The 288,358-nt window shown below is 38.1% G+C and overlaps 7 protein-coding genes and 1 long non-coding RNA gene across 11 annotated transcripts; 5 read left to right on the top strand and 3 right to left on the bottom strand.

Annotated features, from left to right (window-relative positions):
• Positions 1–32,885: 32,885 nt before the first annotated feature.
• Positions 32,886–52,361, top strand: syt10 (synaptotagmin X). Its single transcript, XM_014988592.2, has 7 exons — positions 32,886–33,382; positions 34,758–35,154; positions 40,927–41,488; positions 45,957–46,077; positions 46,296–46,467; positions 47,211–47,340; positions 49,101–52,361. The coding sequence occupies exons 1-7, from the start codon at positions 33,181–33,183 to the stop codon at positions 49,170–49,172; spliced, it is 1,656 nt and encodes a 551-aa protein (XP_014844078.1). The 5' UTR covers positions 32,886–33,180; the 3' UTR covers positions 49,173–52,361.
• A 9,839-nt stretch (positions 52,362–62,200) lies between these two features.
• tnnt2c (troponin T2c, cardiac) lies at positions 62,201–64,509 on the bottom strand. 2 transcript variants are annotated; one of them, XM_088003464.1, is made up of 2 exons: positions 64,486–64,509; positions 62,201–63,519 (listed from the first exon to the last, which is right to left on the bottom strand). In XM_088003464.1, exon 2 carries the CDS (start codon positions 63,245–63,247, stop codon positions 62,468–62,470), a length of 780 nt encoding a protein of 259 aa, XP_087859590.1. In that variant the 5' UTR covers positions 63,248–63,519; positions 64,486–64,509; the 3' UTR covers positions 62,201–62,467. The 2 variants fall into 2 exon arrangements, with proteins under 2 accessions (XP_087859590.1, XP_087859591.1); XM_088003465.1 differs by having other exon boundaries at positions 62,201–63,257.
• On the bottom strand, positions 64,505–66,745 carry LOC106918690 (uncharacterized). Its single transcript, XR_015762222.1, has 3 exons — positions 66,603–66,745; positions 64,642–64,734; positions 64,505–64,571 (listed from the first exon to the last, which is right to left on the bottom strand). It is a non-coding gene; the product is annotated as an uncharacterized LOC106918690 (long non-coding RNA).
• A 659-nt stretch (positions 66,746–67,404) lies between these two features.
• Positions 67,405–70,255, top strand: LOC106918710 (transcription termination factor 2, mitochondrial-like). Of its 2 annotated transcripts, none has more exons than XM_014988695.2 (2): positions 67,405–67,492; positions 68,565–70,255. In XM_014988695.2, exon 2 carries the CDS (start codon positions 68,577–68,579, stop codon positions 69,696–69,698), a length of 1,122 nt encoding a protein of 373 aa, XP_014844181.2. In that variant the 5' UTR covers positions 67,405–67,492; positions 68,565–68,576; the 3' UTR covers positions 69,699–70,255. The 2 variants fall into 2 exon arrangements, with proteins under 2 accessions (XP_014844181.2, XP_014844172.2); XM_014988686.2 differs by having other exon boundaries at positions 68,529–70,255.
• Positions 70,256–71,085: 830 nt separating this feature from the next.
• On the bottom strand, positions 71,086–82,879 carry LOC106918704 (cryptochrome-1-like). The gene is made up of 14 exons (XM_014988677.2): positions 81,956–82,879; positions 76,061–76,169; positions 75,830–75,972; positions 75,561–75,745; positions 74,825–74,913; positions 74,603–74,743; positions 73,813–74,124; positions 73,589–73,740; positions 72,690–72,892; positions 72,497–72,601; positions 72,278–72,376; positions 72,105–72,185; positions 71,915–72,018; positions 71,086–71,817 (listed from the first exon to the last, which is right to left on the bottom strand). The coding sequence occupies exons 1-13, from the start codon at positions 82,111–82,113 to the stop codon at positions 71,918–71,920; spliced, it is 1,878 nt and encodes a 625-aa protein (XP_014844163.1). The 5' UTR covers positions 82,114–82,879; the 3' UTR covers positions 71,086–71,817; positions 71,915–71,917.
• A 3,836-nt stretch (positions 82,880–86,715) lies between these two features.
• LOC106918724 (ankyrin repeat- and BTB/POZ domain-containing protein 3-A) lies at positions 86,716–263,485 on the top strand. Its single transcript, XM_014988708.2, has 17 exons — positions 86,716–87,982; positions 204,872–205,021; positions 236,704–236,911; positions 239,817–239,969; positions 241,462–241,627; positions 245,740–245,829; positions 247,628–247,729; positions 249,445–249,538; positions 250,511–250,646; positions 253,599–253,831; positions 254,878–255,056; positions 255,267–255,372; positions 256,607–256,709; positions 256,789–256,870; positions 257,674–257,742; positions 257,822–257,935; positions 258,448–263,485. The coding sequence occupies exons 1-17, from the start codon at positions 87,115–87,117 to the stop codon at positions 258,676–258,678; spliced, it is 3,084 nt and encodes a 1,027-aa protein (XP_014844194.2). The 5' UTR covers positions 86,716–87,114; the 3' UTR covers positions 258,679–263,485.
• A 475-nt stretch (positions 263,486–263,960) lies between these two features.
• Positions 263,961–269,690, top strand: LOC106918769 (uncharacterized). Of its 2 annotated transcripts, XM_014988783.2 has the most exons (7): positions 263,961–264,093; positions 265,156–265,358; positions 265,442–265,543; positions 265,617–265,712; positions 265,806–265,916; positions 266,735–266,858; positions 267,009–269,690. In XM_014988783.2, the coding sequence occupies exons 1-7, from the start codon at positions 264,066–264,068 to the stop codon at positions 269,606–269,608; spliced, it is 3,264 nt and encodes a 1,087-aa protein (XP_014844269.2). In that variant the 5' UTR covers positions 263,961–264,065; the 3' UTR covers positions 269,609–269,690. The 2 variants fall into 2 exon arrangements, with proteins under 2 accessions (XP_014844269.2, XP_014844278.2); XM_014988792.2 differs by lacking the exon at positions 263,961–264,093 and having other exon boundaries at positions 265,218–265,358; positions 265,630–265,712.
• An 844-nt stretch (positions 269,691–270,534) lies between these two features.
• Positions 270,535–277,138, top strand: LOC106918762 (uncharacterized). Its single transcript, XM_014988771.2, has 7 exons — positions 270,535–270,962; positions 271,952–272,154; positions 272,248–272,349; positions 272,428–272,523; positions 272,597–272,707; positions 273,368–273,491; positions 274,366–277,138. Exons 1-7 carry the CDS (start codon positions 270,935–270,937, stop codon positions 276,963–276,965), a joined length of 3,264 nt encoding a protein of 1,087 aa, XP_014844257.2. The 5' UTR covers positions 270,535–270,934; the 3' UTR covers positions 276,966–277,138.
• The last annotated feature ends 11,220 nt before the right edge of the window (positions 277,139–288,358 follow it).

Below are 288,358 nucleotides of genomic sequence, written 5' to 3'. Positions count from 1 at the left end.
CCTTTCTATTATGTCCCTGGAATGTAATACAAGTTGTGATTCTTTCCAAAGAATAGATTGTTCCTAGAATAAAGGCATTTATTTATTTATTCTAAGGAGAGTATTTTTCTTTGAAAAGAGAAACGAGGACAGAGAAATGTTTTATACGAGATCAAGAACTTTTCTTTCTCTCCAGGACATTTTATAATTAAATGTTAGGTGCAGAACTCTTGAGAAGGTCCATAGGCCTTTTCCACTGTATAAATAAGACTTTATGAATGTTTATGACTGTTGTCATGAAATGTCATAATGACACTTAGTGCAACGTTGCTTTTAAAGTTGCATTAAAAGTGTCAACTTGGCAGTATTTGGTACATAATGACACTTTAATGCAAAGACGGCACTTTTAATTGACTTTTAATGCAACTTTGCATTAAAAGCGTATTAAGCGTATTAATATTTATTACAGCTTCAAATAAAATGTTACCAAACATTTGTTCCCAGATTAGGATCAGGATCTGATTGGATGTTTAACAAGTTTCTTACTTTGCTTCACTTTGGCCGTTTCGGCTTCTAGCCACAGCTTTATCATTATCGCCCTGACAACCACAGACTGATTATGGGATGTCACTGGTCTTCGAGCAGCTGATGGACAAAACTATTTATGGACTGTTCTTTACTTGGACCCTTTAATTTGCGCCTAACAGGCAGATTCCTGCGACATGGAGCTAAATCCTGACCTCCTCACTTCCTGGTTTCCTCCATTGCTTGAACTTGTTTTTATTGTTGCATATCATTTATCAGACGTCTCTCTAAAAGCACGACTATAAGATTAATTTTGTAAATCCCATCTGCTTGTTATGACATAAGTGGAAGTAACTTAGATCAAGAGAGCGATCATGTTTCATCGAAGCAGCTTTGCAACACTTGTGAGCCCGTCGCAGAGAAGACCGTGCCACCTGACCTCTCGTCTTATTATTTATCAACCTGACAGGTGTGCTGCATGCAGTCTAATGACGCTAAGAGGTCACCCACCCTTTCACTGGTGATCTTAGAAAACCTTCCAGACTTTCTGCAGAATATCAGACTTATTATCTAAATAAATAATAACAATCCCTGAAGTGGAGGTGTGGAGATTTATTGGATAAGCTCTGGATTTGGATGTTTCAGTAAATAATTACTTTAAGTTTTTCTTCTTTTTTCAAATTAAGTCAACTAGTTATGAACTGGATTTGAAATTTTTTTGATTAGCTTTTCTAATTACTGTAAAAAAATAATCTCTAATTTACGGTAAAATACGGATTTATTCATCTATAAATAAATAAATACAGATTTATATTGTGTTTATATGTATGAATCCATATAGATACAGAGTGATACGGATTTTACCGTGAAGATACTGTAAAATTATTTTAAAATTTTACCGTATAATCACGTATTTTACTGTATTTATCTGAAAAAATTCTGGAAATTCTTTACTGTGAATCAGAGACTTTTTTTTACAGTGTAAGTTAATTGTACATTATAAAACATAGTTTTACTTTCTGTTGTTTTACTGTTGTTCTTTTTTTAAGTTTTGCTGTGATTTATTTGTTTCAGATCATTTCAGGAACATGTTTAAACAGATTTTAAAGATTTGAGACACAACACAAATAAAGTTGGTTATTTAGCCAGAAAATGTGAAAGTTAAACAACTTTTTGGGATGGATCTTATGTGAATATACGTCCTAATTTATCCTTTTATTTATCATTTATTGTATTAAACTATTCTAGTGAAGTTCTGATTTACAGCGTCTCATTTTTCTCTCGGTTTTTTTAATGTTTTTTGGACAGATGACATTTATGCAAGTTATGCAAAAATGGTCACAACGAACATAATGGCACAGTGAGTAAAAAGTCAAATTAAACTCAGCATGAAGAAAATTCAAAATAATTCAAAATGATCATTTTTGTTTACGACTCCAGTCGTTTATGTCCCTCTGTGGTTCTTGAGCTCAGCTGGAGTTAAAGTCCAGCAGAAATGGAAACAACTTGACATCTTTTTAAATATTAATCCTTTTTTAAAGCTCTTTCAAATCATTACAGGCTGGTGCAGGTAGACCTCAGAGAAATGTTGCCATAGCCACAAAACATGCAGAGCTGCATGGAGAAAGCTTTCAGACTCAAAAAATAAAAAATACATAAAGCTGTTTGTGAGGAAAATCAGTTTCCTGCTGACTGTATGTATTTTCAAAAATCACAACAAATAACATTTAAAATTTATTGGTGCAGGAATTATTCTAATCTTTGGATTATAAAGCCACCAAGGAGTATTTCAGGAAACTGATGAATGAATGAAATAAGAGGAAAGCAGCATAGATGAAGGAAAGTAAGTTAATTAAAGTGATCTGATGATTAATAACAGTTGAAACCTGATATTTATATTGACTGTAAATACTCTTTTTCACACTACCTGACATTAAATCAGGTTAAATCTTTCCTATTTTAAATCTGAAATGATTGCTAAACTTATTTCTGTTTGCCAAATGCCACAAAAGGAGTCTTTAGACAGTTCTTTAAACAAAAACCGTCAGGAGTATGAAAACGAAAACCAATCCATTAAAATGAGTGAATGTGTGTCAAATATATTCCTCACCAGAAAGATCGTTTATAACTGAATATAATTAATATATTATACTAAATTTTCAATATTGTTTAAATTGAAAAATGAATGTCTAAATGTGAACAGAGGTCATGTGATGTCATGATTTAAATCGCTGCACATTTACGCTTAAAAATATTAGAAAATACAGAGATTTATTTTACCTTTATTTACCTAATTAAAATTTTCTGAGATCACAGTCAGGATGAGATTGTGTTTGATTCAAAGAACAGCTTCAATGTCGCCTTGCAACAGATTATCATAACAAAATGTTAGAAATCAGTGACAGGCCTTTCAAGCAGAGGTGTTGGTGCTCATTTTTTACGTAAACTGTAACTGAAGGGTTCGTTAATTTATTTAATTTGCTCATGCATGCAAGCAGCTAAATCTCACCTCAGCCAAGACGCCTCAAACACGTCAACACGAATATATTTCTGCTTCACATCGTTTTAATGGGATTGCACCAAAGCAGTGCATTCATAAATTAGCTAGCTGGCATTAACCCTCTAACCTCAGTAACGTAATAAGCTGAAATTGCAAAGCAACTGGTTTAATCTCCACTTTATTAGCTGCTGTATATAAATAGGAACTGTAACTGTGAGGATGTTGCTGGAAGCAGCTCTTCCTGGTTGACTGACACTTCTGCAGAAGAAGAAGAAGGGCAGGGGGGTTGCAGCGTCAGTTGTGGGTCACTGGGAGGACCGGCTCATTATTTCAGCTTCAACGCCGCGCGGCGAGAAGCGCGCCTCCCAGACGCCTTCATTAGATCGACGGGCGGCCGTGCGTCCGCTGGAAAACGCTCTCATGTCAGATGAAACGGCTGGGCGGTAGGACACGTAATGGGCTGGGAAGGACAAAATGTGAAAGTCAACGCACATCCTGTGATGGTTCTGGTGGGGAACCTGGACCTGTTGGCAGCACTGGATGATTGAGTTTGAGTCTAGTTAATTGTCTAGCAGTTTAACTGTTAATTGTTATGGGAATTGATGGCTTGATTAGTGATAGATCATCATGAAAACGTTTGAGATGTTTATACTTATTAAAGATAGCATGCTTCAATTTTTGTGGTTTTTAGTCGGCTTCACTCAGATTAATTTAAATTTCTTGCTTCTTTGTTTCATTTTGCTTCTGGTCGTTGATGCTTTTCGTTTATTTCAGATTGTATCACTGTTTTGTGTTCGCATTTGGTTCCTTCAGCACAGGTTTTAACCAGCTTTTGGTTTCCAGATCAATAATCTATTCTCACTCTTTTGTCCCTGTTTTACCTCAGTTTGCTGAATTGAATCGAAAGTGCTTTTTATTCCTGCAGTTTTTTCTTCTTAGGCTAAACTTCAGTAAGTTATTACTGATTGATTTGTCTCTCAAACGCTGATCTTACTTCTGAAGTCTTCTGGATCTGGCTCCTTAATTTATTGCAACACTGAAGGCTTTCCTCTAAAATAACTTAAAATGCTAGGATAAAAAATATACCAAGCAAAGAAGGGCAATAAGTTAAGAGTTCAGAGGTTATTTAAACACTGAGTGAGCGCGGCTGACCCAGTTTCTTAGTGTAAAAAAAACCCTATTATGTAACTGAACAACTTTGCACCTCATCTTTAATTGTGTTGACATAAAAACATTAGGTGTGAAAATGACTCTAAGCAGCTTTTAGAAGTTTTTCTCTCTGATTGTCTCTTTAATTACTAGGGATTTACTGATGCAGTCCTTACAGTGATTACAGACAGCAAACCAAAACACATCAAGCAGAATATATTTATTTGGGTTTTTTAAGCATTTTTCTTTTACTTTGCATCTAGTTGTTGGTCAAAAACTCAATATCTTTCAGTCACTGAAGTAAATGAAACTACTTTACAGAAAGTTGGTGTTTAGCTGTGCCTCTTTCCTAGTTTAAGTCATTAATGGAGCCACTTCTCCAATTTGGACTAAGTTTGTAGCGATACACTAATCTCATGATACAATACATAATATTCTGCTCACGATAACCAGAATACGATTCGATACATTTTTTAGATTTTCTGAAAGATTTTAGAGGGACAGAAAGATTTTGGTGACATTTTGTGATGTTCCATAGATTTGGATTGAATTAATTGAACTGATGGTGCAATAAATGTTGTTTTTGTTAAACATTTGCTTTGTTCAAATGTTAATTGTGTGGCTTTGTTTATTTGGTTCTGCAGAAAATGAATCTTTTTTGTCTTATTCACATATATTAGGTAATGTAATTAATCTATTTCATTTCATTATTTAACTAATTGTATGATTGTTTCATTAAATGTCATTTTTAATATACATGAGCAAATTTGGCATAAAACTCAAAGTGGGATTTAATGTATCGATACAAGTGGATGAAAAATCAATACTTTCTGAGAAAAAAAATATCGATAAATATTGCAGAATTGATAAAATTACACGGCCCTAATTTGTACGTAATTGAATCTAATATGACTGGGATAAACTGAATCAATTAGCTCATCCACCCACTTGTCTTTGCAGGACTGTGGGGTCATTTAATTCAACTCATTTCATTTATATTCCACCAATTTCCAACAGATATCACCTCAAAGCAAACACATACAATTTAAATACAAAAATATACAGTCAGTTCAAGCCAATCATAAGGCAGCAGCATACATGCCAGCTTGATGCTGTATTGATTGCAATGCGTTGCTGAATTGGCAAAAATCCTGAGCATGCATCTGGTGACAGTTGACATCAACAACTGATTTTTAACAGGAAGAACCTCCAACTAAACCTGACTGACTGACTAAGACACCAGAGAAAATACAAAATGAGACGTTTCCAACACACAGTGACAGAAATATCTCCTTCAGTTGCTTCGTCAAGGAGAGAAAGACGGGTCACCAAGAGAAAGAGAGCATGAATTTTCTACTGAACTGGAAATAAGAAGAAACTCTGAAACATATTCAGAAACAAATAACCTTCTTTTCCTCATTTTTATCTTATCCGACATAGAAACAGGCCAAATCTTGACATCTTGACATCTGTCATAACAGACCACCGACTGGATTTCCCGGTGTCCTTCCAGTGCAGACTCACCTCCCGGTCTTTATTGGCTCTGTATCTCCAACCATGTCACTACACGTCGCTTGCAATCACAATTGCGCCTTGTTTTTCTCCTGTCATCCCCTTCAGCTCTAGGACAATGCTTATGTAACACAATGCACAATCACCAGCCTGCTTGTCTCTCTCAAGAAAATCAATCTGCTCCATCTCTTCTCACCTTGCCCTTTTCTCACAGCTCAGTGCTGCTCTCTGCCACGGGTTCAGCGTGTTTCCTGCCTGCACGGCGGAGCAGCGGGGGTTCCTGTGACTAAGAAGCAAGACTACCACTCTGACCACAAACGGAAACACACACCGAGTTTGACGCTTATTCCTCATGAAATACGGCGCTCAAGGACAAAATATTTTCAAGCAGCTGAAGGCGGTTAGTAATTACTGTCTCTCAGGGTTGATATTTTACATAAACCTCTCAAAAGATTCTAAGCAAACTCAAATGGGTCTCAGAGAAGGACGTGTACAATTAATTTGCTGTCAAACGCGTGCAAGCCTGAGAGGGACAAATGTGATGCACATAAAACATTCTGTTGCACTTCGCTGCACAGGAGAGGCAGGAAATATATTAACCTTTCAGGCAGCAGGAGAAGCATCCAGGTATCGGGATGGCAGCGAATGCATCTGCGATTAAAGGTTACGGGACGATGTGGAGTAATGAAGCAAAGATGCAGAGGAGAGGTAGGATAAGAGATAAAACAACATAAATACACAAATCACACTTCATTCTTCTGGATATGTTCTCTTTGTAGGGAATGTAAACAGCAAAATGCAACCTGTAGCTCTTGATTTTATGTTTTGTGAGGCTTTCAGAGTTTAAATTGTTGCTTCTTATATTGACTCTGGTAGATTAGATAATAGTTTAATGAGTAAAAACGTGATTATCTTTGGTATTTACATGTAATTGAATCACTTTCTTGTTTTTCCACATTGCTTTAAGAAAAAAAAAAAAATAGTTGCATTAGGCAGAAATAAACATATTAAAATTCAAAGTTTCTTCAAAGTTAGCGTTGGAGATTTTTGGAATAACCTTGTCGCCTTAATAAATGAAATCATCATCAAAGTTTCATCACAACAGCAGAAGAAAACAATTATTTACTATGCAGTACTGTGTAAATGAGGGTTAGAAGTTTAAGTTTGCAGTTGTTAATGAAGAAACTGGGAAAAACAAGTAAACAACAATGAAAAGACAAGAGAGGCTTTGAATGATTGTCCAGCAGTTCGTTCTGAATCTCTGGAGATAATTGTCTCATTATCTCTGATGATGTCGTTTTTGTTGTTGCGATGGAGAGAAGTAGCTCTGTTTTCACTGAAAGGATTCTGACCTTTTTTAAACTGAGAAGTTAAAATAAGAGAGTTTCAGAGAGTACTTTGGGACGAGGTCGGGATAAAGAGATTAGGACACAGGTGTCAAACTCAAGGTCCGTGGGCCAAATCCGGCCCGCCGTAGCTTTTTATGTGGCCCTCTCGACTCCAGACTAAACACTAAGAGCTTAAATATCATGTCATGAATCAAATCAATGCAGTTTTTATGTTTACTGCTAAATTATATCAATCAGTTCCTCCAGTTTCTTGAGAATTAATGTGGAATTGCATGTAAAATGAACAGATTCCTGCATGTTTTTGTGCTAATAATTGGGAGTTTATTACAGATTTTTCTCAGAATTTGTCAAAAACGTTCTTACTTGTATTAAACAGCTGCCTCAGCTTTAATTGATGTCTAAACTGCGAGTAATAACAAGTCACATTCACACACATTTACATAAATAAGCGCAAAAATTTACAAATTAGTACCAGAAACACTTTGATTTTTTTCGCAAAAAAATCATGAAAAAATCATGAAATCCTGGCGGGACTGAAAAGATGTTCAGTAATATTTAATTTTAAGAATTTGATTATGTTTTAACAGTTTGTGAATAAGTTTTATCAATATATTCTGGAACAACCGGCCCTTAAAGAGCATTCATGATCTGGATTTGGCCCAAAACGAAAATGAGTTTGATACTCGAACGTCAGTGGCTCTCAACCCACTGACATTGGTAAAATAAACTATCAGCAACCTTTTTCGGAGAAGTAGCCTCATTTTTTCTTTATATTCCTCTGGAAATTCTTGTTTTCTCTCTGAATGAGCCTGAAAATACTAACCTATGAAAACCAGGCTGTGCGAAATCAGAAAGACGTAGCTTAATTTCCTCGAATCATGCACTTTGAGAACTAACAAATAATGTATTTTTCTAATGTTATCCAGAACGTCTGTTTGTCCTTTGTGTTGGTCTTTGATGGACAGGATGCAACCCGACTCTCGCCTCCCTGCTGACATCAGTTTCACCTTCCTGAGAGTAAAATATTATGCTTCCCATAAATGACATCCTTGATTGTTGTCACCCAAAAGGTGAATGCGCTCCCACCTGGAGGATGGCAGGGGTGTAAATTGTTTGGGGTAAATAATTGATCTGTCACACAGGCCCATTTGTCTTTGCCACTCAATAAAATTGGAAATACAAGAAAACATGGCATTCATTAAAGGAAGGTGTGTGTGTTGATCTCTATAAGTTGGGAAGGAAAAAAGTGCTTGTGTCGACAAGATCGATAATTAAAACGACGAAACTGAGACAGACAAAGCTGAAAATGGGCCCGAGTTTCTCATGCATCCGTTTTTAATTATTCTGGCATTTTTGGTCATAGTTCAGGAAATATTTGAGGCTTTGAGATGCTAATCGGCGGCTGCTGGCTGTTTAATGTCTCGTTGCCATGGTTACTCGTCACAAATGTCTGAAAATTGAAAAGTTTGAGCAAAAATCCACAACTAAAGCATCAAGAAGCTCTAACACAAGAAAGGCACATCACCAGCTAATGTGCTCAGCTAATCAATAACTGTAGGTAACTTCCATTCATCAGCATGAACCATCACTTCCCGTCCAGCAGACGCCCACGCGGAGCCTCAGAGGGAAACGGCGGCGCAATGAGTCGGTGGATTGATGGTTCGACCCACAAAACCCCTATCACGTCTTCTTCTGCATGTGTATAAAATGTACAATAAATTATTCTCCTTTTCCATCAATAAAAAAACCAAATTATGTAACCAAACTGGAGTGAAACATTTAATAAGATGATCAGAAATAGTAAGTTTAGATAAATAAGCTGTCAGTAACCTGTGTCAAACATGGAAGGAGGAAATTTACATCTACATAAAGAAAAAGTCTACATAATCTCAGATAACAGCCATATGGAGAACAGAAATGTCAAAATATTTTCTGGTTTTAATTTTTTTGTTGAACTTAAAGGCTTCACACCAAACTAAATTTAAAATAAAATCAAAACTCACTGATAAATAACAGCAAACATGTTCTTGTGCTGTGTAAAAATGTGACACTCCCTACACCAAATTACTTTTGTAAGGTGTAAGTTCGGACTTTGACTAGGCCACTCTTAAATCTTTATTTTCAGAGGTGAACTTACTGCAACGTTAATTCAAGTCAGCTTGAGACTAAATATACAAACTAATAACCAAACGTTATCCAGGATTTTCTGATTAAAAGCAAAATTTGTGGCTGTATCAACATGATAGATTGTCAAGTTGCATATTTGCTAATTTTATTCTGAATTATTTTAGCTTTATTTCTGCGGAGTCATATGAGTATTAAAAAAATATTGACTTCTCAAACAATCACCAAACATAAATAATGAAGAAACATTTAGATCATTTTAACGTGTTTTCATAAAAAGAAACTGAAAACAAAAGTGAAGACAAAAATGTGTTAGAGAAACAAAGTTTGTTTTGTTGCGACAATAATTAATCATCTCAACATCATGGCATCCCTTAGCTTGTGCTTTTTTAGATAACAGCTTAATATATGTGATAAATTAAACCAGAGATGCTGAAAACATTCCAGTCATAGATTAAAACTTAATACTGCATCTAATCATCTTCATACCCTGACAGCAATATCATCAGAGGAAACTGGAACCAAAACAACACGGCTCACTTCTGCAGCACTGTGATCTCAAGAAAACAACAAAATGTTGAAGCTAATTTTTAATATCGCACAATGATAAGCTTTGTTTTCCCAACATACCTCCAGATTAATTCACCATTAGTGGCAAATAATACATTCAAACTGCAGTCAAATCATTAATGCAACTGCAGAAATCTGCTTGGATGCAATATTTATGTCTGATTCAAAGCTCATGAGGATGAAATTATGCAAAAGAAGGATTATTAATAAAAAATTTGAAAAACGTGGTTTGGTCCCAAACTATATCCTCATTGCAATGCTCAACAATATTGTGTCAAATATTCTCCGGGGTTGTTTATAATTTTGAGAAATCCACTTCAGATTAAAAATCTAAACATTTTGCTTTTATGTCCTGTTTAGATGGCGTTTCAGTTTGTTTTTGCACTCAACAATGTCAATTTTGCAAACTAACAAGGGATGTATTGAAATGATTGAATTACTTTGATATAACCTTGAATAGTTTTTTGTTTGTGCTGACTTTGATAGAGCAGGCAGCAAACTGAATTAGGAAATAAGGCAAAAAGCTTCCAGGGCAGAAGGACGACCAAGAGCAGCTGCCAGCTTCCAACATCAACATTTTTTAATTTTTGGGTGTGTCTGAGATGGCGCAGCTTCAATAGTTCACTATTTGTTCCAGCTATTGTGGTAAAATATAACAGAAAGCAAAATATTCTGATTTAAGAAGGCAATGAGGATTTCTGTCTGAAGCCACAAAAACGCATATGTACTGCTGGACTAAAATCACTCTCATTTTCTCAATTAAAATAAGTCTCTCTTCCTTGCTATGCTTTTATTCTGTGTGTGACAGAGTGTAAAACTCCTAGCATTACCCTACAGATGGGGAGTAAGTAACCAAAAAGATAATTCTGCATCCATCATGTTGCTAATATTTCTCAGAAATGCTTCAGTAATTTTGTGCGAGGAATTCAAAGGGAGCTTTCAGACAAAGTGACAGCTGCATTCAGACTCAGATCGTTCTGGGAGAAAAACACTTGACAAAAGAAACTGCGCGAGCTAACTCCACTTTTATATCAAACTACACAGCAATCCATGTGTGGAATCTGCTATATGCCATCGCTAGGATAAACAAGGACGTCGTAGCTTTAAAAGCAGTGCTAGTGTAAAGATAATGAGCTAATTAGTCATCCATCCACACTAGCTCTGAGCGCTAGATGAAAACCTTTTAGTCTGCAAAGCCTTTCCTCACCAACATGTGTTACTACTGTGGCTGAAAACCTGACATGTGCTTCTTCTCTCAGCAGGCGTCTCGGAGGAAACACGACCGTCATTAACCGCCGAGAGACTCCTCTTTAAGTTCACAGTTTGATCCGCATGATGCCAATGAAGCTATGCTGTTTTATCTTTAATGTGACACATATACCCTACAAGATTTAAATGAAAAAAAAAAAACATGTTGATAATGCTGATTTGTATCTTTTCGCTGAAGTCAGGGTATGCAGGAATGTTACAAAGGTATCAATCAGGAGAAGGCTACGAAAATATAAATTTCAAGATGAAGGTGTCATCTGTTTAACCAGGAGTGTCAAATTCAGTTTCATTTCGAGCCAAATCAGAAATCTGATTTGGCTCCTTTTTCTGGTTTTATCACCAGAGTGTAGTGATAAAACCCATTAAACTGTTAAAATATCAATAAACAGCTGTTTTGTTTCAGCATTCAGTAATTGCTTCTAAAAATTAAACGATATAAGACATATTTTTACACTGATCAGTCCATCTAGGATTTTGTATCACAGATTTTGTGGTGCTAATTTAGAAATATTTGTAAAGATTTTTTTACAATACTTGCTGTCGTATCATGCTAAACATGACTTTTTATTAATTGCCATTTTACTGACTATAACTTGACTTCAAGTAAGAATGAGGCAGCAGTCACAGTTTTGAGAAAAACATTCAGTAAAATCTGAAAAAATGTGGGGATTTGTTGATTTTGTGTGAATTTTGGAAATAAGAAACACTTTACTAGCAGCTTTAATAACAACTTGCTGCAACAAAGATGCAGCAAGATGGTGGAAACAAAGATGGCGGAGACAATCATTTACAACCAAGTCTTATAAACTCAGATGTCTTTCTGTTTTAGGAGTTCCTGCAGAATTTAAAACTTTTAAATCATGACTTTATCTGTAGTTTGAGATTACGACTTCAGTTTTTAAAAGGTGTTCAATCTAATACATCTGCATTCAAACCTTTTCAGCTAAAAATATATAAATATCTTTCCCAGACGAACTGGACGACTATAATTAACTTGTATGAACCAAAGTAAAGGACAGAAAACTGAGGTGTGCTATTATCATTTTAATGTCAGACATAACAGCACATTTTCACATTTAAATGAGCCATAAATGTCAAATTATTTTTCTTCTTTTATTGGTTTACTTGAAAGGTTATTCTCCAAAAGTGGGAGTACACTTTAAATATATCTTAATTTCTCAAAATTAATCTAATTTGTGGCTACAGCATGTAAAGTAATTTTTAATAGGAGATAATGAATATTGGTTTGGCTCAGATTTTTTTTATTTGTCGTGCTTTTTAAAAATATATGGTTATTCTCTCATTTTAAATCTTGAATAATATGCTTTTTAACCTTCCAAAAAGTAAGAAATTCAACCTAGTGCTTCACTATTTCACACAGGAGAAGAATGGTTTGAAAGCTTTTTTCCTAAATAAATAAGCCCAAATTTAAAACAGATTTTGTTTTTATCTTTAATGTTATAATTGGTCTTAAGTTCTTACAAAATTAAGTGTGACAAAAAAGTGAAAACAGCAGAAATAACCACTGTTCTTGGCACTGCATGTGCTTTGATATTCTCTGTATGGATTGGAAATTAATAAGTTCTGCTTTGAACATCCAGTTCTTGTTTGTCATTGAAGTTGCATCCTCTATAATCAAGCCCAAGACTGAAATTACAATCACGGCGAAGACGAGTTGATAAAAATGTCTAACAGCAACTGTAGCGTCCTTAGCGTTACATCCAAAGATGAGGAAAGTGAAACAGCTGCAATTTTGGTCTTAATGTGAAATAAATTACATCTCCATTAGAGCTTTACAGCGATGTTCCATCAGCATGTTCCCTATTTTCCTAAAGTTAAGTGGAAACATGCTATTATTCTTGAAATGATGTTGGAAAACAATTTTGTTTTGGTGAACTAAAATTCACCTCCTCCACCTGCTAGCACATTTATGCATCAATATTTTTCCAGTTAACCACTTTAACCAGTCAAAACGTGAGAAAGTAAAGCAAAGCATCCTTCAGTCATTGTTTAGGAGCATCACTATTGTCAGTAACATTTTGTTTTTTGCGCATTCGCCTCCTGAAAAGCAGCCTGACAACCCAAATTGTTGCCTTTTACACTCCTGCCCTATTAATTCCTCCAAAACCATCAGCCCCATGTCTGATGGTGCACTCAGATAAAAAAGGAAAATAGACTAAGACTGAAGCTGTCTCTCTGCAAGCTTCGATTACACAACACTGTTATCCCTTCCTTTTGCGTCAGGCTTTTGTGGAAGGTGATTGTTGATGAGCTGCTGCTTCCTATAGGCACGCTATAACAGGAGCCCGTCCAAGCAACGGAGTCGCAGACGGGAAGATAAGATCATCGCCTGCCTGAAAAAGAGACGAGCCAAAGGCGAGACACTGTGATGGCCTCTTCTCCTTTGTTAGCGTGTTTTACAGAATTGGAGTTGGTGTGAGAAAAAGAATCAAGAAGTGATGGGAGTGGATAGAGACAAACAAATTGACAGCAGATACCGAGTGGAGATTATCGAAATCACTTTGTAATTTTTGATTCTTTTGAACATTTGAACGAAGCTCAACACTAATGTAATATTTTTGATTTATCCAAGGATGCAGGTTTAACAGAAAACTAATGAGATCTTGAGTCATTTGTTTTTTAGGTTCGTATATATTCCCCTAATATTTCTTTTTCTAGATTTGAAATCCATAAAGCAGAGCAAATATATTCTTCTGAGCTCTCTTGGTATCAATACATGCTTGAATTATACTACTGAGTTTAGCATATCCCACTACGCAGACAACACTCATATTTACGTACAACTACGCAGATGACACTCAGATTTACGTACAACTACGCAGATGACACACAGATTTATGTCCAACTACGCAGATGACACTCAGATTTACGTCCCACTATGAAGATCACAGTCAGATTTATGTCCAACTACGCAGATGACACTCAGATTTATGTACAACTACGCAGACGACACTCAGATTTACGTCCAACTACGCAGATCACACTCAGATTTATGTCCAACTACGCAAATGACACTCAGATTTATGTCCAACTACGCAGATGACACTCAGATTTATGTCCAACTACGCAGACGACACTCAGATTTACGTCCAACTACGCAGACGACACTCAGATTTACGTCCAACTACGCAGATGACACTCAGATTTATGTCCCACTATGCAGATGACACTCAGATTTACGTCCCACTATGCAGACAACACTCAGATTTACGTCCAACTACGCAGACAACACTCAGATCAACGTCCCACTATGCAGATGACACTCAGATTTACGTCCCACTATGAAGACGACACTCAGATTTATGTCCAACTACACAGATGACACACAGATTTATGTCCAACTACGCAGACAACACTCAGATTTATGTACAACTACGCAGAGGACACTCAGATCAACGTCCCACTATGCAGATGACACTCAGATTTACATCCCACTATGCAGACAACACTCAGATCAACGTCCCACTATGCAGATGACACTCAGATTTACGTCCCACTATGCAGACGACACTCAGATTTATGTCCAACTACGCAGACAACACTCAGATTTACGTACAACTATGCAGAGGACACTCAGATCAACGTCCCACTATGCAGATGACACTCAGATTTACGTCCAACTACGCAGACGACACTCAGATCAACGTCCCACTATGCAGACAACACTCAGATTTACGTCCAACTACGCAGACAACACCCAGATCAACGTCCCACTATGCAGATGACACTCAGATTTACGTCCCACTATGCAGACGACACTCAGATTTATGTACATCTACGCAGACGACACTCAGATTTACGTCCAACTACGCAGACAACACTCAGATTTACGTCCAACTACACAGACAACACTCAGATTTACGTCCAACTACGCAGACAACACTCAGATCAACGTCCCACTAAGCAGATGACACTCAGATTTACGTCCCACTATGCAGACAACACTCAGATTTATGTCCAACTACGCAGACAACACTCAGATTTACGTACAACTACGCAGACGACACTCAGATCAACGTCCCACTATGCAGATGACACTCAGATTTACGTCCCACTATGCAGATGACACTCAGATTTACGTCCCACTATGCAGACGACACTCAGATTTACGTCCAACTACACAGATGTAAAACAAATTTCTACTTTTGTTTTATACATTTTCAGAGGCTTTTCTAAATTACGATGAAAAAGAAGGATTCCTTCATTTACACAGAAGGGTTCCTTCTATGAAAGGCTTCTTTTCATAGGGAGGGGCTCCCTATGAAATAGCTTATTTATGACTCTGAAATAAGTTATTTCAGAGTCATTTGAGCTTTTCAGTGGATGTCTAAACTCCTAATTTCACACTATTAGACATGAAAAGTGAATAAATTACTATGCGCTCAACACATAAATCTAAAGATAAATTTGTTTTTATTGTAAAGGAAAATCACTGCTTGACATTTTAATCTAATTTCTATTAATGGACTTTTGATTTGTTCTGGGAATAAAATCTGCCTTTTCCAACATTTTTGTTCATCGCAGCAGGTAAGTGCTCTTTGCACAACGTGTGTTATGTAACACTGCACCTATCTATTCTTATGTAACCATCAGAGCGAATCTCAGCCTTGGCTTCTCTTAATAACCCCCCACCAGATGTTCCTCGGGATCCTCTTTAATAACCGCGGATGGAGAAGAAAGGAGTGGAGCTGGAGAGGAAAGAGGACTCCTTCAAAGGATGCTTCATTCACGGTTTTCTCTTGAGTGGGCGAGGGCTTAAAGACGGGTCATCTTGTGTTTGTCGAGGGTTGTCAGTGTAGATAGACGGCGCTCAACGCGGAGCTGTTTGTTTGGGTGCTTGCAGATGATTTCAGTACCTGGTGATTCTAATAAAGTCAAAGAGGCTCTGTGACTTTCTGGGGGATTAGGTGTCCCTGCCTGGTCTGCTCTGCTCTCATGAGATCTGTTTACATCTTTTCAGGTGGAGATCAGATGGCAGCATTGAGCAGAAGAGAAAACTGAGGATTATTAGATTTGTTTTTAAGAATCTGGAGCTTGCAGAAAGAGCAAACATAGCTATTATATTACTGAATGATACAAAATGTGTGGATCATCTCTTGGTTTTTAAAGTTTTATATAAAAAGAAATCAGCCGACTAAAAGCGGAAAATAGATAAGAATGTGACATTGGGATGGCATGCTGAGCATTAGTTGTCATATCACTCATCTCAGACTCAGAGTGAGAGCTTTGTTGAGTTGATGGACCAAAAACTCATCCAAAAATCACGCTGAGTGCCACTGAAGCAGCGTGCTCTAAACTGTGTTTAATTATAGCTGTGAGAAAAGTGGGGAGACGTTTTCTCTCTCTCTCTCTTTCTGTCTCTGCTTCAGCATGGGATCCATTAAACATCCAGGTAACCATGACAACAACTCAATGAAACCAAGACTCTTGAATTGTGCTTTAGAAGTGTCTGTGGAAACAATCAGACGAGTGGTCGCACCCAACACGAATCTGTGTGATTCAATTTTACAGAAAAAAAAGGAGAAATCATAAAAACAGGTGCTGCAGCCTTGAAGATTAACTACAAATAAGTATCTTGGATGTACAAAAAGTTTTTAATTATTCAGTTTTTTTGTCACACAAATTTCAGATAAAAAAATCTAATAAGAGGAAGGTAATCTGGGTAAAGAAAAGCAGAAACTACTGCACCTGATGGAAACAAGAGTTCTGCTCTTACCTAAATAAAATTATCTAAAGTGCAACAAGTCCAGTTCTTACTGACTCGAAAGACTCAGATGTTGTGGCATAATTTCAAACAAACACCGCAAAGAGCAACACAAAAACAATTCCTCCACAATACAAAATCAGTTAAGAACCAGGTTGATTTGCTTGCTGTTGTTTTTCCTTTAACGTTGAAATCATTAGTTGAGATCTACTTGGGTTATCTTTCTCTGAAAATAAAATTTGTGTTTTATACTGTAAGACCAATTCCCGGTCCGGGGTTTAGCTGAGAACTCACGGGAAAGCTTCAGCGAATTATGAAGAGGTAAATAATTTCCACTTTTATTTGATTTAAGGTGGAAAGTAGCAGTTAGGTGTTACTAATCAGATAGTGATCACTGGCTACTGCTACCAGAACTCTATATTAACAATGCCAATGTACAAAGACATTAGCAAAGACATAAGTTTTCCTGTAAAACTTGCTTGGAAAAGCCTGACAATAATGATTAAAGTGTTTTTCTTTTATTAGTTTTCCCTTTTTAGGTTCTATCTTATACCAAAATGGCTATAAGATAGCCTTGTTCTTTATAGCTATCTTCTTGGTAGCCAAGAAGGCTACCAAGTTAGCCTTGGTAACTTGGTAGCAACGCTAATTTGGCCAAGTTAGCCCTAACTCAGTAGCTACCAACCAAGTTAGTTGCTACTCAGTAGCGACTAACTTGGTTGGTAGCTAACTTGGCCAGGCTAGTAGCTACTGAGGTAGCCTTGGTAGCCTTGGCTACCAACTGACAAATTTCCAATGTGAGTTTGGAAATTTCAACTGATATTCAAATTTCCAACACTATACTGAAACTTTGATTTTATATCAATTTGACAAAGAAGAATTTTAAGCATTAAAACTAAACTTTCCAACAAAGCAGTAAATTATGCTGCTGATGAAATTTCCATTTCATCCACTTCATCCTTCATCTTACTTGAAAGCAGATTTTCTTTTTCCCACAAGTCCATTATATTTAAATGCTCAGCTTTGCCATCAAAACCTTAACAGCCTTGACATTTCATTCAGAAATCCCTAAACTATCCTTTTAGCTTTGCAGTTTCCAGCTGACCCAAATCCAAAACACAGTTGCCTTGTCCAGCAGATGATTGTAATCTGACCCATGCATCCAGATCGCCCTGGTGGCTCAAACGCTGGTGTTAATGTGAATTAATTGTGACGGTAGTGAGCAGCCTCTGGGTGAAATAATGACTTCACCTGAGGGGTCCTGAGTGGCAGCGAGGCAGAGGTAATTGTTCCGAACATCCCAGTGAGGCGCTCTCAGCTTGATCAGTTGCCACTTATTCAAGTGTGTGTGTTTCCGTCAGAGTGAAACACAGAAGAAGAAGAAGAAGAAGAAGAAGAAGAGTGACTCTTTATTACTGCAGTTCGTCATGAGCAGCACTACTGAAAAGTTTGTAGATGAGAACATGAGATTTAAGTGTCATGTAATCATGTAATGTGGAAATAATTTGTTTAAATGTTCATAGGTTGATGAGTATGAGAGGCGCAGACTTTGTATCTACCTGCTCCTTTTCGAAAATGTTATTTTTTTCTTATTTCTTACTTTTACTTTTGTCTGTTTGAAATAAAATAAAATAAAAGTAAATAAAAACCATGGTGGATGCATGGACATCAGTAAGTCCTTCCAGGTTTTCACAAATCTGCAAAATTCAGACAAAATCAACAGATCTCCACATTTTGTTCCTGATTTTACTGCAAATTGTTCAAAATCATTGAGTTTTTGCCTCAGATTTACTTGATTTTATAGTAATAGAGTAATAAAAAGTCATATTTAACATCATACATTAGCGCAAATATTGTAAAAAACTCCTTACAGACATTTCTAAACTGGCACCACATAATCTGTCATTAGTAAAACAATCACAAAATCCTGGAGGAACAGCTATTTATTGTAATTTAATTGTTTTTATCAACATATTTTGGCACAACCGGCCCTTTAAGAACATTCAGATTTTGTTTGACACCCCCGGTTTAGGGTCTCTACTTTGAAGCGTCGCTTGTGTCAGTAGAAGAAGAAATAAAGACAGAAAAATGTTTTATATGGAATCAGAAAATGTTTGGAGTTGCAGGCGATGACCAGGAGCAAAATGAAATGGAAAAGATGGACAACTTGTTAACAGGTCAGCAGTGACTCAAAGCGTTCAGGGAGAGCATGAGGTTAACTGACAAAACCTGCTACTCACAGAGAAAGACAGGTTTTATTTCAAGGAAAAATATCTAGCAAACGTCCCGTTGTCTGACCTTTATGTAAGAGAAATAAAAAAAGAGACGAAGAGTCTCAGAGTCTCAGAGAGCAGCTCCGCTTTTTCTGGCATCTCGTTTAAAGGAAGTGAAAGGAGAAACAGTATCTACTTATGCAACTTTATAGGCTCTAATGAAATAAAATAAAATGCTTAATTCATATTTCACAGGACGTATTTATGCAAAGAGTTGTTTTTGCATCCCTACTTAATTTCCTCAGTTTTTAGTCAGTTGTATCAGGGATGTCAAATCAAGATTATGAACGCTCTTAAAGGGCCGGTTGTGCCAGAATGTATTGATAAACTGTTAAAGTATTAATGAATTCTTAAAATTAAATGATATTGTTGAACATCTTTTCAGTCCCTCCAGGATTTTGTGATTGTTTTTGTGTTTCTGGTTTGAATTTAGAAATATTTGCACTTATTTATGATGGTAAATGCAACGTTTTTACATAGATCATAGACTGTAATCTGAAATCTGAGGCAGCTGTTTAGTACAAGTAAGAAAGTTTTTCACAATTTTCAAAAAAAATCTGCAATAAACTCCCAATTATGTGTTAGCGGAAAAAGTGCGGAAAAGAAAGAAATCCTCCAGACATCTTTCGTGGTCAATGATTGTGAAATGTGTGAAGAACAAAGTTTTAGATTGTAACTACTTCTGATTTATGGGTATAACTCCTTACTGCATCAGGAAACCTTAAAGTAATCAAAGAAAGATTGGATTTATTGTTTTTATTTTAGATTTTAATTGCATACTTGGTTTGATTTAGTGCAGGTGTCCCCAAACTACGGCCCGCGGGCCGGATCCGGCCCGCCTCCTCATTTGGTCCGGCCCCCTGAACAATACCGGATCCGGCCCGCCTCCTCATTTGGTCCGGCCCCCTGAACAATACCGGATCCGGCCCGCCTCCTCATTTGGTCTGGCCCCCTGAACAATACCAGAGAGCATTCAGTGTTTTTTTTCATATATATGTGGATTTTTCTTCAACCACCAGGGGGGCTCTTGAGCAGATATGAAGCTTAATTTCCCTCAATGGAATATATACTAGTCAGTACCAGTCACCGTTTCGCTCACGTTTTTTTTCCATTTGCATTCTGGGTAAAAATCTATCTACAAACGCGAATATGTCGTCGGCAGTAATCCAATCCCCCCTCCCCCGGTCCACAGTTTCACTCTCCCTCCACCCCCCGTCAACAAAACTTTTCTAAGGTTTCTTTCTCGAAAAACTAAGACTGGCCCCCGACCAGAAAAGGGAACAGTCATGTGGCCCTCGCAGGAAAAAGTATGGGGACCCCTGATTTAGTGTGTTGGAAGGAAAAACAAATACAGAGCGATGAAGGCCAATGGGGGAAATGGACGTTGGTTGGTGCTAATTATTTCTAAAGGTAGAACGCTAAGCTTGTTTTTGTGGCATCTGGGCTGGAGCTGCAGAGGGAGAATGTGGTGAGAAATGTCTGAGTGTTACAAATGTGGGAGCAGTTAACCTTTAAACGGCCTAATTAAACCACAGAGCCATTAGGAAACCTGTGATTAAACCAAACCTGCTCAATGACGGGAATGAAGGACATCTATTCAGCAGGTTATGTAAAGATCTTTTTTTTATTATTTGTCAAAAAGGGGAAGAAAAGTGTATATTTCTGTCTATTTTATATATTTATTGAATGTTTCTTGGAATATTTGTGAAATAAAGTTTGATGTTCTGTTAAGGAAATCAGTTTTAGAGAAGTTGTAGCAATAAAAGCTGGACATTTGTGCCATCATCTCAGCTATGATTAAAAGCAAACCGTTATTCTTCTGCAGTCTCGCAAAATTTGGATGATAAAAACACTAAATTCTGCAAAAATGTTATGGAGAGCCATGTCAGCCAAAATTAATAACAAGTATTTATTTAACTTATTTATTTATACAATAATACTTTTTTATTATTTAGTTTTGGCTGACATGGCTCTCCGTATTCTGTAAATTGTAGCCTGAAACAAAACTAAAAACTAAACTTTCTAACTCCTGCACACGTAAAAATACCCAGAACGTTTCCCCAAATGTTTTGTTTTGTATTATTATTTTATTTAGTGTTTTGTCATCCTTTAACATCCTTGAAATTAGACAGAAAACCTTGGAATGATTTGAATGTAAAAGAATCAAATCATTTTTCTAGTGGATCACTTGCTTGTCAGTTTTTGATGTTTTTAAAACATCTAAAATGAAAAACAAACTTTTATCAAGACAGAGGAAAGAGCTTATAAAATAAAAATAGTGGAATCAGTATGTATAATTTTACATTAGATGATAAATGAAAAATAAATCAGAACAATTTAAAACATGTTATGTAAAATGATTCAAATCTTATTTAAGGTGCATTAAAATATAACATGATTGGAGGAAAATGATACACACAAGGCTTCATTTATGTCTAATTGTAACTGGAATCCCACAGGGAACTGTGTTTGGTCTCTTTATTCAATTATTTATTTTATTTCAATTAACCTTTCAGAAATATGCTGCAAATTTTCAAGTCTAATCTGGTAGATTTGTCCGGAATTCAATAAAGAAAATTACATTTTAATGTTAAAAATCTTAAATCCAAATAGCTGCTTTTAGAAATTTAACAGCCTAAAATCTCAAAAGCAAATTGAAAACAATCAATTTCATGTTCTTAAAGTCAAAATTAAAAAATAAAAAGTGTCTTTATTAAACTTCTACATTGTTTTGTGGAGTAACATTTTCTACAAGTCTGACAGATGTGTGCAATTTTTATTTTTGAGCTTCCAATCATTTCACTCCCAAATTTTAATGTATAATTTCAGTAATAAATGATGGCAGCGGACTTTAAATATGCAACAAAGGATTTATAGTCTGGCAGATGGATGATTAACTTTTAAATAGCATAAGAAATATTGTGTGGAAATAAAAATAATGTTTATGTTAAAAAAATAAAATAGCTCCAGAGTATTTAAGAACCTGGGATAAAAGACAAGCAGCATTTTCTGAATATCTGAAGCATTTTCTCCACGTGTTTTGGTATTTACCCAACTTAGCAACACATTTCAGAAACCAGCTTTATAATGGAGATACTTTTCGTGTAAACGTAAGACGATAATCCCTGTCATGTCACCTGCACTTATAAATCTGCCAAAAAGGCATTTAGTGACAACACAGACTGTGAGGATAATTAACACAAAACAGTCTTTTCAGGATAACGCTCCCAGGGCCACTGGGGTGTCATTAAACTGTTCAGTAACAAATTGATCCAGCTTCGCTCTTCACACCTTTGTCAGTGGGGAAAAAAATAGAAGCCACAGTAAACAGAAACATGATCCAGCTCATCTAACACTGCCAAAACCTGAGAAGCTCCTGAGACAGAAACCCGGAGCTGACGGCGCGTTTGTGTTATTATATCAGCTGCACATCCGTGTGCCTGACATTCAGAGACGGGGCTGCCTCTCCGCCTCACGTTGTGTCGGTGCATTTAGATTCCTGATGATGTTTTCGTCGTCTCCAAACTAATCAATTAGGGAGGCAATTTCAGTGTTTTCCTGCGTGTGTTTGGTTGCAGGCATGCAGCATAGCAGCATGCTGGAAGCCACCTATGTTCCTGCTCATGAATGTTAATGATGAAATCGTTTCTCACTCATCAGCTCCTTTTTCCAAAGCCAGCCAATGTGACAGACTATGTGCTGTTTGCATCCTCTGTGGGGTTTTTTTTTTTCTAGGTTAATTTGATCAAACCTGGTTCATTTAAAAAATGTGACATAACAGGCTTTCATCCCTGCATGCTGCTTGCTCACCTTGTTCTGCAGGTAGCGGAGGGAACGCTTTGTACCGCTCCTCTGAAATATCAACACTGTTGCATTGGAGGCCACTTTGCTGACATTTACCATGACATTTGACATTATCACACTCTGTCCTCCTGCAAGCAGACACAAAGGAACACAAGCAATGATTACAAACCTGCTGACTCCACAGAGATTGAATTTTGTCTAGTTTTTGCTTTGCCTCTGTGTATTTTCAAATGAAATTGTAAAAAGTTTTGACAATCCTCTAAATTTGCCAAACCTTCTTGTAATCTCTACATTTTCGTTCAAAGGTTGTTTTTATTTACTTTAAGTGTCTTTTTTTCCTGAAGTGTACATTTCCACCAAAAAATTTAATTCAGAAATTTTGTAGAAAAACAAAGAATATCAGAGCTAAAAAAGTGAAACATTTGTCACAAAAATCTCAGGAAATTTTAGTTAAATGTCAAAAAAACATTGACTTTTAAAACTCAGAAAATTTCCTAGGCTTTTAAATTTCTTGTATTAATCTGGTATTGAGTCCCTTTTTCTATCTACATTGGTCCTAATATGCCACTGTAGAACCTAGATGGAGGTTATATAATATTTAAATTAATTTATAAAACTAAAAAAACAGATAACTGCAGAAAAACACAGAAGGAAACAGCATAGGCTCAGAGAAAGAATCACAACAAGTAACAAATCATGATTTTTTTCCTTAAATTGGCAATTATTAGCTTAAATAAATAAAAAGTAAGTCAAGCTGTCATGTTTACTTTCAGGAAAAAGCACACTGCAGGTTAGGGAAGTGTAGATTCATTAGTGCAGATTGAAATATCTGAGCCACAATTATTTTTGCACCATCATAATCTAATGAAACGACAAGTTAACAAACTCATTTCTGAGGAAAATATCGTGAAAGTTGGACAAACGAGCAGTTTTCCTTATAATCCAACACAAATGTCGTATTATTCACTCTGTAATGAAACTAAATTTGTGTTTTAATAAATCATGTTCCCACAGTTTATGAAGGCAAAGCGACAAGAGGCTCGTTTTGATATCATTGCAGTAATTATCTCAATCTCAGAGCAAAACAAAAATAATAACAAATCCTGGCTTTTGTCCAACAGCTATGAAATAATACAGTTATTCTGAGTGTTAATCTGACTTCAGACATGCGTAAATGGAGTACAACAAATAACCCACTCCTCATTTTTCACCATCAAACTGTAAATAAATTGTGTTTTTGCATTAAAAAGCATCAAAAGTCCAAAAATCTTTGGAAATATGTCCGTGTCCTTGGAAGAAAATCCCTAAACAAACCTGGATTAACCAACACTCAGGATTATTTGGTGTAATTCTGTAATCCAGAGCTGCTGCATGTAGCATAAAACACTACACACAGATTTAAAATCAGATAAAAATCAAAACTGACATTAAACTCATGATTTTATAACATTGTCTCATCTCTAAATCTCACCACAGAAATAAAAAAAAACTCAGTTTCATTAAAAACCACACAAAAGACTCAGAATTACTGATTTATAAAACCCGATAAATCAATTTTCATTCAGTTTTTAATCAAAATACACTGGAAAAGAGTTTAATCATAAAAACTATTTAAGGATTTGATTACAGTTGTGGAGTCGTAATAGCCAGCCGCTTCCCACAGAAACCAAACCCAGGAGAAAAATATCATTGATTGCAGCGATAATAGCGGAAAATACTGCAGCTCAGTTCTTTTAACAAGTGCAAAAAAATAATCCTGCAGTTTCAACTGCAGCCTCATCAGCTGAAAAATCAACAAAAGCTAATCGTCTAATCAAATTTCAAAACGGAAACAGATCAGAAACGTCTGGCTCTGGATTATGAGCATTTATTACAGTTCACCTCTATTCTTTCCTTCTGCGCTCTAAAAGCATTCCTAATTCCTGCAGGTTGACACAAAAATGAAAACGAGGCGCCTGAAGGTTGCTAAAGCTTTAAACCAAACACCTTTTAGATAAAATTATTGATTGGTCTTCATCTGGCATTTCAAAACAAGAGCTGATTTCACAAGATTATTTATGACCGACCATAAAGACGCAGCAAAATCTCAATGACTGAATAAATAAAGTATTTTTTTAATTCAAATTTAATTGATCGGACTCCTTGCTAAGTGTTTGATCAAATTACGTAAGACCATATCTTTACATATTTGTTTCAAAAAATGAGTTTATCTAAATTGAGAAAGCTTGATGTCCTTTCCAAAGCAAATGAAGACACAAAACCACACCAGAAGTAAAAAAACTGAATTTTTCCACTGAAAGGTAACAAGATGAATTAATATCTAAAGGCTATAACAGAATAATTAATCTGAAACTAATGAATTTATCATTACTTTTCCTCCTCACTGAGGAAAAACGAATCAACGGTAAAATATAACAATACACATAAAGAAAGATTGAATCAATGTGTATTGTTTGTAAATCTTTTTTTTCTAGCCGACAGCATCAAAGTAAATCATCGCCTCTTCTTCGCCTGACGTTAAATCTATCAGAAAGTAAGACAACATAATGAAGGCCAGCTTTGAAAAAGATCTGATGTTGCTATTCACTCCATAAAGCAGTGGTTGAGCAGAAAAACCGTCTCATTTATATAACCTGCAGGTAATCAGTTCTTCAAGCTGCATGAGCGATAAAATCATCCAGAATCACCACAAAAACAGGCAATTCATCGTCCCAAAAGGCCAGATCAGAATCTGTGGAGGAGGGTCTCTCCAACTTCTTAATGCAACAATTAATCAAATATAACCTGAGCTTTTTTATTAGCTCTGATTGGTAGCCAGCAGTTCATCCTGGAAATGCAATGAGAAACAAACATTAAGTTCTGCAGCTTTGCTTTGTGTTTTCAGAAGAGTTCAGAGCTTGTTCTGTTCCAAAACATTCCTGCTAACAGTTTTAAAAGCACTCATGTTATTATGGAAACTCTCACGTGACAATGTAAGAAAACATTTCTGTTTCCAGGGCATATTCCGCCTTGATGCGCTTGTTTTGGCAGAGCTGTGATGAGACTTATTTAAATAAAAAGCAGTCCTGGTTCTCCAAAACCTGCTTCCACAAGAAGCACAAGTCGGAGTTACTATTTTGTCCTGTTGTCTTTGGCTCCTAATGAGAAAGCCTGTGGGGAGAGACAAACAATGTGGACAGTGATTGCTGTTATGTTTACGTCTTTGCATCAAGATAATCGTTTCCTGCTTTCAGCGTTCCAATTACGAACCTAGAAATGCCAATTAAGTGTTTACTATGAAGTCATTTTGATTTTTTTTCAGCCACACGACAACAGAAACTCAGACACAAGTAGAGACTGAATCAAACCATTAAGTTCAGAACGAAAGCAGAGCAGGCTTTGGTAACGTTGTCACGGCGATTTTTGTACTTAAATTTTAAATACAAAGTTTTAAAATGAATCTATGGCTGGCCTCTCCGAGGAGGTTTGGCTTTAAATATGGATGCATGGATTGAAATATAAACACTTTCTCATGTTTTTGAAAACTTTCTCAGCGCTCCAACCCTCAACAATCAATACCAGATAATTATATATTTATAACTGAATGATTAGTTCAACTTCCAAAAGTCCAAAAACCTTTTTTCTAATCCCAGATTTTAGAGCATGACGTTCCAAAATCATGTTCTATCACGTCTCCTGCTTCATTTCTGTTCATCTTTATTGATCAAAAATCTGATCTGATTATTGATACAGCTCTGGAAAAAGTTAAGAGATCACTTAAACTGACCAGTTTACGTTTTATAGGTTTATGTTTGAGTAAAATGAACATTGTTATTTTATTCTATGAACTACTGACAACATGTCTCTGAAATTCACAGCAAAAATGTAATATTTGCCAAAAATGAGAAATGGTAAATAAAATAACAAAAAGGTGCAGTGCTTTCAGACCTCAAATAATGCAAAGAAAACAAGTTTATACTTATTTAGAAACAACAATGCTAATGTTTTAACTCAGGAAGAGTTCAGGAATCAAATAAATAAATAAAAATAAATGAATAAAAATGAGGTTTTCAATGGCGTTCAGTGCAGTATTTACGAGTTCATGGATGGTCGACATAAAATAAATATTTTACAACTTTCCCAATAACAAGTGTTTCCAAAACAGCCAAACTGCCAGTGCAGCTTAATGTTTAAAACTAACCAATGAAATTAAATTGCAACCTCATGTAGATCAGATAAAGTTGCCAGCTGGATGTTTGGCTCAAGTGTTTTTGCTTTAATTTTGGGGGGACAATTGAGGATTTTAGACAAAGTCAGACATAAAATCAACCGTATGTGACGGTTTGAGTGATGCCCTCATGAACTGAACTCCACAGGAGGCGTCGTTGGTCTGAAACGATTCCTTTGGTGTGTTTCACGTTGGCTCTTCTGTGCCTGACCTTTTGATTTCAATAATTTGACCCACAACTCAACTACATCTAGTTCAATTCAGCTTTTTCACTCAGTAGTTAAATGAAGCTCATTTAAGAGATGTACAATTGATTAAAAGGCTAAGAAACAAATCAAAGCACCACAAGAAATACTGAAAGAAAGTATTCAAGTTGAAGAAGAAATTTTTAACTGTAAAACTGTAAAAAGTACTCGAATTTTAATGTAAACACCAGAAAATATCCTAAGATTACCAGCTTCTGCAGCTAATCTGACTACACTTGCTGCCTCTATAGTAGCATCAGAGTTTATATTTTATTAGTTTGATGACATTAAACTCAGAGAACCTGGGAAATCCAACAATATGGTATGTTCTCATCCTGCAAACACTTAAACATTTTCATTCTCGTAAAATTTTGGTCCTTTGCAAAATTAGTTATGAATAAGGAGAAAAGTCTTAAATAGGTTTTGAAGTAAATGTTTAAATATTTCAGACATTTATGAAAACAATGCCACAGAAAATGTGTGCTGTATTTAAAATGAAGAGAGATCCAACAACATAATGAGAGATTGTAACTTTTTTTTTTCCTTTTTTGCCTTGTCAGTGGATACTTTACCAGAACTTTAAAAGTACTTTCCAGGAACAAAATATCTTCCTGAAACTTTGATTGAACTTGTTATTTACTGGTTACTTTCTTGCAACTTTAAAGAAATTTATTATATTAAAACTTATGCAAAAACGTTGCTTGAACTCAACAAATACTTTCCCCGAACTTTGCAGAAATTGCTTGTCACTTTCCTGGCAACAGGCTGAGTTAACTTATTACATACCAGTACTTTCCTGTAAATTACTGGTTCTTGGAAAACATGAGATTTACTTTGTAGTACAAAAAGCCTCTGGTGTTACAGAAAGCAGATAAGAAGACAGAGGCTCCAATCAGAGCAGCAAAAACGATTAAAATAAAACTCCAACGATAACATTTTCCTGCCCAATTGAAGCTCTAACACGTGTCAAACTCACTGTGGCCCTCTAAATTCCAGACTAAACACTAAATGTGCTTAAATATCATCTTATCAATCAAATGAATGCAGTTTTTATCTGTTTACTGCCAAATTATATCAATCAGTCCCTCCAGTTTGTTGAGAACTACCGTGGAAATTCACGCAAAACCAACAAATCCCTCCACTTTTTTTGCACTAATACATAATTGGGAGATTATTGCAGATTTTATTTTTTCAAAAATTGTCAAAAACTTTCGTATTTGTACTAAACAGCTGCCTCAACTTTAATTTATGTCAGATTATAGTCCATAATCTGTACAGCGAGTAATAAAAAGTCGCATTTACCGACATAAGCAAGCACAAATATTTCCAAATTAGTACCACAAAAACACAAAAGTATCACATAATCCTTGAGTGACTGAAAAGATGTTGAATTTTAATAATTCATTGATATTTTAACAGTTTTTGATCAGGTTTTATCAATGCATTCTGGAACAACCAGCCCTTTAAGAGCATCCATGATCTTAATTTGACCCAAAACAAAAATGCGTTTGACTCCGCCGCTCCTTTACTTTCTCCTCACAAACATGTTTGCAGTAAGTTAGTCAGACGTGTTTATATGACGCGTCTGAATCATAACTTCAGTGAAAAGGTTTTCCTTTCCTTTCCAGTTAATTTCCCCTCGTTGATAACGTCCCTTCAGGACAATTTCCACTCAGAAGCCACAGCTGAAGGTTTCTGAATCACCCTCGGTTTGGATGTGTCACTCTCCCGCTACAGCTGTTATTGCTCTCCTCTTTCCACGGCAATTTCCAGTTTCCCTTGGCTACAGCTTCGTGCCCCTGGCTGGCACAGGGTATAAGATAATGAAGAGAAACACCATGTGAAGATGGGTTGGATAAGTATCTCCAGGGAAGCCGTAACAAAGATTGAAGAACTTTCTAACTTTAGATTGTACAGCCTTCTGTGTGAAAATGGGAGCAAAGCCTTGGCATTCATTGTTCAAGATGATTTTTTTTATGTTATAATCAAGTTACTGAGAAATACAGACATGTGGACATCAACATAATTCAATTGTTTGTATGTTTATTACGATAAAGTAAGATAAAATGATTTTATTAGATGATAAATGAATATTTACTAAAAGCTTTAAAGGGAGTTCTTGTAACAATTAGCAAAGTTGGACAATTTTTCTGACCTTCAGAAATGAATAAAAATGCAGAACACCTATCACTTTTTGTAAAACATTAAATAATCATCCTTCTATGGTGCTGGAAGAAATCCTTTTTTATCCTCCGTGTTCTGATTATTGCAACATGTCTTAATCCTGCTTAACGTGTTATTTTTGCACTGCCTTGTTAAAAATCCAAAGATATTTTTTCAGTTTCAAATGGATTAAACAAAGCCTGAATTTCACCGTCAGCCATTTTCTTCTATAGAGTTTTCTTTTGTTAAGACCAAACATTTAATCTTAAACTCCTTGTTTAAAGTGTGAACGCCTTTTTTAGTCCTCAGAGTGTCTGGTCCATACTGACATGACAGCATCAGTTGCTGCAGATTTGTCGGCTGCACATCCATAATGCGAATCTCCCGGTCCACCACATCCAAAAGGTTTTCTATTGGACTGAGATCTGGGGACTGTGGAGGCCAGTCGAGTTCAGTGAACTCATTGTTCAAGGAACCAGTCTGAGATGATTGGCGCTTTATGACATGGCGCCGTATCCTGCTGGCAGCAGCCATGAGAAGATGGTCCACTGTGGTTTAAAGGGATGGGCCTGGTCAGCAGCAACACTCAGGTAGGCTGTGGCGTTGATGTGATGCTCAGTTGGTACTAAAGGGCCAGGAAAATATCCCCACACCACTGCACCACCACCACCAGGCTGAGCCGTTGATCCAAGGCAGGATGGATCCATGATTTCATGTTGCTGACGCCAAATCCTGACCCGACCATCTGAATGCCGCAGCAGAAATCGAGACTCATCAGACCAGGCAACGTTTTTCCAATCTTCTTTTGAGCCTGTGCCTCAGTTTCCTGATCTTATCTGACAGCAGCGGCACCCGGTGTGGTCGTCTGCTGCTGTAGCCCAGCCGCCTCAAGGTTCGACATGCTGTGCGGTCAGAGATGCTCTCCTCGGTTGTAACGAGTGGTTATTTGAGTTACTGTTGCTGTTCAATCAGCTCCAACCAGTCTGGCCATTGACCTTACCAAGCCCCGCCCAGAAACGCCCCTCGACAGTCCCACGTGGCTGCATGTCTCACAAACAAAGCCTCGCGGAGCTTAGTTTCTATGTGTAAACATGGCGTCTTTCATTTAGACTGACTCCCTGCAGAGTATTTCTGAGTCGATTAGTGTAGCATTTCTGCCGGATTTTCAAAAAATATCAGCCACGACAATGGACAGGGGAACCAACAAGTTCATGCCATCTTTTTTTGGATGAAATCAAGATGGTTGAGCCACGCGATGCCTCCAACATTGTGCGCGTCGCAGCTCAATGCCACCGGTCGATGAGGAAAACAGCAGATCCTCACACCCTCAGCATAAATATACTGTGGACAAGATCACTGATCCCTATTGTTCTTGCAAGGCTGGGTAAGTCGGGCATTCATGGTTTTGAGGGTTATTTTTGAAACCAGTGATTTCTGTTGGCAAATGTTCGAATGTGCCAAGGCCTGATACACGGTGCCAGCGTGGCTAACACGATTACAGTTAAGTAAAAAACCTTTTCAGGTAAAATAAAATATTTAATGTATGTTAGATACGGTACACATTGCATATCGATCTGTTCAGCTGTGTAACAGACCAAGGTGTAGAAGTTGTATCGGTACTGCCATTATGCTGTACTTAGCTAAAAGGTTTTCATAATGGATGTGTTTATTATTGACTCTTTTTTTCATTCACTAAACACAAAGAAAGCAAAGTAATAATACTTACACCAGCACACACTCCTTTGTTCTTATTGATCCTACGACGGTTGAGTTGCAAATGCGGTCGTCCATAAGCTTTGATCCAAGCAAGGCTTTCCATTTCAGATTTTGGAAATCTGTGAATTTTAGTTCCATAAATACGATCAGGATGCCTGACATGGCCTGTACAGATTCCCCACTGACAGTGGAGAACCATTCTTTTGAGTTCTGACGCAAAAACTTTCTGCCGGTCTGCTAATCCACAATGTACATTAGCGTGTTTACTACTGCAGCTTGTGTTTGTGAGACGGTCACGCACGTGGTAGCTGCGCTGTGACGTAAAATTGGCATTAGCCAATGAACCGCGGCCCCTGTGGTAAGGTCCATTCACCTCTGACCTCTGGCTTCAACAAGGGTTTTATTTACGCCCACAGAACTGCCGCTCACTGGATAGTTTCTCTTCTTCGGACCATTCTCTGTAAAGCCTAGAGATGGGTGTGTGTGTGAAAAATCCAGTAGATCAGCAGTTTCTGAAATACTCGTTCAAAGTCACTTAACCTTTCTTCATCGTTCTGATGCTCAGGTTGAACTGCAGCGGATCGTCTTGGCCTACATGCATTGAGCTGCTGCCATGTGATTGGCTGATTCCACATTTGCATTAATGAGCAGTTTGACAGGTGTACCTAATAAAGTGGCCAGCGAGTGTATTGTGGGGAAAAAAACTGTATGGTTAAACTTCTAGATTATAGCTAAGAAGTTGTGATCTTATATTTTTACCTTTATATGTTAAATTTTGACTAAATTGTTCAAATTTAGTTAATTTTTTTGTCATATGATGTAAAACCATGATTAAGTTACAGGAATGCATTTTGAATCGTTTTCTAGGTATAATCAAAGCATTGGTTTTAATGTACTGAAGTAGGAGCTGCTTAAACGACAAATTACAAATTGTTGCAAGATTGCACCGTTTTAATATAATTAGTAGTGGTTCTTCAGCCTGTAATCAACTGCTGAATTAATTGCAAAACACTGTTTTACTTAAAATTATAAATGATTTTAATTAAATCAAGTTTAATGTTCAGGTTTCTAAATGAAAATCTCTTAAATCCCATCCAAAGAAAGTTGAGTCTTTGACAAAATGAGCCTAAAACTTGATTTAACAGGGCAGCTTTTCATTGTTGATGAAAAGTTTGTTTCACAAAACTGGAAGAAAACCTTTAAGAGGTTGTAACAGACAGCCTCTTAAGAGGCTGGAACAAATGTTCTCTTTCCAGCAGGAAAACAACCCGAAACATACAGATCTCTGCATGTTTTTCAACAGTCCAGTCAAAGTTCAGGCCAAAACGCAAGTCAGGATCTGTGACCAAGATAGAAAATTAAAACTATCGCAGACAATTTACTAAATCTGACTAAAATTGAGATATTTTGCAAAGATGAGTTGGCAGAAATGTTGGTTTCTGGATGTCAGAAACAGTTAATTTGGATTTTTCTTTCTCCTCATAATTCTGCTCTATTTTGAGTCGATCCAACGCCTAAATGTTTGGCTGTTACGTCACAAAGAGTGGAAAGTGCAGGAAATAATTTCGCCAGGCAGCACATGTGTATGAATAACACAAAGAGGTCAAGTAGAGTTTATTCATGTCCTTCTTCATGTGACAGAATGTTTTATTCCTGCTAAAAGCTGCCACGTCCTGAACATTATGTCCTATTATTTTAATCTATTAGAATAATGAACCTTCTGGTGTCCATCCAGAGATAAACAGGCTGCAGACTGGAGTTTATAACCCAGCATGTGTTGGACGGCAGACGGGGACACGCACAGGTCGTCTGTCGCTCAGAGGGAGAACTCCAGTCATTACCAGAAAAAGTAATCTCGTTACAACCAGCAGCCAACGGGATTCACAACCAAACCGAGGCGCACTGCTATTGGGTGCAGCGGATGGGTTGGACTCCGTCACCCCGCTGACTGCTACTCTAATCGCGGGAACGCGACGCGGCCAGTCGCTCCTCTGCCTCCGCTGCGCGCTGGTTATGGATCAGGACGCAGCGCGCCTCCATGCTGTCTGCGGCGCGTAGAAAGGTGCCCAAATGAACCGCCGCCCTCCCGGCTCCTCTGGAGTGCAATGGCTTAACAGGAGAGACATGAGTGTCCGAGCGGATGACAGCATCACCCTGTGCCAGAGGGCTCTGCAGATCGTCACGGAACTTTGCCTTGCGGGACACGTGGACCGAGAGAAATGCGCGGACATTTTTCCCTTGGAGAGCAGCATACAAGGTAAAGGACACGCAGGTAAATTATTTATTTTTAAGTTTTTCCCTTTCATTTATTTTTAGCCATTTTTGGAGTAAAGAAAGCGAGCGCAGCAGAAAGACGAAAGAAAAGCACTTCGTGTTTAGTTCGTCATGTTCTGAAACTGCGCCTACCTGTTACGCCACACTGATCAGTCTGCAACAGGTGCATCAGAAAGAGCTGCAACAATCCTCTCTTTCTCTTTTCTTCATTTCCCTTCTCAGTCTTTCAAATTATTATTTTAGGGATATGAAGTGTGGATGGAGAGGAAAATGTGGAAGTCAAAAAAGTGCCACTAGTTTAAATATTTCATGTAAATACAAATACGACAAAATATTAATTTAGAGCTCTAATGAGATTAAAATATATAACGTTTTTTATGTATTTGGATATTTTGTGGTCTGGAGCTGCAGCTCATTAGGGTACACAACTCGGTAGATAAGAATATTCCCCAAAAGTGAAAATACTTGAATATACACCTTATATAGATCAATTATGTTTTCCGTCATATAGAAAATGAATAAAAATGCTTCAAATTGTCCAGAAAATTCAGCATTTACTGAAACTTTGTTCTGATGCACAAATGAACATCTTTAGAGCAGATCAGAATTTTAAAAATGAGATTTATATGCTGGACCAGTTGATTTAACGCCTACTACAGACCATAAATGCACATAATTACAAGAATATTTTTGTAAAACAACTTCCCCTTCCAATGAACAGCTTGCTTCTGTTAAAAATAAAGTATTTAAAAGCCAGATTTTCAAACTGTTTTGGAAAGTAGCTCAACACATTGATATGAATTTAACTTTAAAGTGATAAAAGATTAATTAAACAAATAATTAATTCCTTCAGTAGATACATATTTTCCAAACTGGCTTCACAATATTCTCAATACTGTTGGTGTTCCTGTTGTTTGAGCATCTTAACTACATTTTTTCCTTCCACTAAATTTTTATGAATGTGCTGGAAAGCAACACTTGGAGTTCATTTCAGTCGTAATTTGTGGCGTACTCTCCTTATGGAGGATGTTCTTGGATGATCCGCTGGACAAAATGTGATCTTTGTAATGTGATAATACCAGAACATTTTGACATTTAAGATTCAAAGCTGGCATTGTGATCTGCAAAATCAACAGGTGGGTAAAAATATAATCACTGTTTACATGCAATGAATCTTTATTTTTTTAATTCTCTAAAAGCTGGACATCAGATAAATTTTCAGGTTTATTGTATTTTTGACATTGTGACACTGTAGACACTCAAAGCTGTTTATCAAACAGATGCAGATGCTGCCAGCTCTTTCTTACTCTTCTCTTTCTCCCCTGTCATATCTTTCCTGTCTCCCGTCTTCTTCTGTGGTTTAATAAATGCAGACATCTCTATCAGCCTCCTTGCTGTGGTCGTGGGTTTCTGTGGCCTCGCCCTGCTGGTAGTCTCTCTCTTTGTCTTTTGGAAGCTGTGCTGGCCCATTTGGAGGAGCAAGACTCTGTCGGCCCACGCCGAAAATGGCCTCCATGTGGGTTTCCCCGAGGCGCCTCCTCCCAGTTCCACCCCGGTCATCGAGTGCAAAGTGGCGGAGGTGGAGAAGAAACACCCTCCGGAGGTGAAAGTGAACGGACGGAGCAACGTGAAGTACCTTGAAGGAGCCATGAAGATCAGTCAGACGTCGCCAGACATCCCTGCAGAGGTGCAAACAGCCCTGAGGGAGAAGATCAGCAAACAGCCGACGAAGATCCAGAGGCAGACGACTGAGCCGACATCCTCCTCCAGGTACCAGACGCAGCCCTGCATCCTCCAAACACTCACATATCGGCCAAGGCGGGAAAACTACTCAATTTTCTACCATGTCACTCGTATGGTTTAAAATTATTCTAATGAAACGTCGAAGACAGAGTGAGGAGTGAGGTTTTAATAATGCAGCACTACCCCTCCCCCACCTGCTGCTGTGACTAAACTAAAAAAAAAAGCAGTTTTTCTCATAGGAAAATAATTTTTTCACATTCTGCTAGATTATAACTACAAACTCTAAGTGATTTTCTGGGGCTTTTGTGCAGCAGATCATGATGTTTCCTTCATATTCCAATGCAGTTGAAGCTACAAGCCTTTAGTGCAGGGGTCCCCAAGCTACGGCCCGCGGGCCGGATCCGGCCCGCCACGTCATTTGGTCCGGCCCCCTGAACAAAGCCGGATCCGGCCCGCCTCCTTATACCAGAGAGCATTCAGTGTTTTTTTCATATATTGTATTTTCTGGTTTATATGTGGATTTTTCTTCAACCACTAGGGGGCTTGAGCAGATGTGAAACTAACTTTCCCTCAGTGGAATATATACTCGTCAGTCCCAGTCACCGTTTCACTCACGGTTTTTTCCATTTGCATTCTGGGTAAAAATCTATCTAAAAACGCGAATGTGTCGCCCCCCCCGCTAGACAGTTTCAAAGACAGCACAGCCCTCACACACACACACACACTCACACGCACACACACACACACACCCACCCCGTTGACAAGAATTTTCTAAGGTTTCTTTCTCCAAAGACTAAGACCGGCCCCCGACCAGAGAAAGGAACAGCTATGTGGCCCTCGCAGGAAAAAGTTTGGGGACCCCTGCTTTAGTGGCTTGTCGTCATAACTTTTATGCATCTAGACACTCAAAGTTGGTTTTAATCCTTTTTACCAAATATGAACAACTCTGTGAAGTTGGATTGAGACAATCTGAACATCAGTTTTTAAGACTCTCAGTTGAATTTAGGTCCAACACTAAATATTGTTTGGTCTAAGCTACTCCAATTCAACTCTGCCTGTAGGAAAAGAAAGCACAGTCACAGCATGATGCTGCCACCACCATGGTGCAAATGTGGATAGGTGGTTTAGGCAATTTCTGCCACACATTTCATCTTGTGTGCTCCTTGTTTAGTAATGTTATAGGAAAGCAGAGCTTGTGCTTTATAAGACATAGAAATAGGGTTGCACTGATTTCAGTTTTCTGGCCAATCGCTGATTACCGATCTTTTAAAAAACCTAATTTACTGGCTGATACCATTGTTTTGTCTGAAATGTTGCTCAACATATCATGAAAGTTGCTGAACTGGCAACAGTGGGGTGACTTTTGTTAATTGTAAATGTGCAGACATGACCTGGTCGACCAGTTTGTCAGTCAAGCCTCTCACACGGGAGAAAAGAAAATCACAGTGGTTGATTTTCAGACTTTTTCTGAGGTTGCCAACATCGGTGGGTGGACAAGATCGGCTTCACATGTAAAAATCGGCCGATCGTTGATCTCCGAAATTCAGGAAATCTGCAGAACATTGCCAAATACATGTTAAAAAATTAAAAGCTTAGTTTTAGAGTTGAAATTTGGAAGAATCGCAACATCAGTGAAAAGTTAAACAAAATAAATGCATATCACAGTTTGCATATCAGTAATATGCAATACAGTTATAATTCAAAGTAGATTTTGTGGCAAAATTTACTTTCAGGTGTTTGCAATAAACAAAATACACAAGAACAGTTCAAACATTCAAAACTAAAACTCAATCCAAGTTCAGCTGTTAAACGTACTTTCAGTGACTTCTGCTGTCTCAAAATTGAAATTCTTGAAAATCCTTGAAACAGGAAGGCAATCGCATACGTCAAAGTCAACCAAGGTTGAGCTGCCTGACTTGTACTGCATTGAAAATCTCTGGTGAAACTGGAAAAAAGCTTGGTGCAGCACCCAAAACCCAAAACCCAAAAATATTAGAAAACATGAAACTTTGGGTAAGATTCCTCAGAAAAGCTGCTAGAAGTTGGTTGTCTGGTCATGAATTATGTTGCCAGCGGAAGGTTGCTTTGCTAAATACAAGACATGCTTGTCATGAAGCTGTATTAAATTATTGATTTGTTTTGTTGCAAATTTCTGCAGGTTTGCTTATTGTGTTGGGATGACTAATTGTAGGTGCAATTTAGAAGAAAGGAGGTACTGTTATCTGCTTTTGTAAACATCTCATACCCGCCTCTGTCTGCTTTGGTTTGCATTATCCTCCCCAAGAAATATTAAAAACTGCTCCCTCGGTGCAGAGCGCGGCTCATGACAGTGTCCTCGAGGTAGTTTGCCACACGTCGTGCAAATCATCGCTGACTGCCTGGTGACCTTGGGCAGGCTTAGCAAACTGAAACAATACAGAGAAAGTGACGCTCTATAGCATATCTGACATCCAGTTGGAACCCTATAATCACTTGTGCGAGAGTTGAGCTGCTATGGCAACGTCGGGAAGAAACCCCAGTCATTAAACAATCAGCTCTCGCTTCTCTTTGTTCCCCAGCTCTGTGTTTAAACTAGAACGTCCATAATTAGCAGAGCTGCGGGGCCGGAGCTGTCATGGTGGAAGGGCAGGTTCCTGGTGACACGCAGCGGGCAGCTGCGATCGGCTTCTCACATGGAGCTGCTATCGACACTTGCTTTTGCTTGTCATTAAGCTCATTAATTCAATTATTTTGCTGCCAAGGTCTTCATGAATCGCACACCCACCGGTCAAGCTGAGAGGCCGAGCCGGAGATTACGACGCCCACTTTCACAGGCCTTCCTCCCACTTTTCTGACAGCCACGCTACTCTCTAAGAAATGCCTCCGATCGCACAGCTTGGGGATGTTATGACACCAAAGACAGCACGAAAACAGTCTTGACGTTTTGCTTTTTCTTTTTTTTTCCCCCTTTTTCTCTCATTGTTTATTAGGAGCTATTGATTTATTGGAAAAAATAGCAGCTGCTCATGTTTTAAGAGAGCTTTGGCTTCCAGCAGGTCACATTTTAATGAAACGTAGTTTGAATCTAGTATTGATTAATACTGGGAAATGTTAAATGAGTAAACACAGATCACATGGTGAGATGTAATTTTAGATGGGGGGGATGTGTTTTATTTTTTATTTTCATGTTTCAACTGGAGATGCACCAATCTGGTGAAAAAATCTAGACAATAACGACACGGCTATTCAGTCTCATTCTATGCCTGCTGCTCTGAGTGATATCATGCTTTATTATGTATTTTGTATTAAATTTAGAAATCCTAATTGCACTTTCTTAACCATTTAAAAGGTTTGTTACAGATTATTTTTACAAGTTTGACCGGGGTAGTCAGTCTATTGGCTTCACCCATTTCTGTTTCTGCATTGTTTATTTTACATTGGCTGTTGTACTCCTAATTGCACTGACCGAACAAATTGAAGTTGTGACCACCGGTTGGAGCCTGTCAGTTTTGCTCGTACAAAAGACTCAAAGTCTTCTGGAGAGAAATGTTGAGAGCACAATTGTAGGTCCTTCAGCAGTTGTGTTCAGTTCTCTCCCATTTTATTCTTTTTTTTCATGTGGAAAGTGATCCAGATTCACCTTGCAGTTTTCTTTTGGTTTGTTTTTTTAATTACAGCCAACAGTGACAGTGTGGCATTATCTAAAATTACACCAGTCAAACACAATATATACAACAACTCCAGAATGGATCAAAATGCGTCAACCCATTGGTGAAAAAATGGCGACCTCCATGGGTGAAAAATATAACAAAAGATTTTTTTGAAGTAATTATTAGTTTTGGCATATCACAATCAGCAATTTTTTAACTAATAGGAAAACTACAACATATTTAGGCCAACATGTTCAGCTAATCTTGGATCTGTTTAAGTCCCAGTTAAACACTTTGAAATTATTTTTGAAAGACACATTTTATTCACAATGTTGCTAATCTGGTAGTCTGACTTCTCTGAGATTTCAATGAGAACACCAACCACTCTAGCATGATGCTTCCAGTGGTTATTTGCACTAAATTGTTTCCATGACCTTGACAGGAAAAGCTGAGTTTTCCCTCTATACTTTCAGCATATTGTCTTTATTTGCACATTGGGAGTACAGACAGGTTTCTACAGATGGGTAATGTGTTAACTACCCACAAAAGTGGCAGTTTTAAGAGTTTTAAGTTGCAGTGCAATTGCAACCAGAGGTCAAATAAATTGTGACAAATATTTAGGTGCAAAGTAAGTAAAATTCATAGTGATAATTTTCTCTTTAGCCTCATATAAGCTGCACAGCCTCCCTGTGTTGTTTACTATGCTTTAGTGTTGCATTTAATCTTCCGCTGCGCTTCCCATGCAGTACAATTTGTGCCACTGCTGTGATTATCTTACTGTCGGAAAGCAGAAGGGCCAGTTGCTAGGTGACAAGATTGGAGACTCAAACAGAGTTTTGTCTGAGGATGTCTCACCAAAATCTGAACAAGGAACATAATTGGTAAATGGGTCTAAATGTGAATGCATAGGATGCAATTGCTTTTTCCGTACAACAAAAGGAAAACAAATCTAGTTTGTTTCTTAAAATTGAATAGATATTTTTTCCAACAATTTGAACATGGTTTTCAGTGAGTCTTTTTGCTTCAAATGGCACGAAAGTACTTTATTTAAATGATGATTCAAGGGGGAAAAATATCCAATCCATTCTTTCCTTACCTGAAGGTATAATCGCCTTCCTTGTTCAATCATGAATGTGATTAAACACATTTTTGTTTCCAAAACACTACAAATATCTCAAAACATAATTCGACTTGACCCGCTCTATAAAGACCACCAAAGCTGCTCTTGTGTTCTTTTCTTCCTTGCCAGGTATTCTTGCATCTTAAAGACATGCTATGTAGATGTAAACATAGTGAAATTAACCAAAACCACTTCTGAATAATGTTTGCACTGTTATTGGTTGTGTTCAGTTCACTTTTTTCACTTCCAATAGCATTGATTGATACTGACCAGATGCAGAAAACAGTGAAGAATTAACTTAGAACTTTAGTTTTTTAAAACATAGACTGAATTATATATTTATTTGATAACTCTGCGCCAGTACAGCTCATTTAAATACACCAGCAGCTCCGTAAGCAACCTTGGAAAAACACAATGTAAAACAAATAATCAGGAAACTGAAACTGACAATGACTACCTCGGTCAAACATGTAAAAATAAACTGCAACACTGAACCATTCTTTCAAAATGGTTCAGAAAAAACAATCAGGCATTCTAAATATAATGTAAAATGATAAATAAAGCACTCAAAGCATAGAATTAGACTGAATAGATCTGCTGTTATGGATCAGGTACATTATCACTGATACCAGATGTAGATTTTTTCTAAATATCGGCACTGATACAGATATTAATATCGGATCGGTGCATCTGTAGTTCAGCTCGAAGCGACTGGATATATTGCTTTTCCTTGACATCTCAATGTTGTTTAACTCATTTTGTTTTTGTTTTGTTTCCAAATTAACCAATCAAATGACCATTAAGGGATGAAATTTCATTACTGTAATTTCTTGATCAAAAGCAGTAGATCTTCAGTGCTTGTGAAATCCCAAACCTAAAGTTTTTTAGGTTTAAATACAAATATTAAGTTTGAATAGATGTTTCCTTGAAAAACACCATTAGAAATCATCTGTTGGTGTCTGCAGGTGAGATACTAATCACTCATAACTGCTTCAAAACAACATGAGCTGTCATATCAGATGTTAAAATGTTCTCCAACTGTTTCCACAGGCACAATTCGTTCCGGCGCCACCTCCCTCGCCAAATGAATGTCAGCAGCGTAGACTTCAGCATGGACAAAGTGCCTCTCCGCCAGTCCTCTACGGTCAGCATCGGAAGAATAAAACCAGAACTGTACAAGCAGAAGTCTGTGGACTCTGAGGATGAGGCCAAAGGTCACGTCGAAATCTGTGGGAAGCTCAGTTTCTCGCTGCTTTACGACTACGAGGAGCAGGCCTTGGTGGTGAGGATCCTCAAGGCCTTGGACCTGCCGGCCAAAGACTTCACAGGCACCTCCGACCCGTACGTGAAGATCTACCTGCTGCCAGAGAGGAAGAAGAAGTTCCAGACGCGAGTTCACCGCAAGACTCTGAACCCCACGTTCGACGAGACCTTCCGGTTCCCCGTGGCGTACGACGAGCTTTGCAACCGCAAGCTGCACTTCAGCGTCTACGACTTTGACCGTTTCACAAGCCACGACATGATTGGCGAGGTCGTGGTGGACAACCTTTTTGAACTGTCCGATCTGTCGAGGGAGGCAGTAGTATGGAAGGATATCCACGCAGCAACCACAGTGAGTAGCAGCTTAAAATAAGATCTCACCAAATCCTCAGATTACTGCTACCACGAGTATCACTGCAACCATTGAGGGTAAACATTCTGTTAATAGGGTATTTATGCTGTTTTTAGAAAGCTCTCATCAGTAAACATCGCACCAATTGACTTTTGAGAGCCTGAAATCCTTAGCACCGCTTGACATAAGAAGCAGGTGGAACACATTACATAATTCAAACGCTTTGGGAAATGCATTTAATCAGCCAGACACCCACTCACATTTTCCAGAAACTGCTGGGTATTTCTGCACACATAAATATAGCCAGCGAGTAAAAATATCCAGCAGCAGATACGGTGGATTTATAACAACAAAATAAACTGAAAATCCTGGCCGCTTAAGCAGACTTCACAGCTACAAACTACTCCTGATAGACGGAGTAATTATCTCTTTAACACCAACATTTATCACACTTTGCTCTTCTTTAATAATGAAAGCATTTACTGCGATAAACGCTGGGTTTGTGTTTATAATGCATACTAATTTTGAAGCAACTGAGAACCTCGGATTTAGTTTCGCACAGAATGAACCTAATGAACAAACAGATTAGAGATTTTCTGAAGAAGTAAACGGCTATAAAAGCCTTTTATGGTGTTTGCTGCTACATTTTTATGAAGATTTCTGCTGTTTGCTCCCTGGAGTTACAGAAAATGTTGGCGCACAGAAGTGATCCTGATTACAAGTTGGCTACCAAAACTGGTTTGTGTCTCTATCCTCAGTGATAAAACGCCAGAGGGTAACAGCTTCTAGTACTTGAAAGATTAAGATGTTTGCAATACCATCTTTAAAAGTGCATGAGCTTGTGGAAAACTTGTTTATTTCTATTTGAATGGAGATTAAATTCATTGTAAGGTAAATGCATTGTTGAAATTTGCAAGTCCAACTGGTTTTGTTGGTCACTGTGGCATGAAAATTAGGCCCAAGATTATGACAAAATGTTAAATGGGGTTAAGATCATCACTCTCTACTCCAAAATCCACAATCTAACCTTTGACCTTGAGATTTTGTTGCAATTTTCTTACAATATCCTGCAAGAATTCCCAAAAGGAGGCAATATGGTACAGAATCTCATCTTGATATCGCGTAAAGATCAAGTATCAAAGTATGTTTTTTGCGGCTGCAGCCCACATTTTTAACTCACTTTTTACTACTTCTGAACGGAAATAAAAAGGCTTTCCAATGTACATGACTTATTGCCAAGAAGCATTATTACACACAGAAAATATCCACTAAACTCAAAATTTCATTTGTGATAAGATTGTTTAAAAATTAAACCAATTAGCATCAAAAACATTTATATTCTTAAAATTCCTCAATTTACAAAATGAAACGTTTTCTTTGAGTGTTGCTTTTCTTGTTTTGCTATAACATTTGGTTTGTTTCAGACAAAATAGGATTCAGATTACATGATATAAATGTTTCTCAGACATTCTGTGAGAAAACTGCTGTGACCTTGCAGATGCTTTGGCATCTCAGCTTCTGATAAGTAACCATTACCCAGCTGCTTTAGACACTTTTTCTTATCTAAACCCCGAGCCAAACATCGAGGCTGAAGCAGCCATTCCCCAGATTTAATTTTTATACTCGATACTAAAAATAAAAAACAAAACTAGATTGTATCAGGGGTTTCACTCCTCTGCAGACTGTCCTGTTGTCTGAGAACAGAGTCGAGGCAAGAACGTTGTAAACTGTGAAATTGATAGAGGCTTGTAATGGGACAAGAAATCCCAGCTTGGTTTTATGGTTTTATTATAATTTGGAATGCTGTGTAAAAGTATTTGCCTTCTTAAACAGTACTTATTTTGTTGTTTGCTACATTTAAAAGTTTTGTGTCATGAAAAATGGAAATTTTAAGTATCAGCATCCAAATGATGATATAATTTGGTAGTCAACATATCACACTGCCAAAGTGCAACTGCACAAGATTAGTTATCATGAAGATATTGACGGAAAAATATTTTAAAACCTCATTGCTGGACAATACAGGCAAACTTAGCCGTTTAACTTCACAATAATTCCTGGTCTGATGACTATGAATGCAAAGTTTTCCCAGAAAACCTGTTAAGCCCGGTGCAAGGGCAGTCATTCATCCAGCGGCCCGTCGTGATTTTGAGTTAAATTTTTTTTTAAAGTTGACAGGAAATTTGAAAATATCACTTGATAATTATGTGTTATTGAAAGATTTGAAGATTAATATCTGAACATCAACTATAAAGTCTTAAAAAATGCAAACATCTTAAAAAGACTTGCATAAATAATGCTCAGCCTGGTGTGGCTGCAAGTAAAGCCTGGTGGCCCGCCAGGCTTATAATACACTGGGTTAAATGAATTTTGCATTTTGCAGACACATTCCATGGTTTTCCTCAAAGAAAAGAAGCAACAGTTATCATAGGCTACGTTCACACTGCAGCCTGAAGTGACACAATTCCTATTTTTGGTCAAATCGGATTAGTTTTTTTTGTTTTTTGGCACTTCCAATAGACCCTTTTCACATGACGTCACACAACTTCCGTTTTGACTCGAAGCTGTGTATCCTTAGTTCCGGTGTACATAGTAAGTAACGATAAAGTTGTCTATTTCATATATATATATGTAAAATGGACACATATATATCTATATATATCTATATAGAGACATATATATAGAAAGAGAGATTTAGATATTTATATATATATATATATATATATATATATATATATATATATATATATATATATATATATATATATATATATATATATATATATCTGACAGCATAAGTTGATCAGACAGAACACCGGAGCATGGAGTTTACACAGTCTCTAAAACATTTGCCTAAAATAAGATTTGAAGACAGATCACGATTTGCAAACCAATTTTCTCTGACAACAAAATCTAAATTAGACAAAGGCTAGAAATTCTTCACCGAACAAAACCTGTTTGACTATGAAGGTAGGTATTTTTGTTTTGCGTAACCGTTAGCTTAGCATTAGTGAATTTTGTTAGCTAGCTAACTACGTGACATAACTGTTCCTTAACCAGAACTTTTTACTGTTTTTGAACTATAACGTTTTAGGCTCTAATCTTGATCAGATTCTTAAATTATAGACTGGAGTTGCCACTCATCCCATAAAATAGGGGTTTGTTATAAGCAGAGATGTCCGGTGCCGCCGCTGCTTTGTAATGCCTTCCTCTAATCGGACCACTTTTTCCGGTAACGAATAATCTAACGAGCTCGTATTTCAAATCCAGTAATCAGATTAAAGTTATTTTTATGTCCTTTATTTTCCATTAATACAGAAAATGAACCTCTACACGTTACATCACTGACAGGGGGCGGTGTATATGTTTCCTAACTGTGGCTAAAGCTGCTGCTAGCTGGTTTACTCATGATCGGAGGCTGGTTGGAGAATGGTAAATTGACAATGACTAATAACGGTTATCTAACACGTAAACACTGTTTTATAAAACATAGAAAGTGAACCTCTGAACATTACAGCGCTGACAGAGAGTATATTTTTTCCTAAATGTGGCTAAAGCTGCTGCTAGGTGGTTTACTCTCCGATCGGAGGCTGTTTATTTTATACACAGTTAGAGAATGGTGATTTTACAATAATTAATAACAGCTATCTAACACTTAAATGCTGTTATTATTAAACTTACCTTTTATTATATCCTTAAGATTATGAGAATGCGGGAATTTTTCAGCTTGGTTCCCAAGGCAAAATCACACCGGAAGTAAATATACCCAGGTTTGAGTTATGGCGGCCATTGTCTGACGTCACTGTGAAAAGGGTCTATTATATGCGGCCTGTATCTGATCTCCAGTGTGAACTGCAAATGACCTGAAAGTGTCCCGCATGCGCAGTAGAGGGCGCAATAACGTCACAGATGAAGAGTGTGCTCAGTGTTTTGCCAACCGCCATAAAAAAGAAGAAGAAGAAGAAATGCTCTGTGTTTGCGGAAGTAAACATGGATGCTAACAGTGGAGCTTAGCTTATGATTTGCAAGTTGTTGTCCTACCGGAACCAGCACATTAACAGCTTAATCCTCATTATGGTCCCCCATGGTTGTTGTTTTTCTTCCCGCTTGCGCATATCATGACGCAGAATAGTGGCTTTTGTCGAGGATCAATGACGTTCAGGTCGAATGAACGCGACCTGGAAGTTCAGATTCTGGTCACATTTGAAAAGATCGGATATTTATCAGATATCCAAGTGGCCTGGGTCGCATTAAAAATCCGACCTGGGTTGTCCAGACAGTCATTAAAATATCAGATACAGGTCGCATTTAGGCAAAAATAAAAATCGGAATTGGGTCACTTCAGGTGTGAATGCAGCTAAAGGTTCTGCAATGCTTTAAAACTTACCGGTGTTTTTAATTCACAGAATGAGGTCTGCTCATTCAAAGCAGGCTAAATCTTTATGTTCTCTCCTTTCCGTCGCTTTAGGAGAGTATCGACTTGGGCGAGATCATGTACTCGCTGTGCTACCTGCCCACAGCGGGGAGAATGACCCTAACAGTCATCAAATGCAGAAACCTCAAAGCCATGGACATCACAGGCTCTTCAGGTAACCCAAAAGCAGATAAAGCTCACATCAAAGCAAACCGAGTCTTAAATTAACTGAAACGCGACAGCCTATAGCGGGAAAAAGTGGAGGAGACACAAGATAAAATTATTGTTTCAACTTCCTTAGAGAGAATATATTTTCTTAGCTGTTCTCCTTTTTGGTTTTTCTTGCGTCAGTCAAATTCAGCACATTAAAAACGCTACATTTGTCTAACGCAGATCCATATGTGAAGGTTTACCTGGTGTGTAACGGACGGAGACTGAAGAAGAGGAAAACGACAACCAAGAAAAGCACACTCAACCCTGTTTACAACGAGGCCATCATCTTCGACATTCCCCCCGAGAACGTGGAGCAAGTCAGCCTCTCCATCATGGTCATGGATTACGATCGGTAAATTATAACTCAAGCCATTTTTAGGTTACCAAAACTTCTGATTGTATAAAGAAATCAACCAGTTTCACTTACAGTGATCAGGATGAATGCAGCATATTAAAGGAGAAAATAGATTAACTTCACAAATCAACCAAAGCAGCTCCAGGGATGCAGGTCTTAAATTCATTATTTATGTTTTTTTTGTTTGCATCATTAATTAAATCACTGTAGCTGAGAGAATATATTTTAAAATACTGCTGACAGTCTATATTTGTATTTTTGTGTAATGCCTCGTTGCAGAAAGGTGCTATTCTAATAAAATTTGATTTGATGCCTCACATTAATGACGGATAAAATGCGACATGGCCTTTCAGACTGCTGGCACTTGGATACAGGTCCACCACATATGAAGTGGCACATATCTGATTTTCTTGAAGTGTGACGTGAGCCGTTCAAGTTGCCATAAAAAAGACGGACATGGGTCACATTTGAGCAAAAAATAAAAGGATTTTAGTGGCATTCAACGTGTAAAAGTAACAGCGACTTCTAGCCTTTATATACTGGTGCCTGCTCTTCCTCTTTTATATCTTATAATAGGATATAAAATTAAAATTCTGCTCTCTGACCATATGACTAGTTCAGCTCTACTTTTTCAGTCTTAAATTGTAAAAATCACAACTTCTCTTTGCCAATTAGGCCTAGAAAAGTCATTGCTTTATGAGTTCAGGTGCATGTTAATGTAAGTGCCTTACTCGTAACAGGGTTGGACACAATGAGGTGATTGGTGTGTGCCGAGCCGGCCCAGATGCTGTGGGCCTTGGACGAGATCACTGGAACGAAATGCTGGCTTACCCGCGAAAGCCCATCACACACTGGCACGCTTTGGGAGAGGTACACAAACATCCCTTCTTTTAATTCAGCTGGTTTTACTCCTGAGTGAAAGGAGCTGCGACATACAGAGATTCACAAAGGTTCCTGAATGCAACATTACCAGAATTTTCTCAAACTCTTTGAGTCAAATGGATATAAATCAGCAAATGTTAAAAATTGATTGATTTTGTCTTTTCAGACCAAAACATTAACTGAAGAACAACTGAATATTTAATGCTAAAATTTACTTCCAGCTTTTTTTATTATTTTAATGGAAGTTTGAAATACCAAGAGCACAGCTGGAGTGTAATCAGCAGCTGCTTGTTGATGCATGGAGACATTTAAAGCTACTCTGAAAAATAATGTTTTTTGGCGTAAAATCTTACAAAAACAAAAAAATTACATGTAAGCAAAAGATGCAGATGCTGAAAACAAGATTTCTTTCAAGTTTTTCTCATTTTACTTTAACTTTTGCATCTTTAACCAAATGAAAACAAAAAGTTTTCTTCTATAAGAGAGCTGCTTCACTGACGTTAGTGTAATTAATTTCTTGTTCTTCTTTTGTCACACCTACTCTCCACCTGATGAATAGGAAAATGCAGGTGATTGCATATTTTCAGTAGCAAAACTGTTTTACACTTTAGTTTAAAAAAACTGTGATCAAAGGCAAAAAAACTGACCAAACAAATTGTTTTTGATCCTAAGATATGTTTCAGAAAGTCGCGACAAGATCAACATTTTCCAACTTGTCTTTTAAGTTTTTGTCATGATTCAAGTTGTGTTTTTATTTTAAGTTGTTTGTAGCTTGAAGCACTAAATGATACAGAAGTACTTTCCTAAACTCACATCTAAAACCCTTTCCCTCAACTCAAAAGTAACTGCTGAAAATATACATATTTTTACAGATCTTATTGGTTATTTTCATGCTGTTTACTGGCTTCTTTAAAGGAGATTACAATGTCCTTCAGGGCTGCACAATATTGTTTAAAATCTTAATAAATGTCTCTAAGTTTTCATTAACTTCATCAGAAATGACCCATTACTCCACGTAAATTATTAAAACGTTCCCTGACTTCAGTCTACTTTTTCTAAACTTACAAGTTTATTTTGAAATATAGAGGATATTTTCTCTGGTCTTATAAGATACTTTTACAGAAAACATGCACTATTACTTTCTAAAATTATTTAAGATACTTAAGTGAAGTTGGTGTGGAGCTGAAAGTAAAATCTTGGACATAATTGTACTTAAATTTACAAGGAAAACTCTACTTTTCAAGTATATCATAATGCAACCAAAAGCTACTAATTTATACTAAATGTGAAGTAAATTATACCTGAATAAGTTATGACATTCATTCATTATGGCTTTGAGTCTGCGCAACATTGAATTACATATTTATTACATATAGTATTATTTAAGCTAAACAGAGATTGGTTCAGTTTTAGGGCATTTATTCATGAGTTGAAGTGGCTGTAACAAGGGAAAACTGGGTCTTTTCTTAGTTTAATTAATACTTTACATCAGAAACAGAAATAGGGTCATCTATATTTTTAATGGTGGTGTTAAAAGATAATTGACAGACTTTCTGAAGGTCCTTTAAAGTTGTTTTGGGGACTTAATCTACACCAAAATCTTCAGGCATTTTCCCATTATTAATATTATTTGGCTGAGGCTTTATTTGCCTATGATCACAGTGAGTCCTCAAAGCCACAGAAATACCAGATAAGTTCCCAAAAGCAAACCCAATGCCTCGGTAACTTCACTCTGTTATATTTTGCAGTGGCAGGGAAGAGCTGCAAGCTTTGAGAGTCAAGGTTCGTGTCCTTCGCCCAAACCTCTGCAGACTCCCTGACGATTCCAGGTAGAGTCTGAGCATCGCTGCTGTGGGAAACCAGAGATATTTACTGTTCTGCAGGGAACAGGGATGGAAAACTGATCATTTGTTCTGGGAATTATTCACTTGAATCCGACGTCTTTTAGTGAATCACAGAGACGGCTATGCACAACACTCACAGGCATTCAGTTCGACAGTTTATGGAGAGGTTTTACCATCCATCTATAGAGATTACATCAGTAATATTAATAACAAGCATCTCTTCAAGGAGTCCATGATAGTTCATGTACAACTATTTAATCCCTTTCAGTATTTCAGCTCTTTTAGCCTTTGCTGTTTTAATTTGAAATGGCACAAAGTTAAAGGGCTACGCCACTCAGAGCCATGGAAACATTTAGTGAACAAAGAAGTCACCATCCGATTTCTGCAGGTAGCTAAACATCTGCAAGGGCTGAGTAAAATTCAGAAAATTCATCCGTCACATTCAGAGAAACAGCTGCTGCAGGAACAAGTAGCAAACAAATTACCAGAGCGACGGAGATCAATGAAATACAAGTTTGTCTAAAATTATTTTGTGCTGTTAGTTTCTGAAAGCCAAACTGAATCTAATAAAAAAGCTGAGTATTTATTTTTTTACTGACACAAAGGTATTTAATAAAACTTAATCTTTGTACTTCCTTTTTAGTAAAGCTGAGGACTCCATTGATTTGGCTTCAGTTGGTTAGAAGTTTTCATTAATCTGGGGCTTTTACTGATCTATTTGAATCGTTTTTTCTAAACTGGATGATTATAGAGCTGTAAGGAGTGAGTACATTTTCCACCCACCAGGTTGGACCCACTTTTACCTCTAAAACTGCCTTAGTTCCTAATTAATTTGATTAATAAAAGTGCTTTAAACAGCAGCTGCAAACTCACCCAGTGCATCAAGAATGTGGATCTTGAAAATATAAAATATTGTCCTTTTGCATTTAATTATGGGATTATGATGGGATTAGAGGGAATTGCTGCTCTGTTGTAAAAACTCTGCTACAAGTTTCAACAATATAGCAATTCTTAGGATGGAAATTTCCCAGTTTGCTATATGGTCAGAAAAAGACGGTTCAAATAAATCATCAAAAATCTAAAAATTATCAACTTCTATCTGCAACTGTACATAAATCAATCCCACATTAACAGATTATCTCAAATATTGAAGGATTTGGAGATTGAACAAAAACCTTTTTAATTAAATATTCTTCATAGTCATAAATTCAGGGAAGCATTCTGAATTCATCCATATCAAATTCACTTCTGAAATCTTCATGTTAGTAATAAAATATTCAGCCTAGCAATTAGAGAAAGGCTATGTACTGTTATCTTATTGCACATGCAGTATATGATGCTTTCCTTCTGCTTTATCCTCAGTATGAAAAAGTCCTATTTTTACTTGTAGCATGCCTGTCGCCACTTTAAATAAAAAAAGCACCTACTGAAGGGAAAAGAGTGCAATGTTTAACTCTAAAAATCTTAAATTTTGTGTTTACAGTTGTGTAGATATCAATGCACAGAATCCTGGGTGCACAACTCTGTTTCATAAAAAGTTGGGACTGTAAATAAAAAGCAGAATGCAGTGATGTCAACATTAAATTATTATAGATGGCATAATAATCACAACAAAATTTGGACCTATACTCGTTAGAAAAATCACCAAATAAGTAATTCTGCAGATAATGAATCACCAATATGGATCCACTGCAGTTCTCTGATGGATTATCATGGTTTCTATGCTAGAAAACAAGAAAAAATATATTATCACTATGTAACTGTATGCATATTGCAAAAATACTGCCTGATATTCCAAATGTTGTCTAATTAAGTAAAAGCATAAAACAAAGAGTTTGATTATTGAACAGAACCAAAAGCAGAAAGACATTAACACTTTTTAACTTTTTATTTTCGTTTGCGTTGCCTCGCAATAAGCAAATACCCCCTGATCTATTTTCTATGCAGTCACAAATGTCAATTTAAAATGTCAAATATACAAACATTTAAAGAGCCTCAGTGAAAACATGTTTGTATATTCTTAACTTTAGTTGAGAATCGATTTATTCACTGCATGTTTTTGTCTGTTTGTGTACGGTTGAGATGGAACTGCACATTAATTTATTAACCATTCAGACTACAAACACAAAAAAGACAACTAAAACTGTCAGAGATGACATTATTACCCCGTGAAAATAACTCAGAAATAGTCCAAATAGTTTGGCTGTATTTTTTTTTGCTTTCTTTCCTTCTTACAGAAAGTTTCTGTTTCTATCTGGAAAGAGATAGAAATCCCATGTTTGGCCTGTTTTGGTTTTGCATTTTGCTCATAGGTTTGTGGTGGATAAAGCTTCAGATGTCTCACAAAAGATCTATTAACATACATGGAAAAACCTTAAGAAAACCTTATATTGCAGAATGTTTGGTGGAAAGACTATTAGCATTCAATGACGTTATTGCGAGAGAACGCAAAAGAAACAAAATCCTCACTGTCCACTAAGGGGCTCCGTAGATTAAACATAACTTCAATTTTCAAAATTAAAAAAAGTGAATTCCTTTTTGTGTTAAAACAGTTTTCTGCTTCTAACTACATCCCACACAGATCCCAACTGCGTTTTGGGAACAGGGTTGTTCTCGTCAGCAGCTCTGTTTGTAAATACCAAGAAGTGAAACCTGGCAAGTTGTTGTGAATTTATGGAAAAACAAAGACATCAAAAATGTATTTCTATCGTTTGGTGACACTTTAAAAGTCTCAGACTCGTATTCAAGTGACATTTCTACATGTCCTGTAATAGTCGTGAACAAATTAGTGGAGCTGGGAAGCCCAGCGAAGCCAACTCTTATCAACTCGTTCTGTATGTAGGAGACTAGAGCTTTGAGCTGTAATTGTTTAATTATTCGGTTCAATCTGTATTAAGCGAGAAATAACTGCTGCCAATGTCATGATGTGTACAGTTTGTGATAACTTTTGTAAAACATTTGAGATCTGATTTATTGTAATTGTTTCATATGTATTTAAAAAACAAATAAAAATGTCATGGTTTGTCTTTTAGGTGTTAACGGGGATTTTCTTTCGCTTTTTGGAAAATTTTTAAGGAGTTTTAGTCAGATAGAGAATGAAAAAATTCTCAAAAACTCAGATTTGAAAGCTTTTAATGATGAGTTCTAATAAAAGATGAAAATGCCGACGTTCCAGTCTATTTGATATATTTACTGAATGTTTGTGCCATATGTAGTTTTTCTAAGCGCCTCTTGTGCTATGCCACACTGATAGGGGGCAGTGTTGAGCCCCATTAGCACAATGGCTAAACGGTGTTGTTCTACTACAATTTGAAAAGACAGACAACATGCAGTCGGAACAGACCAGACCCATAAAGACTCGTCTTTACCAATCATCTCCATTGAAAATATTAAAAACTATAAACAAAATTTGACCTTATAAGCATAATAAAAGCTTTTAAAACAACTAAACATTTCAGGTAAGTTTAAAATGGGAATATAAGCTTCTATTTTGGGTTTTATATTTTCCTGCATCTAACTCCGGAACGTCACCAGCACAAAGTTTGAACTTCAACCTGATATAGAAACATTTCGGGTATTGGGAACAGAGGCTGTGTCATCCCACATCAGTGTCTGACCTCACAAATGGTGAAAAACTCATTCCTAGACCTTGTGGAAATCCTTCCACAAAAATAAACCTGTTAAAGTTTATTTTTCTATTTGTTTGCTTTCTTTTTCTCCCTCTCATTTCCACTTCTTCCCAAAATATATGTGATGCTAGGTTAATCAACAGAAAATGTATTCAAATTTGAAAATAACTGCCATGATTTAAAGAAAAAAAAAAGTATATCCCAATCTATATATTAATCAATTTAATTTTTGTTGTCATTTTAATATATACTTCCTTGTTTGTTTGGTTATTTTATTTTTATTTTGTTACTTGATCTCCTACCTGGTTAATTATTTTGTAGATGAATACTGCTTCTTGCTTTTTGTCAGTAATGTTTGTTGTCTGCACACTAATTGGTGAATTTAAAAAACGTTGAAGCTGTTGAATGTGGGATGTTAATAGTTCATGTCTGTGTTGAGTCAAACAACCTAAGATTTTTATCAAATTCAAATTATCCAAGCATACGGAAATAAACTGCAACTGTACAAATAAATTTACAGGTGGAGATCAGAAACATTTCTGCTCAGAGTAAAAAAAAACAAACATTTTACTGACCGAACTTTTAGTAAATGTCACTGAAAAAACCTTTTGCTCTGCAGGTGAAATTATCTCCAACCAACAAGGTGAAAATCAAGCAGTCAGTCAGTCTGAGTGATTACACTGTGTCACCTGGCTGGACTTTTAACACCTGTCTAGCAGATGGGAAGAGGTCGAACACAGGCCAACTGCTGGCAGTTTAATTACAGCGCTTCGTTGCCCGTTTCTTTGATTGCTTTCTGTTGCAGCTCTGCATAAAATTCTGTCAACAAATCATTAGAACAATAAACTTTTTCTGGAGAGGAAAGCCAGCTGTGTTGTCAGCAGATTGACGTGCTTTTCACTAGAGAAAAATATGTTTTCTCTTTCCATAAAATTTGATTCCGAGTAAACATTTACTCTGCTCTTTGCAACATTTCTTCTCTTATTATTCTTTATACAGAACAAATTAATTTGTTTACAATAATTTACTTCATTGATCAAATAGATGTCAATAAGCATTAAAATACAAAATGGAGAAGCTAACATCCACTGTCTTCCTTATTTCTGCTTTTTCAATTCAGCCAATCAGCACCAAGGAAAATAAATGCTGCTCCCTGATTGGCTGCTTTGTAAATGCCAGCCAATGGCATGTCAAGTAGCTTTAAAACTTGATATTTAATCTTCCAAAGATGTATTTTCTTTCAAGAATTTTAGATTTTTAGATGGATAAATAATTACTATCTAATCTTTTCATTTTATTTAAAATCGTTGTTTATCCTTGAGTGAATCTTGAAATACAGAAATTTTCTGATTCTTCCTTTTATGATGCTTAACAGAAACGTAAAGAATACATCTTTCAGATATATGTTTGATGGAAAGCTTGTATTAGTATAATGCTAAAAATTTCAAATAATCCCTCGTTTTCCAGTTTGCATTTCGATTAGAGAATATTTTTTTGCCTTCCCCAGCTCACCTTCTGTGTTGACCATCTGTCCTCTTATCTGCGCTGTCGTAGGCATCGTCCTCATCTCTGAAGTTTGCCAAGGTCACGCTGCGTCCTTGAACCTCTACCAGCCAGAAAATGATAAATGTTAGAACCACTCTGGGTTTGGGCTTTAATAAAAACCAAAACAGCTCCCATCATCTTTTTGATGAAGAGATATGCAGGACATTTTGCTCCATAATTTCCTTTTGATCGATAGCACAAGATAAACAGAAAAAGGAGGGCATTGCATTAGTTTCCTTGGTGATGAAGGCTGCCCAGTTGTGTGCAGAGCCCGTATTTAGAGCGTAGTTGTATCTTTAGTTAGCGTCTAATAGCTCCACATGGTGATGGGTGTAATTAAAGCTTTGCCGTTTCCTGACTGGTTATTTGTGTTTGGTATTTAAAGCTGTTTAAACACAGAGGGGGTAATCGTCCTTCTCAACGTCAAACATAAAAGTGGATTCTGCAGAAGAAGAGAAATTAATTTAAGTTCTGTGAGTCTGAAGATTTGTACACTGTGTTGGACACAAAGGGTCAAGAGTCGATTCATAACCTGCAAACTAGAGGAAACTGCTTTTATTATGAGAACAATAACATTTAAAGGGGGAAGAGGACAGAGTATTACACAACGCCTCACAAACACTGCAGCCTCACGGCTATTTTTATGGCTTGGTTTGTCGCTGCATGACATAAACCCACAAATCAAATTTAAATTCATGATTTAAAATATAAAAAGCTCCAAGACATATGCAAATTTCATTTGGTTATGATAAAAGGCTTCATGTCAGGGATCCAAAACAAGAGTAGACATATAAACTACAAATCACCAGATTTGGATTTTCTGTCGACACATTTCTCCGTCTGGTGGAAAATCAAAACCTCGCCCACATTTTCTTCACTTCTCTGTTGTCTAAGTTTTCATAAAAACTGTTTCAGAAAACACAAACAATATTGCAATATATGCATCTATATGCATCTTGCAATATTCTGCATAGAATATTGCAAGATGATAGCATGGAAAATATGCAAAAATCTAAGAAAAGCAATAAACACCACGAAGAAAGCACAAAAGAAAGGAATATACATATATATCTGTAAATTTTGCACAGTAGTATGAAAAATTATCTGCTTTAGCATTTAGCAAACAACAGATGAGTTGGACAATGGCTAAAAAATACAAAACATGCCAGGAAAAGCTATCTGAACCAACCTGGCAATGGTTGAATGCCTTGATAAATGAATAAATAATTGTGATACACCACAACATTATGCCCTCAACACTATCCTGGCAACATGACGTAAGCATTATAGACCGTTTTTACCTCACTTAAGGTCAGTTTTCAATATAATAATTAGCTACAAGGTCAAAACAAACCATTTACTGAAACGTTTCTTGAAGATCCAAAGACATTTGCGGGTGTTGTGTGGATCCTGATGGAGAACGTCCATCTGTGTTTCCTGAGATTAAACAGCAGGTTCACCTCTGAATGAGAGGGGTTTGGAGTGGCCTAGTCAAAGTCCTATTTAAGATGCTGCTTCATAACCTTTAACAGGCCACTGAATAATGAAAAACCATTCAACTTGGCTAAATAAAAAGAAGACTGGGTCTAAATTAGTGATATAAAACACTCAAACTTTTGGATTTGGGGTTCAATGCTAAGCTAATAGTTCACAATTAATGTAATAAATAAAGTCATTTGCAAACTAATGGCAACAGGTTTTAAAACCAGGTAGTTACATAATCACCCACACGTCTCATGTCAATTTATTTTGTTTATAATTTGAAATAAAATGATGTGATTAATAGAATGTCATTGCTTTGCATATAAGGCTAATTTATTTCTAATCTAAAGTACAAAAATGCGTCTTCTGGACCACCAGTTATCACTATTACTGGCATAGAGGAGATAAACTGTTATGAAGCACGATTTATAAATTAGAAAGAGGAAACCCAGAGGGGATGTATGGGTAAAAGTGGCTATGAATAGCCGTTTCCCCGTTGGGTGAAACCAAAGGAATCCTCTTTCATTCTTCAACTGATTCGTCTTGACAGAGAAACCCCGCTCCCTTCAAACATGATTTCAATTCATCCTGAAAGCAAGAATGGACGCACTCGAACTACAACCGTTCGTGTTTCTTTAATTTATGAGGATGGATCATCTCAGTGATGCGCGGTGGACGTAAACCAGAAGATGACATACAAAAACCAAAAAGATACAGCTTCTTTTTCAGACCAAATGTCTCTTACGTCAGTTAGAAACATCTAAAATATTTATATTTGCTAAATGGCACAATAATGAGAGAATATTGGCCGATACAAATTTTAATGCAGCTCAGTTTCACATTATGTTTCAGCATATTTATAAACGGCATTGCGAGCTTTCTGGAGAAACAAAGGCTCCTCTCTGGATCTAACAGGTGTGTGCAGCAGCCCTATCATCAGCGCCAGCGGTGATGGGAAGAACACGCTGTAATAACAGGTTAGCGGGAGAAGCGTCACTGAGATCAGGCCTCTCTCCAGCTGCTCTGCTGATTTACATGGCAAGCAGAGGTGGAGGAGTCGTCATGAATCAGCCGAGGGAGAGCGAGCGCCCAGCGGAGGACGTGTGCGTGAATGCAAATGCAGCCGTTTGGCCAGGGCTGCTCATTCCGACACAGGTATGGCTCATCCAGCGCTGCAGTGATTCATAGCTGGAGACAAATCCAGAGTCCAAATGAAACAGGTGGGAACATTCACCAGAGCAGAGAGGAAGCATGAATAAAAATAGATGCATCTGAGCAAATTAGTGCAAACAAACGTCCTGACATGTTGTCCTCAAGCATGCAGTTTGGCATTCCTAATCAAATAAACACACACACAACGTGGACCAGACACACTAGTCAACTCAAGGAAGGAGAAGGACGGATAAAAGTAAACCTGCTGCAGCATTCAACTAATCTGGTAGAGAGACAACAGATTAAAAAAGTTTCTTAAAGATGCACATCCTTAACATTTTTGTTAAATCCGTCACTATGCCAAAACCCTTTCTTCGCCATCGCTAATTCCAGTTCCCCCTTCACATTCACTCTGGATAACTGATATTATGTTGTGTATGGACTTAGAAAGGATAACATTATCTGTCCGAAGTTCTAAAAATAGATTTTAGAAAGTTTGACACCATTTCTTAAGTGTTTGAGTATCCCGTCATTTTTTTATTCATTTAAATTCACTTAAAATTATCAGTTTCTCTGATTTTACGTTTTATACGTATATGTTTGGGTAAAATGAACATTGTTCTTTCATTTTATGAACTACTGACAACAGGTCTCCGAAATTCTAAGCAAAAATGTATCATTTATTTGGAGAAACTGAAAAGATAAAATGAAGATGTCAAAAAAGTGAACTTTATTTCAAGCTAATCAGATTTATTGTAAATGACATCAGATGTGAACTCAAGAAATTATTTAAATCGATTTTTTAGAGGTGCACTCACTTATTCAACCACTTTTTAGTTGAATTGTACAGGAAATGCTCCATTAAAAAGGTTTTGTTATGATTTATCATCTCAGTTTTCCTTTTATCCGTACTCTTTCCAGATCTAATCAAACCGGAGGAGGTTTTTCAGGTACTATTGAGTCCTTCCTGTCATAAAAAAGAAAATCTATTTCCACTCTGAATGTGCAAACAGCAACCAGCTCCTGTTGGGCGTTTGTACTGTACCAGCGTTGCTTTCAGTGAATGAAAAGCTCCCACACGCCACAGAGTGAGTCACAGTTTAACCTGTTTAATGCCAAGTTTAATCTTTGCACTACGGTGGTGGGAACTGCCTATATTTGTCATGCATCCCCACAATACGTGACGACAAACAAACACGCAGGCCTGATGTGACTCAGACACGTCAATAAATATTAAAGCTCCTCTTTTTCTAATAATGGGTTTCAGACAACATGAGCCCAGAAAATCAACTTTTCACTCTGGACACAAATGATCTTTATATCATGAAGCTAAATGTTCACATTAAGCAATAAATCAATTAATCTCAACTTCCTTTAGAATAATTTATCATTTTTCTTTCTCTTTCCACCACAAATTGTATGAATAAAAACAAATATGTCACTTAAACATTAACAATTAAAAGTATTTTAAGGACATTTCAGGAATGAAGGATGTTTTCACACATCTGTACATATCACCCCCTTCCTGGGGTTTACAATGCAGCACTGATAAGATACATGACAACATTAAATCTTTATACGGCCAGAGGGATTGTGGCTTGAACATTTGCCTAGATGGCATATAGAGATTAATGCCCTGCTGGATTGGCTTAATCTCCTTTATACCCCTCAGTGCTACCAACTCCCACCTCAATTTGAAGCAGACTGCAGATAAACCCAAACGGCTCCATCTCTGGGGAGAGATAATTTATCCTCAGGCCAAAGGTAGCAAGAGACACTCGGCTCAGGAATCCCAAGATGTTTTCCCTCAAATGGCGTTTTGTGCGTTTAGAATAGGACGGCACAGAAATCTGCTCCAGAAACAAACGACTATAGGAAAACTGCCAAATAACAAAAATCTCATTAGCATCACCGTTTCATTCTTAAAAGAGTATTGAGAAAATGTAACAAAAGTCCTCTGTAGTACAAGGAAGGACTGGATATTCCTGAGTAGCTCTTTCGTCTGTCAGCCATATTGGATTTAACAAAAAAATTTATTGCACTTGCAGTGAATGGCCAGTAGTTGGCAGTGTGTTGGTTGATGCACTTATGTCCACTCCAGTGGTCTGTGTGCATTTAAAGCACAAAAACCACAACAAACATGAGAAAATGGCTTTTAGATATTTAGATAGCTGTCCACTAGTATCGTATTTTTACTCCCAATAAACAAAATAATTTGGGAAAGTGTAAAACAGACGGCATAAAAAGGACAGGTGTAAAACCAGCATAAATACAGCATTTGAAACTTTTGCCTGCTGCCTCATGGATGCAGATATCTTGTATGTGGGAGATGCATTGATAAAATAACGCCTTCAGCTCTGGATGGGGTGATGAGATTAAACTTGAATGGAGATTTAAAGCAGTTGGACAGTTTCCCTGGAAAGCTATGAATTCCTTCTTTGTAAGTCTAAATTTATTTCGAACTGTTTTGAACTTGATTATAATTCGATTTAATTGTTGACTGCTTTGGAGATGTATGCACTTGTTTAGTTTATCTGTTCAGCAGCTTTTGATGACTTATAGCAAACTGGATCTATATGAATAAACCAGATTTAAAGACAATTTCCACATCTTGCTGCACCTGCCTGCATCTTCCACCATGCTGCAACAAGTTGAACTGTTTCAGAAAAGTCTTTGTATTTTCCTATTGCAATTAAAGCCTTAATGTACTTTGCAAAAGTGTCATTTTTTAAAAGCTGCAACCACAAACTGCAACTTCAGGGTTAGGTTATGCAACATCAAACCTACCAAGACATGGATGTCTTGGTAGGTTTGATGTTGCCAGCATTGGCATGTCAGCAGGTAGTAATCAGTTTACTGCAAATGTCCATCATCAGTCAGTTCTGCATGATTTGACACCTTAAATCGTATAGAAAACAGAAGTTCGCTTTCAGAAATTGTCACAAATATTGGCATATACTGAAGACTTTAGTCAAATCCAGATCTTATTGCAGAAATGTTTTTCTCTGCGATATTTCAGCACCATGAGTAATCAGTTCCTGTTTTCCACTTTTCTACCGTTAAAAATGGGGGGAAACATTTAATTCAATTAAGGCAGCCACTCATCTTTGTAAATTAAAAAAATTGATTTAATGAAATAGCTACTTGACTAAAATTGCTCATATTTCAAATAAAAATGTGGTATTAAAAAAAAAAGTGTTTTTTTTTTTAATCTAAAAACATGGCCAAATCGACAGGGAGAAAAATAAAAAACATCTTCAGTCTCAGTCCTAGAAATAAAAAGCATAGAAATCCATCCAGTTGATAGAATTGTCCAAAGAGAAATAATTAAAGATTATTCTCTCGGTGCTCCAAAAAAAAAACTATATACTTTGGGAGTTTTACACATCTTAATGATGTAAACAGGATATATTTTCCAGAACCGTGTGGAATAAATCAAATTATCTCAACACACGAAACCTCATAAGTAATCAGAGTGCAGCTCTTCCTCCTAATTAAAACAGAAATCCAGTCTGAACCGAACCAGACAACAAGAGTCTTGTCAGAGTTGAAAGTCTGGCTCAAGAAGTGTCAATCATACAGCACACGCATTATCTGCCAGTCCGTGCTGAGTGCTTAATTAAACAACAGCCTTCCTCATCCATCCCCTGATGACCCAACACACACACACACAAAAACACTTCACATGTTTTACATAAACCCCGTCCTTCACATCCAGAAACAATGAGTGAAGTTCAGGGAACATCTTGTTCTTCGGTGAGACATGAGGGGGCTGCTCATGTTCTGCTCAGCTTTAACTGAGCATGAGGGAGACCTGGATGCAAACGCAGCCTCTCCCCTTCTCCATGGCAACCAGTGGGCATACCGTCACATCTGGCAGAGTTTAATGGCTCGTTACGGCCATGAGGGTACAGCAACAGTTAGGAGAGCAGAAACTGCATGGGGGAGAGATGTCCCCTCATTTATCTGAGCTGGGCTTCTCTGCAGCTACTGCTGGTGAAAAGAGGCCATTTCCTACAAAATCTGCAAATATATGTATATATTATATCAAGTGCTGCGTTATTTACAAATGTTGCTCTTTGGGACAGTTTTGATTAAATGTATGTTAACTAAGGAAAAACACATAAAACTGGCTTCATGTGCGATATATTAAGTTTATTCCTACATAAATTACATTTACTTTTACGTATTGGATTGTTTAGCTTATTTAAATGCTCACAAAGTGGGTTTGTAGTGCCACCTAGTGGACAAAACATTTAGTTACAGTAATGGAGAGACGACGTCCAGATTAGTGTTCTGGGGTCCAAAATGCTCCGATACCCAGTTTCTAAAATTTTACCTCCACCTTTAAAAACACTGGTATCGTTTCTTAGGCTGGCCACTTCATTAGGTACACCTTTCTAATTCATTTGATGCCATTTTGTCTTAAAAGTGACCAAAGTTCATGATGGCAACGATCTAACAAGGATGAGAACCATTCCTCAGACTTTGGTCCATGTTGCTGCAGTTTAAATGCATTTTTAAACTAAAATTATGTAGAGTTTAAAATACATCTTATAAAAATATTTGACCCAGAAAAAAAATAAATACTTGTAATAAATATTTTGTTGTGAAAGTAAAATAAAATTAAAAGCTGTTCAATCCTTTTCTATCTATTAGTATTGTTTAAACTGATGTCTGCTGACATTATAAATATAGTAACTGTTATTTTTACTTTTAGGTACATAACTCTCAACTTCAAAAATATAACTTCTGTTGAGGAAAACCATTTACTTGCTTTGTTTAGTTAAATCTAAATGTTTTATCCCAAAAACTCTTTGAAATTGTTGTCATGATTTGACAACTAGGATAAATCTTGTGGACTTTCAGGACGTTTCTGTTGCTCTGATTAAATCTGCATAAACAACTTTTCCATATTAAAATTTTGGTTATACGACTTGGAACAATGTGCAGAAACATTGACGTGCTGCATCTAATAAAGTTGATGTTTCTTTTTTCACAGAGGAATAATGAGGAAACACTGAAAGCTGCTCCTCAGTCTGTGAACCAAAATTAGCTTGGGAAAAAAAAGAAAAGAAAGAAAGCCAGCCAAGTCGCAGCTGTTTGACTTTTTGGACTTTTAACTTGACCCGTCCCAAATATAGGGAAATGTGTCAAGAGGTTTCCAAGACCAAGAACCAGGCAGTCAGTCATGAATTAAAAATAGAATAACTTTAATGAGAAGTATGCAAGTCTTAGCGCGTCAACAATAAACAGAAATAATCTTTAGAAAGGTTTGTGGAAAAACTTAAAGCTTTACCAAAACATTTTATAGTTGGATTGTTTTTTAAAGACTCAATTTATACTAAACTTGGTTAATTAATTCATATGACTCCCTCCCTTCCCCTGAGCGTTCAGAAGGAAGGAATCTGCACCAAAAGTCCAAATGGACCTCAGTTTCTGAGCTGTTGTGGACCCTGAGCTTTACTTCCAGGAGCCAGCTTTCCCTTTGGCCCCGCGGGAGCTCTTGGACGTTTTGGAGCCTCTCTGGTGGTCGCTGACTCGGTTCCGGAGAACGTGGATTTCATATTTTTGCATCTTCAGCTTCTCAGCCAGCTCAAACTTCTCGGCGTGCAGCTGGTGGAGCCACTGCCACAGGTCCTGCGCCTTCTCCATCAGCTTCTCCTGGCTCAGGTGGTCGATGTTGAGCGGCTTCCTGCGCTCCAGCAGGGCTTTCTTCTTCTCCTCGCGAGCTGTTAGCTTCTTGCCCTTCTTCTGGTCTACCTTCTGCAGGTAACCCCCGAAGGACTTGTTGGAGAATATCTTCTTCTTCTTGGCTTCCTCCTCGGCCCGCAGCTTGGCGGCCTCCTCTTCGCGCCTCGACCTCTCCTCTACCACCCGAGCTTGCCGCTCTCGCTCCTGTTCTGCTCGGACTCGCTGCTGCTCGGCCCGGTCGGCGCGGCGCTGTTCGATGCGGCTGCGCAGGGCAATCAGCTCTTCCTCCTCCTTCTGGCGGCTGGAGAAATGCTGCTCAATGAGCATCTGTAGGTCGCTGTAATCCTTCTCCACTCTCTTCCGGTGGAGATCATCAAAGTCGACCTTCTCTCCATCAGGGAGCTTTGGAGGTGCCATGTTTGGTATGTAGGTAGTCTTAAACCGAGGTTTGGACCCTTTGTCATGCTCGTTCTCATCCTCTTCCTTCTCATCCTCTTCCTTCTCTTCCTCCTCTTCATATTCCTCCACAATCTCCTCAATGTCTGACATGTTGGATCCTCTGAGCAGAACAGACCAGCTGCAGTGGTGAGCACAGGAAGTAACTGGAGGTCTAGGTCTGCAGGTTGGAGGTTTTAAAGGTTTCCTTCATCACGTGACCCTACGGCAACAGTCTCCAGGGTTCAGGTCAGCAACAGGGTTGATTTGGAGACAGATGGAGGGTTCTATTTTCTCCTCCACCAAGTCGTGTCATAAACACTCCCCTACTTTATCCTCTGAAGAGCCTCCTGCTGCCTACACTGACCCCAAGGGCCTCCTCATTCCTTTGTAAGGACAAAATGAGGGACTATTTCAGAGACACAACAGATGCATGCATACTTGTGTTCTCAGATCTCCAACAAAGCAGCGCTGAGATTATTCCAGCACAAATAGCATGCATGCTCCGAAAGACGTAGAAAAGCAGCTGGTGATGAGCAGAGGAAAAGTAGCAAAACAAACTTTTGCAGCGATTCTCTTAGAAAAATCACTAATCCTCCACTTAAGGTGAAAAGCCACAGTGTTAATCCAAACAGTGCTTAAAGCCTCCTTACCAGAGTGTGCTGCAAGGGTTTAAGTAAGCCCCCACTTAGCAGGATTTTAATAATTGTGAAATTAAACCCTTCACAATTTACAATGTCAACATTTCCCTTTAATTACATTTTCACCATGGTTTAGTTAGAAAAACACAGCTGAAATTTGATTTTTGATCAGGTTTTATCCCCAAGACATGCTGAACAAGTGCAGAGTTTTTCAACAATATCTGGACATATGAATATCTGACATCATGCAAGAAAGAAAAAATTCAAGACCTTTTGAAATTCTGGTGAGGAATAAATTAGGAGATTGCTTTGCTGAAAACTCAGTTTGTTACAGTGGGATTGAAAAGAGCTGATTGTAGATTTCTATGAGTTTGGTAAAGGGTTAACAAAGGTAAACTGTCCAAACGATTATCTGTGAAGGGGATTTAAAACAACTGTCAACCTGAAAGAAGCCCGCAAGACTAAAACAAGACTTCAAAATCCTCCAGGAGGTTCTTATTGATATGAAGGCACCAGTTTAACTTTGACGGGAGGTTTAAAAGAAGTAAACATTTGCTTTTTAAGAACTTAACGACCATGGAGAACATAGACAAAGACTTCTGGAATGTTGTTCTTTAAAGGGATACGTCTAAAAGTACATTATTTGTGCATTTATACAGGTAAAATGTTGACATTAACCAAATATAGCATTTCAGGAAATTACCGTCATACCAGCTGTGAAGCATGGAAGTGAAGTGAAGTTTGAGAATACTTTCCGGCTTGCCATCATACCATCCAGGGTGTAAACATAAGACCACCTGTGAAAAAAATAAATTAAATTAATTAAAATAAAACTATCCTGCAACATGACAATGAGCCACAACATACCAATAAATCCACCAATGACTGGCTGAGATTGAAGAAAACAAAAGTCTTGGGTTGAGTCAACTGTTGATCTTGATCTGACCTTTGATCTCTCTGCTGGACCAAAAAGCAGAGAAAAGAGACGGTTCAAATCAATCTGGCGAAGGATCATAACCTCTCTTGAGCAGCAAAAGCTAATGAGGTGGATAAGCAGACAGCTGGATGACACCATCCATTGTATAAAGATGCATGTTTCTGCAAGAATAAGATACAGTTTGGGCTTCACTCTTAGGGGTTTAATTAAAGGAGACATTCAGCACACAGAAGATTAAACCATAATTACTTTCATTCTGACATCTATAAACTTCAACAATTTAGTGCTCCCAAGTCTTGAGTTATCTCTGGAAAAGGACAGAACTGAGTGCCAGCAACAGGTGCTCCTCCGCGTCTGGGAAGCCTAATTAACTCGATCTGTGTGCCTCCTTGGGATAAAGCTCTTGATGTTATTCTACTGTAAATGTCAACTATAGACACGCTTTTATCTTCAGGGAATAACATTTCAACCCCAGTGTAAAACTTGGGAGGCTGTCTGAGTGAAGACAGGCTAATTACGGCCCGAGAGGATAACAAAGCAAATTTTTAATGTCTTTCCAGTCTCGTCCCAGAGAGGACTGGTAAAACATGACAACAGGTGGTTATTCAAGGCGCTGCTTGCCGCTGGCAGGAGACAACTGTGTCCATCACCAGAAACAGGCAGCAAATGATCAGAGCTATGTATATCCACAACTGTAATGCTTTTACTCATGTGTAGCCAAAAATGTCACTTAAACTGTAAAAAAACAGAAACACAGAGTGCCTTTAAATCTCGACTAAAAACCCACCTGTTTAGAGTTGCGTTTGAAACGTAATCAATTACGAATTTAGTGATTGCACATTACATGACTTGATGTAATGTTTTGATTGTTGATTCTTTGTGTTTGTTATGATGTAAAGCGCTTTGAAATGCCTTGCTGCTGAAATGTGCTATACAAATAAAATTTTATTTGATTTATTTAGCTTAAAATGCAGAGTAATATTTGTCCAAATGTTGGAACTATGAAATTACCGCCATTGTACGTGCTTGGTAAAACAGCGACCTCATGTGGTTCAAGGTGCAGACTAGCTTGTTGGATTTTGGCTTAATTTAACACTATAAGTTTCACTTTGAAATTAATGTCCTCCGTTGTTGTTTAACGGTAAAAATATAAAGTATTAAAGAACTTGAGATTTAGACTAAATAAATATTAAATGAATCGTCTTTTTCTGGTGAATATCAACTTATCACACAAAGTTCACATTAGCCTTTTATGATTTTGGCATTATTATCGTTGACTTCCGAGGGCCTTTCAAATGACGCAGGCTAACTGTTAACTAGCTTGCAAACATCTCCACGTTAAAGCTTGGAAAAGAAAAAGAAAATGTCTGTGGTTAATGTTACATTTGTTCTAATAAATAATCTAAAACTGAGCCACAAATGCAGAAAGGGGTTTGTTCGTTTGTGGTCAGCTGACAAACCTAGCTAGCTCTAGCTAGCTTGCGCTAGCCGAAACCTAGCGAATGAAATAAAAATAAAAATTGGGTGTTTATTTATTTATTTATGTAAGGTGTGTTATTCTACCTTCCTCTAAGCCAGGTGTCTCCATTTGGTTGACAGAAAGTTGTCAAAGGAGACAGGAAGTGTTCCTTCAATGAAGGAATACAAGAGTACAAATATTATCCTTGGCATAAATTCAAGCTTTGTTATATAATGTCATCCTTTTTCCAAACTATTCTGACTACAAACCTCAGCTGCATTTTTTTGCATTGGTGCCTCTTTTTTATATATCATAAATAATATACTTCTGCACGTTCAAGCCCACTCACACAGTTTAGCAAATTTACATGCACATATTAAACCTTTCATTCTATGCAATCACATTTCTAATGGTGCAACTACAGATACTCACAGTAACAAGCCATTCAGTCCATACAGAAAAATCAAATAATTAATTATCCATAAAGTATGTGTGATATAATGATATGAGGAAAAAGTATTGGACACATGAAGAAGAAACTACGCAGAAAGACAGGCACCAGGTGAAATCTATTAGTAATTAGATGGCAGTCCTGCTAGTTCTAATTAATACCAGCTGGTACAGTTCTTGATTTTTGCCTGGAAAAGTTCCTGTTCAGTAAAGAAACATGGATTATGTATGGAAAATGCCATTTTCAACCATGGTGTTGTCTTGCTACACTTTCAAAATATTTTCCGTAACAATAGAAAACAGACTATCGTTTTCTGTTTTATTGCTATCAATAAAGTATCCAGGGTAACTTTGCTAATTGAAAACTATTCAACGTGTCCCGTGTTACTTTTAGGTCGTTTTCTTTATTATTTATGAAATCGAGTATTATTTTTCTTCCCACGCATCCCTATAATTTATTTTAATATATTTCTTCTCTACTTCAGCTGCTCTCCTGTTTACCCGCCGAATCATTTATGTAAACCCTGCAAAAAGATTCGCCTCTTTTGGCTTTAAAATAACTCTTCACTTACAACTCCTCTTTGTAGCTTATGTGATTATTCTTAGCACACATATTGATCAAAGTAATCTCTGAAATAAATTATTTTTGTTGAATACATCCTCATCTGAAACAGGAACCTGCTCCCATAGACCACCTAAAAGAACCGGCAAATTAAATCGGCTCGACCGCGAACGACACAAAGCGACTGTGCTTCCCGGTCACGTACCTTTCACGTGCCTCACTAGCTCCGCCCACAAGGTTGTGCAGCGTTATGAAAGCAGATCGGTGGGAATGACAACGGAGTCACAGCAAAGAACCCCCCTTAAAACCGGTAAAATAATCCACATTATTGTTCATTTTATGTCAAATGAACTGTAGCGATTCATGTTTTTGGCTGCTGTCGTTACAATCACTCCCTTCCGTGTTGTGCTGCTGCAGCGGTGGCCTGGCGCAGTCATTGGGTTGTAATACATACATAACAGGCACATGCAGCATCACATGTGAAAGACTGCAGTCATAACTGTAATCAGTGGAGATCATTTTCTTCATATCCTTTTATATAAAACCATAATAAGTGTTTTGTTTCCCTAAATTATATATAATCCTTGATTTGTTCCCACATTTGGATGTTTTTATGATACGCCAACCCAAAAGTATTCCACAATTACAAAGTGGAAAGAAAATTATGTCAAGTTTACTCCATTTTTTAAACTAATAAAAATCTGACAAGTGTGGCTTGCTTTTGTATTCAGCTCCCTGAGTCAACAATTAAGACAGGGGTGTCCAAAATGTGGCCAGGGGGCTATTTAGCCTTTGAAATTATTTTGATCCCCAATAAAACAGAAAACAACTGAAATTTAAACAAACAATAAAATAGAACCAAAAAAAAAGTATATATATATATATATATATATATATTTCTTTTTTTTTTTTTTAAAGTAACAGTCTGAAATATTTTTTTTAAATGTTTTACATATTTATAGATTTCATAAAAGGTGTGTTTATTGTTGAGCAGGTAAATGTTTAAAAAAAAGAAAAATTACAATTTAGTAATTTTTGCATTTTAAATTCAACACATTTTGAGGCCCGTGAGTAGTTTTAATTTGCTAGTTTATTAATTAAGGGAATCATCTTCCCATCAGTTCTTGCTGTTATCTTGTAGAAATAAGGTATAAATACAAGAGCAATGTACAATGTCCCTTCTGAAAAAATACCCCCACAGCATGATGCTCCCACCACCTTGTTTCTCCTTGGAGATAGTGGTTTTTGCATGTAGGCCTAAATATTCAGTGATTGTGAGACTTGTGGAAGTAGTTGCAGTTATTCAGGGACTAGCTGAATGCTAAAGCTGTCACAACTCTTTACAGATTGGGGGAATGAATGATGTTCTTCTTCTTCTTCAGAGGTCCGCTGCGATGCTTCGCATCACCACTACATCTCTGTGCGCCTCCTGCCAGAAGATGAGGCTGCTGCTGCCTCCCTCTGCCTCCCTCACCTCCCACAGCAAACGGGAGGAGAATCAACGCACGGTTGACTCTCTGTACGAACTATCGGTGGACATCAGAAAGGTCCGCAAGCTGAAGGGTTGGGTTTTGTCTGAGAAGACCGCCTACGTGGCTGAGACAGCCGGTCTGCTGAGGGACATGGGCGCTGACACGGCGGTGATCGCCCACATCCTTGAGACCCACCCCGAGGCCGTCCTGTGCCGCCCAGAGGACGTGAAGGCCCAGCGGGACCTCTGGGGGTCCGTATGTTCTGGCCAACGCGCCCTTCTGAGCATCATCGAAAAGTTCCCAGCTTCCTTTTTCACCGTAAGCCACCACAGCAACCAGCGGGCCAACATCCTCTACCTCCAGAGCCTTCGCCTCAACAAGAAGATCATCAGCAAGCTGATGGCCAGCGCGCCGCAGAGCTTCAGTCGACCCGTGGAGAGCAACCAGGAGGTGATCCACACCCTCAGAGAGACCTACTTGGACCTGGGCGGGGATGAGGGTAATCTCCGGGTTTGGCTGCAGAAGCTCCTCAGCCAGAACCCGTACATCCTCCTGCGTCCAGCGGAGACCTGGAGGGACAGTCTGGGCTTCCTGAGGGAGCGGGGCTTCACCACGGAGGAGCTGCTCAGCCTGGTGTCCAGCCTGAGAGCCTCCATCTCCGAGCTGCAGCCTGAAGCCATGCGGCAGGCGCTGGCCTACGTCCAGGACGCTCTCAGCTGCTCCGAGGACGAACTGAAGCGGGTTGTGATCCGCTGCCCAGCCGTTTTGTACTACTCGCTGGCCACCTTGGCGGGCCGCTTCCAGGGGCTGATGGACGCCGGGGCGAGCATCGAGCAGGTGAAGGAATCCCCGAACGTCCTGGAGCTCACCACGCAGATAGTGCTGTACCGGATCCAGAAGCTAGCGTCCTATGGGTACGACGTGCGCTCCGGCAGCTTGGACGTAATCGTAGGAACCAAGAAGGACTTTGAGATGAGCTACGCCAAGCTGAACCTCCGGCAGCAGAGGCCGCTCTTTAACCCTGTGGCTCCACTCAGGTGTTGACGTAGTACAGCACATTACTTTGAAAATCTTTCAAATGTGGTTACAGGCTTAAAAATGTATATGCTCAACCCTCAGTGTATGGTTCTCATATTTCTCATTAGCCTCTTGAATTTCAGGACAACAGACATTTTTCAAAATGGCCACTGTTTTTGAGCCGACTTTCGACTTTGCTCATCTAATTCATACAACTTTAAAGTAATAACAGCAAAATCAGAAACTGAGGACTTTACTGCTTGAAAATCTCACACCAGTTACAAACTGGAAGGAGATAAAGATGTCTGACCGTCTGTGTGTTTAGCGATAAAGCATTAGCATCTGCTAATTTTCTGTGTTTGACGGTTTAGCGTTAACAGAGCTAAGATTAGCAAATTAGTGGCTTGTGAGGCTAACTGTTTGGTTAGCTGTAACTGCTACTGATTTTATTGCAAACATGTATTCTTTGTTATAACTATGGCGGCCATTTTGAAAAATGTCCACCAGAAAATGGAATCAAGACAAAAACCACATATGATTTCTGTGGTTCAAAATAAATAAAACACATTCATTTTGTGTGGAAATATTAATTTTCCATGGTGCCCATCTTGAAAAATTAAAGTTATTAGCAAATATGATTTATATGGGTCTAATTATGTACCACTTGAGACCAAAAGTATTCATCTGGGATAAATATTGGCAGATTTAATGCAGATAAATTTACTTGACGACCATGGCAGCCATCTTGAATTTTTCAGTGGCTAATTTCTGATTTATTTATTTATTTTTCTAAAACACAAGCCCCTGGGGTCTTGTATCCTCATTTGAAAGATTTTGATGAAATATTAAATTATCTGCAGCACCAATCTGCAAGTTATTCAAATCTTACAAACATCAGGAAATACCCGACATAAGAGCTTCTTTTTGTTGCCTAAATGACTCTTTATACTTTTGCCAGACAGCTGATTATGTTTGTGTGACCTTACTTTATTTATGCTGCCATATTGGAGACCTATGTGTCATTCCCTTCAAAAATGTTAAATACGCTAAATATAGTCTTTTTCACATTTTATCACATTACAAGTACACATTTTATTGTATTTATTGGGATTTATGCAATAGACTGACTAAAAGTAGGGTAAAATGGTGAAGTGGTACAAAAATGATGCATTATATTTTTGTTTTTGTTGTTTAAAAATATAGATTTTGTGGGAGAAGCTGCATTTAGTTTTAATACTCCTTTAATTTGCCACCGCGATGTTTTATTTCTATCTTATAAAGCTTTATGAGCTACCTTGTTGTTGAAATATAACCAGCTGCAGAAGCAACATAATGATCAAATGGTAAACTATATAAACTCCTCATATGTCCAAGTTAAAACCCACAATTTGATTCAAATGAATGCACTAGAGTCTTGTTTGTGGTACACTTCTTTATTAAGGATTTTACAGGGAAGTCACTGTGATGCAAAGACTCTTGAGTCCTTTTTTATTCTCCAAAACTACTAAAAAAAGGGGCAACATCAAGATGGTTAATGTTATTTTGCCTCCACACTGGAAAGGAATGAGACACGTCTCCAATTACTGAGATCAACAAAAACACTTTGTTTGTCAGTTTACAACAGATGGATCAAGAAAGAACAAAGTTTGGGGAAAACGATGGTTAGCAAACACAGAAGCTCTCTCAGTGTCTTTTTTTTTTTTTTTTTTTTTGGAAAGTCTTTAAATATTTTTTATTATTATTATTTATTGAGAACTATCAAAACAAAAAAAGATCCATCCATGATCTCATATCAAAAATATATCAATGGGTTTATGGCTACACAAGGAGAGAAAACATACATAAAATATCCAAATATGTACAAGTTGTGTGAGCTGCAGTTAGCAAATTCATTATATACACAAGGATGTTTGTCGATATTAAGCCAGAGAAGAGTTCAGCGAGTGAGCCGCTGCGCTGATGTCCAGTCCTCATCAGAGTCCACAGTCTGTTTAATCGGGGGACGTGTGTGTGTGTGTGTGTGTGTGTGCATTTATTCATCATGAAGGTGCGTTCATGCAACACCGTGGTCCTGGAGGTAAACCTTTAGTCCTTTAGTGTCTGCTTTGATTTGGCTGATTAAATGAAGGACGATGTGCAGAAACACCTGAAAGAATAAAAAAATAAAATAATAAGATTTTTGTCATAAAACATCAAATGTCATCCCAGTGAGTACGAGTGTGTAAAATAAATGTGTCACTAACTCTTCAGTGGTTGCTCTGCCTCTGGATTTTAGGGCCTCTGCCGTGGCCAGAATCCTCATTGGGACGTTTTCCGCTGGTCTGTGTGACAGGATGATGCTCGAATCCTTGAAACAAAAACAAAAAAGTGACATTTAGAAAGTTTTAACAGAAACTACCCCACATCACAGATTTAAATGAATTTATTTTGCACCTTTCTGCAGTGCAGGACCTGGAATCTGTGGGCTGCTTTGAGTGTATCGCATCATGCTGGTAGCTGGAGCGTAACTGGGAACTTCAGGAAGATGAAACAATCATCAGAGTTGATTAAAACAAACACATTGACATGAAAATATGAATAATTCAGAAGTGCTAAATAATCCCTACCCTGCTTGTGTGTGCTGGTGCTGTTCTGTGGATCCCCCTGCAGGTAAACCATTACCCCGCTGCGCCAGTCTGTCTGTGAATGAACTGGCATCTGATAGGCTGACAAATCAAAGAAAGACAAAACACATTTCAACTGATTGATTTTTAATGAGAAATGTAAAACCAAGGAGGTGCAGCTGTGCAGTTTTATTTGAACAGAATAACATGTTTTGGTCTTACCTGCTGGAGCAGCAGCCTGGGGTGAAGCCTCGATGGAGAACGCCATAGCATCTGAGGACGTCTCATTGTTTCCATTGGTGTTGGATGGAACTGTAGCCAAAAGGCCTGAGGATGTAAACAACAAAGAGTCAATCAATGTGGAAAGATGCCTTACATCTGAACAAGAGAGAAAGAAAGTAACGGGTCAGCATACCAAGGCCTCTGTAACAGGAGAGCTGCTGGTAGATCTGCTTCATTCGCTCGATGTTGATGCAGCTGGCCTCAGCGTGGTTCACCATGGGCTTGGGGTAATGCACGCCGATGATGCACTTGGCAGCCTTCTGCACAGACTCCGGAGCGTTCCAGGGATCGTAGATGTACTTCGCTGGGAATCCTCTCAGAATAGGCAGGTAGCGCCTGAGCGGAGGGATGGAAACAGAAAGGGAACGTGGCGGATTATTCACCTATCCAAGGAGGTAAGACAGGGTTCCTGCAGGTTTCACCAACTCAAATTTAAGAAAATCGTATATTTTGCGATGCTGTCTACGGCTTTAACTCTGGTAGTGCAAAGGTTTTTGCATCTAGCCTCATATGTTTGGCTGCAGAAGACGACAATCGTCAAGTCAACTGGCGATACATTTTAACTTAGATGCAAAAATAATTATCAAGCTAGCTAGCTAGCAAGGCTAGAACACAGTTAAGACAAAAACCACATAGAATATGAAAGGACAAAGTTTTAGACCTGTGGTTACACTGGGTTACAAAAGATATTTTTGGGAAGTTGTTTGTTTTTTCAACTGAATTAGGACTATTTTGCACCACTGAATCCAAAAATGACATCAATTTTTCTCAATCAGGTCAGGTTTTTATTAGACATCCCATCTAAATTGATTTAATTTTTGAGACATTATCAATTCATTTCAATGCTCATGTTGCATCCATAGTTCAGAAAGCTGACCTGATTGAGCAAAACCAATTTGATTTTTGGATTCAGCACATTAAAATTACCCTAAAACGGTTGGAAAACGCAGACATTTTTTGACCTTCTAAGGACACACGGCCACCAGAATCAACCTAAAACATTGAATTCAGAGTGAGACTCAGTGACGGTACCGTATGTAATCTCCGTTGGGGTCGGTGCGTCGGCCGAACCCGACTGGGCAGTAGCAGTGGAAGAACTGCTGGAAGAAAGAGCTGCAGGAGAGCCACATCCAGCTGCCGGCGTTGACGCTCCAGTCCGCATCCAGCAGCAGCTCCTCGAACACCTGTAGACGAAACCGAAACGGTTCGATGCGTTCTACGAAACCGGACCGCAACTCAGAGTCGGCGTCCTCTACCTTCATGCCCTCCTCCCAGCTGATCCACAGGTCCCCCCGGGTCAGGAAGCAGGCCACGGCGTGCCGGGCCAGGTGGTGGATCCAGCCCTCCTGCCTCAGCTGCGTCATGATGGCATCGATCCACGGGAAGCCCGTCCGGCCCTCGGCCCACTTCGCCAGCGCCTCGGGGTTGCGGTCCCAGGGGATCTGGACGCAGATGGGGTTGCTGTCCATCTTGTCGAAGCAGGGGTTGTTGGTGGCCGCCGTGTAGAAGAACTCGCGCCACAGCAGCTGGCCATACAGCGACAGAGGAGGGGAGCTGTTCTTCTTCACCTGGGATCAGACGTTAGAGACGATTTACATGGGCACCATTTTCCCAGCATGTTTCCTAATTAAAGCTAACGCTACTCTTCCTGCAGCTGACTTTGTCTCTTCTCTTCTGTATTTTTGTTGTTTCTTCCAAGGATGAGCTCATTAATGGAGATTTTGCTGGGTGTTATTTTTGTTTGGTGGTTCTGCTCAGCTGTTTTTTATTTTCTTTTTTGGCGGCTGAACCACTTTTTTCTTTGGTTTTCTTCAGCATTTATTCCTGCTAAAAATACGTCCTTCCTTCCCACTGTTGCCACATGCTTGCTCAGGATGAGGGTTTCAAAGTCTTAACTTTCTAAGACTGCTAACTTTTAAACATTTGGCTTTAATTATTCAACTTAATGCCAAACTGGACTACACATAAATCTAATGGAAATGAAAATAACTTCTAAACTTGCACCATCCAAGCAAAAAGTATCATGGTGTTGGTAAAAACACTCACCTTCCTGAAGAGGTCGGTGAGTTTGAAGTAGAAGAGGCGGCAGGAGAGGCAGCCGAAGCGCAGGTAGGGGCTGAGGCCGGTCGGACTCGCCAGCAGCGAGTTGGCGTTCATTCTCGGACGCTCGAAGTTCGCCACCCATGCCTGATGGCGAAACCAGTCACATTATCACAACTGAAAACGCACGAGGCAATTTTAAAAAAACAAGCAAAAGATGGGACTGACCTTCCTCTCCAGGTGCCTCTCCAGTCGAGTGAGAGCTTCGGTTTCTCCTCCAGGCCACACAGCCGAAGACAAACCGTCGGTGTCAAAACCTGCGAGTTCACGATAAAAGCACACAATTTAAAACCAGCTTCATATCTCAGAACATCATCAGATTTCCTTCTATGTTTTTTAAAGAATGGCTGAACTAGGAATGCAAGTTAATCTAAAGTTGGTTGAAATTATTGATCGACTAACGATTAATTGATAAGAGGCCACTTTCTTAAAAATCCGGGTTTTGTCTTTCTATAAAGGGCAAAATCTTTCTTGCATCATTAAACTCAGGAAGCCCTCAAAACTAACTGTGCTTATTGACACCACGTCTTTTTCCATCATGTTAAAATTTTCTGCGCTTTGCCCTCCGCCTTCCTCTCATTACATCCTTGCCTTCGTAGCAAATCAGTAATTGTTGGGTGAGAAGTTGATGCTGCTCCGTCAATGTTAATGTGAAATTTCAGTGTTTATATTTCAAAACGGATCCACATAACGACTCAGTTTGTACTGTTTCTCTTTCCTGTTCCGTTATATCTCCACCATTTTTAATTCTGAATCAACTTGCTCTGCTTATGGATGACCAGTGGCGCCCTCTGCTGGACGGAGGCCAAACTACAACACTAAAATAAGGTCTAAGCGGATCATTATTTTAATCTAATATTAACAGTAATTTGATTAATTGTTTGCGTCTTTAGGCTGAACTCACCCAGTTCCTCCAGAGAGGGAACCCCAAACTTCTCATCGTGGTCTTCAGACAGCGGCGTAGTGCATGTTCCCATGACCTCAGCCGTTATGGACTCTGCAGGCAGCTCCACTGCATCCATCCGGCTGATGAGGGTCTGGAACCGCTTGTAGGTGAGGGGAGACTGGCCCCCGTTTAGCTCTATGATCCTGATAAACACAAAAACCAAACATATGGTTTTAAACCGACACAGTAATAACAGCAGCAGGGCTGTTTGGGGTGTGATAACTCACTTGTCCAGGTCATAGAGCGTGTGGGAGATGCGAACTGTCACCTCCACTCCGGCCTCAGAGGCGAGCTTCTTAATGGCAGCATCTCGCTCTTTCCCAAAAGGCTCAGAGTCGTACTCGTAAGAGAGCCGAGTGATCTTCCATTCCTGCAAAACAGATTCAAAATGATTATTCAGGACTTCCACGAGAGTCCCGCAGCAACCCAAGTGTGCAGAATATAGTGGGTCAAATGACCTTGAAGAGTCTGGGAAAGACATCCGTGGGTTGGCCCCGGATCACGAACAGACGGGAGTTGAGCTTCCGGAGGCTGGAGTCCAAATCCTCGAGACTCTGCAGCAGGAACCTGCAGAGAGGCAGGAAGAGGAGCTGCATCAAACTTTTAAACTTGTATTTATTCAAACTGGTGTAAAACAGCGACGCTCTGTTTGAGGAAATGGAGAAAATAGGAGAAATAAACACATTAGAGGAAACAATTTAAGATCAGTAATCAAATTAAACTAATTTTCACTGGATATTTTATGATACTGATGCCGGACCAAGAGTAGGATCAGTTTAGGTTTTTTTTTTTTTTTTTTTCCCAAAGTTCAAACATCAATTTAACATAATCCAGTTTTCTTTCTGAACCAGCATGTGGCGCTCTAGTCCCACCTTCCTGGATGCCCTGAAACCTCCAAATAAATCAGATGTTATGCACAAAATTTACAACAATAAGAGTGTTTTTCTACATTTGAATGTCCAAAACTGGACATTTTCTTTGTGACGACCTACATCTGAACAATGTCTCCCATCTGAGGTGAACCAGATCTAAAAGCGGCGCTTTCGAGGAGTGAAAGAAGTAATTTGATCTTATGTTGCTGCAGCTCAGAAGGCTGAAAAGATGAGTAATCAGAAACATCAGTAAACCAGGACAAAATGGGCAAACCTCGACGGGGAAGCAGAGGTAAGTGTGTCACTGGGGATAATGGGAGCAGCCAGAAGAAGATGGTGTTTGCACACAAAGAACTGGGCAAGAAATCAGATGTTATCTCACACATTAAACTTTTTTAATAGATTAATACTTTATGTATGGGTAATGAAGGACAGAACTGTCACAGTGTTTGTGCATTTGTAGCTAAAGTCTTAGTTAAAGGTATATAGCTTAAGTTGGTCTTAAGCATTATATGGTAAGGAAAATAAGAATTTCATACAGATTTTGCAAGTTTTCCCACTTACAAAGTGCCTATCAATTGTGAGATTAAAAAAACACTCACACTGTATGATTTTTAAATAGTTAATTGTAATAACTGCACCTGTTTGAACTTGTTACACCTGTCCACACTCTCAATCAATAAAACTCCAACATTTAAGTGTCGCTCTTTTGTATACTTCCAACAAAAAAACAAATGAAATCCAATGATAACTCAATCCAAAATAGTTAATATTTATACAGAAAGGAGAGTTCAGATTTAATCTATGATGTGACTCAGCAGTTAAACTGGTTTGAAGACAGGATCTATACTGGGAACGTTTCATCCCAAGCTTCCTTTCTCGATACAACAAGCTCATAAGCTAAGATAATTAATACCGCTACTTAAGTCATTATTTAAAAAAAAAAAACCTCTTTGTTATTTTTAATGTAATCCAGACGCTGAGTGGCCATTTTTTAACTTTCCATTAAGCAAAGCTGTATTTTTTAAGAGATGATCCTGCTGTTTTGACAGCAGCTCTAAAGCTGTGACATTTTTAATACCGTTGAGACTCTTTCAAATTCTTACTAAAGAATACTTCAACGGTGCTTTTTTGGATTTAATTTCTGACTAATCAAACAAAACCACTGGATGAATCAGGCAATCTTAATAAAGTTGAAGAATTAAGAAAATTTAGAAAATTCATGCAATGCTCTAGCTTGGTTTTTTGTGTGTGTCAGACAAATTAATCATACAATGTAAAACTAATTAATATAATAGAGAGCTGCACAAAACTTTTATTTTGCTAATTATTGTATGGAAAATAAAGAAGTACTTTAACAGATGTTATTATTATTCTATTTAATGTCCTAATGACAAATTAACCTCAGCAGCATTCTATGAAACCAAATTGAATAAATATTCATGGCTGAAAGAGACTAAACTCACTTTTACTTTCCCTGAGCAGGAAGGTAGCTCTACAAATATTTTACCCTTTTCTGCCTTATTTTACTCTTTAAATCCTGAAATTTCTGAGCTAGAACAGAAATTGTGATCATGTCCGTCTCCTCTTTATATAGCCTGACTTAATGCTTAATGCTTAATCACATAAACAGATATTTTATGGTCAGATATTTTCAACCTGAATGTTTTTTTTTTCCTTTTAAAGAGCCACTCAGCTACAAGTTGTTCTTTTCAGAACTTTTTGTTTACAACACAGCAGGGCGTTTTATATCACACCTACACACGGGTAAACACAAGCAGAGCAGCAGTAATGTGGAGCTTCCCGTCTTGTTGCTATGGATACGGACAGCAGTAGGCGGAGGCATCCTGCAGCAATCCCACCGAACAGTTTTTACACCAACATAACAACAATGTGAACGTCCTAATTACTTCACCAGTGTGTAAGTTAATCTCAGTCTTAGTTATTTTTTAGTTTTAGTCAACAGAAAGCATCATAAAAAATAAGAAAAATAGCAGCCATGTGTTAAAATGCAGCACTGGAAAAGAATTACATTTTTATATATATATCTAATTTTTTTGAGTAAAATGAACATTGTTCCTTTATTCTGTGAACTACTGACAACATTCAGTGTATTATAAGCCTGGCGGGCCACCAGGCTTTACTTGTGCCCCCACCAGGCTAAATATTGCTTATTTTTTTAAGTCTTTTTAAAATGTTTACATTTTGTAAGACTTTATATTTGGTGTTCAGGTGTTAATTTTTCAGTCTTTTAAAAACACATAATTGTCAAATGATAATTTCAAATTTCCTGTCAGCTTTAAACATTTTTTAACTCAAAAACACAATGGCCGCTGGAGGAAACCTTGACATGTCTCCAATATTCAAAGATTGTTTTTATTTATTTGCAGAAAATGAGAAATGGTCAAAATCACGAAAAATATGCGATGATTTCAGACCTCAAATAATGCAAAGAAAACAAGCTAATATTTATTTAGAAACTATAATACTAATGCTATAACTCAGGAAACGTTTATAAATCAATATTTGGTGGAAAAACCAGGAGGCTTCAGTGGGGTTCAGTGCAGCTTTTCCAGAGCTGGACATTTCATAAAACATTTTAGAGAATAGAGAGTAGAGGATATCTATTATTATTTTTGAGCTTTTCTGTAAAAAATAAAGTGTTTTTCTAGCCACTCTGAGGCTTTCTTACACTTGAGTTAAGCCTTTTTTTAAAGAGTACCTCGTGTTAAGATGGTAGTTTTCCTTGCCTGTCAAGAACACTGAGCAACAAACAAAATGACTCTAATTTAATTTAGATATTTTTTGTTTTCCACCATAAACAACCTTCCATTACCTGAGGATGGAAAGTTTTCGTGTTGAAAGTTTTCACCTTCTCCTTTTGGCTAAATTAGTTGAGATTTGTTGAGTCACCATCTGACGTCCCCACCCGAAATCTACGCCTCCGTATTTGTCTTCATGGACAAATACGGAGGTTTAGGCTCACAGCTGTTCTGATCCAAGGTCAGCTTAACGTGAGACTGACCCAGAAAGAAAACCACTACGCAGCTCAGTTATAATCCCATCAGTATCCAACTTTTACTGTTTCTCCCTCTTATCTTCAACTACTTCATAGAGCCATTCTACACCAACACGATCACTAAGAAGGAGTCTGTAATCATGACGTGGAAATAGATATCACACAGCAGCAGCTTTTGTGGGGATTAGAGCTCATTGTGGACCAAAGCTGGGGTCTTTTAGTCTGGCAGGACAGCAGAAATACATCAGGAAAAAAAACAGAGTTGAAAGGTTTGCTGTTGACACACTGACCTACATGATCAGTCAGCGAGAAGCGAGAAGTTGCCGTGATTAAGTCATCTGGATCGACCGTATTCGAGGAAAATCTCAGAGTAATGCGGTTTTAATAGTGTTTTGACGCAAAAACTGCATGGAAATGTTGAATATGTACACAGTAAACGGGACGAAGGAAGGAATTGGGGTATTGTGCGTTTGCGCTGCGTCACAGCCGACTGCTGTTGCGTAACACTGAAAGAAAAACATGGAGGCTCATCAGAACTGAATGAGATGACATTAAACTCTGAAAGGACTGATGAATGAACAACATGCTACGGTTTGCACATGTAGCAGCAGCTGGATGGAGACTGACATGGAAAAATGAGAGGGAATCCATGTTTTGACTGGCCAAAGCATCAATGCAACACCGAAGGGCAAATCTGCAGGGACAAACATTCCTCCAACGTCAGAACTTGGGAAAAGTATTCAAACCCCTACAACTGCAAACGTCAATGTGCTACATCAACATTTTATGCAGTTGGAACAACACGACGAGGTTCTGCAATAATTTGTAGAACCACGTTTTACTGGAACTGCTGCAAATGTTTGACAATGATTTTCTCAGCGGCAAAAGCAAATGAGGTGGATTAGCAGAGCTAGTTAACCGCTGATGGTGTGATTTAAGATGTTACTGCGTAATATCGCTTCTGCTGCCTGTTAGCATGTCAGGATAGTCTTCAGTCAGAGGCATTTTTAGACTGAATGCATGACTGACTGCTAGAGGATGTCCTTTCTGCACACAGCATCATACAAGTTACGACAATGTTTTTAAATACTTTCAAAAAGGTATTTTTAATTAAATTAGCTTTGGAATAAACTTTAATCTTCTAGCTTTACACAAATACACAGATTTTTTCAGCCATTCTTTTTAAAAAATATATCTCAAACATAATCAGTGGGTCTACGCTGCTTGTGGTACAAACTGTAAACAAGACTTATTGCTCTTCCGAAAAAGCAAAATATTCTGAATGTTAAAAAGTGAGTCGTTCCAGCTGCTGGAAACGTCTCCACAATGTTGTCCCTGACCTCCCTGCTGTGTTCCTTGGACTTCGTGGTACTGGATGTTCACTAATGTTCTGAGGCCTTCACTGAACAGCTGGATTTATATAATGAGGTCACTTCTGACGGCAGTCACTTGGAATATATTTAGAAGAATGTAGGATCTGATTCTAAATTATTCCATTTCAGGGTTATATGCTACTTTGTGTAAGTTTGTCTCATAAAACTTCAATGACACAGATATTAATTCAAAAATAACATCCTAGAAACTCTAAAAAAACGTGTAAGAGACTTCAGATGTGCTGGAAATCATCAATATTTACAAGATCAGTTGAAACAACAACAGAGTAAAGTCATCGCTTCTATGAGTAATCAGGCTTATATATCAGTCAGATTATTGATACTTTGACCTTTGCTTATTTATATAATAATGAACTAGCTGTATTTTATTTTATTTGTAAGCCACCCTTTAGTAGACATAAACTAACTTTACAAATAATAATTTATATGCTTGGAAAGGATTCTGTAGGGTCAAGCCATGTTTCATATGAAGGTTTACTTTGATTCACAGCAGTCATGTCTTTTTTAATCTGGGACTCATTTCTTCATACAATTATAAAAACCTATACGTTTAATTGAACAAACCCCTGACAAGAGAAACTCTTTATTTTTTCTTTCTGCCATTCTAGCATCTTTTTAGCATCCTATTCTACCTGTCTCACATGTCCCCTACATAGTGTGTGGCAAACAGGATGTCTTGTGGTTTTCCTTCATCAATCCTCTGTAAAGGTCATGTTTGCTAGTAGGTGGCATATGTATTTAACTGTTCGCATTGGATTTTCTTTAAGGGTATGAATGTTAAGTTTTCTTGCTGTATAATAACTTTTCCAGGTTGACAATCAGAAACTTTTTCTTGCATCAACACACACTGAATTTCTCCAGAGCAGCTCCTAATTTCATTTGCATCACCTGATTTTCACTTATTCCCCTAGTAGATGCTCAATTCATGAGGCAGAATCCCGCATATTACTTCATTTTGTCCCAAATGTTGATATAATCTGATGTTGTATTAACCTAATTTTAATCCTGGGAAAAACTTGTAAACATGAATGCATTATGAAGTGTGTGTTAATGGGTTGCTGTTCTCACCTCCACCTGTTGATCCCGACGTTGGAAGATCCAGCGAACCAGGGGTCGAGGATGTAAACGCAGCGGACGGTATCAGCCCCCAGCAGAGAGTCCTTCAGCGACGGGTTGTCGTGGAGCCGCAAGCCCTTCCGGAACCAGTGGATCGTATTAATGACCATTACTCAACTGGACGAGCCCTTTAGTTATTCCTTTTGTGAATATCAGCAGTCTTCTTCTCTTTTTAAACGGAGCTCACTTGATTATTATTCCAATTCGCAGGTAGTTATTAGTCCAAGGAGAAGAATATAGAAGAAAAAATAGAAAGTCACTTCAGATAAGAAAAAAAAACCTTAAGCCCGGATTTTTTTTTTTTTTTTTTTTGATTAGCCTTGCTCTAACAGAACTTTTTCCATAATGTGGAAGAACTGATAAGCCGCTGATTCCTGAAGCATTTGGGCGCAGAAAAGTGAGTTTTCCAATGAACTGTAATGACGTGAACCCGGCGAGCTTTAGGACCCTGGTCGCTGCAGCGCTCTAGCCTGGTTTGTTGTATAACTTGTTATTCTGAATAATGAAAAGCCCATAAATATTGAAAAAACAATAAACTTCTCGACTTATCTATTACTCTAATGACACAATATGACTGTTAAGGTCGGAATATTTCACTAGCCTGTTATTTTAGGAGGGTGAATGACCAGAACGCTCCGTAGCAGGACCGGTGAACACCAGGAAAGCCTGTTATGTAAACTCGAAACCACGAAATTCGTCGCTTTTATGTCGTCCAAAGAAATATCCAGTTGTCAAAATCCTTCCTCGTGCTCTTCCAAACGGGTTTCCACGCTAGAAAGCAGACGTCTGAGTGGGGATATGTGGTGATTTTTTCCCTTGTCGCCAGAAGACCGCCGATCCTCCTGTATAGCCGCACCTACTGCCGTTCCTCCGCCAACTGGCGACGTCCTCTGGCTCAGAGCTGCGCTGTGATTGGTCCAAACCGATTCGTGCGTGTCAGAGCGTGGTCACGTTTTAGCAGCGTGCTCTCTCCTACGAGGCGAGGCAGCCAGCGTGCGCACTGAGCTCTTGTTTTATTATCAAGTTATGACCTCTTATGGTGTCTTAGTCTAGCATGTTACCAGGTTAATTTACCTATCTCTGGTAAACTAATGAGAATTAATGATTAAAGGGAGCACAGCTGGGGTTTTTTAGGACCTATAGCAAGCAATAAATATAATGAAATGAATGGTAAATAAACCACATTGTTTGCATAACACTACACAAGAGCTAATTTGGGGGGTGTAAATGAGATCCCCCCATAAATATTAAAACAGCGTTGTCAGAAAAAGACCCGGATCAGCACACGAGGTCGTACGTGTGTTACGTGTGGATGTTTACAGTCGTTCAGCTTCAACTTTACCATATTTAATCCCTTTTTGTTATTAGTCAAACCGTTTCTCTACAGTGCTTTACATTTACAGACACAAACCATTCGGCTTACTCGATTAGGTAGTTTAAAATTACATTTTTGGCTATTTATTCATATCATATACCGCCCCTCTGCATATGAATGTGCGCACATTTTCCTCTACAAATACATTACTTTACTCTTCAATGACAAATAAATATTATGTAGTTTTATCTAAAAATAGTCTGATTATTATCTGCATGCTCGGTTTCTTTTTAAAGATCAAAATAGAAAAATGCGTCATACATCTATAACAAAATGGCTAGGCAATTATGCAAGTTGAAAAGATTTCTGCATTGGTAGGATGTTGTAATGAACCATTTTCACCAGAGAGGGGCGGTATAAAATCCTGCTTTCAAACAAACTTTCTTGGAAAGTGAAAATTAATTAAAATGTATTCATTATTTTAGGAATTTATTCTGTTTATTTTTGCCTAAGGACCAGTTTTGTTTGTCTTTGATTTTTATTAAGTATATTCTTTTATTTTTACGTCCTATGTTATTTCAGTTTTTCTCTTCCTTTTATCTCGTATGTAGTTATTTATTTTATTTTCAATGTATTTCAATAAATGAAAATTTTGTTTTGCTGTTGGATTATTTTTATACTTGTCTTTGTTTTCATATTGCATAAATCCATTATTTTTTTCTAAAACTGTACTAGTTTGTTCTTAGAAAAATTTACATTTTGAAAAACATCTTCAGTGCTACATTATAAAAGAATAAATATAAAATGTTGCTGTTTCTCTAAATTATTCTAAAGATAATAGGGATAAATTATGAATGAAACAGATAAACATAAGTACATTTCAAAACTTGTACTTTTTCATTCTAGTAAAACAGTTCATCCTGTACTTTTACTTTGACTAGAATATTTTTTCACACACGTATGTGTTCTTCTACTTTACAGAACATGAATACTTTTCTCCACTTCTCCTCGATTAGGTAGACCGTTATTGTAATAATATACAGCCAAATGTTATATAAAATAACTTTCTGCTTACTGTTTGCTCTAATACTGTAAAAGTATTTATTTTTTGTGCTTGACTAAGCAAACAGATTTGCGTTCTTTGATTGTCTTATAGAAATCACGTGCTCAAATAGACTCGTTGTTACTAAATACTAATTTGACTAATAACTTCAGTCAGTCATTGTCACTTTATTTATGTTTTTATTTGTGCCATTTGCAGCTTTTTTTGGCCTTTATGCCAGTTTTTTTTTTATCATGTACGTGTTTTCAAATTGCACTCTTACTGTGATGTTTAAAAAATAAATCCTTATTCATATTTTCACTCGTACCTGAAAAATTGTCGCATTGCCAAACGCTGCAGTACACGTTGTTTACCAGAGAGAGGCAGTATCGTATCATACATTAATAACCTTCTTTTTTGCAACTTATTGCTTCGTTCCATACCTTTACGATAAATTATGTAACATTTTAAAGAAATATTTATCAGTTTTTACCACTGATTTGAAATAAGTTCAGTATCCTTACATGGCTTTATGTTATTTTTAGTTTATATTAAGTTATCTTTCAAATTTAATTTTAAATCTGTTTATTCTTCAATTACTGGTTTTAGTTAACTGTGATAATTGATAAATAACTTGATCATAAATTTATATATTTATTGTTTATTTTGTTGATCTTTTTTCCCCCCTTTTACTATCTTTCAGTTTTTATTTTATTTATTTATTTTTTATTTCATCTTGAAAAGATATAAAGAATTTATTAAAATATTAACAGTATTCATATTACTTCTAAGAGTTTGGCAATAAAACATTTTTATTTAATAATTTATTATCTTATTTAATTTTAAATGTATTGATTTTGTTTACTAAATATGTTTATTACCATAGTTATTTTTTCTCTTTGTTTTTAGTCATTTATGAATAAATCAGTGAGTTAATTTGTTTATAGCTTTTGGGGGAAACTCCAACTGCCTGACATATATATGAATACAATGTCTGAACAAATTCAAAAATCTTTCAAAATGTGTCTGCGCAGCATGACTAAGGTCTGTATGCGACGCTCAGCTTCTTCTGGGAAACACATGATCTATCATCTTTGCAGGGAAAATCATGATAATTTTTCCAGTTACCAGGCAACCAAGGCCTAATAAGTGAGGACGGACTCTGGAGCACCAGCAGAGGACTCAGAGGCGTCGCTGACAGCTGCCCACCTCCGCCGCTCTCACCTGAGCAAGGAGGGAAGATCTGCAGTGCATCAGGAGCTGCAGAAGGCGACACAGACCAGAGGACAAAGACAAGAGATGAAAGAAATCCTCATTTTTAATGTTTAAACATAAGATACTTCTTTCGCTCCTGCTATTGTCTTACACACAGCTGTAAGACACTGGGTTGATTTATTTTACACTTTTCCTGGTCCATCACTTTCCCAGGCGTTACATAACTCTCCCCATGTCACCTCGGTCTGTTTTTCCAGCTCTGGCATAATGCAGCGTCATGCAAAGAAAGCAGGAAAGTGCCTCTGGCATGGCAGGCAGCGGGGACAGATGGTGGATCCAGCTCGGATGCACGAGGAGAAGCCCCAGCAGAACGGATGAATCATCATTCCACCAACTGCTTCTCTCTCTGCACGTCAGGATTTAGCTCGCTCACTCTTTGTTTTAACCAACAAAAAAAAAGAAAAGAAAATAATTCTGTATTTACAGGCAATAAACGCTTCAGAGGGATTATTTTCAGCAAATGGAGCTAAATACTGAAGCTTTCACAAGATGTTGGAATAATCAGTCTCTGAAAGTCTTGGGGCAAAGTTCTCAAACTGTAAAATATTCATAGAGACATATGGGACTGAGCAAGTTTTAGTTAACATCTGCCTGTCTGATTTTCTTAAAAAGCGCAGTAGCTTGATGAAACCAACAGCTTGTCAAGGAAAACCTGTTTTATCCAGATTTAATGTCAAAAAACACAGTGTCTGGAAACTAACTGCGTTAAAATTAAAAACTGGCATAATCTGCATCTAATCTTACAGGGAGATGTTGTCAGATTAATTCTCTTGTTGAGTGAGGTCAGAAGATCATCATCCCACATCATCAAACTGGTTTTCCATTCATCTTCCCAAGTGTTTGTCTTTTTAAATGAGCTTTGTATTAATTTCTCTTGCGTTTTTACGCATTTGTTGTCTTTTATGAAACTTTGTGATCTTCAAATGTGCTACAAAAATAAAGTTTTATTCACTAACTTACTAAAACTGAGTTGTTTCTCATTCAGAAATACCGATTCAAATCTAAACGAGCAAGCTGCATGCAATTTAATGTACCTTAACAACTTTTTAAAATATATGTTGGTGTATATTCCACTCTGCTTGTGCTCAGAGGGAAACTTCACTGCAGCTTCCTGCCTTTCCGGTTGTATTGAGTCGTGCTTCACCAGGTGCTGAGACTCAGCAGGTAGCGCGTCTGCGTCACTCACAGCTGAACCGAGACGCTGATTGGCTCGTTTGGAGCTCCGCGGGGTCTCCGCGCTCCTCCCTCCACCAGAGCCCAGCCTGCCTGCGTGCCTGCATGCTCTGCGCTTGTTGCGGGGTTTGTGCGCTCTTTTTGGACAGACACGCCGAGGAGGAGAAGGAGAAGTTGTCGTGTGCGTCAGGCAGATCGAGGAGAGTAAAATTCTGACTTCTGGCTGGGAGGGAAATAAAGCACGGGGGCGAGTTTGAGGCGTTTATCTGCGAGAACCAAGGATACCCAACATTATGCAGCGCAATTATGGCAGGCAAGGATAAGACAGTCGTGAGGACGCTGGAGGATTTAACGCTTGATTCTGGTTATGGTGGAGCCGCGGACTCGGTCAGGTCGTCCAGCGTGTCGCTCTGCTGCTCCGACACGCACCAGTCCGTCTCGCATGGAGGCAACTACTGGCATCTGACGGAATCCATGCACAGCAGACACAACAGTTTGGACACGGTCAACACCGTCCTGGCGGAGGACACGGAGATCCTGGAGTGTGCGGGACACTGCGCCAAGCTGCCCGAGCTGGAGGAGGTGCCGTGGAGCCTCGGAGAGGTGGAGGGCGCACTGAGGAAGGACGAGGAGCTGATGCTGGGGAACCCGTCTCCGGAGGTCCTGGCGCGGCTGTCCGCCCTCATCAGCCGGGCGCTGGTGAGGGTGGCCCGGGAGGCGCAGCGGCTCAGCCTGCGCTACGCCAAGTGCACCAAACATGAGATCCAGAGCGCCATCAAGGTGGTGCTCTCATGGACCATCTCGGTGAACTGCATCACGGCGGCGCTCAGCGCGCTTTCCCTCTACAACATGTCCAGCGCCGGAGACAAGTTCAGCCGCGGCAAGTCGGTGCGCTGCGGCTTGGTGTTCTCCGTGGGGAGGTTCTTCAGGTGGATGGTGGACAGCCGGGTGGCCCTGAGGATACACGAGCACGCCGCCATCTACCTGTGCGCCTGCATGGAGAGCCTGTTCAGGGAGGTGTTCGGCCGCGTCCTGCGCAGCGCGCTGGTGGAGAGGGACAACGGGATCCCCAAGATCACGCTGGAGTCCATGGAGCAGGCCATCAGTAACGACTCGGAGATCTGGGGTCTGCTGCAGCCCTACCAGCACCTCATCTGCGGCAAGAATTCAAGCGGTAGGAAAGCACGACAAAACATTCTTTCTAACCACAAACTTCCACTGACAGTGGAGGACAACCTCCGGCTGGGCACCAAAAGTAAACCGCAATAACCAAAGTGGAAGTCGTTTATAGATTCGTAACATCCAAAGTGATATAGTTCTACTAATTTAGATGATTAAGGCTTATAAATTTCCAAAATCCCAAATATTGTCACTGATTTATTAGAATAGAAGACCATCAATATATTTTAACACAGAAATGCTTTGGTTGTGGTCTCAAACAGGGCATGCAACTTTTAGATGTCTCCTTTGTCCTGTATGTTTGAATTAAATGGTGAAACTGCTCGGTAGCATGCAGTCAGGCTCTACAGAGCTCTGCTAATGAGCTAACATTGGAGCCAGGTGTGCTGAAGCTAATAGATTTTAGCATTAGCGCTGTTGTGAAACTAGCTAAAGCGGGTTATATCTTAAATTCTTGGAAACAGAAATTAAATGTTACAACAGTTTTAAGCTTTTATTAAGTCACCCATTTACTAGTTTGTATCTTTAACTTGTTGAGCAGCAGTACGTTAGCTTGTACGCTAACACGTATAAGTTAGCTTAGCATCAGTGCTATTTCTATGCTAACTTATTCTGTATTTGAATTAAAATTCTTGCTCCAACCAACACAAAAACTTTCTCAACCACAACTATTATGATTCTTCTTTATTGTGTTTATAGTGTAAAACAGTCATCTAACATTTGACTGAACCAATATATATCCAGTTAAATCACTTTTAGGTAAGGTTTGAGTGTGGATGAGATCTTTTTTTTTATCTTTAAAGCATTTTTATAGCTGTAGAAATTTCCAGTGTTCTTAATACATCTATAAATGCGCTTCCAAAAAGAGATAGTCAGTTTTCAATCTGCCTCCAAAACAAGTTCTCCCTTTCTTGGTTATCAGAGCCCTGCAGCATCAACAGTCAAATTGGTGTTTATGGTGAGAACAAGATCAAACAAACTCCATCTTGTGTCACTGTGAGCCATTGTGTTTCCCATGCTGCTACATTGGCAGGCATGAATGTTAATGAGTGTTTTTGACAGTCTGAGTTGGTGTGCATCGTGCAATGATTTAGCAGAAGCAGGATTTCGTGTTATGTATTGTGTGCTGGCCTTGTTGATAATGCCGCTGTGTCACTCCAGAAGGTGTAAGCCGTCAGTGAGTGTGGGCTGGCCTTTTATTATTATTTTTTTTCTCTATATCACTGAATGAGTTGGCTGAAACCGTAAAGCAGAAGGAACTTGAAACACTGAGAGCCAAACTGGGACATGCAGTATTGAACAGAAAAAAGTCATATTGAAATGATGGTTTTCAGGCGCTAGCTTTGGTAAAGTGAAAAGTTTCTTTGATGTGCATTTGGGCGTGATTTGTTAAATAACAGCTTCGAAAAGAGAGACTGTGAGAGGCAATCTGAAGATAAATTGATCTGAAATGGGTCTCATCTTGATATGATGTGATCTGAATCCAAATATCATGGAAGAAGAATCAGATTCTTTCTGTTCAGTACCACAAACTACTCACTCTGATATGACGTTATATGAAAATGAGTAAATGCTGAAACTGTGGTGTAGTTTTAGACGCCATTATTTACCATCTGACGTAAGTTTTTAAGTCGTTTCAGTTTAATTTTATAGATCTCCAGCTCACAAGGTGACAATAATGTCAGGTTATACAAAATACAGTTCAGTCCGCATAGTCTGATTGATAACATTGATTTGTTTTTATATGTTGGATGATAATTTTTATGTTATCTAGTACTGTGCAAAAGTCTTGGGTGATTTGTTGAGATTTTTCCTTAGTATTTGAAAGTCGTCTCAATCAAAAGATAAAGGTTTGACACTGGTCTTTAAGATTTTAGCTACTTTTTAACTTAGTTTGTCATTTGTTTGTCTTTTTTTTATTTAAAATTACAATGCTCAGAAATATTCTTGCAGATATGATTCGTCATTGTTCTTAAGGGCCAAGTAATTGAATTTTAAACATATCTTTCAGTCTCTATCGACTGCTTTTAGCGTCAATGTGCATCCTTCTTCCTATCTCTTTACCTCTATTGGAGCCAGTTTATACAAAAATCAATAGCAGTAACATTTCTCCATTTTTCAGGAGATACATTTTTAAATCTCTCGTTTTACTGGTCTCACCGTTTCAGGTTTGATTCTCACGCCTGCAGCAGATTTATTCAGATTTTTAATCAGATTTCAATCTAACATCCAATCAGGTGTGTGAAATGTCTCCTTTGTTGCAGTTCTGGTCAGAGAGAGGAGACAATAAGTAGCTGGAGGGGTGAAAGAAAGTGCTAGGAAACCCTTTATGCAGGGACACATGCTCCCATTTCTAAGTGTTCATCTGAAAAAGAAAAGTGATGCAGCACATAATGACTGAATCTGGGTTGTTCTGCTCTCCCGCTGACCATACCTGACTGCTCTTATTGAGTGGAGCAAAAATTTCAGCCTTTGTGTCCAGAAGAAGTAAATGCTGCTCTCCAACTTTAAAGAAAAATCTCTTAGAAATACTTTTGCAAAGTGATTTCAAAAGCCTCTGATGTAGACGGTTTTTGAAATACTGGAACGAGTCACACACAGGATCGAGCTAACTGTAATGGGTGGAGTGGGTGGAGATGAAACATGAATGCAGAGATGCACATTGACTGTAGAACTATCATGATGACTGCAAGAAATAACTGTCAGAATAGCTGTGACATGTGCTGTTACCCTGCAGTAATGGTCCTGAATAAAAGCTACACACACTCTAATTTGACTCTTATTTTACCATTTCTTGCAAAAATATGACTACATCTATGGGCCAGAGATAAAAAAGAAAAGAATAGTCCTACCAGCTAGCAACTCTTAACAGAGTGCAATTAGCAACTAACAAATCTAATGCATAATACCAGTAATGTTAGAAAATTCCAGCCATACGTTTTAGTAAGTTTCACATTAATTACAAATGAACTTGTTCAATAATTAATTTATCATATGTTGCACATCAAACATCAACTTATTCATCAAAAATACATTAAACACTCTGTTGGCATAAACAGAAAATACACCAAGCCATCATAGGCATCTCACCAGCAATGCCACATTTCAAACGGTGTCAAAAACACCAAAAAAAAAAAAAATAAACAAATGGCTTAATTGTATTTTAGGAGCATTAAGAGATGAATCTAATGTAAGGATCTGAAATAGTTTTATACACCAAATGATCAAAAATACCCAAATTCTGTTTGCTGATGCAGAAGTGGTGTAAGATCTAAAAACAGATCCAAAAGGAACCAAGCAACTTACTGCTGAATTTGGTAGCTCTGCATCAAGCCCCACACTTTGAAAAGCCCTAAGGTAGTGATAGAATATTACAGTATAGGTCTCTGTGGTGTAAAAACTCATTCCTGGTCTGCAGTTCATCCAAATGCTCTTTGCTGTTTCCAACCTTTGTTTGGCTGCAGCTCTGTGAAGCATTCACTCTGCGTGATATCTTCCTGTCTTCCTTCAGTTTCCGCTTGCATTGCTTTATTCATTGTGTATGACAGGGAAAGCCTGCTGTCAGGCTGAAATCACTGAAGTTTGTTTGTCACTGTCTGCATGAAATATTCACTTCGGGGTTTTGTTTGTCGCCGCTGCTCTGCAGAATAAAAACTTCATACATAGAAACGATGAAAGCAATTAAAGCAATCATAGAAGGTTATCATTTTGGCTTTCAGGTTGTGTGTTTATGTATTTGCTAATGGTAGCACTACAATGCTTTTTATTTAAAGCTTCCAGTCGACTTCCTTGCATCCTTTGGTTTCGTATTTCTTTTGTGTCTATCTACAGTTTGGCACAGAATGATTCACAAAAGCAGCTTGAAAGTGTTTTACTGAATACAGAAAAAGAAAAAAAAATATTTATATATATATATATATATATATATATATATATATTTTTTTTTTTTTTTTTTTTTTTTTTTTTCCTTCCTCCTCCCTATTTTTCTGCATTAGACAGTGCAACAACTTCAGGAGATTTATTCAAAACATAATGAGTCAAATGCAGATACACATTTTCACATCATCAATGCACAAATTAAATACCAGAATTAGCTGCTAATGACTTTCAGGCACATTTTAAAACTGACAACCAAGCTTTTTGTTTGGACATTTCAAATTGACGTCAGTTCATTTAAACACAAACCAGTCATTGAATAGTCAGTTGAATATTTATAAATAAGTTGCTAAAAAAAGAAAACGCACTTTGTCAAGTTGTTTAATTTGCAAGCATGTGGCGACTGTAGAAAGGAACAACTCCATTTATCTAGGAAGAACCTTTAGAGCAACCAGAAACGGGGTTTGTGTTGAGTGGCCAACCGTCACATCAGGCTGGGAGAGAATCAGAGTTGTTGCTAGGTAACCAAAGAATTACTGAGTTGCTAGGTAACCAAAGAGTGAATGAGAAAGAGTTGGTTGATGTCACCAATCGAGCTTAGCTAGCTGTAGGAGGTTGAGCGGCTAAAGCCTTTCCTCTGCCTTCATCTCCCAGAATGCCGTGTGGTTCTGGATCAGAGTTCAGTGAAATTATTGAAAGTTCTGTTGGACGTATTATTTATTGACACTGATCACATATCTATGGAGATGTATGTTGTTATTGATTTACGGTCCAGCCCCAGCTGAGCAATAGCTCTGACTGTCGCTATGAACAGGAAAGACGCAGTTAAACAAAAACAAGAATTATAAAAGGATGAGAAAAAACACAGGAAATGAGCAACATTTCTTCTGTCAAAAGGTTCATTCAGAAAATAATTATTAATTTAGACATAAATGGAGAGCAGCAACAGAGCAGCAGCATAGAGAGAAAATGCCATTTGTCATTTTCTTTTTCTGATCAAAAATGACCTTTTGAATGTTTTTTTTTTATATTGTAATTTAAAAATGCTGATGAAATGACAATTTATTTTGAAATATCAAATATTTTAGAGGAAGATAAATAAGTTACAGCAACATTTAATATTTAACTTCCCCTTGGGAGCATTAAAGTATTTCTGTATTTGAATTAAATTTGAATGACTAAAAAGCCCTGCTGTCATTTCTTGAGGTCATTTAGAGAACTGTAAGCTGTCATTTTGCACTAATATCAATTTATTTAAAAACAGTACACTCATATAGCATGCACCGACAATTACAAGGTTTTCTTTGTAGCAGAACTGCTTTTGCTATCCCGCAGCATTCATTTTGAAAATAATGCAATGGTAAATGTGTGTAGATTTTACTTATTTGTGAATACGTTCACATTTTCAGGCGTTACTGCACTGAGTATCTAAACATGTAGATACTCTGAGAAGTATAGGAAGTTACTGCAGCTGCCTTGCATGGTCTCACTGTCACGGTGCTGCAACTGTTTGTGTTGCAGGATTGCAGGGCTCCAAATATAGACTGATGCTGGAGGCTGCAGGGTACAGAAAATAACGAGATTTTATTAATAAAACAAAATACGCTGCATGAATCCAGATAGATTGAGCCTGACATGGAAGGCAATAATATCTGACATAATACTCATACAACACAACTTATCAAGGGACGATCTGGATTTTTGGAAAAGCCTGAGGCTTCAGTCATTAAATTTGTTGTGACTTTTTTTCTTGACTGGTTTATTTGAGATTCACCAGATCGTTTGATCTTCTCTGGAAAGCCGTCAGTCTCTTATTTTGATTAGATAATATAAGAATAAACAAGAATTTATTTGTGCAATTGAGGAAAAGCTCCATTGTATATAAAATAAATTGTATGTGTAACCCATTGTATGTAAAATTACTTCTTTTTTTTGTTTGTTTTTAATTTGTTTTAATAGAAAAAAAAAACACGAAAGGTGATACAATTTCTGTGCACATTTTATTCTTTATTTGGAATTAATTTGTAAATTGTAATTAATCCGTTTTAAATTAAATTAAATCATTATTAGGCTGTGCATTGCAGCTACCAAACAAACAGTGTGTGAATCAGTGCTGTATACACAATCTGGTCAAGTTTCAGGCTATTTGCATCATAATAGTTAAAGTTACGTGAAAATAAAACAGAAAAATATCAACAGGATAAGGATAAAGCAATTGACAATAAAGCATTAGGTTATGGCACGTGGTGCTTGTTCAGTATGTACCTTCAGATTGTTCTGTACATATTTAATAAAAAGCCTGGTCATCAGCTTCCAGGACCGCAGGGATGGTGAGCTTTCCTGTCATTTCCCGTGACCTTCCCGAAGGAGCCGCTCCGACCTCCGTGGGACAGATGACACAACATAATGGAATTGCAAAGCAGGTCTCAGCCAGCCTATTAAATTAGCAGCATGGCGTCCCAGTCTGTCTTTCACACCATATTTTATTGTGTTTTCTGCTGGGGGCAGGATCTGTGTTTGCATATTTGTTTTCCACTGTGGTTTATAATAAGCTCGGCTCATAACAACAGGATTCTGGCAGAGCCGCTTGTTGTCCATTCTGTCGTAATTTTCCGCCTGTCCCTTCTCCTCCTGGCAGGATGGGTGCACGGAAACGAGCGGACAGATTGTTGTCTTTCTGCTGCTGTTGTGAGCATTCAGCCAAGCAAAAGCTGGTTGTGATGGATTTTTATGTCCCGGTAATTTCATCTGGCCGTAGACTTCCCACTCACCAGTTTGAGCAACGATCAGTGATCGTGAACGCGTTGCGTGGCCAAGATGCATTTTATGAGCCTTTTGTTTCGTAATATTAATTTTAACTTCATATGCTTCGGGGTGATTCCGCTGGAGGAGATTCCAAACATGAGTAAGGTTCAGCGGGGAGTAGCTCAAACTGTTTTGGTTTTATTACTTCTCTTTTATTGGACGGTGGATTCCTCTTTCATTTTCACTAAGTAGGTGAATGCACTGGGTCAGGATGAGATAATAAGAGAAGTGTGTTAGCAGTGTGTAATGCACTGAGGGAGTTAAGTGCAGGAGGAGGAATCAGGCCAGAGTGTCAGCTGGATGAGGTTGGCGGCAAAGGCTTTGGCACGGGTTCCTCGAGGACATAATTACCATGCTGATCTGTTTAATTAACACTTATGCTTATCAGTTGGTCATTAAGATTAGCAACAGGAAACACAAAGGGAGGCCTGGAGAACAAAAACCACTTTCATACTTTATATGCATTCCTTCAAAGTACAAATTTGATCAGATTTCTCTGTGTGGCTACAAAAAAAAATCTTCTGTCCTTTATCTGATTTAATGAGACTTTGTTGTATATAATCACATAGCAAAGATTCCCAACATAATCAGGAAATGATCTACACTTACCGGTTTATTTTATTTCTCAAGTAAGGACATTTGAGTCAAATCTAAAGTCTTTAGAGTACGAGTCAAGTTAGGAGGTACTGTTCCAACTTTAGCAGCCATTTGATTCAAAAAGAGAGATTTCCATTGTAAAGTATTTCACTATTAAATATAGCTGCATAATTTTAAACTATATTGTGCACTGAATGTGTCTGAGCTGAAGGCCATCGCAGAGCGACTGAGTGGCAGTTTTTATCCTCAAGCTATTGGATTCATAAATGAGAATAATCAGGAACTGAACATAGAAAAATGTTTGCTTTACTGTTTTCAGCCTCTTCATAAAAAACTTACTAAAGGAGGACAGAATACTTCTTAACTCTGCAGCATATTTACTACAGATTTCATCCTAAACCACCAAAAGTCAAATTATGATAAAAAATCTGTCAGAAAATTAACTTAATTTTTATATGAATCGGAGATGCAGTGTAGTCTAACAGAAAGTGGAAACTAAGATACTAAATGCAATAATTCTCCCTACTAGCTTTAATTTTGATAAGAAATTAGTTTAAGCTAGGCTAAGCTAATGTTATGTTGTGGCATAACATATTGAGAATTACTTTGAATTCACAATTAAAAACATATTTTCTTACAGAAAGTGAATAGATCAATACTAACTTTTGCTTAATTACTTTTTATGCAGCGAGCACAGAAACACATAACGTAGCCGCTAATCAATAAGCTAGCCTTGGTTAACGTAGCCTCTTAGAGGTTCAGACACTTAAGCATAGTTAAATGTTGCTCTAATTTGTATGTTTTTTACATAGAACTGCAGATACTACAGCAAAAATGTTTAAACAGTTTAAGCTAAAAAATAAGATAATGCAAGAGGAAGAAGTAAATGTCTGAATTCTTCCAGGTAGCTTTCAGAAAAAATTAATTTCTATGCCACATTTGTGCCAACTAAAGTTTGTTTATGATGGAAACAAAACTATAGGGTCAAAAGACAAATTGAAAAATAAAAATGGAAAACAAACTGGAAAAATCAGCTGTTGTGAAAAACCAACCAAGCTATGCTAATATAGGTAAGCTAACTGCAGCCTATTCAGTAATTATTTCTACCTAATGTCTTTTTATTTATCTTCATAAATGGTTTGTTTTCATACTACAGATTAACAGCTCCAAAAAGTTGAGTAGCAAAAGTCAACATACCCCACAAAATAAGATTTATTTAAGAATTTATATTGAGAAAAATAACTGTTTTTGTCAAATGGTTTTTCTGCACAAAGCGGTTTGTTGGGATTCTGTCATCTGTCGTATTGTTGTTTATTACACACAATGGATGAGTTTACTTGTCTCAGTGTTTGTTTTCATGGCATCACAAAGGAAAGTACGAGGACATGTGGGTGTGAAATGTTTTCTCTGATTGGATTTGTTGCACTCGGGCCACAGTGAAAGATGACTTGTTGTTTTTAATGAGCTCCATGTGCCGCTCCACAGCCATCACCGTGGGTGTGATTCATGTTCAATAGGTGTCCTGTTACATCTGGAGTTATGTGCGTCTCAAAACAATCGCCCAAGTGGGCTGGGAAACTATCGTGAAGTGACAAAATGACCTAGATGTGTTACCAGACATTACCAAAGACACAAGTGAATGCCACAGTGACACAAATCCTAATTAAGTGGAAGATGCGCAGGATTTCTTTGATGTTGAGAAAACCTTTGACAGCTGCTGTCAGAAAACGCTGCTATGCGATGTTACCTGTCAGCAGGAGGAAACCTAACTTAGCAGATGCGTCCTGGAGGAATCGACAATCAGAGCAGTCGGTTAAAAGGCTCCTTTACATTTATTTGTCGACAAAGGTTTCAGTATTAGGGCGGCAATAAGAAAATAAAAAAGTAGGAGAATGAAGTTATAAAATCATGAGAATAAATTGAAAATATTGTCACTTTATTCTCATGATTTTGACTATTCTCGTAAGATTTTATGCTCATAACTTATTAGCCCTAATACTTTGTCGTAGAAAACCCGTATTTTCTCTAAATTAATTCTGCACTCTCAACGCGATACATAATATGTTGCCAATACTTTCCTAGAAATTTACAGATATTTTTTTAGTGATTAATTTACAGAGATTAGAGGTTACTTGCTGAGATTTACAACATTTTCTGGTTTCTCATAGATTCCTGGAACTTTCCAGAACATACAGGTTACTTTCTTAGAACTTAGATTGTACTTTAACAAACTTGCAGGATACTTTCCTGTAACTTCCTGGAATCTATAGTTTACTTTCATATTGTGTGTTTTTTTTTTTTTTAATACAACATACTTTCCAGCTCAGTGGAAACAAGGCAGTAGGTTATTTTCTTTAAAGTAACTTTACTTTTACAAAACTTAATTTCCAGAACCTGAAGATTAATGTACTGAATTTATAGGTTAGTTTTCTACAACATGTTTCCCAGAACCTACATGTCACATTGCAGATCTCAGTTTATTTAATGGAACCTTAGATTCCCGCTCCAGAGCTGACGGTTCTTTTCGTGGACCTGCTGGTTGCTTATTTTTAACTTTCATATCACTTTTCAGAACCCTAAAATTACACATTGCCATCACTTTTGCTTTTGCTTTATACATTTTTAAGAGGGATCCTTATTTCTTCAGATGAACTAACCTTTTAAAACAGAAACCAAAATATGTTGACCTTTAAGGACAGTGTGTTACTTTCCACTGTTTGCCCAAATGATCCATTGTGTTTCAGGGCCAAAACCTGCACAAGAAAATCATCCTGTACTTGTTGTTTAAATGCCAAAACAGGTAAAAATAATTAAAACGACACCATCTGTGCTGCATGTATAATAATCTAAATGAAATGAATGAAAATTAACATTTTCGCAAACTTTTTAGGATCTGTTTCTTTGGTGGGCTGGTACTGTCTTTAAAATATTTTAGTTTAGTTGAGCTAAGCTGAAATCTACATTTAAATCTAAAGAATGACTTCATTGGGCTTCATTGAAGTTTAAAACAGATGTTTTTCTGCTGTTGTATTAAAAAACGCCGTGCATCTTGTCCTCCCAGTGCCGTCTCGTCTCTGCAGGCCTGTGGCTCGTGTTTAATGATGCTTTTGATCAGACCTTTCACACATTTTTTGTGCTTTGCAGTCCATAAATAAACCGCTTAGTGATTTTTTTAGCTAGATTTTTAAAAATCCTAACAGTAACAATTTTATATCTTTTGAGGACAAACTAATAGGCTGAGTGTTATTGTGAGTAAGTCTATTGACCAGTTGTGAAATTTTAGATTTTCTGTAACACTGATGTCATTCAGTGTTAATTTAGACTTAAACCAACCTAATTTTTCAGTGCTGAGAGACGAGTTTGAAGCTTGAACTACCTAAATATTTGCTGTTGTGTTTGCTTCTGTTGGAGGATTGTCAAATAATTTATTCAGCGGAAAAAAATAATAGCCTTCTGGCCTCTTAAATTTTTGCTTTAATTAAGCAAGCGGTTACATAATACAGTTTAATCATATCACTTCAACTATATCTCCATGCTTTGTTGAGTCATGTAGATGATTTAGGCATCGGTGGGGATGATTTCCAGTGGTTTAGCTGTTTTTAAAAGCAGAAAGCATCAATCACAAGCAGATCCTCCCTCGCGTACGCATTTACTGCAGGAGTTCGTGAAGTTGTCTGCAATATATTTAAATAAGAAGCAGCAAATGCAGTGTATTCCTCCTACATGAGAGCGAGGACTCTATATGCAGCTATTGATGGTAGCCTCTGCTGAGTGCTCTTCAAAATGAGTGAAAAATTATATTCATATCTTCTTTCCTCCAGAGATAATGGAGTAATTTGAATTCTATTCTTTTTTTTAGTGTGTGTAATCTCAAATGTGTTTGAATGTAAGGGGGATTTCCTCTGGAAATGAGATTTTTAATACAATATCAAGGTTTCCCCAGAAAACTTGCTAAGCCAGGTGTTCATCCAGTCACCAATCCAGCGGCTCGTCGTGTTTTTGAGTTAAAAAAAATTCTTAAAGCTGACAGGAATTTGAAAATATCACTTAATAATCATGAATTATTTAAAGATAGGAAGATTAACAAATGAACACCAACTATAAAGTCTTTTTAAAATGTAAACATTTTAAAAAGACTTAAATAAATAAGCAATGCTTAGCCTGGTGGGGGCACAAGTAAATACTGGTGGCCCACCAGGCTTATAAAACACTGGAGGAAATCCTGAATATTGTCTGCAGTAGATATAGTAATACAGCGATTTACAATCTCTATCAAAAACTTTCTGAATTTCTCATAAAAGGTCAAATCTTACTCTAATACTCTGAATTTACACTTGGACGCCAGTTATTGTAGTTAATATCCCATAAATTGTCAATTTCTTTTGTCAACAGACGCCTGATGGTCCCTTTTCCCACATGCTAAAAGTATTGGTGAAGTCACAGCTAGGGCTGAAACGATTCCTCGAATGATTCGAGTACCTCGATTACTAAAATTCCTCGAGGAAAATTTACCTGCCTCGAAGCTTCGTTAATTTATGTTTTATTAGTTAGCGCACCGTGTTCCGGCCGGGACTTCATTTGCGTTGCGCGGAGCTCTCACTTCCGCCTCTGAGTTGTTGACAAAAGCTAAGTCTCAGCGGCATAAAGTCCAATCTTCAAGATTGGCCCGTGGGGATTTTATTGATTGATGATAATGCCCGACTTTTTATCGTTTTTGGGGAACCAATAAGCATCCTTAAAATGACTGGGGAATGCCTGGAGTACGGCAGCATTTCTCCTCCGGGGCTGCTGCTTGAAAGCGAACGGCGGGAAGAGCGCTGAGGTGAGCGGATAGCCTGAACAGGGCGGGCGGCTGAGTAGCTGATGCTTACCGTGTAAATGTAGCTTTACCGATGAACCGCACAATAAATTTCATATCCTGGTGTGAAGAAACGGGTGGCGGAGCGCATCGTACATGGCTGGTAGATGAGTTTCTGAGTGTGACCAGTGAAGGTGTCGTAAATATCCCGTATTGCTTCCCCCCGTGTTCGTCCCCCGGTCTAACGGTTCGTCAGTCCGCTGGTCTATTTCCTCCCCTCCACCCCATGTTCGTTCATTCGCCCTCTCCTCCCACTCCAGGCGGCATTTCCCGTATTTTCAAACCCAAAGCGTGACAGGTTAGGTGGCAAGGTGAGTTTAATTAATCTATTAAACTCACTGAAGATGAATACATAAACTAAAAGCTGGATTGTAGACATTTTTTATAAGCATATTTGTGAGCCTGCCTCTTTGTTATTAAATTCAATATAATTTCAGATTTTTCTATAACTTTTCTTCTGGTTAACGTAGAAAGTGAGCTATTATTGTTACAGGTTAGTTTTCTAAACTACAAAAAAGCAACTGTTAGGGATGCTCAAATATGAAAAATTGGACTGATATTGATATCTGATAGTAACACCGGTATTATGCCAGATTTACCAATATTTCATTTTATAATTTTTTTATCCGATTACTCGATTAATCGTAAGAATAATCGATAGATTACTCGATTACTAAAATATTCGTTTACAACAGCCCTAGTCACAGCATTAATCTTGAGTATATTTCTGGAATCTGTGTCCACTTATATTTGAATTTTCTGCAGAAATAATGGAAATTTGATTGAGTTTTTCTGACTTCTCAGGCCTGAGTTGATTTCAGCATGTTTGTAGGTTTTGATTCCATCTGCAGTGATTGATGTTGGTCGATAACATCTTTTTTTAATGAAAACAGATTTTCAGCTTCGAGAGTGGATTAGAACAACTCTGACATGATTACTTGGCTTTGACTCATTTCATCTCTAAAGTCCTGGCAGCAGTGATAAATGGGTTTTTTTATTTCTTGCTTCTCAAAATTCACTGATGAGCGTTTCCTTTTAGCATATTTGAATTGCATTGACGCAATTACAAACAAGTTTACCTTAATAAGCTGCAAGACAAAAACGGAAGCATTTGGGTAATTTCATACAGAAAGATGTCTTTCAGCTGTTGGCCTGCAGTGACGAATCTCCTACTAAGAATGCATCATATGTCTGGCTGGAGGGAATTGTGTAATGCTTGTGTAATACTTGTAAGTCATGCTCCAAGAAAATCTAAATATCTTCTAAAGCGTACGGAGAGAAAATGTCAGCTGTTTGAAGTTGTGACATATATTTTTTTGTAGCCTCTTTTTAATGTTTTAAGCTAATTGCTTTATTTCTAATTTGGAAGATGAAGAGGGTCCTGGGTTTAAAATGGAAATTGTAATTTGATTTTGAAGCGAGAAATGACAAATAGCATGAGGAAGAAGTGCCTCACAGAATATTACAACTTAACTGATGCAAATGCATTTCGCCTTAATGTGACAATGAGAAAAATTTAGAAAAATGCAACATGTTTCTTATTGTATGTGTAATAAAGGGTTTCTAAGCAAATGGAAGACAAATCCAAGGAAATAAAAATGATTAATCAGTTGCTACATTTGTTGACGATTATTTCAATATTTGATTCATCACGATTAATCCAATTAATCGTTTCAGCCCCGGATGAGAAAGACTGTGGTATCAGACTCTAACAAAAGAATGGTTGCTACCTTTGAACTGAAAAGGCTTTACTAAAGTATTTCTACACATTTGTGAAACCAGATTATTGCACCTTTTTTGTCAATATTAAACCTGCTTGTTTTTCAATTAGATGTAGAATTTTGAGAGTCATTGTATGCACCGTTCTGCGCTGCTTCCTGTTCCCGGTGTGTCTCCGTGTCCCCCTGATCGCCCCGCTGCAGGATCTCGGTGTGTTACATCTCGACAGGGCTCAAACGTCACATTTACAACGTTTAATTAACGAGGGCGGCATGATGAATCGCTTTCTGGTTGTTCCCAGGTGGAGAGAGAGGGAAATTAGCCTTCTTGCTCTACGGGGCACCATCTGGAGCGAGTGACACCGACTAGGCCTGTGTTGGGTGTTATGGTGGTATTATGGCTAACAGAGTCCAGAGGGGTATTTTGGGCAATTAAGACCTACACTTGAATATATTTGCCCTCCCTGTTTTGTATTTGTTTTCTTACTCCACCACTTAATCTTGGCTTGTCAAGAGCAAACGCCAACTCAAACAGCTTGCCATGACAAAAGGAATAACATTCCTTTTTTTTTACTCTTTCTGTTTTCAAACCCACGGTTACGTAAGCCGTTTCTCTGAAACAGTGACACACTGTCCGACTACACTTGCCCTGAAATCAGAAGCTTTTTTCCTCCAACTCAGCAAGAAGATGAGGCAATTTTCTGATTGTGTAGAAAGGGACGCTTCCTTCGGCAGACAAGTGGGGATTTCATAATATGGAGAACCTCTCCACTCAGTCATAGCTGCGTTTTCTTTCCAAATGTGAGCAAATCTTTGTCTGTACGCTGCTAAAGTCGAAAATACACAATTTCGCAATTGTGATGTTTCCATTAAATGAGAAATTAAATTAAAATCACATGTGAATGAGCTTGTTCATACGACAAGATTTAACAGTTTAACCAGCTTACACAATGCTCAGGAAGAGTGCAGCAGATGTCACGGTCGGCCAACTGAGTGACCCGTTAGCACTTCAGGTCACGAAACCACAAATTAATAAAAAATCTGTAAGATGGCGAGCCGTCGGAACCGTGCACACGGTAAAAAGCTCAGGCCGGGTTAGCTCAACCTCACACAGAAGTATGGCCTCACTCAGGCTACGTATGCGGCGTTTTGGGGAAGTTGGGGAATTTACTGAAGAGTTACTTATTCAATACGTTCAAATGATAGAACTTTTTATGAACTGTGGTATGCTGTGAGAACTCTGCTGGAGATTACTGTACATTGTCTGAAAAAATAAAAAAACATCATCCTCCTTCTACTTCCTGTTGTCTTCGTCCTTTTCGCACATCGAGTGATGTGGAAAAAGTGTTTTGAAAAACCGCCTCATCCTGCAAAATCTTTTGATCGAAAAACGTTTTTTGAAATTAGCATGCTTCCATTAAGATAATTTATTTTCACAATTTCAGTTTTAATTTTCAGTGGAAACGTTGGTAGTGAAACGGTGTGTTTTGCATCGTTTCCACTGAGTCGGTGCGGTTTGGATCTGTATTTTATTCAGGAAAATGTTTCCACTGTTGGTTTTAATGTCACTGGGCAGGTGGTTAAACCCAAACGTAGAAACGAGGTATTAGCTGACATTTCTCCTCTAAATGTCTGGAACTTTAAAAAGGTTGATTCCTCCTTAGTCTGATTGCTCTTTGGGTAATTTTTTTTTTATGAGTGTTGCAATAAGCAATGATAAATTAAAATGACCTTCATAATTTCCATTCTGATGATTAATATGTTTTTAAGGGCAATTGTATTTACACTATCGTTTGTGTGTATTATTTTTGAATATTTAAAATATCTTCCAGTTCCAGTGTGAAGTGTTCTGCACAAAATTAAAGTGTATTAGTCCTGAGAACAGACTTGCATTATTATTATGCCATTAACAACATATTACTTGAAAATGGTCTCAAAACAAGAATATTAACATTTATAGTGATAATTTCTGAGAACTGATTATTAAGTAAGATTTATTATTGTCACAGGCTCTTTGTGTGGCCACATTTACCAATGAAGCGATCCAAACCAACCTGGATTGATTGATCTAAAGGAAAAAGCTTCTGAAAAACAAAAGGTAATTGCCATCTTTCAGTCTGGAATGATTTTGACTTCTGATTCCCCCTACTAGGATTACTTCAGCTATGTTTTGACAACTCATCAAAAATCTAAAGTGATTTTCCTCAGTAATGTCAGAATTTCAAACAGCTTAGATCCTAACGTCATTTGGTCTTTAATTCCAACTAAGTGATATAAAATACTAAATACTGGTTATCACCAGAGTTTCCCCCAGAAAACTTTCTAAGTCTGATCCATTTTTTTTTAGTTAAAAATGTCTAAAGTTGACAGGAAATTTGAAATTACCACTTGATTATGTGCTATTGGAAAACTGGAATATTAATACCTTAACACCAACTATAAAGACCTAAAAAGGGAATAATAATAATAAAAAATAACTAAAATAAATGAACAAAACTAAGCCTGGCGGGGACAGAAGTACAGCCTGGTGGCCCGCCAGGCTTTTAATACACCGATCACCATCTGTATGTATTGCATTTGTTTGATGATCTGAAAATATTTGTTGGGTTAGAAAAGAAAGAAACTTTTCCACAGAGATATGTTGATGTATTTCAGCTCCAAACTGTTTTCAGAAGAGGTGACAAGTGATGGATGGCATAATAAAAGTTTACCCACATTCAGCAGCTTCAGATTGTACCTGGCTGCATTATCACCCCTTAAGGACTCACATTTCATTTTTTCTTTGATAATATTTTGTTTTTATGTCACAAGGAAATGCTAATGTCACTCAAAAGGGCTGAAGCCATTCGCTTCTGCTTGACTGAATGGGGCTTATAAATACAAATAAATTGAGGATTATGGTTGGTTGTTGTAGTTGTCAAAGAAGCTCAGCAAAATAATTTCCGACAAATCTTCCCGTCTCTTCATGCTCCTTTGTTTAATACACCTTTTACATAAGTGGGCAGCTGTGCTTTTTGTACCGTTGCATTAAGAGAAGTTATGATTACCCTCCAGGGATTTATGTTTTTATTTTGCCACCAGACTGGCTGAACCAGTTTTACGTCAACCCAGAGCTCTTTATGGACAAGTAGAGGCACAGTGAGCTGTAGTCGTCTTGTTTTAACTACATTTCATGTTTCACTGTCATTAACCGACACAGAAACCTGTGTGTGTTTGCATTCCTGCACCTGTGAGAGAACAGCGTCAGGTGGTTGGACAAAAGTGGAAGGATTCAAAGTGAGTGGAGGAAGTGGGGATTAGATCATATTCTCAAATGAAATTTGTTTGTATATTTCTGTAAGGTTATATTATATAATGATTTTCATCATCTTCATGAGACTATAAGAGAAAAACGGTGTCTTTAGTCAGAGGCTTCTTCAAATTTGCTGTAATACAGACTGTTACAGGAGCTCTTTCCTGCCCACATCCTTCACCATCTATAATAACTATTCAAATAATTTAAAATAAATTAGTTACAACATTTAATTGGGATAAATTTGAATAAAGTTCTGATTATTTTAAATACATGATTACCATTTATAATAAATAGTTTAGAATGATGTACTTTATTACACTATATATTTGTTTTTTTATTGCTGCCAGTCATCCATGAATCAAATATTGAATAATAAGTATTTGTTTTAGACTAAATATTTGCTATCAATACGACTTCATTAAAGTTTGCATCGTTGCACAAATGAAGACCAGTTTAGAAAAAAATCTCTGCCGCTCTCCTAATTTATAGTTTTTGAATTCTTTGGTCTCTTATCCCCTAATTTGAATATTTTACATATAATTTAAGCGTCTGCGTGATGATAAAGCGTGGTTTCAGACTTGTATTGTCCTACTGTTGAAACGTCAAGCCTTTACTCGTCGGGGCTTTACTCAAGCTTTACTCGTCGGGGCTTGTGATTTTAGTTCTTCCACCTCATCAGAAGTGTAGGTTGAAGGTGGGCAGAGCTGAGTTTAAAGCTGCATGCTGCCGCCACGGTGTGTGTAATAATAGGAAGAATAAAGCAGCGGTTCGGCTTGCCCCAACACGAACAGCACAATAGGCAGGTAAATGAGCGAGATGTCAATCACTGTAACTAAAATACCTAGAAGAAATACAATCCAAGCTTCCCAGGCAGTCTGGGAAACCGTAATTTAGAGTAAAAAATGTTTTTGTTTCCATCCATTTTTAAATTCAGTCTTTCTTACTGTCTCTGGAAGTAAAAGGTAGCCACTTTCTAAATATTTGCCACCAATATATTTAGAAATAAATACAGCTCTGGAAAAAGTTAAGAGCCTGCTGCATTGAACCAACATTGATTCCTGAACTCTTCCTGAGTTAAAACATTAGTATTGTTGTTCCTAAATTAATATATATCTTATCTTTGCTTTATTTGAGGTCTGAAAGCACTGCATCTTTTTGTTATTTTGACCATTTCTCATTTTCTAAATATAAAAAATATAAATTTTTGCTTTGAATTTCAGACATGCTCTGTCAGTAGTTTATAGAATAAAAGAACAATGTTTATTTTACTCAAACATAGACCTATAAAAAGAAGTAAAATCACAGAAAACTGATCATTTTAAGCGGTCTCTTTATTTCTTCAGAGCTGTATATATAATATAAAACTGCCTTCAAAGGACTGAAAATTGTTTAATGTATAATTGGGAACAATCTGAAAATGGCTGCTTTAATTGGTTTAAATGCAGACTTAAAGTTTTATCATGGTAATATTGCAATTTTTAATAAAAGTGACAGTAAGAACTTTGTAAAAAAATGTTTTAGGTCAAATACTGCTCTGGAAAAACATACGGAAAAAAATACGCTTCTTTAGAACACCAATCACAAAAACTAACCTTATCTCATCATATTTTCAAATTAAATTAGATTTTTATTTTATACTTTTTTGGGGGACTTAAAATATATTTAATTGGAGGTTATTGCGACAGCAATTCACTATCATCTTAACAAATTTATCACGATAAATGATAAATGATGTGATAAATTCCCTCCCCTAACTGCAGGTGTTTCCAAAATAAAAGCCTGGCCTTTTCTCAAACTTCATCCTCAATGACAAAAAACCGGAAAAGATGCGCAGGACGCGAGTTTTTATGAAATTTGCTACCTGTTGCTGCCGTCTGCCTGCATGTGCCTCACCTATCTGGTCTCTGCAGCAGCAGCATCTCTTAACATCATCATCATTTTATAGCATGAAGTCTCTTAACGTTAAACGGCTTGAATTTCTTCTTCGCCCAGATTCATGCACATGCTGCACTGCCAAGTTTATTCATCCAAGAACTCATTCACCTATGCTAATGCACACCTACACAGAGCAGTTGCATGACACCATTCCTGCTTCCACACTCCTAAACTCGATAATCCTCAGGATGAATTTAGATTTTTTTTTTCTCTCCCCTGCACTCATAACATAACGGATAACAGATACTCGGTCTCATCAGTGCCCACCATCCTTCACAGCGTCCCGAAGGCTTTCTGGTAATATCATCAAATACAGTTTGTTTTTTGGCTTGTTCTTGCAGATGAATGCATCACGAAGAGGGGGGCGCAGTGTAACGTATCTCATTCTGATCTGTATTTTCCCTGGCTTTAAATGTGTGAGTCATTCTGAGTTAATGTTGGTATGCATGAAATGTACAGAGCTACCAGAAAATGAGGGACATTTTAATCAGATTGGAAATCAAAATGTGGAAATCAAACCAATCAAAGCTGAGTTTGGCTGTCTTGGGGTTGTATTTAAATAAATGACTTTTATAAACGATGTAGCTACTGCTGAAGTCATTTTCTGTTAGTTTGCTCACTGATTACCCCACAAATTGACCGCTAAATCCCACTTTGCATATTTTTCTCATCGTTAACAAGAAACAGACAAAGCATTCATAATTTTTAGGTTTTGTTTGAGCTTTTGCTTGCAATACTAGCACCTCTTTTAACCCTTTTTCAGTTGCACATTGGTATTTTACCAATTTATTGATACACACATACCAGACTAACTGGTATGTGTGTATGTAATTTCAAACCCAGAGGTTTAATGATAACAGCAGTTAGCAACAGTGTGTCAGTTGTATAACATGCTAATAAAATACTATGGCTAATATTCTATTAGCATTTTATGCAACTGAAACACTGTTCACAAAGAGCAAAAACAGACTTGTTGGTTATAAACACACACTGCAAAAAGACTAATGCTAACACGGCTAATGCTCATGTGGCTAACGTTAATTCAGTCTTTCTGTAGCTAAAAGCTAATTATCCTCGGTGTTTGTTGACCTCGGCACAAAATTTTAAAAACTTTATGTAATTTTTGCCCATTTGAATCCAAAGTATGGCGCGTGGGCCATTTGTGGCCCTTGGAGTGATTCTGTGTGGCCCGTCCATCACAGGTTCATTTGTAGAAACTTACAGTAGAAAACTTTAAGTATTTGGGGTTTTTTATAACCAAACTTTTCTAAGTGGAGACTTTTACTGAAAAACCAACTTTGCTGTGCTTAAATCAGCTTTTAACAGAATACATTTGTTCAATCAAACCCAAAATAATTTGAAAACCAAATGGGGGGGGGGGAAATCATGTAAAATTAGTTTTGGATCTACAATGAATAAAGTGCTGTGTCTACAAAAAAACTGTAAAATTTTAAATTGCTTGACTTTTATTTACTTTTTATTATTTTTTTATCTTCATTTCTTTGACCACGTGACAAAAAGTTTGGAAAGGATCTTTGCTCATACAAACTCCATGCAGGAAGCATATAGTCATAAAAAACAATTTTATTGTGATTAAAATAAAATCAGGGTTCACATTAAACAACACTAGCTTGAAATAAGAGCTTTGAAAACAATATTTCAAACCCTACCTAAGAATGTGCAACCATAAACAAGTAAATCTGAATATTTTAAGCTTTTCTTTCTGATTAACTGACTCGTACACCAACTGACTCAAGATAACTTCCTCTTTTGATTTTCTAAAATTAGAAACTGGCTTTTTTTTCCTCTCCATCGCTCCGCTGGAAGTCGAGGGCTGTGAAATTTTCCAGAAAACATCAATCATGCCTCCATTTCCCAGATCAAATCACCCCTCCTCCTGCTCGCCCTGTGTTTGGATAAGTCCTGGCGGTCTTCACCCCGGCTGCTCGGACGCAGCCGTCTCTCTGAGTGTTTCCTCCTCTGCATAAATCCAGGAGTCCTCATGAGGGAAGAGCTGATGGAGCGCCCTGCCACAGGTTCTTCTCATGAAGGATTTGAGTCATCCATGTCTTAGTGCAATACAGTGGTGATATATTTATGGGGTTAGGGAGCTTATTCTTGAGGTGAGAAGAGAAATAGATTGAATATAACAGAGATTTACCCTGCTGGGAGATGGATCGGCTGCCTTCTGATTTTATTTCTTTTTCCTTGAACCCCTTATGAAGGGAAATCCTGAGATAATGCCAAGTTATCGGCACAGTTTCATGTATTTTGATTTAATTTTTCTTACTTTTCACAATATTATTCTTACCGTCTTGTATAATAAATCAATTAATCGCATTACATGAGGGGAAACAAAGAACTGCAGAAACATTTTTACATTGTCTGCAGAACCGGTGATGACATATTCATCAATGCAAAGACAAGACGGTGAGCTACGTCGTCCTAAATAATGCCAGCGTTTGCGCTGCGCTGACAGAAAAAGGACAGAGGAGTTAAATGATGTGATGGGACCAAGTAAATTATCAGCAGGGAACAGTTTATTGTGTGATAGATGGAGGAAAATAATGCCGGGACTCAAATATATCATGGTTTCTCTGTGCATCAACATGTTTGCTTGCATTTTAGGAACATTTAGCATAACAATGCAGTCGTTGAATAAAACAGAACCGCTCCTGTCATTCCCGACGGCCTGTCCCGAGTTTTCAGCGGCTCTTTGTCGCCGTTATTGTACGTGTTCATCTCTGCATGAGCCGCCGGATGCCGCTCTGGCAGACATTTTGCTGCGAACAAACACAAACGAGGTGATGTGCCTTTAACGAGCCGGCCTTGGGGAAATAAACACGAGATCCTGAATGTAGACGATGACAAAGACTGGAGGCAGGTACTCTGAATTCAGCTTTGATTTGCTTTTTTTATATGGAAACCAGATTTCAAAAAGAAACGCCTTGTGCCGGGTTGTCATCCAGTCACGCACCCATGAAAAGAACGAATTTAATAGACACAGCTGTCTGGTTTGAAGACGTACACAAAGATTTTACCCTGAAGGCTGATAGATGGATTTTAATCCTCTGCGTGGGATTAAGTTTGATATTTAACTTTAAATTGAGATTATAATGAACATGATAGATTAATTAGGTTTTGGTCTGTATTGCATAAAAGTAATTACTCATTATATACATTTAATACAAGGTTTCCTTCGGTGTATTATAAGCCTGTGCCTCCGCCAGGCTTAGCATTGATTATTTAATTCTATTTAAAATGTTACTACTTTTATAGCTGGTGTTCAGGTATTAATCTTCCAATAAAATATGTTTACCATGAGATATTTTCAAATTTCTTGTCAACTTTAAACATTTTTTAACTCAAAAAGACAGTTGATGAATGACTAATGTTACCACTACCGCCAGGCTTAGCAAGTTTTCTGGAGAAAACCTTCTAGTAAGTAAATATCCATGCAACATATCAAACAAAATGTCCTCCACAGTTTCTAAAGTATTATTTCTGTTTGTTTACCTTCTTGAAGCAGAAAAACAAAAAACCCCAGTGACTCGTGGTGGTTTTTTATCCACTGTGGCTTCTGAGCACATGACCATTTGTAGTGGGCAGAGATGTTTACAGAGTTGGTAAAACAACTCTGACGATTTCATAACCGTGTTGGGAATTTCCCAAAAACATCCTGCAACGTTTCCATCAAACATTTTTTTTAAATTGATTTGAATCCAATAAAAACTGATAAATTATGACGAGTTTATTAGAAATGACTCAAATCCATCCATTTCCTGCATTCATCAAGGTCATTGTGGAGTTTGAAAAAGTTGTAATTTGTTTTCAAAAGTCAAACATTTTCAAACACTAAGGGGAAAAAACTACATTCATGAAATCTGAGAGATTTGACATGAGCTAAATCGAAAACACTACCCGGTTGCTGTTTTTATTTTTCAAATTTGCTGTTATTTAGTTTTCTAATGAAGTTACCAAGTCTCCAAAATGCCATGGATGGATGACGGTTTCTGCTTCAAGTTTAAGTCTAGTGCAAACAAGAAAAGGAGAAATCCTGCATTTATAAACAGAAAAAAATATATATATTTGTACTTTTAACCCATTCTGATTAAACAAATCAATGGTGGTTATGCAGGAAGAAGATAAGTTGGCCAGATGAGTGAAATCAAGAGTGGAAATAACTCAATAAAATGATTTTTTTGGGTCTTATTTCCAATTTTCTAAAGTAGAAAACTAAGTGGATGCAGTTAATGTGCAGATAGAATAAAAAAGGCACATTGTTGTGTTGTTTCAGTGTTTTTACTGGAGCCTAAGTGCTGAAGCCACAGGATATTTCTCACACATCAGTATTCAGCTGCTGCAGCGAAGGTTGTCAGGTGGAAAAGCAACGAATGCTTCTGGTAAAACACAACTACTACATTGTTGTATTTTGTTGGTTTTTCTCTGTTTCCTCTTATAATTGAGGTCGACCGAAAGATTTGCACTCCATTTCAAATCAAAGAAAACTTAGCATTACAGATTTTCTGAGAGCAGCGTTTTTTTCAAATGGCCTCCAGATTGTTCATATGAAGCTCCACTCTGGAGGAGGGAAACATTATACCTCTGCATGTCTCTAATTTGCTTTCTGGATCATTTATTTCCTCGGGGTTCAACCCTAATTATGCCCAAGAGTGGAAAAACCTCCTTCCCAATGCACAAATTGACAGCAAGGCTGAAAAAGTATAATAAAGTTTCTGTTAAGTGAGCTAATTTGTGATGCTCTTCAGCTGTTAGGCAGCATTCATGAGTCAGCTTGTGCAAAAGAGTAATTGGGAGCAGACGAACGGGGAATTACTATTCTGAGGTCTAGTTGGGGATTATGTGGGACAGCATGAACACGAGCCTGTCACTGTATCCAAGTGTCACTTTAGGGGGGTTTACAAACCTCCACTTATAATTGGAATAACTGAGAAGACTCAAAAAAAGCTTCTTGTAGGCGCATGAGGGGCCATTTTCTCACGTTAAGTTGGTTGGAAACATGAGAAATATGATTTCTCGTCATCACCTCAAAGCTAAATTTGTTTAGCTTTGAGGTGACGGAAACATTTAATACTCCAGGCTTTTAAGGGAAACACATGGACAAGAAAATGCAACTCAGGGTTTCCCTCAGTGCATTATAAGCCTGGCGGCCCGCCAGGCTTTAACTGGCAACATTACAGTTTGTATATTACCTCAAACACAGACTTGACTCACTGGTCTAATATTTTAAAAAACAAAAAAATCAATTATAGTATTACATTTTTGCAACGTTTTTCAAATATATTCAAAGTTGTGTACAGTAAAAGATGGAGATAAATTGTCGGGGACCGAGTACAGAACCTTGGGGAACACTCGTGTAGGGGAAAACGTGCAACAATCAAAAATTATCTAACAATATCCACAATGTTTCCATGGTGATTAGAGAAGAGCAGGACCAAACACTGTAACCCCTGAGGGTTGAATTTGGATTTATTTACATCCTATAACCAAGATAAAGGTGAAAAGAGATGAAGGAGTTAGCAGAACCAACTGGACACAGTCCTTTCTGAGCAGCTTTGCAGGTCATGTTGATCATTTTCACAGAACTAATTAATATAAAATCTGGAGTTTTATATATAGCTAGAGAGAAACTTCAGGCATCTGGAAATTAGAACCAGATTTGTAGAAATCCACAATTGCCTTCCTGATATTTTGGATGATTTCTTTTGATTTTCTCGTGATGTCACACAAACATGATGTGGTTTGTTGTTGCCATAAGAGACAAAATGTAGAAGGTTTTTTTTTTTGATAAAAGCTGATAAAACCAGGATGTTTTCACCCAAAGTGCTAAAAGAAAAGCAGTTTTAGTTCTTCAAACTTCTTTATTCCTTTTGGTTTTTAACATAATAAGCAATTAATCACATTATAAATTTAAACAAACTCAATAATTTCCATTTTAATGATTTATCGCTTTTCACCAAAAACTGGATGACAAAAATCTTAATTTTGGTCTCGGTTAGCTGTTCTTTTGAAGGGTAGTTTTGTTTACACAGACATTATTATTCATTTTATTTGTTACTTCTGTTGTTTTGTTTATTTATTTTGGATATTTAAGATGTCTTCAATGTTCGGTAGAGTTTAAAGTTTATTTATGCTTAAGAATGTGTTCTTGCATTATTATTTTTACCATTATTACCATTACATTGCCTGAAAACAATCTCAAACAACAATATTAACGTTTATCACAATAATTCAACTCTCCTTTGTCTTTTAAATCAACTTTTAGTTGTTTTTACTGACGAGATTTCACATTCTGTGAGGAAAACATGATATATTGGTGGTTTTAGAAGCAGCAGTTGTCACACTCCCACTCAGCCTCCCCCATCAAACCCACATGTCTTGTAGCTGCAGATGAACAAGCTGGCTGCAGTTGTTTTGCTGCATTACTGGCAGTGAGTCATGTCTTGGGTGAGGGAGTCCTTGTCAATGGTTCATGAAGAAAACCTTAAGAACTGCAGCAGCGCGTCCGCTGTGGTCCAAAGCCACCTTACGTAACGTAACATAAATCACTTCTGCTTCTTCCCACCTTCTCATCCGAGTTAATGATCCTTGGAGGGAAGTTGGTGTGTGGAGGTTCAGCCTCCTTCAGACGTTCAGGATTTGTAATAATAATGTTCTCCAAACAGCTCAGTTTGCGTCCTTTGAAGCAGCAGCAGCTGTGGACGCCCTGCGAAGGAAACTCTGGAAAGTTTGCGTAGGTGAGAGTTTGAATTCAAACCCTCCATCAGATGAGAAAGTGGTCTTAAAGAGCGCTGCAGTTTGGTCGAAACATGAGTTTTTATGCAGGTAGGAGAAGAACAACAAAGAAATCGCTTGTTAGTACCACAGGAGGTACACATGTCGTTCTCTTTCAGTTTTGAAGACATATTTTAGATTCTGGATTAGATTTTATCGGAGACTGAGGCCTTAGTGCTCCATATCTGATGCTCCAGTTTAAAAGGCAAAACTGACATTATTTCACACAGTGACGTATTCCAAGCATTTGTTTAGTAAAGAAAACTCAAAACTCAGTCCTTCAGAAATCAGAGTGTTAAAAACAAGTCAAAGGGAAATTGAGTGGAAGGAAAAACTGTAATTTTCACATGCTAACTGATTATGAGGTTGATCACCTTTCATGCAGTAGGAGCCTCAACCAAATATTAAACAGTACTTTAACCTACTTTTTATTAAACTAAAAGTGTGTTTTGAGTGTGGTTTTTGCGATATTCTTGCATAAATATTTCAATTCTTAGGTGCTCAAAATATGTAATAAAGTCAAATCTATAAAATCCTAATTTATCTTTTTAAATGTTATAACTGAACAAAATTAACTGACTTTTTCATTATGTTCTGATACAATAAGATGCATTTGAAACAGCGCTACTGGATGATTTGTTGCTGCAAAAATCAACTAGATGATTTTTTGTTGGCGTTAGATTGATCTGAATCAAACCTCGACCCAATTGCAATAAATTATAACATTTTTCGAATTAAAGTAGGCCTGTCACATTAACTAATTTAACTGGAGAATAAATTGTTCCAGAAGTTATTGCGATAAACGATAATATTGTTGTTTTGAGACAATTTTCAAGCAATATAATTCTCCAAGATTAATGGACTTTAGATTTTAATGAACATTTAAAACTGGAAGTGGAAGACATTTTAGATATCCAAAATAAACAGGAAAAAAAACAAGTAAAATGCACAATGAAATCTTTGTAAACAAAAAATCAACAATAAATCATACAAATGAAAATTATTGAACTTGTTTTAATTTATCATGTGATTAATTGATTTATTAATTTAAATGCCTTGAAGTAGCTTTTATTGTAAACTGGTGATATATATATATCAAATTTTGGCAAATTACTATTGTCATTTTCATAATCAAACGAGTGAAATTAGACGTGATTAAGTTCAAACCAAACAATATCACAAACTCTTTACATTAATGCAACTGGTTTAATATTTAACGATGGTCTGTCTCAGCAATGATGGAAAAAGTCAACATTTGTTGTTGGGTTTCTAGTTTTTCTGAGTTTATTTGGACCCTAAAAGTGGAAAGCTTGCAGCTTTACTGCGTCCCGTAGCCTGGTGATCAGGAACGGCGAGCGATTGAACCGCATCTGGGCTTCATCAGAGTCTTCACGTTCTGGTCGACTCGGTGGAGGCGCTTCCGATGACGCAGCCCTCCAGTGGATCCTCACGTCCTCTAGATACTGGAAGTTCAGCCCGTCGTTCACGCAGACTTGGTTTTAAAGTAGGCCAGCTCATGCCTGGGAGCAGCCGTGCCGAGTGAGCCTCCTTGGTCGCTGTATGAGGCAGCGTTTTGGAGGAGCCTCCTGGGAGTCTGGGCTGTCAAAGCGATGAATGAAGCTCTGGAAATGCAGCAAAACGGAAATCCGCCTGCTTTGGTTCAGCTGCAACATTTTCTTGCAGTGCTTTTCAGTTTGTTTGTGGGGGAAATGCATTTTTTCTTCCTTAATTTTACATGTCGGAATAATTTCATCCAGTTTGCAGAGAGCTGAGCGTTGTGAAGCATCGGCATCATCATTGTTGAATCCTGAATGTTGGTGTGTTTTCACACCCGATTGTCAGAAAATGACTAAAATGTATTTACAAAGCACTTTTGCAGATATGAAATCACAAACTGATGTACAATAAAAATTGCTATACAAAAAAATAAAACAACTGCTATGGGGAAAATAAAATAATGACATAAAAGCTTGAGAAAAACCTGTTCCCCTCCTCGCCTGTGGTGGCGCTGCAGCAAAAACCACTGAAGGAAACGACACGAGAACCTCAGAAAACACTTTGAAAAATGTAAACAAAAAGGTAGTAGCATGAAATTCTAGCGGTTGTCAGATTTCTCTTTTGACTACTAGCCTTTTCTCTCACTAGCAATAAACTCTCGCGTCTGTTTTGGTAGGGGTTTTTTTACCCAGAATGCCCTGCGCTATAATCTGCTTCCTGTTTTGGAGCGGTCTCCAGTCTTCTTGCATCCACATTTGCATTCAAACTAGGAATGCCAATATATACGGTAGAACAATAGAAATTTGGCCTTTGATAGAGATCTGTAGTCTACCGGCCAATCACGGTAAAACTTGTTGATGACGTAACCAGCCGGCATCAAAACAGAGCAAGCAAGAGGTAAAGGAAGAGCTCGTTGAAAAGGCAGGTTCAAAAAATGGAAATTATCCAGACCTGGTTCGGGTTTAACCTCCCACGGTCTTAGCGCTGTGCTCAGGAAGGGCGCGGCAGATGTCACGGTCGGACAGCAGGGAAGCGCTGTGGGACGGTCTGACGGTCTCTCTGAAACCACAAAAAAAAACCTTGTAAAAGCGTTCAGACAAAAACTTGTGCAGTTTAGATGCCCCCGTCTCTTAAGACCGCAGGAGGGTTAAAAAAAAATCAAACCAGAAGCGAAAACCTGTGTGGAAGAGAGGAAACATTAGCAATTTCCCTGACTGGGAAGAAAAAGCAGGTTTCCCTTAAAATGACGTCTTTTAAGGGAGACCTAAAAAAAAAACCCAGTTACAAACATTACATACAAATAACATTCACAAAAATGAATGTTTAGAGTTTCTATGCATACAAATAAACACTTTCCTCTCATTTAGTATAAAGCTGATGTAAGTTTTATACAAATTATATCGTGATATATATCATTACCGCCACACATCACAATATATATCGTATTATGACTTTTATTCCTAATTCAAACTGTGCTAGAGTTCACTTCAGCCGAACCAAAACCGAGGTTTTTACGCGGTTACTCATTCACACCTCCCAAACAAACCAGACTTCCCAGGCAAACGCATTACAGGACTGGACTGGTGTGAATGCACACTCAGCGGGAAGGAAATAAAAAACTCACAATATGACTGCAGAGAAACTCGTGTAAATCTAAAGTTCAAACAACAAGAGATGTAAAAGGATCAATATTTACAGACATGTTCTCTTTCTCTGTGTACCGACTTCATCCTCCTTTGTCCTGAAATATCGATCAGCTCTGCCTCAAACAGAAGCCAGACACCAACGTTAAATCAGTTTTTTAGGACAAAAAACTGAAGATTTCACTGAAGTTTTCCCACTACTGTCCTCAATCCAATGGTGGAATGTCAACTTTTACACCTTTACTGTCTTATACCCATTCATCTTTCAAAGAGTTGAGAGAAAATTTGACTTCAATTACATATATTATCATATTCAGTGCAAACATGAGCTTAATTTTTAGCTACGAGCCAGTTCCAAGTGCTAAAAACATAAAGACAGTAATAAATTATGAAACAATAAACAAATATACATCAAATACATATATTTAAAGGAAATCAGTGTTTCGGCTGTTTTGCAGTTTCCTAATTTGTTTCAGGAAAACTTAATCTTCCAGTTCTTTGGCAATAAAGCAAATTAAAGGCATTTAAAGATATGACGTGCAGAAGACATTCTTTAAAAAACTCAACATTTATTAATAAAATGTAAGTTACAGTAGTAATTATAAGTCAAATCAAAACTCACAAGAAACTTCTGTAATTCTCAAGACAGAAACAATAAATTATTATTGTACAATGATTTTGATACTGTCAATGAAAATACATTAACACTACTAGAAGGGAAAGTATTGCAATAGTAGCGACTGTAAAGTAATTTCATGGTAACTTGATGGTTTCCTAAAATCTACTAAATCCTACTTACACTGTAGAAATAAATGTATTTAAAAATACTAGTAATTATAGTGACTGATATGTGATTTGTGGCTCTGAATCACACTGACTTGTGCGTAAAATATTCTGTCAGCTGCTAATATTATGAAATGAGTTCAACCAGGCTGCATTCCCTTTATGTCAGCTCTAATTTTAAACCAACTATGGCTGCACATTTCTCACAGCAGGATCTTGGCTCCACACCTTTCTCACTGTCAAAATCCACCAGCAGAAGCATTTTAACAGGTTCTGTTATGAGCTGTTAAACATTCGGGGAATCCCACACTGCAGGACAAAGCTCTGTAAATGAGCAACTCTGGTGAAACCCGAGCTTCCCCCCCAAAACCCAGGGGAAAACCGAGAGAGAGAGAGACAGAAACATCAGATTCTGCTGATCTGTGCTTGGCAAGAAGAAGCCGTAGTGTCGAGGTGATGAGATCCAGGGGGACAAAAAAAAATTGAAGTGCAATAACCGCGCTGACAGAGCGGAGGTTGAATTTAGGAAGACGTTGGGGAAGAGTCGGGCAGCGCGGCCCGTTCCCATTGAGCGGGCCTGGATAATCAGAGTAGGGAAATGAGGCGAGTCCTACGCAGATTTAGCGAAGCCGCCCCGGAGCGACCTGTGACAAGCCTGATGGATGGCGGCGCACGGCGAGCCGCGCTCCCCCTGGAACTGCAGGTGGTCAGAAATACGGAGGTTACCTGAACGCCTCAGGATGAAGCTGAACACTGTTTTCATTTCGTCAAGTTGGATCTGTTATTGATTCCTCAGTTTAACTGCATGCTGGGTTAACCTCCCACGACCTGGAAATTATCTTATCCATCATTTTCTAAGCCTTTCTTTATCTTTTTATCAACTTATAGCTGGAATAAGCCACCTAAAGAGATAAATCCTCGTAGAAATTACCTTTATAAACGCTAATCCAATAAGTAATACATCTTCTTACAAAGAACTTTTTTTTTTGTTGGTTTTTTTGCTTGTTTTCGGTTTAAAAGGATATTAAAACAAGTAAGTGTCCAAAATCAACTATTTGAAAGCTCTTGGAAGTCGTAATTTATTTAGTTATTTAAATTCAATTAAAAATGCCAAATACTTTTATTATAAATTCTTTTTCTTTACCTGCTAAAATTAACATCATATTTTTATTGAAAAGGACCAAAAATTTTTCTTAAGTGTTGTACAGTTTCCTAATTTGTTGCAACAAAAGTGAAAACTGCCTTTGTGTTCATCCCATTTGTGACCCTGCTGACATTAAAACGAAAGCAAAACATTGGGTGAAGCCTGGTGACCCGCCAGGCTTATAATACTGTACACTGGGGAAACCCTGCTCTGTTTGCTGAATTACCAATTAAGCCATTCCTAAACTGATCCAGGGGCCACACAAACCTACTCCAATGGCCACAAATGGCCCTGGGGCCACAGTTTGGACACCCTTGCTCTAGATATTAAAATAATCCAATAAATTAACCTGTATGCATTTATTTTTGTCTCATATTTTCTGTAACTTTTGGAACCATCCGGGTGTTTTTGGTTATATTTTGCACAAAGCAACTTGTTTTTCATTGAATATGTACAAAAAAAACCCAACAGCCTGGAAAGTAAACAAGCTGCACTTCCCATTTTTATTCCCAGGTGTCTTCATTTAGCACCGTAGGGTCACACTTCCAGAGTTTGAGACTGGAGGTTTTCTCAGTGTCCTCACCTGAAGTGTACCTTGCAGTTCTGCTGCTGGGAGACCAGCAGGAGAGAAATAAACAAGGCAGTAAACATTAACCGCCACAGGGGTGGCCACAAGGAAGAGCTTGGTTGTTTTTTTTTTGGCAAAAAATATCCCACAGAAACTTCTCCAACTTGTTGACTGGATGGATGGATGTCTTGGAAAACAAACTATTTTAGTATTTATCTCCACTGCATCTCTGCTTGGAAGTTGTTTTTTAATTTTGCTGACTGTAAATTGAGCTTTTTGAAAGGAAAACTGCAACTCATGACTCCCACGCTAAAAACCACAGCGTCCCATTTATTCAGGATTTAATTTGTCAATGTGAAACTTTTGTCATGCGCCACTAACAGGAAGTGATGTCATATAAACCAACTGCTGTTGTTTTCGGAAATCCCTTGCCATTCTCACATTTCTCATGTCATTAGTGGATGTTTCTACCCCCTACTGGCCTGGGATGGGAAGTGCATTGTATTGGACAGATAAATTTCCACAAAATTGATTGGAAGAAACAATTTGTTTAAATTGAGATTGTTTCTCCAAAATAGAATAATAAACAAAACATTTACACAATGTAAAATGATAAGTAATCACTTGAGTTTTTCCTCTTTGCGGTGGATCCTGAGATTTTGCGGGAACACATTTAAATGCTAAAAAACGCTTAAAATTACCTCTTTAAATAGTTAAAAAAATACTCTGATATGCATTAACACGTAATAATAAGTGCTTGTTTTCATTATCTTTGTTCTTGATTGGACAGCCAATCAGAGCCAAGGAAAATAAATGCTGCTTCTGGATTGGCTGCTTTACCAACTGTTATCAGTTTTTTTAAACAAATATTTTGATAAATGATGCTGGAAAATAATCAAAACAGCAAACTATAATATTAAAAAGGCTTTTAATCATATAAAATGTGGCAAAGGTGGATGTGAAAAAGGCAAATGGTTGGTAAACGGCTTTTTTTATTACATGGAAAATTGTGTAGGACAGAAAAAACCTAAAGTGACTCGAGGGCAAAATAAGAAGCAACCGTTAAGGTGTACAAATTACATCGACTCTCGTGTCTTTACTCACTTTTCCAGCAATACTTCTTCCTCGGAGGCGGAAACAATTGCTTTATTTTTTAAAGAAAAGAATTCAAGGCTTAAATCTCAGATTTTTAGGAAGAAAGGAGACCATATGTTCATGTAAACATGCCTCTAAATACATATTGAAAACGTTAATTAGTGATTTCAGGCTTCAAGGCAATGCAATTTATTGAGTTTGTAGCGACAGTAATCATCACTTAGCAAAGTGAGACATCTAAGTGTGTGTGTGTGTGTGTGTGTGTGTGTGTGTGTGTGTGTGTGTGTGTGTGTGGGAGGCCATTGAATTTAAATGGAGCTCATTTTGGGTATGAAGTGTGTCGACTCATTAAAGAGCGTAATGCAGATGACGGAGCAAAGACGATGCCACAGGTAAAAGCAGAGAAGCGACAGATGTACCTCATCAGCGCCGAGTGAAATTCACCACGGTTGCGCATCAAGAGGCGCTGCTCGGCATTGTCAAAGTCGGCAGCATATCTGTGACAGATTTAACTCCAGTTCATAATAAATACTGATGAATAAAGAAGCTGTTAAGTTTCTGGTGTGATCTGGACCAGGAGAGTTTAACTCGTTTTCATTTTGGGCCAAATCAAAAATCTGAATATTCTTAAAGGGCCGGTTGTGCCAGAAAGTATTGATAAAACCCATTAAACTGTGAAAATATCAATAAGTAGTTGTTTCAGCATTCTCTAAATTAAATAATATTAAACATCTTTTCACACTGATCAAACGGTCCAGGATTTTGTGAATTTTTTTAAAATTTTTTTTTGCAATCAAAATCACAGATTTTGTGGCACTAAGGAATTTTTATGATATTTGAGCCAATGTATGACATTAAACGTGACTTTTTATTAACTGACTATAACTTGTCAACAAGTAAGGCTGAGGCAGCAGTCACTTAAAATCGATGTTTTTGTCCAATTTTGAGAAAAATTTGGAGTAAAAATCTGAAAATAATGTGGGAATCTGTAGATTTTGTGTGAATTTTGAGTAAATTTTGCAGATTTGTTGAAAAACTGAAGGGACTTATTCATGTAATTTAGTGTAGAGAGCCACATAAAAAGCTACGGCGGGCCACGTTTGGCCCACGGTCCTCTAGTTTGACATCTAGACGAAACCAACTTGTAAGAGAGAAATCTGAAAATCTGACGACTTTGTGAAAATAAAAGTCTGAGGCTGATGGATATCTTTTCAGAAATCACCACCTGAATCCCAGAAACATTATTTTACCATAAAAACTAACCAGCTGGAAGGTTTTGACTGGATTCGCTCTCATCGCCGTCTCATCTGCATGTTATGAAACCACATCCACATAGTGTGTGAGAGAGCGTCGGTCTGATCCTTAGTGGGGTTTTAAAGTAAAAAGGACATGAATTATGGAGAGGTGAGACGGTTTTCCTTCAGGGGAAGCTCTGCAAACAGAAACTTTTGGGTCAAGTCAAGAGGAAGTTATAAATGAGTAAAACTGAGGCGAACTTTTAGAAACGATTAGCTGGTTATTTTTCCACTATTTGCTAAGTGAGATGTTCGTTCAAATCAACAAAATTTAGGAGGCAATGTGTTTCAAACTGTTTTACTATGAATAAATATGGAAAATGCTAATAAACCTGTTACAAAAAGGTGGTAAATTCTTCCAGAAGTTATTGCGACTGAGACCATTTCCAACTAATAATGCTTCCGAAAGATCAATGAACTTTAATTCAACACTGGAACTGGGAGATATTTAAAATATCCAAAACAAATAAAATAAAAGTAAATACTGGAGTGTAAAAACAACCATCTAGATGAAACCGAACATGTTTATCATCCAGTTTTTGTTAGAAAATATAATTGTTTTCCATTATAAACTTATTGAAAACACAATTTTGCAACTTCCAGATTCTGTAAATTAATGCAAATCCTAAACTGCATCAGCAAAAAAAGTAGAAATAATTTTTAGACGTTTCTTCAGAATATTTTGCACATTGCATCTCAGCTTAATCATTTAAGTTAGGAACGTCAAATTCATTTTCATTTTGGGTCAAATCAAAAATCTGAATGTTCTTAAAGGGCCGGTTGTACCAGAACGTGTTGATAAAACCCATTAAACTGTTAAAATATCAACAAATATCTGTTTTAGCATTCAATAAATGTTTCTATAATTAAATAATATTGAATATCTTTTCACACTGATCAGTTCATCCAGAATTTAAAACCAGAAAAAATGTGGGGATCTGTTGATTTTTTTTGTGAATTTTTCTGATTTGTGAGAAACTGGAAGGATTTATTGGTGTAACTTGGAGGGGCACATAAAAAGCTACGGCGGGCCAGATTTGGCCCTCGAGCCTCGAGTTTGACACATGTGAATTAAAGTTTTAACAAAACAGAAACATTTTCCTATACCTCAGTATCTTTGTCGTATCCCATCAAGGAATCATAATCCTACATTTTTTAACTAACACTGTTAAAGAAACAGAGATATTAAAAATATCCTCCACATTTTAGGGTAAAATATAAAAGTGAGGGTATTTTTACAGATTTCACCGCCTTCCTATGGGACAAATGTGCAAAACGGATCTGAAATTCAACAATGGTTATCGCTTCAGTATCCAGAGGCCTGTGGCTCCATTGTGTTATGAATGAATGAATGAAGAAGATGACCATGTGTGACATTCCTAATCCTCTAATTGAGCAAAACGTGAACCCCACGCCGGCTTCGCCTCTGCTTTCTGTGACACCTGATTAAACGTCCATGTGATTTTATTCTGAGCGGCGGCTCTCCGCCAGGTCACGCCAGGCTCATCTTGACATTTGCGTTCATGGAATAAAAACCACTTAGTGTTTTGTGTTTTTTGTTTTCACAAGCTTAATTATTTATGTGATGGAAACCAGATCTTCTCTTGCTTGTTTCCTTTTGTGGAAAACAAAATCAGGGAACATTTGGAATGCAAATGAGGCTTAACGGCTCGGACTGCGGGGACATGAGTTGCATTAATTCAGAGCAAACAAATGCAGACTGGGACCTGCAGCCCACATGTGTCAAGCTCGAGGCCCGTGGACCTAATCTGGCCCGCCTGGGTTTCCCCCAGTGTTTTATAAGCCTGGCGGGCCACCAGGCTTTACTTGTGTCCCCACCAGGCTTAGCATTGCTTATTTATTTTAGTTTTTTTTTTTATCATTTTCTTTTTTAATACTTTATAGTTGGTGTTTATGTATTAATGTTCCAATAATGCATAATTATCAAGCAATAATTTCAAATTTCCCGTCAACTTTAAACATTTTTTAACTCAAAAACATGGCGGCCGGCACCGGCTTTAAAAAGTTTTCTGGGCCCACTGTAGATTTTTATGTGGCCCTCTAGATTCTAGTCTAAACACTGAGATTAAATATTATGTTATCAATCAAATCAATGCAGTTTTTAATCTGTTTATTACCAAATTATACCAATCAGTCCCTCCAGTTTCTTAAGAATCACTGTGGAAATTCAGTCAAAATCAACAATAACTGAAAGTTTATTGTAGATTTTTACTTGTACTCAACTGTTGCCTCAGTCTTAATTGATGTCAAATTATAGTCCAATGAGTCCAGCGAATAATAAAATGTTGCATTTAAATAAACGCAAATATTTCCAAATTATTACCATAAAAACTTAAAAACCATAAAAAATTTTAATTGCAAAGAAATCAGAAAAAGTATCACAAAATCTGTAAAGATGTTCAGTAATATTTAATTTTAAGTATTAATTGATATTTTGTGATCAGGTTTTATCAGTACATTCTGGGACAACCGGCCCTTTAACATCATCCATGATCTTGATTTGGCCCAGAACAGAACCGATTTCGACTCCCTGCTGCAGCCTAAAGCACATGTTGCTCCTAAATGCACCTCAGGTGACGCAGGAAGTATTTTGTATTTAATGCTCCCTGCTGAACGTGTACAACCCGGTCTGGAAGAGTTTGTTTTGCCCCCCGAGTGCACCTGTGTCAAAAAATGCTGTTTGCCCTCTGCTAATGTACATTTTGCTCCTTTTTATGCTGCAAAATGTAACTTTCACTTTCCCTTTCTGAGGCCTTGTCATCACCTGGGACCATTAGCCTTAGTGGTCGTCGATGTTCTGCTGCTCTGACATAAATCAGGGCCTAATGAGGCTATCTGTATGCTGCGTGTGTCATCTACCAGATTTACGACATCCAGCTCTGAAGCAAGGGCGTCATCAGCATACCTTTGTGCAACAGTTAAACACTTTCAGACGACAAGCACATGAACGATCATTTATAAAGCTTTATATGCTTTTTTAAATCTATAAATATGCTAACAGTTGGTGAGGAGCCTATGGAATCTGATTGGTGCCGTTAGATTTATATTAATGTTACTAAAATCGAAACCCTCTCTCTTCAAATGAAGTTTCTGCTGATTAACCAAATGTCAAGGCTTTCAATTAATCAAGCTGCGTGACAGATTTGGTATAAAATGTTTTGGTATATTTTAGTGAATGTTGTCAGAAATGGTTGGTTCCAGTCTGGGAAAAACAAAAGAATACGCCAATCAGATCAGGTGAAAGTTAAATGTATTGATGTATCATGTTTAAAATCAGGAAAAGTTGAGAAAATGTCACCAGAAAAGCCTTTTCTCTCCTAGCATGCACCGCTGCTACTCCAGCTTTGAAAGGATGAAAACAAATTTTGCTTTTTCAAATGTGCAAAATTCATATTTTGCACATTTCTGTTTCTTTTGCTTCTAAAAACAATCCAAACAATAATAATAAAAAAAAAACTCAGCTGGTTTTTGGTAATTAATGTATTTTGGTGTGTGGAAAATGAGCCGTTCTAAAATCCTTCGGAATGTGACGCCCGTTACCTAGCAACCTCAGCCTGTTGCCTAGCAACCAAGGCTGAGCCCCAGGACGTTTGGTCAGCTGGTTTTACTGTTGCACCTGGACATTTTTGGGTAGTGAGTTAATGTTTTTTGGCGTCTAGGAAAGTTTCTAAAACGTCACAATTATTAAGTCTCACTCGATTGTTACCTGGCAACCACAGCAAAGCCCGGCCCGTCACATAGCAACAAACGTTGTCTCAGCACGTTTGTTTAGCTCTTTTACCTTCTGGAAAAGACAAGTGTTTTGTTGACCTGCCATCCAGAAACCACTTGCTACATTCTTGTTGGTTGAGCAGGAGGCTCCACTTCTGCTTTTCAAAGATGTACAGTTGTATAACTGCACATCTGTTTGCAGCCGTTTTCACGTGCAAGTGTAAACACTGAGTTAGATGGAGTTTCTGGCAGCAGCATTTTGGGGATTTTAAGTGTCAGCTACTGAAAAAAACCTCATTATCTAAGAATGATTCTCTGCAAAAAAGAAAAAAAAAATTAGCGAGCATGTTCTGTGCCTCAGCCTAACCTGTTCAAGGGAGCCTTATGGGTCACCTTTAAGCAAGGTAATGATTCAAAATGCATAATAAAACCAAAAATGGAAGCTTTCCACCTCAGTTTCCAGACCTAAAGAAGATGGCATGTATTTGTTCTGTTATTTTCCATTTTTTTGCATTTCCTCTGAGTTCCAGATAGCTGGTTCTGAAACACGGGCTGTGATCTCCTCCCCCTCTGTGTGCTGCACAGCGCACTCCCCCTTGGTTTCTGGATACAGACTCTAAGCTGCGTTGAGCTTTTGTACCTCTGGGACTGACGACAGCATGTAGGAACTGCTGCCAAGCTGGAAGAGTCAGATAGACGCGCAGCGTTCCGCTATTCCCAGCAGATAAACCCACCGACAGAAAGCAAGGCGAGTGGCTAAGCCTAGCGTACTACAGGGGTCAGCGGCTTCATTATCTACTCTCCCTGAGGCCCTCCATTGTTGCTGAGGGCCCATCTTATCTCCAGCCACTAGATCTCAGAAATAAATGATCATAGCCCTTATCATCTGGTGAGCACGTTCCAATCTGGAGATGCGAGCCTTCATGGGAATTCAGAGAGCGGCGTTTTTATCTGTCGGACGGTGAATGAGTGAGAATAAAATCCAGCGTTTAACGGGTTAAGGAGAACGGTGCGCGGGTGGTGGACATTTGTAAAGGTGATGGTAACAGACCTCTGAGTGGCCTCACTGTAATTTCCCTGCCGGTGTTTTATTGACCGGCTGTCATTGTGTCCCTAAATGACCCCATCTGTCAAAGATCTGCTTCCACACGGCTCGTCTGGTCCAACTGAGTCACGTGATTTTGCTAAACTAGTTTCAGATGTATGTCAGAAGCTAAAAAAAAAACCCTGCCCCCTTTTACATGCATCCTGATGACTGTATGTCGCATCTGACATGAAAATAATAATTTCTGCATCTATTTACTGTTTAAAAGAGGGGAAATAATCGAGTTGTTCCACTTCAAGAGGAAAAACACGACAAGAGCACATTTCTCTGTTTGCTAACAGCAAAGAGGCGCTTTCCTGAATTCAGCACAGAATTTATGCTAATTATGTGAGTCAATTAAGTCATTAAGACATATTCAGGCGTCTTTTTATGACAGAATCAAAGTTTTGCTCTTCAAATTTTCTGTTCTGATGTCAAAATAAATTCATCATTTATTCCTGTTTCACTTTCTGGGCTATTTGAAAGGTTTGCTGCAGTTTATTTTTACATGTTTGACCAAAGTAGTCACCCTATTATTTATATAAACAAACAAAAAAAAACACATTAATACATTCTTACAAAAAATAAAAACTTTAATGAAAAAGAGAAAACACTTGGAAACAATTGGAAGAAAAAATAAAAGCAGTTTGTAATAAATAGTAAAACATAGTTCAACAAACTCTGAGGCAGATAATTTGCTTTGATGGATTTTAATAAATCATTATTATTCATTCATTGAATAATAATCAGTGAATTATTCAATAATTCCTTGAATAGGCATTCAAGGAATTGTGATTAGTAATAAATCTTACCTGCTTCTTTCTTTAGCTACATCTGGATGACTGGTAGTCGGTCCTGGATGGAGCTGGAAAACATTTTTGTGCATTGTCAATACATAGCATAATTACATTATGTACATAAACAATATTGAAGCATAAAATATCATCAACATTCTAAAATAGTAGATACTCTCACACAGTTGCGTGTCTGTCCTCATCACGGACATCAGGACGTTCCTGAAGAGTCTGATTGACACAAATGTGACTCCCATTCTGTGGAGTCTGTGGAAATAAATGTAAAATTAAAAAAATATTGTAGCAAATATATCGCTTTCTCAAAAATACATAAGTAAATAAGTTAAAATTATTCTCAACCAACCATTATACAGTCGGGAATCAACGCAATGACTGTACATAATACATACCGGCTTCATGACGTCGTCCTCATATCCGGCCTCCGTCCGCCATGTTGTCATGTTGTCGATCTCTACTGCTTTCCACACTCTGCCTTGCTGTACTGCGTTATAACAAAATAAATAAAATAACGGGAAGATCAGTTTTCCTTACAAATATGCGAGTGTTCACTATTGACTAAATGTGAAATCATAACTTACTGAATTTCTCTTCGTCCTGGTGGACTCCGTCAGAGCGCCTCGGCACCGTGGTCTGAGGCCTGGCTGTTTAGGCTCGGCCATTTTTCAGGTCTGAAAAAATAAAAGAAGATGCGAGTATTTTTAAGAGTTCAGAACATCACATGTAATAAAAAATACAATACGAAATCTCTCCCTACACTTGTTTCGGCATAAAAAAAACGACAGACCGTTTTCTGTAAAAAACAAAGCAACTCACCTCGCTGCACGCGCTCGCTATTCATTAAAGCTTTCTTACCGTGAGTTCGGCCTGTTGGACCGCTGCGGTGTCATCTGTTGTTTTCCGCCGGGACATTGCTTAATATCAAAACGATACTGAAAAGGTAACTCTGTGAAATAGGACTTTTTCCACCATTTCACACAACGCACGGGCATTTTCGTTCATGTTGGGTTTAGCAGTAGCCGGTGCAAATCTTCCTCTGGAGTTTAATGGCGGCTGCTTGACCGACTATGAAAGCGCATTACTGCCACCAACTGGACTGGAGTGTTAAATGAAAGTTGACAGAAAAAAAAACATTCTGAAAGTTATTTTTTCAAAAGTTACGTGACAGTATATTTTATTTTTATTATAATTAATTGCTAAAATGTTTTTAAATAGATGTTTATTTACTCAATTCTACTTTGAGCTGTCTCCTTTTTAGTTTATACAGAATATGATTCATAATCGGTGAGTTATATTTAGTGCTTAACTAACAAAACTTTAAAAAAAAAAGAATACAAATGTTTATACCCTATCAGAAGGTATCACATACTTTCAACCATTTTGTTCTTCAATTTAAACTTGAGAGTTAAGCAACTGAATACTGATAAATCATCTGTAGTTTCTTAAGTCCTGCATTGTGATGTGGAACGGTGTCACTACCACTCCAATATAGCATGACTCTGGGTCTTTAAAGCAATCAGTGAACATTAACATTAGTTTAAATATTATTCACAAAAATACTTTATGTATAATGAACCACTCTGGAACATGTTTTTTATTATTATTTTTTGATTAAGTTGTGCAATTCCTCCCATCACAAGATACATCTTCAGATAAGAGGAATGTCAAAGTAAGATCACGTTTCACAAAAGTCTATTGTATGTAATCATGCATATTCTTCTTTTATATAATCAATTCAACCAAAACTAAGTTTTTCAGTGCTCCTAACACACATGTAATATATATTTTAATGGATAAGATAGATTGTTTTAATATTCTTTCTCCAAACATACTTCTTTATGGTGAACAGAAGGTAAAAAGGGTTAGCTACAAAATAAATAAGAGTCAAAAGGCCGTGCTCAACAGTTGATTTGCATTTGCATGGCACTCAGCAACTTCATTTAAATACGAAAACCTCTGCTAGGCACAAGGGGAGGGGGGTGATAGGGGAACACGGACACACAGCATTTTTGACCATTTTTGGCAGTGCTCGACTCTGACAAAAACCTCTTGCCGAAAGCCCTCAATCTCCATGCGCACGGCAGAACAAGGTGTCAATAGCTGCCGAAAATCCCATTTTTCGTCCTGTGTTTAATATTTATTTTACATTTGATGACAGAACAAACTAAATTTGTCTCATTTTTACATTTTTAGCTTGTGCTTTTTGCAGCTTTTGCTTTATTTAAGTGTGCTGCATTGGTGTAGAATTATCAAATTAATTTAAAATTAACAGGTTAATTAAAATTTAAATTAAAATGATGTCAGTAATTTCCATTTGAATGATTTATTGTTTTTCTTTTGTCTTCATTCTGGTGGTTTGGTCTCAACTAGCCATTTATTTGAAGGCCAATTTTGTTTACAATTTGTTTCATTTGTAGTTCCTATTTTTGTTTATTTCGGATATTTAAAATGTCTTCCAGTCCCAGTGTTAAAAGTTTGGCTCCCTGCTTTACAGGACGTTTCTTCTCAGTTTGTTTATCTCACTATGAATGCAAGGCAGTAAAATCCCCAACTGCAGGTGGTTTTTGTTAGAGAATCCTCCTCCTGTTGGTCTGATTTGGGCGTGCAGGTCAAACCTCAGCTGTTATCCTGGTGTCTTCTGTTGCACTTTGGCCTCTCGTGAAATAGAAATCACATTTCGGCTGAATAAAAGGTGAGACTTGGGCAGCAGCAGGTATCTGACAAACTGAGGAATGTGAAAGAGCAAATCACAGCAGTGAATGAGACTGCTGAGGTCCATAACAGAATCTGCTGTAATGAAACTATTACCACAGAAAAGGTCCTGCTGCAGAGAAGAAGCAATTATACTGGGAGATAAAGGTCAGGCCTGCAGCATGTCTGTAGTTAACCTGGAAACCTGCAAATAATGGCACGCAGGTGGCTGGACGACAATCAAAACTGTTTTCTCAACAATCAGTATTTTGTCATTTTATTAAAAAAATATTTTCTGGTTCAGCATTAAGAGGTCAGGGATCATTTTGCCATTTTTCTGCGTCAGCAGCAAACAATTTCCAGTGAGAGATTGCTTTCTAATTTAGTCTGCTGTCTTTACACCTCATATTTATTAACTTAATGATATTCAAACAAGTTATAAAGGCTGTTTTCACTCCTGATAGTCTGATTAATTGGTTCTGTTGGAGACTAAAATTGCAACATTTGCTACATTTTCAGCTACATGTTCGCCGCCATATGATCCAAACCATTTGATAAGCCGGTTCCCCTCCTCGCCTGTGGTGGCGCTGCACCAAAAACCACTGAAAGAAACGACTCAAAAACCTCTGACAAAGACATGAGCTCAACTTTCTTTTTAATAAAATGTAAACAAAAATGGAGTAGCGTCAGATTTAAGCGGTTGTAGAATTTCTCTTTTGTCTTTGGTAAAATGCCACGAGCCATACTTCCCGCTAGCGCTAAGCTAGCATGTTTGTTTTGGTTGTATTTTCCCAGAATGCCCTGCACCATCAACCACTTCCTGCTTTTACAGCGGTGACACACACTCAAAAAAGCATCAGAGTTCGATTAGACATTCAGACCTTCCCAAACGAACCAGAGTTTTAGGCAAATGAACCAGAGTTTGTGGAGTTCGATCAGAGTGAACTAAACAGCACTTGTGTGAATTCACACTGAGGCATCCAGAACTTTTCTGGCATACATAGACTGAAATTTGGCATCCATACCGGATGTAGTTTGACTCCTGACTGAATGAGTGCAGAATGACATCATGTTTACATTCCTGCTTCTTCTCTGTTTCTGCTGTAAAACAGTCAACATGTGACTTGCATGCAAACCTCTGCAGAAACATGCAGCTCAGATACATCGCCCTGCAGAAACCTCTCGTCATCCTGACTCTGTTTTATTTAACATGAGAAGCTTTCATAGCACCGCCTGATCACATGCAGTTACAATCACTGAATGGCGTCTCTGACTCGATGCCTTGAACTCCCACAGTGGCCAAATGCTGTAACCTCACAATGTGTGTCGGTTGACTGTTTCTGCTCTAAAGCACGATCCTGTGGAAAATCACCACATTGATCTAGCTACAGTTAAAAACTGGATGGATCTCATTGTAAGCCTGGCGGGCCACCAGGCTTTACTTGTTGCCCCCACCAGGCTTAGCATTGCTTATTTATTTATTAAACGTTTGCATTTTTAAGTCTTTTTAGTTGGTGTTCAGGTATTAATCTTCCAATACATAATTACCAGGTGATATTTTCAAATCTTCTGTCAATTTTAAACATTTTTAACTCAAAAACATGACGGGCCGCTAGATGAATGACCGCTCTAGCACCCAACCAGCGGGGTTAGCAAGTTTTCTGGGGAAAACCTTGGGTCTGATGTTAAGTCTGACTGTGTTTTGGTTCAAATAAAATGACCAAAATTACTTCTGTTTGCTAAATGTCAGCTTAGTAAAAGGAAGATTGTTTTATTGCTGTTTTTAAATTAAAAAGTCTTGGCTCTGTGAGCTTCTATTGGGTTAAACACAGAGGTTATTTGTGTACCATCATAAAAAAAAAGTCAGTTTTATTCTAGAGTTTAATTTCCAGATGCCAAAAATTGCAGCTCTCATTCGTTCAAACGATTATTTAGAAGGTGGATTTGTTTTGTTGAGCTGTTTTCATCAATGCTGCACCAAAATGAGACTCTGTGAAGATGCTAGTTTGATTATCCACATGAAAATTGGTTTTGTACTGAAAGGCCAATCAGAGAGGAAGAAGCCATTACTCCAAAATCAACAAAAAGCCAGATTATCATCTGCAAGTACAAAGAAAGACAAGAAAAAATAGGGTGAAACCCTGAATTAATGATTGAAGGCTTTTTGTGTTGGACAATTCAGATACATTTTAGGCTTTCTTTTTTTTACTTTATCATTAAATGGAGAAATTTTGGTACAAATAAAAATGCATGAAATGTTGACAAAAAAAAGTTTCATCTTCAAATTTAACTTTAAAAAAATCAACAAAAATGTAAATTGTGCAGATTGATAATGGTGACATTTATTTTGAAATCTGACATTTTTGGAGGAGTTTGTGCTAGAGTGACCGAAACTAGCCGCCAATTTTCTTCCCCCTTTTTGTATCGATTTTGAATTTCCATTTGGGAAAGTTGTCTTCCGCTTGTCTGAACAGCCCAAATTGGTTTTGAGAGCAGTAATTCAATGAAAGCGACGGCAGAAGAAGAAGAAGAAGAAGAAGAAGCTCCACTAAGTTTGAAAGAGTCCAGCGAAGCAAATGACTCTTTCTTATGTCATCTGTGACCGAGGTCATCGCTGAACCCAGACCAGAGTCGTAATGGCCTCCTCTGCTGGCACTGCGCTGTGGCCAGGCCGGCTGGCTGTGGCTCAAATTAAGGAGCCCTAACAGGGCCATACATTTCCAGGAAATCTGCTGCAAATGTCATAAAAAGGGTACGCAGAGACAGAGAGAAGACGGGAAGTTTCATCCTCCTGGAGTCATAAACGGGGCCGCTGCGGGATTTGGAAAATGCCATTTCACTGTGGTGCTCTTGAAATTATAATTAGATTAAGATTTTTCTTGGGGAAAAAAGAAAAGAAGCAAAAACAATGAAGAGACTAAATCTTTTATTCCATCAGATTTATGAGGCTTCAGCTTTCCTCCCATTTTAAATGAAATACGCCTCCGAGCGGCGGTGACCAAACTCCCACAGCCAGTAATAAAAGTAATGGTCGCATAACGCGGTTTTTACAGTATCATCTGCACATAAAATACAGCAAGACCTGTCAGCCTCCACCAGTATGAATCAATTATTCACTGCAAGGCCTTTACCATGAAAACAAATCTGTCACCATGTTTAATAGCTACATCTATTGTTGTTTGTTTTCTGAAACCATCAGAATAATGAGCCAACATCATTTTATGTTACTTTACAGTCATATTTTTTAAGAAAACTGAGTCCACTGATGCTGTAAAATATTTTGCAGATACTGTGTCTATATAGAAAGGAGTAAAAAGCAGTAAAATCCACAAGAAATTATTTTAAAGAACAAAAAAATACTAAATAGTAGCGTGTTGGGCTAACGGGTGGTAAATGAGTAACAATATTTGGATTTATAAATCATAAAAATGGTCAGATGAGGAACTTATTGATGGAGGATTTATCAAAAAATATGGATGAAGATGTGTAGACCTACTATTTGACCTTCAGCAACATTTACCATTGCCATTTGTTTTTAATAAAATTTTAAAAACAATGTAATTTATTCCAATGTTACAAATAAATAAGCTTCAGTCACACTTTATCTGGAGGGTTGTGCATAAGACCGACGTTACACTGGTGTCATTAAGTGTCTTTTGGTAAATAATGACATTTATAATGCAAATATGTATTAAAAGTTGCATTAAAAGTATCGACTTTGCCTTATTTGATAAATAATTACATTTTTATGCATTAAAACTTACATTAAAGACAATTTTGCACTGAAAGTGTCAATATTTACGGAATGACATTCATGACAATAATCGTAAACATTCACAAAGACTCTGTCATGTTTGCAATGCACAACCCTTCAAATAAAGTTTTTTACTGAAGCGTAAATACAGCTGTAGAAAAAAATTAAGAGAAATCAGTTTCTCTGATTTTACTTCTTTTTATAGGTTTATGTTTGAGTAAAATTAAAATTTTTCTTTTATTCTATAAACTACTGACAGCATGTCTCTGAAATTCCAAGCAAAAATTTTATATTTATTTGCCAAAAATGAGAAATGGTCAAAATAACAAAGAGATGCAACCTCAAATAATGCAAAGAAAACAAATTGATATTCATTTAGAAATAACAATACTAATGTTTTATCTCAGGAAGAGTTCAGAAATCAATATTTGGTGGAATAACTGAGGTTTTCATTTTTTCCAGAGCTGTATATTCGCATAGTCTGAAAGTTTGAAGCAGGGATTTAAACTGTCATTAGAGAGTTTACGTATTTTAGGAATTCAATTTAGAAATCAAAATATGTGACATAAAATCACACAGTTTTTCCTTCCACTTAACTTTTTGTGAAAGCAATCTTCCTGTCTGTTTTATTGGTCATGTATATCATCATTTCTGAGATATTTTGTTTGTGTTCATCAGTTTTTGATTCAAATTTTTAACTTTTTAATGAGATTCTAGTTGATTGAGATGCACCTTTGAATTTGGATGCTCAGCTCAGATTATGAATCAAATCTTCATGTAAAGATAAGCCCGCCCAGCTGCTGTCTGCAGCTTCATATGTATGAAATATGAAGTCATAATCTTTCCATCTAATCCTCTGAAAGAAGCTGAAAATATTTCTTGGTCCTGAAACTGAACAAGTAATCACGAGCTAAACAGTTTATGAACAGATTCTCACAGAAAAATAGTTAAAAAACCCCCCACAAAATCCAAGCAAAGATAAAACACACAAACACTTACTAATCCCTCCACATCAGCACCATTACATCATGCAATTAGACTTGAACACAGAAACTTTGTGTGGGCTTATCTCCAAACACAACTCCAGCTGATTTTCCCAGAATAAAACCTCGTGGCGTCAGCGCAGCTTTTAGATTTTGCGATTAATGCAGCAGAACGGATGCAGCCGCAGCGAGGCTGTCGCACGGCGCCTGATGAGATCGAAATGATCGAGTGAGTCGGAAAAGTGATAAATTACGGGTAATTATGAGGTTAGTGCAGAGAACGCCCTCTTAAGTCTCCACAATGAGAGTTTTATGAATATTTATTATGTAAAGAGTGAGGTGAAGGACTTTAGCTTACTTGGAGGTAAACTGCTGTCGAGTTAAATAGGTTAAAAAATTACAAATTAAACAAACTTTACATCAAAACTAGCTTCAGCTTTCTCTGTCAGTTCCCCGAAAAACGTGCAAAGAAAATCTGTTTTTATTTTTTTCATATAAAAAACAATTCAGCTCTGCATGCTAGGGATGCACCGCAACACTGTTTGTTTCTGAGATAGTGCAGCCTGTTGTGTTTTTGAGTTAAAAAAATGTTTAAAGTTGACAGGAAATTTGAAAATATCACTTGATAATTATGTGTTATTAAAAAACTGGAATATTAATAGCTGAACACCAACTATAAAGTCTAAAAAAATGCAAACATTTGAAAAAACTTAAATAAATAAGCAATGCTTAGCCTGGCGGGGACACAAGTAAAGCCTGGTGGCCCGCCAGGCTTAAAATACACTGGGGGAAACAGTGGGTTTAGTATCAGCTGAATTGACTCAAAACATTCCTATTTTTAAAAACAGACATAAATGTACTGATTTAAAAAAAATAATCTGATAATTAGAACAGTACATTTAAATACACCAACAGCTTTACAAGCTGGTTAAATGTAAAAACAACAGAAATTAAATTTTAATTTATGAGTCCAACAGCCAAGTTAAAAAAAACAATAGAGTGACTTTAGTAAAACATATAAAAAATAAACTGCAACAAATCTTTTAAGCTGCTAAAAGTGCTAAAACTAAATATAATCTAAAATAAATAATAAAGCGTTGGTCAGAGCACAAATGATAGAATTACACTGAACAGATCTGCTCTTATTGATACCCAATCTATATTTGTTTTATTTTCAATACATGACTGATATAGGTATTAATGATATCGGATTGGTGCATCTCTACTAACAGACGTTTCTGAAATCAGAAAACGTTTTCACACATCAGATGAACAAATCACAGTTCAACATATGCAAACTGAGAAATAGTATGTCAAAAAGATTAAATACACAATTAGCTTGCCATACATGCACTTTTATTTAAATAATCATTAAAAATGCAACATTTCCAACACTTCCTCTTCACGCTTGGCATGCAATGTGCATAGTTTTTAAAAACAATAAATAAAATAAGAGTCTTCAACCTCATGCCTTTCATAATTTTCAGTTATTGTTGCATTTATTTGGTGTGGACTGCTTTAGATAGTAGTTCTGCAAATGTATTTTATCATGCCAAAAACCACATTTAATCTTATTCCACAACCTACCGACCCTTTGGGAAATAAAATAATAGTGATAGAGGTAGCAACACATTCTATTATTCTTTTTTTAATATCATAAATCATTTCCAAAGTAGTGCATGAAATGTGCAAGCTGGCTAAAGAAGCATTCAAAGAGGAACAATGCAAACATCTAAAACACAAACAGGCTAAAAGGAACATTTGCAGCCTCAATGCACAAATCAACTGTTGGATCTCATCAAATGATTTTGCTTCATTAAAATAAATACATGCATGTAATGTGTGTTTTTATTTTTATCCTTATTAAATTAATACTTTATGTTTTGCTGCATCGTGGTGCAAACAGGCTGAACATCTCTACTCGTTTCTGGTCATTAGCAGTGATGCTGCAAGGAAAATGTCAAAGTGTCATAAGAATACAGGAAATAAAAACGTTATCTTAGAAACGAAGCTGGCTGAGAACAAGTTTATTTTTGTGTGTTTTTGTTTCACCAGAGGGATGAACTGAGTTTCTGTTTTGGTTGAAGAAACTCAGAATGAGCTTCAATTACTTACCACACAAGCTTGTAATACTTTTGGAGCTGTATTTTCTGCACATTCACATAAATAAAGGCGCATATCCCAGCATGCATTCCTGATTTAGACCTGTGCAGTATTTCCCCAATGAGGTGATAAAGCACTTAGTGATGTAAACAGTAGGAGGACAAAGGATCTCTCTGGCCGTGTAATGCAGGAGTGGAAAGAGCAAGCCGCCCACTGGGGACCGTTTCCTGGCCGGTTCTCATGAAGGCAGAGCGAGCGAGCAGACGCCCCGAGGGAGAAGGAGGTCCAGACAGGAGGAGTAGCCGGAAGGAGCAAAGCCACTTTGGCTTTTCCTCAGGACGGTTTATATTGGGTACAAATTTAAAGGTTTTTGTTCTTTTTAGAATCTGTTCCCTAAGATTTTGCTTCATAAACATAATCTGGCAGGCAATTTAATGTTATTATTATTATTATAAAACCTAGAATGCAAAATATGAGTTCACATTTTGCATTTGTACTTCCAAGTACTTAAAAAAATGCCTAGATGTTTTTTGGTGTCTGGAAAATGGGCAGTTTCAAAAACTTCCCAATTCTTAAGACACATTCTGTGGTTTCCTAGCAACACCAGTAAAGCCCAGCCCGTTGCCTAGCAACCTATGTTGCTCTGGCTTGTTTGGTTTGCTGGTTTTACCGCTGTATGGGCTGTACAATGGCTGCTGGACAAGACGAGTGTTTTGTTGTTGACTTACCATCCAGAAACCTCTGACTGCATTCCTGTTGGTTCAGGAGGCTCCTCTTCTGTTTTTAACCCTTTAAACCCTAAGTTTCAAATCTCCGCCTAGATATTTTTTTATTATTATTATTTTAATTGTACAAAGTTCTTTAAATGTCCTGTGAGTAAATATTTTTGCCCATTTCTCCATAACAACTGGAACAAGCAGCTATTTACAATTTACCGCTATTAAAAGAGTGTTTCATCAGATTAAACTGAAGCAAAACATGCTTCCTGCTCCGGCGGGAGTGAAATTACCAACCTGAATATTGTTGCCAACATTGTCAATTGGATGTTGACTTTACATGAAGTCATTTAAATATGAACCAAAATTGGTGAGGAACCATTTTGAATCCAAACATGGAAGAATTAGGTCACAGAACATAAATATTTAGATTAATGTAGTTTGTGTTTTCAGATGCAAGGTTTCTGTAAAAATAGTTTTTGACTTTGGTTTCCTGCTTCTTGTTTTTATCTGCTTTTCAACACACAACCAGAAAAATCTGAAAAATCTTTATTAAAGCTGAGATTTAAGGACATCTGGATGTAATGTATCATTGACCCGGATGGCGTCGGTGTGCATGCTGTCCGGATCAATAACCCATGTTGGATAGCGTGACAGTTTTACCTCCAGGCAGCCGCTAGCGATTGCATGTGTCCACTGACACTACGCACCTGAACTCTGACCTTTATTTTGTTTAAAGCTGAACTCTGAGAAGGTGATGTAAATCAGTGTGATGCAAATACAGATACAAATACTATGTTTTTATTCTAAAAGTCAATAGTTTCTTCATCTGATATAAAAAGGTTCTTTCTTGAACCTTTTTTTCCAACTCTTACTACATTATCCAGTTAAGATTAAATACAAATAATAAGAACAAGGACCTTGGAAAACAGTTCATGTTTTCAGTTTTCTTTGGTTAAATGTTAAGCCCTCTTCATATGTGGATTTATAAAATAAACACAATTCCTGTCATTTTTAAAGCTTAACTGGATGATATATAGATTTTTTTCCTTCAAGGTTGATAGAAAAGAAAGAGAAACTCCTTTATTCTTATTCTGCGTTATTTTCTAAAGCCTAAGTCTGAAACAACTAGTGATGAAATGCGTTTTTGTAAACTTATAAATTGCAAGCAACAGAAACATTAAGTTGCTCCATGTTTTACTTAAATCATAAAGTTCAACTCAAATTTCAGTGCAAATGTTAAAAATGAATATTTATCTTTCAAAAAATATATGCACAGTTGTGATTATTTAATACACTCCTTGTATTTTTGACAGGAATGTGTTGCCATATAAGCATTTAAATGTGACAAATAAAAAATAGTAAAAAGGGAAAAAAAACTCCTTATTTGCATTAAAAAAGTATACTTTTATAACATAAAACAGCAACACAGGTTTTGTTTACATTCTTCAAACAATTTGATTAAATGTAAGCCATTTTTATACGTGGATTTAAAAAATAAACACAATTCTTGTCATTTTTAAAACATATCAACTGGATGATATATTGACTGATATCTTTCAAGGTTAATATAAATAAAAAAGGGTCTCTTTTATTCTTTATACTTTTCTAATGTCTAAGTCTGGAACAACTGTTGTGACTATTTAATACGCTCCTTGTGTTTTTGACAGGAATGTGTTGCCATATAAGCATTTAAATGTGAAAAACAATAAAAAAAAATAGTGAAAAAAAAATCTCCTTATTTGCATCATTATTTTAAAAAGTATATGTTTTAATATAAAAATGACTAAAAATGATTTCTCTGGGACAAAAAATATACAATTAGAATTTGATTAAATCCCAATTTCGGAATAAAAAAGTATATTTCCTAATAAAAGCAGGGTATTCTGAGGGAAAACTTGACAGTTGTCAGAGTCACTTCAGGCTTTCTCACCTTTAGAGACCGATAACACATTTTTCTTGACATTTCCACCAAGGCTGTGAGACTTTTATCTGTATCTGCAGCCGTTTCTGTGTCATGAAAAAGGAAGTTTTGTCCCAGAACTGGAATCAATAGTGACAGTTTTACAAGCAGAGGAACTGTTCTGCTTGTCTCTATAGGAAACCATCCAAACCCAGCAAAATATAATTAAAGTCAAGGGGATTTTATCTTACACACCTAGAAATAATACAAAAACATAGTTAAGTCTCAGAACTTGGGCTTTGTAGGTTTACTGGTCTGATAAAGTATTTTTTTTATCTTTACATTTAGAAAACAAAGTTTAATGTCAGAAAAAATTAGCTCAGAGTGTAGTTTTCAGATTTTGGTCACAAAATAATTGCCCTATAACTAAATTAATATTCTGTCCCACTCTTTTAGCCATAACATCTGTTGGTTTTAAGTCCAGACTTTGACTAGGCCATTCAAAAGAAATTATTTTGTTATATTTTCTGAGCTTTTTTCCTTCATGGGTTTCTGTTGGATCAATTTAGCTGGTGTAAATAGTGAAGCCCTGATTTAAAAACAGTTATAATATTGATTATTTACATTTATATATATTTATATATATAAAATATCAACTGTGGGGTCAAATTCATACCGAAAATCTGAGGAGTTTATAAAGCAATCACAACAAAAATATTGATTAAGAGATAACTCTTCTGATTAATCTGATTGGTCAGATGTTGACCAACTTGGTACTTGGCGTTATAGAAGAAGAGGAGGAGGAAGAAGAGTAAAAAGGAAAGGAAAAAATATAAATTTTGTTCTATTTTTTGAGACATTTCTATTGTGTCATGGTATCTGGTGTAACTAGGAAAATCACGATTTAAAAACAGTTATAATATTGGTTATGTTTCGGTCCCATATTTACATGTTTTTTGATAGTCTCAACTATGGTGTCACATTCATGCCGAAAATCCAAGGAGCTTATAAAGCAATCACAACAGCACATATTGAGAGATAATGTTTGTGATTAATCTGATTGGTCAGAGTTTGGCCAGCTTGGTACTTGGCGTTATAGGAGGACAAAGAGTAAGAGCATTAGAAAAAAGAATCAGAAGAAGAAAGAAAATCAACAAACTTTTATTATACCTTACCTTCTTATTGTTCATTCTCACCCATCTCCTCTTCTTCTACTCTTTGTACCAACATCACATTCTTCTTGTATTTCTTCTCTTCAAATTCGGCTTAAAAATCCAGCCAATCAGATGAATCAGAGGAGTTACCGCCCCCAATTAACAAATAAACAGATACTGAGAAACATGCTGCGTTTATGGCCCTCCATGTAAATGGAAATGTGGCCTTCTTTCAAACAGTATATGCACAGTTGTGATTACTTAATACGCTCCTTGCATTTTTGGCAGGAATGTGTCGCCATATGCATCACTTTAATGTGACAAAATCATAAAAATTAGTACAATTAGCTGTGTTTTTTAGCTTGTTGGTTTGACTTGACGATTTGCCAGAAAAAGTTCGGACTCTGTTGGATTATACAAACCCAGAGGAAACATCCGCATCATATCGATGACGTGGCTCCTTATAAGACCGTTAGGTTTGTTGCCATACAGCCGAGACGCTGGAGAAGAGCGGAGGTTGTCTGAAGGTATTTACACCGTTAGGGGGGGAAATCTGCCAAATGTGCTCATCAGCAGCAAGTATAAATCATTTTGTCAGCTGGTGGGGTTTGCTAAGGTCAGTCTGTCATTCATTTGGAGCTGAAAAAATACACAAACTGCACACAGAAAGCTGCAGGCAAAGCACAGACGCAGAGTTTAGTGGAGGTTTCTTATCTCACTCAGAGGGAAGTTTAATCAAAAGAAAGACAATTTCAGCATTTATATTTTGGGTTCGCAGTGGCAGTTTGGCAGCTATTATAGTCGCACTGTAAACTTATATCTCACATTTTCTGATTAATAAGCTGCAGAAAGAAGAGATAAACACCACAGTCAGGATCGTTTAAAGGAAATTAGAAATCTCTTAAATTAGAAATGCAATCTTCACATTAGAGATAACACAAGTAAATATTAATCAGCACAAAATTAATCAGAATCATATTCAGTTGAAATGTGTGCATAAATGTAAATGTGTTGTCTTTTAAGGTAATATTGGATTATTAATAGAATATAAACAAATGTATATTTAATTTGATTCCTTCTCTTTTATTTATTTTTTAAATTAATTTCATACAGTAGAAATTGATTAATTACATACATTTTGTTAAATGTATATTTGATAATAAATTGCAAATATAAGTTTTATTGTTTTGTGACTTTAAAAAAGTTTATTTTTGAAGGTTTGTCTTGGAAGTAAAAATTAAATTTTTGAGTTAACATTAGTCCACTATGCATTAAAAATATTATGTTTTGAGTGTTTAAACCCTTTCATAAAATGTTCTAGATAATAAATTAAAACAAATTTTCTCAATTTGAGGGTCAGGGGTTGAATGTGGAAACATTAGCATAATCATTAATTATGATTTTGGCAATAAATGGGCAGTGATGGACTATAATGCATTAAAACAATCTTTATCTTGAAGAAATACATTTCTGTCAGAATATTTGAGTCTTAATACTTATAATTTTTGAATAAATTCAGGTTGCATTTCTTGTTTCTTTCCTTAAATTTCACTCCATTTTTACCAACTCAGCACCCCGTACTTCGTAATCTTGTTAGAGACTTCTCAGCATAAGTTTTACTTTTTAACTCAATTGTTGGTAGATGTTGAAATTATTCCGCTTTGTGGAAATGTAATTTGGTTCTTCCCTTCTGCTTTTGGAGGGAATGAAATATTTTGATCCAACTGAGACCGGACAAGCCTACTGGACCGGTTCTGTGTAACCTCATGTGGTTTAGACGCTGACCACTTAAAGCACATTTTCTGCGAGAAGGTCTGTGACCTTTGGTTGATTTATTAAGGTGCTTCCTCACTGTTTCCACTTGTATTTAGTATTCCAGACTCCTCTCATGCCTGTCTCTTGGGGTTTCTCTCCAGATCTGTGGGGAGCATAGTAAATGTCATTTTTCTCTGGAAGATAATTGGACGTGGGAATATAGCGGGAGGGATTTTCTGCCTGCTTCATTCCGACAGTCTGACATCCACGTTAGCATTGTCACTGCTGCACCGGGAAAATTTGGGGCTCGACGCTCACGACCTGACACATCTGTGAGGTTTTCCTTTTTTTATTTTATCAATTTCTGAAGCCCCCTTCGGTCAAAGCAGCTCATAAAATTGAGGACTGATGTCGCTGAGCTGAGTCGATCCAAAGCTCTGTGGGACTTTCCTCTGGAAGTTTATTTGACGGTCAGATTAAAATGCATCTTCTGTTGTATTTACATTAATTTGATCATGATTTGGTGAAACAGTTGATCTAAAGTGCTCAAAAGGAAGGAATTTCCTGGAGATGGTCACCAATTCCTCCATAATGCCTTTGCTATAGGACAAGTGCATAACAGACAAATGAGCAGTGTTAGCTAAACAAGCTAACATGTCAGCTTGTTTAGCTAACATATAATCATAGTCCATTCATTTTTGTTTTGCCTTTTCACAAATATAATACATTTGGTCTTTTTATCATGATTTCATTCACATTTGAAATATTCTGAAGTATTTTTCTTAAGCAGTGTTAGCTAAACAAGCTAACAGGTTAGGTTAGAAGCTAACAGGTTAGGTTAGATAGCTAGGCTAACATATAATGACGGTCTATTAATTTTATTTGTAATTTCTCTTTTACCTTTTCACAAATTTAATAAATTTTATCATGATTTTATACACAATTAATCTAAAGTATTTTTATGAAGTAGTGTTAGCTAAACAAGCTAACAGGTTAGATAGCTAAGATAACATACAATCATAGTCCATTAATTTTTGTTTTACCTTTTCACAAATATAATACATTTGATCTTTTATACCCAGTTGATCTGACGTATCATCTGGATCCTCGCCGCTCCGTTTGCTCTGGAACGGTTAAAAGCTAAGAGTCGCAGGATAAAAAACTAATAATTTGAAGGACAATGTTTGTTTTGTGAAGTTCTCAGTTCAGGGAGCATTAATGAACCTCTTTGCTGCACATTTTCTCCTCTTACTCCCCCACATCTTCAGGCCATTTGAGTGACAGGCAGGATTTCTTTTATTTCAGTGGGTGGAGAGTTATGTAAGGAGGAGAGCTGATGGAGGGATGATCGCCCTGCAAGCAGCTCAAAAAAAAAACTTTGGACATCTCAGGGTTGCCAGCAGTCGGTTCCGGCCACAAACAGAAAAGATCCACTAAGAAGTGTAGCAATATATGATAGGATGATGTTTTAGTTTAGCAAGATGCAAAAAAAGTCTTTATTTATACTCATGTATCAGCATGATAATTATTACAACACTTTCTTGGGAATATTTGTTACCTGAACATTTGACAAAATGGAAAATATATTCAAAAATTTAATAATTATGCAATTTAAAAATATATATATTTGGGAAAATGTTAATATTTTCATGAAACACAATGGAGCGAGACTTGTTGTCTAATTAAACTATAAATTAAACATTTATGATGACATATTGAAGTAACTGCATATTTAAAAGTGTTTTATTTAGGTTTTATCACTTTTTTATTCCAAAAAGAAGAAAACTTTGTAATTACTTTTGATTATTACAGAAAATACTAATAACAAGCTAACATTTTGGGGAAATGATCAATTTGAAACTAAAGAAATGTAGCTAAAATTCTGTATCTTTAGACAAAAAACGAAGATGCACATAATGTGAATCTGATTTATTCTTTTTATTGCTCATTTTTTCATAAGAATTCTGATAGTATGTGTTATTTTTACTCTAATCTCTCTATTTATATAGAAGTATATTGTATATTTTTCAGTATAGATAATTAATTTAAAAAATGAATTATTCAGTCTCGTTTGTCCAAATTTGTGTAAATATTTCTGTATTTATATAAGAAAATTAGCAACCTTCTTTAAGCCAGCTGACCAGCCGTGCATAGCAACAAGTTGGGGAGGGGCAGTGCTGCTTTACTTTATCCTTTGTACATCCAGAAAAGATTTTAAAATGACTTTAAACTGCAGCAGCGATTCCTCATATATTAATACAAATTTAATGTTTTTAGATCCTAGTGGCTGCTAGCGGTATTGCACCTTCTATGCTTAACGGTTGTTAATTTTTTACTTAAAAACAAGAGAAAATAATGATAAAGAAACAGTGAATAATGTTTACTAAGCAGCTGTAAAAATGATTCCATATGAAATGATGATTTCAGACATTTTGATTAGAGAAACAAAGCATATTTAACGCCATTGGAACAAAAGCAGAGCAGATTTAGCTTTAAGCAGAACATCACCTGTTCTAACTAACTTTCCAATATTTTGATGATCCCCAGAAATGATAATCCTGCTGTTTGTCTGTAAGCTGAATTTCAGAGGTTTTTGCTAACATGATCTTCTCTCTCTCTCTCTCTTCCTTTCCATGCATTTGGACCTCATCCCTCCATCCGTCTGTCCACTGCAGGTAAGCTCCTCTCCGTTGCTCTTACTCTGGGCTCGCCATGTTAACTTGCTCTGCGACTGTTCGGGCCGCTTGCCAAGCATGAAAAACAATTTGCTGCCGCCTAACAAGTTGTGAAATTGGGAGCCTGTACATTTTGCCACTGCTGCAGCCGGTGAGACGCTGGCTGTGTTTAATTGCAGGGCAGTTGGCCGTATAAAAAGCAAATACATTATTATTTTTTTTACGTTGTGTAACAGAGGAAATGGGAAGGAGCCGTTTCATCCTAACAGTCTGGTGTTTGTGGCGACTTCTCACACAATGCTCGGCTTTGGAAGTGAGTCGTCTTGCTGTTTTGCTCTGTGGTTTTTGTTTTTTTTTAGCTAAATTCACGCAGAACGTTTGTTTTCTCGCCAGGCTGCTGCAGCCGAATTTAAATGGTAATATCTCTGGATATTGATCTCCACTGGAAGTCAATACTTCACTTTGATTTTTGTTGGGGGGAAAAGAATCTGCTAATCATCGCAGAAAATACAAGAGCGATCCTGAAGTTTTGTCTTGTTCTTGTTCTGAACCGGATCTGGGTTGCGCTTTCATCGGAGCGCGGCTGAATTTAGCCCATTTGGAGCAGAACTGCTGCTCGTTTCCACTCCTACTTGGTACCAAAACGGGTTTTTAATTAACTGTTTGCTTTTCTGTTGTAAGGAAAAAGATCAGCCAAATTTATCTCATTCTGCTGCAAATGGTCCACATTGCTTTGAATATTCTGTTTAAATTACTGCTTATATTTCCATTCTAAGGTCTAAGGAATAAATTATATATATTTTTTGCTCAACTAAGAATCATATTTAAAAAAAACAGTTTGGATGCAGACAAGGCTTTTTTCTCTGCAAAAATATCTATAGCCTCATTATTTTCACTTTCCACTCAGTTTCACATAAACCTGCCGCAATAATCAATTAATCAATTTAAATGAGTTCGATCATTTCTACCGTGATGATAAATATTTTTTCAAGGTAAATTTATTTATAGTTTTGCTTGTTGGTGAATTTTATTTCCATTTAATTTCATTTATTAATTTTTTTCTATTTTATTGTTTATTTCTTATAAATAGTGATTTATTTTATTTATTTTTCCATTTTCCATCACAATCTTCAGTAACGCTTTGAAGAATCTAAATTAATTAGTTACAACAACATTTAATTTCCCTTTAGGATTAATAAAATATTTTTGAATTTGAATTTTTTATGCATTTTTTGGTGGTTGTGTTTTATTTTGAATATTTAAAATATCTTCCAGTTTGTTTAAAGATTTAAATTTATTGTTCTTTGACCAGAGTGTCAGGCTATTATCATTATTTCATTATTTCAAAACAACAATATTATCATTATACATTTAATTTATATATTTTTTAGTGTTTTAGACACAACATTTATACTAATTACATTTTGTTAATCCGCCACATAAGCCTCTTATTGTTGGACCCATAAGTGTAAATAAAACAAGTCGATTCTGTATTTTAGCATCTTTTTTATATTTACTCTCCATCTTTGTCCTCAGACACAATTCCCTTCTCGTGGTTGCTGATGTCATTTACGTTCATGTTTCTTCCGGGAAAGATTTGCAGCTTTCATTCTCAGAACACGGGACAGAATTGACTTTGGCGAGGAAGTAAAATGGGGTCATCAGCCGGCTGCGCTGTAATTTATTTCAGGAACTGCTGCTGGGCTGAAATCACTGTTTGGTCTGAGTTTATGTCGCTGCGTGGCGAATTATGAGCAGCGGGAACTCAGGAAATGAAAGCAAAAGGATTAAATTACATGTTTTACTTCTTAAGAGGAAAGTTTGAAGCAGAACAAACGTCTTAATGTGGATGTGAGTGGAAGCTACAGAATGCTGAAGTTAGCATGTAGCATGTTTATTTCTAAAAGGAAATAAATTCATGGGCATATTCAGAGAAGTATTTAAAAATACTTTTTTCCTGGAAGTACAGTAGGAGGTGATATGGACATGAACAGCCAATCAGTGGCAAGGAAAATGAATGCTGTTTGTTCATTGGCTGTTTTGAAAACGTTAGCTAGTATCATTGCTATAAGCTAATTTAGCTTTCCAAGCTTCATTTTCATTAAAATCAATAACATTAAGCGCTTTGATCCATCCATCCATCCATCCATCCATTCATCCATCCATCCATCCATCCATCCATTCATCCATCCATCCAATTCATTCATCCATTCAGCATGTCATCCATCCATCCATCCAGCATGTCATCCATCCATCCATCCATCCATCCATCCATCTATCCATCCATCCAACATGTCATCCATCCTTCCATCCATCCATCCATCCAACATGTCATCCATCCTTCCATCCATCCATCCATCCATCCATCCATCCATCCAACATGTCATCCATCCATCCATCCATCCATCCATCCATTCAGCATGTCATCCATCCATCCATCCATCCATCCATCCATCAAACATGTCATCCATCGATCCATCCATCCATCCATCAAACATGTCATCCATCCATCCATCCATCCATCCATCCAGCATGTCATCCATCCATCCATCCATCCATCCAACATGTCATCCATCCTTCCATCCATCCATCCATCCATCCATCCAACATGTCATCCATCCATCCATCCATCCATCCATCCATCCATCCATCCATCCATTCAGCATGTCATCCATCCATCCATCCATCCATCAAACATGTCATCCATCCATCCATCCTTCCATCAAACATATCATCCATCCATCCATCCATCCATCCAGCATGTCATCCATCCATCCATCCATCCATCCATCCATCCATCCATCCATCCATCCATCCATCCATCCATCCATCCATCTATCCATCCATCCAATTCATTCATCCATTCAGCATGTCATCCATCCATCCATCCATCCATCCATCCATCCATCCATCCAACATGTCATCCATCCATCCATCCATCCATCCATCCATCCATCCAACATGTCATCCATCCATCCATCCATCCATCCATCCATCCAACATGTCATCCATCCATCCATCCATCCATCCATCCATCCATCCATCCATCCATCCACATTAACCTCATGCTGAACGTTTTACCTGTATAAATATTACTCTATAAACTCTATAAACTCTTAAACGTCCCTCTTGATGAAGGCGTTTTCTGAAACCTTGAGTCAGGATATAATCTCTGCAGAATTAAAAATTATGTTTAAATAAAGTTTAGCTCAGTTTCTTTGCTCATTATTTTAATTCTTCTGGCATTGTTGCTCCCAGCAGGGAGTCCGTCCTGCTTCTTTCTTCTTTCCTGTTGCTGCAGGTTGTTTTACTGTCCGCTTATAAAACCCACATGGTAAAATCCAGTTAGTATTCATGCGGCGGCTGCCCTCTGCCTTATACATTTGTCATTTAGAGGGAAATAATTAGCTAATGGAGTGTGTGTGTGTGTGTGTGTGTGTGTGTGTGTGTGTGTGTGTGTGTGTGTGTGTGTGTGTGTGTGTGTGTGTGTGACTCAGGTCAGTTAGTCTGAGGCGAATTTCTGGTTTAAAAAAATCCATCCAGCACCTCCACTCCATTTCGCCTGAATATGATTTAACTGGATGGATGCTGGCCGCTGCTGCTTTTAAAATAGACTCTCCAGTTGAGTTTGTTCACTCGGAGGAGCCGCTGCCATAAATGATATAATGCGGGGAACGTTATACGTATTAACACTAAAGCTCCTCGCTGGATATTTCTCTTCACTTTTAAACAAAAATTGCTGGAAATAAGCCGCCTTTGTAATTGTGAGGCGCTCCGGGGGACGCGTTTGCTTTTATTCCTCCACCTGCTCATTGAAATTTCATTCGCACAGATAAGTTGCAGAGTTGATTTGCTCCACAGACCACACTCGTAAATAATAAGGTTGAGGCACGGCAAGGCGGAAATGGAAAAAATAAAGTATTTTAAAAAGTCTCTGAAGCCTCCTCACGGAACAACTCCCATCCGCTACCAAGAAGATGCACGGCCCTCTTCTTACGTGTTGCCTGTCATGTCTTTTTATATCGGACAAGAGTGCAGCGGCCCTCTGGTGGTTTGCTTAGAGAGCTCCTTTTCCCACAGTTGCAGAGATTGTTTGGCTGCAGAGGAAACAGCAGAGGTAATCAACTGGATGTTGCTGGTTGGCTGGTTCTTGAAAGTCAGCAGCCAAAGTCATGGAAACATGAAGGAAGTTTGTGTGAAGAGGCTGTTTTCATTTCGTCTCAGACAAAAACATCAAGAGCGACAACAGAAATATGATCAATATCAATAGATAAGACATCTGATAGAATAGTGATTTTGTCTTAAAAAACACTCTTCTAAAAGATGTTTTGGGCAAAAAAATTCTCAGGTGATTGCTTTAGAACTAGCTCACTCACTCTTTGGTTACCTAGAAACAACTAACTCACTCACTCTTTGGTTACCTAGCAACAACTAACTCACTCACTCTTTGGTTACCTAGCAACAACCTGTTGAATAATTTGCGCAGCAGCAGTTTCAGGTTTCACCAACATGCCTCATAACTGCTTAAAAATAAAAAAACGTGGAGTGAAAACTGGATAAAACAGGAAAGGACACGCAACCAGTTTGGCAGGATATCAGATATTTGAAACAAAAGGCTGATCAACAAGTAGTTTTTGTTTTTTTGTTGTTTTTTTTGTAAATGAGACTGTTATCAACAGTTTTTCCGCCATATTGTACAACCACTAAAAACTATTGCTATTCCTTTTTTTGTTTGCGTTTAATGAAGAAGGAAGTTGCACTCAGAGGTTTTTGTGTCGTTTCCTTCAGTGGTTCTTGGTGCAGCGCCACCACAGGTGAGGAGGGGAACAAGTTTTTCAAATGCTTTGGATCTCTTGACCTAGTTCAGCGTGAGAAAGAAACACAGCAGCTGAAAATGTAACAAATGTGATGAAAGACTTGATTAATGTTCAAACTCCATCAGTAAGAGTTTGGAGAACCAAAGTCCAGACCTCCTCAAACATGATCCTGTTGATTTCTGCAGCTGAAACTCAGCAGAGAAGACTAAAACTGTTCAAATCTAGTTCCCTACACACATGTCTTGGTAAAAATAACTGACCCACAACAGGAAATTAGACAGATTTAACGTCAGAAAAGACGGCTATGTGTGTTTTCGATACAGTAAACATGCGGTTATTTATTCTCAGAAAGAATCCAGTCCTCGAATGGCGCCGCCAGCCTCGCTGTTGCCCAGCTCTGGGCCGGCTTGTCAGCCCTGCTCACATCAGCAGGGTGAGGCAAACTGAGCAGAGAGGTCACGGCTGGACAATCCACCGTCTCCTCCAGACCTCGCCTCCCTCTTCCAGCTGCCAGGGAGAAGATTAAGGCCTATGTGCATTATTATACGGGGCCATGCATCTAGGAAAGGCTGGGACTTAAAGCAGATCAGTGAGAAGCTCCATTCTTACCAGAAAAATCAGGTTTTCTCTGAAATAACTGATTAGAAGTTTCTTGCTCTTTCATTTCTTTTTCTTAAACTGGGATGTAAAGGGATCTGACATGTTGCTTAAATCTTTCTGAATGAAATGACGGCGCCGTACTGATGTGTCCTCCAGTGGTACCAAGGGGCAGAAAGGTCACAACCCTTGACTTTTCTCCTACGTAGTTTCCTAGTGACGTATTTTGGACTTTAGGATGTATAAATACATATATCATTTTAACAGTAGAGTTACACTGGTGCGATACTTGTAGATGGGTTAATGGTGAAAAGATACAGAAGACTTTTCCTTCTTGCTTTCACTAAAAACAATTCAACCTTTCAGTCGTGTGCAAGATAATATTCTGCTAATGTCGAAAAAACACCATTTTGCAATTTCTGTTTCCATTAAATAAGAAATGCAATTAAAAAATCACATGTGAATAAGTTTGTTCACAAGATAAATCATTGAAAATCCTTCTGTCGAGAGATGTAAGCACTCATCTGATGTCAACATGTCCAAATGACAAACTCAACTTTTAATGAGCTGGTCAATGTGCATTGCTGCTGTACAAATTGGCAAAATGCAAAAAAAAAAAGAAAAAGTGTTTCCATTGCAGTTTTGCCAAACATATAAATTTTGTTATGGCTGAAAAACTTTTTGAAAAATTGTTTCAAATTTAGTTTGGTAATTCCAGTTTGGGCAATTTTACGCTCAACGAAAACCCAGCTACTTTAGGTTATCGTCAGAGTTGTAGATGGGATAATCTTGAAATTTGACTCTGGAAAAGTATAAAAATGAACCTAAAAGAACTCCAGCTTTGAACACAAATATTATGTATTATTATTTTTACTCATTTGTATCATGCTGGGCTAAACTCACCTGTCTGTACCTAAAAGCAGCATTGCATGATGTTTGGGTGACAGAGTGAAAGTCAAAGTCTCAGTTGGCTGCTTGTAAAACCTCGAAGCGTTCATGGTGGCCCAGTCCCAGAGAGAGACTCGGTAATTGGTTGGAGATTTTGGTGCTGCTGAAAGCTCAGTGACATATGGACACAAAGAGGAACATCAAACTGACAGAGTGGGTTTGATTAAATTTGGGGAGACTGTAGAGTTCCCCGAAAGGTCGGCTCTGTCGGGATGAGGTTCATTTGGTCAGTGATTCCCATCTGTGGTAAAACTTCAAACATGCAAAATGTTAAAACTAAATAAAGCTGCGAAGGACAAGTTGGTTTGTAAAAAGTTTAATTCTTAGAGTTTCTCAGGGATTCTCACTTTATATCAACCTTAGATAATAATGATACGGTTTTAAATCATCACAAAATGCATATTATGATCCACAGTTCTGTGAAAAAGTATTTACTCCCTGCTTTTTTTGCTTTGTGACACTGGCAATGTCACAAACCCAACACCTTCATATGGGGGAATTTTTCTGCCATAATTTGAGAGCAACACATTTTCAGTCTGAAAGCAGCACTTCATGTCATTCAAATATTCACGGTGTACACTCAAACTTCTCTCCTTGCGCTCAAAACGTATCTCTCTGCTCGCACTTGGAACAAAGAAATACCGTCGCCTGGCAACCTCTCAGCCAATAGAATGAAAGTGTTACACTGGGTGCGTTTGTTTCCTTCTACTGGGTGTGCCCGTTTCTGCTCTGAATATATAGATAGTTACAACATAAAATGTATCTAAGTTGTAACACTGTTGGTTCTGTGGATCCATTTTCTTTGATTGGGTGAACAAAATCCTGCCTAACATCAGCAGCTATTAGCAGTCAGTAGCACAGCTGGTGGACCTTCAGTGTAACAGAGCAGAAAGCTGAGGCTGTTGTTTCTCCCTACATCCAGTGGGCAGCGTAGGTTGCTACAATCAACATTAGCCACACAGGCACACCCACTAGAAGGAAACAAACGCACCCAGTGTAACACTTTAATTCTATTGGCTGAGAGGTTTCCAGGTGATGGTACTTTTCTGTTCCAAGTGCGAGCAGAAAGGTTTGCAAGTGGAGATTTGATCCGAGCAGAGACAAGTTTTGAGCATGAGGAGAAAAGTTTGAGAGAGCAGAAGTTTTTAGTACGAGCATTATAAGTTTTGAGAGGCAAGACATGAAGCCCTGCTTCCAAACTGGAAATGTATTGCTCTGGTAGAGGACAGAATTCATATTTCAGGTTCAAAAAAATCATTACCAATTCTTTAAGATGGCTGTTTTCAAAGGGAAGTCACTTCAGAATCCTCCTATCATCCAGCAGTGGATGAATAAACAAAGTAATATAGCAGAAAATGCATGTATTCTTCCACATGTACGATTTCATCTTCGCTGCAGATTCTCCACCGTAAATATTCCAGTAAACGGTGTAAATCAAAGCTCGAGGGTGTTCTAACGGGATCTCTTCAGACAGCACTAGAATCTGCTGTCCTGTCCATCCTCTTGATTATCCTCTGCTGCTAAGCCGGATTTTTTTTCAATCTTCAGAGAAGTGATCCGACAGGTGAGGCGGCTGAGAGATAAAAGATTGATCGCGGTGACGCTCTGCTGCAGGGGTTGAATAAGAATTTGTCGCAGTATCCCCCACCTCCTTCGCGTTTCGGTTCAGAGCAGATCAGAGACCAAAAGAGGAGACAAACAAACGCCAGAAGAAAGAACGAAGCTCATTACCTCGTCTCTCTCTCTCTGCATGAAGGCATTAACTTCTCTGGTTTTGCTCCTTAGAAGACCGAAGATCGTTTGATTTTTTTAGGCCTTAAATTAGACAGATGTGTCCAGTCCGACTGAGGTAATGATCAGGAGCCACTGCCGTCTCTTAGCCATGATTGAGTCTCTTGTGGAGCATCGATTCAATAAACTGTGACTCACCAGGTCTCAGCTGCTGAGATCAGAGAGTTGTCAGAACTTGTCGGTTGGATTTGGAGAAGGAGAAGCAACAACACTTAAGCTGAAAGGTGTAGAGATACTTTAGGATTTGGCTGCACCTTCCTTTATACGTCTGTCTCCTTTTCCTGTCTTTTCATAAACTCCTGGTTTTTCTGGCCCGCCGTAGCTTTATGTGGCTCTCTAAACTCCAAATTGCATCAATAAATCCCTCCACTTTCTCACAAGTACGCAAAATTCACACAGAATCAACAGATTCCCACATTTTTCCTGTTTTTTTACTGCAAAGTTTTCTCAAAATTGGTTGAAAACATTGGGTCTAAGTGACTAAGCTAAGCTAACAGCTACAGTCTTCCTTATTTTCACTCTTGCAGATTTCAGCCAATGTTGGGTCTCTTGTGATGGACTGAAATGATGCATCCATTCATCTGCTTTCTTCCTATTGTTTTTTTTTTCAGGTTTTATTCTAAAAGACATGAAATAACTGCCATAAATTCATAACATTTTGTATTCTACTTAAAATTGACTTAAATGAACATAAAACCTGAGCTTGGGAATGTATGGCTGGAGGTATTTGGTATTTTATCTGCATTGTCAAAGATTATTACAATATACTGATTACTTCATTAATTAACAAGTAAAATAAATAATCATTGTTTTTTGTTGTTTACAGTTGTAGTAGTTGGAACAGTTTTTAAGTATTTATAAGTGATAATTTAATCAGATATGATCAAAAATATAAGTTCTTGATTGGTTTAAATCAAGCCCTGTAGCTCACAAATGATTTGTTTTCAAAATCAAGTGCTGAGAAATCATTATTTCATAAACATTTTCTAGTGGCGTACCCCAGGGTTCAGTTCTCGGTCCATTTCTTTGTAGCTTATATGGTTAAAACCAAATGATTTGCAGTAATTTTGTCATGATTGCAGGGTTCCTGTGTTATGGAGACACGTTTGCTTTTGATTGCATCAGTTTCAACACATAAATTCTCTGTTTTAGATCCTCTGACAACAAAATTATCCAGAAACCAAAACCTTTTCCCTGCCCGTGCAATTCATATTCTACTGAAACTGGTAACGGTGCTTCTGCAGTGGGAAATATTCATAAGCAGGTGTTTGCTCTCAATCTATCCTGCAGTAAATTAGAGTTAGAGGATTTTTTTAGCTTGCAATCATAAAACTTTTCTCACAATTCACACCTGAAGTTGGTTCTCTGCGACACCAACTTGAAACTCTGACCTGCACATCCTCCGCGTTTCGGAGGATGTGAGCATTCCAATTAAACCGAATCTTTTTCTCTTTTTTTTTTTTTTTTTACAAATAAGTAAAATATAAAGACAATTATTCAGTATCACCTCTCCTTTCGGTTTGTAATTAACCTCCGCTTGACCCTGCAGCGATGACTTCAACTCGCCTGATAACCAGCAGTGAGGAATAATCCCAACGCTGTGGTTGTTATGAGGAAGGGAGGAGGGGGTAATTATCGATTTCTCTGCAGGTTGGGATGGCAAAAATCATTCAGCGCATCCAGCCGGAGTGGACACCGCCTGCAGGAAAACATGCATTGATCTCCCTTTACAAGACAACTTTATCACTGGATCGCAGTGCGTGACACAGAAATGTTTTGTTGGAGCCGATTCATGTTTTACAGAGTTACAGTTACAGTCGCTGCCTGGGTTTATAAAAAGAAAAACTCTCTGCAGTTAATTCAGCTGATGGTTGTGCAGTTTGTGCAATGTGCTATTTACAAAAATGAGATTTAAAGATCTCAGTTATCAGATTTACTGCCCTCTAGTGTATAGTCGTATAGACAGACCTAAATAATTTGACTACATTCACGTTTATTTAGTATAATTTTCTCTTGACTTTTAGAAGCTGGACAGTTTGGAATATGGATGAATCTTAAATTTTATTTAGTTGTTTTCAAATTTTTTTGCTCAAATTTAATTTTGATTATCAACCTTGTGTTTTACATGGATACTCTGGGGTTAATTTATCTTTTTTCTTCTCAATTAATCGTTTATTCAGCATCGTTGTCTTTTAGTTTCAAAGCATAATATTCATGAATATTGGAGTCTCTTTTTGCAGAAGAATTTTTCTGATTGATCGATTCTAAAAAATTTTACTTTTTATTTGCGTTTGTTTTATTTTTCTATCAATCATTCCAAATGAAAACATTCCCTAATGTTGCACACAATAAAAGCATCCATTTCAGCAACATGATCTCACAATGCGGCATCAGTTTTAGCGAGAGGCAGGAGCTCCGTCATCCTGAGCCGCCCCGGCGTCAGCGCCGCCTGTCAGCCGGAGTTACGGCCCAGACTTATGGGGAATCCCTTCGCCTTGGCTGGGCTCTTCTTCCTTCCCTTCCTATCTCCTTGCCTTAGATCACCCTGAGCCTTTCTTTCCCTCAATCTCATGGCAGCTATTAAGTGGGGCAACGCGGGCTGCAGCCATGCATGGCAACACAGCCATCTAATCCTCCTGCTGCTGTTTGAAGGGATGAGGCAGAGGCAGTCGCTGTGACCTCAGAAACTACTGTTTCCTCCTTTCATCCCCAGTGAGGGGAAACAGAAATCTCCATAAATGTGCACTTAGTTCTATTAATGCTCCTCTAAAAGCTGCAGAAACTGCAGAGAACTTAAATCTGAGCCAGAAAATGTCAAAATCAATCTCATAGCTTGAGTTTGGAGCTACGTGTGTGTTTGGTCTGTGTTAATTTAAAGCACTACCAGTATGCACAGAAAGGTCCTTTTGTCAGATGACTGCACCAAAACTCACTGGCAGAAAATGACCATGGACGTTCTTCTGTATCATTTATTTCATATTTTGTGTGTTCTTGAGTTAAACTTAAAGGTTAATCACTTAAAACGTTAGAAATTGGTGAATGTTGCTGACTGGTTTGCCTGATAAGATAATGTTATTGCAGATTAGTCTTATAAAGATTCATCTGGAAACAATTTCAGATCATATTTTAAAGCATCTAGTCTATTTTTTTGGTATTTTGCAAACATCAAGGCCAACAATCTTTAAGATAATTACTTGTTATGCTCACAACCCCATTCCAAACATTTGGCTGAGGCATTCGGTGTCCAAGCAACAACAACATATTCATTCCGGCGATTTGAAGGAGGAATGATGGGAAACGGGGTTTATAATTGGTTCTAACCATCATTAAAGCAGCACATCTGCAGGCTTTAGCATTTACTAGAACTAGACTAGCAAGCTTTACCACTTCATCAAAACTTTACAGAGGAGTATATCCAGCTTAAATGCTTGTTTTTCCTTCATAAATGAAAGTTTGATAAACCCCAAATTGTGTTTATTTTTTTAAAAAATGAAAATTTAATAGCAAACAAAGTTGCTGAAAGGAAATACTTTGTATTTTGTTGACAAATTAACGCCTTTAAAGGATTAAAAAGCCTATATCCAACTCAATTATTTCTTTTTATAAATAAAATAATCCTAATTCCCTTCAATCAACTACTTTTTACGTTTGTTGTCTTCCTCTGCTTATCACCGTGTTTCCGCTCGCTAATACACACAGACAGTTTTATTCAGCCTGCTTCCCACAACAAGGCCTGATGTGTTAAATTGCGTTCTCCGGAAAAATTAAAAGTCAGCAGGATGTCATGGCAAGGCGCAGAGTTACAAGCCTGTCTCATTTTCCTCTCATGAATGTGCATGCACATACCCGACTCATGCTCCTGTGGGTTTGTTATCACACTCATTTTGCACCTGTCACCCATCCTGGTAATTATTTATGCTTAATAACCAACTCCGCAGGGTTATTTTTGCCCCTGACATTTTATTTGGTAATATCAGATGACTTCATTTGGTGGCAAAATGGAGGATATTAAATGGGAAGACATGACACTCTTCAATATGGGTAAATGATACTCTATTCCATGTTTCACCACTAGGAGGAGCTTTTAGAGGTCTGTTTCATGGAGTTTAACATTGTGTGTCTTTTTAGTATAAAGAATAATCTTGCTAACCAATACAGATTAGTTTGTCCACTTTTTTGAAAAATCCAATCCAGGGTTGCAGTTTTGTGTATTGGACCTGTAATCCATTCTTTAAATAATCTTGACAGCCCAGCAGTAGCAGATTACAATCCTTAAATCTTCATTAATTTATCAGATTCCAGTAGGGCTGGACGCATCAGGATATAAGCCTTTCGTATCAGTCTATTGATAATTGCTGATTAGTTTTTTGTTTTCAATGTCTAAAAAAAAACTGTTTTACACAAATTTCACTCCACGCTGTTTGTTTTTTTGTTATTTTTAGGCTTTTATGAGGCAAAACTTGAAACTGCTTCTGCGCCGGTTACTCAGAAGGCCGTTGCTAGGCAACCAAAGGATGCGTGAGTTGCTAGGTAACCAGAGAAAGAGTGAGTTAGATGAGCAGCTGAAGGCCTTTCCTCTGCCTACATCTCCCAGAATGCTGTTCAGTTCTTGATTGGCGTTGATATTAAATGGGATACATATTGTTATTGATTTATTGTCCAAGTCTAGAAGTAGGTGATAAACTGCAAAAACACAAAATTTGACCAAGTATTTTGGTTCCATTTTGTGTGCGAATATCTTGAAATAAGACATTTTACCAGGTTATAAATGAGATGATCTGCTAGTGAAACTAGTTATTTTTTATTAAAATTCAAGAATTAATGACTTGGAACAAGCTAAAAGGGACTCATAATTTAGTTTTGTCTTATTTCAAGTGTACTGAGATATTTGCATAAGAAACCAAATCAGACGCTTGGTAAGATTTTGTGTTTTTGCAGTGTAGAAAACATTGCAAGATTTTGTAATTCCCAACAGAAAATTAGATAAATTTGGGTTAATCTAATTTATCCAAAGAATTGAAGATGGGGATGTTGATGCTTTTTCAGACCAAAGACCGCGGGAAGAAAGGCTGGGATTCTCCATCTGTTATTGTATTTATTGCAACCAAGGTTGACAGAATATCTAAAATTGCACTAGTAAAAAGCAGCCATTCCAAAAAGTGGATGGACCAAATTACAAAGCTAAGTGGAAATTTTGGTATTTTAAGGACCAAAATGACAATAATTCATATAAGTAACAAAAAATAGAAAAATCAGACAAAATAAAGTTTTTTCAAAGCAGTTCTTTACAATAAAAAATCGCAGGTGTGTGTCTGCGTCTGGTGAATTTCTGGTCAAAACATGTTTGTTCTTCATTCAGTGGGTCGAGAAAACAGAAATTTTAGAGTAGAAATGCTTCATAATATATTTACTCAAGTAAAAGTAAAAAGTACCGATAAAGTAAATTTTTTCAAAACGCAAATAGTTACTACCCAACTCTGTCAATAACACTGTACCAAAGGAATTGAGTAATAAAGAAACCATAACGCCACCTAATTCTTCAATTTCATCTGATACCAAAAGCTACATGGTTGAAATATGGATACATGTGCCAACATGGCAACCAACAGAAACCAGTCAGACCTGTAAGAGTATCAATACGTAGTAATAAAGTTACTGTAACCAGCACTCAGTGTTCATAAACACGTGATTTTCGCCCGGTTCTCTCCAAATAATCCCTGCAGATAAAATCTTCCCAGTGAATTTCACTGCGCCCTTCTCCTCCTCCCCTCCGCCCTGACAGATCCGCTCCCAACCGAACAAACGCCGTGTTTATCAGATCAATCTCTCCTTTCTGCGGCGCTCGCGTCCGACGGACCCCCCGCTGCAGCACAGCTGAGGCCGCTGCGTGTTTCCTTTCATGCGCAACACTCCACCGTGAGCGCCTGGAAGCAGGCAGAGGAGGAAGCGTGCCTCTGATTACAGCGGGCCCCCTCTGAGGCGTGACCCCGCCTGACCGCGGCTGCGCTCCAGATCTGCTGACGAGGGCGGCTCTTTCTGCGGGCCAGCGCCGAGGCGGTGGGGGGAGAAGGGGGCGTTGCTCTGTAAACAGTTTCCTCGTCAAGTTGCGGCCTGTAAATTCACCTGGCAGCTCGTTCGGCATTACGCAAGACGTCCCAGAGTTGCTACGGCCGAAGAGAAAGCTGTAAATCAGTGTGGAGGAAACGGGCCTGGAGGAATTTTATTTATAAAGATCCTAATCCTTCGTATTCAAACAGAAAAGGTCAGATGACTTTTCCTTCACACTTGGTAGAAGTTGTTTTAGTTCTTTTTTAGTCCATTTTTTTTACTGCTTCACTTTTAAATAAAGGGAAGAATCGAGAAGATGACGGCTAATTGCCAACTCCTTGTGTGCCATCTTTGGATTTAGCATCGCTTTAATATTATTTTATCTGCCTTGTCCTAATGAGGATACTGTGTTTGAGTCTGTGCTTTTGGGAATCTTGAAGGCAGCATCATGCTGTGTGGAAAATAGACCGATGCACTTCATGAAATCATGAGGAAATTTTCAGAAATACTGGATCAGTTTGGGTGCTGATGTTCTAACAAGCAGACATTAGTCGCGTTTTTATTACAAATATGCTCAAAACTTTGTTTATATTCCACTAATGTCGAAAAAACACAATTTTGCAGTTGCTGTTCGCACAATAAGTGGTTAAAAAAACATCCTCCTACTACTTCCTGTTTTCTTCTTCTTCTCCTTCTTCTTTGTGGTTTGCGCCACTAGCAACATCTGATTGTAGATCATGTGACTCGTGATGCCAAAACTTTTTAAAAATTGACGTTTCTACTAAGCAAATTTGTTTTCTAAATGCCAAATTGCATAATCAATTATATAATCAATGGGAACGCAGCTAATGAGGCAAATAATTATAATGGAATCAAAGTTCTGATTTCAGTTTCTTACTAAATATCTGAGCAGATCTTAAAACTGAAAACTGCAGCAAAACACTGTGAGAAGTTTGTGACCAAACTGTTAAACTTTGTGCTTCAGAATATTGATACAGGATTATTAAACTTGTGGGATAAATAGTGATTACTGTGGAAACCATTTGGATCTTAAATCTGCAGCAGTTCATCCCTATGAAACCAGAATCCCCCGGAGCGTTTACTGCGCCGATGCATCACTGGTGGGGCGTTAAGCCCCTGCAGGTGGACTCCTGTCTTATTCCGAGGGGATTCGGGAGCAGATGCCCCCGGAGCCACCTCGCTGTCGTGTCGGCCATCTTGACCGGACAGCTGAGTGCCACCTTCCTGTGTCCTCCTTCGGTTTGTTGCCTCAAGTAGTTTTTGCTTCAATTTTTATGTCGAATCGTTTCATTTGTATTTCTGTTCTCACTTAGTATCACAGTATATGTGTTTTTGTATTTGTTTTTTATTTTTATGCTGCTGCTTTGGTGTTTTCCGTAACTGTTCATCCATTTTATGAGGTATTTTTAGTATGTATATTGTTGCAGTTTAAAGCCTCTAACAGATTTGTTTACTTTTGGTTAAATAATAATGGATTCATGTCGAATTGAAGGCAGATTCGCTGCAAAAGCACAAAATCTTAGCAAGTATTTCTGTCTAGTTTCTGCTGTAAATAGTTTAGTATGCTTGAATTAGGACAAAAATTTAAATAGGTTGAAAAATGTATCACGACAAAAGGACTTAATATCAGTTGATATTGACACATTTTTATTAGTTTTTTTTGTTTTAAAAAACTGAAATTCAGTCAAACTGGTGACGTGACCTTTCCTGTTTCATCCACAACTCCCTCTCGAATTCTTCTAGTCATTTTCCCCTTTCTTTTTTTAAAATCTTTAAGCAGTTATGGTAAAACATGAAGTGGCAGCTGCGCCGGTTACTCAGCAGGCTGTTGCTAGGTAACCGTAGAATGAGCGAGTGAGTTGCTAGGCAACCAAAGAACAAGCGAGTCAGTTGCTGCCACCAACTTTGTTTAGCTTTTTGTGAGAGATTGAATGTCAAACTCGTTTTCGGTTTGGGGCAAATCAAAAATCTGAATGTTCTTAAAGGGCCGGTTGTACCAGAATGTACTGATAAAACCCATTAAACTGTTAAAATATTAATAAATAGCTGTTTGCTAAAACTTTCAATTAATGTTTCTTAAAATTAAATATTGAACATCAAAATTAGAAATGTTTGGAAGGAATTTTTAAGATATTTGCGCTAATATGACTTTCTATTAATCACCTTATCAATCACTTGACATCAAGTGAGATTGAGGCAGCAGTCACTTAAATGCAATGTTTTTGATGAATTTTGAGAAAAATTTTCAGTAAGATCATAAAAAATTGTGGAGATTTGTTGATTAGGGTGAATTTTGTAGGGACTTATTGACATAATTTGGAATCTAATGGGCCACATAAAAAGCTACAGCAGGCCGGATTTGGCCCCCGGACCTCGAGTTTGACACATGTGACTAAAGGCTTTGCTTTTCCTACATCTCCCAGAATGCTGTTCAGAGTGAAATAATTGAATATTCAACCAAATATTACCTATTGATATTGATCAAATGTTTATTGCAAAATATATTGTTATTGATTTATTTTCCCTTTAAACTAACTTGAGCTATAAACTAACTTACTAGTAACCTTTCAGCAAGAAATAGAAACCTAATATTGTTTTTTGGTTAAAGTTCAGACTATTTTGCTTATCACAAGATATTTTTGTTACTTTTTCCATCAATATAAAGGAATTATTTCTGAAAACAATTTACTTGTAAGTTAGTTTTATCTTAATTTAAGTGTACTAAGACATTTGCACAGGAAACTAGCCTAAAAATGTGTGTAATATTCTGTGTTTTTGCAGCGTCTCGGTTTTTCACGTCCGTTGCTGTGGCTGCGCTATCAGTGCGCTCGCTGCCTGAACACCTGCAGCGATGGTATTATGCCAGGTTTTTGATCTGCTCTTATCGTTTGAGGCGGGTGGGGCGGCTCGGGTCAATCAGAGGTGGGAGATAAACGCCGTCTCAGGAAGACGTCCGGTCTGTGATCAGGGAATCATCTGGCTTGCTAAGCATCTTTGAAGGTCAGAGCAGAGTTTCTGAAGCGTGTGGATGTAGATCAGATCTGCTGGCGTTTTAGATTCTCCTTTTGTCATTTGAAAACGGTTTTGATCTCCCTGGACTGAGTCATGCACACAGAGTGGGACTTTGGAGAATTTACTTTGGATATATAATCTTGGGTGATAGTTCTCTGTATTTTTTGCTTTTAATGTGCTTTATAACAGTATTTTTCAAATTCTGATGCAATAGAAACTTGATTTTAAAGCTACATACATCATAAGTTTATCTACAGATACAACTGTAAGAATTTTGAGGCCAATATCTGATTGTTGTAAAGTTCTGACTAACTGATGAAATGCCACCAAATATTGATTTCTGAACTCTTCCTGAGTTAAAGCATTAATATTGTTGTTTCTAAATGAATATTAAATTGTTTTCTGACGTCTGAAAGCACTGCACCTTTTTGTTATTTTGACCATTTGTCATTTTCTGCAAATAAAAGCTACAGTTTCGCTTGGAATTTCAGAGACATGTTGTAAGTAGTTCATTGAATAAAAGAACGATGTTAATTTCACTCAAACATAAACCTATAAAAAGTAAAATCAGATAAACTGATCATTTTAAGTGGTCTGTTAATTTATTTCCAGGATAGGTGTGTAGCTGTGTAGTTGAAACCCATTTTTAGGTAACTGGAATGTAATTACAGATAGTCAGATGAAGCCAATTTTATGTTAAAATGACCTGCCATACATGGCCTAGAGAAAAGGGAGAGAGAAAACCGACCCTTGCTAGACAGATGTCTGACCGGCCCAATGGGAAATGTCCCGGTACTCCTGATTAGATTTCCGATTTCTTTATATTACATTGATTACAAAATATCAGTGGCTCAAAAATATTTTTTGTGTATTTACAGTGTAGTAATTGTTGAGAAAATCTTTTAATATTGATGGTTTGTTGTGACCAAACCTGACTTCAGTCAGTTCATCTCCAAAAGTAAATGTTCAAAACTCAAATGCAAACAGAGGAAAATCTGGTGAATGGCTTAAAAAACAGTTATTACTGTAATGCTTGACTCCATTTTTAAATTTAATAAAGCAATTTGAAACTGTTTTCTTATTAATATCAAAGTTGATTTTAATTTTGAGAGATACTTTAAAAAACAATTAAGATCTGCCAGTATGAAGACAGTAATTATATAATAAGTCGGAGATGGTGGTCCAGTTTTTCTCCTCCAGTTCTGAAAGGCTTTACAGATCGAAACAGATATTTCACAGAGTCAATATGTCGGTAAGTTTCTCTTCCTCCTAAATACAGAGTGAGATGTGAGGTGAAGAGCTGAGCAGTCAGAGAAATAATCCGTTTTCTGAGTCAGAGCAGCGACAGGTGAACACTGGGAGGCTCAGATGGAGCAGAAACAGTTTAACAAGGAGAGGAGGAGGAGGAGAGGAGGAGAGAGAGGAGAGGAGAGAGAGGAGGAGGAGGAGAGGAGAGAGGAGAGGAGAGGAGAGGAGAGAGGAGAGGAGAGGAGAGAGAGGAGGAGGAGGAGAGGAGAGAGGAGAGGAGAGAGAGGAGAGGAGGGGGAGAGGAGAGGAGGAGAGAAGAGAGGAGAGGAGAGAGAGGAGGAGAGAGGAGAGGAGAGAGAGGAGAGGAGGAGGAGGAGGAGGAGAGGAGAGAGAGGAGAGGAGAGGAGGGGGAGAGGAGAGGAGGAGGAGGAGAGAAGAGAGGCGGAAAGGAAGGAAAGAGGACAGGAGCAGGGGAGAGAGGGGAGAGGAGGAGGAGAGGTGGAGAGAGAGGAGAGGTGGAAAGGAAGGAAAGAGGACAGGAAGAGGAGGAGAGGACAGAAGGAGAGAGGAGAGGAGGAGGAGGAGAAGGGAGAGGAGGAGAGGAGAGGAGGAGGAGAGAAGGAGGAGAGAGAGGAGAGGTGGAGAGGAAAGAAAGAGGAGAGGAGGAGGAGAGAAGAGAGGAAATCGTCACAACTTTAAGCTGTTTAAAAACCAGAGAGCGGCGATGACCGTTAGATGATGAGAGACAGGTGTGCTGCTTCACTGATTACACAGGTGTGGCGACGTTCAGAAAATTAAACGGATGTTTTTGTTTAACAGGTTCGTGAAAGCCACAACAATAAACTTTATTTTAATTTAGTTTTTTCATATTAAAACAGAAAAGGGAAGCTTTAATCCCAGTGTTTTCCTCCTTCTGCCCCGGGTTAATTCCAGTTTCCATGTTGCTTTCAAAATGTTTTTAAATAATAAATCGGTTAAAGCCTCGTCTCACTTCAACTCTCTGAGGCCTGCAGACCAGATGCTCGTTGAAGCACAGATGAGCTTTTTGGATGAATCCTCCGCTCCCTTTTTACACACACAGCCCTCTTGTTATGCTTTTTAAACATCGAGGTGAAGACGAAACCCTTAAAACATTGGAAAATATTGAAAAACTTAACGGCTGTTCCACTGATTTCAGCCATCTAAAATCAGCTCTCAACAAACTGGATTAACGCAAGAGTCTGAGAATTAAGACGCAATCTGTCGAAAATTGATCAGGAGAAAGCGAGATACTTGGAGATAAACACTGAGGCTCACTTTCATCTTCTCCTGCTGAGATAATTTGTTTCCGGAGGGGATCAGGTCTGAATCTGCAGAATAATATCCAACCCACAGATGCAAAACAGACGCCAAGAAGAGTTTCTTCTTCTTCTCCAAACTGTTTACCTTCTTCCTCCTCCAAAAATACGATGACCAGAGTTATGTGAGGACAAGCCGAGCTTCTCCCCCTCTGTGTGTGTGATTGTGCAGAGAAAGTTTGAGTTATGTAAGTCCTCCACCCTTTCAGGGTATGCAGGGCCAAATCAGCACATTCAGGACAGGAGGAGTGGAAGATCCTTCTGGAAAATCCTTAAACTGAAATATTAATACTCTGCTTCCAGAAAAAAAAAATAAACGTAATTGTACAAATTGATTTTCCTTTCCTTTCCTGCAGAAATGTCCAAAATATGCGCAGCACATTAACTTCGGAAGAATCTGCAACATGTCAGAAGAGCAGAAATATAACAACTTCTCGGTTCTGTTTTTTCTGTGAGGAGAGATTGGGAGGATCTGAGGCTCATTAAAGGATGGAGCTGTCTGAGGAACTCGCTGTGTGTGTTTTGGTGAATAATGAGGTGAGGCGATGCCAGTAAATTAATCTCTCAAACTGCCTGAAGTTACTTTCATGGAGCTTTTTGTCTCAAGAAAACATTTTCTATCCTCAAAGAGAAAAACAGCTTGGAAATTAAAGCAGCTTTGACTGCACAATTACTCTATATTTTCTCTTCTTACGGTGTGATACAGTTAAACAGATTAATAATAAAACATTGAGTAAATGTACATTTCAAAACTTTGAAAGTATCATTGGAAAGGGGAGATGCATCAGTTTCATTTTTACAAAGAATAATCCAACATAACTGAGTTTTAAAATCATCTAATATTCCCCTAATCTAATCCCAGTTTAATGTACTTTTAAATTAGTGCTGATGTGTTTGGTTACATTAAATTTTCACAGCGCTCTCTAATGAAAGCACAGCCGATTACTCTGTGTTGTCTATTAAAGGTTTTTAAGAGCCACTAGATGTTTATTTCCCCATATAATCTGATGTGAAGGTGACGTCTGAGCGCCTTTAAGAAATAAGTTAAAATAATTCAAAAATGCTCCATAAAACAGACTTTGCTTTGAGTCTGCAGCTCACATGAAACATGTGGTTGGAGCAGCTCCCCATAAGTGCTGGTTTTCTCCCACTGTGGTCCAGTTAACCCAGTACGATGGTGCTCTAATTACCCAGTTTGCTTTGGTTTCGTGGGTTTCAGTCAATCAGCAGAGAACAAACTACAAAATTTATCCAGATTTTTTTTCTCTGCTCTTATTTTAAACTCCCCAAACATCCACAAGCGTCTTTTCTTCTCCCCTTCTCCATGTGTGTATTTGCAGATGTTCTATGTTTATCTGCTGCTAAATGCGTGGATGAGGTCAGACGTAGGAACCAGACGGCGGGCGGCCTTCCCGTCCATATCTGCGGCCGGGCGCGTTCGCTCAGAAAGAGCCGAGGCCTCAAACGTGGAAAAGAGCTGCTTTGTGTTTACAAGAGCTTCTCTGACTGACCCAGCTTCCTAATTGGATGGTATTACATAAGCTGGAGTTCCCCAGTGCCCTTAAAAAGGATGCAGCGCATGAGGCTGGCGCTCTATTAGCAGCGGGATGAAAAAGAAGGAAAATGTCTTTTTGTTTTGAGTTGCACTGATGGATCTGCAAAGCAGCTTCCTGTCAGGTTGTTGTTTTTTAAAGCGTCAAGCCTGATTGCGTCCGGTTTTAATTGGCAGCAGCATTTTTCTCAGTGGACAGTGGATGTTTTCCCAGGAAAAAATTTAAAACATGCAGGTTTGGACGTTATTACCACTTATTAAACACATTTAAACTGTTTATTTTCAGACAAAATGCTGCAATAATTGTGGAAAACTGACGTTGAGTAAGTGTAAAACGATGCTGCAAAGAAGTTTTAGGCTTTCATCATCATTTTTTCTGGAGTTTCTGAACAATTTGTGAATGAAAAAGGAGTTTTTGGAAGGCGATGAACCTTTTTTGTCCTAAATTTCAAATCTCTGCTTATTCTTTTTGCTTATAATAATTGTACAAATGTCTTTAAATGTCCTGTGACCCATTTATCCATAACATCTGGAACCTTCAATATCTAACAAGTTATTCTCAGAACTTGTACATTTGAAAGAGTGTTTCATCAGATTAATTTCACTCTGCTGCGGCGGAAGTGAAATTACCGTAATAACCCGATATTGGCTGGAAAGCGCAACGTCTCCCCTTTCAGAAACTGAAAAAAACTTTTCAGGTAGTGCAAAGTGTGGTGGAGTTACGGTACTGCAAATTCTGCTGGATCGTCGCTGAAAAGTTCGGCCTAGAAGGGTTAAACGCATTAAACTGCTTTTTTAGACAGAATGCTGCAATAATTGTGCAAAATAAGTGTAAAGAGATTTAAAACTGAAAGATTTACAGGACATCACACATTTTTGTGAAGATTTGCGTGTCAAACTTAAGGCCTGGGGGCCAAATCTGGCCCGCTGTACGTTTTTATGAGGCCCAATAAACTCTAGGGACACATAAACTGAGCTTTCAAGATTACAGTTGTGTACTTAAATTTTATTTTATCAACCAAATCAAAGCAGTTCTTATCTGTATTCTGCCAGATTACATCAATTTGAAGAGATGTTCAACATTATTTTGCTTTTAGAAGCATTTATCGAATACCTAGACCAGGGGTCGGGAACCTTTTTGACTCAGAGAGCCATGAAAGCAAAATATTTGGAAATTTATTTCAGTGAGAGCCATATAATATATTTTTAGACTGAATTCAACTAAATGTGAGTATAATAAGCCTCTGAATTTATTCTTTTAAATAATGTTGTTATAATACTCACCATTAATGCGACTTCTGGTGCTGCATGGATTTGCTGGTGGCTTTGTAGTCTGGTTGGTACTTGGTGAGGTTAAGCTTCATGCAGGCGTTGAGGCTTTCATCCGTTAAACGTGATCGTAGGTTGGACTTGATGTTTTTAAGATGTGAAAATGACTGCTCACATGAATACGTAGATCCAAACATGGTCAATACAGCAATACTCACACGCTTCAGTGTGTCGTATGTGACAGGAAGCGCGTTCCAAGTTTTGACAATCAGCTGGTCTTCAGGTTGAAGTTTTTTCATTTCTGTCCACATGTGCTTGCTCGCCAACTCCGCTTTCTGTCGTGCGATTCTTTCCAAATCTTCATTCAGTGACTTGAACTTATTCACCCACATGTCTGAGGCCTTCAGGTCAGCCACTTCTGCTTCAAAATCTCTGAGGGAGACATCAGGAATGTAACTCAGGTCGGCTGTGTTCAGTGAACACTCGTTTGGATGGGTGATGAACTTAAAGAGATGAGTGTGCTCACGAAATTCTCCGAAGCGTGCTTTGAACGACTGTAGGAGACTGGATGTGAAGCCAGCTAGCTGGTGGAGATCAAAGTTTTGAGTGGGCTCACTTGCTGTGCATGCATCTTTAAATTGTCTCAGTTTTTCAAAATGTAGTAAACGACCCGTTTCAAGATCCATGATAAAGAGCTCCAGCTTGTTTTCAAAAGCAAACACGGCGTGTTGAAGGGATAACACTGTATTTCCAATGCCTTGCATTTTCACGTTGAGCTGGTTCAGATGTTCAGTCATATCCACGAGATAGTAAAACTTGAGGAGCCACTCAGTTTCGACTAGCTCAGGATGCTCGATGCCTTTAATTTCAAGGAAATTCCGGATTTCGTTCAGGCAAGCCGCAAAACGGCTGAGCACCTTCCCTCGTGACAACCAACGCACATTGCTGTGCAAAAGCAGACCGTGGTAGTTATTTCCAACTTCATCCAGCAGTGTTTTAAACTGGCGATCATTTAAGGCTCGGGCAACAATAAAGTTGATCACACGAATGACCAGCGACATCACTTCGCCAAGCTGACCGTCACACATCTGAGCACAAAGTGCCTCCTGGTGTAGAATGCAATGGAAACTTAGGATGGGTCTATTTTCATGTTCACGGAGAAGCGCCAAAAATCCTTTGTTTTTCCCCACCATACACGGAGCACCATCAGTACACACTGAGAGAAGTTTATCCATAGGTAGATTTTTTTCACAAGCGAACTCCATGAAAGACTTGAATAAATCCTCACCTCTTGTGGACCCTTTTATTGGCAGAACAGCAAGACTTTCTTCGCGCAGTGTGTCACCAGCAGCATATCTTGCAATCACACTGAACTGCGCCAAATGACTTACGTCTGTTGACTCATCCAAAGCCAGGGAAAAGAACGGCGCTGCATTTATGTCCTTCACTTGCGTTTCCTCCACTTGGTTTGCCATCATGATGGTACGATCATGAACAGTTCTTGCCGACAGAGGCATGTCTTGTATCCGTTTGATTATCTTATCTTTGTTCGGAAGATCATCAAAAAGTTCATTGGCTACATCCAGCATCAACGTTTTAGCATACTCGCCATCTGTGAATGGTTTTCCGTTCCTTACTATTGCTAAAGATCCAGCAAAACTAGCGGAATTATAGTCGCCTTGCCGGGTCCATACGTGGAGTTGCTGCTGGCTAGCTTGCACCCTGCTCAGCAGCTCTTGGCACGCTTTCTTCCTGCTGTCTCCCGCAGGGTATTTTGATGCAAAGGTAGCATGGCGTGTGTCGAAGTGCCGCTTTACATTCGACCGTTTCATCGATGCAATTTTGTCATTGCAGATTAGGCACACCGCAGAACCTGCTCTCTCTACAAAGGCGAATTCTTCAGTCCATTCATCCTGAAATGTACGATACTCATCATCTTTTTTTCTTTTCGCCATCTTCTTCGTTGAAGGGTTAGCTTTGAGCTAATGACCGAGCAGACTGATTCAAAAGGGGGCGTTTACCTGTTTACCCAGCAACGGCCAATGTAGGCTATTATCATCCAATTAAAATGATGGACAATTGCTGCAGCCAACTGCAGCCCTGAACAGGACATGAGCAGTGGAAAATCGATGGATGGATTAAAACAAGTGATAATATTTTATGTTTTATCTGAAAAGCCGAAATCTGCGAGCCAGATGCACTCATCAAAAGAGCCACACCTGGCTCGCGAGCCATAGGTTCCCAACCCCTGACCTAGACAGCTGTTATTAACATTTTGACAATTTGTTAATGGATTTTATCGATACATTCTGGCACAACCGGCCCTTTAAGAACATTTATGATCCTGATGTGGCCCAAAATGAAGAGTTTGACTGTCCTCATTTTAAAAAAAGACTGAAAATGGACCCAGAAGATAAAATAAAAACAGAATACCTGTAGGCAACTAAAAGCTGGAGAGCGCCGTTGATCAAAACGGATTCTTCCTGCTCCTGTCGATCGCAGCGCTGGACTCGGATCTCCCCTAATATTTGAACACCTCTGTGTAATCAATAGCTGAGCAGCAGGGCTTTGTACTTTTCATGTCTTTGAATTCGGGTCATTTGTTGCAGCAGCTACTCTCTCCTCACAGTACCACATTCCTGTTTCATCCAAAACGAACAACACGGCAGGACGTGTTGCGCATTTATCAGCTGGAAATAGGAAATAAACCTCAATATCCTCTGTGCTAAATTCATAAATCACTTTTATTCCTTATTGTTTTCATTCAAAGTTGCTTAGAATATCAGCTGAACAATGGGTGAAGCAGTTTGGTTTTTGATCCTTGCTTCACTTTGAAGTGAAAAAGAAAAAAAGTGTAGATAGAAAAGCAAACATTTCAGACAGCTTTTTGGCTTTTTTGACCCAGTAATGAGAGCAGAAACACTGAAGGATGGAGGATCTGAAACAAACTGTGTTGCTTTAAGAAAATGTGAAAAGCGGCTTATTAAGCTCATAATTGTGTGTTTTGATAGTGGAAACAAGTGGAAGTGTTCATAAATGGTTTCTGTGGTCCATAGCAGGGGTTTCTGTTAATTCAGCAAAAGAAATGCTGGTGAATTTCAACCTAAAGCTGCAGTTTCTGAGAGAAAAAAGCTAATTCAGTTATAAAATATGCAGACATTTAGAGGTCTGTGGTTTCTGTGACAGCTAATGCTAATTGATAGTAAAAAATCAGAGCGTTTTCGTTTTATTTTATAATCTTTAAGAAAAAAACTTAGTTTATTGCATTTGAGACTTGGATTGTGTGAAAGAAAATCAACTTTCCTGTGTTTTAATCTAAAAATGTGCCAACAGATTAAACCGAGGCGCACTCATTAAGTTTTCAGCCTAATTTTCACTATACGTCTCCTGCAGTGTTTTATGAACAGGCCTGAATATTTCATGACTCATTACAAGATCGTGTCTAAATTTGCAGCAGGTCCAAATTCATTTTGTCAAAACAGATTGAATTATTGGAGAAGATAACATGGGCTCGTTACTGGGGCTTAAAGTCTTTTTTGGTGGAAAGATGGTATTTGAGAGGAAATATTTACTTTATTATAAATTCAGTTTTTGCTGTCAAACAGATTCTAAGTTAAGTGAAGGTTGTTAATTTGTAGCAGCTACAACAGATACAAGTAATTAGAAAAATGCAGCATAACTCTGACCACCAGATGGCAGAGTTCTTCCAGTATGATCCTTAATCCTGTATGTGTTGAATATACATCAACAGGCATTGGTTGTATACTTATTCCATCTTGGTTGTATTGTGGTTTGACACAAATTTGTAACAGTTGAGCTGCATTTAGTTGTGACTAACTGTTGCTTTTATGCTTTAAATATAACATAATATTAGAGGATATTACCCTCGACATTTGCCGGACTTCATTATATCCAAAAACTCATAGAAGACGAGGTGAATTATGTCTCCACCTATTTTTTCATTATAAAATCAGCTCATATGAACAGAGATGAAGAGATAAGGTGATTGGTACTTGACAGCAAATTTGAAACGGAGACATAACGTTTACTTTTTAAGCTAAAAATGGAAAGTATCAGTATCAGAGCTCAAATTACCTAAAAGAAACCTGAAATAAACCAACATTAAATACATTTTTCCTTTTCACCAACACTTAATTTCTCTCACCCACGCTAGACTCATTGCTCATTTGCACATAACTTCAGAAACATGTTGGCACTCAGAAAAAAAGAATTAAAAAATCACAAAAAGCACAATGTGGACCCTTATTCCTTCAGGAGAACAAACACGGCATAACAATACCCGGCTGGTATTATTATTTATCCTTCACGTTGCGGCTTTTAAAAATAGAAAGAGCCTCGGAAAGTTCTGGCAAAGCTTCTCCTTCAGTTCAGGTGTTTTGGAGGGGATAAGAGGCTTTTTTAGGGTTTATAAGCTGTGGCTAAATGCTTCTTTTTCAAAACGCAAAAATATAGCTGCTCATAAATGTTTGTTTACCTTCTTGGCTCATTCGTTGAGTTAACGCCACCCATGCGATGTCTGTGTCAGTTGCGTAACCTGAATGTGTAAAATCATCCGGTTAATGAAGAAAGTCTGTTAAAAACGAAACAATCCTTCATTTTTTTCAGCGTCTGGCTGCGGTCCAACATCTGAGAGGAAAACACCAGATTAGCTGGAGCAGTTCACTGCATCATGACTCTGCAGGAAGAGAGATTACAATAAGCTTTCCTAGAAATAAGAGGAACCTGTGAAAACACTGCTTTTTGTCTTTTTACAAAATGAGACATAGATTTAAGGTGCAGGAGAAAAAAAACGAGACAACAAAAGACGGGGAGCCTCTTTAAGAGGTACAGTAATACTGCTGAAAGGCTGAAAGGAAGCAATGCATTCGAAATGAAGGGTTTTCAGGCGCTGCAGTCGAATAAGATCATCCCCAGTTGTTCCTCTGAGCTTTCCTGACTTACTTTCAAATCAAATTATTTATCCTGCAGCCTCATCAGGGCACCTAGAGGAGGGAGAGTAGAGCCAGGTTGGAGGTATTGTGCAAAAGCCCTGCGGAGTGTTCAGTAATTTATTGGAGCTGTTTTTCCTGTGAAATGAAATAGTTTTTCTCCTTTTCTGCCTTGAAAAATAACAGGAAGTAATAATGCGGGACTCTCAAGATGGCTGCCGCTGTACACAAATGAATAAACTATGATTGACACACAACTGCAAAGCCAATTAAAAATGAGCAAATAAACTTACTCTGACTTATTATTATACTAAACCAAACTGAATTATATCAATTTAACATTTTAGTAAATAATGAAAATATAAAATTCATAAGAATTAACCGTAAAATAAAGGAAATTTTTAAACTTGTGGTTAAAAATGCATGTACTGTACATTGCATTTTAGACTTATTCCCAATATTATGCAGCGTTAAATAATAATCCAATAAATTAGGAGGTAGTTTAGTCATTACAAACACACGATAATTTGAGACATTATTTCATAAATTCAACATTAAAACAGGTTTTTATCTCTTTCTATTTTGTTTGCGCAAACATTTATATTTATAAACATTTATATTTATTTATTTTTGTATGCAAAAAATATTACATTTGGTCAGTTTTCATGCAGACCAAACAGTACAGGCTTGAATCGGTAAACATTTTATAGATTTGATAGAAAATGTTTATTTCAGTAGTTAAAGACTTAAAAAAAAAAGATTTGTGAACTTTGTTGAGGCTAACATGCTAAGTATCCGACAATATTATGCTGTAGTTCCTCTATTTTAGCTTTTTCTGTGCTAATCTCCTTTAGCCTTTATGTTACTAAACATATTTATCTTTTTCACAGCAAGTAAAGTCTAAGTTTTATATTTCAAGTTTTTTCTGTTCACATTAAATATTTGGTTTGCTGTTAATGAGTGATATCTAGCAAAACGTCTAGGATCTTTAGGATTTAAGGCTACATGCTAAGCTAACCGCTTCCCAGCATGTTTAAAGTTACTCACATGACATTAAACTTGAACCACAACTTATTCAACCTTGGTCCACTTTCCCAGTAAACTACTTTAGCCTCATTAAAAGATAACACGGTGGCAGTCTGGTGGTGTTGTACCTGCAAAAATAAATATTAATAGTGGTCATTAATTTCAAATTTAGAGATTGACTGGAGTCATTATTTCCAAACCTTGACAGTCTGGGGTGAGCTGGATAATTAATGTGAATGTTTTGACACATTCGTACTCAGCAGCTCCAACGGTGCGTATTAAGCAAGAGGAGACATATGATAATATCAGCTCAGTATAATCCTCATATATATGATAATTACACCTGGCTTTACAACATGCGTCGCCTCATTTTCATGGTCGCAGCTGTAAATGATTCTCAGCACGATTAAAACTCATTTCATGGAGATAGTTTGATTTTTTTTTTCAACACCACACCTGGAAAAACGGCACAAAAACACAGATAATAGCTGCTGAATATAGTTAAAATCTCCCTGCAGCTGTAATTGATGCAGATATTTTTTCTTGGTTATTTACAGCCTTACCAAGTGCAGCAGAGTTTAATTAATTGCTCTAAATTTTCATTCAGTGCCCTGTTTTTTATTTTTCATTTGCTTTATTTTCTTGAAGGTTTTTGTTATTTGAAATAATTTCCCATGTGACATGTAGCTGTTAAGACAATTTTATTTCAAAATCATAACTCATAACCAAGGGATACCAAGCTGTGTTTGGTTAGGAGTCAACTTTCAGGCTCCCTAATGAGTCTAAAACCAATGTTTACTCTTCGTTTAGCTAATCTTTTTCATCTTTACTCTTGCTCTGCTGCTGCTATTTGCTGAAATATATTTTCACCATTTGAATAGCTTTCAAATGGTGGTTCTTGGCTTTCCTAGAACTGATGTTTTTCCTGAGAGCGATGAAACTATCCCAAATGTTTTGTAATCCATCTGCTACATTTTATTGCAGTAATTTTGCAGAAAAGTTCAACTGAAAAAGAGGAGGATAAAACAATTCAAGAACCTTCACATCCTAATACTTTATTAATTCACTTTTGATTAAATCTCACCACACTCTGGCTTTCGTTTTCTTTTTTTTCTTATGTAAACACTTGGCAGTACATACGCTCATGTACATACTGTTCTACTCATTCTTTATTTCCTCTAAAGTTCACTTAAAACTGAAGTCAGATTCTGTTTGTGCTCAGAATCATGGCCAATAAAACTGATTCTGATTCTAATGACACTTCTATGACAAATTAGGAAATAAATAAGTCAAAGTTGTAAAGAAAACACAGAGCTGCCACAGCTAACAGGCGGCAACAGAAAAAAGGGGGAGGATCTGTCAGTTACTGGTTACTATGGTAACCACCAACTGCCAAACGAAGCAGCGCAACAGGACTTAAAACACCAACAAATGTCTGCAGAAACAACTTTTTGACTTAACAAAATGGATTAAAATAAAACCTCAAGAAAGGACGGACCCATGTGTTTTGGTGTTTTGCTAGCTAACCCTTTAAATTATTATTGTATGATTAAACAGTCCTTGGTAAAAGGACTGTGTAAGTAGAGATAAAACTTTACAGATTGGTATTACCATGAACCATTTAAAATCTACATTTAGAAAATATCTGTTGCTTAGAGAGAGAGAGAGAGAGAGACATTGTGATGAATCAGCGTTGCTACAGCAACATGCTTTTACTCTGAAAAATTTCTTTGTTTTTACTTTATTGCCTTTTGATTAATTGTTCTGTATTCAGATTCGGGAGCGATTGGTAGTTTAAATAATTTTCTAGTAGTTTGATTCATAATCCAGATGTTTTCCACATATTGATTGCATCCATCATTTACACACATTGGGCATCATTCCTCAGCACAACTCAGAATTTATTCTGTTTTATTTTAATCATTTTTATGTGATTTTTTTTAAAAACAGTATTTATTGAAGTGACCATAATTTGGTTTGTGTTGGTAGGAATAACTCAGTTATACCCCAAAGCTATTTCTTAAAAAAAAAAAGGTTTGAAAAGGATAAATAAAACAACAAAACAGAATAAATAAAATCAAATAAAATACCAAAAATTAATAAATATGACCTAAAACTGACCCTATGTAGAGGGCTAGTATGAACATACATTAAAGTAAAAAATAAAAATAATAGAAAAAGAAATCTAAATAAAGATATTTATATAAATAATATTTTATGTTTATACTTTAATTGTTATGTTTATCTATAACAGTAAGAATAGAAAATTATATAATTTTTAAAATAATTAAATAAAAATAAATGCATTGATTTTGCCAATATTTCTAGACAAATATTTTTACTTTAATTAAATAAGCAAGAGGCATCTACTGTTAGTATGAAACTAACAAACAATCATTCTGGTGAATATTTTCCAAATTATCACATAATTGGCCTTAATTAAAGTATTAGATACTTCGATCCAATAACTTTTAGAGAAATCAATGGAAGAAGATTAGGACCAAAAAAAGAAGAGGATTCTGACTTTTAATCTCAGGAGATTAAAGTCAAAATTCTGAGAAAAATGTCAAAATTATTATTTTTTCCAGTGTCCCTAATCCTCTTCCTTAGAAATCAGAACTCAGCAACAAATGTAGAGTTAAGAAAACAAACAAAGAAAGTTTGTTTTACAGAAACAACTCCAGGGCAGAAGTGTTTCTGAGCAGCACAGAAATGTCATGTTGTTTCACTCAGAGGAGACAGCGGGTCGATCCTCCTGACTGACATCTGCGGCTGACAGGTGGGCCGGCTGTAAATCATCACAAACTCTCTCTGGTCTGAGATCAAACTGACCCGCTCGGCCTCGTTTCCTGCCACCCCTCCTTCAGCTGCAGCGGAGAGGAAGAGGAAGAGAAACTCGCTGACTTGTACACAAACTCTGCATGAATTAAACATGGAGACAATCCCAGGAACTCTGAGAAGATACACAAACAAGACGGAGAGCGGCGAAAACGGAGGAAGTCAAAATAAGGGTTTGACACCCAGCCCATCCTCTGGGTCGTCCAGAACATAAAAAAAAAAACGAAACCGCAAATCTCCGCTCTGAGATCTAGGAGGTCGAATTTACAGCCTCTGAATCTGACGAAAACTCTTTAAAATTCACTACGACGACGCTGCGGTGTCGTAAACCATTCCCTCAGGTTTCAAACAAACAGACGAATAAAGCAGATGGATCTTATCATCACTGCATCATGGCGTGTGTCACAGCCGAGGTGAGTAAACTGCGCCCACGCCGCAACCGCTTTATCATAAATAATCCCAGCAGACACAAATATCACTTATTCAGAAAAAAACATGTCTGGTCTAGTGAATTAAAATCATTCCTTCAGCAGAAAACAGGTAAAAGGTGAATTTAATTACAAGGCAGAAGGTTTGAGTGACCCAGTTCTGAAGAGAAACTCCCTCACATGCTGGTATTTTCTAACCAAATCCTGGCAGGAAGCCTGAATCAGTGGGAGTTCAGGACAGAAAAAACCCTGCCTCAGCCTACAAATACGGAAAAAAGTCAACACATAGGTAAAATCCACAAGTATTCTGACCCATCCGCAAGCAAACCCCCCCCGTCTTCCAGTAGGTGAGCATCTAAATCTGTGACGCAAGAGGAGGATCTGAAAAGTCACAGTTTCCCTGCAGCATCCTCTGCAAACCCTCCTCCGCCGGCTGGCAGGCTGTTTCCTAGCTACCTGACTCAGACGAGGCTCTGCTTCTCACATTTACTGCATTACCTTCAAGAAGCGAAGCGACTGAAATTATTTTCCTCAAACGGCAAGAAAATCTTACAAAAGGACGATTATATCTTGTTTTCCCTCACAGTTTGTATTTGAAATAACATACCTGAATCTAATTTAGTTTTTCTCACCAATTACAAACCGTATTTCAATAGTGGAACAGAAAATAATTTGGATGTTTTTGTGCCTCGCATTAGAAATAACCATATATCTCTATTACTATACAGAGATTGATGCAGCTGAGGTAAACTAAACCAAATTTACAGAAGTTTTAGTAAATAAATATCCAGTTATTTTGCCATTGGGATAAGTTGCCACCATCTAAAAAACTGGGGATTTTATGTGTTTTTATTTAACAAATTAAAATTATTTTTAGACGTCAAAAATTGCTTGTTTTTGATAAATGCAACCCTTCTATGTTTGTCTCAGGTCCAGTAGGTTGACTTTACAACAATCACATTCAGGTTCACTGCATTTATTCTAACAAAAGAGGAAATCAAGTTGGTGGTTATCATCAGTCCAGCAGCTTCTGCCTCTAAACATTAAATAAAATTCAACAAATAAACATAAACAAACTACAAAGCATTAACTCCCAATGAGCAGTTGGCAGCACTTAACATTTGTAAAATTAAACGTAGCTAAAATGGACAATATTAATAATAACAGTTAAAAACATATACAAAACATAGCGCAATTACTAATGCAACATGTATATTATTAAATTTGATCCTAATATGGTCCACAGTTACCGACGGCAACAGAAAAAGGGGGAGGAGCTGTTGGTTACTGGTTACTATGGTGACCACCAACTGCCAAGAGCAGCTTAACAGAACTTAATACACCAATAAATATAATAATAATTATTATTATTATTAATAATACATATAATTCTTTTATCCAATTCAAGTTGTCTATGTTAATTTACGTTGTTCCCTTGAAAATGATCTTAGTAGATAAATAACTATTTAAACTCATTGACAGACAACATTAAAGCTATTACATCCGTTCACAGTAGTAAACCGAAATTGAAATAAAATCTGCTTAACTGTAGCTAAGAATTGTAGAAACTCAGAATTTTACAAAGTAATTTTGGTCTAGTTTCTGTTAGTACATTGAAATAAAACAAAACTAAAAAAGTAACTTTTCAGTACTATATAGGAGCTTGTTTTAAGTCAATAACTATTTAATAATGATGGATTGGCAGATCAATTCACTTATAACAAGACACGTTTCCCTTGTTATAAGTGAATTTATCTGCTAGTATTTTTTTTGTCAATATTAAGTAATTATTTACTTAAAACAAGCTCCTATATCTTCTTGAAAATGTACTTTTAAGTTAACTTTGTCTTTTTTCAAATGTACTAAAAACCTAGACCAGCAACACTTGGTGAGATTTTGTGTTTTTGCAGATGAAAGCAAATAAAACTGCGATTCTGAACTCGGATTGATTTCTCTTCGTCAGTTTGGTAACTAACACACCTGCTCTGTGATCGTCTCATTTTGTCGTAGTTCTGTTCAGCTAATTTGGGCTGAAAGCAGAGGAAAGGGGTCGGCGGCGTGAGGCGGTCTGGGTCATTGCTGACATGAGCGATCATCATTCCCTGTTTAACCTGTAGCTTCAGACAGACAGCGGCCGTATCAGCGCCATCCCACCAGACACCTGCAGTAAAAGGTGACAGAGGTCGAAGGAGGGGTCGCGTTTTTACCGAAGGATCCAGAACCCGACTGACACTCTGATCCGTCACCCGCGGCCCTCTGGTGACAGGATGTGACAGACGAAGATGGCGTCCTGATCTGGAGCTCTGACCCGGGTTCTGGAGCGGCCGCCGGCCTCCCCGCGAGTCAGCACCAGCCGTCAGCGCCCGCTGTCAGTCTGACGGATGAGACGGCTCAGCGTTGGGGGCAGACTGCTCGCACCGGCCACGCAGCAGAGCAGAGATGCAACAATCGCATTTCTCTAAAGCTATAAGGCTCTGCAGATTCTCATTGCTCTCTAAGAACTAAAATTAATATAATTTATCCTCATTGCAGACGTGGGAAGTTGGACTTTCCTGTCTGTATGAATGACGTGAAACCAAAGGAGTCCAATAATGAATTCACTCTTTAAACTGTTTTACCTTAGTTTGTTTGGACAATTAAAGTACAGATCAGATATATTAAAAAAAACACAACCACCAACAAACAACAACACCAACAACCAACTACAACAAACAACAACTAACTACCAACAACTATTAACAACAACCATCAACAACAACCAACAACCACAAAAGAACAACCAACAATAACTACTAAAAACCGTTAGCAACATCCAACTACAAACAACAAAAACCTACAACAGCATCCAAAAACCACCAACAACAATCAGTGCAGAAAGAGGCAACAAAGCCCAAGGGGCTTATATAAGGTCTCTGCCTAAAATAGCACTGAAAAAAAAACCGAATCAATGAGGTTAATTTGTTTAGCCCATTTGAGCAGGAAGGTGATAGTAATATAATGCACTTGATCATAAACAATGAACAAACAATGAAAAAAGTATTGATCCCAATTCTTCAAGAACAGTTTTAAATAATGTCTACTAAAGAGTTTACTCTTTAGTAGACATTAAACATTATCACTTAAATTCTAAGTGATAATTCAGCATAAATTGGTTTAATTGTGAATTTTGAAACAGATTTTAAAAAGCCAAAATAAGATTAGATTAATTCTTACTATAAATTCTCAGTTGGATTAAGGTTTGGACTTTAACTAGGCCATTCCAATCCTTGAATATACTTTAATCTAAGGAAAGTGAACCTATCCCGCAGTTTCTAACAGCTTTTATTTTACAAATCTTCTCAGTATCTCTGTTAAGCTCCTATGTTACAGTTGAAGGCAAGCAGGCCCATGTCAAAACACCTTCTTCCATTTTAGCTGTGATTTGTAGCAAGCTGCAAACTTTATTTATTAAGCATTTTCAAACAAACTGCTAAACATTTACAAGAAGATAAAAAAAATTGATTGATTGACATTACAGAGTCGTGGTTACTTAATTATTAACTAATCCAATGACGTCTGGCTGCAGAATATTTTATTTGGGGTGGCATGCATTTTGAATACAAAATGCATGCCACACTTTTCAGATTTTAATGTCATGCAACTCTACATTAATTCCCTGTTAGTCATAAACTCCTATAAATGTCGAAGCTAACAGATTACAGCCCGGCCTCCCTCTCATTGATCCATTGTGGTATTTAATAACTTTGAATCTTTGAAAAACAGAACATTAATAAAACTATAAAGGTCAATTATTAATCTTGTGCAGAAAAAGTTTATATATGTGGATTAATATTCCACTTTTGTCCTCCATGTTAGGATGCATGTATGATGATAAAGTCCCGTCGGGGTTCAGGTGAAGCCCGACTCTAAGCGTCTTGTCTCTCCTTTAACTTGCCACCCATCGTGGATTTATCTCCTTTCAAACAGACCGCACGCCGCGCGTGTCAGCACCGCAAAGTCACGCAAGGGCGGCTGTCAGAGGAGAAACATGGAGTCGGTACTTTCTGACTTCAGGTTTCAAAGAGCGATATAATGCCAAATAATTTACCTCTCGCTCTGCTATGCTAATCTGACATTTGATACCGACTTTTTCTGGATTCCTCCGTGGAAAGCAAGCTCAGCTAATTCGCCTCCAGGGACAGGTTGGCGAGGCGAAGGGAGGGCGGGCCTGACGCCATCCAGCCTTCCTGAGTGTAATTACAGCGCCGCCGCTCATCCTCTCTGACAGCCCGTTGTTCAGACTGTCTGCTCCCTCTTCTTCCTCCACCATGTGAAGAACGACGCAAGTTCAGGAGGTAGAGGTTGTTTCCTAATTCCTGCAAATTAACCGGGGATTTGCTCCAAATCCCCGGCTTCATTGGTGGATCTAGAAGTTAAGTTGGAGTTGACCAAACTTGGCGAAGGAGTCGCTGGGTTTGAACAAACGTATCATGACATAAACATTTCACATCAGTTGTCTTTTGTTTTAAATATATGAAATACTACCTTTGCTTTCTTTTAGCTACAGTTTTTTGTTGTTTGTTTTTAAGCATTTATGAGACATACTTGCCAAAACTTTAAACCGCTGCTACGCCAGTTACTCAACAAGTTGTTGCTAGGTAACCAAAGAATCTCTGAGTGAGCTGTTGCTAGGTAACCAGAGAGCGAATGAGTTAGTTGATGCCACTAACTTTGCTTAGCTAGCTGTGAGAAATCTATTGATTTGATTTATTGCCCAACTAATACACTGAAAAAACACAAAATCTTTCCAAGTATGTTTGGTCTAGTTTCTAGTGCAAATAAATTAGTACAAGACTAAAATAACTGAGAAGTAACTTTTTAGCAAAGAACTACAAATGTGTTTTAAGTCAATAATTCCTTAAAATTGATTAAAAAGTATTAGTTATAAGTCAAATATAATATAAGTTGTAATATGAGAAAATGTCTTGTTCCACTGGCAGATTATTTCACTTATAACTAATACTTTTTCATCAACACTAAGGAATTATTTTCTTAAAACAAGCTCATATATCTTGCTGAAAAGTTACTTGTAAGTTAGCTTTGTCTTATTTCAAGTGTACTAAGATATTTGAACTGGACCGACCAAAAATACTTGGTAAGATTTTGTAGTTTTGCAGTGTATTAGGGCCAAACAAAAAATCAACAGAAACATATGTCATGATAGACATGTGATCAATATCAATATCAATAGATAATGTCTCTCCAGACATTAGAAAACCTGGATCTACCCCTTAGAAAAATTATAAAACATGATTTTTTTATTAAACACATTGTAAAAATATCATTCAACGACTCAGTTTACATACTTTTAAAATTTTTAAATACATTTATAAGGGGAAAAAATCAACATGTTTCACTACAGTGAAGACTTTGACTCGCTACAGCAAGTCTTGTTATAAACACAGAGCCAAAGTAACGTTGTAAAGTTCAACCATGAGAAACAGAAGTCAGTTCTGACAGGTTAATATGTTCTTATTTTACATCACAGCGGCCCCTTGTTGATTACTGCGACCCCTCCGTTAATAATATCCACCAACCCTGAGGCTAATATCTGTTAACACTTGTCCTACACTGAAAATGATACTAAACATAATTACTTTTATGTAAAAATGACAGAAGCTCCTACAGACATTTGCTCGATGCCTTCATATAGCATCCAACGAATGAAATAGTGAGTTGATTGAACAACATTGAACTGACTCTTGGATATTATTTTCAGATTTGGACACTTAAACTTGTTGGAAGTAAGCCTGTCGGCATAAGCAACGAATCAATTAATCACATGATAAATTAAAATAAGCTATATTTTTTGAAGGGCAATTTTGTTTACAGAGACAGTCAACCTCACACTAGCTCCGGCTCCTTCCCCACCAGATAGGGCTTCTGCAACCAAGGAACAGATCGCCAGGGACCCCACCCTCGACCACCACCCATCCCACACTGCACCCGACCCCTTTGGGCCCTCTGACAGGTGGTGGGCCCATGGGAGAGGGGACCCATGTCTCCTCTTCAGGCTGAGCCCGGCCGGGCTCCATGGGTAAAAGCCCGGCCGCAAGGCGCTCGCTATCGTGCCCCACGTCCGGGCGAAGGAAGACCAAATCCAACATTCACATTCATCAAAGGGGTCTTCAGGCTGCTCTTTGTCTGGTCCCTCAACCTAGGACCTGTCTGCCTTGGGTGACCCTACCAGGGGCATAAAGTCCCTGACAGCACAGCTCCAGGATCATTGGGACACTCAAACCTCTCACCCCGATAAAGTGGCAACCATCTTTTATTTGTTTTTCAAGCTTTATCATCTCCATAATAGTTTTCTCCATAGAATTTACAGAAGTTTTAGTAAATAAATATCCAGTTATTTTGCCATTGGGATAAGTTGCCACCATCTAAAAAACTGGGGATTGTATGTGTTTTTATTTAACCAAAAAAAAAAAAAAAAGATTTTTAGACGTCTAAAATTGCTTGGTTTTGATATAGTATGTAACCCTTCTATGTTCGTCTCCCAATGAGCAGTTGGCAGCACTTAACATTTGTAAAATTAAACATAGCTAAAATGGACGACATTATTAACAGTTAAAAACATATACAAAATATAGCGCAATTACCAATGCAACACTGTATATTATTAAATTTGTCTAAAATATATGCTAAAATAAAATATTTGTAAAGAAAACAAAGAGCCGATCCTAATATGGTCCACAGTTACCGACGGCAACAGAAAAAGGGGGAGGAGCTGTCGGTTACTGGTTACTATGGTGACCACCAACTGCCAAGAGCAGCTTAACAGAACTTAATACACCAATAAATATAATAAATAATAATAATAAATATAATTTTTTTAGCCAATTTAACTTGTCTGTTATTGGGCGTTGTTCCCTTTAAAATAATCTTAGTAAATAAATAACTATTTAAACTCATTGACAGAAAACATTAAAGCTATTTTTACATCCGTTCACAGAAGTAAACCGAAATTGAAAAGTATCAGTATCAGCAAAGCGACCCGTTTCCCTAGAACCAGTATCAGCAAAGCGACCCGTTTCCCTAGAACCAGTATCAGCAAAGCGACCCGTTTCCCTAGAACCACTACCAGCAAAGCGACCCGTTTCCCTAGAACCAGTACCAGCAAAGCGACCCGTTTCCCTAGAACCAGTATCAGCAAAGCGACCCGTTTCCCTAGAACCAATACCAGCAAAGCGACCTGTTTCCCTAGAACCAGTATCAGCAAAGCGACCTGCTTCTCTGGAACCAGGATCAGCAAACCAACCTGTTTCCCTAGAACCAGTATCAGCAAAGCGACCCATTTCCCTAGAACCAGTATCAGCAAAGCGACCCATTTCTCTGGAACCAGGATCAGCAAAGCGACCCATTTCCCTAGAACCAGTACCAGCAAAGCGACCCGTTTCCCTAGAACCAGTACCAGCAAAACAACTTGTTTCCCTAGAACCAGTACCAGCAAAGCGACCCGTTTCCCTAGAACCAGTACCAGCAAAACAACTTGTTTCCCTAGAACCAATATCAGCAAAGAGACCCATTTCTCTGGAACCAGTACCAGCAAAGCGACCCATTTCCCTAGAACCAGTACCAGCAAAGCGACCCGTTTCCCTAGAACCAGTACCAGCAAAACAACTTGTTTCCCTAGAACCAGTATCAGCAAACCGACCTGTTTCCCTAGAACCAGTATCAGCAAAGCGACCCGTTTCCCTAGAACCAGTATCAGCAAAGCGACCCGTTTCCCTAGAACCAGGATCAGCAAACCGACCTGTTTCCCTAGAACCAGTATCAGCAAAGCGACCCGTTTCCCTAGAACCAGTACCAGCAAAGCGACCCGTTTCCCTAGAACCAGTACCAGCAAAGCAACTTGTTTCCCTAGAACCAGTATCAGCAAACCGGCCTGTTTCCCTAGAACCAGTATCAGCAAAGCGACCCATTTCTCTGGAACCAGGATCAGCAAAGCGACCTGTTTCCCTAGAACCAATATCAGCAAAGAGACCCATTTCTCTGGAACCAGGATCAGCAAACCGACCTGTTTCCCTAGAACCAGTATCAGCAAAGCGACCCGTTTCCCTAGAACCAGTACCAGCAAAGCGACCCGTTTCCCTAGAACCAGTATCAGCAAAGCGACCCATTTCCCTAGAACCAGTATCAGCAAAGCAACTTGTTTCCCTAGAACCAGTATCAGCAAAGCGACCCGTTTCCCTAGAACCAGTATCAGCAAAGCGACCCGTTTCCCTAGAACCAGGATCAGCAAACCGACCCGTTTCTCTAGAACCAATACCAGCAAAGCGACCTGTTTCCCTAGAACCAGTATCAGCAAAGCGACCCGTTTCCCTAGAACCAGGATCAGCAAAGCGACCTGCTTCTCTGGAACCAGGATCAGCAAACCAACCTGTTTCCCTAGAACCAGTATCAGCAAAGCGACCCATTTCCCTAGAACCAGTATCAGCAAAGCGACCTGTTTCCCTAGAACCAATATCAGCAAAGAGACCCATTTCTCTGGAACCAGGATCAGCAAACCGACCTGTTTCCCTAGAACCAGTATCAGCAAAGCGACCTGTTTCCCTAGAACCAATATCAGCAAAGACACCCATTTCTCTGGAACCAGGATCAGCAAAGCGACCTGTTTCCCTAGAACCAATATCAGCAAAGAGACCCATTTCTCTGGAACCAGGATCAGCAAAGCAACCTGTTTCCCTAGAACCAATATCAGCAAAGAGACCCATTTCTCTGGAACCAGGATCAGCAAAGCGACCTGTTTCCCTAGAACCAGTATCAGCAAAGCGACCCATTTCCCTAGAACCAGTATCAGCAAAGCGACCCATTTCTCTTGAACCAGGATCAGCAAAGCGACCTGTTTCCCTAGAACCAATATCAGCAAAGAGACCCATTTCTCTGGAACCAGGATCAGCAAAGCGACCTCTTTCCCTAGAACCAGTATCAGCAAAGCGACCCATTTCTCTGGAACCAGTATCAGCAAAGCGACCCATTTCTCTGGAACCAGTATCAGCAAAGCGACCTGTTTCCCTAGAACCAATATCAGCAAAGAGACCCATTTCTCTGGAACCAGGATCAGCAAAGCGACCTGTTTCCCTAGAACCAGGATCAGCAAAGCGACCTGTTTCCCTAGAACCAGGATCAGCAAAGCGACCTGTTTCCCTAGAACCAGGATCAGCAAAGCGACCCATTTCTCTGGAACCAGTTTCAGCAAGTTTTCAGAGGCATACCAGCATGGATTTAGAAGAACCATTCTGGTAACCAGTACCTCAGTGTTCCTGTTCGGCTCATGGTCTTAAAAACTGTACCTACCCTCTCACCAACTTTTCGGAGAGCTGAAACTGGTCCCTTGCTCACCAGGTACTCCTCAGGCTGTAGAGCCAATCTTGCAATTAGCTGAGCATTTTCAGACTTCAAAGTCTCGTTTTGCCGGCTAATGCGCTCGATCTCCTCACAGTCTCTATGGTACCGTCTCAGGAGATTGCCCAACTCCTCTGAAAGACTCTGCAAGTCTTCGGATCGCTTTTCAATGGACAGATGTGCCCTTGTCAAGATCACCCGATGCCTCATGAGTCTTTGTTTCAGTGTCTGTCGAGCTACTTCCAGGCAATGTACCTCAACTCTCATGTCCTCATGTTTAAGCTGTGTGTTTTCCTGCTCTTCACGAAGAGACAGGATTTGAGATTGAAGTACATCGTTCTCACTTGCTATCATGTTATATTTAGCTTGCAAGACCGATTGCCTGCATCTCCTGCCAGGTTTGGAGCATTCGATGGTCCGTCTGAGATCTTCCACCAACTGGCGGAGGTTGTCGTTTTCTATCTCCAGTGTTTCACAAGTGATGTCAGAAGAACTTTCATCCATCAGCAGGCCACCCTGATCTTCAGGCATAGATGGATAACCACTGTTTGCCATTTTGTTAAATTAATCCAGCCGTCCTTGTGAAATTAGACAATAAAACACTACGTTTGTTCTTCAGTCTTGGTTAGTACAAATGAGTTACTCTGTTGAATTTCGGAATAAAAGCACTGATGTCAGTGATGTCATAGATAATGAGTGACATCACTGTCAAGAGAACAAGTGACATCACTGGTTCGGGTCAAAGCCAGTAGAAGCCTGTTGTGTGTGGGTGTGTATCCTGTATTTGATGCATTGTGGGGACTCACTGCTCTCAAAGAAGAAATGCTGTTTTTGGGTTGGGGTAAGGTTTTGCTCCAAGGTGTGAATAGGCCTGTCGCGATAAACGATAAATCAATTAATCGCACGATAAATTAAACCTATTGACCTCATTTTAATGTTCAGCTTTATTGTCTCTTCATTAGCCGACAGAAATCCTAGATATAACGGTTCGATCAGGTTCGATCATGCTGTGTGGTGTCCAGACACACAGCCATTATTTTGGACTTGTAGCCCAAAATATTGGCTACAAGTCCAGTTAGCTAACTTTAATATCAGGAATTAATCAATGCTTTATTAGAATATACCTATGATGTATGTGGCTAGAGTACAGTATACAGACTTCATAATCTGCACTCTTTTGGTTGACTACAGTATTTATTTCCACTTTGGCTTTATGTTGTTTACTTTTTATTCAAGTACGTTTTTTGTTAATGGAGACTGAGAATCCATTTTATTTTTGGTTTTAGTTGTGTATGGTTTCTGTTTCATGTGTTTTATTTTGGATATTTAAAATATCTACCGGTTCCACTGTTAAAGGGGCAGTATTATGTAAAATTGACTTTATTTTAGCTTTACATCATGTCATAACATTCATTCATCATAAACATACATGGAGTGTTGCTTTCATTCTTTCATTTTAAGTCATTTAATCTCCATGGCAACCATTCAGCTGTGCAAAACGCCTGGGTGGGCCTGGCCCCTCCTTCAAGGCACAGCTCCCCCTCTCTACTCCTTCAGACTAGCCAGCAGCAATTAGCAAACACCTGGTGGAGCTACGCATCAGCTGGGCTACTTCTCAGTTAAATGCTGGTAAAAAAGTTGTTAAAGGGTTAATGGAGGAGCCATGTTGTCATCACTTCCTGAAGGCGGAGTTTCAGAAAGAGCAGGAGTTTCTTAAAGAGACGGAGACCCAATTTCAAAGCATTAAATTACTAAGGGAAATATATTTTATATATGTAGCATCTTTAGCATTGATTGTACTATAAAATAGCACTATGTCAATTTTGTACACTTCTCCTTTTAGTGTCCTATAAAAATTAAAGTTTATTGATCTTTGAGAGCTTATCAATATGATACTTGAACATAGTCTCACATCAAATTATCATTTATTGCAAAAATTAACAATTTACCATCTAGTAAAATTGGTTATGACATACAGAGCCCCATAAGGGACATGGGGAAATGTTTTCGTTTGCGTTCCCTCAAAATAAGCAAATAAACAGACTACCAACACAAAAACGACATAATCAAAACCGTCAGAGATGATATTATTACTCTGTGAAAATACCTCTGATATAGTCCAAATAGTCTGGATGTATTTTTTCTGTCTTTCCTTCTTACGGAAAGTTTCTCTTTATATCTTAGAAGGGCTGGGTAGAGATGTTTGGCCTGTTTTGCTTTTGCATTTTGCACATATTTTTCTACCCTAAAGAAAAAGATAAAGACAGCCGTAGTTGGAAGTTGTTTCTCTTACGCTTGTTGTGAAAGTTTAGTCTCTTGTAACATTTCTCCCATTGCTCAACACAATCTCTCCAGATCATCCAGAGTGCTTAGTTTTCTCTGATGCTCCCTTTCTTATCACAAAATCTTTGAAAAAGAACCTTTTCCCGTTCTGCTAGGTTTTATTTGCCCCTAATATCGGCTGTTGTTGCTGCAGATGCTCCGTCAGACACACAACAAACAGCAGAGGGAAACACTGGTAAACAAACCCCGGCGCCCGCGAAGCGTGCCCTCTCGTTGCCGTGGGTTCTGGTGTTCGTGGTGCGAGGACATATGGCGACCATCTGGAGCGGCCGAGGGGTGCCGGGACATTGTGACTGGGTCGCGTTTGGGGTCTCCCTCTGTGGTGAGCAGGGGTGAAAGCCAACGCCGCGAACTCTGCATTGATTTCACTTTCATTCTCCTCCAAGAAGCGCTCCCTCTTTGTCAAAGTGTCAGCAGCTTGACATTATTGACAGAGTAAAAGCAGCACTTTGACATTTTCATGATGATGATGATTTGTGCTTGTTTATAAGAGGAGAAAATCCTCCAGAGGAAAAAGGGCATCGTTTGAAGTCGGGAAGGCTGAAAGCGCCACTAATGTCGGTGTTTACTGCTTCATCGCTCGTCTTCAGAGCGGCTGTTTTACACAGGGCTTCGAAATTACACCCATGTATTCACAAAAAACAAAAACAGCTAAGCTGAATGCAAAATTACCTTGGAGCCATATTTATGGCCAGCAAATCCTTTCTGCTTGGCTCCACATGGGCTTAAAGGCATTTGAGGAACTAAAGAATGGCAGAAACACAAAAGAAAAAAGACACCACACCAACAAAATCAGATATTTAAACATTTTCTTTTTATTAACAATGTCTTGTTTGTTTTTTCGAAACTTGATGCCAGTTAATACAAATGACGGCATTAACTGCGTTTTGGTTACAAAAACTAAACAAAACTATGTTGATAATGTAGAAAAACACAATTTTAAAATTGCAGTGTTAAAAAAACGCAAATCAAGATTGTTCCTGAAAAGAGTAATTAAGAAAACACATCAACAACAAATCACGTGACTCATACGATGCAAAAAAGTGTTTTCATTGCAGTTTACGGAATACACAAATTTCAAAAAAGCATTTCAACTCGGCACAAAAACTATCGAAAAACATGTTTTTATTGCTTTGTTTCCATTACGCAATCTTTCCTTTGTAATCCCAATTTACGCAGTTATATGTTAAATGGAAACGCAGCTACTGTTAATCTTCATCAAAAACAAACAATAACTCACCTCAAGTCAAGTTTCATTTTTGCTAAATTATCAATAAATAGCTGCTTTAGCATTCAATAAGTGTTTCCTAAAATTAAATAGTATTGAACATCTTTTCACACTGATCAGTCCATCCAGGATTTTGTGATTGTTTTTGTGGGGGGTTGTTTTATATCAAAATCACAGATTTTGTGGCACTAAATTGGAAATATTTGAAAGGAATTTTTACTTTATTTGCTCTAATGTATGACATTAAATGTGACTTTTTATTAATCAACTTATCAATCACTTGACACCTAGTAAGATTGAGGCACCAGTCAATATGTGGGGTTGTGTAGATTTTGTGTGAATTTTGCTGATTTGTGAAAAACTGGAGGGACTTATTGATGCAATTTGGAGTCTAGAGGGCCACATAAAAAGCTAGAGTGGGCAAGATTTGGCCCCCGGGCCTTGAGTTTGACACGTGTGTGTGTGCTAAATCATCTGTGTATAAAAGCCACGTTCGACACACAAATCCTAAAATTGTTGTCAGTTAGTAAGAAATCTTCGGTTTCCTCTTTAGGCGCTTGGTTTGTTTGCTTGTTTGTAGTAGAAGGTCATATTTGAACTGTGTGCTAATTGCTGAACATAAAGGTTGTGTTTGCTCCATGATACTATTTGCTTTATCAATCAGGAGTTATGACATCCTGTGAGCTGAATTATTCCTAAATAGCTCTGCAGCAGGTTATCCATATTTTCTGCTTCCACTGTTTTGGGCCAGGAACAGGAAGAGAAGATGGCTCCTCAGCAGGGCAGTAGAAGGATAAAACATGACTTCCTGGCCTTTTGTCTTCTTCCTTTGCTCTTATCCTCCCCTCTTCAATCTCCAGACATCAATCACTCTTACGTTCCCACTTTTCTGTTTCCTCTCTGCAGCCTTCATTGTGCTCCATCTCCATTGTTCTTTCGCACTCTTGATCATCGCTCTCGCTCTTTCATGGTGAGATCTGAGCTCTGCGGCGACACATGAAATTATCTGAGGCCAGCCTGTGGGCTGCAGCCGGTCACAGCTGGCTAACCTCTGCCACCTCCTAACCCCGTGCGACTGGTGGCGGCGCCCCGTGGCGCGGTGACCTGTGAGCACGCGGTGCGGTCACATCAGCCACGTCGCCAGCCTTAACATCAGTGGCCCGGTTACATTGCCTCCAAATATAGAGCTGCCAGTGTTGATCTGCATGATTGTTTTATTTTTTGTTTGTTTTTGACTTGCATCCGAGTTAGAAAAGGGAAGTTAATCTTCTTACCAGCATAAAGCATGTAAATAATGTAACTTTTATTAAAAAAAAAAAGTTTTTAAAAACTGTCATCGTGACATTACAGTTTGATATGAGACAGGTAAACTGTTGTTGCCATCTGAAGAAATGGGCCGCTCCCGGTCAAAAACAACCAATCAGAGCCAGAGATAGGGTCATATCGCTGTCAGTCAACCTGTGTACTCGCTGCTAAATATGCTATGAACAAACACCATACCATTGCTGAAAAAACTGTTTATCTGTTGTGCTAAGGCTAGTTAGCACAGCAGGCTATGGCAAGTTAACCTGCTACTAACTAGCCTTAGCCTGCTAGCATAAAAAGCATGAATGCTTGCACGCACTTAAAAAGATATATAATTCATAGTAAAGTATTTTATACAGGATTTTACCATATTTATACAGAATTTTTCTGACTTTACCATATTTATACAGAATTTTAATTTGACCAAATTTTACCATATACGCACAGAATTTTACTGTAATTAAATGGTAAAATTCTGGCAGCCAGAACTGCTGGGAGTTTACCATATATTAGAGACATTTTTTTTTACAGTGGCATCTATGTTGTGTTGAACACAAGGTTGATTGACAGCGCTAAGACCCTCCTCTCGGCTCTGATTAGTTGTTTCTGGCTGTGAATTTGTGCAGATGACATAACATTCATGGGTAGATGGCAGAGGAGCTTGATTTTTTTCACATTACCTGTCTCGTATTGTTATGACATAGTGGTAGTGTTTTTACATTCTGCTGTTTTATCTTCGATTTTTGGACAGGATCTTGATGTATCTTGATTCCCTTAGCCTACTTCATGTTGTCATACAGGTTCTGTTCAAGTTTTAATTTTAAATACAGCTGATCACAGCTAAAGATGAAACAAATTTGTTCAAAATATGTCCAAAAAATGATTGAAATCTTCAAATCTGCAGCTGTCTCAGAATGTTTGCACATTATCTTACATCATTGGAATCTGTTTTTGTTATGAAACTTCTTAAACTGATTCTGATAAATAAAAATGACTAATTGTGTAAAATCTGCCCTGATCTAGCATGAGAATGACCAAGCTTTTCATGAAGGACATCTTTCCATGGAGAAACGGTCAGAAGAAGACGACTAACTAATGAGTTATCTGATTTGCAAGTCTTAATGTCAGCCAGCGATTTTTTAAGAGGTGGGAGGAAGAGGGACATCGCTCCCAAAGTACACGATTATTTGCCTTGAGATCTATTCTGCCAAAGAATCACTGAAAATCAGTGTGTTAGTTAATTCAAACACATTTACTTTTCCAAAAAAGAGCCAAAAATTAGCGGTTTTGATGAAAGAAGGAATTCATCTCTAAATCATCTGCTAATTCTTGTTTCCATTCAGGCCAGAACGCCTCCTTAGTGGAACGATGTGACCAATAATCCTCTGATATGAGGGGATTTTGCTTGGCTGATGCAGCGTTGAGAATCTTCTGCTGAATGCAGAGGAACAGATCAGGTGTTGTGCGGCAGCAGCATCCTAATTCGTCGCCGTTTTACCCTTCCCACCGGGGCATCAGATCCAAATGTCAACATCGCCCTTGCCAAATTAGACGTGTTCTATTTACGTTCGCGGGGAGGAGCTGAGGGGAGGAGCGCGTCCGTCCGTCTCTTTACACACGTTGCGCTGGGAAACACTGTGAGAAAAAAAATGCCAGGGGCAGATTCCTGCAGAAGGAAAAACAAAGAGGAGAAAGAGTGTCCGGCAGCACTCTATTAGGAAAGGTGTAAATGTGTGATTGCTTGGTACCTCTGAGCGAAGCAATAAATTAGTTTTGGCGCTATATATAGCTGTGCTGCTTTTGGGAACAACAGTGTTCATTAAGTTAGTGATTACAGTGCATAGAAACAAACAAACCAAACATTGTCAGTAAGGAAAGCTTCACATTTCTTCACCTAAAGGGGGAAATGACATAATATTTGCATTAAATGTTAACGGCCTTGCATAAGGAATTCAAAGTTTGAATTTTTACAGTTTTTCAAAGCAAAAAAAGTGACACTGACACCCTCTGTAAGCAGAGTTGTTTAAAATAAAATATATGGAGTGATGATGCTTCGTCTACATCAGTACACTGCAAAAACACAAAACCTTACCAAGTAATTTTGGTCTAGTTTCCAGAGCAAATATCTGAGTACACTTGAAAAAAAAATTAAAAGTAACTTTTAGAGGCTTGTTTTAAGTAAATAATTTCTTATTATTGATTAAATTGTACTTGTTTTATTGGCAGATAATTTCACTTATTTCCCAAGTTAATTTACCTGCCAATGGAACTAGAACTTTTTCATCAATAATAAGGAATTATTTACTTAAAACAAGCCTCTATATCTTGCTAAAAAGTTAATTTTTATTTAGTTTGACTTGCACTATAAACTAGACAAAAATTACTTGGTAAGATTTTGTGTTTTTGCAGTGTATGACTGCAAATTAATGAAGAAAACATTTCAAATCAGATCATGTCCAGTGGAATTTGTAACTACTTGGTGGCAAACCAAAGAAAAAACTTTTTCAAACATTTGTTCCAAAGTAATATTTTTACTGGTTATTCAGGAATATTCCTGCCTGAACCTTAGAAATGTTAAAGTTCATATGAGTCACCAAAATGCTTCCCTCATTCACATCACATTCTCTTATTTTTATCCACTTGAGATGATGTCAGTGTGTGGGTCAGCGTCTTCAGATGAAATGGTTTTCTTCTTTCATGTTTACTTCAAAAAGCTTGTAAGAAAGTAACAGTAAATACATGGGAATATTCTAAAACTTTGTAAAAAGAAAAAAAAACAATAGTATCATTAGTGTAAAAATTATTTTACTTCCTGGTTAGGAGTCGTCACAAGGTGCTGACTAACCAATCAGACGTTCAGAAAGCATTCCACTTTACAAATTGGGAGAAAATACATAAATGAAAGTATTTTACTCTTTGTTTCTACGACATTCTTTAGTCTTGGAAGAGAAAAATATTTCTGTTGAAAGAAAAAGCAGGTTTTCATTTTACATAACTTTTGCATTAATTACACCAACATATTATTTTTTAAAAAATTAAAATAATATCCCGGACATTTTAAAGTGGAAGGAAGCAGTTCTTGTGATTTGAAATGTTTAGATTATTTCTGACCTTCAAATTACGACTTTATTGAGATTTATTAACGATATCCTGACTTTTTTTATGGTTTCCTGTACTTTAAAAAAAAGAAATATTTGCTTCAAGTTAAAACTGCTTCTTTATTACAATTACTCTTTTTTATAAGACTAACATGATCACATCTTCTGCTGATTGCATTAAGATGATTCTCTTCCCTTCTTGTGACTGAAATGGAGGATAAATTAAACATATTATATATTCTGTAGCATAACTCGGTAAACGTGTGGCTCATCTAATTAGTACGATGTCGTTGCCACGTGGTTGTAAATATAGTCGGGCATCTGGTGCAGCCATTGCAGTCCATCTGGTTTGGCATGATAAAGGCGTCCAGATGATGAGGGATTAAGCTCTTGGTTGATGAAGCAGCGAAAACAACCTGCAGAGTCCCACACGTTGCTCCAGAGTTTGCCTTTTCAGATCTGTGACCGACGATCTAGAACATATAGATCTACACGGGCAGGAACAAGGCTTGAGTCTGCTCAAGGTCAAACCAGTTAGAGCCGTTCCTGACAATCCAGTTTCCCTTAAGATGAAAATAAACTCAGAGGTGAGGAAAATGAAGCAAATTTCTTGCTTGCAGCTTAAACGTTGACTGAAATTGAGGATTTTATGTAAGTTTCTGACGTCTAGGTGTTGTTGTTTTGGCCTCACCTGCAGAGTTCAGGCCAAAAATAGGAATTAAATCAATATTTTTGTGTTTTTTATTTTAATTTACAGCTAGTCAGCCAATTTATGTAAACATTTTAAGACCTTTTTTAGTTTTTGAAGCAGAATAGAATAAATTTAGTATGCTTCTTTTGAAAGTATTCATATATTCATGGTAGATTTACCTCTGGTTCACAGAAAAATAAATCCAGATTTGACCTTTTTTCCATCATTATTGCATCTGATTTCACTGAATGTCACAAGGACTCATAAAAGCCTTTTGAAATGCTTGACAGCATTTATATTAGAGGCTAAATTATATTCTTTCTTCGCCTCATTTGAGATAAAAATACCCTTTTTCTCCCTCTAGCTTCATCTGGCACTTTTAATTTAACTATCACCTTTTTAAAATGTAATTTTATTAACTTTTATATGAAGTTTTGGAAGCTACAGAAATTAATTCTTGTTTAGAGCAAAAAAGTACATAAAAACACAATAATGTTGCAGCTAAATAAGAATTTTATCAAAAGCTTTATTATTAATAATTAGTCATATGTAGCAGTTTTATTCTAAAATTAATTATTTATCTAAAAAAATTAGGTTAATCAAATCCAATTTCAAAAAACTGAAACATAATTGCGAGAAATTGTGAACTATTTTATTTGCAACCAGATTTTACTGCCTTAATGTGAACACAAACTACTTTATTATGCAGCCAAAAATGAGATGTGGTTAACAAAATGGTAAGATTAGCAAAAAGAATCAAATGCAAATTTAGTTGAATGTTTTAGTTACGCTTTTCTGAAAATGTAAAATCTTTGGGGAGGGAACGTGTGTAAACATGCCGAGAGGTTCAGAGCATGCTCTGCAAATTATTGAGAGAGAAGTCATCTGGATGACTTTCCATGCCAGATGCGCTTGTTTGTTTTGATTTATTCATGAGAACGTGAGGGACCAATTGGTTTGGAAACATTTTACTGGGAGAGGAGGGGTTTTTTATAGCATGGTTATCATACATAACCAAACAGACAACTAAAAACAATGATTGGATTTCATGTTTTCTGGTTTGATTCAAAGTTATATAGATCAGAGAACCTCACATCTGCAAGAAAAATCCCAGTTATTTCCCAATTTCAGGGTAGAATGTCAAAATTCATACAGTAAGTGCAATAGAAAGGCATATTATTTACATAAATATCAATTAAAACATGTTTTAATTAACGGAGATGTTCATTTTAAAGAAGCAGTATTTCCTAAAAGTGACTTTTTTGAGGTTTGTATCATGTTTGAGAAATCCTTTCATCTCCATAGCAACCATTCAGCTGTGCAAAACGCCCAGGTGGACTTAGCCCCGCCTTTGAGGCGCGTCTCCTCCTCAGAGCTGCAGCGACTCCCCCACTCGGCTCCTTCAGACTAGCCAGCAGCAATTAGCAAACACCTGGTGGAACTCGTTATAAAAACTACTTCTCAGTTAAACGCTATGAAAGGGTTAATAAAAGAGCCATGCTGTAATGTTTTTCCATCAGGCCTATACAGGATAAACATCATATCACAATGATAAAACCAAATATCTGCTTATCAGATTTCCATCTTATTTTATGTAGCTTATCCCCCAAAAAGTTCTTACAAAAGCTACTTGACCAATCTCTGTTTTCTTGGGAAATGCCACCAAATAAAACTCTTCCAGATGAAATTACATTTTCATCTGATTAGAATTTAAGTCATGCTCCCTGATGTGATATTTATTTTCATATTTAAGCCCTTAATCGTCAGAAAATTGTGAAAACGGTTGTGGATTCCTCGTTGCTTTTCTCCTGTGGGTTTCTACCAACAGCTGCATTATGGATCAATTCTCAGTCCATCAGTTGGGTCAACCATTTAATCATTTTGACCATTTCGGTCCCCAGTACATTCATTCATTATTGATGAGGGAATAAATGTCTCTGTGGTGTAGCAGCACCAGCAGCTATCACACTAATTCATCCCCCTTTTTTTGATAAAAGGCTTTGTGTTGCTTGTGTTGTCTGCTCAGTGATGTGGGTTTAAAAATCACTCTGCCTTTTTTTCTAAACTGTTTTCCTACAGTAAAGCATTCCCAGCTCAGCCAATCGCTGCAGCGCGAGGCAGCAGGCGCCTAGTGCCATGGCAACTACCTGTTAATATTCCTGCAGAGTTTTCTCGCTGACAAGGGAGGGTGCGCAGTTCCCTCACGACAAAAAAAAAAGAAATCAATTGGACATTCCTGCAGAAAAAAGGGATCCGAATGGTGCAGACTGATCCTACTGACCTTGACTTGCAATTCAGAATGACATCATTGTTACACAAACTGTGGCTTTTAATGGGAAATCAATTTAGTTAAGATATTTCTATCTTCTAGGGATTTCTCCTGAGAAGTTCGCTGACAGGTTGGACTTTATCGGGTCGAGCTTCCGGGCGATAAAACCATCCAGCCGGGATTGTCAGCTTGTCACAAAGAGGAATTGATCACGGATCTCATTATGCTGCCAGTTTGATCTCAAACAGAGCAGGCAGACCTTTTGTCCTTTCTCTGTTTGAAAAGACCTTGTTTTAATGTTAGTTTGTCTTGAAATAAGGAGAACAAAGAGCAAGGAAAATAAATCACATGTCAAACTCAAGGCAATAAACTAACATTGTTTTTCTTAAATTTTCTAAAATAAAATGAAAGTGCTCTGATTTCTTGGCATTAGCAGAAAAAGAGCTTTCAGAGAAACTACAAGATGCTACGTTTAAATCCTCTCACATGTCAAACTCAAGGCTCGGGGGCCAAATCCGGCCCGTCACAATGTTTTATGCGGCCCTCTAGACTCTAAAAAAACACAAAAATAGAACCATCAAGATGACAGTGAGCTTAAATATTATTTTATCAATCAATTCACAGCAGTTTTTATTTGTTTACTGCATAATTGTATCAATCAGTCCCTCCAAATCCCTTCACTTTTTGCATAATTTTGATTTTATTGCACATTTTTCGCAAAAGTGATGAAAAACGTCAGCTCTAAATATTTCTTACTTCTACTATATTTCTACTAAACAGCTGCCTCAGCCTTACTTTGTGTCGAGTGATATGGCAAGTAATAAAAAGTTGCATTTACTGTCATACATTACTTATACATAAGTGCCAATATTTACTGTCATACATAAGTGCCAATATTTCTAAATTACTACTGTGATATTTTTTATTGTAAAAAATATCACAAAAACAATTGTGAAATCTTGGACCGACTGAAACTATGTTGCTCGCTTGTGAGTCATTTTTCTGCTCGCACTTGGAACACAAAAGTATCGTCGCCTGGCAACCTCTCAGCCAATAGAATGAAAGCGTTACTCTGGGTGTGTTTGTTTCCTTCTAGTGGGTGTGCCTGCTTCTGATCTAGATAGATAGAAGCACTGCTGGCGGATATTTATTGTAACACAGAGCAGAAAGCTGAGGCTGTTGTTTCTCCCTACATCCAGTGGGCGGCTCAGGTTGCTACAATCGACATTAGCCACACAGGCACACCCTCTAGAAGGAAACAAACGCACCCAGTATAATACTTTCATTCAATTGGCTGAGAGAACATACGTTCAGTATTATTTTATTTTAAGAATTTAGTTATGTTTTAACTGTTTTTAGCAATACATTCTGGTACAACTAGCCCTTTAAGAACATTTATGATTTTGATTTGGCCCAAAAGGAAAATGAGTTTGGTTCCCCCGGGGCTCCAAACAGGCTAGGACCACCTCTGCTGATGACATCAAGTATAAATTTCCAGTCAAATTTTAAATGTTGCTTTATCTTGATAAGTCAGCAGATAGGGGAGCCATGATGCATTGTCTCTGGCTCAGTGAAAAAATCTAACAAGAAAAATAACATATAACAGTGTTTTTTCCCCCAATGTCATGAGCAAATGTCTGGTGTTGGAAAGATATTTATGTTTCCAATTCAAAATGTCAAGGTGTGCCATTAAACCAGCTGTGTTTCCTTCTGAGCTCAGCTCAAACCGCATTGTACTGTCACCTGTGAAAATGGTAAGCTGTTTTTCCTAAGCCACCACGGTGCCTGCTAGTCTTCAGAGAGATCTCCTGTGGACTCAGAAAAGGAGATTTCAGCCAGCCTAATAGAGGCTGTCATTTTTCCCATTCAGCCAAAAGCCTCACACACGATTATGCTGGGTGAAATATTCTCAAAACCTTGAGTATTATTTTTAAAAATGGGATTTTTTTTAGCTATTGTTTTGTTATGAAAAGGTAGTCATTCTTAGAAAATAACAGCATGACATTCTTCATTTGTATTTACATGTAACAGAAAATGAGGTTTTTAGGGGATTTTTTTTATCTTTTGTTCCTTAGAAAAGTCCTCAAAGAACATTTTTTCAAACAAGCTTTGGAAATTCCCTCGTATTTGGGAAAATTACAATATGATCTTGGATAAAATTTATATTAAAATCAATTAAATTGGAGCCAAAGGGAACTGAACTGTGTTCCGGTATTATCTAACAAAACTATCTAAAAATATTGTGAGGTATATTTCTAATATATCTCACACAAACTTGTTATCAAAAAAGTTGTTTTCTAACTTGCCTGTTAGCAAGTTTGTGCTAATAGACTAATTGCTACCATCTAACCAAAGTCATTCTCCCAATAACTAATATTGGACCGTCCAAAATATATTTTTTACCTTATAAATTAATTTATAAAATTAGCTCTTGCCAACATTTTCACTTAAATGTCTGATTTTGACCTTCAAGATCAAATTTATTTAAAACAATTTTGACCTACAGCTCTGACAGCTTAAGTGCTAATTTTTGCTACTTTGCTACAAGCTAACTAGACAACATCTTGTAAATAGTTGTCATGTGACGTCACAGTTCCGGGAACGTTGTGGCTGACGGCCATCTTGGTAGGTTTCCGTAAGTAACTGTCATGACAGTTTCTATGGAGTTGCTATCACAACAATAAATAAGCAGCATTCTGCGTCTCATACGCATTTAGATCCCTAAATTTAATTTCTCTCTTACACATTGGTACTTTCTTTTTATTGGTCTCAAAGTCATGGTTCATCCATGTTTTGCACTGCGTTTGCCTACCAAGATGGCGGTTCAGAGGCGCGGGTCACTTCCACTTTTTGATGTCAGGCTTATGAATCTAATTTAGTTTTCTGCACTTTGATTGGAGGGATGGCAGAAGGAAAGTGCAAGTTCTCTTTAATTGCACTATTTTTAAACATACTGCTTGTGGAAAATAAAGAGAAATATATAAAATTTTGGAATTTATGGCTAAATGTGGGCAACCTAGCTGGAGATAGGTACCAGCAACCCTCCCGACCCCACTAGGGACAAGGGTGTACAGAAAATGGATGGATGGGTGTGGACACCCTGGTTCAAAACAGGATTAAGTCGGGTCATTTACATTTCTGGTTTCCATCCAGGCAGTTTTAACTGTGACCAGGCCATCAGTGCACTGGCGTTGCTTCAATGTATAACTTCATCTCACAGAGAAAATGTGTGAAGAGACTCCCTCTTCAAATAACTACGCAGTCATGCTTAAAAAAACTGGCAAAAAGATGGGTTCATTAACTTGGCAGAAACATGACGTCTGTTTTAGCAGCTCTTAATCTTTATTTTACTTGGAAAAATACTCCTGTGTTTCTTGTTCTCACACAGACTGTTGTGGTGTGTATCCTCGCAGAGCTCGATATCCTCTACATTATTTATGATGACTTGCATGAGCGGCAGTGGTCCTGTTGAAATCACTACAGGGATTCCTTTACGCCTCGTGGAGCTCTGTAGTGGTCTTGTCCCAATGACCCAGTCTCTATTTTTATCAACTCGACAGCGGCTGACATGCTCCCAAAATAAGAAAGTACAACGAATCTTACCTATTTAGTTAGAATTAACCCATTTCTCAACATTTTGCTGAGCTCTTTCATGGGGGAATTATTCCGCCATAATTAGAGAGCAGCACATTTTTGAAAGCAGGATTTCATGTCTTTCTTCTCAAAACTTGTAATGTCAGTTCTCAAAACTTCTGCTCTCTTTCAAATATTCACTGTGCTTTCTCAAACCTTTTTCCTCACTCTCATAACTCATCTCTGCTCGGATCAAATCTCCACTTGTAAACCTTTCTGCTCGCACTTGGAACACAAAAGTACCATCGCTTGGCAACCTCTCAGCCAATAGAATGAGAGCGTTACACTGGGTGGGTTTGTTTCCTTTTAGTGGGCGTGTTTCTTGCTAGAAACAGGCATGATAGATAGATAGATAGATAGATAGATAGATAGATAGATAGATAGATAGATTCTCCCTACATCCAGTTGGTGGCGCAGGTTGCTACAATGGACATTAGCCACACATGCACACCAACTAGAAGGAAACAAACGCACCCAGTGTCACACTTTCATTCTATTGGCTGAGAGGTTGCTAGGCAACGGTACCTTTCTGTTCCAAGCCGAGCAGAAAATGATTCGCAAGCGGAGATTTGATCCAAACAGAGACAAGTTTTGAGTGCAAGGAGAAAGATTTGAGAGAGCAGAAGTTTTGGGAAGAAAAACATGAAGTCCTGCTTTCAGGCTGAAAATGCTTACTCCCAAATTATGGCAGATGAATTCCCCCATACTCTTCTTGTTGCCTTAGAGGTCAAACATTTAAAAATATATATCGTTTTCTTATCTGTCATGCTCGTCAGTTTTTCCTCTTCAGGAAGCCAGGCTGGCATTTTTTCTCACCTCTGATGTTTATAACACAAACATCACCCAGGATCAAATATTCCTCCTTTTTTTTTGTATCCGGAGAAGCCAAATGTTAGTGAGAGATAACATGTAGAGGGAGTGGGAGGTGGGAAAAGAGATGGCTGCGGACTTGTTTATACGTCTTGATCTGACAGGATGAATAATTCAGCAAATAACTCGGTTGCACCCTGTGGGTTCTTTAAAAGCATAGCTTTCTGAAGTAGGAGAGCAAAAACAGGTATAAGTAGATTAAATCTGGATGGCAGTAATGATAGCAGGCCGTGATTTCAGAAAACACAGAAACGTATTTTAAAGTTCAAAATCTGGTTTTGGATTCCCAGAGAAATTCAGGAGATTTCTCAACCTCACTGTGGGAAAGGAGACAAAGCTAAACTCTCAATGAATTTTCTGGTTGCCTTGAGGCGTTGTGAAGTTTTCTGTCAGAACCTGGGCTTCTGCTGCTTTCTCTTGATATTTACGGTTCTGAACAAACTGCTGCAAGACCAACTCAATATGTTTAGCTTCACTGCAGACTTCGAGTTGACATTCTCCATTTAAACACGAGGAGAACGGTTGACGTCTAAATGAGCGGCATTGTGGTTTCAAATCCAGCTTTTTCATCCAAATATGGTTAAAAAGCTGTGATTATTGTGATTTTTAACAAATATTTCTTGGTCAAATCAGAACAAGCAACCACATAAAAACATCTGGAAACACAAAAAATGTCAAAAAATCAGAAGAACTCACCTAAAACCAGCAATATTTACAGTCTGTATCATTTAATTGCAACAAATGTGTGTCTTCAGTCAGAGGCTTATTTAGAATCAATGTAATACAGACTGCTACAGGAGGCATCAGCATCTACGAAAACTCTTGGAAGAAAATTGTATACGAGTTGCAGAAATATTTTATTTACGTTTGGGGATTAATAAAGTATTTTTGAATTGGAACATGGACTTTTACAGTTTTTGTAAATGTCTGTTTTCTAATGTATTAGCAACCGATCATCTTACCGGAGAGGAAATAATTGATTACATGCTCATCTACCTTTAAATTACGAGGCTGAAGTTGGTTTCTGATTGCAGCTTTCGATTCGGGAAATGTCTAAAGGACGATTCCACTAAATTTTTCACTTGACTATTGTTTTATCTACTCTAGTAAAATACTGCAACATCTAGACTCTGTAAACCTGAATTGGATTATTCTGCTGCAATAGCAGAATATTTAAAACCAAGTGTGGAATTTATGAAACCTTTATTTTCGACAAGGTTAAGGTTCTGTGACAAAATCTGACTTCATAAAGCTAAAACTGCATATAACAGCAAATTAATGGAAATTTCAGAGGAGAAAGAGTTCAGTCCTCATTGTGGTCCAGATGCAAAGAGAGATCACCCTTTACTGAAGTTTCATAAATCAGATGAAGGTTTTTCAAATCCCACATTTGGTTTTAAATATTCTGGTTTTAGTTGAGAATAATCCAGTCCAGGTTTGAAAAGTGTAAGTGTTGTAGTTTTGGAATTAGAGCAATTGTAGTGTGGTCCAGATGTGCAAAATTTGGTGAAATCAACCCGTATTGAAGTTTCACAAATCAGATGAATGGTTCACGATTCACAAACTTGGTTTTAAATGTTCTGGCATATGTGCAGAATGATCCAGCCCAGGTTTGAAGAGTCTACATGTTGTAATTTTTTAACTAGAATAGATTAAAGATGATGAAGGTAGTGAAAATTAGGTGGAATCGCCCTTTAGCCATTTCCCGAATTGGAAGCTACAATCGGAAACCAACTTCAGCTTCGTCTTTCATCGCATCAAAATGTTCACATGATTTAAATCTACCTCTGTTTTGTTGAAATACTTCCACTCTTTGGAAACTTTTCACATATTTTTCCCAAGGAATTTATGTTCAGGCACACCCAGATATCAGCTGCGTTGCGCCTCCTGCTTAGCGGTCAAGAAGCAATGGAAAAAGGCTGCTAAAGGAATTATTGGAAGCCCTATATTAAGTAAACCTACCCAAAAATGCTGTGGGAAGAAGGGAGTGGGACTCTGATTGGGGAATACTGGTATTCCCGGGCTGGACACTGTGGGAAGAAAATGCTGTGGGAGGAATTTGAGGCTAAATTCAAGAAAAACTCTGGCTTGTTGCTTTCTGTCCAACTGCATGGGCCTTTTGTCTTCAATTCTGGCGTCAAATATAGACAAATAGACTAAGTTCCCCCATGTTTTAATTACTGTTTGTTGAGAAACGGCTTATCCTGCTGCGCTGGGTCATTAGGATTAGCCCTCAGTGTGGTGTTGCTTTCCGTTCTCCTGCAGGAGGAAAAAAAACTCAATATCCAATCTGTCACAAGCCATTCTGCAGCTAAACAATGCCTGGCTGCAGTAATGGCCTCCTAAATGGATTCATTCTTGTCCACAAACATAATCTGCTGCAACAAAGACGGGAAAAAAAAAAAAAAAACAATACACCTGAGATCATAATATAAAACGAGAAACCGCTCCCACCAAGGTCACACTTTGAATTCACAGAAATAGCAGAGCCTGGTTTGCTTAATTAGACTTCAGGTGATGAATTAAAAAATAGACAACGACGGACGCAAACAAGAATATAAACTCGTATTCGACTTCAGAGGGGATCATTTTTAGCGCTCTGTGGGTTTAACCCTACGCTTTACGTCTAATCATGAAGATAAATGTTTACCCCAAGCTGCAGCTGGAGAAGGAAATAAATGTGCATCTCGGAACTCCCAGCTCTGTTTTTCTACATTTAGCTAAAAGTGCTGATTTGCATTTCTGCGTCTCCTCTGCAGCTTCCATCCCCCTGGTGTTTCGTGATGCCGCCTATATGCAGGGGGGGTGGGGGGGTTAAAAAACAAAAACAAAGTTAGTTTAACTAAATTTCCTCCTCAAATACGAGTTCAGCTGCTTGATGAGCCGTGGCGTCTGTCTCTGTGTTTCTTCCAGGTGTGCTGAGCCTGCCAGAAAGTTTGAACCTGCACCGAGACCAGCAGCGCTCGGGGAGAGGCGGCGAGGGTCACGGATACTCCCAGGCCGAGCTGCGCACCCTGGAGCAGTCGCTGCTGGCAACCCGAGTGGGCAGCATCGCGGAGCTGAGTGAGTGGAGCTTCCTCCTTCTTACACAGCATTAACAAGTTTTGTTTCTTAGAGGAAATGAGTCAGCAGACAGCAGTCAGCGTGGAGAGTCAAATGGAAACTCTCATGGGGGAGTCGGGCTTAGTATTAATTATCATTATAAAGTGAATTCCTCCCGTCTTAAACCGCTCAAACTTTCCTCAATGTGCGAACTAACAAACACTTATTTAGGTACTTACAGTTATCCTCTGTTAGAGAGCTGGAGTGATTGGATTAATCCAGTTAATTGATTAATTTGCTGAAAGGACAAAACCCACAGAGCAAAACTGTACAATGATTAAATACAGCTCTGGAAAAAATAAGAGCCGCTGCAGTGAACTCCATTGGAAACCTCCTGTTTTTTCCACCACATCCTGATTTCTGAACTCTTTCTGAGTTAAAATATCAGTATTGTTGTTTCTAAGTGAATATGAACGTGTTTTCTTTCTTTATTATTTTGACCATTTCTCATTTTCTGCGACTAAATGTGAAATTGTTGCTTTAACTTCATAGAATAAAAGAACAATGTTCATTTTACTCAAACATATAGCTATAAAATGTAAAATTAGAGAAACTGATCGTTTTACGTGGTCTTAATTTTTTCCAGAGCTGTACATTTTGCATTAACATAGAAAAAACAATTTGTAAATATGTTTCACACAAAACTGCTCAAGTGGGATAGTTTTAGCTTTAAATCATATTAAAAATCTCTTTTTCTATCATTTATTAATCAGTTAATCCAAAAAATTATCAACATGTTGAGTCAAGCAGAAAGGGTTGAACTTTTCAAAACGATGTTGGAAATGTTTTTTTTATGCTAGTGATAGAAAATCGTGAATCTTTTTCTGCTCTGGCTTGGAACAAAGAAGTACCGTTGCCTGGCAACCTCTCAGCCAATAGAATGAAAGTGTTTGTTTCCCTCCAGTGGGTGTGCCTGTGTGGCTGCCATTCTATTGGCTGAGAGGTTGCCAGGCAACAGTACTTTTCTGTTCCAAGAGAAGAGGACGTTTTGAGAGAGCACAGTGAGTATTTGACAGAGAGCAGAAGTTTTGACTACAAGTATTACAAGTTTTGAGAATAAAGACATGAAATCCTGATTTCAAACTTAAAATTCCCCCCATTAAAACGTTAAAAAGTTTATTTACAAAGAATGTGCAAATGATAATGATCTTTGTCCAAGAAAGTTCTGGAGATGATTCGGAGAAATACACTACCAAACTCTCATAAAAAGACACTCAACTCACTAAATTATTTTATTCAAAGCTCAATCTGATTGCCTATGAAATTAAATTAAACTATACTTGAAAATGAGAAGAAAATATCAATGTAAAGGAGTTTTTCTTTCCACCTTTTTGTCGTCAGTGGGATGTAATCAGTGAATAGTTTTGTTCGGGAATACGTTGTTCTGATGTAGATAAACATTAGCGATTCAAAATGTCACTGTGCCCCGTTTAAACGACCAAATGCTTCATCACAAGTGAATAAAAAACAAAATCCAGGAGACTGCGTGAACCCTCGATGGCATTTGACGAGCAACAAACTTCCATTGCAGACGTTTAAAGATGAATTTCAATGCTGTTTTTCTCTTTGTTCTTGAAATTTCAAGCGACTTTTTATTCAAAAAGAAGACGCTGGCGAAGCTTTGTAATGACTTTGAGTGCTAAGCTAAACCAGACTGCTTTGTCTATGTAAATGTACTCTTTATTCTGCTTCACAGAGAGCTCAGTCAGTCACTATTTCTCCTTTTTTGGAACGATAACAGTGAATATTTTGGGCAGTTTCTCCTGGGCGTAGGAGTGAACATGGCCGCTCCCTCAGGCTGTCACGGTCGCTCTGCTCGTCTGTCCCCACAACCTCCGACTTCCCTCTGACACTCAGCAGCCAGGATCCTTTGTGCTGCAGCTGGTCCAACACCTGTTCATGATCCGTGCCGGGGGAATCCTTTAAATCCAAGGTCATCGCCTCCGAGGGTTTCAACCTCCACTTGCAGCTTTAACTCTTTGTTTCTCATATTGGAGCCGGCTGTCCCCCAAAGACGTCTGCACGATTTGTGGCGGAGTCCTTGCACATTTATCCAGTTTGCTTTAACCCTAGAGCGCATTGCAGAACCATAAATCATTGCACTTCCACCGGTGAATTCCAGGTCTGTTCTTTGACCTGTGAGCAGTTTGTGAGGCATGATGTCGTTTATCAGGGGAAAAGTACTTTGCTCTAAAAGTCTTGAGTCATCCTCCATTTCTTTTTATTTTGCTCAGAGGCTCTTATAATCCTATAAAGCGGTCTGGAAGAAAAGATCCTCAGACTTTCTGAAGATCCTTCAAAGTTTTTATTGTATATTAGGTTTTATTTTTATTAATTCAGTCCAGTACCTGCTGTATGCTGGCATATTAAGGCCATTACATATATATAAATATATATATGTTTATAAAGGAGGAATAAATTTCCACTAAAAATCTTGTAAATTTTGAGAAATTTTCTAGAAAAAAAAAGAAATTTCAGGGTTTGACAAGTTAAAAATTGCTAGAAAAAAAACATACAGACATATTTATAAAATAAAAAGCAAAAAAATAATAATTTTTAAAAAGTTGTGTAAGACTGAAAAAATGACAATTAGGATGCCTTCCAAAGGTTATAGTGTCATGATGTTTTTCTGTTTAGTTATTTTGGGATTTTCTGTGTTTAGTCCTGTTTCCCTGAGTCTCTTGATTGTTCCCAGGTGAGTCTTGTTCCCTTGATTACCCCCTGTGTATTTAAGTCCACCTGTTGTCTCTGTCTCTTGTCGGATCCTTGTCAAATGTACGTCATATGTCATTTGTCTGCCTGCCACCACAGTCAAACTGTAAAGTCCTGTGTTGGTGTAGTTCTCTTTTTCAGTCCTTAGTTTTTCAGTTGCTACCGGTAATTAGCTGTGTGCTAACTCTCTGCAGTGCTGCCTGTTCTGGACTGTTGAGCTTTCTTCATTAAATCCATCATCATCTTTATCACAGCCTGGGTCTCTGCGTCTCTCCTCGCCACCTCGCAACCACCACACCTGACATATAGGTTATGTATAAATATATACACGCACACATTTCCACTAAAAATCTTGTAAATTTTGAGAAATGTTCTAGAAAAAAAAAGAAGAAATTTCAGGGTTTGAAAAGTAAAAAAAAAATAGCTAGAAATACCTCTGAAATATTTGTTTGTTAGTACCATTGTAGATATATTAAAAAAGGAATAATTTCTACTAAAAATATTGTAAATTTTGAGACCTTTTCTTTAAATAATTAGGAAATTTCTGAGTTTGAAAAGTTAAACTGTACAAGTTCGTATTATATAAACTTCCTTTTTACTAATGAGGTCCAGTTTTTACTCTTCTATTATTTTTATTTGTAACTCCAACTTATATGACAGCATATTAGCATAAATTTGAGAATTCTTCAAAAATATTTTGGAAATTTCTGAGTTAAAGTTAAAATAAAAAAAAAGAAAAGCTGGGAAAGACTGAAAGAAACTATAATTCCTTTCAGAGGTTACAAGACAGTTTGGGGATTTGTCGATGCAGAGAGTTTATCACTCTCATAGTTTATCACCACTGCCAGATCCTATTTTTTAAAAATCATGTTTTGCCTGCAGTAATTTTAGAAACTAAAAATATGTGGAAAAATAATCTGATATTTATTAATTTAACGGGACATCAGCAGCCACTGCTCAGCTGTTTCCAGGCAACTGTAATCATTAATATGTACAAACTAATAATGTGGAGTAGTCACTCAACAGCCTATTAAATACAAGTACAGCTTCAGTAAATCCTGTATAACATGAGAAATCATTTCACTAAACCACATTGCATTTTAATACCTGTATATTTTGGATATTAATCCAATTTCAGAATAATTGGAAAGAAAGATGCCTGGTGATATTAATAAGACTTTTTAGATGCTGTAAATTACAAATCCAGTTTATTGTCAGCATCGCATTAGGCTTTCCTCTGCCTGAGTTAAACATTCACACAAACCAGTGAACACAAACTGCTTGCAAGTGTAAGTTTAGTGGATCTGAGTGGCTTCTGTGGCAACATTTTCTCCTCATGTTGCTTTTTTGTGAACAGATTGATCTTCAGTTAACGAATCACTGAGTAACACGAGTGTGCATCTGCTTAGCAAGTGTACATTATGACTGCATCAAGAGTCCTACTTCCAACATGTTCCTCCATCTGCCTTTCTGCAAAAAAGAGGAAAAATTTACCAAAGCTGATACTTCTGGATTTAAATGAGACCTTTTTTCAAACAGTCGCATCTATTCAACTTTTACCCTTACCTATGTGTCTTTTTAGACTGAAATTGACCAAAATACCCTGTTAAAACAAAGAAAGGGGGAAAAAAAGGAAACAAAAATACGGACAGCGTTTCACCAGGAGGCCTAAAGTGAGGAGCCCAAAGCCCTGGTTGCTCATTTCACTAACGCTGTTCATGTTTACAGGCTCTCCACGAAGGACAAAGGAGAAGCCGAGACACATCAATAAAAAAAGACATCATTTGTTATCATTGTTTCAACCCATTTGATACATTTAACATTTTATTTCTCAGAAGTTTATGGTAAATAATAATAAAAAGAAAAATCTAATTATTTCCACGGAGTGTCCAGCAAGAGGTGCTGTTCTGCTTGTTGCAGTCACATACTGCTGAGTGAGCAGTATGTGACGTAACATCGATGTGCGCATGCGCATTACCGAAAGGTATGCTGGATTTACGGGTACGCTGGATAGTCAGAAAACCTGTTATTGACGTCAATCTGTGACGTGTGATTCGGGCTTTGACTTTGCCACCCGAGGATCACGTGACCAGCTGAGCCAATCAGATTGCCGTAAGTAAAAGCAATAACCTGCTAAGCCAATCACCTGCCTCTGGCAACTCTTCTTCCTCCTCCCCGCAGAGCGCCAGTTTCCTCCCTTACGCTTCCTGCGGGAAGGCTAAAAAGGAAAAGGGCCTACGTTCAAATACTGTATGGAAGTAGGACTGTGACGTCACCTGCATCTGATTGATTCAGCTGGTCACGTGATCCTCGGTTGGCTAAGTCAAAGCCCGAATCATACGTCACCGATGACGTCAATGGCCGACAAAAGCAGAGTCCTTGAATGTAGGTCCTCTGCCATCATTTGGTCATTAGACTTTTTGTCTTTTTGTCTTGCAGGCTGACGTTTGTAAGAACGAACCTGGACAGGAGAGTAGAGGATAGAATAGGTTCTCCTTTCTTTCTTTTACCTCTCTCTCCGTCTATCCCTCTATCTTTTCAGATGGAGGTTTTAGCATAGACTGAAGATGAGGGTTCGTTCACAAGTGTTGGCACGTGAGACGAAAAAGAAAAGTTTTAGTGCTGGGGCCTTTTTATAAGGACTTTGTCTTTAAAGCCCCGTACCTTACGCTTCCTGCGGGAAGGCGCCATTCCTGCGGGAAGGCGCCTCCAGCGGGAAGGAGCCTCCAGCGGGATGGCGTAAGGTATGGGGCTTTAAAGACAAAGTCCTTATAAAACGGCCTCGGCACTTATACCTTTCTTTTTCGTTTCGTGTGCCAACACTTGTGAACGAACCCTCATCTTCAGTCTATGCTAAAACCTCCATCTGAAAAGATAGAGGGATAGACGGAGAAAGAGGTAAAAGACAGAAAGGAGAACCTATTCTATCATCTACTATCCAGTCTGACTGGTTCGTTCTTACAAACGTCAGCCTGCAAGACAAGAATAAAAAAAGTTTAGTCTGAATCTACGTTAAAAGCAGAGTCTTTGAATGACGATTCAAAGACTCTGCTTTTAAGTCTTTGAATGTAGATTCAGACTGCTCGTAAATCCAGCATACCTTGTGGTAATACGCATGCGCACATCAATGTTACGGTTTGTTTTATAAATCCGTCATACCTGTAGAAGTTTCATTTTGTGTGTTTTTGTGATACACCATAAAGTGAGAGATCAGTTACTTAACGAAATCACTTTGCGTTACTGTGCGTTACGATGTTCTTTTCTAATTTAATGTTATTTTCTCTGCGCATCTTTTGGAGCGACCGCCATTATCAGCAGCGCCAGAAATGTAAACAAGGGATGAGCATTTCGTTGTTGGAAAAACAGGAACTATTTTGTGTTTCTGTCGCGAAGCCCGATTATTATAAGCGGTTTTGGGCTTGTTTTGTTTCCAAAGTCGCTTGCAAATTTAATGAATCGCGGGTTGCGCTGTTTGGGGCTCGTTTTTGAACGTGAAGTTACTCAATTGGAAATAAGCAGAGACTCAAAACAAATCCCAGAATGTGTCTGTCATCCTAGTCGTTTACGTCAGACTTTCTCTGTCCATCATTTCCCGGATGATCCGTCCCGCTGTGTCGTTGTTAATGTGAAGTTCATATATTTGCTATGAATGACGTCGAGCTTCGCGTTGCGCTCCAGAAAACTGCAAACATCGAGACTAATATGAACAGCGCTATAAACGTGAAAACAGCCACAAATGGACGTCCGCAAAGCTGTGCAACTAAACGCCATTATAATAACAATATGTATGGTTGTTTTAGAACAACATAAGAACACTAGACGTGACTGCACAAAGGAATGTTCATTTTATGATGCTATGATTTCAAGAATTTGCAATAAAGACACAGAGTTTGGGGAAGAAGACGGCGGTTGCTCATTTCACTAACGCTGTTCATGTTTACAGGCTCTCCACGAAGGACAAAGGAGAAGCAGACACATCAATAAAAAAACATCATTTGTTATCATTGTTTCAACCCATTTGAGACATGTAACATTTTATTTCTCAGAAGTTTATGGTAAATAATAATAAAAAGAAAAATCTAGTTATTTCCACGCAGTGTCCAGCAAGAGGTGCTGTTCTGCTTGTTGCCCATCAGCTTCGATCAGCATCCAGCGTTATTCATGTGCTATTTTTAGGACATATTCCGTGCATTTTTCTGAACGGGACTAATGTCTTGTTTACAGTATGGTAACGATACTGGAAACAGCAAAAGCCATTTATGTTAATATGTTTGATTAACATAGCAGCTTAATTAAATAAAATTTACCGTAAATCTCTGAGAAATAAAACACACAAAATGAAACTTCTACAGGTATGACGGATTTATAAGAAATATGCTGAGTGAGCAGTATGTGACGTAACATCGATGTGCGCATGCGCATTACCGTAAAGTATGCTGGATTTACGGGTACGCTGGATAGTCAGAACACCTGTTATTGACGTCAATCTGTGATGTGTGATTCGGGCTTTGACTTTGCCACCCGAGGATCACGTGACCAGCTGAGCCAATCAGATTGCCGTAAGTAAAAGCAATAACCTGCTAAGCCAATCACCTGCCTCTGGCAACTCTTCTTCCTCCTCCCCGCAGAGCGCCAGTTTGCGGGAAGGCTAAAAAGGAAAAGGGCCTACGTTCAAATACTGTATGGAAGTAGGACTGTGACGTCACCTGCATCTGATTGATTCAGCTGGTCACGTGATCCTCGGTTGGCTAAGTCAAAGCCCGAATCATACGTCACCGATGACGTCAATGACCGACAGAAGCAGAGTCCTTGAATGTAGGTCCTCTGCCATCATTTGGTCATTAGACTTTTTGTCTTTTTGTCTTGCAGGCTGACGTTTGTAAGAACGAACCTGGACAGGATAGTAGAGGATAGAATAGGTTCTCCTTTCTTTCTTTTACCTCTCTCTCCGTCTATCCCTCTATCTTTTCAGATGGAGGTTTTAGCATAGACTGAAGATGAGGGTTCGTTCACAAGTGTTGGCACGTGAGACGAAAAAGAAAAGTTTTAGTGCTGGGGCCTTTTTAAGGACTTTGTCTTTAAAGCCCCGTACCTTACGCTTCCTGCGGGAAGGCGCCATTCCAGCGGGAAGGCGCCTCCAGCGGGAAGGAGCCTCCAGCGGGAAGGCGTAAGGTATGGGGCTTTAAAGACAAAGTCCTTATAAAACGGCCTCGGCACTTATACCTTTCTTTTTCGTTTCGTGTGCCAACACTTGTGAACGAACCCTCATCTTCAGTCTATGCTAAAACCTCCATCTGAAAAGATAGAGGGTTAAACGGAGAAAGAGGTACAAGACAGAAAGGAAAACCTATTCTATCATCTACTATCCAGTCTGACTGGTTCGTTCTTACAAACGTCAGCCTGCAAGACAAGAATAAAAAAAGTTTAGTCTGAATCTACGTTAAAAGCAGAGTCTTTGAATGACGATTCAAAGACTCTGCTTTTAAGTCTTTGAATGTAGATTCAGACTGCTCGTAAATCCAGCATACCTTGTGGTAATACGCATGCGCACATCAATGTTACGGTTTGTTTTATAAATCCGTCATACCTGTAGAAGTTTCATTTTGTGTGTTTTTGTGATACACCATAAAGTGAGAGATTACAGTTACTTAACGAAATCACTTTGCGTTACTGTGCGTTACGATGTTCTTTTCTAATTTAATGTTATTTTCTCTGCGCATCTTTTGGAGCGACCGCCGTTTATATGCGACATTATCAGCAGCGCCAGAAATGTAAACAAGGGATGAGCATTTCGTTGTTGGAAAAACAGGAACTATTTTGTGTTTCTGTCGCGAAGCCCGATTATTATAAGCGGTTTTGGGCTTGTTTTGTTTCCAAAGTCGCTTGCAAATTTAATGAATCGCGGGTTGCGCTGTTTGGGGCTCGTTTTTGAACGTGAAGTTACTCAATTGGAAATAAGCAGAGACTCAAAACAAATCCCAGAATGTGTCTGTCATCCTGGTCGTTTACGTCAGACTTTCTCTGTCCATCATTTCCCGGATGATCCGTCCCGCTGTGTCGTTGTTAATGTGAAGTTCATATATTTGCTATGAATGACGTCGAGCTTCGCGTTGCGCTCCAGAAAACTGCAAACATCGAGACTAATATGAACAGCGCAATAAACGTGAAAACAGCCACAAATGGACGTGTCCGCAAAGCTGTGCAACTAAACGCCATTATAATAACAATATGTATGGTTGTTTTAGAACAACATAAGAACACTAGACGTGACTGCACAAAGGAATGTGCATTTTATGATGCTATGATTTCGAGAATTTGCAATAAAGACAGAGTTTGGGGAAGAAGACGGCGGTTGCTCATTTCACTAACGCTGTTCATGTTTACAGGCTCTCCACGAAGGACAAAGGAGAAGCAGACACATCAATAAAAAAACATCATTTGTTATCATTGTTTCAACCCATTTGAGACATGTAACATTTTATTTCTCAGAAGTTTATGGTAAATAATAATAAAAAGAAAAATCTAGTTATTTCCACGCAGTGTCCAGCAAGAGGTGCTGTTCTGCTTGTTGCCCATCAGCTTCGATCAGCATCCAGCGTTATTCATGTGCTATTTTTAGGACATATTCCGTGCAGTTTTCTGAACGGGACTAATGTCTTGTTTACAGTATGGTAACGATACTGGAAACAGCAAAAGCCATTTATGTTAATATGTTTGATTAACATAGCAGCTTAATTAAATAAAATTTACCATAAATCTCTGAGAAATAAAACACACAAAATGAAACTTCTACAGGTATGACGGATTTATAAGAAATATGCTGAGTGAGCAGTATGTGACGTAACATCGATGTGCGCATGCGCATTACCGAAAGGTATGCTGGATTTACGGGTACGCTGGATAGTCAGAACACCTGTTATTGACGTCAATCTGTGACGTGTGATTCGGGCTTTGACTTTGCCACCCGAGGATCACGTGACCAGCTGAGCCAATCAGATTGCCGTAAGTAAAAGCAATAACCTGCTAAGCCAATCACCTGCCTCTGGCAACTCTTCTTCCTCCTCCCCGCAGAGCGCCAGTTTGCGGGAAGGCTAAAAAGGAAAAGGGCCTACGTTCAAATACTGTATGGAAGTAGGACTGTGACGTCACCTGCATCTGATTGATTCAGCTGGTCACGTGATCCTCGGTTGGCTAAGTCAAAGCCCGAATCATACGTCACCGATGACGTCAATGACCGACAGAAGCAGAGTCCTTGAATGTAGGTCCTCTGCCATCATTTGGTCACTAGACTTTTTGTCTTTTTGTCTTGCAGGCTGACGTTTGTAAGAACGAACCTGGACAGGATAGTAGAGGATAGAATAGGTTCTCCTTTCTTTCTTTTACCTCTCTCTCCGTCTATCCCTCTATCTTTTCAGATGGAGGTTTTAGCATAGACTGAAGATGAGGGTTCGTTCACAAGTGTTGGCACGTGAGACGAAAAAGAAAAGTTTTAGTGCTGGGGCCTTTTTAAGGACTTTGTCTTTAAAGCCCCGTACCTTACGCTTCCTGCGGGAAGGCGCCATTCCTGCGGGAAGGCGCCTCCAGCGGGAAGGAGCCTCCAGCGGGAAGGCGTAAGGTATGGGGCTTTAAAGACAAACTCTTTATAAAACGGCCTCGGCACTTATACCTTTCTTTTTCGTTTCCTGTGCCAACACTTGTGAACGAACCCTCATCTTCAGTCTATGCTAAAACCTCCATCTGAAAAGATAGAGGGATAGACGGAGAAAGAGGTAAAAGACAGAAAGGAGAACCTATTCTATCATCTACTATCCAGTCTGACTGGTTCGTTCTTACAAACGTCAGCCTGCAAGACAAGAATAAAAAAAGTTTAGTCTGAATCTACGTTAAAAGCAGAGTCTTTGAATGACGATTCAAAGACTCTGCTTTTAAGTCTTTGAATGTAGATTCAGACTGCTCGTAAATCCAGCATACCTTGTGGTAATGCGCATGCGCACATCAATGTTACGGTTTGTTTTATAAATCCGTCATACCTGTAGAAGTTTCATTTTGTGTGTTTTTGTGATACACCATAAAGTGAGAGATTACAGTTACTTAACGAAATCACTTTGCGTTACTGTGCGTTACGATGTTCTTTTCTAATTTAATGTTATTTTCTCTGCGCATCTTTTGGAGCGACCGCCGTTTATATGCGACATTATCAGCAGCGCCAGAAATGTAAACAAGGGATGAGGATTTCGTTGTTGGAAAAACAGGAACTATTTTGTGTTTCTCTCGCAAAGCCCGATTATTATAAGCGGTTTTGGGCTTGTTTTGTTTCCAAAGTCGCTTGCAAATTTAATGAATCGCGGGTTGCGCTGTTTGGGGCTCGTTTTTGAACGTGAAGTTACTCAATTGGAAATAAGCAGAGACTCAAAACAAATCCCAGAATGTGTCTGTCATCCTGGTCGTTTACGTCAGACTTTCTCTGTCCATCATTTCCCGGATGATCCGTCCCGCTGTGTCGTTGTTAATGTGAAGTTCATATATTTGCTATGAATGACGTCGAGCTTCGCGTTGCGCTCCAGAAAACTGCAAACATCGAGACTAATATGAACAGCGCAATAAACGTGAAAACAGCCACAAATGGACGTCCGTAAAGCTGTGCAACTAAACTCCATTAAAATAACAATGTGTATGGTTGTTTTAGAACAACATAAGAACACTAGACGTGACTGCACAAAGGAATGTGCATTTTATGATGCTATGATTTCAAGAATTTGCAATAAAGACACAGAGTTTGGGGAAGAAGACGGCGGTTGCTCATTTCATTAACGCTGTTCATGTTTACAGGCTCTCCACGAAGGACAAAGGAGAAGCAGACACATCAATAAAAAAAGACATCATTTGTTATCATTGTTTCAACCCATTTGAGACATGTAACATTTTATTTCTCAGAAGTTTATGGTAAATAATAATAAAAAGAAAAATCTAGTTATTTCCACGCAGTGTCCAGCAAGAGGTGCTGTTCTGCTTGTTGCCCATCAGCTTCGATCAGCATCCAGCGTTATTCATGTGCTATTTTTAGGACATATTCCGTGCAGTTTTCTGAACGGGACTAATGTCTTGTTTACAGTATGGTAGCGATACTGGAAACAGCAAAAGCCATTTATGTTAATATGTTTGATTAACATAGCAGCTTAATTAAATAAAATTTACCATAAATCTCTGAGAAATAAAACACACAAAATGAAACTTCTACAGGTATGACGGATTTATAAGAAATATGCTGAGTGAGCAGTATGTGACGTAACATCGATGTGCGCATGCGCATTACCGTAAGGTATGCTGGATTTACGGGTACGCTGGATAGTCAGAACACCTGTTATTGACGTCAATCTGTGACGTGTGATTCGGGCTTTGACTTTGCCACCCGAGGATCACGTGACCAGCTGAGCCAATCAGATTGCCGTAAGTAAAAGCAATAAATTGCTAAGCCAATCACCTGCCTCTGGCAACTCTTCTTCCTCCTCCCCGCAGAGCGCCAGTTTGCGGGAAGGCTAAAAAGGAAAAGGGCCTACGTTCAAATACTGTATGGAAGTAGGACTGTGACGTCACCTGCATCTGATTGATTCAGCTGGTCACGTGATCCTCGGTTGGCTAAGTCAAAGCCCGAATCATACGTCACCGATGACGTCAATGACCGACAGAAGCAGAGTCCTTGAATGTAGGTCCTCTGCCATCATTTGGTCACTAGACTTTTTGTCTTTTTGTCTTGCAGGCTGACGTTTGTAAGAACGAACCTGGACAGGATAGTAGAGGATAGAATAGGTTCTCCTTTCTTTCTTTTACCTCTCTCTCCGTCTATCCCTCTATCTTTTCAGATGGAGGTTTTAGCATAGACTGAAGATGAGGGTTCGTTCACAAGTGTTGGCACGTGAGACGAAAAAGAAAAGTTTTAGTGCTGGGGCCTTTTTAAGGACTTTGTCTTTAAAGCCCCGTACCTTACGCTTCCTGCGGGAAGGCGCCATTCCTGCGGGAAGGCGCCTCCAGCGGGAAGGAGCCTCCAGCGGGAAGGCGTAAGGTATGGGGCTTTAAAGACAAACTCTTTATAAAACGGCCTCGGCACTTATACCTTTCTTTTTCGTTTCCTGTGCCAACACTTGTGAACGAACCCTCATCTTCAGTCTATGCTAAAACCTCCATCTGAAAAGATAGAGGGATAGACGGAGAAAGAGGTAAAAGACAGAAAGGAAAACCTATTCTATCATCTACTATCCAGTCTGACTGGTTCATTCTTACAAACGTCAGCCTGCAAGACAAGAATAAAAAAAGTTTAGTCTGAATCTACGTTAAAAGCAGAGTCTTTGAATGACGATTCAAAGACTCTGCTTTTAAGTCTTTGAATGTAGATTCAGACTGCTCGTAAATCCAGCATACCTTGTGGTAATGCGCATGCGCACATCAATGTTACGGTTTGTTTTATAAATCCGTCATACCTGTAGAAGTTTCATTTTGTGTGTTTTTGTGATACACCATAAAGTGAGAGATTACAGTTACTTAACGAAATCACTTTGCGTTACGATGTTCTTTTCTAATTTAATGTTATTTTCTCTGCGCATCTTTTGGAGCGACCGCCGTTTATATGCGACATTATCAGCAGCGCCAGAAATGTAAACAAGGGATGAGCATTTCGTTGTTGGAAAAACAGGAACTATTTTGTGTTTCTGTCGCGAAGCCCGATTATTATAAGCGGTTTTGGGCTTGTTTTGTTTCCAAAGTCGCTTGCAAATTTAATGAATCGCGGCCCCAGCTCAGCGTAACTCATGTTGCCAAGCAACCGTGACAGCGCGAGGCAGAGAGCGGAGAAGAAAAAGAAAAAAACAACGGAGCCGAAATTTGTTTTTCAGTCATGTATTACTGATTTCTATATTATTCTTCACTTTTTATAGTAAATGATGTTCCATAGTAAAAAGGAAATCTCTTAGTTTGATTCTAAAATCTTCAAATGTGTATTGAACTTTTCTACAAGGAATACAAATTATTCATTTACAAATATAAAACTCTCCACATCGCAGATAGGACATTACGGTTAAATAAACTTATTATGTTTGAAGGCTTAACTTTAATTAATCAATCAAACCGATATACTCTGCTTTGAAATACTTTATAAACCAAACATTTTCAACCAGACCTTTCTGAATAATATCGGTGTTTAACTCCCACTCATTGGGGAAAGCTAGCGGGAGTTTTTATAACAATGTGCCAGGAGTTAGGCGTTTTCTCTCGGTATACCGAGCAGATATTTGAGATTTACACACTTACATTCTCGCCTAAAAACGTTGTACCAAATCACGTTGTGTCATTTAAAGTGTTATAAAGCTAAATCATTTGTCGCTATTCACCGCCATTGACGGTCTGCCTGAACGCCCAGTTGGAACCCGCAATGAATTATGGGATATCGTGGGCCGTGAAGGATACACCGGACCCATCCTTCAAATCTGGGGAAAAGAAGGACGCATTTGAAGGATGCATTTGCATTTGAAGGAGTCTTTGTCGCCACGCTATGACGTAATCGGCCTACAAATACGTCCTTCGAAGGATGCAGACCCTGAATTCGGACACAGCTAATATAACGAGCTAAAACGTTACGGTGCTTTGCTACACTATGTCAGCTAGACAACAAGGTGAGTAAAAAAGTCTTAATTAAGAAAAAAATAGCGAGGGAGAGGGAAGTAGTTCAGTTACGCTTGTTTGACAGGCGTTTAAATTAGCTAATCAACTGACGTACTGTTAGCTTAGCTAATAGCGGCGGTAGCTAATCTACCACAGGTGTCAGTTATTAATAATCGACACATAAACATCAAGCCTAAAAACATATGCCTCTGTGACAAACTGAATGTTCTGTTCTCTGTGTGAGAAATGTTTTGGGGGCGGAGGGAGCGGTTGGCCGTTGAATCCTGAAAAGTATTGTGGCGCTGTTGTCAGTTGCTATGGTAACGAGACTGCATACATATTGTACAGAGAAAAAAAAAAGTGGTTTTGAGTTGTTCTTTAGCGGTTTTCCTGCGTTATTTCCCACTTTGCTGAGGCGCAGTGCACTAAATTAATATCTACATCTCCAGATTTTATTTAGTTCTACCGCGGCAGCGCGAATCGTTTTTAATTTGCGCTCCAGAATTGTGCGCATGCGCAAAATTTCCGGATATAAACAATAACATGCAGGCGGGCCATAAGGTAAACAAATCATGCAGATTAATTTCGCCAAGACTGATATTTACAGATACTTATTACCAAAAATAATTTATTTGAAGATTAGAACATCCCATCCGACCAATAACGGAAATTAAATAGAAAGTATGTTTAATATCTGCTTAAAGGTTATTTTCAAACTGTACTTTAATCAAAATTCAAGGGTGTTGTTTCTTGTACAAAGTTAGATCTTGCAACACAACAGCTATATTCATTTTGCCCAAAAAAAACTTGTTAAAAACACTAAAAAAAATAAAATTAACAGCAATTTATAGGCATTTGGGAAAAACTACAACTTTAAAAAGGTATAGGCAATATGAAAGCAGTCTAAAGATGTTATGCTTAGTAAATTTTGCTATAAAAAAAAATAGTGTGCCTGCTCAGATAAACTGCAGTGATACATAATTCATTCCTGGTATGGAGTTCCTGAACCATCAGTCTTCCCCTGTCGCAGGTGAAATATGGTCCAGAGCAGCAAAGATGAGATATAAGATGGCAATTTTCCTCCCGGAGCACTGTGGATAAATAAATACTTGCTGTTATTACATCTCTCAGACAGATATAAAGTAGTGTGGTGCCTATTTAATGGTGAAATGTGTCCTCTTCAAACACAGGATGGAAAAAAAAGGTAACTGTCTGGCAAAATATAACATGGCCTTCTTTTTTTTTTTTTTTGCTCTAAAAAGCACAAAGGAAGAGATGCCAGGTTGCTTTAAATAGACTGACTTTATAGTTTTGTTTTTGTTGGCATAATCAAAATACAAGTATGAAAGTTACAGCTCCAAATGAGGAGGGAACAGTCGGATCTTCCTGTACTCTTAAATAATTTAAACAGCCTGATGTTAACTTATTATTCAAACGGCCTGAGGATGCACATCCAATAATTTAAAGACATCATTAAGACTCGCCTAATAATTACTATTGAGATAATGAATATTCCTGGCTTCCTCCGGATCTACTTGTTAAATTGCTGAAAAAAAATAATAGTAGTAACAGCAATGTTCTAAAAGTTGTGCCCATTAAAATTTTCCAACTGATGCTTCTTTAATCTGTGACAAAACTTCTTGAAACCTCCTTATACCAGCCAATATTGTCATGTTTCCACCCTTGAAAAATGAGAACCTCCAACCTAAATCTGCAAAGTCTGCTATTTTTTTGTATGATTTAATGTAACTTTCTGCTTCAGACTGACTCCTCCACAACAGCAGTTCAATAAAAGTTCAGTTGAAACTCAATCCCTAGAGATGATTAGGTGGTTATTATATTTCAGCATTCTTTTTAGCAGCTATCGTTCTTATTTTACTTACACTGTGACAACTATTCAACCTTTTTTAGTGGGAATATTTAATACTTTAACATAATGAATTACTTTCTCTCTAAGCTCCTTAAAGTATAAATGGCAAAAATTCTTATTTATAATAAAAATTGTTGATTATTCTTCTAATAATTGTGAACGATTAGTTCCCAATCTGATATTTTCTCATACCTTATCATATCTAAGGATGTTTTCTTTTTCCATTTTTTGTTTTAATTTGATGCAGGAACTTTAAGATATGTTTTCTCTTTTTTTAAATTCTTTTCATCTTTGTGATTTCTTTTCTTTCGGTAACTGCAGAAGTTGTTGTAAAAACCTGAGTGAAGTTGGCCACCCAGCTTCTTCAAATTAGACAAAAATGGTGTCAAACGTTAAATTTTTGTTTGTGCCGCTGTCATTTTAAAGATATTAAGAAATGTTTCCAGAGGTCATGAAAGGTCAACCAAACCCCTCACCCTCTACAAATCAGACAAAATTGGTGTCAAATAAACTCGGCTACGTTTGTGCAGCAAAAACTTTTTGTTTGTGCTGCTTTGGCTTTGAAGATATTTATAAAGTTTAAAGGACAAAAGCTCAACCAGCCCACACTTTTACAAAATCATTCATAAAGTTTAAGCAGCACAAATGTAGTCAAGTTGATTGACACCAATTTTATCTGGTTTGAAGAAAATGGGCAGGGGCTGGTTGACCTTTCGTGACATCTGGAAACATTTCTTATTATCTTTGAAAATGTTTGCCACCATTTTTGTCTGATTTGAAGAAGGTGGGGGGTAACTTCACTCAGGTAAGAGCTATTTGCTTTGTGAATTAGATGCTGTGCAAGATATTTGTGAACAACTAAAAAGTAGGATGGATCAGGAGCTTTGAGAAGCATATTTGTGAAAACTGCAGCGTGTGCCTGTGTGTGAGTCATCGAGTAAGTTTCCTGTTGTTAGAAAACTGCTCAGGTCTAAAGTGTAAGCGTGAAACTGCAAGGAGAGAAAAAAATCTGACCACAATTGCTCAGAAATGATTCGGAATGGATCCAGCTTTTATCAAGCATTTTGATACTCGATAAGAGCTGGATCCAGTCGGGCTCTGATTTACAGTAATTACTCAGAATAATTGCTCATAATAAGGAACCGTTTGTGAAAACGCGGCGTGATCCAGCTGCAGAAAAGGCCTGGAACAAATAAGCAGCAGGAAGCAGGTGTTTGATCATCAGACACTCGGAAAGCTGAATTGTTTTCACCAAAATCGTTTCTAACTTATTAGCTCAAAATCTGAACTATAAACAGGGCGGCTTAAAAGTAAAGCAGCCTCACAGAGCTGATTGCCGGGGCAATTTCACGCTCGACTTGTTTGGTAATTAACGGATAATAGAAGAGGCTGTTGAAGAAGAGCATTCATCACTATGTCCATAATTTGATTCCCTTAGAAGTGGGAAAGCTAAGTGTTTTATCTCTGAGGCCAACATTATATCTCCTCTTATCTTATGCTTACATTTGTTCTGTTTTCGCCATAGCGGCATAAAGATGCTGGCGTCTGAGCTATTCTTTCAGGACTTTTTTTGCTTTCTCTTCAGCTACGTGCCTTGCTCTGTGTGGCATAAACGATCCAGGCGTGTTGAACTGACATATTGTGACCAGCTGGAACATTGAACCTTTCAGATACAATCAGGTTTCTGTCAAAAAATGATGTATTAATACAGTCCAGGGCTGTGCTAATGAGGCTCTCCTGTTGCTGCAGTTCCTGCTTCACAGAAATTATTCTTAATGCTGTGCAATGTAGCTAAGACTCTTATTCATTATTTCACCGCATAATTCTGGTTTCTTGATGTTTTTTGAGATAGATTCACCCGTAAAAGCACAAACGTGGAAAAACAAGTGGCTTTGATTGTGAGAAATGCAGAAACTGGGTCACAGCCTGTCGCAATAAACAATAATTAAATAAATTGCGCAATAAATTAAAAGAAACTCAATCATTTTCATTTGCTTTACTTATTGCTTTTCTGTTTTCTCTCTCTTTTTACCAAAAACTGAATGATAAAAGTATTCAGTGTGGTTCTTTGGTTTCAACTATCCCTTTTTTTTGAAAGATAATTTTGTTTTCAGAGACTTCATGATTCATTTTATTTGTTGTTTCTGTAGTTTTTTCATTTATTTCGAATATTTTAAATGTCTTCTAGTTCAAGTGTTTAAATGTTCATTAGATTTTAAAGTTTATTGATTTTTCAGGATATGATCATGCGTTATTATTTTGTGTTAATTTACACCAAACATGCAACAACTGAAGCAAATTACTCTGAAAAACTAGTTTTTAACTGATTTAAATAAGCAACATCCATCCAATTTCTCAGGTTTTTACTACAAGCTGGGTTTGAATTATTTTATTACAGATTGATATATGTGGTGTGGATGTGACCTGACATATTTTTCTCCTCGTCTTTGATCAGTTCTGCGCTTCATGTGACTTGACAGAAAAAACGTGGTTTGGTTCTGCTTGGCTGTATTAGTGGAGTTGCATCAGCATGTCTGAAATAAGAAGGTCTGCTGTGTGAGAATAACGATGCTAATCAAACAGATGAAACTGGTGAAAAAACTTAGAAAACTGCAGGTATCCAAAAACAAAAATAGAGCTCCAAAGCAAATCCATCTGTTTTCGTTTTATATTTAGCTCAGTGTTTTGACTTTATCCTTCTTTCGTGCCTCAGCTTGATAACGTAGATGTTAAACATTTCAATATTTGCAGGAAGATTATCTTTCAAATTTACACCCGTACCGGAGCTTCAGGGCCTTGAATACAAAAGAAGTATAATTAAGACTTACTTTTTACAGCATTTCTGCAAAATTTCATTAACATCTCAGCTTTTTATTGCTGCGACTCAGACGTCTTCCCATCCTCTCTGCTCCATTATCCCTCTCTCACTGTGTGAAGATGGGATAATGGGATAGCTTTGCACACAGGAGGAGGTGTTACATTTCATCTCCAGTCCATCAGAGGTTGAATCATTTTTCATTTTATTAGAGTTAAAATACTTTTTCCCACTTTGCTATACATCATCATTCCTAATCTTTCACAGTCTGACCCATTTCTCTGCCCAGGTGAGGATGGAGCGATGGGGGAGGGCAGAGAAACACAAAATGAGTCAGTACATCTCTGTTAAGTTGTTAAAAGCTCATAGAAACCATAATGCTCTTAGTAAACAACATGAAACAGGGTGCGATGAGGCGGCATCTCTGTGATTTGGGGCTTTTAAGTTTAAAAACAGGCACTGTGCCCACTGCAGCACTTTAGCTGGTGATGATAAAACCACCCTGGAGTCTTTTTCAGTCTCTTCATAATGGACAGCTCAATCTTTTTTGGGGGGCCGCCTGTCATTTCGCTTCACTTTGCGTAGCTTCTCTGCCCTCCTACAAGTCTGCCGTGCCATCCACCCAACGTATGTCTCACCAACTTAGAGTTAATATTTTCTAAAAAGAAATGTTCACTGAGCTTTAACTCCGGGCGAGTGCCATTTTCTCTCTCTGTCTACCGAAACCGGCATGCTGACAACACAACTCCACCTCACAGTCCATGTCTGGTTCACACTCATCCATCCAAACCAAATCAAGGAAAGTCTTATCTTGTATTTTGCAGTAATCAAATCTCATTGGAGTTATTATTAGATGGTGGGTTAGCATTTCCTGATGTGAGAAAGAAAGAAATCAGTGTGTTAGTGGACTCTCTGACCCTTTTAGGTACAACTAACATAGCTAATAATTGGGTTGTTGCTTCAGAACATCTTGAAATCTTCATAACATGGATTCATCCTGCTTCCAGATAACATTCTTGGAGACTTTAATCTGTATTGATATGATGGCATCACGTAGTTTGTCTGAAATAACAATGTCAGTCAAACTGAATCATTTTGAGCCCTGAAGTTTTTGGAGTTTAATTATAGTCAGATGAAGCCTATTTTATGCTAAAAAGACCTGCCATACATGGCCTAGAGACCGCGGTAGCAAGCCGGATAAAAAAAGAAAAGAAAGAGAGAAAACTGGTCCTTGTTGCCCAAATGTCTGACCGACCCACTGGGGAATGTCCCGGTACTCCCGATTAGCCAATACATAGTAGGCCTGATACATAGTAAGAAGCTCTTTAGAAACAATCTTCGCATTACTGCAGAAGCCAACGTCTTCCTTGTCTCTATTCTTGGGGGTTCAGCCAATCAGCATCAAGGAAAATGAATGCTGCTTCTGGATTGGCTGTTTTGCAACTGCTAGCAAATAGTGAGTAAAGTAGCATTGTGCCAAGGTGTTTCAGATTCCCAAACTGCATATTTGGAAAAATCTGTTGCAAATAGACTCAGGGATGCAGTAAGTTGAACTTGTTGTTGTAGTCAAGAAGCAATTTCTGACATGTTTCTTCATCTTAATGGAAGAAGCAACTACTATGGCTGTACTGTGATCATAAAGATGGAAGTTATCAACAATAATATTCAGTAAAGTTGGTACAGATGTGCTCCTCCGGCAGCCTGACCTGTTGATTTATGGCAACACGGATTCATATTTCATGTTTACACCTAATCCAGACACAACCATGTGATTGTTGCAGCTGAAATTCAGACTATTCAGGCCAGTCGGCGTTTTTCCAATCAGTTATTGTTCAGTTTTGTTGAACCAGGAGCGACAACAGGTTTGGCCTCCTGCTGCTGAAACCCATTTACTTTAAAGTTAGAGACGGTATTCCACTTACCTTGGTTCTAACTAGCGGTTATTTCAGCTGCTGTCGCCTTTCTTGAACCTGCATGCCCGTTCATCCATGACCTTTGACATCTACACGGCCTTTTTTCATCAAAACAACTCTTTCTCCCTTGGTATTTTCTCCTTCTAGTGCAGGAAAATCCCAGTATAATCTGAAATATTCATCATCATGTCATATTTCTTTCCTTTTCTGATGTTTGGTGTGAACTTAACCAAGTCATCTTCATCTATGAATACATTGAGTTGCAGCTATTTGCATAAAGTCATCAGTAAGAGCAATATTTTCAACTTTTAACAGTTCTCCAAAAACCTAAAGAGCTTTTTAACCCTTTTCTTTCTTTTTTCACATTCCAGTTCTTGAGGAAAAAAAAAGAACTGTTACGTCTTAAATATGATATTATAGAAGTCAGTACTTTAGAAAGAAGGACATGACATCCATCTAAACCTGAGTCTGAACTTTAGACGCTTCGTCCTTTAGTTAAATATTTACTAACTCTGTTCCAACTTTTCAGCTCCTAGCTCTGAAATTCTATTTTCTTTCTGTCAGACTGTGTTATCTTGATATCTCTGATAGATTACACCATAGAAATGGAAAAAAAAAACTGTGACAGTGTACCTGTCACACTTAAAGCTAGTTCTTTCTTTTTGTGTAAGAGATGTCAGCATAAAACTAGAAAACATGATATCATAATGAGATGTCGATACTGATTGAGGTTATCCCAGATTTAATCAACGCTCTGTTTATTTTCCAACATCATAATTTTCCCTCCACCTTTTATTACCTGAGCAAGATGGCTGCTGATACGCTTTTCACGCTTTAGTATTGTAATTTGTTACAACGCTGTAAGAAGAGATGGATGAGACACGACTTTATGCCAGATAAATCCTCTTTATTTCTTCACTTTAGACCCATATAATATGCATCTTTTTAATGCCCCACACATAAATGGTATTATTGGAAACAATGTGAATGTAGATTAGATATATGTTAGAAAGTCAGTTTGACTAGCTGAATACACTCACTGGCCACTTTATTAGGTACACCTGTCAAACAGGCTCAAAAGAAGATTGGAAAAACGTTGCCTGGTCTGATGAGTCTCGATTTCTGCTGCGGCATTCAGATGGTCGGGTCAGGATTTGGCGTCAGCAACATGAAATCATGGATCCATCCTGCCTTGGATCAACGGCTCAGCCTGGTGGTGGTGGTGCAGTGGTGTGGGGATATTTTCCTGGCCCATTAGTACCAACTGAGCATCACATCAACGCCACAGCCTACCTGAGTGTTGCTGCTGACCAGGCCCATCCCTTTAAACCACAGTGGACCATCTTCTCATGGCTGCTGCCAGCAGGATACGGCGCCATGTCATAAAACGCCAATCATCTCAGACTGGTTCCTTGAACAATGAGTTCACTGAACTCGACTGGCCTCCACAGTCCCCAGATCTCAGTCCAATAGAAAACCTTTTGGATGTGGTGGACCGGGAGATTCGCATTATGGATGTGCAGCCGACAAATCTGCAGCAACTGATGCTGTCATGTCAATACGGACCAGACTCTCTGAGGACTATTTCAGGTACCTTGTTCAATCAGTTCTGAAGGCAGAAGGGGGTCCAAACCGGTACTAGAAAGGTGTACCTAATAAAATGACCGTTGAGTATGCACCAATGTTAGAAAGTCAGTTTAAGTTGTCTATAATTTAAATTATAGAAGACAGCAGAGATATGATTGCCTAATTACATCCAAGCAAACCTTTGAAGTTGTTTTTTTTTCTCCAGCTGAATTTAAGGGTTTCTGCATAGTGGAGGGGGAGTGAATGGATATCCAGGACTGATGCAGCTTGTTGTTCACATGAGGTGACGATGTGGCAGCACTGACCTATGAAATCACTTGACAAATTGTCCAAATCGCAGAGAGAAAACAATCCAAGCAGGAAAGCAATTAAATGTAATTTGAATGATTGCAAAGTACCAAACCCAAATTTGATAATGTGATTGTGATTATTTGTCTTGAAACAATTCATCCTCAAATGTATAAACAGCTTGAGAAATTTGAGCTGCAGGAGTTGTGTGTGTATTTGATATGCTAGACTTTGATTTGTGAAACCAGGCCTTTCTTTGTGTGTGAAGCAGCTCTCTGGAGAAAGTAAACACTCAACAATCTATGTTTTTCATTAGCAATTATTGCCGCTGCGCCTGTCAGGTGAGAAAAGAGGATACTCAACATCGCCTCTCTCATTGACTCCAACAACCGAGGAACAGAGTGAATTTATCTGCGTTTAACACTCATGTTGCACTTTGTGCCAGAAAGACAGACAGCTGCAGCTAATGCAGGCTCACTAATAGCATTTTAAAATGGAGGCAGGAGGCTAATAGCAGTTTTAGAGTAATAAAACAATAAATCGATTTATCTGCTTTTCTTGCTTGCTCCTTGTTTTGCGTCTTTCAGGTTTGCTTTCTTTTCACTTTGTAACTGGTCTGATTTGCCAATTATCACACCTGCATGAAGTATTTCAGTCCCATGTGGAGGTAGTCGGCTTTTATTGTCTCTAATTCATTGTCTCTCCGTGAAACCTCCGGTGTTTGTAACTCGGGAAATGTCTTTGTGTTCAGTAGGGATGGTGTTTTCCACACATGAGTTTAGATAATTACTTACACACTCAATAATGGCATTTAAGGCGACATATTAAGGAAAATTCACATTTTGTTCTTCCTTCTGGGTTTCTGTTGCTACTGAAAGCAACCCGATTGTTTTAAAAAAAAACCAACATGCAGTCGTTTTTTGACAATAAGTTTATGTTTTTGGTATTTGGAAAATGACTAGTTTAAAAACCTCTGGAATGTAACCGTTACCTAGCAACCAGCGAAGCCCAACCTGTTACCAAGCAACCCAAGCGTAGCTCCAGCACATTTGGTCAACTGGTTTTTCCACTGTATGCACTGTACAATGGCTGCTGGAAAAGACACACATTTTGTTGTTGACTTTACTGTCCAGAAACCACTTGCTGCACTCTCGTTGTTTGTGCAGGAGGCTCCACTTATGCTTTTCAGAGATGGACAGTTGTATAACTGCGCATCTCTTTGCAGCTGTTTTCACATGAAAGTGTAAACGCTGAGTTGGGGTTGTGACCAGCAGAGAGAGAGAGAGGCCCGACAGCAGCTCGTCCTTAAAGGAGCTCAAAATAGACAGGACTCAGCAGACTAAAATATCATCATCTAAGAATGATTTTGTTCAAAAAATGTAATGATTATGTTTTGTATCGCCTATAGACCTATCCTAACCTTTTCAAGGGAACATAATAGTTCACCTTTAATGTTCTGCATATGTGTCTAGTAAGGTCCATCCCAGGCTGTAGCCTCAAAACCACCCTGCAGAAATCCTTTGACTGTTTTCTCACAGTTCTGCTTTTGGACAGGTTTCCTCAGAACTAGAGTAGAGAAAAAAAAAACATTTTGATCCGCTTTGCTAAGAGAAGGTCTTGGAATGGAAACATCCCTGAAATTTTTATTGAACAAATCCAACATCTTGTTTTCCCTGGAAAAGCAGCTGAGGAGCCATTGAAACGTTGGAAGTCCAGTTAGTGGAAATTGGCCGGGGATCCCGCTCCGAATTACAAAGTATGCAAATATAATTTAAATATATTTTTTATGTTGTTTTTAACTAAAAATAAGTTCCTGCATTTGATTCTTACAGAGTCAGTCACTGAAATCTCCTCTTTTGGTTAAATTTCATGTTAACTGATTTCCGCAGAGTAGGTTCAGGCATTTCTAAATTTACATTAAATTATTTTAAAAAGTTACTTTTCTAGCTCTAAAAGTATTTAGATTATTTTTAATCACCTTTTCTCTTGCCAGAGTTTATATTCCTTTCTTCAAATGCCTGGATCAAACACCAAATATGCAAATTAGGTGATTATGTCATGTAATGACCTCTTATAACTTTAATTATAGCCTTTAGCTGATTTCCTTGCAGAACTTGGCATGAAGCAGAGTTTGTTGTCTTTTCCTTCAGCTCTTTTCAGACTGCTCAGTGCTCTCTCCTGATCATCAGAACAAGGATGTCTGGAGGTCAGATAATTATTTCAGGATTGTTTTGTTTTGTTTTCCCTTCTTCTCCTTTCGCAAACTTGCATAAAATATTTCTGCATAGTTCTTCTAAATGTGCTAAATTATGTTAAAATGCTAATGCTAAGACAGTAGCCAGAATTAACTTTGTTGTTTATAACATAACTCATTGTTTCACCTGTATTAGGCTGAAAGTTTACATTATTAGGGGTATAATTAGTACTTTAAGGCACATGTGGGGCTGTAAATAGCAGCTCAGGATTTTCCTCCAGTGTATTATAAGCCTGGCGGGCCACCAGTCTTTACTTGTGCCCCCACCAGGCTTAACATTGCTTCTTTTTTTTAAAAGTCTTTTTAAAATGTTTGCATTGTCAAGTGATATTTTCACATTTCCTAAACATTTTTTAACTCAAAAACACGACGGCCGTAGCACCCAAACACCAGGCTTAAGAAGTTTTCTGGGGGAAACCTTGAATTTCCTGTTATTTTATCCAGATTCTGCTCCAGCTTGCTAGCAAGTTCAGTTAAACATCAGACATGTTGACAACTATATTAGATGTTATTTTCTTCTGACTTTGCGTGATTTGCAAGTGTTTGAAAGCTAACATGATAGGCTATATGCAATAAGACAGGAGCTGCGAGTGTTTAGCTGTAGCTGTTTATTCGTGTCAGAGTTTGTGTACTATCCTTTTAAGCAACTTTTGCTGCACAAACCAAATTTGTCTTTCATATGTTCCAGGGCTTTAAGCATTTATGGCACTTTTTAAAATGGTTACGATGAAACATAACATCTCATTTGACACAGTGGACACTAAAAGCCACACATATAAAAGTCATTTATTGTGCACTGATGCAGTCCCGCTTCATCCCCAGTAGGTTTCTGATAAAACACCACGTCTGTTTTTCTGGTGACTTTGGCTTTTCTGGTGCTTTGCTGTCGTTTCTGCTGCAGCAGACTGGAGCTAATGACCAAAAAGGAGTCACTGTGATGATCTCTGCTTTGATCCAGAAACAAACTTTCCCAAAAAGACATTTCACAGTATTTTACGACGTCTTGCATCACAGGGCTCCAATGGCTTGTTTCAGTTAGAATTTGCCTCAGAACAGAGGAGAAATAACCACATGAGAGGTTTGATGCTTGCTGCCTCCAATAGTGAACACATATGTGGTAGAAAACATGTCGATGATTCATGATTCAAAGCGAAATATTTAATTCCCCCGCTGTCTCCCATTGTGATTAAACAGATGGCTGCTGCTGCTGACTTCAAGTGTTCTTTGCAAGTGCTCCAGATAACCTGCTGTTGTTTTTGGAGTAATTTTTGTGTTTGGATCAAATCTAAACCAAAGAGAAGCAATGATTATTGTTATGCTCCAAACATGAAACATTTTTTAGATTTTTTTTTTTTTTTTTTAGATTGGCAGGCCGGCTTTAGAGAGAGCTGCAGAGATGAAGTAATGACAAAATAAGTATTTTTATCAGTGCCAAACCGTTTATGCCAGAAAATATGAATATACCAACCCCACAAGAAAGCATGGTAGTGGCAGCATTATGACACGGGACACCAGGACTACAATGAAATGGCTTCTGAACTTCTGTTTACAGATTAACCACAGAGGAATCGTCAAAACGTTCAGTAAAAAAGCAAAAAATATCTAGAGATTCACCAGCCAAATCTGTTCCTACAGAGTGAAAACCACATATAATTTATTTAATATTTCACCACAACAAATTTTGCTGGATTCTGCTCCACAGAAGTTATTGCGATAAACGATAATATTGTTGCTGGAGAACATCTTCAAGTAATAAATTGCATAATAATAACAATGCAAGAAATAAACTTTAAATTCTAATGAACATTTAACACTGGAAGACATTTTAAAGATCCAAAATAAATAAGCAAAACAGCAGAAATAACTAATAAAATGAGTAATCAAGTTTCTACAAACAAAAAAAGGTTTATGTGAGACCAAAGCACCAGAATGAAGACTTTTGTCATCCAGTTTTTGGTGGAAAAGAGAAAAACAATAAATCATTAAAATGGAAATTATTGAGTTTGTTTAAATTTATCATGCAATTAATTGATTTATTGCGACGGATCTACTTCTGTTTTGCAGTCGTTTGCTTCTTTCTGCTGGTCTGTTCAAATAAAAACCCCAATAAAACACATGAAAGTTTCTGTTTTCTCAAACAGATCTGAACAGCTCTAACTAAGCTCTCTGTATAAACCTCCTTTGTTGTTTTTTCCTTTTATCACGTTCTGTTTGGGCCAGTGTGGTATTTATTTTGAGTTGAGCATCAAGTGCTGCTCTGACGGCTGGGGTATTAACCCGAATGAATCACCATGCTGCTTCCGCAGGAAGACGGTTTATTTGTTCTCAGTTCTTTGTTGTCGGTCCTCTCGTTGGGAGTTAATGCCATGTTGCCTTCTCTTGTTGGATTTTTTTTTTTATCAATACAAACAATGCATCATGTTCCTATGATCTCAGAGCACAAGGAGACAAATTAGATGATGGATCAGTGATTTTCTTGTGACTCAGCCACCCTTGCTTCCCTCTGGAGCTTCTGCGCCTGCAAATAACGTCTTTACTTCGTCTTTTGCTTATCACATTCCTTAAATCAGCTTGGGAAACTAAAACTAATAAGCCATTAGCCTCTGATTTAGCTAGCCTGAAACTCCTTTATGTGTGCTACATCCCAGCAGATCAAATATCCATTAAGCACAGACGGTTATCTGTGACCTTCTTTCAGGTATTTTATATCAACCGATGATTAATTTCAGCCCGAGAACTGCTGGTAAAAGTAACTGCTTCTCCCTGTTGATGATGACATGTTCTGTAATTGACTGTGATTAATATTTGCCATCGAATTGCTAATGTGCCCCAAAGGCAGAGCTCTGAGATGGCCGTATTACTAACCGATGATTAAATGTCCACAACGTGTCCTCCGGGTGGCGATAGGCCTTGACAGTGAGTCAGAGGACGGGGAAGGAATCGTCCGTCCCCGTCGCAGCGCTTCAAAGCTCTGGCTCACAGATGGCGATAAGCAATATTTCCTTTTACAATGAGGATGAATTAGCTGCTAACTCTGGAAACCAGCAAAGGCCATCGTTAAATTTTATTTTTATGACTCTGTCTTAATGCAACAGTAGTTACTGTTATGCAAAAAAAAAATCATCTTAAATCTTCAGTTCTGTGTTAATAAATGTTCAAATATTGATGTTTAAGCTCATTTTTTGTTTTTAAGTATATTTGGAAACGCATATTTAAGACAGAAGATGTTATGTGTAAGGATTTTTTTTATCAGTCAGGCACTGAAAATTGGTAAAATAAAAACTAAAAGCTCGTCAGTCAGCTTATATTACTTATTGTTAGCATTTTGCTACTAAGGTCATATGCTACTTTAAGCATTTATCTACCTCATAATCGAATAACATTCCCATCAGTCAGCTTGTATTGTTAACATTAGTGTGGATGCTAACACACTGTTAGCACGCTGCCATATGCTAATTTTATTTTTAATCAAAAACATTCCCATCAATCCTCTTTTGTTGCTTATTGTTAGCATTGCATTAAATGCTAACACACTGTCAGCATGCTGCCTTAAGCTAGTTTTACTTTTAGTTTAAAAAAATTCCTCTCAGCTTTTATTGCTTATTTTTAGCAATACCTTGAATCTTAACACACTATTAGCATTTGTGACATCAAATGCTAGTTTTAGCATCTAGCTACCTCATAATAAAATAACATTTCCACCATTCAGCTTGTAATTGTTAGCATTGTGCTATTTATAGCATGCTGCCATGTGCTACATTTAGCATAACAACCTCATAATCAAATAACATTCCCAACTGTCAGTTTGTACTGTGTATTGTTAACATTAATGTGGATGCTAGCACACTGTTAGCATGCTGCCATATGCTAATTTTATTTTTAATCAAAAACATTCCCATCAATCCTCTTTTGTTTCTTATTGTTAGCATTGCATTAAATGCTAACACACTGTTAGCTTGCTGTCGTGTACTAGTTTTACCATTTAGCTACCTCATAGTCAACATAACTTACAGCTTTTGCTGTTAGCATTGCTTTAATGATTACCAAATATTAGCATGGAAGAGCTATTTATGTGATTTTGATGTACAAATTTTGGCTCAAATCACCTTCCATAATCAATATCATATATGTAAACTTTTGTTTTTGGAGTTATATGTCTATTTTACTGAGTTTTCTACACTGTATCTGAGTATGACAATAGAAGAAGACAAGCTAAGTCGACAGCTGATGTTTTCATGAGTTGCTGCAGTTTGTAACATTAGCAATAGTTTCTCTTTTAAGCATTTTTACAGGAAAAGGGGAAGAAAGTTTTCCCGGTTCTGAGTCCTTCCGACTCGAATAGGAGTTGGCTTGGAGAAACGAAGGCAGTAAGCTGTCCCCTGTGATTAATTCAGATGAGCTGAAGCATGAACCCCACAGGAGTGTTGCTTGGATAATTACAGCAGAGAAGACGGGAGCAAACGTCGTCCTGCTGACAAAATCAAAGTCACAGAAACAATTAACGAAGCCAAAGAAATCTTGTTTATCGTCTTTGACCAGGTTGTAGCTGAGAGGGACGGCTGCGGTTTTTACTGCTTGTGTTGAGTCTCTTATTTTAGTTGTTGTTGGGGTTTTTTATTATTTATTTAAGAAGCAATCGTGTGGTGTGTTTTCCAAACCCCTCAGGAGCGTTGTCAGTTCTTGAAGCTGCAGTCTCCTGTTTTCTCTCTTTAATCCTCGGACAGCAGGATGTTCCACCTTCAAAATACACATTTCAGCTATAAGTTTTGCCTCCTTCAAGGTTATAAATCTGCTACTACTTCTTGAATATTAAGCACACTGCATGCAAGTTTTGTTCTTAATGGATTCCCATAGATCCAACAGAGTGATAACAATTCCTCTCACTGCGTTGTTTTTCTTCATTTTTCACACTATTATATTTCAAATCCCTCATCAATCAAAGTAATGCATTTTTTTCTTCTCCTTGTTTGTATTCCTTACAGAAACAGAAAGCTCCAATGTTCCAGTAAACTGAATGAATAATTAGATCAACAGAGGAATACATTTATCTGCGAAATAAACCCTGCAGCCTGACTCTGCAATATTTTCCCTCTTGCAGCCTTTTAATCATTATTCTTAAATGCATCACTAATGACCTGATCGATCACAGCTGTGAACGCTGTGAATCTGAGCATTATGCTGAACGTCAGGGCTAAATATCTGCTTCTGTGCCGTGGATGTGCCAAATTTTAAAAGTTGAATTTCACACCTCCTCTGAAATCCGCTTTTTAAAATATTCTTCACTCCTGCTGGGCACAAACTCAGCTGGAATTAAATCGTGCTTCAAGCAATAAATAAAATATCATGCAGACGAAAAAATCTGTATTCAAACTCTGTGGTTGCAGATGTGTCAAACTCGAGGCCTGGGGGCCAAATCTGGCCCGCTGTAGCTTTTTATGTGGCCCTCTAGACTCCAAATTACATCAGTGAGTTCTTCACAAATCTGCAAAATTCACACAAAATCAACAAATCTCCACATTTTTTCTGATTTTGCCTCAAATTTCTGTCAAAATTGATCAGTCACATTTAATGACATGCATCATCGTAAATATTGTAGAAATTCCTTACAAACATTTCTAAATTAGCACCACAGAATCTGTAAAAAACACATAAAACAATCACAAAATGCTGTAGGAACAGCCATTTATTGATATTTTTTACAGTTTAATTTGTTTATATATATTCTGGCACAAGAACATTCAGATTTTTTATATAACCCAAAATTAAAATAAGTTTGACATCCCTGCCTTTTAGGATTAAATGATAATCCCTGTGATTTTTGGAGATATTGTTGCTTTTCTTGGATAAAAACGGGCCGTACCTTTACAAAAGTTACATTTTTAAACCCACTTTAATTAAAACACGTCTAAAGTTTTACAGCTGTTAAAACATTGATTCATGAATTTTTTATCATGTTTTTCTGTAATTTTGCCTTCTGTATATATTATATTAATCTTCACCACTCAGCCGGATGTTAGTTAGTTAAAAAAAAAAAAAGTGTCAATAATTAAAATAAATCTGTTCAGTTCATTTTGTTTGTCTCAGAATTGCAAGATTAAAATTAGATATTTAGTTTTTTCAGAGTTACACTGTAAAAATGTTACCCAGTGGGATTAAATCAGTATTCCCAATCTGAATCACCACTTTAACAAAACTTACCTAAATTCTCCACTCAAGCAATTAGAAATACTCTAAATCAAACAATTAGACAATTTCCTGCGCGTTTTAAATAAGCTTTGCTGGTTATTAAGTGAAATATTTCTGCTGTGAACTGACCCAGGATAAATGAACTGAACGAAACTGAAACTGAACAAAGGAGAAAATCAGAGCTTATGTGTGTAGGATGGCTCTTAAGACAGCAATTTTCCACTCAAGACAGCGTGGGCACATGGTGGCTTAATCAATAGATGGGCTTTGTGTATCAGGGGAGCGCATTTCCTTTTTACGTCAACTAAACCTGCGATTTACGGCTCGGTTTTAATGAACGAGGCTGATTGTTGTCATGTTTTCCAGGTGATTTGGTTTCCCGGGCCATGCATCACCTGCAGCCGTTACACATCAAGAACCCGAGCAACGGGACGCCGGTCCACCAGAAGAGCAGCTCCACGGTCCACTGGGAACCCGAAGCGCTCTACACCCTCTGTTACTTCATGCACTGCCCACAGATGGAGTGGGAGAACCCCAACGTGGAGCCGTCCAAAGTCACCCTACAAACCGAGAGGTGAGACGCTCACTTACCTTCCAGGTATTATTATTATTATTGTGAAATTAATTAACGAGAGATAGTCGGGCTGCACCAACTCGCTTTTTATTTCCAAAACGATGCAGATATTTGATGTTTAATGTCGGCCAAGACAGAAAAGCAGTGCTGACTTCACTTACAATGTTTGGTTTTTATTTAATGTATTGTAACTATGTGAAAACATAAGTTAAATCCACTTAATTTATTCACTTAAATCCAAATTTATTGCTCACTGTACACCACAGAATTTGCTGAAAAAAGAACATTTCCTCTATAAAATCTTAGAAATTTCCTAGAATAAACAAGGAAGTTTCTAAGATTGAAAAGTCAAAAATCTGCTAAAACAATCCTCTGGTGTTTTTAGATTAATCTCAGGAATTAAATAGAAGAAATAAGAAAATTTATGAATGTCAAAAGTAAAAACAAATCGCTACAAATAGCCTTAGATACTTTTAAATTAATATTGGAGATTAAATGGAAATTTATTGGTGTCATACATCAAAAATTGCTAGAGAAAACTCAGATTTCTTTATACCAATCTCAGAAATTAAATTGAAAAATTAGGAAATTTTTGAATGTCAAAAGTCAATAACTTGCTAGAAAAAACTCAGATACTTTTATATTAATCTAATAAATTAAATGGGAAAAAAATTAGAAATCTTAGTTTGAAAAGTTAAAAATTCAGATGTTTTTAGATGGACCTCAGGAATTAAATGGAAAAAATAGAACATTTCTGAGTGTCAAAAGTTAAATATTTGATAAAAAAAAAACTTCAGAAATTTCTAAGTTTCTTTCTCAAAAATTTCTGTGCCTCATTTCAAACTTTCAAAAAAAATTCTAGCAAATTAGGACTTTTTTTGATTAATCTCAAAATGTCTGAGTTCTTTGGCGAGTTCTTATTCGTAACACATCGTCGTTTAATTGAGTTCAACTAAACTGCGGCCAAAGTCACGTTGTGTCCGCTCGTCTTTTTCAGTTAAATACAAAGTTACGATTTACACTGTGGAGCAGAAGTGCTGGTTTCTAGTCCTGAAACTTTTAGCTGAGTCTCAACTTTAACACCCCTGAGTGAAATAATAAGATATTTAACAGATTCAGATTTACTAAACTCTGCAAAATGTGACTTCTGGCAACTGAGTCGATTTTTGCATCTGTCCTTTTAACCTTCCAGCCAAGCTGAGTACAGGCTCACAATAAAAACCTACATTTCTACGTTCTTGCTGAAGATATTTGCTCCAGCAGCGTGGGCCGGTCAGTGCTGACTCTTGCCAAAGCCTGCAGCTTCTTGATGGACAGATATTCCAACATCTTTCTCGCTTTCTTCCTCGCCGAGGAACGCTGAAACTCCATCGGGGCGACCCTTGGGAACGTGAGGAATGTCAAGGCGGAGTGACACGTCAGCAGAGTTTCCATCCCTCTGAGACAAAACTCTGCTTAGCATTCAGCTGAAAGCTTGGAGACGAGCAGCAAGGACCTGAATGAATCTGCAGGATGACAAGCAAAGTGATTAAATATGATGAAAAAGTTCAATTGAAACTAAATAGGAGAGGCAAGGTTACATTTGCAAAAGAACTGCAGAGTGTTCATTGATTTATTTAAAAAAATAATTAAAATGTAGACTAGACTAGATGCTTAATTATTAAATGGTATTACAGCGATGACGTTTTGATGGATAAGATTAGAGTTATGTGATTTAATTTACCATATTGGATAACTTTAAGGTTTTACTCTGTAATTACATGTGGATATTGTTTCTGAAGGTCAGATAATCTGAACGTTGCGTACTTACAAAAGTTTATTGAATACTGACATGAAAAAGTGCAGCGAATTAAATTTAAGTACAATTTTTGTGAAATGGAGTTAAGCGATAACGATACATATGAATATAGATGTTTTTTATTATTATAAATGTGAATAAATGAATCATAATTGGGTTTAAAAATCTGTTTACACACGACTGAAGTGTTCTACCATTATAGATAAACTAATAAAAAGTAAAAAAGCAAAAATCATCATTAAAAGAATCGGCATTCATCGAAGTGGTGCAAAAAATTTGCTTAAATGAAACAAGGGAATTTTCCAAACCAAGTTAATTTAAAGCTCAATTTGATCAAAGTTAAATATATATATATATATATATATATATATATATATATATATATATATATATATATTTTTTTTTTTTTTATTTTTTTTTTTTTTACAGAATATAAACTGTAAATACTTTTAATTTACACTACTGCTTTGTTTTCATCCATCACTGCTGTTTTAAAGAGGTGAAATATAGTTTAAATTGACTTCCCACAGAAATCTGAATCCTTTCCCTTTCTGACGCCCCTGGTTTTATCCTGCGTCAGATAAAATCACTCTGCTGACGTTTCCCTGCAGGAGGAGAAACACAGTGCAGGCAGAGCGCCGCGTGGGTTATTTTTAGATTGATTAATCTAAAAAACACACTTTTATAATAAATTATGAAGAATGCACACATCATTTATCAGTCAGGCCACTGCTCTTTGTGATAAATGAGGGTAATAACAGCACTTAGGGAGGTTACCACTCCTAGATCTCTTTCAGCTCTGAATTGTCCCTGTAATAAATTTTAAGTATTGATTTTGTGTTGCTGCCTCTCTAATGTCTATCAGGACATCTTTAATGAGTTTAGTTTGAGCCTCAAAGGGAACCAACGTCTCTATTAACTGTTTACGCCAGGCTGGGATTTTATCTAATGGTGTAAATTATTAATATTTCTACACTGAAATTGTGTAACGAGTGTAACTTACTCGCACAGAGCTGCTGAACAAATCATTACCCTCGTCAAATTTAATGTAATCTGACTCTGAAATGACTGATGCTAATCATTACTGAACCCTGTTCTGCTCTGCAGGCCGTTCTTGGTTCTGCCTCCGCTGATGGAGTGGATCCGTGTGGCCGTCGCCCACACCGAACACAGACGCAGCTTCTCCGTCGACAGCGACGATGTGAGACAGGCCGCCAGGCTGCTGCTGCCCGGGGTGGACTGCGAGCCGCGGCAAATCAAGTAAGACCGAAAACAAAGTCCAAATACGCCGTACGGGCTTCGGCTCCTGGCTCTTTGAGCAAATTTCTCACTGGTTTTGGTTAAAACCTGATTGGAGACGTGTACCGCAAACTCTCCCACCGTCTTCTGCATGTTTCCTCTAAATAAATATGTTTATTTAAATATGTGTGGGAATTATTTTCAAATAGTAAAAGTTATAACTTATCCGACATCCCAACTTCCTTCCTGATCCTTCCTATTCCTGTCTCTGTAACTGTGATTTTTGGTAGATTATAGGACGAAAGCAAACAGCCACAATTACTTTATCCTCCATGGTTTTTTTTCCCTGAGATTACGTCAGAAAATGCACCAGAGAGACGTAGCTGAGTCTCTCTGATTGGTTGATTCCCCACATCGAGCGGCGAACGCCTGTACGCCCGCCAAACGCTTCAGATTGTCCTGGAAACGCGACGCAGGGCAGAGCCTCCACGCAGACTCTGAACGTAAACCAGAATGACTCTCAATTCGAGTTTGGTGTGAACGCAACATCAGCCGAATATCATCAGCGTATAGATTTATAAAAATGTAATCAGTGAGTTCAGTTTATTTGTTCAAGGTTGTTTGGTGACCTGCTGGTTTTAGCATCACAGTATAACACAAGAAACAATTCACAAAATATCGTTACGAATGACTCTTCAGTTTTGGTTTGGTTGCTAAATGAAAACAAAACAGTTGGAAAATTGTTTAATTGTTTGCAAAACAGAACGAACCATGTTGTTTTTACTCAGAATCCCTTTTATCTTGAAAAAGTAGTAAAAACAAAAGTTTTAATGCACAAATGGAGATATTTTAATTTTTCAGTTGGACCAGCAGCCATCTAAGCTGCAGTTGCTATTTTAAAAACATTTTCTCACAAATGCGTCTAACTCTTTCTGAGTTAAAACATCAGTATTGTAGACAGAAAATCAAAAATCTGCTAAGCTTTTGTCTCTCTCATGCAGAAATCAATGATTTTAAGGATTTTATCACAGAGTCATGGGCTAACAGTCCTTCCACTTCAAACATGTGCAGAGATGAAACAAACAGAACGGCGAAGGTGTTTGTTACCAATTAGCATCTCTTTTCAAAATGCCACGTATAATTGTCAGGTAGAATCAGAATAATATTGTGAAGAGGTTTCCCTGCGACCCTGTTGAGAACCGGATCAGCAGCAGCTGTTCGCAGCATCAATTAAGAGTCATTAGAGAGAGAAAACGAGTCGCAGCAGAAGCCTCACCTGGAGGAGGCAGAAGACTGAGCACTTGGCTCAGATATGAGTGAGTCGTTTCTGAGTGTAAACAGCTCGATGCGTATGGACTAGGTTCTGGTTTAAGCCGGGAAAAGCTGAGCAATAATCATTCCCGCTCTCTCCCGGCGTCCTTTGGGGAGATGAATGCCCACTGATTCCCCAAATCCATTTCTGAGATAAGCCCCCACTTAGTCACGATAATGTATCTGCCGCCTCCATCTGCAGAGCCGAAGATTGTTTCTGCGCCACCCGGAAGCTGGACGCAGCCTCCACCGAGGCCAAGTTCCTGCAGGATCTGGGCTTCAGGATGCTCAACTGCGGCCGGACGGATCTGGTCAAGCAGGCCGTCAACCTGCTGGGGCCCGACGGGATCAACAGCATGAGCGAACAGGTGTGACACACACACACACACACACACACACACACACACACACACACACACACACACACACGTAACCCCACACACACACACACACACACACACACACACACACACACACACACGTAACCCTTCTTAAGACACACACACACACACACACACACACACACACACACACACACACGTAACCCTTCTTAAGAGCCCACTGCACTGGACCCCATTGAAAACCTCCTGGTTATTCCACCAAATACTGATTCCTGAACTCTTCCTGAGTTAAAACATCAGTATTGTAGTTTCTGAATGAGTATGAATTTGTTTTCTTTGCATTATTTGAGGTTGCATCTTTTTCGTTATTTTGATCATTTCTCATTTTCTGCAAATTAATATGAAATTTTTGCTTGGAATTTGAGAGACATTGAATAAAAAAACAATGTTCATTTTACTCAAACATATACCTATAAAAAGAAATAAAATCAGAGAAACTGATCATTTTAAGTGGTCTATTAATTTTATCCAGAGCTGTATGTTAGTCTCAGGTCCAGTAGGTTGAATTCACGACAAACACCTTCAGGTTCACTGCATTTATTATAACAGAAGAGGAAATCAAGTTGGTGGTTATCATCATTCCAGCAGCTTCTGCCTCTAAACATTAAATAAAATACATAATAAATAATCCTAAACAAACTACAAAGCATTAACTCCCAGTTAGCAGTTTGTAAAATTAAGCATAGCTAAAATGAACATTAATAATGATAACCATTAAAAACAAACAAAACATAGCTAAATTACTCATGAAACACTGTAAATGATTAAGAACATTCCACGGTTACCGACACCGACAGCAACGGAAAAAAAGGGGGAGGAGCTGTCAGTTACTGGTTGCTATGGTAACCACCAACTGCCAAGAGCAGAACTTAAAACACCAACAAATGTCTGAAGAAACAACTTGTTGACTTGACAAAATGTATCCAAAGAATAGATGAGCAAATTTTGACAAAGTGTCCTGGACCACAAATCTTTGTTTATTTTGCATAATAGTCACATTGCGCCGCATTTGACATATTGTGTGGAAGTTTGGGGCAATACATGCAAAACAGATTTCCTCCTGTTGTACGTAATATATAAAAGATCTTTCCGAATATTATATAAGTGGGAAACTGTACAATTCATGTTTAAAGTAAGAAACCATCAACAAAGTCATGCGAATGGAAATTATTGAGCTTATTTTAATTTAGCATGCGATTAATTGATTTATTGATTATTGTGAGAGGCTCTTACCTACTCCTACATGTACAGTTGAAACCAGATATTTATGCTTAATAAAAAGACACAAACACATTTTTATCCTCCTTTTCTAAAGTTTAATCAGAACAAACCTTTCTTGTTTTTGGTCAAATAGGATTAATAAAATTATTTATATTTGCTAAATGCCAGAAAACTTGATGAGAACATTTTTTGTAACTTCTCGAGCATCACGTTGGTTGGACATTCGCATCTTCCATCCATCTGTACATAGGCTCATCTATTCATTGATCCACGTATCCATCCATCCATTTATTCATCCATCTAGTTATTGAGACGTTACAGATAAAAACTTGCTTAACTCTCTTTTAATTTTTAATATTGGAATCTGAAAAACGCCTCTTAGACTAGCTTTCTATTAAAAATCTAATTATTTCTGAATATTTGATCTCCTCTCTGAATTACTGTTCTCAAATTAAAGGTTCATTCTGAGGTTTTTTACTGATCTTTACCAGTGGTACCAGAGGTTCGGACTGCGTTGTAATTGTGCCGTTTTTAACTGCAATCATGGTCGATTATCTTTACTTATTCTTGGAATCCAACCAAATGAGTCAATCTCAATTTATTTGAACTACTGATAAAAAAAAAGAAAAACAGAAATCACATTTATAGAAAAAAGGTGATTCATTCAGGTAATTATCTTTAAATCATTACTTATGTTCAGTTTGGTCATTTCTGGTCGAAATGACTGTCTGAAAGACCTTTTGAACCTCAATTTATGTCCTGCAGATAATCAACAGCACACTGCAAAAACACAAAATCTTACAGCGTGTTTTAGGTCTTGCTTTTAGTGCAAATATCTTAGTACACTTGAAATAAGGCAAAACTAATTTACAAGTAGCTTTTCAGCAAGAAATAGGAACTTGTTTTAATAAAATAAATACTTGGTAAGATTTTCTGTTTTTGCAGTGTTCTAACTTATCAAAATAAGAGCTTCATTATTATTTCACTTATGTTTATACATATAACATGAGTAAAATTTTATCTGCCAACGAGGAACCCGTCTTTTGGTTGTGAAGGGTTAATATATTAAGGAAAAGCTTTTAAATTAGGTCACCGGTTGCCATGGTGATTCCCTACTTTTCTCACAGAAAACTTGAAATAATTTCAAAACATGGAATAATTTTGAAATGCCAGTTTAATAAGTACTTTTTTTTATCAATATTAAGAACTTACTGAGTCTTATATCGTGCTGAAAAGTTACTTTTAAGTTAATTTTGTCTACTTTCAAGGTTACTATGATATTTTGCATTTGAAACTAGACCAGAATTACTTGAATTTTCTGTTTTTGCAGTGCCAACCACATGCAGGCTTTCCCGCCCACACACATTGTTCTCTGAGCTCAGAAAGAAAGAGAATGGAAACTTTACTGTAAGCACGGCAGAGCGTTGTTTCCATTCATCAGAGGCGCTGAAGTGTTTTCAACAGGCTTCTGCAAAGCCGACTTCAATCATATGTCTGACTCGGGCCATTATGTTCAGCAGAGGCCTTTTATGAGCCGCTCGTAACCCGCTGCAGCACTTTATGTCAGAGACTCGTATCCCTCTGTGGTCATTCAGTCTTTAGTATTTCCTGGAAAACTGATCTAGTTAATCAGGAGGCCGTTATGGCCACCAATGGCCGCCATGATGAGTTCAGATAGGAAGACGAGCCGCAGCTTTTACTTTATTGCTCTTTTAACATCTTGTGGTCTCTCATCTGGTTGAGAGAGAATTACAAGGGTATAAAACCATAATTTAATACAAATTATAGTGTCTCGCAAAACTATTCATGCCTCTTTAATTTTTTTATAATAAAATGTTCTTTAAATATTTGTTAAAATTATCACTATGTTGTGACAGCTACTATCGAAGAAATGACCAAGAACAACCAGAGTCAGCAGGAGATTCTTGAGGCTCTCAATCAAGCTTGTGTACTCGCTGCTAAATGTACTAACGGCAGAGAAAATGTAAAAACCATGCATCAATTTATTCCTTTGCTCCATAAATGTGTTGTTCTATCATATAAATAACCAATAAAATACAGTGAAATGTGCTGATTTTTTGTGTTTAAGAATAAACTCTCAAAACGCTTGTAGCTTAAAAATCTGAAAGCCAGATTAGCTTTCACTGATCGCCGCTAGGAATCACCGATACCTTCACCGACTGATGGAGGCGGAAATTCCCAAATGCACCTGATGCAGTAAAAGTGGGACTGAGCAGTGGAACGAGGAGAAGCTGCAGAATCAGGTTCAGATTTAATACTTACCTCCACTCTGGATAAACCGAACGATGTAGTTCGAACTTCGACTTTCTATAAAATACAAAAAGAAAAAGAACAATTTACTGATCTGGGACTGAAAGGCAGGAGATCCAGAGGATGGATTCATGGATGGATGGATGGATGGATGGATGGATGGATGGATGGATGGATGGATGATAGGAAACGTGGATGGATGGATGGATGGATGGATGGATGGATGGATGGATGGATGGATGGATGGATGATCGGAAACATGGATGATGGATGGATGGATGGATGGATGAATGAATGAATGGATGAATGAATGGATAACCAGTCGTTTGGATGAAGGAGGTTTTCCTGTGATGACAGGAAGTCGGCGTCTCCTGCTTTCCCTGGTTTCCTGCAGCTCTGCCCGGTTTTCACCTCCCGAGTTGTTTACAGTGAAAATATTTACAGACTCCACTGAACCCAGAAAAGAAAAGTGAAGAGCCTCAAACCTCAGATTTCCTTACAAACAACAAAAGAAAACGTGTTTATTTTATTTAAGGGAAGAAAACACAACATGAATCTCCGATGCGGCCATCTTGTGTTTCCTGCAGGGGATGACGCCTCTCATGTACGCCTGCGTGCGCGGCGACGAGGCCATGGTCCAGATGCTGCTGGACGCCGGCGCCGACATCAACAGCGAGGTCAGAGTTCAGTCTCTCCAACACATCACAATGTTTCTGTCCCAGTTTAATGTTTCATTCACTTTTGTTTCTGTGAGAACTTTGTCCCCTCTCCCCTCTCTTACCTCTCCTGTTTCTGTCTCACCTGCTCGCTCTCTGCTCGTTACACAAAGTGCACTGATAACAAACGATTATCGTTTGTCGGTTTTTCTTCCCACCGATCCTAAATAATAATCAGCTGATAGTCCCTCCGCTCTGCCCATCACTTCATTTCGCTTCGCGCCGCAGCTATCCAGCAGCAGTTTGCTTTATGGCGCATCAATAATACACCACTGTTACACAACCAGGTGCACTCTGTGTAACTCGCTGCCACGTACCGCATGAACTTTATTGCACATATTTGTTAAGTTGAAATAAGGCAGTAAAATAGCGGCATTGCAATCATAAATCATCGTTTTTCTTTTTTTTTTCTTTGCAGTTTTTCTTGTGTATCTGTATCGCTGCCCACAGTAATGATGGCTTCTTTAGATTTTTCCCTGTGGCGACTCGGAAGCAAATGACAACCGTTTGAAATCATTCAGGAGTTTATTACTGGATAAATAATTACTTAATTTGGAATAAATGTGTCTCTTTTGGAGGATGGAGACACATTTTGTTGATTTATTGCTGATGAAGATCCTACTAGAGCTTCGTCTGTGAAGATGGGGCTTAGTCCACCCAGGCGTTTTGCACAGCTGAGTGGTTGCCATAGAGATTTAAGGATTTCTCAGATATGCGTGTCAGAATCAAGGCAACATTTCAGGTTTGTTTGTGATGAGGGAGTAACATTACAACACGATGCAACGTTCAAAAATTTATTTTTTACATGATACTGCGCCTTTAAATTTTGTGAAAACGTGAAAAGATCTACCAGAATATGTGTGATTAAAACCTTTTTCAATGGGTCTTTCTAACTGTGCTCTGTCAGAGTTCCAGCAACTAGCTTATAGGTGCAATTTGGAGACATGCGCGCTTCTCTTCCTCCCTTAATTTGTTGCCACTGTGAAATCATTTTTGCCTTTTTTTCTTTTGCTATGTTTTGTTTTAATTTGATAATTGGGAAGCCTTAACAATGATCCAGAATTATTTAAACTGTTTTAACTGAGTCCAAACTCATCAGAATTTTAAAAAGTGAACACAACACACATGGACAAATAAATACATATAAATAATTATGTATACAGCAGTCACTGCCTCAGATTTTACTCCTCCTCTGCCGCGGCTGCTTGTAATTATAAAGACATTAATAATTCATATCATTACACAATAAAACACCAACGGTCCTGCTGCTGCTTAGCATCAGAGCCCAAATGAAATGCGACATCACATTAAATAGTTGTTTTTCCTCCGGGTGATTTTTGCAAATCATTTTGATCATTTAATCAGCAATAAAAACGCTGCTGAGCGACGCCTCCGCTTTGCTTCTGAGTCGTCACCTCCAGTCCTGCATGCGTTTGTCGTCACCGTTACATCTTCTCTCTGGTTTCGTTTGTTGTTGAGACGAAGCTCCACGACAAGGTGGAGCCACACCGACACAGAGAACCGGGTCTGGGCAGATGTAGCTCCTCATGCTTAGGGCGGGGATTTGAGATGAGGGGAAGGATTAAAACTTGCTCAAGATTTTCTGCAAAACTCGAGAGGAAAATCTCGGCCCGCCGTCTTGCCCTCTTCCTGCTTCCACCTGTCCTGCATACTGCTTCCTCCCCGTCTCTCCCCCTGAGCTCTGAATGTGATAACAGCTGTGTATCTCTCTCCCTGAACTTCACCTATGACTTCCCAGGTGCCAAGCACAGTAAACAAGCACCCCTCAGTTTACCCCGAAACGCGCCAGGCGACGCCACTCACGTTCGCCGTGTTGCACGGACACGTCCCTGTCGTGCAGGTAGTTACGTTAATGACCTGTGACCTCTAACCTCTGGCCCCCTGACCTCACCTTTGTACTAAAAAATACTGATAATGACTGTGCATCATCATAGTAATGATGCCTGAAGTCCTTTATTACTCCTTCCTTGGTCCTGTTGTGCTGTGCTTTAGAAGAGGAATTAATTGGCTCTGATAGTTCAATCGGGGTTCTGCAGAGTAGTCATCTGTAGACAGTATCTTACATAAAAGGGATCCGGCTTCACGGTACAGTGCTTAAACGGTAACATTTTATTTGAAGAGTTTTTGCACTGCAAACCCTAAACGTAAATCTAGCAGAGAATCTCAGGGAAAGCTTAAAATATTGGATGTTCACAGATGTTATTCATCCAATTTGACTGAGAAAAGCTGGTTAGAGACATACCTCAAAAGAACCAGACTACATTTGTCAGATTTATCTTCCACCATTTACTACATCCTAGTAAAATATATTGACTTTTATTCAAAAATGTAACATGACAAAATGTACAAAAGTTTAAGGAATAACCCTTTATTTGAAGGGCTGTGCATAAGACTGACCTGACATAACAGCAGTCAGGAACGTAATGGAGTTTTCATAAATGTTTACAACTGTTGTCACAAAGTTTCATTCAATAAATAATTACACTTTTAATGCAAACTTGACACTTTCAATGAAAGTTTTAATGCAACTTTGCATAAAAATGTCATTATTTACAGAAAAATGCAAACTTGACTGTTTTAATGAAAGTTTTAATAAATCTTTGCATTAAAAGTTTCATTATTTACTGAATGACACTTCATGACAATAGTCATAAACTTTAATTTAAGGCTCCTTCACACTCCTGACAGGTGCTGTGTTTATGACAGTGTTATGATTAATCTCAGAAAAATCTGGACATTTCTTAGAAATAGACATTATGGATTATTATTAAATGTGTCAGAGTTAAAGGGGTTGAAAACAGAACAAATAGGTAGCACACTTTTCAAAAAACATGTAATTCCTGCTCTAAAATACATCGACATTGTGATTATAAGACGCAGCGTTAGCTCGTGCCTTAAAGTATCAGCCAGCATATCTTCATTTTCCAAAGCTAAATCTTTAAAGTCATGTTTGCTGTTATATTGTTCAGTAGATGTTTTTGTTTGCATGTGTTGAAATTAAGGGTTAAATAATTAAAGTTTCACACATAAACACTTCTTTCTAGATCAAGTGAGATGCTGACTACTGATAACTACTTCATAAAACCCCAGCTGGAAACAACCCTGAGCTATCCTTTTAGGGGGCGTTAACTAGATGTACAGTTATGTCCCGACATTTAACAAGCAGAAAACTCCTGAAGCTGAGCTGAAAAGCGCAGCTCAGGCAGGATGATACACAGCCGCAGGGACACAGAGTGTCTTTCCACTCTTAGTATAAGATATCTTTTATTGGAGTAGTAGTTATTGTGCACATTGTTGCCTCCAGGATCTTTAAGCTATTAATATTTATGCCAACAATCAGAGTTTTGTCTCCAGGAAAATAAATTCTTCCTCCTCAGCTCAACATCAGTAGCAGAACTGAACGAGAAGCCGAGGCTGGAAGTGTGATTCATATTCAGAGTCTGTCCAGCAGCCGAGGCTTTTACTCTCGCCAAACCGAAATGTAACACCCCATGTCTCCTTCGCTTGTTTTCCCTCTCCTGTCCTGTTTGTTTCCCTCCTCCATTTCTCCCACAGTTACTGCTGGATAACAGAGCCAATGTGGAGGGCGCCCTGCAGGATGGGGCGGAGAACTACACAGAGACGCCGCTCCAGCTTGCTGCAGCTGCAGGTGCAATCTGACACGTCGATACTAAGGAATTATTTACTTTAAAAAAGCTCCTATTTCTTCCTGAAACGTGACTTTTAAGGCAGTTTGTGTTATTTGAAGTCTGCACTAGAAACTAGAGCAGTGTTTTTCAAACTTTTCAGGCTGAGGACCACTTAACGTGTCAAACTCAATAAATCAATTAAACATTTAAACAAACTCAATCATTTCCATTTTAATTATTTATTATTATTTTGAAGGATAGTTTTGTTTATAGAGACTTTATTATTCATTTTATTTGTTGTTCTGTTTATTTATTTTGGATATTCTCCAGTTCAAGTGTTAAATGTTCATTAGAATTTAAAGTTAATTGATCTTAATGTGTTCTTGCATTATTATTATTATTATTATTATTATTATTATTATTATTATTATTATTATTATGCCATTACCAAATGGTCTCAAACTGCAATATTATCGTTTATTGCAATAACTTCTGTGGACAGTTTATCGTCCAGCATAATTTGTTTACTTGACAGGCCCAGATGCTAAAGCTAAATTAGAGCAATCAGTCTCTCCAGTTTTTTAAAAATTTCTGTGGAAATTCGCATAAAGTCAACAGATCCCAGCATTTTTTCATACTAGTGCACAGATGTAAGTTTATTGCTAATTTTCTGAAAAAATGTTAAAAATCACTTGGTTTTTGTGATGCTAACTCTCCTGTAAGGGGCAGTATTTCTTACTTTTAACACACTGCTGCCTCAGCCTTAATTGATGTCAGATAGTCCGTGATCAATATGGCGAGCCACGAAAAGTCGCATGTAATATCATAAATAAGCACAAATATTGCAAAATTATAAATAAATTAACTTAATTATTTTTAAGTTATTAGGCTTGTTTCCATGCTAACATTTGAACTGTTGACCTTTAAGAACAGAGCAGAAGTAAACTGATGTGGTTTCTAATTCTGTAAATCTATAATTTTCTCTCTTTTAGGAAACTTTGAGCTGGTGAGCTTGCTGTTGGAAAGAGGAGCAGACCCCATGATCGGCACTATGTGTCGAAATGGCATCTCCTCCACTCCGCTGGGAGACATGAACTCGTTCAGCCTGGCAGCGTCGCACGGACACAGGTGACACAAGTCAATCACCGTAAATACACCTGCAATCCTATGAGTGAAAATAAGGCCATAGGGAGTAAAATACATGCTAACAATGCTAACAAAATCATTGAATTTTCTATAAATTGTTTTTCTTTTTGGTAATTTCACCATTTTTATGGTCAAGGCTTTTTATGTGGTGAAGTAAGAATTTTATTTACAGAGCACATTTTCAGCAACAAGTGCTTTACTTGAATTAGAAGCAACGTTTCATTCAGTGTACTATAAGCCTGGCGGGCCACCAGGCTTTACTTGTGCTCCCACCAGGCCTTATAAGCATTGCTATTTATTTAATTTGTTTTTAAATGTTTGCATTTTTAAGTCTTTTTAGTTGGTGTTCAGGTATTAATCTGAAAATAAAACATAATTATTAAGTGATATTTTCGCGAGTAATAAAAAGTCACAAATACCGGCATAAATAAGCGCAAATATTGCAAATATTTCCAAATTAGTACCACAAACACTTTGATTTTTATTGCATAAAATCACAAAAAGAATCATGAAATCCTGGAGGGACTGAAAAGATGTCCAATAATTTTTAATTTTAAGATTTTATTAATATTTTAACAGTTTGTGAACAAGTTTTACATTCTGGCACAACTGGCTCATTCATGGTCATGATTTGGCCCAAAGCGAAAATGAGTTACTATACTAGTATAAAGCTAGTATAAAGTACCGTGCCTCACTGACAGGGGGCAGTGCTGAGCCCCATAGACGCAACGAACAACAGGTGCTCTTCTTCTACGCTTTGAAAAGACTGAAAACAGTCGGGAGGGGGAAACAGATGGAGTAGAACCGTGTAAAGCCGCTCTTTTTGGCTCCCAGACTTTTAAAAATGAGAAACGAGAAAGTTTTCTCACAACAGAATGACAGAAACATTTGTGGAGAAGGATAAGCGCATGGACGTTACATTAAATAAAGGTGAGATTTTCAATTTTAATCAGAACAGAGAAAGAGAGCATTCAAATAAATATAATTATTTTTTCTTTCTTGCTGTTAAACTGTTAGAGACTTTAATTAGTTCTAGTCAAAATTAAAACACAGCTTCTATATTGTATCCTCGTCTCTGATCACCACAGTATCGATCCCTTCACATCCGTTCAATCTGCTCCTCACGGGAGATATCTCCGTTTCCGTGACGATGTGTTCTGCTGCACTTTACGGCCTGAATAAGATAAAACCTATTAGCATTCAGGGCGGCGGGGAAATGAAGTGGAGCGGAGAGCGACGGCAGCAGCACAATGCAGCATTATTAAGACAATCAATTATGGAGTGGTGATCACGCTGCGATGTGTTGTAAAGAGGCCGAGACTGAATTAGGGCTGGTTCTTCTCACGCAGATTATCTGCAGATTAAGGCTACTAACTATATATAATGTTCAGTTTTAATTTAGTTTTGACAGCAATCATTTTTAAGGATCTAAAATCTGTCGTGTTTTGATGGTGGAGGAAAGTAGAAAAGTCCGAGTAAATGAAGAAGAAGAAGAAAGATTAACCAGCAAAGAGTGTAAAATACACTGCAAAAAATACAAAATCTTACCAAATATCTTTGGTCTGTTAGTGCAAATATTTTTAATACACTTGAAATAAGACAAAACTAACTTAAAAGTAACTTTTCAGCAAGATATAGGAGCTTGTTTTAATTTTATAAGTGAAATATCAATAAAGCTCTTATTTTGATCAAATTGTATAGTAAGTAAGTTAGAACACTGTTAAAAACATCAAATCCTACCAAGTATTCTAGGGTAAATATTACTTTAACTAAGACAAAACTAACTTATAAACAAGATATAGGAGCTTGTTTTTATTCAATAGTCCAGTAACTATAGCAAGACGTTTTCCCCATATTATAAATAAAAATATCCATCTAAACTGTAACTTTTTCATTACTATTAAGGAATTATTTACTTAAAACAAGCTCCTGTGTCTTTCTGAAATGTTATTTGTAAATTAGTTTTGTCTTATTTCAAGCGTACAAAATATTTGTCCTAGAAACTAGATTAAAAATACTTGGTGAAAGTTTGTGTTTTTTCAGGAGAAGAGTTTAAATACACGGGGCGAACGAGAAGCACACATGAGACTAGGAAATTAATCTAATAATAAAGAACTACTAGGACTAAGAACTGTAATTAATCTGGAGTAACAAGAAACAGAAACAAGATCTAATCAAAGATTGAGACGAAGGAACAGAGAATAATCATCCCCAAAACATAAAATCAGAATAGAAAACATGAAACTCTACATGGACAGACCTCTGGCCCGACATTGATCAGCTTCACGGCGCTGCACGCTCCAACTCGCTGCAGCAGATGGAGCAGTGATGCGTTATCGAACTGGGATCACGCCGCATTTGTTAGAATCCATTCAGACCAGGGCTTCTGTTACCACTGCTGCAGCAACGCAGTCACGGGTCATGAGTCGATTTTTCATTTACATCATGACTTTTTAAAATATCTTTGGCAGTTTTTGATCTGGCAGTTGCCCAGAGTGGCATTAGAAAGGGGGTGCACAAACATCAGTTCAGTTTATTTATAAAGCGCCAATTCACAACAAATGTCATCTAGAGACAATTTATTAAAAATATACCAAAACTTGGCCGATGAGGGTTAAGCTCAGTTTTTCACATTAGTTTAAAAAGTTTTCTATCTAAATAAACCCAGCTGTGTTTCTATTACAAACATGTGCAAAACTTTGTTAGTATTCCTCTAAGTCCAGTTTTTAACCCTCATTTTACCAAAAAGCACCACAGGAAATCATTTCTGCCTGCAGCCATCAGACTTTACAGCTCTGAGTAACTTAAACTTAAGTTTTCTGGTTACCAAGAGAAATAGCTGCAGTGCTCCTGCGTGAATTGACAGAGCTAATCTTGTTTGGGTTTTTTTTTTACCCATGGTGCAACTCTGCGTTTTGTCTCCCTATTGTGCAGGAATGTTTTCCGGAAGCTCCTGTCCCACTCAGAGAAGGAGAAGGGGGACGTTTTGTCACTGGAGGAGATCCTGGCCGAGGGTTCGGATCCCGGGGAGAAGAGGCTGGCTCCGCAGGCCAACTGCAGCGGGACGCTGCGAACAGGAAAGGCCAAACTGCGGGCCCTGAGAGAGGCCATGTACCATAGCGCAGAGCATGGCCATGTGGACATCACCATTGACATCCGCAGCTTAGGTCAGACTTACTAATGCATGCCTCAGTGGCACACAAGCCTCCAGCTGTCCTGCAGATGTGCTCATGCTGTGCCCGTCCTGTCCCGTCCTGTTCCCACCCACTGCAGCTCGCCCAACCGTAAAACAGGAGCCGTTTTATCTGAGGCCGTAGTAACGGGTCAAAGGTGTGAACAGGATGATGGAGCTTTGTCCTCGCTTCTCGTGTTTTAAATGTGGCCGCCGTCAGCGTCCAGTGCATTCACCTCCACGTTTTAGTGAATCAGCCGGGAAGCCAGAACTTTGGCTTTGATACAAACAGGATTTACATTGGTAGAGGGAAAAGGAAAGTGTAAACAAATTACCTCAGTGGTGTGCGAAGGTCTGTCATGATAACAGATTTTATCTAGACGATAAATTGTCCACAGAAATTCTTACGATAAACGATAATATCGTTGTTTGAGACAGTTTTCCAGAACACATCCTCAAAGATGAATAAACTTTAAATTCTCATGAATGTTTAACACCACAACTGGAAGACATTTTAAATATCCCAGATAAGTCGTTTCTCCACCATTAGTACATTCAACAGAGTGTACACGAGCATGATTGACAGCGCTACGATCCTCCTCCCGGCTCTGATTGGTTGCTTCTGACCGGGAGCGGTGCATTTCTTCAGACTGCAATAGACACACTGGCATGACACAGAGACTAACAGATTTGTAAAAAACATATTTTTGTAAAAAAGCCTGCAGCTTTAAGATTTTTAAACCCATCTTCATCATTATGAAGGCAGAGAATAAGCAGCTAATTTTCTACCTTGCTGTGTTTTACGCTCACTTCATTTCCATCAATCACATTAGAGTCGTTATTAACAAGCACTTTTAATTAAACTCAGATGCTCCATTTGTTTTACCTCTGATTTCCCACTAACCCAACACTCATGACATCCAGTGGAGAAACATGATCCGTCTGTCTCCTGTGACTCTACCCTTGTTTTTCTCCATTTCTCTGTATTCACTCTCTGCGGTTTATTTTGTGTGTGTGTGTGTGTGTGTGTGTTTTTCCCAGGCGTTCCTTGGACGCTGCACACCTGGCTCGAGTCCCTGCGCACCTGCTTCATGCAGAACCGCCGGCCGCTGATCCAGGGTCTGCTCAAAGACTTCAGCTGCATCCAGGAGGACGAGTACACGGAGGAGCTGATCACACACGGCCTGCCGCTCATGTTCCAGATCCTGCGAACCAGCAAGGTCGCCGGGGGCTTCCCTTCACAGCAGCAAACCGCTTGTTCAGACTACAGACAAAAGACGGGCTGGCTTGTTGGGAATACAAACTGAATCTATTAGCTTCCTCATTTGCATGATGTTTTTTCAGGATTAGCAGGGGGAAACCAAGGGGTTTAAAGCCGCAGCATGTGGAAAGTTGTTGTCCCTAACGGTGCTGCTGCTGTGTGTCTGCAGAATGAAGTGATTAGCCAGCAGCTGTCGGTCATTTTCACGCAGTGCTATGGACCTTTCCCCATCCCCAAACTGACAGAGATCAAGAAGAAACAGACGTCACGCCTGGGTGAGCCTTCCCTTTGTGGAAACAGAATCATTTTTTATTTATTTCCATGTGTTTCTGACTCTTTTGTGTCTTAAATCCTTCTGATATCGTTGTGGACGATTGTCGCAAATCAGCATCTATCTTCTTTCCCTTTGTCCCATATACGCTCCGCTTGTTGATCATCATATTAGAAGTGTTTTACCACCATCTAGTGGTCAGAGTGTGAACAGCTGATTCATGGTTGATCTGATCTGCAGCTGATATAACAAATTATTTGTATTTTTGGGTTTGATGCATTTTAACGACATTAGTCAATAACAGAGAGCAAATTATTAATATTAGTATTAATTTGTAATTTATAGATAGGTAGAATTGTAGAAATTGAAAATGATGAGCAACTTTGCATACATTTTTCATCATTTATATTTATAACTTAAATTTAAATGATAAATTTAAATTTAGCATTTAAATTGTATGTTAAATAATGAAAAAATATGATACAAATAATTGTATATTTACATTTTTATTTTATTACAAAACAGGGAATAATCGCAACAATGTAAATTTTGGGCAGCAAAGTGCAGCTAATAGTTGCTAATTATCATTATTAGCCGTTTACTCAAATAAACAACCCCTAATTAAATAAACATTATAATATATTAAGCTTTTATATTGTTGGTTTCACATCCTGAAGTGAGTTACGTTGAGATTTCTCTCATTTTGTGATTATGAAGTGGATAAAAATAGCTTCATAAATTAAATGTAAATGTTTTAATACTGTAGGGATTTATTCAGGTACCATTTAATTCATTTCCTAAAAATACCATATAGGTTTTTAAATGGTAAATTTATCATTTTTAGGTTTTAACTCATCTTGAAACTAAACAAATGATACATCATTATTATAATTTTTTTTAGTCATCCATTTTGTGCTTCTGTTTATTACTTTAATTCAGTTCACACTTGCTGGGAATAATAACTTTTTACCTTGAAGTTAAGCAGGAAACTTGCACAGTGTTGCAGCGCCACCTGCTGTTTACATCAGAAAAGAAGCATAGAAGGAGCCAAACGTTAATGAGGGTTTTAGAGAAATGTTTTAGAGACTCATTGGAACAACAACTTGGAAAACAAATTAAATAGTAATTGTTTAATTTGGAGCGGAACCTCGATGTAAAACCAACATCAGCTTTTTCTTCTGCTGTTTGCTGCTCTTCATAATTAGTTTTCTTGAATAAAAGCATTTTGTTTTTCCCAGACCCGCACTTCCTGAACAACAAGGAGATGTCTGACGTCACCTTCCTGGTGGAGGGGAAACCGTTTTATGCACACAAGGTGCTGCTGTTTACAGCATCAGCCAGGTACTGGGAAGCTGCATGCAGACATGCTTGATTTTAGTCAATAAGATGGAAAAATTGACACGTTTTGTGTTTCAACCAGGTTCAAGTCTCTGCTCCAGAACAGACCAGCAGCAGAAAACACATGCATTGAGATCAGCCATGTCAAATACAACATTTTCCACGTAAGAAGTTGAATTTCTATTTATTTTTAGCAGGTTATATATGTGTAAGACTGGAAGCTTCCCCAGAAAACCTGCTGAGCCTGGTGGTTGGGTGTTAGGCCAGTCATTCATCCAGCAGTTGGTCGTGTTTTTAAGTTAAAAAATGTTTAAAGTTGACAGGAAATTTGAAAATATCACTTGATAATTATGTGTCATTAAAAGATTGGAAGATTAATGCCTGAACACCAACCATAAAGTCTTAAAAATTTAAACATTTTAAAAAGACTTAAATAAAAAAAAAAAGCAATGCTTAGCCTGGTGGGGGCACAAGTAAAGCCTGGTGGCCCACCAGGCTTATAAAACACTGGAGGAAACCCTACAATAAAACTGTATCCAAGATCTTTTCATTTACTTTTTCCATGTGAATTTTTGCACATATTTTGACATGTAGCTAATATAATCAACACAATAAGCGCCTCTTGGATAAATATCTATATATTTTTAAATATATACAGGAGATAATCCAGCGTAGAGACTCTAACATCCTGATCTGGTCATTCTTGTCCTTAATTAAACTCTTTCCTGTAGAGAAAAGTCCACAAATATCCTGAGGGATCTCCAAATGTTTTCAAATAACTCAGTTTTCCTGATCCAGTGATCGATACTTGGTCCTGTTGTTTTGTTCCAGTAAAGTACAATCACTCTTTTACATGATACCAACAGCTGTTCAGATTTGATTAAAAAAAGTATTTTTGGTATATGAAAAACCTGGATCTGGAGCCTTTTATTTACTTTCAAATGTGTTGGCGTGTTTTGTCTTGCAGCTGGTCATGCAGTATCTGTACTGCGGAGGCACAGAGTCTCTGCACATCCGCAACACAGAAGTGATGGAGGTACTGCAGAGGGTTTGCATGGCAGCGTCATCACTTTGAGTTTGTTTTTATTTAATCCTGCATGTACCGTTCCCTGCAGCTCCTGTCTGCAGCCAAGTTCTTCCAACTAGAGGCCCTTCAGAGACACTGTGAGATCATCTGCTCCAAGAACATCACCACTGAAACCTGCGTGGACCTTTACAAACACGCCAAGGTGGGAACACGCCTCAGACTGTGAATGCACCTGCTCATCTCCTCCCTCATTTAGTAATGCCTCAAATGACAGCTGATTTCTGAGAGGCTGTAACTCGCCGTTGTCTTGACAAAAGCAAAAAGAAAAAAAGAATGAAAAGAGAAAAAGTGAATGCTAGCTGGTGGATTCTGGTCCAAAAAGAAGAAAAATGTGATCAGTGCCTGTAATAAAATGTATGTAAACCAGTAAACAAACCAGTAAACTAATTAAATTACTATTCAGTTTTAGGAGTTTTGTGGTCAAGATGAAGACTTTTAAAGAAATTATAAGTCATAACAAACTGTTTGATTTTAAGTTTTTTTTTGAGATATGACTGGTTTCTATTTATTCACATTTTCCAAAGCAGATCACGTTTAGAATGACTTAACATTTTGCAAAAACAAATCGGATAACTTAAAGTAAATAAAAAGAAAAAACTGATATTTCCCCATTTTTCAATGCTGCATTTTTCCACCTTTCTTCTCTCTCTGCAGTTTCTCGGTGCGTTGGAGCTAACTGCGTTCATCGAGGGCTACTTCCTGAAGAACATGGTGCTGCTGATCGAACTGGACGCCTTCAAGCAGCTCCTGTACGAGCCGTCCGCCACCGAGAGCCCCGCGTCCAGCCCCGCCCTCTGCTCCGACATCCTCCACGACCTGGAGAAGACGCTGGCCACTCGCATCCACTCCATCCACCTCTCCACCTCCAAGGGCTCGGTGGTGTGACCGCCGCCCGCCGCGCTCCCATCCAGCCGCAGCATCGATGTAACGCCCGTTTTAGCAAACACTGTCCCGCCCACGTCAAACTGCTGTCGGACGATCTACCGCCAGGATTTCCCTTTAATTCTGCTGCTTGTTGAACGTTGATGTAGACGTTTGTGACTTAACTTTGTTTCTTTGCCTTGAGCCTCTGTCCTGACGGCTGTTCACTTCACTGCGGATAAAAACAAACCCGACTCGGTCAAGACGCCTCGTTCACAATAATCCAACTGTGTTTCATACAGAACATATGCATGAAATACATATTTTACACTTTTTTCACTCAGAAACTAAAGTAGAAGTTTTACTCATTCAATACAAACGATACATTTTCTGGAAGTGGACGCCATGGCAGCAGCAAATGAAATCCCTGCTATACGGCCCGTAGCAATGTGAGGACTTTTAAGGTGGACTTGCTTACATCTCAGTCTGTCGGTGTGTTTTTGCTGGACACGTTTCACTGTGTTTTATCTGCCATGTTGCAGAAGCCAAACTGATCACAGGAACTTCCGCCGTGGCCGCCGCCGCCGAGCCGGTTCAAATAAACCCGAAATCTATGCTGACTTGATTCCGAAAACACGGGAAATAATTCGTCTTTTTGCATGACTCCTCCTTTACTGAGCTGCCATTATGTTGCTTTTTTATGCACAGCTTACTTCATGGACCACTTTTCTGAGCGGGAAGTAAAAGAAATTGCTGCTTATTAACTTTTTATTCGCCACAAGACAGAGCGGGATTCTGGAGACGGACCACGTTTTTGAAAGCAGACTGTAAATATCTTCTGGAAGTCATCGTTTTTGTACGCCGGTATAAAATCCCCACACTTACTGGCCTCACTAAACGTGCTCCCCGCTGTGCGTCCGGATTATGCAAGCTTGCATGTTTAATCCATCTGTATGACTTGTGTGTTATGCAACATTGCGCTGCGGGACGCCGGTTGCTCCAGTTTTAGCTGAACCGAAGGGTTTCCCCTCCAATTATTTTTGCTCTGAAGCATCCCAGATTATCAGGATAGATTACAAGATTCATACTAGTTTGCAGCATTTAAATTACCATCTGTGTATTAATTTATTTTAGCTGTTTAGTATTGAATTGAAATTACACACAAAATAATATTTTACTGTCATTGCTTGGTGGTGAAAGGGAGGAAGAGGTGGAGCAAATATAAAGATCAACTTTTAAAAAAGTCTAGCTTTCCAAAAATTAAACAAAAAATAATGAAACTATAAGTAAGAAGCCGAAGATGAAACTCAAATATAATAAATAATGTCCAGCATATCACAAGGAGCTAAGAAAATGTTAGCATTTTGATGTCTAATCAAATTTATGTTGATTTCTGGAAAACAAAGTGATACAGCTGCGCTTACAAAACAAAAATGAACATCGTCTTCATAACTAAATGAAAGATATCAAGAGAAATTTCAGACTTGTGAAAATGTTTTTCCTGGTCTTTCTTGCGAACTTAAATCTTCATGTTTCTCTTTGAGAGCATCAATAAAGTTAATCTTGAAGTTTCTTCCTTACACTTTCATATCAAAAAGTAACACAAACCTGCTGTGGGTTGTGTGGTGACGTTTTAGGGTTTTTGGAGACTTCTTTTAGCATCTTACTGTCTGCTCTCAGGGTGAACATGCTTTGTCGGCCAACATGGACATGTCAGCAGTTTTATTTTGAAATCTGATTACAAATTATTCTGAGATGTCTATTTTTTTATAGATCTTTTCTCTCACTTAAACAGTAACCAAACTAAAGATGTCTGAGATTTAAAAGTGGAAACCTTCTAAAAAAAAACTTGACAGTATTTTCTTTTATTGTTTATTTAAATTATTTAAAATTTTAGTTGTATATATATATATATATATTAAATACCTTCAAGTCTAAATTTTTCTGAAAAACACTGAATCTTGTTGGAGAGAATCGTATTTTCACATGAATGTATAATGACAGAAATACTTAATTATTAAAGCTCCTTGCAGATCATGCCAAATATTTTGCAAAACTTATTTTTTTTTAATTGTGTTGCATCTGAATGGTCTGGATGTCATAAAACGATTAAAAAGCACCCAGTTTCTGCATTCCCTCAGTATTTCAGTACTAAAAGCTGCAACAGTTAAGTAAATGTTATGTTTTCTTCCTACCTATATGCTGTGATTTCATAAAATTAAAATACAAGCTGAAAATGTTCTGAGAGGAAACGGTGAAATGAGTTGAAGAAAACACGATGGATTTTAATCAAGTTCATGTCTATGATCGCCCCCTGCTGGTGCAGCATGGGTTTTACAACATTTTGATCATCCATCGTGAGGAAAAAATGTATAGAAAATCAAGAAACCGTCCAGGAAATTAATTAGCAGTTTTAAAAAAATGAACTCTACTAAATACAAAGTGTGAATTTAACAAAAGTAATAAAAAAAAACATCTCTTGGTAATTTATGCATTGAATATAAGAATTCCTTGTTCACAGTGCTGAATTTTCCACACAACTGTCTCATACGGTGTTGACCCTTAACAACTACGTCACTCTGTCATTCGAGGCGCCATGTTGGACGTCGGAAGTGAGGGATGAGAGTATTTAACAGAACGATTGCAATTGTTTTCCAAAGTTGTTTTTTTTTTCCAGTTTATTCGTGGCTTCTACTTGTTCGAGTCGAGTTAATTTGTCTGAACGTAACTCAGCTGGTTGGGCCTCATTGACGACGGTATTTACAAAAATTGGAAACAGCTAGCTTCGAACCCGACCCATATCTCCTCCCTGGTGACGTGTTGATCAAATTACCGACTTTGCCTGAATTCACACCACGTGATTTATATCACTATGTCATAAACAGCGTTTTTCCTTACACCGTAGCAATATTATAAACATACAAAAGAGAAGATGCTAACCAGTTTGTTTGTTTTTTTCGTACATGCTAGGCTACATGACGGCGCGGCATTGTTTCCATGGTTACCAATGGCTAGACGCACCTTCTCCATAGTGCGAATAATTTATCTTTCTAATTATATATACTTATAAAGTGTATGAACGTTAATCTTCTTACGTTGTAAAAAAAAATGTTCGCTGCAAATCCGCGATTACACTGAAGGCTGAGTCATGATTGACAGCTGCTATCCATCGCCGCCATATAATAAGTTATAAAATAAAATAAGTTTGGTTTCTATACGACCGCGCAGCACTCTGACCATTTTAAAAGTGAAATAAAAAGCGATATTAGACTTCCGGTTGTCTCTTTTGTGACAGCCTTTACAGGAGCGTATTGGTTGCTTTGATGTCCGTCATGGCGGAGCGGAGCGTGACGTCACGCGAAAAGGGTCCATTTTTTTTTTTTTTCATATTTTCAAAAAAGTAAATACCAAGTAATTCTCTTAATGCCACCAGAGGTCCCTAATATTTACCAAGAGTTTTTCTGTTCAAATATTGACAATTCATTAAGAGGTTCTCTAGTTTTATGCATTCAGTTGTATTTTAATATACGGCTGAAATCTATTTAATGAATGTAACACAAAGCGGTTGGAGATTAAGAAATTGTGCAATTTTTTTCCAGCAACAGACCAAATGCAACAGTCAAATCAGTTTTCATTTGTAGATGTAATGTTTGTTTCACTATCAATCACTATTTATATTCTTATGAAATATAATTCTGTAGCACACTCAAAATTACATCCATATTTTAGCCTAAATTTTGAGAAAATCTTAACATAATATATAAACTTCTATAAATATTGACAGATTATAGATGCTATACTACAGTTTTATTTTCTTATCTACATGCATAGCAGTATATATTTTATTTTACATTCAGCAGTTTTGAAAAGATTATATTTAATAATGCTTTAAGACATTTAGTAGAAGCAATATTTACATCAGATTGTGTTCCCATGAGGTTAGCTATGGTGTAAATGTGAGCTAAACGAGTGACTGAAATTTGCTTAAATATATATATTTTTGGTCAAATATCTGTGGCACCCTATGGTGTGTTTTTGTTTATTTTACCCTGAATGCTTTAAAGAGTTTACTGTATGTTAATAACTTAAATGAGTCTTCACATAGTCACATATTTTAGTGGAAACGCTTTATTTGAAAGTGATATATAACCTGATGCAAACCAAGGTTCATGATGATGTCAAAGCACTTTTTTGTGCCAGTGTTACTGTAGCCTCACACAATCAGAGTATTTTACCAGTGAGCTTGAGTTAAAGTCTTATTGTGACCCAACAGCAACTAAAGTATGAAAATAAAGTCAAAGATTTTATGCTTATCTGTTTCTGTTAGTCTTAATGTTATGCCAGTAGCAAAAAAAAAAAAAAAAAACAGCTTAGCTTGTCCCATTTCTGGCATTTCTGGCCCAAAATGGGTCAAAGCTGTAGAGTAAATGTCAGTTTGCATGGCTCTTCTTGTTTAATGTTGTTGGGAATGTGTTCTGTACAGCAGCTTTGTCTCAACACCCTCCTTTGTGTTTGTCTGAGCATTTATTATCCTCCGTATTTGTTACTGGTAATATACCTAATTTTCCCTAGACACAGTGATAACTTGCATGGGTTAGTTTAAATCCACATGGGGATGAAACTTTTGCTACTTCTGTTCCTTTGAAGGGAAAATGTACATTGTACAAATTATATATATATATATACATATATATATAAATTATACATGGTGTAAGAAGCAGAGATGTGGTGGAGTTTAACAACAAAGAGAAATGTTACACTCATGCTACGGTTTCTGTCGTTCCATGACATGATATTGTGGACAGCTAATAAAGACCTCAGTTTAAAAAGATCTAAAGTCTTAATTGTCTTTTTTCCTTGTGTTTGTGAGAGGAATATGTATTTGTGGGCTAAGCTAAGCAAAAGTATATGGAAAAACTTGCTAAATCCTTTTTCTGACATTAAAAATGTGTGCAAAACGTGTTGATTTCAAAGAAATGCAATTAAAATCTGTCAAAATTGAGTTTAGTAGTATTTTTCCGAGGCACTATTGACATCAAAAAGCGCAATTATATACGTATATCTATTAAAAAGTAGAAGTAATTTTCCTCATTCCATGAAATGATCTCTTGATAGCGACGTTAAACTTATTATCACCAATATATTGTGTTTCCTCCACAGTACGGTAATTAAATCCTCTTATAAATTAACGTTAAAACCGATGTGTGTTATTATTGTGCTGCTGTAAGCGAACTGTTGGACGGCAGAATGTATTGACCTATATTCTGCTACAGCGCATGCGCCGTACGTATAACCCGCCGCGCCGCCCTTCCTTTCCGTCTCTCCGTTTGCTCTGCAGGTCTGTGTGTACGTCGACCTGAAACAGTGTCGAGGTAAACTGTTTATTCAGATTGCTAGCTTTACAAAACAACATGGAAAGCCCGGATCATATAGAAAACGGTAAGCCATCTAGAATGTCAGCACTCGTTGTTCTTAACGAGTTATTAGTTGATGTTTTGGAGCGTGTGCGCCCCATTTTCAATATGGCGTAGCTCGATTCGGGATGTTGACGGCGTTTCGGTGCCGTGTTGCTCCACCAGGAAGCTGCTGTGTACTCAACTTAGACTTAAAGTTTATGTTAGAATTTAGCTAACTTCTAAGCATCGTCATGTTTTAATTAATTGTAAATTACTAAAACTTAACTTACGCTGTGACCGCTTATCATAAGGAGTACTAAATACTTCTAGAGGGTTTAACTTCGACTGTTACCTTTAGCCGTCTGAAAGCTTAACTACCTTCTGGAAAGCTACATTTGAGCTATCTTATAAAAGATAATTATCCATTGTAAATGCCATTTTAGTCTCTACTCAACTTTTACCGCTGTTGTTATTGCTCAGTTAGGTAGATCATCTTGCTCGGACTTTACGTCACTTTTGAATGCATCACGGAGCAACACGATTTCCTGACTTTGTTGCTAAGCTATATGGAGGTCAAGAAATGCCATAAATCGTTAAAAAAATATCATTAAATGATTGCTTAATTGTGTTCATAATAAACTCAGAACCTCAAAAATAAATAAATGTTTTCTCAACATAATTATGTGGAACACAGTTAGGGCCACTAATTGAGACCATTCCAACTTTTTTTCTTATGCTGTCGGAAGATGTGCTTATCTTCCTAATATAGAAGGAGATTATTCTTATCGTGCATTTAATGACAATTAAAAAAAAGATAATAAACTGTAATTTTAATGTTTCCGGTAACATTCACAAATAAATAAAATTGTCTTTTTAAAAGATATTTTACATGTATCTCTTCATAATATATGCATTTATTGTTGTTTTTTTAAGCATAGAAAAAAAACTAGAGGTATTCACAGGTGAACATACTCATATTAACTTTTCCACTTTTAGTGTAACATATTCTTTAAAATTCAGCTCAAAACTGAAGGCCGGATTTTTTGAAAACATCGTTTTTCAGTGTCAAAATGCAAAAACAACAAGTTTAAATCTTTATTTATAGATCTGCCTCTCCAGCTTCCGTCTCTTCGCCTCTTCATTCCTCCCCTCCGTTTAGTCTCTGGAGCCATGTGGCACACGGTGCAGAGCAGGAACGTTCAGGATTATGGGATGGTGGAAGAGTTCATCAGCAGAGTCACAGATGTTGTGCCAGAACTGTTGAACCCAGAGCAGAAAGTCCAGCTCCTTCTTGGACTCAGAGCACGAGTAAACAGAGACACTTATTAATCGTACAAAAATGCTGATGTGTGACCTGCATAAAGTGTTTGAGATTACGTCTTTTCTTGCAGCTTGTTCTTGAACTGTGTCGTTCGGAAAAGTCCACAGACACAGAATCTGTCGAGATGCATCTGGATCGGATCAGAACCCTCATGTCCTCATGGGCAGCGCAGGTTGGTTCCGTACATGATGTCTTCTGGATCATTCACTCGATTCTTTAACTGAAGCTGTGCGTCTCATTTCCAGCCTTGCTTTGCAGATGTAAGTTTTCCCGAGACAAACTTTGTGGATCAGGTGGAGCTGATGTTGAAGCACTCTGAGGAGAGGAAGAAGTTCTTCCAGGTTTGTCCAGAACGGCATGGTATAGGACCAGAAGTTGATGTTTGGTTGGCAATAAGATGCATTTATAGGTGAATTGTGATCATTGTCCTGCAGGATGTTTTCCCCACAGATTTTGGACCTGATTTTGACAACGCTCTGCGGATGCTGATGCTGGACTTTGTGTCCAGACTGGAGAAGCTTCTTCCAGTTCCTGATATTCAGCAGGTAGAAGAGCTGGAGCTTCATCATCCGTCACCTCCGTTCTTTCTCAACATGCTGTGTCATGCGTATTCCACAGAAGCTTTGAAAAAAGCTTCTGTGGAAGCTTTTTTCCACAGAAAAAAGCTTCCACAAATCAGAAGTCAGATTCTGACTTCTGATTTGAAGTCAGAATCTCAGGATTCTGACTTCAAAATTTAGACTTTATTGTCAAAATTTAGACCTTAATATGAGATATTTTTTAAAAACAAAATTCATCTTAATTTCAAAATTCAGACTTTAATCTATTTCTGATTTTTTTTTCTGCTCAAAATTCTTGATTTTTTTTAATTCTCACTATTTAGACCTAAATTTTAAAATTCAGCCTTTAATCTCAAAATTCTCAATATAATCTCAGAATTCCAAATTTATTTCTCATAATTCTGATTTTAACCTCAAAATTCAGATCTAAATTTTAAAATTCTCATTTTAATTTAGAAATTCTCTGTTTAATCCCAGAATTCCACATTTATTCTGATAATTCTGTCGTTTTTCGTAGTTATTGAATTTGATCAAAATTCACCTTAATTTCAAAATTCAGACTTTATTCTCATATTTCTGATTTATCTTTTTCAAAATTCTTGATTTTTTTTTTATTCTAACTATTTAGACCTAAATTTTAAAATTCTGCCTTTAATCTCAAAATTCTCAATTTAATCTCAGAATTCCAAATTTCTTCTCATAATTCTGACTCTTTTTCTCAAAATGCTTGACTTTAATCTCAAAATTCAGACCTTAATTTCAAAATACTGACTTTTTCCCCCCTCAAAATTCAAACTTTCCAGACTGCATCCATCCTGAGTGCAGTGCCTTCTGCCTTGGAGGAGTCCGCTCACTCCGTCCCCGACCAACAGCACCTGGCCGCTGCTCTGCGGTACCACACAATGCTCGGATGTCTCAATTTTTCCGGTGAGTCTCTTCAGTATCTGTGTAGTACTTGCAAATGGACAATGAGCTTCTGGTAAAGTTCTGACTGGATGTATAATTTGAAGAAAACTCAACAAATTCAAGCCAATTCTTGTTTGTAGAAATGGCTGAACAGTTTTTATTTCCACACAGATGAAACTCAGACCATTCCATCCTCCACTGGGACCTCCATCATGTCATCCTTGTCTCTTCCTCAGCTGGACCAGCTTGTGGTCTGTTCCGACCCGATACAGACGCAGCCTTTGCCGGAGCTGTTGCCTGATACCTTGACCGTCAAAGTGGAGGAAGAAACTGTGACACCGGTTGACGATGTTGGGCCTTCCAGTCCAGTTCAGCCGGATGATCCTGGAGAATCAAATATGGAGGAATCTGTGAAGGAAGGACCACACCAGGATTCAGATGACGGCGTAGAGCCTCCGCAGCAAACAAGATGGCTCCGACTGAGAAGAAAAGTTTTTAAAGAAAAGAAAGATCCGGTGAAACCCAAAAGAGTCCGGAGGAAATACCACGACAGCAAAACGTGTCCTGTGTGTAACAAGACATTCCCTCGCGCTGCTGGCATGAGGCGGCACCTGGAGATTCACAAAGCAAAGCGCGACTACAATCATAATTGTGCCAAGTGCGACAAACGATTCAGGGACCAGTACGACTTGAAGCGACACACCATGCGAGTCCACGAAAAGGGAGAGACGAGTGACGCCACTAATACGAGAGCCAGGAAGTCCAAAGAGTCAGCCACAAATCAAACCTGTCCTCACTGTGGGAAGTATTTCGCCTGGCAGAGTGATCTGAAGCGGCACATAGAGACTCATTCAGGGGAGCGCCCACATCAGTGCTCTTTGTGTGGAAAGAAGTTTAAAAACCCTTACGCCTTGAAGTCACATGAGAAGAGCTGCAAAACAAAAGCGGAGAAAATGGCCAAGAAAAAGAAAAAGGAATCCTTAAATCCAGAAACAACTGCAGAGGTATCAGCAGAACCTCCAAACAATCCACCTCTAAATACAGAGCTGACTCCATGTATGCTGCTGTCTACTGAAGTATCAGTTAAACATAAAGTTTGTCCCATCTGCAGCATGACCATTAAGAACAACAGAGACATTAAGAAGCATTTGCGATCTCACTCTGAAGAACGACCGTATGTCTGCCTCACGTGTGAGAAGGGCTTTAAGTACAAAGATACAATAAAGAAGCACCAAACTCTCAAAGGCCACAAGGGCATCAGGGAGGTGCAGTGCATGAAACTGGAGAGGCTTCTCTCTGAGGCTGATGCTCAGTGTACTGGTGATACTGGTGGACCAGAAGAAATGGATCTGGAGGGATCTGAAGATTCTCCAAAAGAGAGTGTACCTGTTCTGAAGATGTCCAAAGACGGCCTGAAAGTGTGTCCTGTCTGTTCCAAGACGTTTGATATGATTAAAACTTTGAACAAGCATCTCCAGTCTCACAGGGTCGACCGGCCGTATTACTGCGTCCACTGCAAGAGGCGCTATAAAGACTTGTACGGACTCAAAAGACACCAGATCTATGCAGTCTGCTACAACAAACCCCCACGTTACTCGCTGAAGAAAGGGTCTAATCAGGGTGAAACGGATCTCCAACAGATATTTGTCTGGTGCTCAAACTGCAGCCAACACTTTGAGTCCCTGTCCGCCCTGAAAGAGCACCAGGAAAGCGTTTGCCGAGCGGAACCGACCGTGAAGAAATGCAACGAGTGCGGAAAGGAGTTCAAAAGCATAACGATGCTTAAGGTGCACAAGAAGGTTCACAACCCGTTGTACTGCAAAGACTGCAAGAAGATCCTGGCTGACGAACCCGCCTTTGAGCGGCACAAGCTGTTGCACAGGCCGATGCAGTGCACGATGTGCGATGAGACGTTCATCATCTCAAGACGTCTGAGAGAACACTATGAGAAGCAGCACAACTTCACAGGACCCTTCCCTTGTACTCAGTGTGACAAAACCTTTGTCCAACTTTCCTATCTCATTATCCACCAGAGGATCCACAGAGGGGAGTTTCCGTTTGTCTGTGACAGTTGTCCTGAGAAATTCAGGACCTCCTCCTTGTTGACGGTTCATCGGCGGAAACACTCCGGGGAGAAGCCCTTCCTGTGCTGGCAGTGTGGCAAGTCGTACCGCGCCGCCTCGGATCTCTCCATGCACATGGGAACCCACTCCGAGGAGAGACCCTGGGTCTGCACTGAGTGCAACATGGCTTACCGCACAAAGGCGCAGCTCAAGAACCACGTGGAGCAAGTCCACCTCTGTATCCGGTTCACATGTGCCACCTGCGGGAAGCAGTTCATGAAGGAGATGTCGCTGAAAAGGCACGAGCTCACTCACACAGGCGAGAGGCCTTTTCCGTGCACAGAGTGCGGCAAATCCTTCCTGACTGGCAACGAGCTCCTGCGGCACAGCAGGTACCACACCGGCGTGCGCCCGTATAAGTGCGAGGTGTGCTGCAAGGCCTTCATCCAGTCGAGCTACTTAAAGATCCACATGCGTCTCCACACAGGAGAGAAGCCGTACGCATGCGAAATCTGTGACAAACGCTTCAGGTTGTCCAGAAACATGCAGAAACACAGACTCACTCATGATGGGAAACAGAAGAGCTTCACGTGTGAGATCTGCGGACTCAGTTTTTCCCAAAGGAAACTGCTGAACGAACACTCTGTCACTCACGAACAGAACATCGAGACGGTCTTTGGAAATGAGATTGAGTTGGAGTATCAATAGGCTTCCTGTCTGCTCTTAAATTGTAACATTTCCTAATTTTTCTGAGACATTCCTATGTCTTTATTAAAATTTTTGGTCACCAGCTCTTTCCAGTTAACGTTTTTTATTATTTGTTTTTGTCACCAGTGATTAAACTGTAAGACAAGAACTTCAGTGATGGTGCTAAGCGAAATCTATGTAAAAAGAGTGTTACTTATATCAATCCAAATTACATGCAGATTCATTGCTTTTGGGTAAAAACTATGCAGTTGACATGAATTAATAAAGTTTAAAGAGGCATTTCTTTCTTACAAAACAAACTTCAAACCAAAAAATAGATTTTTTTTGTTTTGTTTTAGAGCAATCAATATGTGACTAACTATTCAAAAGTGAAAATTCAATCAATAAGTCTCCAAATATGTAGTTGCCCTCAAAATTATTTGTACTTCGACATTGGATTAATGTTGGACTAGTGTATATTGTTCATACATTTGGAAATCTATATATTAAATTACAAAAATACATTTGTTTCAACCATGTATTCAATACATGACTACATGTGGATATAGTTCCTTTAATTTTCTATTATAGAAAATACATTTCCATGTTTATTTCATCGTCCGGTTTACTTGTATGTACAATCCAATAACTAAATTAGGTGCAAATTTTGTACTACTGGTAATAAATAAAAACAAAATGCAACCATTTGTTTAAAATTATGGCTATTAAAAAATCTGTCAAGTATTGCTCATTACCCATATACTCATATTTTCACTATCATCAAATATATTTCAGTGTTTGTTTAGATATATATTAATTTTCAGATTTCAGAAAGTGATTAAAAGTGCTGTGATTCAATAAAAATATACTATTTTTGTACATATTTATATTTGATTTTATTTAAACTATCACATATATTTTTTTTATGATCAATGAATAGTTAATGTTTTATTTTCTTGGCACTTTTGGCTCTTCATACTAAATTATTGCCCTGCCATTAAATGCCGAATTTACTCTAGGTGGCGGTGGTGAGCAACATAGACCGTATTGATTATGTGAAGAAGGATATTTGCAAGCAAGAGGCTTGAAAATAATTTTATTTTTTTCCTAACATGTCAGAATAATTCATAGCTTGTGTTAGCGTGTGAAAATACAAAACGGTTAAAGCAGTAAACGTTATCAAATAAGCATATATGTTGACATACTGCGCCTGCGCACTATGAGCAGGATATCTAACCGTCTTTTCCTCGCCGCCAGCAGCTGGTTGCACCGCAGGGTCGGGCGGACGTCGACTCACAACATCCCCGAATTGATTTATATTCCTAACTGAGTACTTTTCGGCACAATATGGAGAGCTCAGAACCAACCAATGACGGTAAGTCAATGAGCGTTTGTGTAGCGTTTGTTTTTACCGAGTTGTTGGTTTTTCTCTCAGAGTGTGTGCGCCCGATTTCAAACATGGCGTACGCCGCTCTGAGATGGCGGTTGGTATTTGCTACGTTGCACCGCACGCCGGGGAACTGGACTGGGTGAATGAACGTAAATAAGTGCGGACCAATACCTAACAAAAAAGATCCTCACATTCTTTAAATATGTGCTTCAATCGTGGTTATCGTTAGTTTACGTGATAGCCACCGACTAACCGCTGACAAATGTTACCTTCATGGGCTTCAGGTAAAACTAGAGTCAGCAACGCTGGCTGCAAGCAACTGAGATCTGAAGGCAGAAAAACCTCTATATCATCTGCATCGGTTTATGTTCTTCACTTACATGTATTTTAAGATGATTTATTAAGTAAACAGCTACAGATGTTGCGTCCATCACACTGTCGGACTCCACCGGTGTTATAGTTCGCTTTTACCACACGTGTTTCTGTCCGTGAACGCACCAAGCTGCTGGCTGGAGCAGAAGTTGAAGTGAGCGTCAGAAATGTTAGAGAATAAACGATTAGCACCAGAAATAAGTAACTTTTTGGAAAGCGAAGTGTTAAAAGCATTTTTCCTGCATTTCATATTTTAGTTGTACAATACAGAACGCAAAAACTATCAAAATCAAATAATAAACAAATCGTTAAATAGTTATTTAAACCGTTTCTAATGAAAATGTTGCATTAAAAATGCTTTTTTAAATCGTCAAATCTATCCAGCTATTTAATGCATAACTTAACATTTACAGTTAAATTTATTACTTTGTAATTGTTTCATATTTTGTTAAACTATTTAGTATTTTAAATTATCATTAATCCATGAAATGCTGACCAATTTTCAGTTTATCTTTGGTATTAAACTCGACTATTTTAAGATATTTCAATGCAAAAGCTTAAAAAAAGGTTGTGGTTTTCTAATTCTGTGAAATGTTGTCCAGATCCGCCTCTCCTGTTGCCGTCTCTTCGCCTCTTCATCCCCCCCCTCCGCCTCGTGTCTGCGGCCATGTGGCACATCGTGCAGAGCGGGAACCTTCACGAATACGGATTAGTGGAGGACTTCATCAGCACCATCACTGATCTTGTGCCAGAACTGTTGAATCCAGACCAGAAAGCTCAGCTGCTCCTGGGACTGCGAGCACGGGTGAGCAAAAACGAGTGGCATCGGTTCTCCTCCATCAGAGAGTGAGTGAAGAACAGTTCGCTCAGCCTTCCACCTTTTCGTCCTTTCCTCCAGGTTGTTCTTGAATTGTGTCGCTCCGAGCAGATCCCCGACACAGAATCCATCCAGATGCACCTGGATCAGATAAAATCCCTCATATCCACCTGGGCAGCACAGGTTAGCCTCTTTAAATAAAACATTTAACCGATCAGAGCCAATCAGATCTCATAAATGTGAACTTTCCTGTGTTTCCAGCCTTGTTTTTCAGATGTTCAGTTTCCAGAGTCGAACTTTGTGGATCAGGTCGGGTTGTTGCTGAAGGATCCTGAAGAGAAGGAGAAGTTCTTCCAGGTCTTTAGTTTTCAAGTTAAGCTCTTCTTAACTACGAACTCTTCAGACTAAAACCCGACCTTTCCTTCTCTAGGATGTTTTCCCCACAGATTTTGGACCCGATTATGACAACGCTCTGCAGATGCTGATGTTGGACTTCCTTTCCCGACTGGAGAAGCTTCTCCCAGTTCCAGACATCCAGCAGGTAGACGAACACTCACATCGTTTTAAAGGTTTTAATCACACAAGCTGCATTTCCATTACAAATATTTGAAAATCTTTGTTGATATTTTGCTAATGTTAGAAAAAAGAAACAATTTCGCAATTGCTGTGTTCCCATTAAATAAGAAATTAAATTGGATTACACATAAGTAAGCTAGTTCATGCAATAAGTCAGTTTTGCCAAATACATCTATTTTGATGCAACTGAACAAAAGTTTTATCAAAAAAATTTCTTTTTTTTTAATTTACGCATTTCCATATGTTGTGTTTGTAATTTCAATTTGCATAATTCTATGGTTAATAGAAACGTAGCGACAGGTTAATGAGATATCACAGAAAGTTTGGGATTTTGTAGTTTGAATGAAAAATTAACGTAGCTCTATTGGTGCCCACTGCCAAGTCAGCTGGCTGAGCAAAGTCAGAGTAAGATTTGAGCAAACTTGCATCTTTAAATTTGTGATGTGAAACAGAAAACAGGTTTTCCTTGTGCTCAACCAACCAGCTGGCATCTGGATTTAGTTAAATATTTGTTACAGAGACGCCATGCTGATCTGTTTTACTTTAAGGAAATGTTCTCCCGTCTTTCCCATATTTGAGAAAACGTCTGCTTCGTGTTCGGTTTCTTCTCGTTTCTGCATCGTAGACGGCGTCCATCCTCGGCGGCATCCCGACGGCGCTGGAGGAGTGCGCTCACTCGGTACCGGACCCCCAGCACCTGAAAACTGTCCTGCGCTACCAGACGAGACTCGGACACGTGGATTTTACTGGTGAGTCGTAACTTACAAAGTATTTACACCCCTGTTTCTTACACAACCACAAACCTTAATGCTTTTTTTTACTGGGACTTTTTTGTGATTTTGGTTGAGTGTTTACTCCCAACTGTTCTGGGTCAATTCCTTTAGAACCCACCCTTTATTACAGTTACATCTGCAGGCCTCAATTTGATTTAAGTCTGGACTTTGACTAGGCCATTCTAACCAGAGAATGTTCATGTTTACTCGTCTCGAAGAGGAATTTATATTAAAAAAAAAACATGGAAAACAGTTGAAACAAACTGCTGAATATAATCTTGCAAACTGGAAATACATCAGAAACTAAGTCAAAGCAAAAGCATCCAGAACTTTCTGAAGTTAAATTTTCATAATTTGAGTTTTTTATTTTTTATCTTGTTGATAACGATCGGTCACATTTTTCAGATCGTTTTCATTTCAAAGATGACCGAAGGAATATAAAAAGTAATCACTGAACTATTTAAATCTTCCCAGAATTAAAAAAATAACTTCTTTTGTAGAAAAAAGTATGTGCCCCCTAAGCCGAACGACTGATTGTGACACAACAGCTGTGTTGGTGAAAACTAGCAGTGAGCTTCCCATCTCTGTGGGGAAAATTTGTCCTGCTTATCTTTGCAGAATTTATTTCATTTAGCCACATAGAGTGTTGTTTCATTTTAAAAGGCCTGATTTGGGTTGGAATTCAACTCCAAGCTTTGACTAGGCCACTACACAACCTTAGTGTGTGGTAGTAACTGGACATAAAAAAGTTCAAGGAGTATTTCAGCTGAACTTTAAGTCCATTTTTGTACAAAAGCATCTTCTTTTGTTTTTAATCCATCATTGAAATAAAATTTTAATTTCGCCACAGATGAAATGCAGAACATCCCATCATCGTTTGGGAACTGCATCCTGTCCTCGCTGTCTCTTCCTCAGCTGGAGAAGATCGTGATCCACCCTGACGAGCTGCAGATCCAGTCGTCTTCAGACCAGATCCAGGGCTGCATGACGGTGCAGGTGGAGGGCGAAACCGTGACGCTGTTGGACTACATTCAGATAGAGCAGCCGACTCTGGTGGAGTCCGACGATCACGAAGACATGGATGCCAACGTCGACGAAGCGCCGCTCGACGACTCGGACGATGCATTGAAGCCCGCCGCTTTTCAGCCGCTGAAGCAAAGCAAGAGGCTGGAGCTGAAGAGAAAAGCTTCGAAGGAAAACAGCGAATCAGAGGCGGCCAAGAGGCTGCGGAAAAAATACTCCAACAACAAAACGTGTCCCGTGTGCAACAAGACGTTCCTGCGAGCCGCAGCCATGAGGCGCCACCAGGAGATCCACAATGAAAACCGCGACCTGAAGTACAAGTGCAGCAGCTGCGATAAGCGCTTCAGGGACCAGTACGACATGAATCGCCACATGATGCGGGTTCACGAGAAGGGAGCGATGAGCAGCAGCCCTAAAGACGAAGACCTGGGGGATCCCTGCACCTCTGAGACGTCTGAAAATAAAAACTGCTCCTTGTGCGGGAAGTACTTCGCCCGGGAAGTCGACATGGAGCGACACATGAAGTCCCACTCAGAGGACCGTCCGTATAAATGTTCGTTTTGCGACAAGAAGTTCAAGAACCTGTACGTGTTGAAGAGGCATGAGAGGGAGATTTGTAAGAGCAGGGATCAGAAAGCGAGGAAAGGCGCTCCAGATGCGAATGCAGAGGCGCACTCAGCGGTATCGGTGGAAGGGAAAATCTGTCCAATCTGCAGCCGAATCCTCCCCTGCACCGCGGACATCGCGAAGCATTTACGCTCCCACTCCGAGGAGCGACCGTACGTCTGCATAACCTGCGAGAAGGGCTTCAAGTACAAAGACACTCTGAAGAAGCACCAGATCATCCACGGGCACGAGGGCATCCGAGAGGAGCACTGCAAGACCGTGGAGCAGATCCTGGCGGAAGCAGAACCCCAGAACCAGGAGGATCCTGACGGATTAGTCAAGAAAGAAACACAATTTGACCCTCCTGCAGAAACTACGACGGATAACCGGACTGTGGTGGGTTTGAGGAGAAAGAAAGCCCCAAAGGCGTGTCCTGTGTGCAGCAGGGTGTTTGACAGCATCAAAACCCTGAACAGGCACATCCAGTGCCACACAGAGGACCGACCGTTTCACTGCATCCACTGCAAGAAGAGGTTCAAACACATGCACGGCCTGAAGAGACACCAGATCTATGCCATCTGCCACAAGAAGACTTCCCGTCTGTCATGGAAGAAGGAGCAGAGAGCCGGACCCAGCCACAGCGAGGCGAGCAGCACCGACTCCGCACAAGGCCAGACGGCTAAGATCCCTGTCTGGTGCTCCAACTGTGGCAAACATTTTGAGTATCCGTCCGCCCTGAAGGAGCACCAGGAGAACGTCTGCAAGGTGGAGATCCGGGAAGTGATGAAGTGCGACGACTGCAATAAGGAGTTCAAGAGCGTCACGATGCTGAAAGTCCACCAGCGGATCCATGACCCGCTCTACTGCAAGGAGTGTGGCAAGATCCTGGGGAATGAGGCCGCCTTCGAACGGCACAAGCTCATGCACCGGCCGATGAAATGCACAATGTGCGAGAAGAGCTTCACTCTTCTGAGACGACTGAGGGAACACTACGAGAAGCAGCACGGCTTCACCGGGCCCTTCCCGTGTCTGCAGTGCGACAAATCCTTCGTCCAGCTGTCCTACCTTGCCATCCACCAGAGGATACACAAGGGAGAGTTCCCCTATGCCTGCAACATGTGCCCCGAGAAGTTCCGCTCGTCCAACTGCCTGACTGTCCACCAGAGGAAGCACACCGGGGAGAAACCCTTCCTGTGCTGGCAGTGTGGGAAGTGCTACCGCTCAGCCTCGGAGCTGACGGTCCACATGGGGACGCACTCCGAGGAGAAACCCTGGAGCTGCTCGCAGTGCGACATGGCCTACCGCACTAAGCTGCAGCTCAGCAACCATGTGGAGCAGGTCCACATCGGCGTGCGCTACCCCTGCAAGACCTGCGGCAAGCAGTTCATGAAGGAGACGTCCCTGAAGAGGCACGAGCTCATCCACACCGGGGAGAGACCGCACCAGTGCACCGTCTGCGGGAAGACCTTCCTGACCGCTAACGAGCTCCGGCTCCACAACCGCTACCACACCGGAGAGCGGCCGTACAAGTGCGACGTGTGCAGCAAGGCGTTCATCCAGTCGGGCTACTTGAAGTCTCACATGCGCATCCACACGGGGGAGAAACCGTTTAAATGCGACCTCTGCGACAAAACCTTCCGACTGTCCTACCACATGAAGAAACACCAGCGGACTCACACTGGTAAAACGCGGAGCTTCGTCTGTGAGGACTGCGGGTTGGTTTTCCTGCAGAAGAAGCTGCTGTGGGAACATTCGCTCACTCACGACGTGAAGCTGGAACAAACGTTCGCAGCGGAAGTCGGTCTAGAATTTAACCCATGAACTCTGAATGTCTTCATTGGATTTTGTTTACGAGTCAATGTTTTTATTTTCCTTCATGCATAACAGAGTTAACTTGTAAAACAAAAGGAATAAATAATCAGACATGCTCAGGGAAAGGCTGCAGAAAAATGTTGCTTTTCTGAACTTTGAAACATTAAAAACTTGAACCGTCATTGGTGTCTTACTTTTTAGTATCCTTTATCTTTTTATTTTAAAATGAAAATGATAAATTCCAACAATAATTTCAATATTACTCAATTTGTCAACAGAGAAAGGATTACTTGTTGCAGAATTCATCTACTTTGTGTACTTTTTATTAAAAAGTATGCTGGAATAGATTTGATATGTGCAGAAATTGATCCAATCTGGATGTTTTTACCTGGAGAATCCTCCTCATCTGACCCATTTGAGGATTGGTATGTTGTTTCAAGATTTCTGTCAAACAAAACTTAGTCTTTGTTTCATTTGTTCCCACCACTTTTGTCTTCGTCTTTCTGTTTCTTAGTCTGTACAGAACAGCTGCAATCAGAGTTCTCGTGCTTTTAAACAAGTTTCAGTGTCTTACTGGAGTTTTTGCAACATTCCTTCACATTTAACTGTTTAAATAATAACGAGGTCCTATCATCTGCAGGTTGCTTCTAGCTGTAGGAGTGTGGATGGTCAAGATGCATCTACTAACCCTGAACTTGTCAAGTAAGGGCTGAAATATCTGACAGATCCTTTAACACTTCAGAATATAAAAATACAGTTTTAACCAGATCATGAACCCATGGAAGAGGATATGAACCTCTAAAGGGGAAAAAAACAATTCTTGAGATTAAAAACGGTAGGATTCAGTCGATTTTAGAAAATACTGGTGGGCCAAGTGTTGAAATCAAGGTGTGATCTGGGAACTTTGAGATAAAATTGAAATCCACCAGTGACGTGCGGTCAGGGGAGGCAGAGCCTCACCTATCATCATGGGAAAATAATATAATAAAACCATTTATATTGCTATTTTCCCCCTCTATGGTTTGTACTATAAAGTATCTATTTTTTTACTTAGCTTAACCAATTCTGATTATTTTTTCTTCAAAATCGCTGGATTTTCGCATTTTCCCATTCAGAGGCGAAGCCGGTGAGGCAGCAGCGAGCTGAGCCTCACCTGGGATTGCGCAACCTCTCACTGGCTGCCATTCTGTGGGAGCATGTTTTGTCTGTACCCCGGTAATAAAATGGCTAAAAAAACATTTAATATATGGACTGATTTTCCATAATTTCGCTTATGTACATAATGTACAGTGTTTTTTTTTGTCACCAACTGTGTGTGTATCGTGTTTTGGAGTGATCAGAAACGGCAGAAAACAGACTCCGGGGAGGCAGGCAGTTCTCTTGCCTCATGGCAGGGGGCGCTCATGATCCCAGATATTGTGACTGCACAACTGCAGAGTAAGACACAGTGAGCTAGCCATGGAGCTAGCCACACAGTAAATGAGTAAAGTACAGCGATATATTTGTTTTCTCATCTCTTCCGACGTCAACATGAAAGACTACATTTCTACACTTAAACAGTTTTCTAAAGTGGATTTTCAATTGAACCAGGAGACAATAACTAAAGGAAGACCAACACCGGAGCTGAAAGTTTTGCTTCGAGACAGTTTGACGATTCTCAAACGGAGTAGAAAAGACATGCCGAGGATAGACTTGGCTTTGGATGAACGGATATTTTTGTGCAGAATTAGCGGTGAATGGATTTCATTGATAGATAAAGGTAAGACAGCAATAAGATCTTTTTTTTTTATGAAATGTGAGTTTTTTGGGATACAGTTTGTATGTCTAAATAATTCAGTAAAGTAGAAGCGGTAGCTAATCTACCACAGCAATTATTTATTAATTAAACATTAAGCCTAAAACGTACTACAACAACAGACTGAATATTCTGTTCTGTGTGCAAAATTCTTGAATGTTTTTTGGCGTTAAATCCTAAAACATGAAGTGGCATTCTTGTCAGTTGCTATGGCAACGAATCTGCGTAGCTTAACGATTACAGATAACTTTGCTGTGGATCATAGCACGAAATCAATACCTACATTTCTAAGTTTTACTGAGTTAACGTGGCTATGAATGACATGTAAATGATTAGTCTTTTTGTCCTCCAGCGTTGTATGCTTGCACGAAATTTCCGTAGGTCCAATAACATGCATGGTGTCTAAGTCATAAGTCAGTGCCTCACCAGCAATGAACCTCACCGCACGTCACTGAAATCCACAGTGTGCTGAGCATCAAGTTTTTACGTCCATCGTTTATATGGAAGAAGGGTAATTTTCCACCAAAAACAAATCAGAAATTTTTAGATTAGTCTCAGAAAATGTCTAGAACGAAACAAGGAAATTTGTGAGTTTTGAACGTTTAAAATTTACTAGAAATAAATTGAGAAATTTTGACATTATTTTCAGAAATCTACAGAAAACATGGAAATGTCTGAATTTCAAACATCGAAAATGTTTCAAGTTGAAAGTTTTTGACTTTTTTCTAGAATTTTTCTGTGATTATTGTCTCTATATATATTTTTTCATATTCTCTGGAATATTTTAGCCTTTTGAAACTAATAAATTTCCCCCAGACAAAAAAAATTCTAGAAAATTTGAATTTTGTTTTTCTATCTACAATGTCCAAATACACTGTCACAAGTTTTATTTTTCCCTTTTAGAAAGTGAGTAAATTAAATAAACTATGACGTGCCGTTCTTCTATTTTATAAAATACAAATTGCAGAGATGCATCAGGGAACTAAAGCAGACAAAAATCAGCCTGTAGTTGTGCTGTTCGGCCACTAGGTGGAAGTAACACGCTGATGATCGGTGTCAGCGGCTTGTGGCGAAGCATCCCGATACATAAATAATCCAGAGCTTCTGCTTGACTTGAAACCTTAATACCGATTCTCAGTAAGCCGTGAAGGTTCTGCGTAGAGACGCGTTTGTTCTGCAGGCGGCCCTGCTTGTTTATGCAGCTTCTGCTTTTATGCAACATCAGTTTCACAACTGTTTACTCAGGCCCAGTAGCCGAGAGTCAATATTTATCCTGCTTCTCTTCCTCGCAGTTCCTTTCACCTGACCGTTGACGCAGCCTGAGTGACGGTGGAAACCGCAACAGCTGCATCATCCCGTCGGTTTTTAACAGAAAAAAAAAAAAAAAGAAAAAAGGCTCCCGTCTCTGAGAAAAATCAAGCAGCAGCCTCTCCAGAGTGTTGGGAGCAGATCACTTTTTAACCCAAAGCATATTGATTTATATGGGGCTCTAATTGCTTCAGTGTGTCCTGGATTATTCCCCCCAGTAATTGAGGCCTGGCAGCGGTCTCTTTCCTAGACATTGTCTCGGCGGTGCCAGATGGTGAGAAGCGAGGCCCGCTCTGCAGCCCAACCCCTCACCAAGCCGCTGCTCCTGTGTTGGTTCACTTAGCTGCACAGACAGCATTCTTCCTTGCCTGCTTAGAGGTGTCACTTACAGGCCACCGTCCAGATCTGAATGCAGCATGAGGCAGCAGATTTCCAGCAAAGCCGAACCGTGAATCTGTGCATTGTTTGAAATGTTGGCTCTCGTCTCGGATTAGCTGCTGCAGCCACATTAAGCCAATAATTACTGGGGGATAATATTGTTCCTTCATCTGTTTGTTTTGTGTTTTTGTTTCTGAGTCACAGGAACTTTCCTGGATTTGCAAATACAGGGGAATGCCTGGAGCAGGCTTCAACAGGTCGGTGTGTGGGGTAGACTCGCGTCAACACTCAGTAGGAGGGGAACCGAGGTTCCTCCATGCAGCCCGTACAGGACGCAGCAAACTGCTAAAAGTTAAAGGATTCGCTCTTTCTTATATGACAGCATAAATCAGTAGCAATATATGCAGCAATAGACACGTGATCAATATCAATAGATAATACAACTGGTAGAATATTCACTAAACTCTGATCCAGAACCGCACAGCATTCTGGGAGATGTAGGCAGAGGAAAGGCTTCAGCCGCTCATCCTCTCACTGCTAGCCAAAAAAGCCTCGTGGAATCAACTAACTCGCTCGTTCCTTGGTTACCTAGCAACTCACTGATTCCTTGGTTACCTAGCAACAGCCTGTTGAGTAACTTGCGCAGGAGCAGTTTAAGGTTTCTCCTCATAACTGCTGGAAAATAAAAAAAATCAACAACCGTGAGGAGTGAAAACTGGATAAAACAGGAAAGGTCACCTCACTAGTTTGTTTGTATTTCAGATATTTAAAACATTAATTATCGACATTGATTGATACGAAATATGTCTTCAAGATTGGTACAACTGTTTTGGGGTATTCACTCACATTTGTATCCAGTCGAGTTCGAAGGGCATCATCCATTCGACCTAACATTTTTAACTAAAAATGGTAAAGCTGCACTATATAACTTTAATTTACTTTTTTTTTTTTTTAGGAATGTCTCTATGTCACAAGAACATGATATGAGACAGATCATGTATGAAACAAAATCAAGCTCCTCTGCCTTCTCCCTATGGACATGCTGTCATCTGCACACCAAGCAGAGCCAGGAGGAGGGTCTCTGCGCTGTCAATCACCCTTGTGTATCCGCTATGCTGCTGCTAACTCACCCCAAAAGTGATAACACCAGAGAGCATGGCCACCGATAACGGCAGAAAAACAGGTAAGTTGTTTCTCTGCCATTGGCACATTCAGCAGTGTGTAGACGAGGATGATTGGCAGCTCTAAGATCCTCCCTCTGGCTCTGATTGGTTTAACGCAGGAGCCGTGCATTTATTCATATGAGGAGCGTGATGTTTTCACAGATTATCTGTCTCATACTGTCACATATAACAAATATGTAAAAAAAGAAAAAACATTTTTGTGAAAGCTATGTACTGTAGCTTTAAATATAAATATATTTAATTCAGTACAAGTCAAGGCTTTGACTGGGACATTTACAGATTCCTTACCAAGGTACTACTTCATAATATTGCCTGTGACTTTGTTGGGTCAATGTGTGAATTTCAGAGACCTACAGTGGAGGTTTGATTGTAAAATCTCAAGTTACCATGAACAAAAATCCCCACAGCACCATACTGCTACCACTATGCTTCACAGTGCAGATTGTGTTAGTTTGGTTATTAGCAGTCCTTATGTTCTTCAGACCAGAGAAATATTAATGTACCTTTCAGTGAGGAAAGACATGATTGGTGGAGTGTGCAGACAATAGATGACCTTCTTCTTCTTGTCCTTCTGTCGCTAAATGAACACTCTAGCGCCATCTTTCTCTGACCACGGCCCTTCACCTGGATTGCTCATAAGGTCCTTGCGGTTTCATATTTCTTCCATTTCCAAATAATGAAGGCCAGAGTGCTTTTTGGGGCATCCAGTGTTGCCAAAATATTCTGTATTTTTCGCCTGATTTCTGTTTGAATATATTGTGGTCTCGGAGGTCTACAGAAAATTTTCTTGACGTCATTGCTTGGTTTCTGACCTACACTGTGAATTGTGAGACCATGTCTAGATAAGTGTTTTCTGCCCCAAATGATCTCTAAAGTTACCACAATTGGACTTGCATCAAATTACCCCTGAGGTCACTTCTGAGTGCAATAACAAAGAGTGGGAATACTTACATACCTATTATGTTTATGAAATTACAAACGCAGGAGAAAATCTTTCCACTTTTTCATTTCATAATGTATTGTGTAGGTTTGAGAAGAAAAATAACTAAATTGGAGTGAATCTATTGGGTTACAAAAGATGTAAACGGAGAACGGGTGAGAATTATTTCTGGTTTGTCTTATTTCATTCCCATAAAACAAAAAGAAAATATTTTGTGATAAAAAAATCCTACATTAAAGTTATATTATACAAAATCAGCAGTTCAGCTCTTAACTACAGCTCGAATATTACTAAAAGATATTTTTTCTTTAATAATTAGAACTGTGTTTTAAGTTTATTTATACATTTTTGCAACTAAACTCTTTAAAATTCCTGAAAGGGACCATCCAGAGTTCATCAGCTTTGTAATTTAAAGCTCTGTTACCTTTGTTTGTAATAATTTAACCTGCAAAAGCAAAACTTAATTTAAAAAAGATTATATCATCAATCATAAGTCATCAAGATTTTATTTTATTTTTATAAAATACATTTTTATTGTTTTTATTGTTGATAAATTAGTGTTAAAGTCACATTAGCTAATGTGCTAAAATTAGCTAATGATAGCATGTTAACTAAAAGTAACAAACCATTTGTTATGCTATTAGAAGTTAGCTAAAATGCTAACAGTAGCATCTTATCAAAAGCAACTATTGACAATGCTAATTAGCATGTTAATGATAATGCTACAAATAATACTAATATGGTTGTGTAAGATAATAACTTCTATATATGTTATGTGCTTTCAGCAGCTTATTTAAAATTTTTAGATAAAGTGCTAACATTGACATGCTAGCTAACAATAACAAACATTATCTACTTTGCTAAAGTTAGGTAATATGCCAGCTAAGCTGAGGTGCTGCTAATATTTCGTTGGCCTGGTCTATAATCCACTTCTTTCTGTTTTAGGGACACTTCAAAATGAAAAAGATGAGAAAACATTACCTTCAAATAGAGTAAATCTGTGTTGAGCTTTTAAAATGATAAAAATGACGTCAAGTATTTAGTTACCGTTCCAAACCCTGATCAGATCTACAATCAGAGGATGTTTAAAACTACTGAAGTTGAGATAAACGAGAGTTATTAAATAAAAATCTGAAAGAAAGCTGAAAATGGCTCAGCAGGACAAGAATCTGAAGCATGGGGCCTAATCAGCTCAGATGTGTTGCATCAGATACAAAACCAATCTTCTTTATGGCCATATCAGTCCCCAGACCTGAGTCCTATTGAAAACCTGAGGTCTGAGCTGAAGAGAAGAGAGTACCCAGGACTCTGGACAATTTGGAGATATTGTGCAAAGAGGAATGGTCACAAATCTTTCTCTCTGTATGCTCCAACCTTGTAAAATATTATAGGAGAACACTACATTCTGTACTAGTGGTAATGGTGGGCTGGACAAGGTAACAGCAGGGGTTCCAATAATTGTGCCAGCAGTGATTTTGTAACCCGAAAAATAAACCCCAACAATTATTTCCTTTAGATTCCACTGTGATTCAGCGCACACGGGGAAACTACTAACCTTAAGATGATTTCTGAAGCCTTTTCAGTGCAAAACTCAGAGCCCCCAAACCACGACACCCACTGGGTCCCTAACCCGAACATTATTCATGACAAATTCAAGGCCAATATCAAGGGTTTTAAAGAGCTCCTAATGTTCCCATTAACAAGTAGTTTTTTTTTTGTGGGTGTTCTACTAGAATAACAGCGCATTACATCTGTTCTTGGAAGTCAGATGTTCGAGCGTTTTCTGTTTGAGAAATTTATTCCCTTCTTTTCACAATTCATCACACTGTTCGTGTTAACTTCAGAAGTTGAAGGGAAGCGGAAGAACCGTTTTTAATTTGAAGGTTGCAGAGGATTTATCTGTCACGCTACGTTTTATTAGAGTAACTGCGTTTGCTCTTTTTAAGAGCGAAAGGTGTGGGGGAATTTTTCTGCCATAATTCGAGAGCACACATTTTCAGCAGGATTTCGTATCTTTTGTTATCAAAACTCTTAAAACTTGTACTCAAAGCTTCTGCTTTCTTTAAAATATCCACTGTACTTTCTCAAAGCTCGTCTCCGCTCAGATCAAATCTCCTCTCCGCTCACTTGCGAATAATTTTCTGCTTCTGCTTGGAACAAAAAGTACCGTTGCCTGGCAACCTCTCAGCGAATAGAATTAGAGTTCTGGTGTGGCTACTATCGATTGTAGAAAAGGCTTGTTGAAAAATCTTGAATTTGTAAAAAAGTGTAAAGTCAAAACTGCTGGAGGAAGTTAGAAATGTAAAATACTAGTTTTTCTATGTAGTATTTGGATGCTATTTTCCAATGTTATTTGAAAATAATGAATTATATTTGAAAACTAAATATAAATACACCATTCAACCTGCTTTTCAATTGATTTAAGAGCAAAAAGATGCTCTTAAATCATCAACACCCACAGCAGACAGATGTAGGGAATAATTTTAGAGAAAACAAACAGGGGATTCCCTTATTGTACAAAGAAAAAGACGATATACAACAGGAAAACTTCCACTGCGTCACTCTTTGGAATAGCTCTGTTACATTAGTTTTGATTTATTCTTTGGTGGACTTCTGTTCATAATTTTTTGGTTGAAGAGTTACACGTCTCTGACTTCTTTAGACTTGTTATGATGCGTAACCGTGGCGAGAAGGTGTTGTTTTCACAGCTGGCAGGAGCAGATTAGCATCTCAAACGGTTAAATAATACTGGAACTACGACCCCAAAACCCAAAACAGAGCTAAACAAAAGAACAGAAACTCCTTCCCAGATTTCTAATCAAACGCTCAGATAAAAGATTTAAAGGAGTGAGGCAAAAGCAAATGAGGTGGATGAGGGTTAGGGTGAGTCTCTGCTGCCTGAATACTGAGCTGTTAGCATGTCGCGACAATACCTGCATTTCTGTTACAAATGTGCCCAAATCTTTGTCTATATTCTGCAAATATTGATAAACCATAATTATGCAATTGTAATGTTTCCATTAAACAATAAGTGAAGTTAAAACCATGCAGGAACAATTTTGTTCACGCAACTGATGTAAATAGTTACTACATCCTGTCGTTGTCTTCTTTGTGGTTTCCAGCAGTAGTAACATCCGGCTGTTGTCACATGACTCGTGTGTTTCCACTGCAGTTTTGTGAAATACATTTACTTTGATACGGCTGTAAAACTGCCTCAAAACTTTTTTATGAGTTTTTTTTTTTTAAATTGGTGCGTTTCCATTAAGCAAATGTATGTTTATCTCAATTTACATAATTTTATGATTAATAAAAATACAGCTACTTATGAGAGTGACATAGAGAAACCATCTTCAGTCAGAGGCTTTTTCAGATTCAGTGTATTGCTGACTGCTACAGCAGAAATCCCATTCACCACTCTTTGAAGAAACTTACATGAATTTGAGTTACAACAAGTATTTCTGAATTTGAATTTAAAACAATTGACTCAATCTAAGACTCTAAAGACCCCAATTACCACATTAGCTGTTAAAATTAATTTAGTGTTAATAAACGCAACCAAACGCTTCGTGTTTTGTTCTTTGACGATAGAAGAAATAGATCAGAGAACATCTCCAGAAAGACAGTCATGATTTAAAATATGTAGAGCAGACAACAAAACAGCCAGAAACAGTAAAAGTCAAGTTTATGGTGGGTAAAAGATAAATAAGTATGAATCTGAATGAAACCCAAGACTTCTGAAGCGATGTTTGTTAGACTTTTGAGACTAAAGCTTTGCACACTTCAAAAACAGAAAATCTTACAAAGTATTTTTGGTTTAGTTTCTGATGTGAATTTCATTCAAGGTTTCCCCCAGAAAACTTGTTAATCCCAGAGATAAGGTGCTACGGCGGTCATTCATCCAGCGGCCCGCCGTGTTTTTGAGTTAAAAAATGTTTAAAATTGACAGTAAATTTGACAATATCACTTGATAATTATGTATTATTGAAATATTAATACCTGAACACCAAATTAAACACCTTGAAACTGCAAACATTTTTTAAAAACTTTTAAAAATAAGCAATGCATAGCCTGGTGGGGGCACAAGTAAAGCCTGGTGGCCCACCAGGCTTATAATACACTTAAAATAAGACAAAATTAACTTTTCAACAATATATAGGAGTTTATAATTCCTTAATATTTGCACTAGTTCCACTGGAAGATTTTTTTTTCAATATTAAGGAATCATTGACTTAAAACAAGCTTCTGAAAACTTTAGTTTTGCCTCATCTAGAGATTTGCACTAGAAATACTCGGTAAGATTTTGTGTTTTTGCAGTGTGGAGTTGCTGAAGGGTTTATGGGAGTGTTGATGTCCAGTCTACATGCAAAAGCTGTGAGCAGAGGATCAAACTAGGTTGGAGTTTTGTCCACAAGTGACGGACAGATGAAGTGACCCCTGTCTGCAGGTTGACGTTTATCATTGCTGTTAAAGTACAGTCGTGTTGAGTTCAGCCACTCAGAGAGACCTGCAGTTTCATTAAATCCAGTGCGTGCTGCTTTTGTTTTCATCACCAGTAAAACAGGGTGGTGCAGCTTTAAAGTTTAGCTCGTTGAAAGCCTCGCCACAAACAGTTAACAGTTTCTGAAAATGTGGGTTTTGATCATCAGCAGGCACCACAGATTTTCCTGTCCGTTTTGCCAAAATCCCGTGACCCCTAAATGTTACTGTGGAAAGACAGCGTATCAAAACAAGCACCCCATTTTCTGCATTTGCTCCATGACGCACCTTTATTCCTTCCATATGAAACATGTACAGGACACAAGGGGGCTTTGATAACAATGTGAGCTAGCGTTGCCACACACAGACTGTTTGGAAAGGTAGAACACCAGAAAGTTCCCGTCCTGTCCCCCTAATTCATTGTTTTTACAGCGCTTTTTTTCTTTTGTTTTAGTCAATGGGTAAAGGAGGAAAAACCCTCCAAATTATCAACAGAAACAGAAGTATTCCTCTCCTAATCAAGTGTGTGTCCTTAAGTGAACCTGCTAGCTTGCGCCAGCCCCTCCCCATCTTGGGTCCGGGCCCCCGTTTTTGGTTCATACAAGTTTTGCAAAAGCTTTATCTCAGTTTTCAACCTTTTTTTCATCCTTTCATTTGCATTCGGCCCCGCTCTCGGTCTCCTGTGTGTGCGCATGTGTGTGTAGGTGTGTAGGTGTGTGTGTGTGTGTGTGTGTGTGTGTGTGTGTGTGTGTGTGTGTGTGTGTGTGTGTGTGTGTGTGTGTGTGTGTGTGTGTGTGCGTGCATCGCTGACTTGGACATTTGTTTGGCAGCAGAGACGCAAAGGGATGCTGTTAACGCTGCAGGAAAAACAAAATCACAAGTCCTTTTGGATCGCCGTGTGTTAACATGTAAACACTGTTCCAAATGAGGTGATACAACTCAGTTTGAAACCAAGAATTTTACTCTGTGTAAGTTAACTCTTTAAACATAAGACAGCTTCCCCACTTGTTGGCCCTGAATCTGTTTCAGAGTGGGAATGTTTCTCGTTTCAAATCCAGTACCGGATCATTTTCAGAGGAATCGCCGGTGAGCCGAATCTGATCTCCAAATTAATTAGGAATGAAAAGTTTCACAAACTCAAAGCGTGAACCCGAAAGCGATCCACAGTAGATCCAAATCTCAGTCTTTTCTGTCTGGAGTTTCGGTTTCTCGACCGAAACAAGATGAACTGTTTCCTCAAGTTTATTTGTAAAACACATTTCAGTAACCAATTATTCAACAGTAGTAAAAATTACATTTAGTTAGCCTTGATTTAAAGGAA

Source organism: Poecilia mexicana, unplaced genomic scaffold (assembly GCF_051168715.1).
Source record: "Poecilia mexicana isolate PSO_F unplaced genomic scaffold, ASM5116871v1 scaffold_23, whole genome shotgun sequence".
Classification (NCBI taxonomy): domain Eukaryota; kingdom Metazoa; phylum Chordata; class Actinopteri; order Cyprinodontiformes; family Poeciliidae; genus Poecilia; species Poecilia mexicana.
This window is presented reverse-complemented; position numbering and strand designations above follow the sequence as displayed.

Excerpts from the sequence above, each read along its gene's own strand:
- syt10 (XM_014988592.2), top strand. The coding sequence starts at position 33,181 with ATGAACCGCCGCCCTCCCGGCTCCTCTGGAGTGCAATGGCTTAACAGG. Across the intron at positions 35,155-40,926 it reads GAGCCGACATCCTCCTCCAG|GCACAATTCGTTCCGGCGCC; the intron begins GTACCAGACGCA and ends CTGTTTCCACAG. Across the intron at positions 47,341-49,100 it reads ACTGGCACGCTTTGGGAGAG|TGGCAGGGAAGAGCTGCAAG; the intron begins GTACACAAACAT and ends TATATTTTGCAG.
- tnnt2c (XM_088003464.1), bottom strand. The coding sequence starts at position 63,247 with ATGTCAGACATTGAGGAGATTGTGGAGGAATATGAAGAGGAGGAAGAG.
- LOC106918710 (XM_014988686.2), top strand. The coding sequence starts at position 68,538 with ATGAATGATGTTCTTCTTCTTCTTCAGAGGTCCGCTGCGATGCTTCGC.
- LOC106918704 (XM_014988677.2), bottom strand. The coding sequence starts at position 82,113 with ATGGTCATTAATACGATCCACTGGTTCCGGAAGGGCTTGCGGCTCCAC. Across the intron at positions 74,125-74,602 it reads TCACCGACCTCTTCAGGAAG|GTGAAGAAGAACAGCTCCCC; the intron begins GTGAGTGTTTTT and ends GTCTGATCCCAG. Across the intron at positions 72,377-72,496 it reads CCAGGCTGCTGCTCCAGCAG|CCTATCAGATGCCAGTTCAT; the intron begins GTAAGACCAAAA and ends TTGATTTGTCAG.
- LOC106918724 (XM_014988708.2), top strand. The coding sequence starts at position 87,115 with ATGGCAGGCAAGGATAAGACAGTCGTGAGGACGCTGGAGGATTTAACG. Across the intron at positions 245,830-247,627 it reads GCGCCGACATCAACAGCGAG|GTGCCAAGCACAGTAAACAA; the intron begins GTCAGAGTTCAG and ends ATGACTTCCCAG. Across the intron at positions 255,057-255,266 it reads AGATCCTGCGAACCAGCAAG|AATGAAGTGATTAGCCAGCA; the intron begins GTCGCCGGGGGC and ends GTGTGTCTGCAG.
- LOC106918769 (XM_014988783.2), top strand. The coding sequence starts at position 264,066 with ATGGAAAGCCCGGATCATATAGAAAACG. Across the intron at positions 265,713-265,805 it reads AGAGGAAGAAGTTCTTCCAG|GATGTTTTCCCCACAGATTT; the intron begins GTTTGTCCAGAA and ends ATTGTCCTGCAG. Across the intron at positions 265,917-266,734 it reads CAGTTCCTGATATTCAGCAG|ACTGCATCCATCCTGAGTGC; the intron begins GTAGAAGAGCTG and ends CAAACTTTCCAG.
- LOC106918762 (XM_014988771.2), top strand. The coding sequence starts at position 270,935 with ATGGAGAGCTCAGAACCAACCAATGACG. Across the intron at positions 272,155-272,247 it reads TCCTGGGACTGCGAGCACGG|GTTGTTCTTGAATTGTGTCG; the intron begins GTGAGCAAAAAC and ends CCTTTCCTCCAG. Across the intron at positions 273,492-274,365 it reads CGGACACGTGGATTTTACTG|ATGAAATGCAGAACATCCCA; the intron begins GTGAGTCGTAAC and ends ATTTCGCCACAG.